The sequence below is a fragment of the Agelaius tricolor genome, unplaced genomic scaffold, assembly GCF_023055355.1.
Source record: "Agelaius tricolor isolate 1412-34295 unplaced genomic scaffold, bAgeTri1.0.p SCAF_23, whole genome shotgun sequence".
Lineage (NCBI taxonomy): Eukaryota > Metazoa > Chordata > Aves > Passeriformes > Icteridae > Agelaius > Agelaius tricolor.
The window spans coordinates 13,628,480-13,862,288 of NW_027269283.1; the positions used below are offsets into that span (position 1 = coordinate 13,628,480).

The 233,809-nt window shown below is 39.5% G+C and overlaps 2 protein-coding genes and 3 long non-coding RNA genes across 18 annotated transcripts; 3 read left to right on the forward strand and 2 right to left on the reverse strand.

Annotated features, from left to right (window-relative positions):
• Positions 1–46,164: 46,164 nt before the first annotated feature.
• On the forward strand, positions 46,165–130,658 carry SULF2 (sulfatase 2). Of its 9 annotated transcripts, XM_071447056.1 has the most exons (22): positions 59,564–59,582; positions 60,690–60,800; positions 84,014–84,260; positions 89,735–89,974; positions 92,703–92,854; positions 96,097–96,266; positions 101,061–101,211; positions 103,125–103,300; positions 105,644–105,772; positions 106,713–106,769; positions 107,470–107,599; positions 112,831–113,038; positions 118,485–118,728; positions 120,524–120,620; positions 122,301–122,395; positions 124,438–124,497; positions 124,925–125,094; positions 125,577–125,719; positions 125,944–126,067; positions 126,557–126,587; positions 126,882–126,938; positions 127,968–130,658. In XM_071447056.1, exons 3-22 carry the CDS (start codon positions 84,086–84,088, stop codon positions 127,996–127,998), a joined length of 2,640 nt encoding a protein of 879 aa, XP_071303157.1. In that variant the 5' UTR covers positions 59,564–59,582; positions 60,690–60,800; positions 84,014–84,085; the 3' UTR covers positions 127,999–130,658. The 9 variants fall into 9 exon arrangements, with proteins under 9 accessions (XP_071303164.1, XP_071303158.1, XP_071303162.1 ...); XM_071447057.1 differs by lacking the exons at positions 59,564–59,582; positions 60,690–60,800 and adding an exon at positions 46,166–46,294; XM_071447061.1 differs by lacking the exons at positions 59,564–59,582; positions 60,690–60,800 and adding an exon at positions 46,327–46,472.
• On the reverse strand, positions 130,324–164,399 carry NCOA3 (nuclear receptor coactivator 3). The gene is made up of 23 exons (XM_071447064.1): positions 163,605–164,399; positions 160,815–161,109; positions 155,301–155,408; positions 153,154–153,326; positions 151,571–151,671; positions 150,425–150,599; positions 149,693–149,881; positions 149,381–149,482; positions 148,446–148,586; positions 147,109–147,256; positions 145,833–146,221; positions 144,717–145,597; positions 142,899–143,034; positions 141,763–141,951; positions 141,011–141,250; positions 139,732–139,858; positions 138,885–139,056; positions 137,840–138,136; positions 136,218–136,322; positions 135,609–135,831; positions 135,207–135,381; positions 134,502–134,643; positions 130,324–133,509 (listed from the first exon to the last, which is right to left on the reverse strand). Exons 3-23 carry the CDS (start codon positions 155,387–155,389, stop codon positions 133,498–133,500), a joined length of 4,206 nt encoding a protein of 1,401 aa, XP_071303165.1. The 5' UTR covers positions 155,390–155,408; positions 160,815–161,109; positions 163,605–164,399; the 3' UTR covers positions 130,324–133,497.
• Positions 164,400–211,609: 47,210 nt separating this feature from the next.
• LOC139599439 (uncharacterized) lies at positions 211,610–217,245 on the forward strand. The gene is made up of 14 exons (XR_011682236.1): positions 211,610–212,046; positions 212,442–213,117; positions 213,192–213,233; positions 213,328–213,495; positions 213,579–213,659; positions 213,737–214,805; positions 214,906–214,933; positions 215,021–215,185; positions 215,269–215,350; positions 215,428–216,517; positions 216,596–216,637; positions 216,720–216,833; positions 216,917–216,997; positions 217,075–217,245. It is a non-coding gene; the product is annotated as an uncharacterized lncRNA (long non-coding RNA).
• Positions 217,246–217,260: 15 nt separating this feature from the next.
• Positions 217,261–223,252, forward strand: LOC139599438 (uncharacterized). 6 transcript variants are annotated; one of them, XR_011682234.1, is made up of 7 exons: positions 217,261–218,184; positions 218,262–219,357; positions 219,434–219,475; positions 219,571–219,631; positions 219,716–219,759; positions 219,841–219,881; positions 219,963–223,252. It is a non-coding gene; the product is annotated as an uncharacterized lncRNA (long non-coding RNA). The 6 variants fall into 6 exon arrangements; XR_011682235.1 differs by having other exon boundaries at positions 219,571–219,614; XR_011682233.1 differs by having other exon boundaries at positions 219,571–219,759.
• On the reverse strand, positions 222,652–224,280 carry LOC139599440 (uncharacterized). The gene is made up of 2 exons (XR_011682237.1): positions 223,115–224,280; positions 222,652–223,081 (listed from the first exon to the last, which is right to left on the reverse strand). It is a non-coding gene; the product is annotated as an uncharacterized lncRNA (long non-coding RNA).
• Positions 224,281–233,809: the final 9,529 nt, after the last annotated feature.

Below are 233,809 nucleotides of genomic sequence, written 5' to 3' on the forward strand. Positions count from 1 at the left end.
ATTAATATAATAATGAGTAATAAGCAAATGAGTAATAAGCAAATACAGCCTAAGCAGTATTGTTTTCAGAAAGCAATTTTTGATCAATACAACTGAATGAACACTATTAAGGGTGATTATTAAAAATTAATTTCACTGTTTATATCTTTTTCTTGTTATGTCCTTCCCATGATTTTTTGCATAATACGACTCCAGAAATATTACTCTGTTGTTCATCTGGACAGGACACAGGTGATGAACTGCTAGAGAGACTTCTCATAACCCCTCAAAAGTGTTAAATCTCATCAGTTTTAGACAGACCATAAAAGTCTTCAAACATATTAAGAGCTTTCATGTGTGTCCCCAAAACTGATACACACAGTAAACTGCAATCTCTTTAAAACAAAACTCCTCAAGACAGATTTTAAAGACAGGACAACTGTCCATTCCCACTCCTTCCCCCTTTTTACACCAGTATGGCCTGAATATATTCAGAGTGCTATCACCTGTAGTGGAAGCTGCTTCTGGCAGTTGCTGAAAGAGGATGTCTTTTCCATACACTTCAATTACATTAAAGTGGCAGGGGTTTGGGATTGTCCAACTATTCAGTTATTGACTAGCCTGTAGACAGGATTTGTTTCTCAATTTAACCTTATATTCCATTACATCCACTACAGTTAGCACTCAGACGGATTGCATTTTGGAAGATTAACTAAAAGTCAGATGGTAAGGCTATGTGCACAATTCTCTCTCTGTGCAATCTCTTACAGTTCATCAGCTCTTGTAATGAAAAAAACTGAGGAAGATAACATTCTCTGAAAGAGCAGATTGAAAAGGATTTTAATAAACTGATTTTTTTTCCTCTTTTCCACAAAACAGTGGAGAGCATGGGACAGCCAAAGGGAAGACTGAGATATTCTTTGTTTCATTTCCTGACTGAAAACACCTAAGAAATGATTGCTTCACAAAACCATGTCAGGATGCATTTTTTCCCCTGGCATTTAAGCCAGCTTCTTCACAGGAGGAATCATCACTTGATATTAAAATTAAAATCACCACTAAAAGATCAACAGCTAACCCTGCAGATGAATCTCATCAACAGGAACTAAGAAACTTTTAGCTAATTTTTTTAATAATACATCTCTATTGAAAGCAGTAGAAGTATAGTCAGTGTAAGGGGAAGGAGATTTTGTTTCCCTTTATTCAGATCACCCTATATACAGCTGGTACAGTCCTGCAGTAAGTGCTACAGCATGATTTAATGGGGGATGCTATAGAACAAAGATGAAAATATGCCAGATCGTAAAAATAATAATTTATTTTCTTTTTTTTTCTATTTATAGTTTCTTCTCAATGTTCTGTCTTAAATGGAAGATATTTTTTAATAAATTACTCTTTGCAGAGCCACAAAACTTGAACAGTTTAGATATAGGACACCTGTGTGATTGATACATCTGGCAACATGGAAAGCCTTCTCTCTTATTTAGTCTTTCCCTCGACAGAACTTCTACAGAAACCAACAGATTCCCCTTTGTTTAATTTAGTTCCCTGAAAATATCTTTCTTTTATTCTAGATGCTGCTTGGCACAGCAGTCATGTATACCTAAATGTAAGGTCAAACTGGGGGGCTTGCCTGAGAGCATGGGTGTAGCCGGACTCGGGTTTGGAGCTGCCACTGAAGGGAAGGGCTCCAGCAGTTCCGGTGTGGCCCGGGCCAGATTTGGCGCTCATCCCACTTCTCTGTGAACTGCTTCAGCTTGCTAACTCAGCAGCAATCTCTTCATTCTTTTGGTGTCATGCTTTCTGCTCAGTTAGCAAGCTGAATCAGCTCACAGCAGGGTCCACAAATCACCACAAGGTGCAGGAGCAAAGCAGGGAGAGCAGAGCAGGAGAAGCACTCTCTCCTCCTCTCAGTACTGTGTTCTTCATGGGTGGAACTTCACTCTGAGATACTTCAGCAAAACCCAGAACTCACCTTTCTGGAACTCTGGACACAGACATACACCTAAGTAAAAGTAGAGAGTTTCCTGATGGCCAGTTGAGGGGTAGAGCCACAAGCACTGTCATGACTATGAAGGAGACTGCAGGCAGCCAGGCTGTTACCGTGGCCAGGGTTTATCACAATCCCTCCCTGGTGCAGCTCGGGACCCTCCAGCTGAACAAACAGCTCATGTCAGTACTCTCATCTGCTTCAGTGCAAATTTGGAGGGCTCCTTTTATCTCTTCCTCCTTGAATGCTGTTTGGTAAACACAGGCAGACTTTGTCACAAGCTGACAGTGAACAGACGGGTAACACACCCTGTCAGCCTGTCTGCACCTCCTCCAAAGGCATACTGAAAACTGCTGGTAACATCCATTATCTTTTGCATAGTGATCACAGCCATCAGTTTTAAACCTCAGGGAGGGAAAGCTGAAAGGAGACAAGGAAATGAGGGGGTTCAGCTAGATGAAGGACCCTGTGAAAAGATTATAATGATTCCTTTATTTCAGCAGAAGGGAACACTTTGGAGCCTACTGCACATGATGGCTCTGTACTGTTAAGACATCTAGAAAAGTGTAGGCTTAACAGTAACCCTGAAGGTTTCTGGTTTTAAACATGAAAACTTAAGATGAAAATCATTCCTAGTGTTCACTGGTTTCTGTCCTTTGGCTAAGAGCAGCAGGCATTGCAGGAGATAATAGGAAAACAGGTGCAATCTCTCACTGACTCACAGCTCAGCAAGATTGGGAAGTGTTTTTTTGAGGTGAGTTTAATGATCAGTTACCACTTTAGAAGTGAAATCTTTTGCAACTTCCATTACTGATAAGGCCAGAGAGAATTCCTTTGTTAGTGGTACTATATCAGATCAGAATACATTTTCAGATGCTATCAGTGAACCAGAAAGCAGCAAGAGGATTTCACAGGGAAAGAATAATCTTATGAGTCTCTGAAATGAGTGCCCTGCTGGCCTGCTGAATGTGGGTAAAATCCATGATTAAATCTGCCACCATTCCTACTTTGCTGTCTGCTGTTGTTGGACTTTATATCAAAGACAGGTCAAAGTCATAATCTGAATTGTCTACTAAAGATAATTAAAAAGCCCCAAAACTTACCAGGGTCAGGTTTGATTTCTTCTGAATTATTTCCTGGTGAGAAGACTTTTACAATTATCTGTTCTGATGCATGGGGGTTTTTGGAACATTTGGCTAATACATAGGATACAGACGTATGCATATTTGGGGCATAACAAAATGCTCAGATAATTTGTTTACTAGAAACAGTTAATGGGATAAGCGGAAGCCTACTGAGTATGAGAAAGAATGCCATAGAATAAGCTCTACTCTTTAAGAAGCAAAAAGATGAAAACGATTATGCACAAAATCCTTTATCCTGAATGTCCCACAGACTACATGGTGGGTAAAAAAAACAACTATTGTCCTTCATTGTATATATGAATTGGAACCAGGAATAAAAAAAAATTAGATTAAAGGTTGCTCCTAATCTTGTTGAGAAGTGTGAGAAGTGGTGTCAGCTTCTGGCCAAATTTTTTCTTCCATGCAGCCGACTGGGAAAGCTGTGGAATTAGAGCACAAAGGATGTGAACAAATACAATGAATCTAAATGTTAAATGGCTGCAAACCCCATGTCTCATTCTTTAAGAACATTTTTGTTCTTGTAATACACAAGCCAAAGTCTCAAAACACTGTACTGGTATTTCCCATCTCTACCCCCTTACCCATCAGTCTTTTCCAGACCCACAAGGCACAATGCATACTGACTTTCGCAGTGCAACCTTTATAAAGCAGCAGCTGGCAGATTGACTCTGAAGTGGCCATACTCAAGCGGGTTTTTTAATCTACTTCTGGCTGTGAACTCAGAGGTCACAATGAAGGCAAGTTATTAGAAGATAAAAATCAGGAAATGCTCAATCCAAACCAGTATTTGGGTTAATAAATATTTAAGCTGACTTAAATATAAGTTGAATTTTCTGATGAAGAAAGATCACAGACAATGCAATCGTACTGAAGCTTATGTTTTTAAGGAGAGACATAAAGGTCTTATGGAAACAATTGTTCCTAATAAATTAAAGGAAATAGTTTTGTCTCTTCACATGCAGTCACGGCTATATTTCTATTTCTTGAATAGCAAGGAAAGCATAAGGCATTTATTGGCACTGTATGACTAGTTAACAGGACTGATGGCATCCAGCTGTGTCTTTAGCCGTTCACTCCAACAGATTTTTATGCTCTTGACCTGTGCTGATATGGCCACTTCGGGAAGCAATACTGAAAGTACAGACTGAATTTGTGTGGATCTGTAACAAAAAGGAGTGTTGTTGATCCATAAGGGTATTTTTAAAGAAGTCTAAGGCACTGTCTAAGGAAATAGCACTTAAATTGTCCCACTTTTATAGCACAAATAATGGATTTATCTCCATTTACCTATTACACCAATGATGGAACAAATGTACAAATTTAAGTAGTCAGGACCTGTTGGACCAGACAGCCAACCTACAATGAATTAAGTGTTCCCTTTTCCTCTGAATGCTCAGATAAATAAATAACTGGTATAATAGTCATGGAATGACCTGCACCAAACCCATAGGGATCCCCACTGAAAATCTCTGCTTCCACAGAGTGGGACAATGGTACAGCTCATGAGTGGGTGGAAGGATTTTATTATTCTCTGTTACTTGACCAGGAGGTGGCAGTGATTCCCTCTGCAGAAATAAGAAAGCTCCAAAAAGACACAGAACTGCATTTAGGAGTAGCAGACAGGGAAAGACATGCAGAAAACAGAAGACATGCTTGACCTCAGTGAAAAAAATCACATTGCAGATAGCAGAGGGAATACAGCTAAGCTGCTTTTCTTGTTTCTGCGACCATCTTTACTATTTCTTTAGTGTCTAAAAGAAAGAAAAATTCTTGGAGACGCACAGCTCCCAGGGCTTTTGGTTTGGTATTAGTTTTAGCACTATATTTCGAGAAGACCAGCAAATTTATAACTGTCAGTCAGCAGGTGTATGTTAATATTACTTGTATTTTAGTGTTATTTGTGCAAATATGCTCAGAAGCTTGTACATTAGAAAGAACCTGAAAAAGCAGAAGAGATCACCTTCCCCCCAGGCTCCTCCACAGAGAAATGCTGGTGCCAGTGCTGTGACTCAGAACCGGCAGCTTCTCAGCACTGCTCCCTGCCACTGCCCCTTGTGCTGTGTCCATCTTCCCCCCTTGCACCTTCCTGGCTCCCACCACTGTCCCCAGAGCACATCCTGGGCATGTTCTGTAAATCCTCCCCGCCTCAGGCTTGGTCCGCACTGACAGCATCGCTCCTGAGCTGCCCAGGGGGGCTGTAGGTGCCCAGAGACCAGAAGTGTCCCAGGCCAGACTGGATGGGTTTTGGAGCAACCTGGGCTAGCAGAAGGTGTCCTTGCTCATGGCAGGGAGAGTGTTGGAACTGGACCCCTTACAACCCATAGCATTCTGTAGAAAAAAAACTTGCTTTCCTAAAGAAGTAGTAGGAATTGTGTGGCTGTGTAAACTCTTACTCTCTGGCCTGCAAAATGTATATACACAAAAACAAATGCTTTTGAAACAGCTTATTTCCTTAATTTTGCTGAAGTTCTAGAAATACTCTACAGAGGGAATATCCAGGCCAGACTGCTGAAAAATATAGTGAATTTGGTGTGGTTCTTAAAAGATATTAATGCTAACCACATTTCAAAAGCATATTTATCCTGGAAGTATGAAAGTTCTAAATTTATTAGATTACTATGACAGATCCAGTTGGGATTTGTGTGATGCTGCCCCATTAATCTCAATTCAAAAGAAATTTCCAGAGTTTAACCAAGAGTCTGGCAGAATAAGTGGAGTAATATAATTTGCCCATTCAAAGAGTTAACACTACAAAAGTCATGATGAACATTCCTAGCAAACAGCTCACAGAAGCTCCCATGAGAGAATTTTTTTACATCAAATATTCATTACATCACTGTAAATATACACCACAAGTTAGTCCACAATGTTATGTCAATGAAAGAAAGGGCATGGGTCTTCCTGTAAATTATGTCATGTGGCTTTTAAAAGACTTCTGCAGGAAAAATTATGTAAGGGATGTTGGAATAGGGCTTTCTCTGCATCTTTGTCATTTGCCTTTCAAAAGGTACGTGTGATGGTTTCTGTGGTCTGTCTGAACCACTTAACTGCTGTCATCTGCATCCCACAGAAAAAATATTTATCACCATCTCGTCAGTCTTAACTCTTTCTACCCAGCATTTAAGCTGGGTAGAAACTCCTCCTCAAGCTGTCTTTTTGCAGGCTGGCATTGACTACTTCCACATCATGCAATCCTCCATCCTCCAGGCAGATATAGTCCAGTCCCTTGGAGGTTAGAAGTGTACTCTAGGCTCACACTGAACCTCTGCAGACAGAACACTCCAAGTTCAATAGCTTTATGTTGGATCACACTGTGGCAAGAAGGCGTTTTGCAAAGAAATGTGGGCATACTCTCTGTGGGATCTAAGCAAGCTGGCTAACTTTATTTCAAGCCAAGAAGCTGAAAAGTCACATTAACACAGCCTGGAGCATTGTGGAGCAAATTCACCTCACCCACGGGCTGGAGGACAGAGATTGCCTTTCAAGGAAAAATTCTTGCGCATCTACAAAAACTAGTCCAGTTTCAGCTAGCTGTGGATGCAGCCAGTCTCCGCCGAGTCCATTGGCTTAAAAGAAATTGCACTTATGTTTTGGTAATTATCGTAGTCTATGCCTAAGGAGAGCAGCAACTTCTCTTTCAGATGTAATAGGTGAATGAAAAGCACCCTTTAGTCTCTTAGTGGCTAGGAAATATATGTCAACACCAGGTACCACAGTGTATGTCACTTGGATGGAAGCACACTGCCATGGCATGAAGGAAAACAACATGGAAGAGGTTAGCATTATTTCTCCATTAAGCTTTTACCATCCTGTCTCATAACAGTCCAAAGAGAGAAATGACAGACTTTGCATTAATATGTATTTGTTTTATAGTGTTCTGTCATATACATATGAAAAATTGTAACTTTTAAACATTACTGCACTATTTGAGCAAGAGAAAAGGTGAAGCTTTTTGTCCCACTAGCCAGTATTTATTCACAAAGTTTGCTTTTTAGTAAGTTTCTTTAAACACTTTTTAAAATCTTTGTAAATTTTCCTCCTATACCTCCACTATAGGAGGAATATTTATATTATATTAATTATACTATATTAGTTATATTATAGTATATTATATTAGTTTAGTTTAGATTTAAATTGTAGCCATCTGATACAGCTTTAAAGGTTCATTTCTTCAGTGTCAACTTGCTGGGTTTACCCTCATACAGTGACAAAAACATCAAAGCAAATGCAAGGCTATTTGGCTGAACACACCAAATCATGAGTTAATTGCTTTTCGTGAGATAATAGCTTAGACAGGTGTCACAGCACAACTCATGTGCATCAGAAACAACATGGCTAGCAGGAAAATGCAAAGGTCCAAAAAGCTATTGTCTCTCACTCTTTTACTGCAAACTAATGTGCATATATATAGGATATATCTGATGATACCTGGAGAAGGTACATTTTTGATGGATATGATTACTATAACTGCAGTAACATGTCTCAGTGACAATAAATCCTGTTTAATATTTGATCATTAGAAGGATCTACTTCTTTTCAACATCTCTTTACATTTTTCTTTAAAAGCACCACATTCTTTCATTTTGTCTAATAAAACCAAACTGAATTAAATTGTGCTCTGGGCCTGTCATTTTCCAGTATTTTGTAATCTATTAGTTAACAGGCATAATCTCCTTTTTCGTTTGTCCTTTATAAAAGCTAGGCCTTTGCAATTTTGGCCAGATACTTGCTGTCTACTTCCTCGATCCTAGTTAGAAATCATATTTGCATCAGCTATATATTCTCAAAAGTTTAAGACAAATATGATCAAACCCCACTAGGGTCAGTGAGTCGGTTTCAAACCTACGTCAGGACATCTAGTCTTGAAAATGAACCTCTTATGTTATCCAGTAAAATGACATTCACTTCAATTCACCCAAAAATTATGGCCCACAGTGTACAATAGAGCATGGATTTCCTCACATCTGGAAATCAGAATCATACTCACACTCAACATCAATTTCCTTCCATCCTAACTTTCAGCTAATGTCATTCTGGCCTGAGTGCTGGTATCAGCAGATGTGCTGCCTTGCTTAGCCATTGCAGCTTTTTCCAAATGGCTTCTAATCTTGTTGGTTGTCAGGCTGCAGGGTAGGAAGAATCTGTCAATACACACAGCTCCAGCTTCCTAAATCCCTCTGTAATTCTCATTCCAGTCAATGTCAGAGTAATTGCAGTTTCGTATGATCAATGTCCTAGTCCAAGTACAGTTCCCTATCTTCATAAATATTTCCTGATCTGTCTTTTCATCCAGCCCTGGGAGATCTGTAATTGTTTTCTGTTATACTTGTTTTACCATTTCAGTCTTTAGCCTCAAGTTCAAGGTGTCTCTTAGCTGCCATTCATGTGAATGCCATTCTGTTTTCAGCATAATTTCCTTCCTCATTCAGACTGTCATATCTCCTCCTCTGTTCTCAGTGAAGGTTGCCTGTCCTTACACTCTGTATCTGGATAATGTTATATTACAGCCTATTTCCTGAACAGGACACATTTCAGTTACACCAATTAAACCAAATTTGTCTTCAAGCAGTGGATGTCCTTGGTCTCCCAGTCTTGTTTGACATTTCCCTCCCTGCCTCATGCCCTCCAGCATGCAAAGTATTCAACTGCTGAACAGTAAGCAGAAGCTAGTTTGCCTCACTCAACATTTTTCATACCTGTCTAGTTGGAAGAGGGAGTTATGCAGTTATTACCTCTGTAAAATAAAAATCTAGGATCTTATATTGGATCAGGGTTAGCCCTTGTTTCAATAATAAAAGGTCCTCAGTATAAGCTCTAAGAGAGACAAGGCAAAACAGCATTACAGAGGAAAAGCTTTCCCATATTTTTAGCCCTTGTAAGCTCCCAGAGAGTCAGACAGCTGCAACAGCTCCTATATGACTTGTAAAAGAGCCCTGTCTCTGTTTCTGGACAGCAGTTGCTAAAAGCTAGAACAAACATCAAGGTGTCTGTGAAAAATAGGTTCAAAACTCATAGATGCCTCTGGAGATTTTGATTTCACTCAAGTATTTCTACATCTCAAAGTCAGGCTTTTGCCATTCACTTTGCAATGTAGGTTTTGCAATTTATTTCTAGAGATATCCGCATTAGTGAAAAGACTCTAATATGTCCTACAGCTGGAGCCATTGCAGTTCATCTCACTCTACGTCTTAGTGCCAAGGGGACAGGCATGTAGCCTGAAGACTTCTGATCATTTCAGGAACCCTGGCTGTACTAGTGCTACAACTTTCAACACCAGAGGCCTCTCCTCCTGCTCCAGGGAAACACAACTGAACACCCAAGTCACCTACCTTAGTCACAGAAATCACATAAGGTTTTCCAGCTCACACACTCACTGTGCACGTTATTTCATTTTTATTTTACTTGAATACATGAATTGCATATGCATTAGGCCAACTATGCCAGAAGCATCATCACAGAAACATATTTAATTTGACAGCCCGCTGAAGTGGAACAGCAATGTTACTCATTACTTACTAGGCTGAAAGTCTACCAGAGCAGAGACTTCTAATGGAAGCTTTCCTCTCCTCTGTGACCTACCAAGAACAGAATTGCTATTCTCTGTCTCAGTTCTGAGCAGCAGATCACCATGGTGGATTCAAAGTGGATGTAGTCAGGATACAATAAGGACACTTTTGGATCTCAGAATATCCAAATAGGAGTAAAAATGTAATTGATAGTCTCCAAGTTCAGTAAAAACCAGCTATGCTGGCTGTGTACATTTACTCTCATCCTCATTTACTCTCATTACTTTCTGAGCTACCATGGCCTAATTTCTTATCTACCTCCATTGAAATTCCGGAGTAATTTCAAGATTTGCTTTCCCGCTCCAAATGAGCATCAGGACTGAAATAGTAGCAGTGGATTTGCAGAATCCTGACATGCCAAGCAATGAAGTAAGTCTTTTCCTTGCTCCTCATGGAAATGCAGTGGGATTAAAAGGATAATAATTAACCATGCTCTTATTAGGCTAGCAAGCATGAATCTCTGGAATGGGATCGGATCTTGGTTGTCAAGGTTTTGAGTGAACTGTACAATACTGCAAAGCTACACAGGCATCTCTGGGAAGAATAATGCAATACAAAACTGTTTTTCAAAACAAAAAAACAAACTTTAAAACCAGGATCTGATGTTATTTTGACAGGCTTGATAAAATTTGCCCTGTTAAATTAACAGTGAGTGGATTGCTCATTTTTAAACAGCTATTATAATCTGAAGAACACATGGTCCATTGCTAGTTAATCCTAAAATTATTAATACTGTGCAATTCATGCTAAAATTAAAATCTTGATTTGGCTAATGTATTCGGTTACATCATTATCACCCATTTCTGGAAGAATGGAAATTGTTTTTTAAAAAGCAATCTAGTTTCACATAAATCTAAACTGAACTTATTATTGCACAGGATTTCAGTCATATCCACTCATTCTCATTTCTAGCTAGATACAGCTAAACAGCTTCCATGCCCTCAACAGTGCTTTGGAATCCACAAAAACATTGAAGCAGCTTGTGAGCATAGTGATATAACATATTCATTATATGCCAGCTGAAGTATTGCAAAGTTTGGATCTGTTGTCATGAAGATAGATTGATACTACATAGGATTCATTACAATTTTACACCATTCTAGCCTGCATTGTCCCTGCTTTCAAGCTAAGTAAAGAGCTATTTCCCCAGCAACTACAGAATGATTCATTTCCATCCTTTCACAGTACACAACATCATTACCTCAGTGCCAAAACAACCTTCTGATGGAAAGCCCTTCTAAATGATAAATTATACATTCAAGAAGTATAGTTTAGAAAACTACTACATCCCAAAACTGTTCTCTCTTGTATTCCTAACTTGTATATGTCAGTGAGCTGAGGAGCTCCAATTTTAGTAACTATTTTACCACGGGATGTACATATCTGTTATGCAAATACTTTCAATAACAGCTCACAGAGAACTTGTACATTCAGCTACAATCAACTAATCAGGTGTTTGCATTCCCTATTTACATCCACCCACAGTCATGGGGAATGTACATACAACTTAAAATCATACTTTTATGCATGTATTTGCCATTTTTAAAAAATCATACTTTTATGCATGTATTTGCCAATTTTTTAAAACTGTGCAATCTATCATAATCAAAAAACTTGGCCAAACATATGTATAGCTATACTTAAAAGCAGCACAAGCATTTCTGAACACCAGTTACTGCAATCAAACATTTATGCAGCTGCACACACAACTGAGGCTGTGCAAGTGCTGAGCACCATCCTTCTGATTAACTGTGCTCTCTGAGATTTCCTGAATACACATGCACCCCAGGACAAATTATCAAAATCTAATTAAAAAATTATATATCTCCCACTATTTAAGGCTGTCTATAAAGTCTACAAATTGTGATAAAATAGAGGTTCATTGACATTTTCATTAGGGATTATATTATTCAAATGTCTAAAATTAAGTAAACCCATAAAAAGTACTTTAGTTATTTGTTTGAATCTTTACTAGTCTCTAACATAAGAACACCATTCCACACATTTGGTTCCCTTGACACCCTGGCAGTCTTTTGAAAAAAGTAATAAAAGATAGTAATACCTAGTTCTTACACAGTGTTTTCACTACTAGACCTTAAAGTTCTTCACAAAAGAACTAAGTCTTTTTATAGTCTTTAGTTTTACCAAGTGAAAATCCAATCTACGAATGTTTATCCATATTTTGCATGTAAAAGAGGTGCATTAGCAATGCTAATTATTATTATTGTAGAGAGAACTCAGTTGAAAAATACACCATCTCTGGTTTATTACACTTCTTAGAATTTGTTTCCTGAAGACTGGAAGAAATGGGGAATGTTTGAGTCTTTAAGGACTGCAAAAATGTACCACATGATGCATTCACATTCCCAAGGCTCATGAAAGTCAGTAAAAGTCATACATCTATTGCCAGATTATCATTTCATAGTGACAGGTAAGAAAACAACATCAGTCTCTCTTGTCTACAGTACAGAAATAATAATTAATCCTCTTTATTGGATTCATTGTTGCAAAATTTCAACACCTTTATAGTTCATAACTCTAACTTCTATACTCAGAGACCCTGAAAGTGAGATTTATTCATTAAACAAGAAATACAATCAGGACAGAACAAGATTTTTTGAAATGTGACCAGATTAACTTCATGGAATAAAAACCAAATGCTTCAAAGAGGACAAGATGTTCAGTAGTTGTCAAGCAGTATTTCAGCTTTTAAGAGAAAAAACAAATGCACTTTGGGTCCTAGTCTATTTTTACTTATCTGTATGCTTGCCTTGTCTCATTCAAACATATACACAGCTTGAAATACATCTCCATCTGCTGAGAAGTACAGCATGTTGAAATGGTGCTGTGCTTTCATAATGATTGAATGAACTAATCCAGACCTCAGCTAAATACTGTCATCATTACACAGGAATGCCTAACTCCAAGATTCTCCAACCACATGTTAGACTGATGCAACTCCTCTGATTTAAGAGAAGATAGTCAATTGTGACATTTTCCTTGTCTCCAGATTAGGCTGAGGGTCACAGTGTATCAGCCATGTCAGTTACTCTGATATACAGCTGTACTTTCCTCCACAACAACAATTTTGACAATAGAAAAGCCCTTCCTGCATGTAACAAATTATTAATTAGTAGAGAGCAAACATGTCTTACAAATAGTGAAAAATGCAAGACACACTTGGCTTTCCTCTAGTGCTTACCAGTACCAATGCAGGGGGATGACCAATTCCCACAGAACCATCCTGAGCCTATCTTCCATGACGTGAACTGTGCAAGTGATGCCCACGACACTACCTGATGTTTGACATCTGTTTTTCTTCTTAAGAACACAAACTATTTTACATCCTTAAAATCCCTTCCTTCTTGGTTAAAGGCCTTGAAAAACATGCACACATATGGCTGCCTTATAAGGAAGGCATTTGTTACATCTGAAGCCTTTTTCTTCATGAATCCAGTGCAAGGTGTTGAACAGTGATATTCTGTTCATGAATTTCTCATGCAGGTCGTGGCTCCCTACTCATACCATGGTTGCAGTCAAGCGACTTATGTTCCCTACTTTGAGATAACTCTGTACTTCTGCCATCTCTAACCATGTTCCCTTCCCTTACAGTATCTCCTACTGCTCTTGTCCTCAGAAACTCCCAACCAATCCTATAATGTCCTACCATCACTCACACTGCTGCCCCCTCAGTTTTAGAATAGCAAAGACCAAACTTTTTTGTCTTTCCCCTCTTTTGTTGTACTTCCTTGTCAATTTATTTTTGCTTGCTCCCTCTTTTCAATTACCCTTTCCTCATCAGTGTCCCAAAATGCAGCAAAGGTCCTATCACACATGAGATGACTTGGGCAGGTAAAAGGCAGCACAGGCTGTTTGGCCCATTGGGGTTGATCCCTTCCACTGAGCAGCTGTTCTGTGAGAGATGATGGACACCTCAGCTGCTTGGTGTCCAAGGTGGTAAGTCAGCAAGAGCCCGTGTCCTGCATGGCCAGAAATTGGGTTGTACTCTTTCCTGTCAGGCCTCAGAGGCAGCAAATCATGCAGGCTGCCACTCAATTGTTATGCCAAAGAAATTGTCCTGCAAAGCACATGATGCACAAGTCTTTCCCAGAGCTTCTCACACAGTAACTAGGTGACATATCAATATTTCTAGGTTTTCACACAGCCTCTTCTGTGGCGTTCATAATGTTTTTGCATTTCAGCTCCCCTTCTGCCACAATCATATGTGACATGTTATGTTTTATTTTAAAATATGCACGTCTTAACTTTACTTGAGAATTTTAAATAGGATCTTTGCACAGCTACAGAACATATGTTTGCTTCTACTAATTGATATAAACTGTTTTACTTTTTATAGAGCTCTGTTCAAAATAATTGGATCTAAAGCAGAAAATAAACTGTTTCAAAGTGGAATGGATGACAACAATGTGCCGATTGATCGGCCCATCACTGAGGTGGGATCCCAAGGGAAGGTAATGGTATCAGTTCTGCTCTGTGAAAATGTGACTCTAAAAGCATGATGCTTAGTTCCCCTGCCTGCACAAATGGCAATATGTACCTACCTGTTCCAAAGGCTTGTCCTCAGATTGTAGCATTTTTGTGTAGGTGATGAAAATTATGAGTCCACATTCAAAGGGTTAAAAAGCTTAAAAAGAGTAAGATTATGCTATGAAGAAATGTTAACACAGAAAAATATGGATGAAAGTTGAATTGCACAGATAAATATGCTTACAGACAGTTAAATAACACTGCATGGCATGGCTGGAAAGCACAGGCCACCAAATGCAGCAGCAATACTGAATGAATACATAGCTAGAAGAAGGGAACAAAAGCTTGGTAAATTGTGAAAATCTCCTCTTGAAACAGACTACATGTTCTTTTATGCAATAAGTCCTTGTAAACCAAGTACTTATTAAATTATTCCTCCGTTCCCATGCCTGCAGCCTCATCCCATTTTCTAAAGCAGGAGCAGCAGTGGCATGGACAGTGGAATCAGACATGCAGGGCTGTGACACATACCCTGTGCCTCAGTTCCCAGGCAAGCTCCTGAATGACCAAAAGGGCCATATGGACTTGCCATAACAAAACAAAACTTCAGGAGAATGGAAGGATATACACGTCATTGGCAATTTCCAACCAAGCCCCCAGAATGAAATGAAGAGTACTTCTCCATAACAGATATGTTCTTGAAAATGGGATCATCTTTCCTGGGGTAAAACATACAAGGGTCCCTGTAGTACTTCTGTGGTGCCACCCAAATCCTGACAAGGGGCCACTGTGCTGTATAGCAGTTGCAGTCATTAAGGCTGACAGAGACCCTGTCTCACAGCAGGATTTATAAGAAACTTTAGAGATGTATGATATATTAACAAATGGTTTTTCAGCTTGGGTTCCAGAAGAAATGGTTACAGCACAAGCAGTAACATGGTAATGAAATGGACTCACAGAAACAAACATTTTACACATCTGTTGGTTTGATACAACTAAAATACCATTATAATCAGAGAGTAGATTTTAAAAATGAAAAAGCCTGAAAAAATATTCCTGAAAGGTGACACAGATTCCTGGAGTATAAAGTACTTTGGTATGTTGTGTAGTCACAAGTCAGTTTCAGCTTCCTTGTAAATCAGTAGGATTTACCTTGACTAGAAGAAGAACAGGATCATAACCCTAAGATAAAAAATACATACTAGTAACTAGTACCCACCCACTCCCCAGATTTCAGAGAGCTCAAAATTCAAAAGACAATTTAATTAAAGCCCAAAACAAAACAGAAAAGAGATGGCAAAACCAAATCAGTGCACCTGATTTGTTTTCTCCAATGCTCTCATTTTGCTCCCTCCTTACTCAGATGGTAAAAATACCAGGATTTGAGAATTTGTTTTACACTCAATATGTACAGCCACTCCAAACCCAAGGATTAAGCCAGGAGTAGGAATTATCTGTGCAGAATCTTTCATTACCATGAGAATCAGTCAGTCCCGTTTTTTCAGTACAGGAAAACACCGTAGTCTGAGCAACAGTAGAGTACAGAAGATCAAGGACATGTAATGAGCTGAGAAAATTCTGAAAGCAAAGTAAAAGCCAAAGGTATTCCCAAGAATGCTTCAGGAAATTTAATGGACCCAAACATCAAGAAGTTCTGCCACAAGTTTCTGTACAACAGACAGGTGCCTTCTGTTGGCTTCCTGTTTTCATTTGATCCTTGTAGGAGCCATTCAGGGCCTGTAATTGAATGTAAAAAGCAATTCTAAGCACGAAACTTTGACTAAATGAGCAGATGGTGACCTTATCCCTGATTGTTAGTTCACCAGGCCTTATGCGTCTGCCTTTCCCATTAAAATTTCATCAAGATGACCATACAGATGTAGAACAAAGTGGTTTCAAGCTACCACAAAGCAAACAAGGAATGTGTCTAAACTGGGCAGCTTTGAATGGCTGAAAACAAAATAGCTTGTGACTTGTTCTTAATAGGCTTGTTCAAATGTCAGAACTAAAAAAAATTCTCTTTAGCAGTTTGTTATATATAACAGTAGCAGTATCACATTCTCTGTTTATAGAAACATACATTTCTTCTTATTCACTCTGGCATTCTTCAAATAATAGTATTAAGATTTGTATTGATACACCCCACAAATCCTGAAGACAATAAAATTGTCAATCTTTAGCTTTTAAGAATTAATCTTTTGACAAAACAATCAAATCAAATTTAAAAGAGAAAAATGGCTACCTGGCCATAAGGTCCGCTAGCTCAAGCAGATACAAGGTGAGCTGGCAAGGGCCCTACACACCTCACGAGATCAGATCAGTCTGAGTACAGAGAAGTGCAGTCAGTCTACAACAGAGTTCACTAAAATGCACAATTCTTGGCTGGTCCAGTGCTACATTACACACGGCACCTCTGCAAAATCTTCATCTTCCATGAGAAACAAATTCATATCCTCCATCCTATTTATCAGAACACACACACATGCATACACATTTCCAGTGTGGGAGTTCCAAGAGAGGAGCAGGTGGAACCCAGATCTGCTTCCTTGCCAAACACCAGAAACAGACAAGTAGGTCTTTCCAGCAAAAGCATTGCATGGTGTATGATTATCCATCAGCAAGTACCTTCATATTCTGATCACAGACAGGATGGCAATGCAAAAAAATCTTGCAAAAGTGGAGAAATAATTAAGAACAGCAGTGGAAATTAAATGGATGATAGCTATGTATGACATGTAGGTCAAATTAACGGTACAAAAGAGCCCCATAAATCAGCTAACGTATTTTAAAAATGTCACACTTTTGCAAAAATGTGCAACCATACTTCTGGTTTTTCTAAAGGCTAATACTACCTGCAGGACAGGCAAAAGAATTATTCTGGGCTCTTTAACACTGCTAAAACCTCAGCTGGAATGCAATATCAACTCTATCCAAAAAAAAATCAAGAAACACAAGAAGAACATGGAGAGAATGGAGAGGAGAACAAGAACGACCAGAAAAAGGACCTACTACAAAAGAGACTGAAATTAATTTTCTTCAGTCTTAGGAGGTCAAAGGGAAACATGGTAACAGCTTTTGAATCTGTGTGGGGAATGGATGGGCCTATTCTAAGAGCAATCAAAGTGAAACAAGGGGATAGGTTACTAAGTGGACATTGTGATGGTCGTTAGGTACAGGCCAAGCAAACATATTGCAAAGGACAGTAAATCCTGGTTTGGAACTCAGGGAATGTTCTGATAGTCTCTCAGTGTACCTTTTGGCCCTATTTGTCTAGGAAACCACAAACTAGAGAGTCACTGGGTCAGTTTATATTCAGTTAATATCTCATGAACCCATTCAAGGTTACTTAAAGTAAAGAGTTTGGGTTTTCTTCCTCCCCTGACTCTAGGGTATTTTTTATCCTTGCTTAACCTAGTTTTTGAACCAGCGTTAGGTACTTGACTTAAAGAGCTGGGCTTTTAATTTTCCTTTCTTTAATTAGTGTCATTCTTGCACAATCCCTAATATGGACATCAATAAACTACATTTGAATCTTTTTACCAGTATGACAAACCCTCTCTCCACTGGAGAACAGCTATTGAAATGCCAAGTAACACGATACTCATACTGCTGCAACACCATGTGCTGATTTGATGCAATAATCATGTGTGTAAACAACATGGTCTTTGGAAAACATGAGAGTCCCAAGATGGTACATGTGACCTTTGAACAGGAGAAGGCTTTTATGGTTTCATCCAGAGCCACATAACATTATCCTGAGAATTCCAAACTATCCATTCTTAACCAATGAATCAAATTTTTTCACAGCTGCCCCACACACAGTTTGCACATATTCTTTTTTTTCGTCTTTTGAAATACCACTTGTACAGAGACTAAATGTGAGAATTGCATACAGAAAAAAAAAAAAAAGATCCAACAGCCACAAACTACTCTCTAGACTTCTGGATGTAAACGGAATATGTCCACAGACAACACATACAAGTGGTAACCACAGAAGATCTGAAGATCTGATCCACAATACTTGAGCTAGGCACAAATAGGTTTATAATCATGTTTTGTGATTTAAAGTGATCTTAATATGTGAAAATTTTTCATGCCTGCTCTGATAGGCAGCTGAAATTTTTCATAAACAAATATATTTTATTTATTTATTACAAGTGCAACAGGTCAAATACAGAGATTCAATATCCATAGACTGGGGAAATACTCATGAGTCTAGAAATTTTAAGGTAAGATAGTTTTTTTTGAACTGTCCTTCTAATAAATGCTGCCTCAGGGAAGTCTAAGAAGGCACAGTCATTAATCCAAAATTAAATTGACTGTGGTATGATTTGCATCCTATAATATAATATGATATAAACGAATTGCTGAAAAGACACAAATATTTAAATGTTAAGAATTTCCAATTAAAAGGTAGCCTGTAAACCTGCAAAATCCAGTAAACAATGAGAAAAAGGATTAAGATTGGCAGTGCTCTCAGTGACCTAATTTACATGTGAAAGAGCTCAAATTCTGCTTAATTACATTGCAGACAAAACCCTGAATATCTAGGGTATGGATATTAATTTCTCAGAGAAATCTCTACCTTCTTTCTCTATTTGCTTAAAAGATACTTAATCTCACTGGTATTCACAGATCTGCAGAAAATATCCAGCTAAAATATATCAATAAAAGTGTAACAAATACTGATACAAAAGTTGTTTTGGTATGACTATTTTATTAATTTCAAGATCATTTAGCTAAATATTCTGCTTATCTCTTCCTCTGCTGGATGGTCCCGTGAATCCCCTAAGCTTTCTACCTTTAATTCATAATTCACATAGAAATAAATAGTAATTCATGAAACCTACGCACATTTTGGAAAAAAAAATCTTCACTCATGCCATGCATTCCTTCCTTTAAACTTCTTTTCATCTCCTTCTTCTGTATCTTTGTTATCACTGAGGTTACAAACAAAAGAATCACGCTCTAACTGAGATCACATTCCCATACTCCGCATCAGAAGAATCCCTCCTATCGCAGCCTCCAGTAGGATTGTGATTTTCAGTGAGGTCTCTGGCATGATTCACTAGACAAGGAGGTTCAAAACTATCTTTTTTCTTCTCCTACAGATCATATGACACTCAACACATGTACACAACCCTTTAATGTGCTTTCTAAAAGCATATTGGAATATTAAATTTTATAGCTCTAGATTTGTAGGAGTTTGTGTGTATTTTGTGTAAGAATCCGTCAAAAGAAGGATAGCTGTTGCTCCTCTTCCTTTGGTTATTAATTTCCCTCATGGCATTTTTTCCTACTTTGTTCCAGACTGGTTTGTTTTCTGGATTTCACTTCCAAGGGGTGTTCAAGTGGACTCTAGGTACAAAATACAACATGAATTAAAGTGAACAAAATTTACTTGTTAGCAACCTAAAGAAACCCTGCTCCTTTATTCATTCAAGGCAAATCCACAACAAACCTCAGCTGAATTTAATAGCTCGGTAAAAAATAATGTAGCTCAAATAATATTCACTACTATATGTTTCCTAAAATTATATATGCACATTCAATTTGTTCTTCTGAACTTCTACTGTGAGACAGAAATTAAGTTCTCCTATATTGATTAAAGTTCCCCTATAAATCCATCTATTGAAAGGGCAACAGTTGTTGGCTTCAGCAACAGCTACTCAGAGATTCACGCCCAATCTTCCAGCCTTTTCAAACACACACACATAAATTGAGATCCCTAAACAGATACCCAGGATTCTCATGGGCATGTGGAGTGTTCCCTGATTTCAGCAGGGTTTTATAAGTACTTTGAACATTTAAGATACAACTTCACATAGAGACTTAGGATCCTCTGTTGGAAATTATCTAACTTTCCCAGTTAATTTTTAATTAGTTGTATGTAGTACCTGCTCTTGGCCAGCATCAGTTAAGTTACTTCACAGACATTGTTATTTGGATCATTAAATCATCCAAACCTAAAGTTTGTTAAAACTAACCCTGACAAGCTTCAATAAACAAAACCAAAGGAATTTGAAGATTGGGCATCTGAGATTTTAAATTTAGGGTCCTTCAAGGACATTGGCATAACCAGAAGATACAAAGGAGATTAAGGCCTGGAAAGCTGGAGTCTCCCCATCTGAGCAAGTGATAAAGACTAAAGAATGTGGACCAGATTAGCATGAAGAGTGAGAAATCAATAACCAATAGGGGACAGAACACTAACTAATGAAGAGAGTTAATGCAACTTAGAACCAATGAACATTAATTTCTTTGTTTGCTAAAAGTGTATAGAGAAGTGAAAAAGTCTTGTATTGGGGTCTGTGTGGAGGCCAGAACTTTGTCAGCTGCATACACCCACTTCTTAGCCAAGAATAAAGTACTGTCTTACTCCCTAACACTAAAAAGGCAAAGAGTCTTATTTCTCCCAAATATTTAAAGGATTTTGGTAACACCTCCATATATCAAAACATCTAAATTTGCCTATTCTCCCAACTTGACAGCTTTCCTTAGGTGAAAATTGACTGCAAATCATTCAAATACATTAATACAAAGCATGGAGTTTGATGTTTTACATATTTCTGTTCTAATACCTGGTGCAGGATGATAGGACACATGAATATATGTTTACCCTCAACCTACATATGCACCCTCAACCCACGTATGAACAGGAAGAACTTCTGGTACTGCAAATTATTTGAAGTGCTTTTTAACCTTTCTTGGTATTGACATAATTTCCTTTGGGAGTGGAACAGACCCTGTCATAAGTTATATTTTCTATTCAGTACAGTAGATCTCATCTAGTCTGGCAAAGGTTCTTCTCTGGCAATTAATTTCATGTTTTATTCATTCCAGAATTCTTTAAAGCTCTAAATCAAAATGCTACTTTGTGCATTGCAAACCACATTATGAACAGCCAGTATCACAAATGAAAGTGCTTTTTGCATAGCAATCAGACTGCCTCTTTTCAGAGAAAATGAATCTAGCTCTGTATTTATCTCACTAATTGCATTCATAGCATTACAAATTATCACCCGCCTCCCATTTACATTATTCAAAACTCAATCTCCCTAAGTTACTAAACCAAAAGTGAGCCATACATCTCCTCCTGAGACCCAGAAAACACATCATTTGAACTGTTGATTTATATGAACTAGATTTATCAGGAAAAGTTTAGATACCATAATCGATAAGAGAATAATCACCTGAGAGCATGTGTGTGCTGTAAATGCACTGCTTAGGAGAAAAGAGGACAGCTGATCCAGCACATTGCTGAATTTAAGCCTCTCTGAAAATTATAAACCTGAAGCGCCAGTGTCTTACCTGAGTTCAGTTAAATTCAAGAGATAATGTAACATCTGAATGGAAAGCACTGAGCACTTTCACAAGTTCCCCTCCAGATGCCCTCAAGGCTCTAATAAGTTTATGGGTAAGGTTAGTCAGTTTTCATTGTTCTGCTGCACAAATGAAAACCAAAAATCTTCCATAAAGAGTTACATAAATGTGTGTCCCAACTAGCAGGGATAATGCATTGCACAAAGAGTTACAATTCAGGGGCCAGAATCTGCTGTTCTTATTTTGGCCCAGCTCCCACTGATGTCAATGGGTTCTTCTGCTTGAAGCTGTACTGAGTAAACACCGAGAGATGGAACCACCAGTTGAAAATGCTGGAGCTTAGAGAGTAGCGGGGATCAAGGTGGCGACTGACTCTATAATAACCAACAGGCAAGCTACAGTGGAAAAGATAAATTTTTTCTAGGGTAGAAGCCACTGTACAAGACTGCTAATTTAAAGGTAAATACTCTCACTGCAGTTTGATTATTCTTGTATGAACTACTGAATTTTTGTGATCATTAATCTACCAAATTCCAGGTTTTCCTTCTCAAAAATTTTTTAGAAAATTCTTGTAAATAATGAATGATAGACTGTACTATGTACATATTATTCAGTCTAGCTTTGAGAAAATGATCTAAACTAATCACCAGCTGACAGATGTTCCTCTTCTTTCCTTAAAAATGATCATGTATATTTCATAGATATAACATATATACCAGGTTAAGACTGTATTCAAAAAGCACAAAATGGCAACAAAAAAGGTTTGTCACTTTACATTTACTTCTATTGCTCTACTTAATTTTATTTGTTGAATTTATTTGACACGTTAATAGTCAAATGCCTTTATTTGTTAATTCTACTCCTCATTTATCCTGAGTAATATAAACTTTTTTTGTGGTATTGTGAGGAGGAGACATGTACTCTATGGGCCAAAAAAGCACCTCCATGTTGTAGCATCTCCACCTCTGGCTTGAAATTTGTTGGCGGCGAGCGTGATCAGAACTACACTGGAAGTCTGCATGCAAGCAGTTTTGGCATTGCACTGTAACTACAAGAAAAACAGCCAGGCTGAAGGCTTGAATTATGATCTTGGCCCTTCCCCTCCTGCTTTCCATGGCCAACTTTTTCTGAATGTCCTTTCCAAAACCTGGCATCATAACAGATGTAAAAGAGTGGAAAGAATGATATTCAGAATCTCTTGAATGCACTACTTTGGTTGATCACATCCACAGTGAGCAAGCAGCCAATAAGTTTATCCTTGAGGTTCTCAAGAAGAGAAATACCCTCATATCTCCTTAATTTTTTTTCTTCTCTTTTCCTTTCTTCCTTTCTTTCTCTCTTCTTTTTAGCAAGTTAAGGTGCATTTTGTCTTTATTTTGGTTTTGTAGGGAGACCGATTATGAGAAATCATAATTAGGGGTGGTTTTTTTGCTGGTTCAACTCAGCCTGAGCCTTTACATTTCAGCACCAGGAAGCATTATGAATCGAAAGCCACATATATACGATTTCTCTGCAATGAAGAAGCCGCCCCCTTTAAAGAGAGGTACTGTGAAAAGAAACTTCGTTAAATAGCTCCACAGAAACACTTCTACAGCTAGCAAAAGACTTCTGTACAATTAGCCCACTCACCTTCAGAGGATTTAGATTTTGCTGGCAAATATATACTTTCTTCACTTTCCTACACATACAAGAGAAGGACGCAGGAGGATTTGATCTTGCAATCAAATATGCAGGGATTTTATCCGTAATGAACAATGTATGGCATGAATAAAACATTTGTAATTTTCTGCAAACAGACCTTCATATTTATGAAGTTGTTGGTTATGCATAACTTTATTTGTAAGTATGTTACAGCCTGACAGGGTTTGTAAAACTATTGTTTTTCAATTGATTTTGTCTACTTTGTGACGCAGATGGTCAGTTATTGTTTCCTCCAAGGTGGAAATAAATAATTAGTCTTTTTCCTAACTGCCTATATATATATGCAGTTTTACCCAGGATTTGAGACAAACAAAGGTCTATTTACATGAAAGTGTAATGAAATACAAAAAGGAAAAACTATCTAAGTGCAGTTGAACTGAATGCATTTGAGTAACTACCCTTGAATGCAGTTTCACAGGGTTTACTTAGCTTCATCCTTTAACTTATGTGGCTTTTCTACCCTAACAAATACCAGGATGCGTTATGTTCCTGCAGTATAATACAAGGGTCACCAGTTTTGCTCTCATGTAGGAATGATCACCTCCTCCTCTCAACTCATACTTCATAACCTTTTCAGACATTGTAACTCACTATAACTCTAAAAGAAGAATGACAATAAGAAGGATAAATGCTTCTGCTAGCAGTAATTTGAAGTGAAGCCTGTACTTGAACACTTGCTTGTGTAGAATCTTCAAGCAAGTCCTCTGAAACAGACTTCCCAGACAGCACTGGCCATTTTTTTCCCACCAATAGGTGTGTACGCACTAACACCATCAGGATGTTCCATCTAAAAATTATGCTTTTGGCTTGAGCTGTCCCTTCAGGATAAAAATATTAGCTGCCTATTTTTTATGTATCTGTTTGACAACTGTACCAATGATGATGGAATTCTGCCAATCAAAATGCTGTGTTTCATGCAAATAGTTGCTTTGAAGTGCTCCAGGTTTACTGAATGAACAAATAATAAGTTTGTGTAAAATATTCAGGGAAAATGTTCAATAATCTATCAGCAGTTTGCCTTTAGATTCACACAGTCTATCAACAAATCTTGTTTTAAATGTACAGACGCTCTTCCATTTTAACTGGCTTTCCTGGCAGAAACAGTATTGATATATCAGTTTCTTTTGCAGTATTTAACATTGACTCTTAATAAAAATTCAATAAAAAAATGAAGTAAATCTCAACCATTTAGAAGCAGGAATTGGAGTAAGATTAGGCTTCTGTTCTCTACAGCTCCTGTAAAAGATAATGGCGGGACTATCTCTCTCTTTTGACTATGTAGGAATCAAAGAGAGACTAGTATCCCAACCTGGGGTTTTAAACCACATGTGCAAGGTTAAGCTGTGTGAGAACAATCATATTACGCATTCGCTTTCCCTCTCACTAAATTAACTGGATAAGACATCACCTTTCTATGTTCTGTCACCTTCATGCACCAATAGCATGAGTCAGATCAGCAGTCATAAATCACCCTTTACTCTATTTCCTTGGGATCTCAGCGCCTCATTATTTAGCCACAGGATGAATATAATGACACTTGCTGCCATTAAGGTGCCATTCTTTCAAAGAGGTTTGAGAAAAGTGCTGGATAATGTTATGACCAAAAGATAACTGTATAGACATGGAAGATTATTATCAGGATTACAGCCTTCCTTACCTAAATTTGTAGCTCAGCTCAAACTGAGGGGAGAAGAGTATCTGATTATCTTTTTAGGTCGTTTCTCTTCCACTAAAATGTCAGGAACCGGGCAAACCTAAAGTCCCTAGTGTACATCAGTTACAAAGTGATCAAAGTTAACGACAGCAAGCCAAGTCAGTTTGTATCTATATATTAATTTTTAAAAGAGCTCCTCTACTTATATCAGCAGGAATAACTTATATGGCTTGTTTTCTCATATTTAACCTCAAGACCCGGTCCCACTGTTTACTTGGAACTGAGATGCCACAGATTGCTAGAACTGATAGAGTATGATCTGTGCTTTCTTCGTCTCTTCGTAGTTATGAGAGGAAGACAAGCTGATAGCAGCTGCAGAAGTAAAGGCCCCTCTAGGGCAGTGTGAAGAATACTTATGTATCATTTGCTTCCTGGGAAGGGTGAACACATCACACAAAAATAAAACAAACTGGCTGGTGAATTTCAAATGCCACTGTTTGGGGACTAAACTGGTTACAAGAACAGTTTTCTTTTTGTGTTTAAATGTCAACTGATTCTGTTCCTTCTCCTCTATTTTTCTGATAATTTGTTCTGTATTAAATAACAAATCTTTGGTAGTTGGGTAAGTGCTGTGCCTCAGCAATGCCCTAGCCCCCTCAAAAGTTCTCTTTGGACAGCAGATAGTGACACAGTCATTAATTTGGTCAGAAGGAAAAACAAAAGAGCAGCTAATACACTAAGAAGTCACTAACAGCAGTAATGTCCATTCCTGTGACTGCAGCAGGAATCAGGATAAATCATATTGGAATAAACCATATTCAGTCGATTTATAATCCTGGTGATCTACTAGACTGCTAAGTACTGCTGGGTGAGTGGAATAAGAAACTGCACAAAGTTTCATTTGACGTCACATACATAATGTACTGACCTATTTTCCTCTGGTAAGGAAAAGGTAAATTTAAAGGTAAGATCTCTTCTTCCTTTATTACTTGAGTTCCAGCTAACTTAAAAAGCAACGTCACTTTGAAAGGATATATTCAGCCCTGTATCACTTGTAAATAAATAGTGGTCTCCAGATAAAAAGCAGAAAAGGGAAAAAATTTCTCCCTTTCCCAGTCACTATGAGCCTCAAACAGTTTTCAGATGTGTCATATGGCCAAACTGCAGTTGCTTGGAGAAACAGTGGTTTGTAAAGGTCCACAAAAATAAACATGTGGAAAGGGATGGAAATATGGTAGGAAAATATTTCATAGTTAATGTCTATGCAAACCTAGTCAATGGTCCTCCAAACAAGAGGAGGAGAAGCAGAAGGAACAGAAGGAACGTCGTAGGGTTTATAACCATCATATGGTTTAATAATGCCTGCCCACTCAATAAATGGAAGTGACTCCAATGTTAGAGACAAGGAATGAAGTAGCTGTAGAGAATTACCAGTTTATCATTACTTAAAACATTAATACAAGTACTTATTCATACAAGTATTCTTACAGTACTTTGAACTCTTACCAAAAGCCTAGTAGAACTACAAGCAGCCATCATGGCATCCCGGAATCTTCGCTGAAGGATCAAAGAATCCTCTGCTGAAAAGGCAAGGAAGAAAAATGGTCTATAGTCAGTTCTGTCTCATTTGCTTCAAATATTCTGTCTGCAATTCCCCTTCTCTGGAAGACAAAGTAGGAGGAATCTTCTCCCTGATCCTAGTGTGAATTTAGCTTGTGCTTTTGTGTCTCCATGGAGACAATGTAAACACATCTGCTTTCTTTTTATGCTTCTGATGAAAGCATTCTACACAGAATTCATCATTGCACTGAACAAAAACATTATCTCAAGGCAGAAATGGAGCTCATTCCTTACACAATGAAAAAGAAAACCACTTTTAGTTCATTTTCATTAATGATCAGTGTCACCGGAAGAACAGAGGAGTTTACAGCCATATCTTTAAGCTCAGGGTTTGCGTATCTTGATACTTGAATAACAAAATAACGTTAATAAAACAGTTGATGTTAAGTTCATGTTACAAGGGGAGAAAAAGAAATATAAATGCAGGATACTCATTGTCATCTGGAGAAATTCAATATTCTACAATTCTGAAATGCCAACATTATAATGCTGCCACATCTAATGGCAAATGGCAGCATTGCTCCCTTTCGTGTAGTCTCTAAAAATTAAAAGTAAATTGAAAAGTAATTCCCAAGGCCTGACAACAAAACTACATAATCTGTGACTTTACATTTCCCCTAACATCTATGCACTGCCAGTTAATGAAAGAGGAAAAGACATTGCATTGCAGTGGTGTCAGTTTTGTTCCTTTTGTTAAAGATGTTCTGAGAACTGGCACAGGAAAACAAAAGTTTAAGCAGAGTTCATTGTTTCAATAGCTGAATGTCTATTCAGTGCCGGAGGCATGTTAAACTGGTTTTTTACCAGTCATAAAGTTAAGGGCAACAGGCAGAGTGAAGTATCATGTTTGCAGCGTGCTATACACTCAGTGCTGTTTTCTAGTAGTTAATATCCTCCTGGCTCTGAGTTCTGGCAGCTTCTTAACTCAGCAACAGCATGGTGTGAATGTAGACAACTCAGCCTCATGCTATGCCTGAGCTGAAATATCTTCACGGGATCTGGAACCTGTGGAAACCCAGCAGCTCATCACAGAGCTTAGCCCCAAAGGCTTAGAAGTGGTTCCATGGCATGGTGTATATTTACATTGCACCCCTACATGTTCTGTGGCAGCCAAACTATCCAAATTTTTCCATACTGGGGGGGGGGAATCCTGTTCTTCAGCAGGTAAGACATTAACTCTGATTAAGTTGAGTTTGGCACTGAAGATCTAAGTGCCAAACTCAATTATATTTTGTTACAGACTGATCCAAAAGCTCCCGAGGCTATTGATCTCTTCTTATGTTGCATGGCTAGTACCCAGTATTTGTTCAATTCCCACTGAATGGACTGGTGGACAGAAGGTGGATAACACAGAATTACCTCCAACATAAATGGGGTGAAATGAACTGCAGCATACTGATCATGGGTTTGATGGCTCAGGCCCCTGCTGCTCCATAACGATGCGGTAAGAGCAAATTACCACATGCACCACAGTGACAAACATGCTCATTAGCAGAGGTTGTTGTTTTGCCTGTGAAGACAGCCCCTTCAAAAGCAGGATTTTTCATGCTGGAAAACAGTCACAGCAGCTTTTTCAGATTTCCAAATCAGTATATATATTTGTCATATTAGGCTTCTGCATCTGTTTAAATGTTGCGAACATTTATGACTATTAATTATTATTTGCTCTAGAAGAGCTGTAAATCAGTTAGGAACCTGTCATCATATTTATATTGTCTAAAGAAAAATCCAAACCACAACAGAATATGAAAATAAGCTAAAATTTAGCTGCAATCACTATCTATAAATACATAAACAGTGCACACATAACTTTTACATAATATGAGGAAAAATTTTTTTCCTACTGGTTACATTTTGACCTAAAAAATAAAAAAAGAGCTGAAAGACATATTGTGATTCCATTCCATTAACAGTTAGGCAAAGCACGGATCAGATGGGCCAGGGTTGGACTCTCAGCTCAAAGGAGCCACCAGCTTTAGGAGTTGCTGAATTCTGCATGCTGAGAATTACAGAGAATGACCCCCTAAAATCAGCAATAAAAATAAATTACCCCTAACTAAATTACATACTGACAAATAATAAAGGCTCATTTGACAAATATTTAACATTGGAGCTTTCTTTCCTATACACCTTCTTCCAATATTATTAAGATAATAAATTCAGTGTTTTATGAATGCAAATAGTCTTTTCTCCATACTCAGTTAATTTTACCTCTAAACAATGATGATGTCTCTTCATTGATTCACATTACATAATTTGGATCATTCATATACTCCAGCCAGCAATACTTACAATTTAAATTCTTCCTTCACAGTTTGAGGAGAATAGAGCAAATATAAATTGGCAGCAGAAGTGTAGCAAGAGGTCCTTTAAAATCTTGTCTGACTTTGCCTCCTCTGTAGATAAGATGTACTAAAAAGACGTGCTGCCAAAGGCTCAGCTGTAGCCAGCTGTTGCCTTCATTACCATTCTAAGATCCTAAAGTTTTGTCCGTGAACACAAGTCCTTCTGAGTTTTACCCTTTGTCACTGAAGAAAGCCCGTTATGTAGTCAATGGATGCAAAAAAAATTAGCAGTGCCTTAAGTAAGTGGCAGTCTTAGAAAGTTAACACTAAGTAATGTTATTTTAGTGCACTGAAGGAAATTACTTGTATTATGGACACACTTGTAATTGTCTAACACCTAAATGCAAATTCCTCAAATATGGAGAGTGGTGAGGGAAACAAAGTCAGCCCCCAAATAGAAATAAATGTCCCTAGACAATGTAGATGGCTTTTTGAATTTAAATTATTTTTGGAGTAAACTTGCTCCAAAACTAATTTAAAACTCCTTTACTATAATTTTTTTAATTAAAACTTGCATGCATTAAATTTTAATATTATCAGAGAAGCCTGAAAACACTTCCAAAGCTTCTATGCAGCTGACACATAACAATCAACTGCCTCGAATTTTACACATTTCTTCATGAGAAGTATCTCCCATAGATTTTACATAATTTTTTCCATTTTCAAGCAAATGGAATAATGTGGGCCATGTAAGTTAAAATAGGGGTTTATTTCCTCTCTCACATATATTATCCTTCAATGATTATTTTGACTTATGTGCAACCAAAACCAATGTATAGAATATGAATGAAGCCCAGTTGAAGTTAATGACTGCCTTCTCTTCCTTGGGGCCAAGGTTCCAGCTCAGTGGTCATCAATCCCCAGGAAATGCCTGGTTCCTGCCGTCATTATTGTGCAATTGGAAGGATAGCAACCAACACAGTAGAAAACATGTAACCTTCTACTGAGAATGTGTAAAATACAGGCTCACACTGAGGAACTCTTTTCTTCCACACCCTAAGATCAGGAGTTGAGAACAACCTGGGAGGGGAAATAAATCTGAGGATAAAAAGAGGTTCAATTGCAAACCAGCAGGTCATAAATAAAGTCCCCCCAAAACACCAACTGGTTTTGTTTTTCTCTCTTTCTTTCCTTTTTTTTCCTCTTTTCCTTTTTTTTTTTTTCTTTCTTTCTTTTTATCATTATTCACCCTGACGTGAATCCTAATTAAAATTTTACACAGTGTGTGTTTTAATTAGCTGTGGCCGGAGTAGTGAAAGCTATCAATATTTAGCAGGATAATTGTACAAAATTACTTTTCAAAAATGAACAGCAGGCATGAATCCACTCAGCAGCAGGGGGTTATTCAGCCACACACTGTGCAAGATGGGGTGCCTCAGATAATGTGTGAGAGATAATAATGCACACAGGGAGGGACACATGCTGCTATATTTTGTGCTTCATTGGTTTTCTGCAAACAGCATTTGGCTCTTGTTGCACTCAGAACATCAGGGTTCACACAACCTTTAAGCTGGTTATTTTTTATCTTTATGTTGTTGATTTATTTTAACTTAAATGTGAGTTTAATAACAATACTCACAAACAAACCACTGAGACACAGCTCCATGTAAGATCTTGTTTGTATACTCTATACTTTGTAGATGCTAACAATGAACAAGGTCAAGAACAGAGGTCTTCTTCCTTCCTTTCTTTTTTTTTAATCAAAAAGAGAAGGAAAAAAACTTTGCCCACCCTAGCAGAACACAAAACAATTCATTTCTGTTTTGCAAATCCATGGCGTAAATGTACTCACCTGTATTTTAAAATAGATTTGTAACAGTTCACTTCTCACATAATCTTTCACTCCTTTCTTTTGCAAAAGGACCAGGAAAGGGAATTTGCAGCATATTGTGCTTGCTATTTACTTTTTGCACATTAAAAAACCCCAAACCAGGAAACACCTGCAAATGTTTCCTATGTGCACCAAGGAAACATTCAGTAATATTACACAAAATGGGGTTCTACCAACAGAATTTACCTCCTAAAATAGCCTCTCAGATGAAAACCTTTAGAATCCCCATTGAATTCACAGCTGAGTCAGGAGTGTGTTCATTCTTATTGTTTCTGTCATAAGGTACCTTACATTTGAAAAGTGCTGTTGAAATGCTTGTAGGGGGCTAGAAATAAGGACATGATTTTTTTGTTTGCTCAGTTTTGTGGGGTTTTTATTATCACCAAAATCGATCAAACAGCAAGTACCACTCATCGGGTTGGGTTTGGAGACTCTTTGCTGTATGGAGCAATAAGCGCCACCCAAGACTAAGTAATTACAAGAGATGGGACATAAGACAATGCTACAAGAAGCTTGTCATTAAAGTGGAGTGTAAAGCAGGTGACAATGGGATAGCTGCAAAAAGAAATTAAATACTATAAATTCTTGGAGGCCATACTTTTATTTTATGAGATTCATTTCTCCTACAGATGCTATCTGAGGATGTCCACCTGAATGCCATGGTAATATTCCATCAGCTGCTGGATTGCTCAGGAAACAGAAATAGTTTGCCCCAATTGTCTTTTCACCAGAAGTTGGTCATAAAAAATGCTGGAGGCAGACAGAGATAACTATCACTATGCACATTTTTAACCTCCATCTTTTCTACAATTTAGATGTCTAAGCTGTTCACATTTTCCTAGTAAGTACTCCTCATAACCATGTCTGCCTGTAAAGTACATTTTAAAAATGTATCACTAATTCTAGGATCAATCTCTTAGACAGGTTTTACATGCTGCGAGATGAAAACTAACATCACCCCTACCCACCCCCTCAGCTTTCCTTTTGAAAATAGTAGCTCCTCTTTAGTCCATCTTCAACAACATGTTGCTCAGTTTTTCAAGGGAAAACAGTACAACCCTGTATTTCTTGACATGAAAGTCTGGACCAAAACAAATTCCATCAGTAAGCATTTTCAAATGCTATACTCATACTGAAACATGATGATACAGAGATATCTACATTCGTCAAATCAGACTTTGCCGTGGTCCACTGCCCAAACCCCATCAGTCTCAGGCATCTAGATCTATGTGACATTGTTTCACAAGATCTACTACCTTACCTAAACCAAAGGCATCAGGAGTCACAGCTGCATCTTCTTCAAATGTTCCTACTCCAAATGTTTAGAGTAATTTTGTAAATTACATCAATATTAAAGGAGTGTTTTTTAACACACACATACATACAAATATTGCATATATTCACGCATCCTGAACTAACACTTTCCAATTAAAGTGTAGCTGCTTTATCTGAAAACTGTAAATCCAAATCAGTTTACAGTAAATCTGAAATAATTAAATATTTCTGCCTTAATTTTGCAGCTGGTATGCTAAAAAAGGAGTCAAAGTAACTAGTGATCTACTCTGAAAAAACCCCATGAAATAGGATCTAAAGTTATTGTCATGAACCATCATCACAAGAAACATCGCCAAACAGTGTAGAATCCTTCTGTGCAAAAAACCCCAACTTTTTGCATAATTGGAATGATAGTTGCAGATCAAAGTAAGAATTAGCCTAAACTTCCAGTCTGAAATATCTAATGGTACCCATCAGTGTCTCCCATCATCTTCCCCATCTCACTCTGTGAGTATTGTTGCCTTTGGACAAATCACTTTTCATTGACTAGCAACAGAAGACCCCTAAGAAACTAGAGCTAACTAGTACTAAGTATGCATGAATCCTTAACACCATTTAAAAATGACCCCGGAAGAATAATAACAGCAACAAAACCAAAAATTTGCAGCATTGAATACTAACATTATTTTAAAATTATATCCCCATCTTTCAAACTTATTCACTTGATTACTCATAACTAACCAGTCCACATCTCTGGTGGTAATTCTAAATATCTGTGACAATCACGTCCCTAAGTAAATCTGGACTTATGAAGACTCATGTCTGAGACCAGACACATTGTGTGACTATGAAGAACTGGATAATTTACTTTTAATGTCCCTGGCCAAACTAATTTCATTATGTGCTCCATTTATACTGAAACAAATTTAAAAATCTCCATAAGATGTGATCTTTGCTTTTCCCGTTAACGTGTCGTATGTTGAATCTTTAGAAAAGTAAAATATGGATGAATAAAGGCAATGTTCAGTTCCCATCTCTGATAGACAGAGATTTTATCTTCTCCTGGCAAACTTGCTTGAATCACATAATGTTATCCTAAATTATAATTTCATATACCTTAATATTTTTGGGCCTCACCCTAACATATTCATTCGGGTAGGATCTTTCCTAATCAGCTGTTCATATCAAGTCTAGCGCAACAGCACCATAGCATTCTGCAGTACCACATACTATTACTCTACTCTGTGTTAAAAGTTATAATTAGCAATAATCAATTAGGAATAATTGAGGGAATGTCAGGAAATTATATAAGGTAGGTTTAGGTTGAATATTAGAAAAAGGCTCTTCCCCTAGAGGGTGCTGGGGCACTGCCCAGGCTCCCCAGGGAAGGAGCACAGCCCTGAGGCTGCCAGAGCTCCAGGAGTGTTTGGACACCACTCTCAGGCACAGGGTGGAACTGTTGGGGTGTCTGTGCAGGGCCAGGGCTTGGACTTTGATGATCCTTTTGTGCCTCTTGCAAGTCAGAATAATCTGTGATTCTGTGTTTTTATGCACTGTGACTACGGTATCCTCCAGTCACTTTGATGCCCCAAATGTACCCTTTTAATTTCCTTTCAATTTTCAAAACCATACATATTGCAAGATAACAAACAATTACATTCTTTATGTCAAAACAGGAAGCAATTGTGAGGGATAAATTACATCGTATTATGTAACTAGTTGTTGCAATCCCGTATGCGCTATCTGTTGTAATGATGACTCCCTTTACATGTATCATAGTAAACTAATGAACTCCAACATGCTTTCTCCTCCTTACATGAGACATTGATGATACAAATGAAAGTTTTGGTATATATATTTCTCAAGCAAAGTTTGCTGCCTTTTGTTTGGTCAGTTTTATGTACTTCTGGATCCTATACTTAAACTAGAGATGTTAATAGTATTATTTTCTCTTTGTGAGCTTAGATGTCATGTTTTGAATTCAAAATAATGGGTTTTGAATTTGTTATGAAATCCCTATTTTAATAAAAAACCTCAAACTAGACCTACTTACTCTTCATTGTGTCTCAATCAACATTTTGTAACAGGCTACAGATGTTATGCATTAAATATTAAGATGGATAGGTCTTGGAACTGGAATCAGCATAAGTTTCCCAAAGGAAGCATACCCAGTTTCTTCGTAGTAATAGTCAAATATCTACATAAAGGGAGAAACAACTCTTTACAAAAATGAAATGACAGAAAGATACATACTCGAAAGAAATTTCACCTATTAAATGGTGCAAAATCACAAGTTTTCTGCTGAAAGAATCCTTTTATATACACAGCATATAAATACCTGCTTAGGACTTACACATAGGAAGATGATAAGCCATGAATATACATACACAATTAAAAAAACATAGTTTTTTTAAAACTGTGCTTTTTTAAAACTGTGCTTCTATCAGAAGTTCAGTTATGAAGGACAATATTCCATATCTCTTATAACCATTTGGAACAGATGGAAGCCAAGGTAGCTGTAAGCCAGCTCTACCTCAGCCAGGGATTCCCACTTGCAGAAGGAATCTCAGCTGCCAACTGTGGAAAACTTTATAGATTCTTTTAGTGGAAAGGAGCCAGCACACAGTCCAGGACATGGACTAATATTTTTTTCCCCACTAAAGTAAATTTTTTGGCAGTAAGGCACTTACTGAAAAAAACTCCAAAACCCCAAAAACCAAAAAACAAACCAAAAAAAGCCCTCAAAATTGAACCAAAACATAAAACAAAACAAACAAAAACAACAGAAAAAACCAAACCAAACAAACAAACAAAAACCCCAAACCAAAACCAACCAACCAACCAACCAAAAAACCCACAAAAAAAACAAACTGGTAAAAGACTGAGTCCTATATTAAGCAATTTACCTTAATTTTCCACCTCAAATACAATGTCAGCAGAAATGTTATCATTTAGCTCTTCATTCAAAGTTTGCAGTGACCTTGCATAAATCTAGTTCAGAGCAGGAAAAGAATAAGCAAATTAAAGATTCTATTTCTTTTAGCAAACTTTCTCTTTTTTTGTCCCCTTATTCATATTTTTCCTTTCTTTTGTCCTCCCATACCATTCTTTTCATACAGGTTTTTGAATTCTATGCTTTTCACTGTCTCTCAAATTATTAGGTGCATATTAATGTTAGAATGAATGAATGAAATGGAACATGCAACGTCTAAATAAATCCATTGCAAATCATGTCACAAATATTTCAGAAGAAAATGTGCCTGAACTCTTTTAAAGTGTCTAGAAGTATTGCCTCCAGCGAACACCTAAAGGAGTCTGATGATTTTTATAGGTAACAAATAAAACACATGTGCATTTCTCTGATTATGAGGCTAGTTTATGTGCTTATTGTTTATACAGCAGCACAAATTTCTAAGCAATAAAAGGATCCTGTTGTATATGGGGGAAAAACAAAAACTTGAGGAAATGGGAGAAAGAAATGAAAATTCTACACAAAATGTTATTCTTTTAACATAGAAGAACATACACAAGTTCTCCAACAGAAGTTCCCAGTTGCATTTAGTACAACTGGGGTGTTTTCTTTAATGATATCTGAGAATGAAAGTAAATAATACATTCTTTATAAGAAATAAACAGTACGTACATTAAACAAATAGAGATTGTCTTGTATTGAGCAAGTTTTACATGCCATGACAATATTGAGGAAAAGCCCCTAGGAGATTTCTGGCACTTAGTTATACTGAGCCTTCTGTTATTCTCAAAAGACTGTATGCAGAAATATGCATAACTCATACAGTTGCAAATAACAGAGTAACTGGAATCCCAGACATAGGAACTCTAGAGTGAAGTGGACTGAAAACCAACAGTCAGTACAGCTATCTGTGCTGCTCTTCCCCAGAAAGCAGGAAACATCATCTGCAAAAGCTTTAAATTATGCTTCACATGCATTACTCTATTACCCAACATTAAAAAGGTATACCACGTGCTACACAAAAAGGAAGGTCTGATTTTAGATTAATTCTTCAAATAATAAAAGAAGGTAAAATAAAAATGCATATGCAACCAGTCATAATCTATATTTTCCAGGTTTAGTATTAAGTTATACGACTACACTTGGAAATTTCCTTATTTTAACAGCTGCTGATAAAAACTGAGAGCTGAGTTTTGAGTTTTACAATCAAACAGAACAAAATATAGAATCTGAGATTTATTTCTATATGCCTACTCATTTATGTCCACACTAATATTAGTGCATCATAATGACAAAGCAAGAAACACAACAGTTGCAAATAAAAAGAATGTAATACAATTTATAAGAAATTCTCCTTCATATTCAGTTCTCTCATGCATTGTGCTAAGATATTAACCTATTTGTTAAATAAACATAAAACCAGTGTAGTCAAGCAATGGGGTGAAAGTTCAAATAACAACTACCTCTCAAAAGAAAGAAAATTAATTTAGGAAATATAATGATTTTCATTGATGATAAAAAATAAAAAGTATAAAGCCTCACAAACAAGTAACAGCCCAGAAAAACCAAACCCAGAAAATAAACCACCCACCACATGGCAGGAAATAATTTGAACTTTTTTTTCTAAATCATTACTGCTTTAGGTAATGTTACTCTGCAATCCCTTTGCATTGCCTTTGCTTGTTATTTTGTATAGTTCAGTAGCCAAAACATCATGATTCATGTATTTTAGGCTCCAACCTGAATGTGTGGGTGTCAAAGCTATTGGGAGGTCTCTATTCTGAAACATTTTCAGGTTGCAAATAACACATGACAATTTTATATATTCAGCAGTTACTCTTTGTTATGTCATCACAGTATAGAAATAAACATTATTGCAAATACTTATAAATATTTAAGTTTACATTCTGCCTGTAAAGAATCTCATGATTCTTATGGTTGCTGTTCCAAGCATATTAAATTAACTTTTGCTATATAGCTTTTGGGGGATAATTTGATTGATGCCATATACTGAAAAAGGACACTATCTGGTAAAATCTGCTTAATAAAAAAAGGACTCCTGCTTTAATGGATTTTTCCAGACAAAATTTCAATCCTTTTGCAAAAAGCAGAACCCATTTTTTCATTCTGGGAAATGTCTACCTACTTCGGCAGGATTTCATCTTAGTGATGAATGGGTTAAAAATTAAACAATCGTCTGGGTATTTATTCCACAATGTAGTTTCTCTCATAAGAAGCATACAATGAAAATCTCTGTGTGGGATCCTCATTAGTTGCTCCTGCTTCCTAGAAGCTGCACAGTTCGGTCCCTTCCCCCTTTCTGTGCACATTCAGATTTCTGTACTCTGTCAATACAAAACTCAAAGGCCAACCCCAAAGATTCATACAATTAGGAGCTGCAGCATGTGATGTCACAGACAGCATATATTTCTTAAATCAGAATTTCTTTCTGTAACAAAGAAAACAGTTGAAATTGTTTATTATTTCTATGCTTAGTACCAACATGCCAAGCAGCAAGAAGAGCACAGCATGGGACTGTACACTTGCTTTCTACATAAAGAAAGGTTATGCGCAAAGAAGGATGTCTTACTGTGATGTCTCATTTGTGACTAATACCTTGTCTCGGTCCCTCTGCGAGCCTCTCAGGAACCCTCGGCCAGTTCCCGAGTCGGCAGACACCGGGGGGGGGGGCAGCCCCGACACGGCCGACAGCGGGGAGACACTGTCTGTGCCCTGAGGGTACTGAGGGCACCTGGGCTGGGGGCACACACTCTCTGTGCCCCGAGGGTACTGAGGGCACCTGGGCTGGGGGCACACACTCTCTGTGCCCCGAGGGTACTGAGGGCACCTGGGCTGGCAGGGAGACACTCTCTGTGTGTGCCCCGAGGGTGCTGAGGGCACCTGGGCTGGGGGCACACACTCTCTGTGCCCCGAGGGTACTGAGGGCACCTGGGCTGGGGGCAGACACTCTCTGTGTGTGCCCCGAGGGTACTGAGGGCACCTGGGCTGGGGGCAGACACTCTCTGTGTGTGCCCCGAGGGTGCTGAGGGCACCTGGGCTGGGGGCAGACACTCTCTGTGCCCCGAGGGTGCTGAGGGCACCTGGGCTGGTGCCTTTGCAGCACCAGAGACACCAGAGACATCGGTAGAAGAGAAAGGGCCGACTCTTAGCAGGGGTTAATCCAAGGTTTTATTAGGAGTCCCAAAGGAGCTCCTGCACCTCAGGGCCCTCCTGCCGAGAGCCCCGGGAGATGTGCCAAGGTTACATTTAAAGGGAGGTGGAAACCAAAAGCAGATAACATCCTACCAACCATTAAGTGACCCTAAGGGATGGATGCTGGGGGATAGACATATAGGACAGCGTATGGGGCAAGGCTTGGGGGGCTGACCCCTGGCCTCTGGCTGATCACTCGACGACTTGGACCGAAACTTCTGGATGGAGGGGATGGGAGGCTGAGTGATTGACAGAGAGCCAGGGTGGGGGTTTGGGGATGATGTCATCCCAGGAGAGGGATAACACAGGTAAAGGGAGGGGGGTACAGTTTGGGATAAACCATTTGGGAAAAATATGGGGATACAAAACAAAACTACTTCAAAGTATTACAAAATATAAAAACACACTACAACAATACCTGTTGTATGCTTCATAATCTAATTTTTATCTAAAGCTCTTTGACTTCAAGCCTACTACTTGTCCATCCTTCAATAAAAGACATGTTTTACACATCTATATTGTTCAGGAAAACTCTTTACAACACAAAGTACGTATAAGAATATATGCAGTGGCTATAATTGAGAAGAATAAAACTCAAAAGAAATTTTGCTTTTGCATATATATTCTCTGTTGTCTAGCATAAGCAAGTACTTTCAATTCAACTGTCTTTGAGACCCTGGAGATACAAAATCTGTCTTCATATCTACTGACATGTACCTCACTGGTGCAGGTCTGATTTGAGTCCAGATACTAAGTCAATAAATAAAATGGCAATTCTGTTAGAGACTTTTAAGTAGTAAAGGCTAACAGCTAAATCCAGTTGTGACTGTGGTTCAAACTGCTTGTCCCAAAGGGAGAGTTTGATTTTTAAGGCTCAATATGTACAAAGCACATGGCATATGCAAGTTAAATACTGCCTAACAATATCTGTGGTATTGAACATTTACTGTAGTAGAGACAGTGGTAATCAGTGAAGCTGGAAAGATTTGCCACATAACCAGAAAAACAAGATGCCAGATCATCTAGGTAATCTGTCACAATGGTTCCTGCTTCCCTTAATATCTACCAATGTATATTTGTGTAGCCTAGCCTATAGTTCTACTTTTTTACTTTATTATATTTTTGATGTAGAACAAGTATGAAAAAAATGTTTAAATAGTGCAAATTAACATGTGTGACTGAAAACAGCAGTAAACCAATGAGTGTTTTTTGTTGGTGAAGAGTGAAACTTGGAGCTGACTTAAAGCCTTAAGGAGCACAGGAGTACTGTTCTTCATCTGCAAATTACAGATCCAAATTACTGGTTAACATACTAGTGTACCTGTAGTACCACTGTATAAGTGAAATACATCCTCCAAATACCAATAGAAACATTTCCCACAGACAACTGTGCTAAATTCCTCAGGCATTTAAGAATGAAGGAATTGCACTTTTGTGAATTGACATTGCTTTAGAAATACAGAAATAATGGGAAACGTCCATGGACTTGTAATCAGAAATATGCCTTATGCACATTCAACACATATGAACTGTGTCAGATTTGTGCACAATCTGTATTTGCAAGAGTGAGTAACTTCAGAGATCCCTCTTCTCTTAGTCTCATTTTTAACTTCCCTTGTTGAAAATTAAATCATCAATCATGAGATCTGTACCACGTTTTCTGGGATCATTTGATCTTTCCCTTTACAAATACAATTAAAGCATGTCACTCATCCCTACACATCACACGTGTATGTACAGGTGTGGTATATCGGTACAATCACAACTTTGTGACTTTGCTGAAATTGCAAAGCTTCATTAGAAATGAGGAGACAGAGAGCCCTGGCAGTTTTCAGATCTTGAGGGGGTCATTTATTATTGTAATAAATTTCTTTTCTTTTTCTGTCTGAAGGGTAGAGTCTAAAAACTGCAATAAAGCAATATTGAAGTACTTATTTTACCTTTTTTTTCTTCAGCTAAAATGCTAGCAAGGGAGTGTTTTTTCAGTTTGGCAGGCAGGCAGCCATTTCACAGTAAATAAAGTGAACCCAGTCGTGCAGTGTAAAGCTGTACATCTTTACAAAAACATTCAGTCCCCTACTAGAGTCCAAGGAATCTTTGCTTACAAAGTGTCCCTGCAGAAGCTTCTACGGCAAGTTACTTGGCAGAGAATTCTAAATTATATGCAGTACTTTCTCTCTCTGTCTCTTTCTCCCCACTGAAGAGACTTCATGTATTCTTTCTCAAGATGCTTTTCCTCAACATACTAGAGATAGGAAAAAAAAAGTTCTGCTAGTCTTACCAAAATGTCTCAGGTGCTGTCTTCTACCCAAATCCTGAAAAAATACATTCTATAACAATCTGCCAGATGCAGTACTGTATCAAAACTGACACGTACTACATGCAATTATTCATACAGCCTCACTGGCAGCACTCCATTTTAACTATGTACACTTGAAGTACATGACTGTACTATGCACTTCAAATAAAGAAATTTTGTTTAGTTACCAACAACTGGTGTTGAAAATGGGCTGTGAAAAGGGTAACTTTTGGATACATATCATTGAGATCACTTAGATTACCAGCTGAAAAAGGCAGGATCAGTGTTCTAAGACAGAAGCTGTAGAAGGTACAAAGCCAAGGAGTCCCGTTCTTACCTAAAGTGAAGGCACTTTGTGCAAGTGAATGCATCCAGACGAGGGGATTCATCTTGATGAACTGGACTGAAAAGGCAGATTCCATGTTATAGAGGGATTGTGTCTAAAATTAAATCTGTTTAAGGTTAAACGTAGAAAAGAATACAGCAAGTGATGCTTATAAAGACACAGAAAGTCAGAAAAGGAAAGTAATTTGTGAGCATGAGTGGGTAGCAGAAGGAATTTGATGACTCTGATCCTTCTGTCAGCACAGCAACTGCCTTTATATGTAACACATCAAAGGAGAAATCTAACTTGTGGAAGGCGATAATGAGGCTTATTTTTACTCTGTGTACCATCTCACACCTCAAGAAAGGCAAAGATTTACAGCTACTGCTAAGCATGTTCTTTGTAGCTATCCAAAGAGCACGCTTTCAGCAGCTATCACTCCAGTACTGTCTCTCTGGACCTGCTCACTCACCCAACTCACAGCAAAGTTCAATCTTTAGGACCCACGACAAAGCCCAACTGTTTAGAGGACAGATTGTGTGCTTCCCCACAACTGAACACAGAACTGATTAACTAATCAGTGGTTGCAAAGCCCTTTGAAACAAAAAAGTGCTCTAAAAGCTACAGATTGTTATTGCTTAACACTTCCCTGTTAGCACTGGAGCTACGATCCATTTCCCTTAATGTGTTCTGAGGAAGGGAATAGGAAACATGAGATTGCAGTTACCAGTTACCACAGTTATCAAAGAACATGCAAAAGCTCACAGTTTTGGTAGCTGTGTTTACACAGCCTTATCTTGGAATCTAATGGACAGCTATCTTACCGGCTGAAGTTTAGACACCTATTTCCTTAAGTACTTCTTGTTGTTATTGTTACTTTTCTGTTTTTCTCCTTCCTCTTACAGTTTGACAGCAGAAGACATGGCCCTGTGGGGTAGGAGCTTAACATTCCACTTACCATCTGCTGGCATCAGCAGTTAGCACTGTCCCTCCATGGTTTTGCTTGCTCACTAGTGTCCACAGCTAAATGACATTTCAACTGGTTTCAGTTCTGCAGTTCTGCAGCTTCCGAGATAAATTTGTTTGTTTAGGTAAATATGCTACACTATCTAAATCTAGGCTAGGTCTTGCCACATTTGAAATAGCACATTCATTTTCTTAACAGTTCCTGAGTCATCACTGGCACATAACCAAAAAAAAAAACCCAAAACCCCTAGCTTTTGACACTTTATAAAAAGTGGGAACATTACCACAGACCTGTTTTGCCTTTATAACAAAGCAACTTCTTTATGACTAAGGCTCCAAGGTATGTTTCTGAGTAGTTTCTTCAGTCCCGGGTTGTTTTTTTTTTCCCACTGGGAACTAAACATACAGAAAAAAAGGAAAAGGAGTGGGTGGGTTAAAATTCAAACTTTGTTTTTGCATTCACATGCTGAGTTCCCCTTGTATGGTTTTAGCTGGTTCACTTCAGAGAACAGCTTGCTTCAAGATCTGGAACTAAATCCATGGTTCAAGTCTGCACTATTTGGATCTTAGGGTTTGCTTTTATCTTCACACAAGTATTTAATTACTAATGCTATTAATGTAAATTGATATATCTTTATTTGGAAAAGGGAAGTTGGCAACAACAATCAGATTTGTTGGATTGATTTAAGGTTAATGGATCTTCCAAGATATTAGGGATTAAAGAAAAAAAGATTGTAACAGCTAGTGCATATCAATATTTTTAACTCTGCTGAAAGCATCACCCTAATAGATTACATCTCACTCAGCTTTGCATGAAGAAAAGATGGGGAAAGAAAATTACAGTGTAATTTTGTCCATGCAACATGGACACAACCATAAAAACAAAATTCTTAGGGCAAAACTGTAATGCGGAAATGGCAAGAGAGGGTGTTTCCTAGGCTTATTGCATTAATGAACACCTACTGAACATGGAAAACGCATCAAAATAGTTTTTGAATAGTTTTCTTGGCAGTACCAGATCCTCATGTCATTGAACTCCCATAATTAGGCACCACAATAATGTTTCATGAAGAAAACCATGTTTTTCAGGGATACAGTGTTTTTCATCATGAATTCTGCGGAAACCTGTTCATTCTCCATCTTTGGTCTCCTGAACTATAATTGCTTGCAGCTTTACCTTTGCATGTAATATTAATGCACTGCTTAACCAATGAAAGAAAGGCTTATTCTCTAAATGACTTTCACAAAGGACCTTTGATGATTTTAAGATGTTTACTATATTTGACAAAAACACTGCCTAGGTTCTAAACCTTATTTTACACTCTATAGACTGCCAAATATCTGCTGCTTAGAATGAAACAGGAGAAAATGCTGTTATCCTAGAATGATAGAATGGTTTGTGTTGTAAGGGACTTTATAGATCATTTAGTTCCAGCCCCTCTGGCATGGGCAAGGACATCTCCCAGGTTGCTTAAAATCCTCATCCAGCCAGGCCTTGAACACTTCCAGGGATGGGATATTCACAGCTTCTCTGGCTATCCTGCACCAGTGCCTCACCTCCCTCAGAGGGAAGAATTTCTTCCTAATATGGATCTAACCCTGCCTTCTGTCAGTGGAAATCCATTGCCCCTTGTCCTGTTACTCCAGCCTGTTGTCCAAAGTCACTCTCCAGCTCTCTTGGAGCCCTTTTTAAGCGGTGGAAGGGTCACTAAAATCTCCCTGGAGCCTTCACTTCTCCAGGCTGAATACTCCCAGGTCTCCCAGTCTGTCTCCAGAGGGGCTTCAGCAGGTCCTCCCTCTCCTTGCATTGGGAACCTCAGAGCTGGATGCAGTACCCCAGGTGGAATCTCATAGGAGCAGTGGAGGAGGAGAATCCCATCCCTTGATCTGCTGGTCACACAGCTTTTGGTGCAGCCCAGGATTCAGCTGGCTTTCTGGGCTGCAGCACATATTGCCACATGTTATGATGCACAGTGACTGGATGCCTATATTCAAACATCTTAATTACTAGTTAATTTTTTATAGATAGATAAATTCACAAAATACTATTACTAATAAAGTGCCCTTCTTCAAGTATGACTATCCCAGATCTCACAGATGAAAGAACGATACAGGAAAGTTCAGCAAACTACCCAAGGTCACATTCCAAGGTAGAGGGAAGTAAAACTACAGAAGAAAAACCCTAAATTGATCTTGCCCTATTAATATCCATGATACATATGCATGGTATATGCATGCAGAACTTGTCATATTGTTAATCCATACCAAAGGTAATAAAAGTGTAATTAGCAAGCAGAAAGAATACATATTTTAAAAAAGTAAGCAACTGCCTTTGCTCTAGTCATTTTGTAAATTAAACCACTTAAAATAGAAATATTACTTTGAGACTTAAGACATAAGGTTTTATGTTTACCAGCATTGTTTATTGTAGCAATGGACTGAGACAGACTTACCTGCCTAGGCTTATAGATTTTGCCAAGATTTTTGGTACACTAGAACAAGTTATTTGTATTTTCACTGTTTCAGAGGTCAGATGTGTTCCTATGTGTAGTTTTATTTCCAATCATCCTTTGTCTTTCATATATGACAGCATGCTCTTTACTCAAGTAAAGAGCAATTTTTCCTGCGTGTATTTGATACCTAGGTCAATTTGTTTAAGCTGTTAGAAGGAATTTCTATATATTAATAAAATCAATAATAACATTCTTGAAGTAGTAAGACTAAACCTCACATTAATGTTAAATACAATATCTCACAAAATTATTATGCTCCGTCTATTAGAATATATATGGGAATAACTTAGGCTTGAGAACAGCTTTGTAAGATTAATGGAAGATTCACTAGCCAATTTATCATCCTGTTAATTATAACTATATAGAAATCGTTCCTTAAAAATATCTTATAATGACAAATCACCCCTTCAGATTTAGAGGCATCACACGTGCATATTGAGGACAAAATTTCATCCATTTGGAGTCTCACAAGAAAGATTGCAATCACTTAATTTTGTGTACTTTTTAGAGTTTTTTTGTAATAATAAGATAAAGCTCAGCTATGTTGACCCCTTTAATGCAAAGATATAACTTAGTGGGCAAGAAATAGATCCCATCTTTGAAAGTGTCTATTTGGAGTAACATATTGAACCACTCACAAGCCACGTCACAACAGCATTAGCATAAAATACAACTGGTTGGCTTCCAGAAATATTTTTTTTAAATAAGCAAAGGGCCCATGAATAATTTAATTGCAAGATTATCCATCTTATTTTGACCCTTTGACATTCAGCCCATCATAAAGTTGACTATATGTCAAATCCTCAAGTCCTGCAAATTGTGTCTGGTCCATATTTCAGTTTTAAATCCATAATTTGACACTGTTCTGGTGAGATATAAGAATTCAACAGTTTAAAAAAATGAAAAAAAAAAGACAAATTAGAACTTGTGTTAACCCATTAAAGAAATGCACTTTTTTTTCCTTTACACAGCATGAATCTCAAGATTATTATCTCAAGTTTAGGTTATTGAAAGTTTAGAGAAATTTGCATCTTTTTCTTGACATGACTTCCTAAAAATATTACTCTAGAACCTGTTTGAATAAAGTTAGTGTCTTAGTCCCTGGATTTTCTCTACAGAATCGACAGGAAACATAGGCACCTGGTTAAAAATCATAATCAGAGAGGTCTGCAACAAGGAAACTATTAATACAAAAAGAGAAGTAAAACAAGAACTATCGCTCTGCTTTGGTGAAATTTTACACCTGTGCTGTAAGTATCTCAACTACTGTTGCCTGGGGTGAAGACCCAAAATAAAGGACTGTGCAGATAGACTGTAAGTTATCATGCTTGTGGGAAAACTCTCTGACTGGGAACGTGAAAGGCTAAAACTCAAACCCGTTAAATAGCGAAAGAGGCTTGACTCTTTTGAGAGAGCTTGATCACAAGAACCAAGTCTAAACACAGACAGATTTTAGCCCTATTTCTCACAACGAAGCAGGATGAGACACACTTCTCCGTGCAACATTCCATGTGGAGAATTCCTGTTATTAGGTGGGAAGTGCAAAAATTTTATCAAGTCGGGATTTTATCGCGTACGCACCTGAGGAGGATCAGTCCCACATGAAGCTCTTGCTCCCTGGCATCCCCGATCCGCTCGCTGCCCCACCTGGCGCTCCTAAGGCGGCTGTCCGGGCGGGCGCCGAGCGCTCTGAGGGGACCCAAACGCTGAGGGAGAAGCGGCGGCCGTGGGACGGGGCGATTACTGGGGGACGACAAGGAGGCGGAGCTCGGCCCCAGCCCCGAGATGCACAGGGCGAAGAGCTCCTTGCAGGGGCCGCGGGCTCCCTGCAGGCTTCCCCGTCCTTGGCTGCGCTTGGGCGGGAGCCCCCGGCAAGGGGCTGGGGGAGGCGCCTCGCAACAGATGGTTCAAGCCGGCTCCTGGCGCGGTCCGCATTGGCCAGCGACGCGGGAGAGGGCGGGCGGGTGCGCCGCAGTGGCGGCTCCGCGGCGGGGGCGCAGCGCCCACAGCCCAGATCGCTCGCCTCCCGCCGGGCTGCCGAGCCCACCTCCGCTGCGGAGCGTTGGTCGCCTCTTACGGCTCCAGCACCTGTGAGTGTCCGCCCGGCGAGGCTGCGAGTGGTGCCGCATCCAGGCGCAGCCGGCCAGGGCCCCCGGGGCCGCTCCTGCGGCGGGGCGGGAGGCCCGGAGGGCGCGAGGCCCGGAGGGCGCGGCTGCCGCCCGCGCTTGGGGCCGGGAGCCGGAGCTGCCGCCTCCTGCAGTCTAACCGGTGCGCTGGGGAAACGGGAAAAGGCTGGGAGGATTCTCCCCCGGGTGGGAGACGGAATCCATGCCGGGGGAATTTTTATCACCGATAGGTGAGGGGAACCGCTGCTCCCTCTTCCCGCTCCCCCTTTCCCTGTATTCCAGCTTCACCCATGCAGAGCCGCTTGTAGTGATAATTACCGGGTTTCGGTCCTCGGCGCTCAGTGGAGAGTGGGGGACTGACTGTCAGGTGGGGAGCCGAGATGCAGGGGAAGTGACTTGCCTAAGGTCAGTCTGTGAGTCAGTGGCAAATAACGTCCTGTACTAAAAACTTCGGATTTCTAGCCTTGTGCTGGGCTCTTTAACAGCCCTGCAAGGCATCAGGCATAAATCTGGTTGTAGGACTTTTTTTTTTTTTCTCAGAGTTTTTTTGTTTGTTCGTGTTTGGGGTTTTTTTGTTTTGGTTTGGTTTCTTTTTGGTGGTTGTTGTTGGTTTGTTTTAAAATCATATATGGCTGTTAAAGCATGCAGAGGTGCAGCATCTGTGTAATCTCCTTTGTTTTCTCCAACCTTCAGACGTGCGAATGGATGCATAAGTGATTATGCTTTTCTGTGACTAATGTTAAATTTAGTAGGAAATTATTGGTAAAAATACCATGTTTTTTTCCAAAACATTTACCATGACAATAAATAGATTTTTTGTTTTGTTTTTTTTTTCCCTATTAATAGTGAATATCTTCTTGTACCATCAGAGAGTTGTGAAAAGCCTTTAAATTGGTTAAGTGGCAGCTGCATTCCAAAATTATTCTGCAGTGCAATAGCGTTTATTCTCAGTGCATGTAAGATATAAGGCATGGCAGGCCGTGCTTTTAGAACTTATGCACTAGAGTATAATGTGGTTGAGTTCTCTGAAGGATGCAACTGGAGAGTTTGTTTTTGCGCTAGCTGTGTACATAGCAATTCTCTTTCCTTCTCTCTCTCCTCTCCAAGAATAATTTCAATGAGTTTGCACGAAGATATTCTGTAGCTTATCCCTACTAATGTTTAGTGTTTCTTTTGAATTTCCCATTATCTGAAAGTAAAACTGACACCTATGAGCATATATTTTAGATTTAAAGTATTATTAGAGTAGTCAGAATCAATCCTTTTTATAGACTTTAACTAATCCTTGCATTTCATAAAATTTTCTACAGCAGTGAAACTGAAAAGTTTAAATGTGCTGTTCAAAAGCTAAACTGTCCTTGCTACCATCTCAGTTTACCTTAGCTGCTCCTCTTGTTTTTATTTGGAGGTGGTGTGGGAGGGTAGGGAAATGGAACATGAGAGAAGTTAAATGTGCAAAATGTTAGTGTAAGTAGGACAGCTTTATTTTTAATCTCTGTTAAGGAGTTAGGTGAACTCTGTACACTCTTCAACACAAATCATGGAACTGAAGGCCAGGTTTCTGGTATCACAGGGTTCCCCTAGTGTGGATATTTTGTCATTGGAATTTGGAGGGGTTTGTTTTAGTCTCATTCAGAAAATAGAGTGTTGGTCTCAAATCCTTTATTGGATTTTTTTTTTTCCCCTGCACTTGGATATTTGAAAAAAAAAGACATTTTAATTGTACTTGTGTTTTGTTTTGGCTATATATTATTTGATGGGCTTTTTTGTTTTCTCTTTTTTTTTTTTTTCTTCAATAGATTCCTTGCAAGAAGTCTTGTTTTGGGTAATTTCTAGCTGAAAGTGTTTGTCTATACTGCATAAACTCATTTGATTAGTTTCCTCTTTCACTGCCAGCTTCTCCATAATTTCTTCTAAATGGATAGGAAAATGTCTGTAGTTTTTTTTTACCTAAGTAGCTGATATTATTTCATTAAGCAAAATGTTAAGTTGTAACAGATGATGTTTTGCTCTGGCTATGTTTTGTTTTTAAATCTATGTATTTCACTATTGTGACTTCCTCTTGAGCATTTCTGTTATAAGGATCTCAGGTTGGAAGAGTTATGGTTGCTTATCTACAAACGGTAATTCAAACAGACTTGGTGATATCACATTTGCAAATATAACTGATTTATAAATGAGTAAGAGCCTTCTGTGTTGTGAGAGAGAAGGTGATAGAATAAAGCAAACACTTTTGCTGTGTAATAGAAATATATATTTTTGCGATGCTAGCTTTAATATCTAATGTCAAAAAAACTCTACAACTTGGTGCAAATTTATATTTTACCTTCCCTTCAAAATTGTTTTTAGAAGTAATTAATTTGAAAGCCAGATATCTCTAACTTACTTGTAGATACTTGCTACATCTTCTCTACTGACTTGTAGAGAGCATAAAGTGCTATAAAATTATTAAAATATTTTTTAAATAGTTGTAGCTCCTCAGCCAAGCACAGTATTTTTTTCACTTTTTTACTCTTAACATACTTTCTTCCACCATGGGAAGATGTTGTCTTACTTTGAAATTTAGAATTGAGTGAAAGTATGATAAAGAACTTGTACAAACGCATCAAAGAATCTTGGTTAAAGTTTTCAGTGAGATCATACTTCTGGGTAGAGTACTCCATGCCTTTGCCAATTTTCAACAAGAGTCGATAAAACCTGCCTTTTTAGTTGTCTCTTGCAGTATTCTTGACAGAATATGTTCTCATTTTTTATCAGTATGCTGGGTCAGTTTTTCAGGCTGGAGTGGACATAATAGAGAATGACATATAGGCTTACATTTTTGAGAATATCTTGGGTTTAATCTAGTACAAACCATGATTTAATTTGAAACCTGACAAGCTTAATGAGTGAGATTTACTTTGTCTTTTTTTGTTTGTTTGGGTATTTTGTGTGTGTGGTTTTCTAGCGTTTGTTTTTTTTGGTGTTGTTTGGGGTGTTTGTTCTTTTGTTTGTTTGTTTGTTTTCCTGTTGCCCCCACTTCCCATTTATATGAATTTCTTATACACTTGGATTTTTGTTTAACTTTTTTGGAAATTGTCTGAATTTCTCCATGTAGTTTGTTGCTGGTTAACTGCTTCTCCACTGCCTGTCCCCATGACCCTTTCACCCTTCACTTAAATGTTGTGTGGGAAGAAATTCTGAAATGATAGTACAAGTTCAATAAAGGAGGATTTCAGCTAATTAGTGGCTCACCTCTGTAGGAAGAAAAAGGATGTGTAATATTTCTGAATTCTATAAAAATGTTATTCTAGTTTTTATTTGTTCTTTTGTATTTCTTTGTGTGTTTTCTAGCATTAGTTCACCTTTCACAGTAAAATCAGAATAGCAGCTCTAAGTTCAGTGAGTTTAAGCAGTTTGTGGAACTGAAATAAAAGTTCTGATGAGTAATCAGTAGTACTGATTAGCCATGTTTAATGGATTGTTGGGAGAGAGTGTCAAAATAATCTATCAGGCTATTAGTTGTTGCTAACTTGTACATAGTATTCTGAAATGAAGGGTGCAACTTTTTGGTGATGGGTAAGCAACTGTAAATATCAATATGTAAGACACGAATGGTCTAATGTATCAAGAAATTACGTACATATTAGATGCAATTTCATTGCTTCTGAAAGACTTATTCCATTTAGAAATGGGCAGCACCTTATTTCAAGTTCCTGAAAGGAAAAAATTTAACTGCCTGTCTTATTTGAAGATTTTAGGCAGCAGTCATTGTGAAACACTGAAATTACTGATCCCTGAGGTAGGAAGCCCTGTAAAGAGTGTAGTTCTACTGTGATCTGACAGTTCTGATAATCTCTGTAATTGAGTCATTGACTATGACTCTCCAACTTAATAGATTAAATTGCTGGATATAAGAACTTGTGATTTTGAGTAGTGTTTGGGAAAGGAAGATTGTGCATCTAAAAGATGATGAGTTGTGTCAGAAGCTGACATTGTTTTCAGTGTGGAAACTGAATAAGGAAAATACCTTATGGGTTTTTGGTATCTGAAAGTCCTGATCAATTGACCTGTTATATAGATTTTCTTAGATCTGCTTATAGATTTATTATTTTTCTTCTGAATTCTGTCTTTGTGGTTGAAGTGTTAACAATGTGAAGTTCTTTATGCATCTTTATTTGCAATTACCTGCATGTTACCCCAGAGTTTCTGCCTTTCAGTGGGCAGAAAGAACACAATCAAAAAGGACAAGAGTGTGTTTTAAGGGTGGGTTTTGCTCTCTTTTTATAATTTTAATGTAAGGATCCTAAACTTGTATGTTTTACTACTGTGACTGAAATATGCAGTCTAGGAAATTGCAGCTTGCTTCTAAGGAAAGTTAAGGTGCCAAAATACTAAGAACTAAAGTTTCAATAGTTCTCCAACAACAAATACTTGGTAGACACATGATAAGAAGACTAGTACCTAATTTTTTATTTTCCCATGTATTAGAGTACAGCACCATTGAAGGACTTCTTCAATAACTGGACTCCTTTGTCATCCATTCTTTATTTGAGGGAGAACTAGTCAATGTGGAAGACTTGAGTGGTTTAGAGAAAAATGATACGTTTTTGCTCTTGGAAAGCTTTTTTTCATAGATAATATGTGCAGAGACAAATTACTTTAAAAATGTAACTTAGTTGCACATACAGAAGTGTGAGACAGTATGGTTGCCATCAAAGACACCACTGCAAAGTGTCTTCTACCTTCTAATTCACTGGGTCAGTCTTCATCTCTTGTTGGATATCTAGCAGTATCACGATGCAATGGTGTCTGTGATCCAGTCGGGGTCTTCCCACTGTTTCTGAGCCTAGCACACCGATGAAAGTGGAGGCATCTGTAAGAGTGGATAAATGAGTTCTAAGTAGTACATCTAAATCTCTATCTAATGATCTGTCTTTAGTCATACTCGTTTGATAGTCTAACTGTAAGATTAAAGCAATCACTAGAAATTCTATTAAATTACCTTGCCTGTGATATTTGCGTGGGCTCTTTTCTTGGTACTGTCTGCTGGAGAGCAGACTTGCAACCAGCAGACTTAGATACAGTACAAGATCCTGTAGGTTCTGTAGCTGTTTACACTATGATATTAATAGTGTTAAATTAGCAACATCAGCAGTATTAATTGATTTTCAAATTCGGACTGTGACATTTGTTAAAATGATCATTAAACATGCAAACATCCTATGTACAGTAAAAGATCTTCAGGCCCTGACAAATGGTAAATGAGAAGATTGCAGACTGTTGAAAATGTAAATATTCTTTTGGAAGTTGTTCTATGTCAAGACAAAAATATTCCCCTCTAAGCAGAAGAGGATTCATTTTCACCTCTATAAAAAAAGCTGGAGACTGATTTGCATACTTAATATATGTGTTGGTGTCTTCCTTTCTTTCAGGCACTGCTGTTGAATTGGAATTTGTCCTGCTTTTATTAGGCAAGTAGTCCAGTCCACTTCACTCTAGAAAAATGTTGTAGTTTCAATTTGCACCTCTTGTAATATTCTGGAAAATTTTGAGACTGTCTTTTAGTTTTTAACAATTTTAGTTCACTTGTTAAATCGTTTTCCATCAGATGGCTAACTGTAATAGTAACTTAGATGTTTAATTGGTGAATGCATTAACTATGGCTTTAGGGAAGGCCTTTAGGGAAAGGCTTAATCTAGTTTCATATAATCTTTGTGCTTTTTACTCTTCCTGTCACTAGTAGAGTAAGGATTTGTGGTTTCATGTTGGAGTACTAACGTTGCTAGCTACAGGTCATAAAAACTTCAACAATGTGATGCATTTAGAGTAGCTTATTATCTAAAACAATTTATAAGTATATTTTATAGCTTCTGTACCAATGTTCTAAAGTGTGAATGAGTACTGTATTTCAGTCAGTGCCATTTATCTCATTGAAGGTACAGCTGAAGTTACTATGCTATCAAACAATACAATTAAACTGTGAGTTCATCCTGCTTTTATCTTGTAATATGACTGTAGTTTGCAAAGAACCAGACAGCCTTGATAGTAAGTAATTTTCAAAATTACAAAAATAATTTTCAGATACCTCAAAATTTTTTGCCAGTTTTTGTAAGAATGAAGATGTTACAATTAAATTAATTAAAAGAACAGTTATAATAAATTTTAAAAATATTAAGAATTACTGGAAGCTTTAACTTTTAACTATCAAAAATATTCAGTATTATTAACTGATATTAACTATCAAAAATATTCACAGTGACTACTGTGGTGGATAAAGCTAAGTTAGTCCCTTGTTTTAATTACATGTGAAAAAATGTAATGGTGACTATGTAGTAAGGAAGTTTTATAGCAGAAGCAGAGAAGCTATTAGCACTAAATTTGAGCTCCTGAGTTACATGTTAGTGCATGCTAAGCAGCTTCATCCTCATCGCCTGGTGTGTAGGTAGATGCTATTCTGCATTACACTTAAGGCAGCCTCTGAGAGCAAGATGGTTGGCACTGAGCACCTAACATCCATGGGAAACCACTGTTGCAAAGTGGTTTTAATTGAAAACAAACCTAAACCAAGGTCAGAATTTTCCAGTATGCTGATTATCCTTGTAGGCCTGTGTGCATAGCAACAAAAATTCAAATGTCTTGTTGGCACTGGTGTGTAGCACATATGTTACTAATACTAATGAATGCAGTGTAGTTATGTGGTGTAGTATTAAACAGATTTTTCAGTTGTGCTTTTGAATTTAAAAAAATCCCCAAATCAAACCTGAAATGAAATTTGAAAGCATCATAGAATAAGGACAATTAAATATCTTTCAAACTTTTGGTCTCTGTTTTTAAGAAACCTGCTCTGGATTTATCTCAGTGACTCAGTTAATCTGACTCTTGATTGCAGTCTTGATTTTTATTTTCTGGTGAGAAAAGTCTCACAATTAGCAGATCAGGATTTTAAAACACTGAACTACAACATGCCAGTTTTTATACTCTTGATTTCTGCTATTTCCTGTCCCTTTCCTATACGCTGTGAGAAAATGAACTGTCTAGTTTTGATTTATTTTGCACAACACAAACTAAGCTTATTAAGTTCAAGTCAATTAAAATGAAATGTTTGAGTGTATGTCAGCTTCCCAGAAAATTGTATTTTGTAATCCTGCACTTCACTATTCTGACAAGAATCCTGCGCTTCACTATTTTGAAGAAATGTTTCCAGTAGAGGAATCAATCAGAAGAAATGAATCATCATCTGTGGGGAGATGAGGGGGGAATAAAAAGGAAAAATAATGTCATCTATAAATTAATTTACCTTTGAGTGAACTCCTGCGACCTCTAGAAAGGTTATAACCTAGAATAGACCCTGATACTGCAAAACAGTATTCAAATTGTTTGTTGTATTCACCTTCTGTACTTTGCTGACACAGAAGGGAAGATCATCAGCTGCAGAAGTAGCTTCCTTTGAACCTTTGATCCCAGATTCTGTTCCTGTTTTACAGCAGCCTTAGGAAGAGTGTCTGATTCCTCTTGGTTAAATGTATTTCGAGTGTTGTACTGTGTTCTGAAGGAAATAGTCCAAGTTGACTTTTTTTATTATATTGTCACTAAAGAAAGAACTGTTATACTTGTTCTGTGTTATCTTCTTTCCTTTGTTAGCATGTATTCTGTAGAAACCAGTAATAGAGAAGTTATTGTACTTCAAGTGGAAATCTCTGCAGAAAATGTCAACTATTCTTTGTGGTAGGAGCCTTAAATGGAGTTCCAAGGTGAAATTATTTACTGCAGATGGGAACTTGTTTTATTTCTAAGGTAGGATTTAATCATGATATTACAGTAATCCTATTCATGGCGTGTAAGTTGCAGAAAATGCAAGGCTGAGCTGGAAATCACTTCAAGTACAATGCAGTTCACTGCAAATTCTTCTGATCTGTCAGACTTCTACTTGAGTACCTTGACTTTTCTTTCCTTCTTTAGAAAACCTTGTGTGACAATTTCAAAGTAGTTAGTCTCTTTAAATTACAGAAAAGGTGAGAGAGAGCATGCCACAATAGCCACTTTCCTAGCTGTGTTCATGTTTACATAGTTGAGGGGCACATTATTATCCATTTCTACCTTACTAAATAGGCCAAGGATGTTGCAAAATAAGGTTTCAAGACCTTATTTTGGGGTGGGTTTGTAAACAGTATTATCATGCATGTACTGAAGGTGGTGAAAACATATTTTGAGCAATGGAGTACCTCAGTTTGTATCAGCAGAAATTGGAAAATAACTTGGCGTGTATTTTATTGGTCTACTTAAAAAAACACCTGTTTAAGAATCTCAGAAGTAAAGGTAGTTCTGGGCCACTGCAGATAAGTAATGCCCTGGCCTAATCCAATATTCTTATTCTCACACCAAGGCAGTTACAGAGACCTATCAAGCTCATTGTTTTATCTCTTGTTGCAGCTGATAATAGGCACTTTAGCATGTAAGAAAAATACAGATGTAAAGAGGTGTGATACTGAGAAGTCCCCATGGCTGAGCAAGTTCTGCAAGTTGTACTGGGTTTACATGTCACAATTAGTAACCCTTGATGGAATTTCTTTGCCTATAAGTGTATGTTTTCACTAAATTGAACCTGTATTACTGTTTCGACAACTTACGTTTGGGTTGCACTTTTCACAAAGATTCTTGAAGCTTTCTTTTGGGTGGTAGTTTGCATTTTTGAGCTCTTTGTTGAGTATGGATCAGTAAGGTGATATGAAGAGAAGGGAACTAACTTGAAGAGTGTGTGTAACTATGATTAGAATAAGATTGTTTGGGGAAAAAAAGCTGAAAAAGAGAGGAAATTCTTAGAAAAATGGCAGGTTGAAAGATAACATTTCCAATGAAAGAAAACAATGATTCTCTGTGACTTAGTTTTATAAAACCAGTAAGACTCCTTAATTTAAAACTATATTCTAAGTCCCATGTAACCTTTGTATTCAGAAGCAGCAGCATTTAGAATTGCTTATCTGATGACCTCTGAATGTGTTTGGCATATTTTGAAGGTTATTGTGTTAAGTTGGAATATGATGAGGATTTCTTTGACTCTTAGTAGGCATAGAGCTGAGGCACTTAATAAACTAATTTCCCAGGAAGCCTTTTATGGGTTGATTTACTACTGTATTGTAAAAAGATGTCTCAGGAGTGTAATAACATTTAGCTGACTATAAATTTTAGATGTTACTGAACATTCCACATCATCTGTTGGAGGATGGGGGGAGAACAAATTCCAAACAATAACAGTAAAGCATATGGTGTGGAAACCATACTGTATTGGGGGATTGTAGCAGCAAGGGGGTTTAGACAGTGGAAGCTGCTACCTATTTCCCAATAAGCATCTCCTGTGGAAAAGCTGCCTAGGTAGGCATTCAGGCAAAGCAGTCTAGTCCACACACCACACTCACCACAGCTAGCTCAGCAAAGAGAGGCAGAAGGGCCTTTTGTACGGCAAGTTCCAGCAAAGGTTTATTCCAGCATGCCGAAAGGGAATCGGGAACAAAAGACCTGGCTGTGTGTTGTGCACAGGGTTCAGTACGGGTCGGGGGCCAGTGTCTGAGGGCGTGGGGGCAGCACGAAGGGCAGGGCAAAGGGCATTGGCCTACAGGGAAGACAGGCCCAGCCACCAGGGATATCACAACCAATGAGGAAAAGGGAAAGAGAAACCACGAGACTTAGGAACATACAGGGAACGTAAACTGGGGTGGATCGCAGTGCTGCAAGGTTCCGTGGGGAAATTTTTTCTTTCAGCCTAGGTGGTGACTCTATGGTATATTCTTCCAGGGCAAGGCCCTGGGGATTTCCCTAAGGGTTCAAAGGATTCCACAGGGGATGATTTGCTTGGTGCTTCTTCTGATGTCTAAATGGTTTTACGTTTTACATCATCTGCTCTAGAAACCCTGTGCTGCAGAAATTGTATGTTCATGTGATTATGAAGCTAGACTGAGTAGTACTACAGAATGGAGTTTTGTTAAACGCTGATTTTTTTTTTTATTTTAAATTCAATTCTGATCTTGATGCAAGTTTTGGCAAGAGAACTCATGAGCCATATTTCTGTAGCTCTGCATGAAGTGAAGAAAAGCTTTAGGTTTATAAGTTACTAATGCAGGTGTTAGATGTCTCTGAATTCTAGGGGAGCTACACACTTGTAATAAAAATTTTACTACAGAGAATTAAAGATCTCGAACTGCTTGCTTAAATCTATTTATTGTTTTATTCTGCCTAATCTTGTTTCAAGGCCTTAAGATCAATCTACTTTAAAAAAGTAAATCGACCCCTTTGGTTTGAAATGCATTCTATAGGATTCTTGATAATTTATGCAGTCTTTCAAAATCCTCTTCTTTAGGGCAGACTGATGCATATCTGTAGAGTACAAACAGGTTCTAAATGTTTATTCAGTATTACCAATTCTTGCAGCATTTGAGCTATTTGGCTTCTCATGTTAGAGCTACTGAGGTATGCTGTTTATAAGAGACTGTATTGAGACAAAATACTTATATAATGTTATTTGGGTGCTGATCAAACTCATTAAAGCCTAATGTTTTGGGTTTTTTCTTAACCCACATGACTTTTTTTTAGGTTTGTGTCTTGACTACTTTCTTGCCAACCTTGTTTTGGAGGAAAACCTTAGATGTTTAATATTCGGTATTTGTGCATGTATTTGAATACTTAGATTCAGAACCATTTAAGTTGTATGCATGTGTGTGTAGATGCCGTATTTCAATTCATCAAAATGATGTGACATCAGCTAAAAGTGATATGAATCATGACAGACATGGTGCCCTGGTATCTAAGATACGTCAGCATGCTGATAAGTTACGTGCTTTCCTGCTGTGAGAACTGGTTGCTGTATTTGATTCTTTAGCTGAATACAAACTAAATTAAATCTGCAGTGACCTATATTGTGCTATAGCTAATGACCCAGTTAACCTCTGGTTAATTTTCTGTCTCTTGGTGTCCTGGGAACAGGGACATGTTTATTTCAGTAACCACAAACCTTTAGAAATGTGCCACTGGCATTTATCATTCCAGAGCTCTGTGTTTTAACAGAAATTAGCTAATGGGCCATGGAGGTCTGCAGAAGTTGTAGAATGCCAATGAGGAGCTTTCTTTCACTTTTCTTCCCCCTGATTTACATGACTAAGCTTTTAGCTTTTCTTGATTTTGTTTTTGTTTCTTGAGTATTGATCTGTCTCCTGTGGAGGAAACAAACTATTTGCTTAAAGTGCAGGAGGACATTACTGCTGGCAGCTTCCCAGGAACTCCCCTCTTTTTCATGCTTTAAATTAAGCTAGAACCAGTACAGATGTTGTTAGGGAAGTTTGCAACTGATGCAATTCTATTATTGAATGGATGTGTTATGCAAATAAATCTGAATATAACCATAAAATAATAGTGAAGATCTTGTCTAAGGGTAGATCTGAATGCCACTTTTCTGATGTAAATGAGATTCTCTGGCACCTGGGTGGGCTCATCCATGAAGTATATGTTCTTTTTAAGGAAGTGAAGTTATACAATAATCAGCTAAAAACCGTGGAATTGTTATTCACACCCATTCATAGTAGCGGTTCATACTGTCTGTGGCACAGATATGTTAAGTAATGCATAATCCAAAACAACCTGAGCATTTTCTGACAATTAGAACATCGAGTGCTTCCAGGGTGAAGCCTTGAGAAACAGCTGTTCTAGAGCCAATCCTTTCTGTGCTGTCTGTTCCTTGAAGTTTTTAGCAGAAATTTCTTTTGGAGATAAAATCCTTACTTATTTTTTGTTTTGCCTGTGGCAGCAACAAGAACAGCTAGAACCAACTTCTTGAATGCTCTGCAAAAAACAGACAAACACTTCTACAGCAATCCTGAGTCCTTTGTTGTCCGTGTAGAGAGATCTGTTTGGCAGGGGAACGTGGAATTTTGGGTTGTTACAGGACATTTGTTCAGACACTTCTTTTGTTTTGGGACTTTTTATGAAATAAGAATCACTTCTTGATGATCATATGTTACAGACATGCAATATCTAGAGGGACAGGAGAAATTGTCATTACCAGGTTCTTGGGAGCTTTCTCTGTTCAGTCAGGTGGCTTCGAGCACCACACCAAATAAGCAGTGTCTTTGCTCGGGGTATGCCATGGGTACGTTCTGCAATTTTGCTCGAGATCATCTATCCACCTGCACCAACTGGGAAGAACTGGCATACCCTTTTATCTGTCCTCATTTCCTTGTTAACTGTAAAACACACTGAACATAATAAAAACGTTCCTGAGGCAGGACTGTACAAGTGGTGTCGCTTGCTGTGAAACCACTGCCGTCTAGATGGGACTTAGCACATATCCTACCAGGTGGTTAAACTGATTTTTTTTCCTCTATTTTAAGGGCATATATGTAAAAGATCCACCACATTGAATCCTACTGGGCACTGCAGCCCTTCTTTTCATAAAGGTGAAAAAAAGAGTGAATCTGTAGAAATAATACTAGGTTGTGGTTTGTTATGTTGTTACAATGTGGCTTTGTGCCTAAACTTAAATGATGAAAATGTGTCCTGTATTTTCTTGGGATATTTGTTTTGTTTTTGTTTTTTTTTTCTTATGGCAGCAGAAGATGTAGAATATCAGCCTCTGTCTTGTTTTGGTTTTCTTGAAAATTAAGTTGAAACAAAAGGAATTTTAAGTTGTGAGATATTAAATCCCTCTCTCTTTACTAGCTGGAGCATCTTGAAAATGAGAACTTTTTCTGTCAGCCATCTGAGAGTGCAGGGAGTTCTATGTATAAAGGCAGTTAAGGTGCTCCACAGCTTAGTCCCTGGTCTTTCTTTTTATGAGCTTATTCTGTCAGGGTCTGTTAGTTTTGGTATTGTTAGCTGTTTAACAGGATTTCAGATTTGGTGGTGGTCTCCATGGGTCCTTTCCCTATTTCAACTCTGAGTATTCCTACTGCTAGAAGAAAAAACCAACTGTGACTGAGAAGATTGGAATTACACACAGTGTAATTCCCTTATTCATAAATTTATAAGGGAATTGCTTCTCTTGGTTAGTGGTTGAAAAAAACCAGATTGCAAACTTTTAAAAGAGCTTGAGAGTATGCTTTTCATATATTTCAAATCCTAAGCTCAGTGATATCCCTTGTGATTAAAAAGAAATCAATGAGAGAAGTTATTCCTGTATAGATATATCTGATGTTTCTATTAATTTGTACAAATGTGCAGTTGCTGCTATTAAGCCAAGAACAACTTTTTCAGATCGAAGGCTGAACCTTAATTCCTTCAAGACCAGGTAAGAAAAATATACTGTGTTCTGGTTAATGTCCTCATGTGGTATGTGTTCAGGTTAAGTTCTGTGAGTAAAAGTAATTTTGCCCTCTTGTTGATGGGGCAGTCTGATGTCGTGCATTCATTTATCACAAGTAATTTCTGAGTACCTCACAATGCAATGAACTGTGATTGACTTTTTAAGGTGGAAGTAGGGAAGCATGAGAATGACAGAAAAAGGAAAATGTTAGAACATTTCTGAAATAGTATTTCAGAAAGAAACTTCAGAAATTCTCTTCACTGAATATGACTCTCATTGCATGTGCATTTGCAAAAAGGGGAAAAAATTAAAATGTTTTGAATTATCATCAAAGATTTCATATACTACTTGATGAATATCATAATAAGTAATATCTCTATCTGTTTATAGAAAAGAAATTACCTCTGTAATGGTCCTAATTTCAATTACTTAACTGAACTTGTCCGAGCCTCCGCTCTGGTTTGATTTCATTCTTCAGTGCACTTTGACACTTGCGGGAAGGTCAATTGCCCTGCCTGCATTGTGGGCACTTGAGGGCACTTTAGATACTGCCACTGTTTGTCTCAAAGGACTGAAAACACTTGGCATAAATATTCTATAATATAGCAATGGTATGAAGAAGCTCATCTCCTCTATTTGTGCTTGAAAGTAGTTCTGTTTGAAGTGTAAACATTAATGGAAAAAATGGTGTTATTTTGAGACTAGATTTGTATTTAAAAGGCAAATATGTAAAAAAAAAAGTTGAGTTTTGATTTTTTAAACTTGACTGTAAGTTGTCTGTTAATGACATTCATGAATTAGTTGTTTAGCCTAATGGATATAATTTCAAAAACCTTCCTCTCAAAAGTTGAAATGTAAATTGCCATACAGCTTTAGGGGTAAGGACTACAGGAAGTTAGTGCTGGCTGGTTATGGGTACTGATTCCATTACTATACCCACGATTTGAGTACATATTTAATGTATTCAAATCCATCCTGTTATGGTTTTCTTTTTAAACAATATACCTAAAAACTCTGAAACAAAGTACCAAGCTTTTAATTATCTGCCTCTTTTTCTCTTTTCTCCTCCTTGTGCTCCCTAATTGTTGTGAGATGGACAACAATTCATCTGCCAAGTAGTTTTCAGAGTGCAGAATTCAAGTGACTTGTGTCAATCCACTTTTCTTCCAGGAAGACTTTAACAAGACATTGTGATCTCCTCAGGTACTGCAGATGCTTAAGACTGAAAAAAGAAACTTCCCTTATACCACAGTGTTTTCCTAAACCAAATGCAATGCTAATGTCTTTTTGAGAATGTTTATAGAAAGAACAAAGCATGGCTGTCTTGAATTTTATTGAATTAGTTTTTGTTGTCTCAGGCCTTGAATATATGTAGAATAATTTAGATTTTTTTTCACCATCCAGCTGTCTTGATGCCTGCAAATGTCACTCTTCTATAACACCCAACTGGCCAAATAAAACTCTGCAGTTGGAAAGTTTTCTATGTGGAAAAATAGTCTTGATTTGGAAGATAAGAAGAGAGGTAGCTGTTAAACCCATGAATTTAATACCAAATTGAATCTACTTATGGTGGGACAAGAATAGAATATGGCATTAATTTGGAGTCAAGTGACTTCAGTACAGTTGCACTGGGATAATTCAGTAGGAAAAGGCATTTACTCTTGCCTCTTTTGACTATTTCTCTTTGAAGATGTCTTGTTTCCGTTAGCAGTTTGCAGAGACTGTGTGAAGAAGAGATCCCAGTTTGTCAGCTTGGGGGAAGGGGAGTTTTTTATGTGGAAAGAAAAAGGCATTTGTTCATTTTGTAGGTCTGACATGTTGGCTATCCTCAGATACAGGTCTGAAAGAAAAGTGGCAATTGGCCGTGCATTTGTTATTAGAGATGGAAAAGTGGAGAGGGAGGTGAGTGTGTGGAGTTAAAAGAAGGTAGCAGAGATAGGATATTTCTTCTGAAAGACATGAGAGAAGGTACATCTCTGCACATTTTATGCCTTAGAGGGAAAACTAGAAGGAGTCATCAGAACTATGAGCAGATATGAATATGAAGCTGAGCTTTTCCCCAGCTTGAGAATAAGATACAATACATGACATTAAAAAGAAATACTGCAGTGCTAAATAAGATATGAGTGTAAGGTATATACCTCTTAAAGTGACTCATCTGCTATGACAGTTCACAACAGTAGGAAGTTTGTCAGATGTATAGCACAAAAAAAAATTCAAAATGAATTTGACAGTAATGCTGAAGTCATTAGATGCAAACTTCATCTGCAGGTGTAAATTGATAATTTCTAAAAATGAAGAAGAATGATGGATGTCACCTGTGTAAGTTGGCATGCTTTGGTTTAACACGTATTACCAGAGTGATAACGGATTTCACCTTTTTCTGTTGACTTGTGCCTTAAATTTATGGAGTATTTTATGGAGATGAGTTCCGAGGATAACATGCAACAGTAGAGTTCACTATAGACTAATTTAAAATGTGTACTGTTTCAGAAATTCTTCAGTGGGTGCTTGGAAATTGAATGGTGATATATGCATTGCTAGACACAGCAAGTTTTGCTTTTCAGTTTATCTTTCATTTAGTCGTCTCATCTGTTAAAAACAGCACTGTGTCTAAAGAGAAAGGATCAGTTAAAGATGACTGGGGCAAATTGCACCGTCTGTGACACTTGTAGAGGTGAATTGATTTGATTGCTTAACCAGGTGCACATTTGTTATGCAAGAATTACAGTTATTACTGTGCTTGAGGGCCGTCATTTGAATGAAATATAATACTTATATCAATAGCAGAAATAGCGAATTATGTCCAGGATCTTTAGTCTCATTCAGTACAACACTGAACCCAGTGTTAAAGTAGTCTTTACCATATACAGATGTACAGTCTTAAAGTAATCTGCAGTAGTGTTCCGGTGAACTCCAGGTAGGAGTAAGTTAAATCCAGTGTACATATTTGTCTACTGAGGTAGCAAGCAAGTTAGCCACTCACACCTTTTTTCATGGATTTCTGACCTTGTTGAAGCTGAACCATTCATCTGACCTTTCATCCTCCATGAAAGGGGAAATGTTTTTATGTCCATTGGACAGAGATGAATGGGGCCAATGTGCTTCAGAAAAATAATTCATGAGACTAGGCTGTGATGCTTTAGGCCAGGAAGATGCTTGGCTTTGAAAGGGAAATGGAAACCACGGCACAAGGAGCTTGATGGTTTTGATGAAGTGGATTGAAAGTATCAGGAGATAACAGTAAAAACAGAGGGACTGAACTTCACAGGGCTATGGATCAATGTAAGCTGTACTAAGCAAAACACTGGAATATGATTTGTGAAGCATCCCTAATACTGGCAAGGGGATGAACTGAATAATAATCTAATATGGGACACAGTTCATGGTTATACCCTTCATTTTGGGCTATCTGTAGAGCTGAATAAATTAGTGATAAACAGTTCTTCTTTTTGCTTTATTTTGTGCCCATGAGTTTGCTAGCATGTTTTAATAAAAAGCCGAAGTTGGTCTTATACACTGTCTCAGGCTTTAAGCCTGAGTGTTTATGCTGCCTTCTAATACTACCTCAGAGGTGGCGTTCATGTATTTCTGAGACTATCTATGTAAAGGTATAGGCCTCATTGAAGAAGTGTGTAACCTCTATATTTGCTAATTATAGGTGGATTTTTCCCTTTCAAGGCATCTGAGTACCTTCATAAAGCATTATGAAGCTACAATTAATTGTCAAAGCCTTACTGGTGAAGTCTACACTGCTCCAGAACATAAAAATGATCTGTTTATTACCTGTAATATCATGATTTGTTTCCTTGAACAGTAATTGATGTCAATTAAAGATGATGTCTGTAAACTTGAAATTGTACTGTTTATCTGCTAAGGACCTTGAGAGTGTGATCTTCTAAATCGCTACGGTAGTATAGATTCCATCTGTAGTGCAAGAATTGTCTAGGGACAGAAATTACAGCAATTAAAATTACCTAGAGGAGAGAGAATGATGCATTATTAATTGGCATTGTCATTAAAGGGCTGAAAAGAACCTAAAAGAGATACAATGTCAATACTCAAGCACTAAAAGTGACAGGCAGTGTTCAAAGACCAGTGATTGTATTCAAAGCCTAAGGCCATTGAGACACAGGCAATTACGTGGAATTTTATGACTGTGGATTAAGATCACTCCAAAATACTAACCATATGTTAAACTGAAATTTTTTTAAGAATGGTGCTGTTCAGATGCCTATTCTGGGGACTGGAATAGTGCAATTAATTTCAACCAAAATAATGTGTTGCACTTTATTTTAAAGAAATTGGAAACAACAAAGAATTCTAAGGAAATCCCATCTGTAATTTGGTGAATTTAGGCAGAAAATTAACATTTTTCAGCATTAAATAGAATAATCTGAGCTCATATAAAGAAGAATAAATCCTGGTACACTGAAGAATGAAGATTTAATTAGGAGTCTCTTTATACCTCAGAAACAAAGTTGTGCCTGTGTCATGCTGAGAAATACAGCAGTGTGAGTAAGAGGCTCATGGTAATGTTGCTGTATGTCAGCTACTTAATTTTTCATAAAACTTATTGTCAATGAGTTTGCGATTTACCTACCTCAGCTAATTTGCTTTATTGGAATAATGCTTGTTTTGTAAAATAGTTCACTTACAGTGCTGTAAATGAAGAAAAAAATGGGGAAAGGATCTGTTTTTCTTGAGAGAACAGTTTTAATAATTGATTTGCAAAGCAAAGTAGGCTTCAAATACTGGAGCTGTTAGGACAGTAGTTTACTTGTTTTGACAACTAATGGGACAGTGTATGTTTACTGAGTGGAGAGTTAAAACTCCAAAGCAAACATCCCACATTTTCTTCATCTAAGGGAACCCTGGGAATTTTTGGCTTTTAAAAACTTGCCAATAGTTTCCTCTTCTACTTGCTAAGAATTCAGATTTCTAATTCATCTCACTGTCTGCTCTAAAGTTTAAACACTGAATGTGATTAGCTTTGCCGAACAGATGTCGAATTGAATGGCCTCTGTTGATTCAGAGAATCTGAGTAGTGTCAGAGTTCAGTTACTATGCTTTCAGGAAGGCCTCCTGTTGCCAAAATGAGCTTTTTTTTTTCCTATTTCCAATTTCTATGCCAGAGTCTGCATCAGCATGCAACTGGACTTAAGAAAAGCACGTATGTATAGCCACTGAAAGAGGAATACAAGTGTACAGCTACATCTTCTCTAAGCCACCCATGCACTACCTGCTCTGCTAGCAAGTTGAAGGGGGCTCCCTGTTTGCTTGTATTAGGTACCTTTTTGCCTGAGTGAATATTTTTGACCAGTTGGTATCCTTCTGGATACCAAGAAGCAGATATGCTGTGACTCTTGTCTGCTCAGCCATTGAACAATGGTTAAAATCTATCATGTAACCTCAGAGACAGCAAGAGCAAGGCCAGCTTTACCTCTGTGTTCAGTGTAGTAAGAGTTCTTGTTGATTAAACTTGTTCCAAGTTTAATGATTCAGCACTATCACTCTGAAATGGCTTTATTATATCCAGCACTTTACTATTTTAGCTTTAGATCCTTTGCTGTTACATCCTCAAAACTGCATTGGTTTGAATTAACTGTTTGGTAGTCAGAGTGGGTATCTTATGATGCAGTGTGCTTTATTATTGGTTTTGTTCTCTTGGGATGTTTCTGTGATTCAGTGCATGATGCCAACCAGAAATTGTGGAATTCAAGATCTCTGGGGTCTAAGTAACTAACAAACTCTCATTATTCCATTCCTGTCTTCCATTAATTTTGCTGCTGCTCTTTTCAGACTGTTAGGCTGTGTGACCAACTCATTGCCTGGAGCTGTAATCATGTCAATCATTAGAATTGAATCAAAATGGTGAATATTCTTTTCAAGTCTCATAGGCAAATAAGTTTGGTTCATATTTTCAAACACTGTTTGACGTCAAAAAATGGAAATATGTGCCAACAAACATATTTTGTTTTGTGTTCTACCCTGCTTCTTTGGCTCAGATTTCCTGCAATGCAATGTAAAATAAAATCAACTGCATGAAACCCAAGCAACCAAATTCTTCATTACTTAAGCACTAACATTTTATACAAAATAGTAGTCCAAATTTAAACTGGTTTTACTGGAATTTACTGCTGCTGGCTGGTGTGAGCACTGAGCATTTTGCTTTAATTTACTCAAATTATGAAATATAACAGAGGCATAATTGCATTGTTTTTACAGTGTAGTTACATTCCACAGCATCTGACTTTGGCACTACTTTGCCACATAGGATCAGAAAAATAGTTGCTGTCTCCTTCTGGGGCTGGTTTTTTTGTTAGTAGGGAACTGAAAATTGTGCATTACATGAATTGGTAGGATTATTTGGATGAAGACACTTGTATTTTAGAAATTAAATATATAAAATGTGCTGTAGTGATTAGTAAGAAACTTTTGGTTTGTAACTCCATTTTCTCTTCCTTCTGCTTTTTGACCAATTAGTTTTTACATACGCTGTCCTTAAGAGTGAACTCAGCAACTCAGCAGAGTTCAGAAGGCCTTTCCACCAATATTTCTTCTGATCTGCCAAGACACTGAACACCCCCAGAAATACAATCCTTGTATTTTGTTATTGCATTCTCTATGCTGAAGCATTTATGAAAATATTTTTAATTGTACAATTAGAGTGAGTGGGCTATACATGAATTACAGTGTATGAACAATACCATTTCCTAAATTTTAATGTTCTCCCTTTCACTTTATATTTTTACTTTCCTTTTTGATACAAGAGCTTGCAAATCATACTGTTTGAGTAAGAGCATTGCGATTTTATTTTCTTGCATTATAAATGAATGTAAATGAAAATGTAGCAGATTGTGAAAAACTGGAATTCAGACAACTTGTAGGTATAACATGACAAGGCTTTGAAAATTTACTAGTAATTTCTGTGTATGGTACAGTCTTGAAATCCTCCATTTCAAATTTCTCCCGAAGGACCCTTTCTTTTTGACAGTTTCTTTTGCTAGACAGATGAAAATCTGGCCAGGGGAGTTACCCCATGCTGTTTGCACATGTGTAGCCTTATGTGTACTATGTTTAAAGATGCATCATTATTGATTTTCCTTTCTTGAACTTCTTCTGTCATTTATCACATTCTAAGGGGTCAGCTTCACTTTCATAAACAGTTTATTAATAATCTTCATTCAGTTAACGTAGCCAGGGAACAGCACCTCCCCTGCAGTAGTGCCACCTTTCATATCAGAACTACTTCACTTGCGTTCTTTGTGCCAGATTAAAGTCATGCTATGGATGACACACCTTGCATATTCCCATTTAACTTGCAAAATAAGTCATAGTGGAATGTTTGCAGTGGCCTTTGACAAAATATATGATTTTACTCAGCAGCAGAGATCCTAGAGAGGTCACTGGCATGTGACCTGAAATACTACTGCATAGTAGCCGTAGAGTAAACAGTTACTGACAATTAAGTGCTGTAGATGCAGGGTGCATGGCAAACTTCTGATGAGAGTTGTACTGGTCATGTAGTTTGATCATGAGAGTGTCTTTTGCCAGGGTGTTACGCATTTTAATAATGCGATACACAGAAAAAATAAGCACATTAATGAAAGATATTGCTTGATAAATTCATTTGATTTCCTCTGGTTCTCATATTCTACACTGACGTTAGTGGAATTGGGGTGGCATAACTTAGGACAAACAGACCAAAACATGTCAAGGGTCAAAAACCAATAAAGCTGAGAATTTCAGGAAAGAGCAATAGGAACTGAAGCTCTTTTATTTGTAAGTCCACAAATTCTGCCCCTTCGAGTTGTTTCTCTCTAACTCAGTTGTACAAGAACCTGACAATTTTAACAATCTCTTATGCACTTTCTTTTCCCCTGTGGGCCTTTCTTCTAAAATACAAAGCCAACATTACTGCTGTTCTTATGGTTTATAATGTACTTATATCTATTGTTTACAGCCTAATTTGCTAGATATTGTAGATGAAATTAAGGGTTTCTATGCACTCTTTAAAAAGATACAAATGGAGTTCTTTGACTTAAAAATACCATTTTTTTTTTAGCAAGCAGAGAAGAAGCCAGCTATCAAAATATTACATTGTGTATTGTTCTTGTTACAGTTGCTAGATGGAGTGCTGAAGTGATGCTTCCTCTGAGAAAAGACTTGATAAACAACTGAGAATTTGCTTGAGCCAAATCACATTAACTGACACTTCTGTAACAGAACATGGCTTTGCATTTTTCTTTTTGTGAGAATTTGTAGTTTAACTTCCTTCTTAATCTTGGTCTCCTCTTTCCTAGCAACGTGTTTAGCAAGGCAAAGGAGTGCTTTGTACTCTGTGGTCTCATGAGGTTATCTGCTATAATTTTTGTTTATTATATTTTGCTTTCTTTGTTGACTCTAAATTTAATTTTCTCATAATTTGGCATGTTGTTTAGTTGCTATTTCGCTGAGGTCTGCAGCTCCCCTGCCCTCATCATGTCACTTTTGATTAAGCAACTGCAAAGCCCTTTACCCAGCTTCTAAAGGGTAAAAGTCAAAAATCAATAATGTGCCAGTCCTCTCAAAATGCAGTAGCAGTGAGAGGTAAATGAATGATTAAACATGATTAATAACAGTGTAATGGAAGATGCAAAGCAGGGAAAAGTACTCACTTTAGCCTAAACTCAGAGATTTAATTGCTGAATACTGCAAGTAATGGAATCATCAATCTTCCAAGGACTAAAAAAAAGGCATCTGCTGCCATTTTAAAATGCAGTGAAAAAAATCTTGCTTCTTCATCATTGTCTCTTGTGGTCCTGTTATTCTGAGTATAAATTATATGCTGCATAAAGAAACAGGTATGTAAACTTTGTAGTTAAAATTGTTTACTTGTTGTACAGTTTAAAGTTGTCAAGACTGTTGGCAAAGAAAAGAAATAGTATTGTTGATTACTGTGAATGTGTGTACAAAGATGCAAGTGTTCATGTGGTTTTGTAAGATGGTAATTACACTTACTAAAGCAGGGGATAAAGGAATATTGCTAAAGGAGTGAAAAGAGAAACATGCCAAGGACATAAAAAATAGAGCTCTTATGGGATAATGGAAAAAAATAATGATATATGCTCAGCAATGCCTAGAATTTGGTTATTGACAAACAGATAGGATTAGCTAGAGACAGGACTTGTTTCCTGACCTTGCTCACCAAAGATGAAAATATACAGAAATGGAGAGGAGGCAGTATTACATAACTGGAAAAGATTTGTTAGCCATTTGTAGCTGAGAGTTAAGTTGTACATGTCAGAGAAGAAAACCTTCCAGTCCAGCTTCTGCAGGAAGCAGTGCTATGGATTTCAGTTGAAATTCTGTATTTTAAGAGTTCTGAATTTGCATCCTGGAAAACAGTAATATCTAAGGTATCACAAAGCTGTTTCTGCACAGTAAAATATGTCTGCATTTCTAAAGGTGTGTGGGTGGGAGCAAGCTCAGAGAAGCATAGAAATTTCTTCCTGGAGCAGATAAAATAGCAGGGATCCCGAAGGACCGTGTGTTACAGCACAGAGCAACATCTCCATAGATGTGGGGCTATGGCTTCCTCTTTCTGTAATGAGACCCTTCACGGCAAACCAAAGACTTGCAAAGGCTCTTCATTCAGTTAGAAAAATAGAGCAGTGGTGAGATCTTTGGCTTTTTTCTTTCTATCTTTGAATAAACTAAAGCTTGGTGTTACAACTGGCTCAGTGTTCAGCACTGAGAAGTCTTGGGTAACTTCAACTATTCTGAGTGCAAGTGCTCATCATTATCTTAGTTTTCAGTACCAACTCCTTGCACAGTTACATTCTAGATGCCTAAATTCATCCTGTGGCTTTTAATGGATGTGTCATCACTGTTACAGATTTTATTCTCACCATCATGTCTCTTGTGTGCTTCCTCACTTCTTCCCTATTAAAAAAAAAAAAAAACTTTGAAATCTTGTTGTGCCTTACATTTCACATAACCTATTACCTCTTCAGAAAAAATCCTACTCTGATCTATTCTTATCTTGTATCCTCCTTACCCCCTGGGATCTACTTAGACATATGCATGTCTTTCCTAGATATATGGAGTCCACTTACCTTACACAAATCCGTTCTGGAGGATTTGTGTCTTCTTTGTGAAACTTTCATCTAGTGATTGTGATACTTAATTCACTTTCACAGTGAGGTCAGGAAGCTGCAGCTATCTTAGACCCCTAGATCCATTGCTCAGTGGCATCTCAGCATTCTTGCAGCAACCTCTTTTCGTTTATTACACGTACTGTTCGTTTGCCATGGAGTCTGGTAATGATCTTTCAATTGCATTAAAATCAGCTATTTTAATTTTAACCCTTTTTCCCTGGAAAAGCAGAAACAATATCCGAAGGTGTTTTCCAATTCTTTCAAGTAATTAATCTACCATTTTTTCTTTAACATTCTTGACTGAACGATAGAAGAAATAAAAAGAAATAAAAAACTTTCTGAAAGAGCAAAAGCAGTTTGAAAAAGAGCTTTCTACCAGTAAAGAGAAGGAAGATGGCACAAACAGAGGCTGTGATTGATTTAGTTGCCAATTATGCGTGTTCCTGGGCAATTCATTTATGTTTGATACGATCAGTCGGGTTGCATCATTAAACTCTGAGGCCCATTTGAATGGGAAATGCCCTGTATTAAATTTTATTGCATGCAGTCCATTGTTTCTTGTTGGCTTTCATTCTGGGCCTGCTTCTCTCTTCTCTCCTGGCTTTTACTGCCTTCCTAAAGTTAAGGAACCTATACACAGGGATTTATTGTTATTTACTGTCTATACAGACAGTTTATATTCATTTGATCCATCTAAATTATTCCTGTATTTCTGCCAGTTTGGGATGTAGCCAGAAAAAATATATTCTGGCAGACAGATTCATGGGTTGACCTTTTCTCAATCAGGGAACTAACAGTAGTGATACTCTCGATGTAAGATTTTGGGACTGTGACCTAGGCTGCAGCTCAAGCCATCAATTTTCTGCCTCCAGCAACGGGATATATTGCCTGCTGAAATCTTCTTGGTCATTTTGTCTTTTAACTTTTTTTCATTTTAGTGACTATAGGCTTCTTGTATAAGCTTTCACTTTTTCTTCTCAGGTGAAAAGGGACTAAAGAACTCTTGTTTGCCATTCTATTTGGTGCATCATCTCTGTGCCTCACTGCAGCAGCACAGAAGATGACAAAGCGTGGAGCTAAGTCAGAAGGCTCTGGGCATTTCATATATGGACTTCTAAACTGGGCATACGAAATTTTTCAAGTGTCCTGAGATTTGCAGCTCTAGTCTGTGAGGCTCAACCTGTCTGTGAAAAATAATCTCTGTGGAAATATACTCAGAGGTCATGTCAGACACTCCTGTTTGGCATGGGAAGTAGTGACTGTACTTTGGGATTCTCAAGAATTACCGCTGGAGTCAGTCATGAGAATGATGAGCATACTAATAACACAAAGTGAACTAAGTACAAATAAAGAGACTGCATTGCCAGACATCAAGAGTGTTCAACTACAGTTTCGGGGCTTAAAAAAAGCTACATAAATTTTCAGAACTGTTTTGTGTGGCTGCTTACTACTTCTGAAAAATCAGTCCTCTCTATTTTAGGCCTGTAAATGAGACTTACTATAAGTAAGATATCTTACCTGTAATTTGTCACTTACTGATAATGGCCAGAGCTTTGCAGTGATGGAAAAATAAACTGTGCTTCTAGTTATTAATAAATTTCTCTCTGAATTCAGAATAAGACATAATTATGGAAATCAGAAATTATATGTATTCCAAGCCAGAAGGGCAACCATGATGTTTAATTCTTCTATCTGAGGGTAGCACCTGAGAGAGTGGCGCAGGTTGCCCAGAGAAGCTGTGTCTGCCCCATCACTGAAAGTATCAAGGCCAGGTTGGACAGGGCTTGGAGCAAACTGGGACAGAGGAAAGTGTCCCTGCCGTGGCAGGAGATTGGAAGGAATGATCCTTAAGTCCCTTCCAACCCAAAGAATTCTGTGATTTGAGACATCACGGGGCCAGTGGCCATTAATGGTATATAGTATTGTAGTTTTGATCTAGGTTTTTTCATATGCAGAAAACTTGCCACTACCTTATGGAAGATTGTAAACTCTAAAGGGAGGGCACTGATGCTAAAGCTCATATATAGGTTCAACTTTATTTTTAACATTTTAGAAATGAAAGTAAACTGTTCTTTAGCCAGGGGCAGCACATGTTTCTGTTTCAATGTCTTTTTTGTCTTGAACAAATAGAAAGAATTTGGATGGCTTTAATGTCCCTCAAACATTATATAAATAATCTCTACCCTTGATACCTGGTGGAAAAAAATGAAACTGATTTGTCATTAAAAACCAACTTTTTCAAAATTATAGTAGTTTCTATTTTAAGAATGCACATTATATCTTTCAAAAGACTGCACATTACCAGTAATGAAGTTATCATAACACTATCAAAACTGCATATGTACTTGCTGATATATCTCTGTGGTCTCCAGAGGAAGTAACCTGCATACGCAAATGCACCAAATGACCCTACACAAAGGGAATCAAAAAATCCTCAAGGTCCTTGCAGATGATCAGAAAGAGAGATGCCAGTGACTGGTAGATGAACATTTCTCATAAAGTAACTACTCCATCTCTGATGAATGAGTCCTGACCCTCAAGGGAAATCCACAAAACACCTTCAAAAGATAAGCCTTAATATTAAAATTCATGACTCTGATAAAAGGTAAAAATGATAGACTTATTAGACATAGGTTTTAAAGATGTATTGTAATTTTCTTAACCTCTCTTCTCATTTCTCCCACCTCAGTAACAAGTCTGTGTTTTTCAGCAGATGAGTTACTACCTTATTTTAACAATCTGTCTCATTTTTCTTTTTTAGCAAGCCTTCCTCTATCAGAGATCTGAACTACTTTTCTTTCACATGGCTTGATTAACACATTTGTTAAATTTAGAGCAGCTTAACTTTGAAGATAGCTGCTTCTGTTTCAGATCTGAAGTACTTCATATGCCTGAGGCTGTGTCTGTTCGTTCCCATCTGTAGCAGTTGATCTAATAAGAGGTATCACAACCCACCATAAGCTTTGCCTCACTTGTGCTATTGAGGCAAGAGAACAAGAAAATTACTTTCTGCGTGTGCAAAATGCATAGAGTTGTGTGATTTTCTCTCCTAATATTTCTTGCTAGTATCCATTTGAAGCCCAGCTTAGAATATATAAATATTTGGTCAGATTCAGAGATATATATGTATTTTATTATATAAAATACTTGAGCTAGAGGGGGAGAGCTGCTGCAGAGTGGTAATTAGAAGACAATGAAAAGCAGAGTAAGTAGCTTTTCTTAGTAGTATTAGCTTTCCTGATAGAGGTAAAGTCCGGGTGCATCCAGTTGGACTTTGTGTCTACAGGACAGGTCTTTGTAAGTGAAAGTACTTCTGCTGTGGGTGCATCAAGTTCACCTAAACCCAAAGACTGCAAACAAAACCTTTCTATGGCAAAAAGTGCATAACACAGAATATATACCCGTGCCAGTGTGTGAAATGTGCAGAGGCAGGACAGGGAGGTGACCATTCAGGGTGCTAGGACGGGGCTGCTGGGGATATATGGAGCCAGTGCAGTCATGTGAGGAGGCCCTTGGCTAGTGGTGAGTGCCCAGGGGTCCTCAGGAAACACTGCCATGCAGTCATTTCTTGAGACATCTGCATGTCAGTGTTTCCAGGTCGTCGTGCTGAGGCCTGCTGTTCTAGCCATCCTCTTTAGCAGTTGATTTTATGTTTTTCTGCTTTAATACATACAAATCAGAGCGTAGTTGTTTTTAGATAGACATGGAGTATTTTATCATCACACACTTTACTATTTTCTTAGGAAATGTTATTTACATAAGGGAGTGACTGTTTTCTTCCCTAGGAGAATTTTTAGCAAAAAATAGTATAGTAGTATTTCACATTTTGCATCACATACCAAATTGTGCTGAAAGTGCAGCTAATCATAAATTAAACAATGTGTTCAGTTGATGATTGGCCCATTGCTTCATATCCATAAAACATCCAGGTGTTGGAAGAGGAGGCAGCCTGAGCACTGTAGTACCACCTGTTGAAAGCCAACAAAGGAAAATAAGATCAGGATGCACAAAAGAAAAATATGAATTCTTTATAAAAAGGAAAATTCTTTATTAAAATAAATTACTAAATTATTACTGACTTACAGGCTGCTATTTTAAGGGTCACTTATAAATGGGGTAAATGCAGGCTACAGTTCTTTTTATGGGCTGTGTGACCAACAGTAGTTCATTGAGTTAACATTCTTCATCCTTCAAATGCATCCTTGAGCATTATTTATAGTATTAATACTCAGGACACAGATAGTAATTTTATATGTGAGCTTCAGGATTCTGCTATTGTTTTCTTATGAATTTCTCTTTAGCATTGCAGGAAGGATTTGTTTTGGGTTTGTTGTTGAGATAGATGAACTACGACTTTTGTCAGTGCACTAGGGTGTTCTTTTTATTGCTGTTACAGCCTCCTCATCATCTTTGTTGCTTCAATATTTTGCTGAAAAGCTTGCATTCACTGTTACAAATTATGATCAAAATTAATTTTATTAATATTAAACTAGAATTATATTAAGTGTTGCAAACTTGTAGTTGTAACTAAATTCAGTGTACTATACTTAATCTTTATTTTCACACAGAAGAGTATGAGGCTTAGCATTTGGATCAGGCAAACTAGGTGATTTTTTTTCCCCCTTCTCCCTTGCTTTTCCTGGCAGGATTCCCCTTTTTCACTTTTTGCAGTACCTCAAAACGTATAAGTCATTTTCCCTTATAATGTTACTGAACATTTATTGGAAGTGCAGCTTGACTTTAAAAGGCGAGTGTCAAGCAATTGCCCTTAAAATCATTGAGCTGATGTCTGTCATATAAAACACATGTCGAGGGATCAAGGAGTAGAGCATGTTATGCTGTTTATGCCTTCCTAATGGCATTTTAATTTGTTGTTGAAGCAATATTTACACATTTTATGCAACTGAAATATAGTTGTTTAAAGTAATAAAAAATAAAATTCTATAAACTCTGCCATAAGAGCTCTGACCAGTGTAATTACTATAACTGTGGACTTATTACTGTAATAATTTATATTGAGGAAAAGCAAGAGAGATCATGCTCATGTTCTGTTGTTGGCTTTATATTTAGGTCTTTAAAGATGGCTCAAAGCATGTGTGTGCACATTAAGAAACATGAAAGCAGAGAGGAGAAATCTAAATGACTAATGGTGTGAGAGGTTTGCATATGATGAATTAATATAAAGCTAAAGAGTAGTAAGTCTGAAGAAGAGTTAGAAGGCATTGGCTAAGCATGTAAAAGTGTGAAACCCAACCCTGTTTTTCTGTTTCATGTGACTTGAGGACAATATACAAGCTCTGAAAGCACAATATATTGGCAACTATGAAAAAGACACGCTTCACACAGCATGTTGCTTATCTTCTACTTTTGAGGGTTTTTTAAATGACTTTTGGACTCCTGACTGTCTTCCTGTTTCTCAGAAGTTGCTTCTCTGTGTCATTGACATGCTGCCCTTTCCTTATGACAGTTGCCCTGAGTGCTTCTTACACCCTGAAGTTTTAGCTGTTGTCTCAGGACTGAGTAAAAGATAATGCTGTGGACCCCCCACTGTCTGCCAGGTGGATCAAAGTGGTTCCCCTTTACATGCGACTCCATAGTTTACTTAATAGTCTAGCATGCACTGTTTTTGTGTTATACTACTTGAGAGGAAGGTGGGCAGAGAACCTCCAGATTAAATTTTTGAAGGAATTTTTGTGGCGAACAACGTAAATGGATGTCTGATATTTCAAGAAATGACTGCATGTCTGTTTTCTCCTAGCTTTAATAGGTAAATCCTAGGATAATTTTAGAAAAATTATTTAGATAATAGGCAACATTTGTTATTTGAGGTACAGTAAAATAAATTCAAGCTGTTCAATGGCATGCTGCGAGAGAAATCTGAAGTTTATCTGGCGTGGCAGTGAAAAGGAATGATCTTGCTTTTTTATTTATCTTTTGAACTCTCATCAGCTATGATGATCCATATATACCAATGGAATCCTTTTCCAGTTAGTGAATAAAATTACTTCCTTTATTTAAAAAGGAGATACTTGAAAGGTTTCTTCATCATTGCTTGAGTCAGTTTTCAGACCTTCTTGTTTTACCAGTAATTTCACATTATTTTATTGCCTTAGGCTTCAAACAAACCATAGTATTTTAAATACATCTGAATCCCGTGAGTTTCTGGCAATAGGAAAACTAGCTGAAATACTAAACCACTTTAAGTCTGGATGCATAACAGTTGTTACTCATCCTGTTTTGTAACCGTGCCAGATCAAGTTCTTTTGAAATGCATGAGATGAAAATGCCATTCTCTTGAAGAGGAAGCACCTTCCACTTTGCAGGGTTGTTTCAGAGCAGGGGCTGTATTATCCTTTTAATGCACTTGCATAACTCCCATTAACATTAATGGAAATTATGTGCACTCCCTGTGAGGTGAATGTACTCTTTTGTTGAAATGAGCAATCTATTGTGACAGATTTTCCAGTGACATGAAATCAAATTTAGATTCCTAGACTAACGTCACTAACACAATTCTTAGTATCTTTTGATGCTTGTAGTTTATATTAATGAAGTTGTAGCTTTATATTAGGTCATGTGTTTATTAAAATGGAAAATCCCACTCGCAGTCCTCTAGAAATAGGGAGATAGTAAATTTTCTTCTTCAATGTGAACCACTGTATAGCAAACTTAGTATTTTCTTTGGCTTTGTAGTTACTGCTTGCAGTCCCTTTAGAGGTAGTTTATAGAGGTTGCATGTGGCAGGTTGCAAACTGTTGGTCTGTGGTTAGGGCAGAGGAATGCTGGGCTCCTTGTTCTGTTCCTGGCCTGAAAGGCTGTTTGACTCTGGGTGACTCAGCTGCCTTTAGACACTAATTTATGTCTAAAATGTGCAGAATCAGGACATCCTGGCTCATATGTGTGTTGTAAAATCCTGTGAATTGTTTCATTGTGAGTTGAAAGTTGCTAGCTAAATGTTGAATGTTATCTCAGAAAGCAGTAAAAGAATTTTATCACAGTGTTAGTGAGATGTAGGTCCTGTTTTATGCACATCATGTGAGTCTATGATTAGTGTAACTCCCTGTTATGCAGTGGTTTATTTATTCCAATACAGTTGTGCTGTTGCAGCCCCTAGTGTGAACGCTGTAGTACTGACATACAGTGTTTCACCTCTATTGCTTATTCTTGTCCATACAGGGGCACATTTGTTAACTTAGAAGTGACATCCTTGTGTTTGGAGGAAGTGTGTGCCATTTCACTGTACAGTATCATATGGCAAGATGTTTAAACACCCCAAATTGTTTATTTAGGACCTGTCTATGCATAGCCTTAGAAGAAGAAGAACAGACCCAACAGTGAAAAATTGTTCAAGACTGTTAGCCTTCTCCAGCCCAGATGAGGTCACTGGGGGCAATGGTTGTTTTAAAGCAAAAGTCCTAATAAATCATAAACTGGACAGAATATTAGATGTAATAAGAAGTGTCAGGAATTTCTGGGGTAACCTGTGCTGAATGTCTGACACTATCAGCATATATTCATTCTTATGGTTTTTGTGGTGGTTTTTGTGTGTGTGTGTGTGTGGGTTTTTTGTTTTTTTTTTTAGCGTGTTAATCTGCTAGTATCTTTGAAAGGTACTTTTAAAGATACTTTCTTAAAGAGGTCTTTAAAGTGTCCAGTGAAGAACTTACCAATTTAGACAGTTAGTCAAACAAATTCCAGGAGTAAAATGTAACTGATTGCAAGTGGTGTAGGCAGCACTTTCTGTGAACACAGTCTCTACCTCGAAGAGCTTTGTTAAGCTTTTCTTAATTACTAATGAATATCGGGCCCTTTAATTTCAACTGCACCAGTGGAACGGCGTCTGTGTTAGCATGACCTTTTAGAAGTCTTTAGGCTCACCCTCACAGGTATCTCGGGGCAGGGTCCGGGGCAGACGCAGGCCTTCAGCCCCTTTGGAGTCTCGTCCCCTCCGTCCTCCGCCCCAGAGCGCTGGGGCTGAGGGGTAGCTGCTGCGTGGGGCTGGCAGCACTCGCAAGCGCTAGCGATAGGGGACGAGAAGAGCACAGACTATGAGGGGCAATTAAATTCCCCTTCTTCCGCCCGCCATGGACTATCCCCTTCGGTTAGAAAGGCTTTGTGCACCAGGCGGGAGCTCAGCGTCGGCCCCTTCTCTTTGGAGCGGGGCTGGCTCTGGGACCTTCCCGGCCTCCCCGTGCGCGCCGGGGTGCGGGGCTGCGCCATCGTCTTCGCCGCGGTGCTGTCGCTGGACTTTGAACAAGCCTGGGGCTGGTGGGACAGGTTTCCTCCCTGCACGCCGCTGGGCATTGCGCAAACTCGGGAGGAGGATCCATGAGGTAAATGAACTTTTTAAACGGGAAGAGGAGAAAAAGGGAGAGGAGGAAGAAGAGGCGGGGGCAGCACCCGCCCGAGCGCTTCCTCTAAACGCTTCTTTGGGAAACGGGATTCGGCTGCTGCCCAGCACGGCGGCCGGAGGATGCGCTTCCCCGCGCCACCGGGCCCCGGGCTCTGCCGGCGGGCGGTGGGTGCACCGGCCCTGTCCTGGCACGGCTGAGCGCCGGTTCCGCGGTAAGTGGGGAGTGCTAGAGGGGAGATCCGGAGCCCCCGCCCCGCCTCGCGGCTAGGGACGGCCGTGCCGCTTGTGAGGCTGCTGGCTACAGAGCCAGGCTGCTATCGCCGGGAAGCTGGGCGGCGAGTCTAAGGTAGTTGTGTTAGGATCGGGTGGGGCTGGAAGTTGAGCGAGGGGGCCCGAGGGGCGGGCGGGGACTGGGGGCGATGTCGTCCCACCGGCCCCCGCCAGCCGTGCTGGAAGCTCTGCGGAGCTCCCCCGCCCTGCTGCGGCCCTGCCGGCCCGGCCCGGCGGGTGGGCGCTCGCTGGCTGCAGCCGTGGGCTGCGGACCGGCCGGGGGCTCGTGCCGTCCCCTCGCCAATGGGAGAGGGCCTGGGCGGCCGCAGGGGCGTCCGAGAGTGCGGGCTGAGGGAGCCGCGCCGAGGCTGTGCGGAAAACGGGTCCCAGAAAACAACTGGGTACCATAGCGCTCGGCTTCACGTTCGGCACATCAGCGGACCGATCTGGGCAGTGTGTGTATCTGCACGCCTCTGTGTGTTTGCAGATGTATAAACACAGGGAGATCGCCCCCCCCACACACAGGCAGTATACGGCTCCAAAAAAAGTGTTTATTTGGTAGGATGTATTTGTGTAATGATATCTGGTTTTGCCTACTTTTTCTATCTTGAAGCACTTGCACTCATTCCCTTACAGTATTTTCAGAAGTATAAGTCTGTGGTTTTTACTGTACTTAACCCAAGTTAATATAATTATCATTAAAGTAAAAGACTGCATCTATTATATAAAAATGTGTGACGATAACAGGTAAAATAGCAAAATAATTCTTTGTTTCTTTCAAGTTGTTGTTGGGTGTTGCATATGGTGCAGAAAAATGTGTTTATTATTCTGTATTTGGGGGATCCAAATAGCAATTTTACCTATCAGAGGACTAATTAATTCTCTGTGTGTCACTGGGAAACTCTCACAGTAATATTCAAGCAGTGGGCAGAAAGAAAGTAGATTGAGGTGCTTAGAACATTTCTTAAAATATCAAGTCCTAGGGAAATTTATAATTAATTTACAATTCTGTTTTATTTAAAATAAAGTTGCAAAATATGAATGAGATTTTGTAATGTGACCAAGCTTCTCTGTGATAAATATTTCATTTTTGTCTAGTGTTCACCAGCATAAGGCAAGCAAGTCAGAAGAATGTCTTAATAGTAAATCAGTGACTGTAAATCAGCACAACTGTAATCTTCAAGAGTCACATTTAGCACTGGGGATTTGATTTTTGTATTTTCTCATAAATTTTTGACTGCCTGAGGGAAAAAAAAATCAGAAAGTAGAAAACTATAAGCAAATGCAGCATGTTGTTAGATTACAGCAGTAATGTTGATAGCAGTCTTCTCCTGGGAACCTTGTTAGATTGCAAACAAGATTCTTCCCAATCCACATATGAAAATGTGTTTATCTCTTACAAACACAATATAATGGTTTGAAGTGATGGCTGACAGCTTTAGTGAGAGAAGACCTAGCATAACCAAAGCTCGATGCATAGGAGTGACTCCAGTTAAAAGCACAGCAGCACAGCTGAATCCATTTAACTGGTAGAGTGGATTTGATTGGGTTTGTTGCTAGGGAATGTCTCCAGCACCATGTATTTCAATTAATTTAAACACTGGATGAATTACACACCTAGGTCTGCTTAAATAATCCACCTGGTATTGGCTCCAGCCATATTGAGAGCAGGTGTGCGTTGCTTCTCTCCAGCCACTTTTCCCTTAATGTGCAGTTCCACTGTGTGGATCACCTTGTTCTGTGGTGGTTGCTGGGCAATTTGAACTTGTCATACCAATTCTGTACTTAGTGTTTTGTAGTATACTTATTTAAAAGTAAAACAAGCCAAAACAAATAAAACCCAAAGCCAGTTAATGCAAACATTACTAGAAGCAGTAATTTCTAGAAGTAGACTTGAAGTAGACATTTATTTGATACAGAGTTACAGGAAGAGTCTGATGTTATTCTTGGTTATGTTGTAATAATCGAATTACCTGACTTCAGTGAAGTTGCACAGAGTTTATGCAGTAGACAGTTGTGCTGGGACTTGCATTAGGGAGCTTGGGAGCACCAGTCTATGCAAGCTACTGTCAGTTACTAATTTTGCACACGTGGGGCCTCTTACATCTGTGCCAAGCAATACTAATCAATAGCATGTTAAAAATACCATATAGGATAGAATTGACATCAGTCATCCCTGTGCATTCTGCTGCTGTAAAACTGACATTGATTACTGAGGGCAGTGTTATAAAGAAGTCTTTCCTTAGTGTAAAAGCTACTTGGAAACAGCCCTTTACTGACTTCTTTTATAAATGGAATGTGGATGTTCGGCTTTATCTCTTCAACATTTATAATGTAAGTTAGTGCAACATTTTGTGTTGCCATGAAGGAGAAAGTAAGAGGACCAGACTTCCCCAAAAGCAGCCTTCTAAGAAGTTTGATAGGCTTAAGAAAACTCAGCTAGATTCCCCATCTGAAGAAGATTTCATAAATTTCTGATAGCACTTTCCTAAATATAAAACATGAGTGACTAGAGTTTTCAAGTTCATATGAGTAATCTGGAAGAAAATAAGAGGCGTACCTAATTCTAATGAGAACCACTACAGATTAAGCATCTTTAATACTGGAGGATGGCCTGCAGAGGCACAGAGAGTAGTGGACTGTCTGTACCACTCAGATCAAAATTGCATTTTGGAGAGGGTGCTATATTAAAAGATTGGAGCTCTGCTATGGAACTGTTCTGGCTTTATCTGTAAGTTGCAGATTAACCTTGTTGACAGGAATGGGAAAAGAACTGTTAATAGAAACTTTGTTGTGTTTCTTCCTGGAAGTTCACCAAAGACTAGGAGTTAAAAAAACCAATCTGTATTTGGCCACTGGCAATCCACGAGAGACACTCTGGTGTTGCTATTCTGATAACTACTTAAAGCTAGCTTTTGGATTGTACTGTGTATATGCTGTTAAGTTGTGGCATGTATGTCTTGTGAAAACATACTTTAAGAAATAGGTTATTTTCTAAAATTGCTTTGATTTTCTTACCTACTTATTGGTATGACTTTTTCACATAATTACACAGTTTGAGTTGATTCCCAGGAGTTCTTACCCTGATAACAATGGAAACACAACATACCACAATGTTGAAAAATATTCATTGCAGAGGAGTGACGTAACAGGTTTGGTGGAAGATGCCTGTGGAATTCTCTCTTCCACTCACAGTATCTTTCAGAGATTGCTAATTCTTTTAACCACAAATATCCAAGTGTAGATAAAATAGCTGCAGGAGAGCAGTTTATGTGCGTCCCCAAATGTCTTAAGTATTTCATAGATAGCTAAGCAGCTCTCTGAGCTGGGGACAGTTTCTATTTTTAGTTATGCGGTGTGTGGGGGGCAATAAAGAGTGAGGAAATGACTAGCTAAGGGGAGAGAGGCAATGAGGTCGGGAGGTTACTTCCATGTATTTGTTTTAAAGATGAGAAAAATGTAAGAAAGGCTGTTAAATGCACAACACTGTAGTGAAGGTAGTTCTTCTGACCAGATATAGCAAGAATGGGCAGCCTTCCAAATGCTGCAAGAAAAGTTAGCAAATGCTTTGATTTTGAGAAGCTGTTGGCTAGTATAGACTGAAGAAAACCCACGTGAACTTCCAGACCTTCAGAAAAATGTTTGTGTGTAATGAAAACATCTATAGCGTTAGTTTATTGTTTTTAACAAAAGTACATATGTGGTAGTTCCTGGAGAGCAGAAGGCATTTCTCTACCTCGTCCCTCAAAAAGCTCGTGTCTGAGAGTATGTGCCTGTTAAGCAAACTTTCTTTCTACACTCCCCTGCTGAAACATACAGGTTTCTTCCTCAAGCTGCTCTTGTCTACTCTGGACAGCAGAAACACATTGACTCTGACATAATTCTTCCCAGTTATACTGCTGCAGATGGAATTCTTAGTACAAGGAATAAAAATTGATTTGACTCCTCAGTGTTTCTTTTGCTATAGCCTGGCATATTTCATAGCAGCAGCAGATACTAAGGCTGCATCTGTTCAATTTGAAAGCTCTTTCCCTGCCCATTGGAACAAGTATGGGGATATGTAAATAAATTTTTAGTTTCTGGGAAAAAAGGTAACTTCCCCTACCTGTGAAACCCAGTGGACAGACTATTAAGGAAGGAGGATTTTTCATTTCCTCCAAACCCTATCAGTTTGCAAATTTGGAAAGTACTCTTAGTAAGTATTCCATATTAGTATAGCAATATATCTGCTGACTTATCTGAAAATTCAATATACATTTCTTACATGAGCATAGAAACTGATTATAATTTTTCCAGACCAGTGGTTTTGCTAATGCATGAAAACTTTGATTAAGAAAGTTTATCTCAAAGAGCAATTGCTGACAGAGAGGAAGAAATAATGTGGCTATGAAATAATCTGCTGGAGTAAAAACTGTTTTCTGTAGGGGTAGAATAGCCAACATGTTTCTTAGGGTAAAACACATTGTGCTATGTTCTTTCTGCTCTGACATTTCTGGGCTTTACAAAAAATCAGAGAATCTCTCTTGCGTAATTTGAAATTGATTTTTCCTTCTTGTACAAAAGATCATTGGCACCAGTCCAGAAAAAGACAGGGAGCAAGTAGGGAATTCATAAAAAATGGACTCATTGATTGCTGGATCTGATGAAATAATTAGTACTTGATATTTTCAGTACGTTTTCATGTCGTTATTTTGACTTCTGAAGGCAAGAGAAGATCCCTTTACATCAAAAGATGACTGAGCAAAGCTGTGATTTCAAAGATTTTTCAGCATGCTAATTCATTCCTTGTAATTTCTTTGTGGGAATTACTAAGAATTTTTCATTGCATCATTAACAGGAGTAGTACCAGTTAGATGTGCTCTGTTTTGCAATCAAGTCAATTTTTGGGGCATAGGCTCTGTTTTGCATTCCAGACATAGGCAGTGCAAGTCACTTTGTTGCATCCATTCCCGAACATTAGCAGTAATGGGCCTTCAAATGTGTTCATTATTAATAATGGTATTTTTAAAAAGTGTATAATCTTGGAAGCCAACAGAAATGCTAAAGGGATCTTGCACTAGCATCAAAGCTGTAGTAGACTTCAAACAATATCATAACATAATTCAAAGATCAGGGCAGCTTCATTCTTTAATGGAATTTGTAAGATAAGTCAGTATATAACAAATCCTCTGTCAGAGTGTTCTCTGACTTTGCAAATATGTTGTTAGCTCAGTAAGTTTTACTACAGTCCTGTTTGAGAATTATGATAGATATGGGGTTTTTTTCTCTTCAACATCTATATTTTTGATGTAAACAAAAATGTCATCTGTAAACGGATCACTAAGGAAGAAGGAGGATGATGGCTATTTATATGTATGAAAGCAAAAGATTTTGAAACCCTGCTAAATCCTTGAGCTTGCTGCTAGATCTGAGCTTGGAGTGAAATTTCGTTGCCTATGTTGATAACAGCTTATGAAATTTTTCAAGTTTCTGCTGCTAGCTGGCACTAGAAAAATAAGTGTTTGCTTTGGGAGTTTGGTTAGTTTTTTCTTAGGAGTTAAGATTATTTCAAGTACATTGCTTTTTACTTCTTTGGAGAGAACCTGGCTGTTCCTTGATGGGTGCAGAGGGGTGAAAATATAGATAAATACTTGTTTCCCTCTCCCTTATAGGAGACCTGCAAAGAAAAAGAAATAGAAGCCGTTAAGCTTCCTTGTTCAGAGAGAACATTAAATCAGCACAACATGGCACAGCATAGTATTGTCCTTGGATTATTCATGATGACTGTTTTATCACTGTTGGATGGAAGTTCAACTTTCCTGTTAAATCAACGTCTGAAGGGAAGATTTCAAAGAGACCGTAGAAACATCCGCCCAAACATCATCCTTGTTCTTACTGATGATCAGGATGTAGAACTTGGTAAGAAACCAGTATAAAGAGAATTTTGGCCAATGAGTATGATATTGCTTTTTCTTGAAGCTAGATCCTTGCATTCAAAATAAAAATTTTGTTTCAGTATGAAAAATGATAGGAAGAAAATGTTTAAACCTGCCTTTATAAAGAGCATCCTTTCCATCTGCCTGCAATTCAGGGACAGCAAAAGTTAGGCCCAAAATGTTAAAGCTTCTGTTCCTGTGGAAATATACAGTTCACGTCTGTCTGTCTTCATCTAAACATCTAAGCTTTGCTTCTGGCAATTGCACGTATAACCTGGGAAGCTGCATGCCAAAACAGTAGGTTTAAATTAATAACCAATAATTGCACCATGTAATTGTCCAAATTCTTTTGTGTAATTGCAGGCGTTCATTACATATACAATTTTCATTTTATTTACTTAAATGTTACCTAACACAGTCATACTATTCTTGTAATTGTCCATTTAGATGTGTAGTTGATTACTGAGCAAAATGACACAGAATGAAAAGATCTACTCTGTTATCAACTCTATGTTAATTGTTGAAGAAAGGAGATGAAGATTAAACGCATGGTATGCCTAATGATTTGGAATAATGAATTAACTGACAGTTTGGCTTTTGTTGTGTTACCTGAACAAGCTTGTATTTACCAAATGCTGTCTTTAGTTATGAGAAGTGATTAACACAAAGCAGTTAACATTAATAATTTTGCATTAGAATTATACTCTCATATGTGTATGAAGCCTTGGTCATCTGAAAAATGAGAACTCTTGTACCTGTAGTCTGGTGGGGCAGTTTTGCTACCAAATTTTTCTGCATCCGATTTCTAGTATGGATAGGAAAATTTGGAAAACGGACCTCATAGAAGAAATAGAACATAAAATTAATCAACTTGTACTTCTCATACACTTACTCATCTCGTTGAGAAGTGAATCACAGCGATGTTGCAGGCTTTGTACGGATGCTTCCTTTGTATCAATATTACTTTATGTCTGCAGAATCATAGACATCACATTCTTCTTCAAGGTGGTAAGAAAGACTGCTATGGAAGTAATCTCGTCAAATTAAATGCCATTCAAATTATCAGGATCAGATGATATTGTTGTCACCTTTTTTAATGGTTATTTGGATCAGAAATTAAGCAATTTCAAGAACATATATTCCAAAAAACCTAAGCACGTTTTCTTGCAGGCTTGGAAGATGGTCCTAAAAAATGTACCATCTTCTATTTTGTGCTAGCCTTTGTGTTTCTGATGCAATTGTGTAAGTCCTTTGGGCAATATATTTCACTTCCCTGATAACTTGATGCTTTCCAATTTCAAGGATAATGGGCATGTGTCCACGCAAATTAGGATCTAACTAAGGAAAATCCATTTGATGAAGCTGAGATTGGATATTTGTCATTTGCCACTAATGGCTTTGGGAGACTCAATATTTGTTTGAATTAATTTTTATTGTTGTCTGGTGAGCTGTCCAAGTTAATCAAAATTGCCATTTGTGGTGATTGTAGTTAGTGCATTTAAGTAAGATGAAAACAAGATGTGAATTACAAATAAAAGCTAAGGAAAAGTTGGAAGCTATGAAAGCGTAGCAGAGAAAACTGTGGGTAAGATTTAATCTGTTTCTAAGAATATTCTGTAACTGATTGGTGGTTTAGCTTTCATTGTTCTCTTATAGCAACTTTGGAGGTAAAAGGGAATGCAACACAATCTCAAGTGCCTTTAACAGCCTTTCCTTTATTTATTTAAAGATAGATTTAGCAATGTGCCAGTAGCAGGTGGAGCTTACCAGAAAGACAATGTTGTCCTTTCCTGAAAGGAGGTAAAGGAGGTGGTGTTTTTTTTGTTTTTGTTTTTGTTTTTGTTTTTTTTTGTGTGGTTTGTTGTTGTTGTTGTTGTTTTGGTTTTGTTTTTTAATTCGCATTACTCTTAATCGTTTTACTGGAAACCAAACCTCAGCCTTGTATTGGAAGAAGGAAAATACTGATGAAGGGCTGGTAGATCAAATGCAGAATCTCTGAAGGACATCAAAGGAAGAATGAGTGTAGATTGTAATGGATACAAATGGGAGAAGACAAATGAGAACATCAAGAACTACGGACACAGACATATTTGATAGACTGTCTAATCAAAATACTTATATTATTGACAAGCATAATATAAAGAAGAGGAATATAGTGACGAGGAATAATGAATTAGGAACAGACTTTTTTTCCCCTACTACATCCAAGTTCGTATAATGCTGATGTCCCGTGTGTGATGGATTCAGTATCTCCAGCTGAGTCAGGTTTGCCTACCATACTGCTATGGCTTTAAGAAACCAGCTCATTTCATAGTCTAATTGGCGAAATATCTGATTATTTAGGAGCTTTTTCAACCACATTAAAGAAATCTGAGTGAGAGGTGATTTGTATGTTTTGAGGCCTACCTCTATAAAGCTACAAAAGTAGCATGGAAGATAATTTTTTCTTAGTTATCATGTGTGGAGATGGGGCTTTAGAGCTTTGTTAAATGTGAGGGTATCTTGGGGTGAAGAAAGGGAAATGAAGATGTGAAAAGGGTGTCTAAGGAGTTTCAAATACAATAAAAAGAGAAGTCTTTAGGAGACTATTAAAATTCTGGGGTTCAGTTTATTGGAAAACACTTCTGAAGTTGTGCTTCAGAGTAGACAAATCACTTGATACTTAATACAAGTTCTTCAACAGTTGGAGCTCCGTAAAATGTAAATTATTCCTTCCTTCAACAAAACGCAACTAATAGGAAGTCAGGATTTTTTCATAAATAATTTGATATTTTCTCCATTAATATTAGTCAAAAGATCAGCTTCGTCCCTGAGGTGAACTGTGAAGATAGGCGAAGCAAAGTTATGGAAAGCACACATTTCAAGTGATATTTCAACAGAAAGTTTGCTTAGCTTTGTTCACTGAGTAACTTCAACGCTTCAAATTGATTGAACTTCCATATTTTCATAGTAGTCCAATGAATATTTTCTTAAAATGGCATAGAAATTTCTTTTAACTGCTAGATATTTGTTTATTATCAGTGGTTTTAGATGGGTAGCAACATCTTCTGAATTAAATATTGATACTTTTAAAGCGTGACTATCTGTCATATATCCACTAGTGAAATCCCAGAAGGTTTTCTAGCTCAAAAGGTGGTGTGGTGAGGTCCTAGTTGCTGATTAACACATAAGTAATCTGCCAGAGAATGGTTGTCTGTGTATTGGAGGCAAACGGAAGAAAATAAGCTTTAGTTGGCTGGTTTAATGCCGTTTCAAATATTTAAAGCTGGCCTATTTAAGATTATACAGAAGAGTATGCTGGATTTTTACCTTGCGCTGCCCTGTCACTCTGTATTAGTTCTCAAGCTGGAGAAGCAGATTAGATCATATGTTTTTGTGTTTAAGACTGTCGATATATAAGGTGTTGTCATTACAGCAGTACAGCTTCTTTTATTAAAGAAGCTTACTGTCCCCAAGGGGAGTCTTAACATGTACTGTTATTTATGCATAAATGCCTCTGTCATTTAAAGGCGTTGTTAAATTGTATTTCAATATTGCAATGGCAAAACAGTTTTTCAGACTGCCTGTTTATACTTGGGCTAGCTCATAAGACAACAGAGGAAACATCCACTGTTTTCAAGCTCACATAATGTATAATTAGCTGTTAATATTCGTTAACTGTATTGTAGGTACCTTTAAGCACTAACACTTAACCCACAGCTATTATAGAAACAAAAAAGTAAAATATTGCTTTCTTCAAAAACTCCTTTTTGATATGTGAAGTTTAGCAAATTCTAAGGGGGCAGTGCAATACCCTGCCTTGGTTCTTGTCACAGAGTGATATGACATGTGGTCTGACTTGAGAAATGCACAAAGAGATTTTCAATTTCTATTTAGTACTCATTCCAACAAAATAGTCTCAAACTAATGCCATGGCAGTTCTTAGGTAAAATGACCTTGCCATAGCAATTAACCTTCCTCCATGGTGCCAGAGAGTCAGATTTTGTACGTGGCTTATGACCATTTTCCCTCTAGGTTTTGACTCCTGGTTTTTTCAATGTGCTCTGTATTAACCAACCTACTGTTGCAATTTCATGATGAAATTCTGAGCTTAGAAGAGCTTAGAAGAAACCTAAATCCATTATTGACAGAAACAACATAGTTTGTGCCAGATGGTTGTAGGATGCAACCATCAGCTCTGATTAAAGCTGAGCTATTAATCCAACTCAGCCTTGGGCAAGTTAACCCCAACCCTATTCTAGCATGAGCCCATACCTTCCTCTCCATGTTGTCAATTGGCTTTTTCTGCTCATAACAAGAAGGAAGGGTTGGTGATGAACAGGTTTTATCTCCTTTGCCAAGGTCATGCTGTTGACATGTACCATGACAAATTCTTTAGAAAATTGAAATTCTTCCTAGATCAAGAAAATTTTCTCTAACTTGCTCAGTTTTTACTATTAGGCACTGAAAGAGGAGGGAAACTAAATTTCTTATTTCTCTGATACTTGGTGTTTCTGGGTTTAGGAAGAATGCTGATATGGATCCAGATTTAGTTAGGCGGATGTCCAGTCTTTGACCAAAACCTTGTCTTGAATAAACAGAAAAACCATTTGGCAGCAATGCGGCATTCAGTAATTGTGGTCAAAAAGACTTTTATTCATGTTACCCCAATTTATCCAAATCCCTTGCTTATTTGTTTGGTTATATAAAACATAGTTTTACCTGCCCCAAGTAGTCATCTAAAAATCTGATTCTGCAGAATCAAGCCTAAGAAAATGTAGATAGTAAGACTTTTACCAGAATGGATGAAGCAGATAGCTAGAACTCAGTGAATTTGTTAGTGAGCTTTTTGGTGTCTTTGGTTCAGTGACAATTAGAGAAATCAATACCTCCTAATATCTCACATTAGGGAATAGAACTATTTAACTACACAACAAGTCCAGAAGACCTTTTTTGAGCAGTAGCTTGGACTAAATAGTCTTCCAAATGAAATGATTCTGTGCTTACAACCCTCAGCCTTTTGCATAAGGCTGGCACAAAAGGTAGTGTATCAGGTTTCTTATGAAACCAAAAATTAAATTACACTTATGGAGTATATATGCTTTGATCAGGGTCGCTGTATAAAGTGCTTTTCACCCTCAGCTGTTGGAACAGTACTAGCAGCTCCAGAGAGGATGTAGAGATGCTGCAGATAGTTACGGTTGTAAATCTTGAATGTAGAGAGAGAGAAATGAAAGAAGCATTATGATCTTTGTCAACATGCTTGAGTCAAATCTTTACTTAGGACTTCAGTATTTAGTCCTTTCTGAAACAATGGGAGAACTTCCCTGAGGCAGGATCAGTAATCTCTCTGGATTTGGGCTCACTCAGAGATAACGGTGCCCTTACTACTTGTGCTTCCTTTAGGTCTCTAATGTAGCATCTGAGCTCTTCTGACTGAAACAAGAAAATATTTCTGAAATGTTTTCCCTCTTTCAGGTTCTATGCAAGTGATGAATAAAACAAGACGTATCATGGAACATGGAGGTGCTCATTTCATCAATGCCTTTGTGACAACGCCCATGTGCTGCCCATCTCGCTCCTCTATCCTGACAGGGAAGTACGTGCACAACCACAACACTTACACCAACAATGAGAACTGTTCCTCTCCATCCTGGCAGGCTCAGCATGAAATACGCACCTTTGCAGTGTACCTCAACAATACAGGGTACAGGACAGGTAAGATCAAGGCTGGGTCCATCTGAATGCTTCCTTAGACTTACCTCAGACTTAGTACAAAGGCTAATGTATGTTTTTTAATTCTAATTTCTTCTTGACTTCTGGCGTTCTTAAGTGCGTAATGCCAGAGCTTAAGTCTTGGTGTTACTTTAGCTTTCTTGTGGTTTTACTTAAGGAATTTTTTGTTTACAAACAAACAGCCAACAAAAATCCCTTCTCATTTTCAGAAGGTGGAAATAAAATACCATGTATGCTTGAACTGAAGACCTAGCAAACCTAGAATAAGGCCTACAATTACCTGAAGTGTGCAGAGCAACCAAGAAAGGAGTATGAAAAGGAATTAGTGTTTTGACTTCTTTCATAAAACTGATACATGAAGCAAATTGGGAATGAGAGAGAGGAGACTGCTCCTTTTGTGCTTTGGGGCAGTCAGCTGGTATGATTTCTCTAGACAATCAATTCCCAGAAAGGTTTAGGAATAATTGGCAATAATAATTTGTTGGTTTTTATTCTTTAGTTTTGAGGTCCTTTGGTAGTACTGGTTTGCCCTGCAGATGTACACTTTAGCTTCTTAATTCCTTGTTTGTGGTGTGGCTTGTTTGTTTGTTTGTTGGCTTGGACGGGTTTTTTGTTTGTTTATTTTTGGAGTTTTTCAAGGAGTAGAAAAAGAGGCAATGAGGAGTAAGGCTTTTTGAGGCTTGCTTATATATTTCAGATCACAACCTTGGAGTGAGAAAGCTTTTTAACCAATTCATAACCCAGGCCATCTCCCTGGGGTTTTTCTTTCTCTCCTCTTTTCTCTTTTGTGCAATCTTGAAGGCAGAAACTGTACTCTTCTATTCTGCTTCATAGCTTCCATCTGTTTTTCTTTTCTGCTGCTGGTTTCGCATCTCCTTTGCCACTTCTCTATCTATTGTGATTTTCCTGTGTTTTGTTCTGTTGCAAAAGATTATTCTTCTGGGGATCAGTCTTTCTGCTCTGAAGTGTGTTCTCTGAGGTAGTGGCATTTGTGGCTGGGATCTACAGAGACTTGTGCTGCTGCTGACACCTTTGGGAATGTGCTAGTTGCATGCAGGCAGGAGGGAGCAGTGTGGTGCAGGTTTTTCTTGCAGAAGTTTTGAGTGAAAAATAGGCAACAGAAAAGGTGTGTCTTTCCCCTAATTGTTTCTTTGGTTTCAGCCTCAATTGTCAGTTTTATACTTTTTAACTTCGGCACTTTAAAAAGCTTAACTAACTTTGTTAGGCACTGTACTTGGAAGAATAGAGAGACCGAGCTCAAGGGAAGTTCAGTCTTTGTCTGTGATAATGGGGGATGGAGCATGTGATAGCACACTGTGCTGTCAGTGTGCCATAAGGTAGAGAAAAATTGGCCATCAGTGTGCAGTAGACTAAAATGGGTGTGTGTGTACACATCTGTATTTCTCCTCTTAGTCTACCTGGTGAAGTACCTCAATGAAGGAACAAAAGGGATCTGATAACAAAATGCTGTCTTAAGCTGTTCCTTGAAAATACTCTTAAGATGCAGAAGACTCACTGTATGTTTTATGCAACCCATTAGATTTCCTGCAGTTACTAAGGTAATTATACTAACGCCACATCTTCTAATCCTTACAGTAGTGCCATACTTCTGGTTGTCACAAAAGGTGCTGACTTGGGACCATTTTGTTGACCATTTTGAAAGTGGCTTCAGTACTTAGGAATTACTGATTTGGAAAATCTGGTCAGTTACTTTAATACCTATAAAGAACTGGTATCTCATGAAAAAATCTTACCCATGGAGCAAAATTTAATACTTAATGACAGGATTCTTATCTCAGAACCCCCATATTTCTGCAGTTAATTCATTAATTTCACTAGGTTTATTCAACTGTACATTGTCAGTCTAAGAGTATATTTGGCCATGATGTGAATGCAGCGTGTAGTTGACCTTTGGGATAAGTGGTTGTTCCATGCAGGGCTGAGAGTACTTTCTCATCTGCTTCCCTCTGATTGTCTCTCAGGGAACAACGGTATTAAAAGTAATTCTTGCTAGATACACATCTGAAAAAAGAACAGAAGTGTTCTTCTCTCTCTCCCCCCACTCCATCACTATACTAAGGATTGGGCAAATGTTCAACTTTGGGCTCGGGAAAACTGGTATCAGATACAGAACTAAGAGATTTTAGAGAGGTAAACAAATCTTTATGTGTAATTTAGATGCATGCTCAGAACCCAAGTTAAGATCTGGAAAATTGTCTGTTGAAATAGGTCAGAAGAGCAGTGCACTAAATGCATTTTCAAAATACCTAATGCACAGCATTCATATTGAAATATAGAGTGTTAATATCTTAAAACGTGAGTTCTTATTTCACACTCTTGGTGGTGAGTGCAGTTTCATGGGGCACTAATAGGTGGATAGATGCAGCTCAGCATCATGAAGGATATGAAGCGTCTGGGAGGAGGAATGTATGGTCCGACTCCAAATATATCAGGTACTGAAAAAGAAAGTATAATGGTAATTGTGGTCCATTTCTCCTGTACATAGGTTGTAAATCAAAATAGCTGCATTATGGAGATAAAAAGAACCAAAAAGAACAGAGGCAAGATTAAGACTCAGAACTTTTATCTTAGATCTGTTGTAATGGAGAGAACAAAGCTATTTTAAGAAAAAACAGAAAGGAATGAATCAATTTAACAATGGTGTTTCTGTTATGCCTTCTTACTATGCTTCTGCTTTCTCTACCCTTAGCTTTCTTTGGAAAGTACCTTAATGAATACAATGGCTCCTACGTGCCTCCCGGTTGGAAAGAATGGGTTGGATTACTTAAAAATTCTCGGTTTTACAACTACACACTCTGTAGAAATGGAGTGAAGGAGAAGCATGGATATGACTACTCCAGGGTAGGTCCTTTTGATTTATTTCTATTAACATTTGGACATGACCACAAGAAAGCTGCACTTCATAGTTTCAGTCTCTTTTTGTACTTGAAAGCTGCTATGTGTAACATTATCTACAATGAGTAACAGTAGTGTTGGGACATTGTTACCTTCCATTCTGGGAGGGTTATGTTACTGAAAACCTTGTTACTAACAGTGTAAACAAGTAAAATGTTCTGAGACTGTGTTAAATATCACAACCTGAGGATGTGGCAGTAGAGTTAAATGCTTCTGGCTAACTATTTCTGTGCTTTGTATGATAATTATTGTGGCAGTGGAGTTACACAAGCATTAATGAGATCAGAGTCCGTTTCCCTCCAGCTAGACCCACCCTTTTGGTTTAAGGAACTTCTTTCTCAGCCACAATACTATGGGGTATTCACAGAATCCTGGTACAATTTATGATAATTCTGAATCACTGGAGAATCTAACTATTATGTTTGTATTTCTGTGCATACAGATGTATATGTTTTTTAATATCCTTTCAAGGATATTCTGTCCTGACTGAACTTAAAAAAATGCTTCATAGTCATTGTCAAACGCAGTTTTATTTTTTCTTCATCTAACATGATACAGTTCAATACCTGCTTGCAGTCAAGAATATGTTTATTTCAGCTAAAAGTGTTCCTTTTCAAAGGAACCAGCTTTACTGAAGGCCTAAAGTAGGCAGAAATGATTCTGTAGTATGATGGTGACTAAATCACTCCGGAGTGATTTGTAATGTATATTTGTTTAACATGTGTTTTGTTCGCTTTCTCTTATTGATCGCAAATCCTGCCTTCCCATTTGTGTTTCATTAACATAGTGTTCACAGCCAGTTTCTCCTTTGAAAGGTTGATGTCTGGCATTTCTACTTTCCTTTGCCCTATTTTCCTTTTGTAATTGAATGTACTTTGTGCTGAGAGATAAAACTTCACAGTCTTCTAGGGTAACCTTCTCTATCACCAGCTGCTAAGGGGAAGGGGCAAAGTAGCATACAGAACTATTTGTCTTCTATTTTCCTTCAGATCTGTGAAGAATGACAGCTGTGTGTACAGAAATGTTATGATGGAAATATATCTTGTGTGGAAAGGTGTCAGCCAAGTGATCTCACAGGCACTGTTTTCCATCTCCATTGTACCAAGGACCCAACAGGGAGCTTTATGTTCCAATACCTTCAATTCTGTTTTGTGTGTGCAAGGGTTGAAAATGTTTACATTTCACTTGTTTTAGTTTTTTCTTACAGAGTTTGGTAATAAATAAAAAATAAGATGATAGAAATACAAACTTTTTGTAATCTTCATGTTCTTACATAATAAGCAGCTACAGTAAAAAACAGTTTGCAGAACAACAATGCTGTTTGACATTAATGCTGGAGTTCAAATGAGCAAACAGAAGCTGAAATGGAAGACTCTCTCTTTCCTGCCATTTTTGTTGCTGGAAACATGGTTTTCCAGCAATTACCAGCATAATCAGATGCATTTTTTTCAGTCTTATCTGTTTAACATAGTTAGTGTTAAATATGTGCCAGTGGAAAACTAGGGAAAAAAATCACTGATTATTCCGTCCTCTAAAGTAACTGCTAAACTCTTATGAAAATTAAATTCTTTCAGATTTTCTTACAGGATATATTCTACTTTGATTTTTCTTTTTCAGTTTCTGTCAGCATTTTTAGATTAGCTTTAACTTTCTACAACTACAACCTCTACAGTATGGGCCTTTACAAAAAACCCTTTAGCAATCAGGTCAGTGAAATGTTTCTGTTTGGTCTTTTGGCCTGGTAAATGCTGGGTTTGCAGTGATTTTCACTTTGACCATGTGGAAACCTATATCTTTAAAATGAAATTGGAAAACTATACTCTTGTAATGGCTAAATCAAAGATGAGTTGCACACTTCAAGTGATTGACTAGCTTAAAGAAGCAGCTTGATGAAGATTAATGGCAGTGCATTTTTGAAAGCACTTAAGTATTCTCTCTCAACTATGAATATTGTCTCAGGCATTGAAAGCATGTTCAGAAGTCAGTTTTGCTTTAGTACATTTTCCCTTCTCGTGTGTACTTTGATCTGTGGAAGTCCTTCATTTAATGCCTACTTAGAGGGAAAATGCCATCCCAGGAGCAGTCATAATTGTGGCAGTTTCATAACAGTTATGCCTTGTGTTGTACCGGTGTGTAAAATTATAAATGGAGACTTTGCCAGCCTTCTTCTGGAATAGACAAGAAATAACTTTGGGGAAGTAAATATAGTCCATGAAAAAGGCTTCCTTTGAATGACAAGCTGACTTCTCAGACCAAGGATGTTGACAGAGGTGAAGAGGAACAAGTGTCTTAACTGTGGACAGAAAGCTGTACTCAAAAGGAGATGCAATCCAGTCTGTTTGCTGGACCAGAGGCAGATGTTATGTCTGATTTTCCATCCTGCTGTGACATGACAGTTATTTGGGTTTTTTTTAAGGTGTAGTTTCATATCCTACTCGTGTTTGAGGGGTATTTATATTTGTAGTGTTTCCAGGGAATCACCTAAGGGAGAGCGTGGCTTGTCATTAAAAATCCTGTCTTCAATCCCTATAGCTCTTGCAGATATCTTAACAATGATAATGATACTTCTTAGAACATACAGAGATAGTCCAAGTCTTCTGCAGGAAGTTTTTTTAAATTCTCAACAATATGCGTGACAGAGCTATATATTTATCAGATTGTCACTGTAATATTGAATGAAGTCTTTGGTTCAGTTAGCCCACCATCTTCTTGTGTTAGAGATTTCTGGGTCACAAGAGGGTTACAAAAGAAAAGAACATCAAGCCATTCACATTTTCACAGTATTTTTATGATGTAAGGTTGGGCTATACATCTTGAAGATACTGACACTGATAATTTTTTTTAATTCATACCTGGTCATTGTATTTAGTATTGTGTTTTTCATCATGTAGTTACCCACTTTAGGAAGAAAGGGTACTGTTTGATCTCTTCTAGTGCCATTCAGTTCTGAGAAAAAAGCTAGAAGCTGTTGGGTTTTGTATTTCTAGATAGTGAAAAAAGAATTATTTGAGTCTAATTTTTTGTGTTTTTAGTATCTCTAACTTACTTCCTCCTCATACCATTCTAAGTGAAGTAGCTTCTTTTTTCCTATTTCTTATGATACCTCAGACCTCTCCTTCCTATTGCCTCCCCTCCCAGTTTGAAATTCCTTTTCAAGTGTCTCATTATACTTTTGCTTCTACTTGCAGGATTATCTGACTGATCTGATTACCAATGACAGTATTACCTTCTTTAGAATATCAAAGAAGATGTATCCTCACAGGCCTGTACTGATGGTTATAAGCCATGCTGCTCCTCATGGTCCTGAAGATTCGGCCCCTCAGTATTCACAACTCTTTCCTAATGCCTCAGAACACATGTAAGGAAAAAACAAAATCTTTGATTGATTTTTAGGTTCTGGAATATGGAAGTTCTGGGTACCTCAGGGGAACAATGTTTTCTTTATAGTGTTCTTGGCATAACTTTGTCACAAATATATTAGAAGAGTTTCCAGATAAAGGTAAAGAGGCAGTACAAGTGCGTTGAGAATGGCTGCTGCATCTAGAACTCAGAACTATAGCTCATTGAGATAAATGGGAAGATTCATGTTGAATTCATTGGACATTGTTACAGCTTATTTGGGAAGTAAAGCACTTTTTATTCTGAGCATGGTGATCAAAATTTGGTTCTTGGGCTATGATCTCTTCAAGGGAAGAAACTCTATTTCCCTGTCCTTACTTATAAACTATAGTATGCAATGCATATTACTCCTGTTTCTTTTATGGAAAGAACAGAAATACAGGCCTGCCACACCAAATTACACAGGCTATTTCTGAATGAGCTGGTATGTCCGTACATGACCCAAGACAATGTCTTGGATGGATCCCAAAAGCAGTATCACCTGGTTCCTGAAGGAACATGTTCATAAGCTCCATGCTGAGATGTTTCTTTTTTATAGAACAGAGACATTTTGCATGTACAGCTCTTAATGCTGCACTACAGGTATCTCCTCGCAGGGAAGTAAAACGAATGCTTCTCCCAAATCACCTCTTGGTGCAACTGAAAGCATTCCTGCAGTTTTCTAATTACTGGCTTCATGCCTTCCTTGATGTTCAACATCTGTAACTTTCTTCCTATGTGTTGCCCCTTCCCCCTCCCTTTTTAAGGGGAATTCTGTTTTGCTTTGGGTTTGTGGAGGACTTGGGAACTGGTGGAAACACTTTTCAATTGATGGCCAAAGCTCCTCAGGCTAGCCCAAAGTCCAGTGAAAGCCATTTGAGCTTTTCTGTTTTATTTAAAATAGAGTCTGAGAGAAGTTTCTTTTGTTGTATTGTCTGGTTACTGCATAACTTGCAATTACATATTTCGTTATTTTCTGCTGTGTCCAAGAGAATCTGTGGCATGGATCATCAGCAATTGTTTCTTGTTTGTTTGCCATTTCACGCTTTCCTTTTCTTTAATGAAAATTTCGGAAATGCCTGATGAGCAACTTCACATGGCTTATATCCAGTATTGAGCTTAGTTTTATTAGGTTCCTTTGGAAGGCGTTTGGATCTCTGAGATGATTATCAGGCAACACTCTGTAGCAATTTACTTCCTAGCTGAATGAAGAAGAGTACAAGGATGGAAGCAATGAAAAATACTGACTAGATACATCTATTGTTTTTTTCCTAGTACTTTAATTATTCACACAGACTAGGTTTATCTTCCTAATTGTAAAGTAATTACACTTTTGTTTTTGTTTTTTTTTTTTTTTTAATTTTAGGTGACTTTTCTTACAGTAATAACAATTACACAGGAAGTATCACTTTTTGAAAAGAAGTTTTGTTTGTAAAAAAATAAATTTATCCTGATAGATTAAGCAACTGTGTTTTTCTTTTGGATATGAACATAAAATAGGATTTTTTTTACATCTCACACAAAAAAATTGATAGTTGTCTTCTAAACAAATTTTCTAGCACTGCATAATGATAATAATAATAATAGTAATCTGTCAGAGTTTTCATTGACCTGAGTTTAAGAGTAAATGTAAAAATGCAGAACATATGCATACAGTTGATGGAATGATGCAAATTAGTTCTCTAGTTTCCAATTTTTCCCTTGTTCCCAAATTCCAGAGAATCTCAGTAACAGATAAATCTGTCAATGATAAAGGGTTGCAGGCAGTTCTTACTGTTTCACTGTCATGTGGATATTGTAAGGAAGGATCAGAATGCAGTGGAACAGTTACAAATTGCCCTAAAGCAATAAGCAACACCCTGAACAAAGTCTTTTCCTGGTCCCCAAAGCAGAAGAGGCAGTACACCAGGTGGTATGATCCTCCCCCTTTCCCTGTGGCGGTGCTGGTAAAGTCTAAGTGGATTCTGTGGAAAAGAAAAGCCAAGGGAAAGTGGGAGGGCAGTGCTTGGTATTGACTGATATATATGCTGCATCATGTGGCATTGCTGGTAATAACTAAAAGCTAGTGGTATGGATTTTAGTCAGTGTGCTGCTTTGCTTCTGAGCTCTGACATGTACTTCTGTAGCTAATTTATGCTGCTGTTCTCTTGATTCTCTACCATGTTCTGACTGGTACGACCATTCTGCCCTATACTGCAGACTCTCTCCATCTCATTCTGTAGAGCTCCTCTCTGTGTGTACCAGCAGTCTTGTCTTGTTTGAAAATTCTTCACAGAGCAAATCCCTCAGCTACATGGTTTTCCTTTATTGCTGCCTATATTGTGAGCTGTAGAGAATGTGGCAGCTGGGCAATTTAACAGTGGTTAGAAATGTTACTTCAATAGAGGGTACATGTTACCACCCATCCTTTTCAAGGTCAAATCTGTCTGGGGCTTCCCTTCTAGGTACTTCAGAAGAAGTTGTCTCAGCTAGCTTCTAGGAATGTTAATTTTTGTATTTTTCCCATAAGACAGACAAATCTGTTAAGGATTAAAGGGTTACATTTGTAGTAATCAAAGAAAATTGTGGGCTTTGGTTGGATTAAATAGTGGGAGATTTCAAATCAGCCAGGAAGTCACGAAGTAAGCGGAAAAGGAGTTTGCGAAGCATTTTTGATTCATTCTGGACATCACAGAGCAACAGTTTCTATAATTGTCAGCATTTTCAAAGAGGCAATGTCATTATTTCAACCACAATAGCATTCTGAAATTCAAGAGAATATTAACAGTACAGAGAGAATAGGCACCAGCTCTTTTCTCCCTGTATGAAGAAGCCTCCCCTTGCCAAATATGCACATTTTTCAGAGAACATGTAACAGAGGCTCTCTGCATAAAAAATGTCACTGTCAGATTATTAGTTTAATATTTATATTAAATCTAATAAGACTGTCACATTCAAAGATACATTATATATGCAGTATTTTGATGAGAAGTTTCAACATACATGATTTTTTAGCCTAATAACTTTTAATAACCTTGCTGCTCTGTTGCCTATACAAAACCAAAAGTAGAAATTTCTCAAATAGGGATTTATTAGGAAATTCTGTGCTCCTAATTATAATAAAGCCTCGATCTTGGCCTTACTATCGAGCGGTGCAGGATGGTTCCTCAGAGAGACAGAGTGCCTGAATGCCCAGTTAGCTCGCGGCCATCGCCGCAGGCTGCCCCTTAGCCAGCTTGGTGATTGCCAGCTCTTTAGTGATTCTCAGCTCTCTTAGGATATCAGCTCTTTGCTGCCTTGCTAGGGTGCCCTTGGCTGAGGCTGCAGCAGATGCGAGAAGGAGGTCCTGGCGGTTCCACAGCGATGGGTCATTGGGGAGTCTGTGAAGGGTTCCAGCGACAGCTCTTCTTCTCATGAATGGGCTAAACCAGCCCCTTTTTATAAGGTTTAGGGGCATCCAAACTTGTCCAATAGTAAGGGTTAGGTATAGTGGCCTATGAGGTTACAAAGATAAGGCTGAGGGGCGGGAGGTCAGAGACAGGAATTTATTTTGCTGTCTCATCCTGACTCAGCAGTTCCTATTGTTAAGTCTCCATCCTCCATGGAGCTTTCCCAAGCTTTATGGAGTCTGCTACAGCTAATAGGAAAGTAAATGAGTATTTACATTTGCATAGACTGAGTTTATTGCTTTGAATGAAAAAAGGAAGCCTAACCAAATTACGTAGGAAAAGTAATTTTTAATGTTTTAGACTCTGCGCATGATGTGTTTGAGCCATGATGTAAAGAAATTGTAAAACGTGGTCTTCAACCGGAAGTAATAAGGAATAAATAAAGTACATAAGAATAGTATTTCTTGCAAATGTAAGCTATAATAATAGCTTTTAGTGAGTTAGTTATCCAGAGAGTTGACATAATGGTGGTAAAATAAATCTTTTATTTAGGTTCCGCTAAACTAATGTTATATAATTATGCATAGAAAAGTGAACCCTGGGACTTCAAACCATGTGAAACCATGGGCAATATTTTTTCTCATCACTTTAATGATGTCCCCAGAACCATGAGAACTTGGAGGGACAATGAGATTCCAGGGGGACATTGAACCAAGTTCTTAGGATTTTGCCAGGACTTCAAGCAAAGGAGTTGGTGGCTGGAATGAGTCCTTAAAATTCAGCCATATTTCCTAATCCCACTTTTTTTCACAGGTCTTTAAAAGTCCGGCAATTTGTCCACTTCAGCTGCTCACATGCAATTGGATACCAGTGGGCGGAGTGCCTGTGTTCCTCTGGTGCATAAGTGTGACAATATTCAAGCAACCAGTCGTGCTGAACTCTAAAAAGCTGTTAAAGAGCAGAGTAGAACCTTTACAGCAAGTTCTATAGTTGTTTTTAAACAGCTTGCACAAGACATAGTATTTGGTGCTAATGTGGGCAGAGTGAAAACAAAGCAATTGCATGAATAGAAGCTCTGTAATACATGCTTCATCCTGATCACACTCGTGGAGTTTAGTCTTCTGAAGCTTAGTCTCTTGCCCTTGAAATATGTACTTGTTAGCTCGGAATCACTGGAAAGATAAGATGTGTTTAATGTTTTCATAGATTTTATTTCCCCCCAAGTGGTTTTCATTTTCCCATGCTTCATAACATGAAAGTAGAAGACATTTCAAAAGTAATCTTCATATTTTCTCGTGTACCTCAGATAATACTTCCTATAGTGTTGATCAAATGGAAATTAATATTCATTACTATGATTTTTTTCTACTTGGCTAAAACATTGTGGTTTTCTCTCTTTTCCTTAGTACTCCCAGTTATAATTATGCTCCAAACCCAGACAAGCACTGGATAATGAGGTACACCGGTCCCATGAAACCTATACACATGGAGTTCACTAACATGCTACAGAGAAAGCGCCTTCAAACCCTTATGTCTGTAGATGACTCTATGGAGATGGTAAGATTAATAGTCACTTTTGTTTTGTTTTTTGGCTAAGCAACAAAGTTTTTGTTTCGTGAGTTAAGCTCCACATTGTCCTTCATATGAAGATAAAGGAGAAAGAAGGAGAAGGAAGACGGTTTAAAAAAAATCAGTTTTTTAATAATGTGTAATCCTCTCACCTCTGATCATTTTGTCTCTTTATTCAATGTGTAAGGTTCCTCATCTCCTAAAGACAGGTACCCTGAGTTGGGTGGTGTGAACAAGCTGATTTTTTGCCACAGAACCACTACTGATGAAGGAGAAGGGAAAGGGATTGCCTGAAAATCTACACATGATAAATCTGAAAAATGTATCCTCTGATAAAGTGGTCCTACAACATGTTGGAAATAACTACCTAAATGTGTGGCTATTTTGATCTTGTAACACTGAGCTTCTGAGAGAAGAAATGAGCAGCAGCAAAAAGTGATGATACAGGAGTCCTAAGTGGAATGACCCTAGAGGAGGTTAAATACTGGAAGTAAATAAATACATAGATTAGTACTTTTAAAATTGTCTGCATCATGTAACAATGAGATTTCTTAATGCAAACTATGTGTTCTTCAACAAAATGTCTGGATTCACTGAAAGCTATGCTGAAGAAGAATGGTTTTGCAGATTTAAAGGTGTTGCAATTTTTCTGCTTATCTCTTGGCATTCTTATTCAAAAAAGGTAGAACATAAAATTAGAGGAGTCCTCTAACGCAAAAATGAGATTATGTAGATGGCATTGCATAAGCTTGTTACTAGTGTCTTATAATTATTGATTCAGGCAAATATGATCTCTGCTTCATGTTAATGAAGCTCTTCAGATGGATCAGACACCAGCATTAGGGGAAATTGGTGATTTTACCACGCAATTTGAATTTTCTGTTTAGTAAAAGGGTTTCGCTCTGGGTGATTCATGGCAAGCAAAATCAGTTAGGTTGGTTTTTAGTTTTAATTACCAAGTTAGCCCAATTTTCAATTTTTTTCCTACTGAATTATGTGTGTTACTAGTTTTTCAAAATTAAAAAGAAAAAACAAAACAATCTCACACTCAAAGCAAAACAAAAAAGAACAACCCCAAAAAAAAACAAACAAAAAGTCTCCAAAACAAAAACCCAAAAAAGCCTAACTAGCAAACAAAACAACCTGAAAAAGAACCAAAAATGAACTCCCAAACCAACACAACAGTTTTTCTCCTGTGCTGATGTTTTGCACCTGTGTGAGGCTCCACTTTGGTGGTATCCCACCACCTTCTCACCTTTCTTAAATGAAAATGTCACATAAAAATTGATCTTTGATGCTAAACTTGGTACAGTTCACATAATATGTTATGTAAATCTGTAGAAGTATTCACATGAAAATCTCCTCCTAATTCTCCATAGTGAGAGAGTATGACTGAGTGGTTTTTATCTGGAAGATATTTTGCAAATATTCTGCATAATGGGGCGTCATTTGTCTGAAGGCAAGGTTGTTGAGTGCTGCCTGAATACGTGTGAGATTCAAAGGGCTGTCATTTTATTAAAACTGCTTGCTGCAAGAAGAAGATATAAGAGAAAATTTTGAAATGACACCTTGAAACTTTTATCTCTGTTACTGTATGTATGTATTTAGTACTATCTTGACAGCTCTCACGCAAAATACTGAACCCAAACATTTTTGAAATGGCGTGCTAATGTGTTTTACCTTAAAACAGAATAATAATAGCCTTGTAATAGCCACAATATTCAGTTAGTAAAATTAAGATGTGATTATGTATTATTCAGAGTGGTTCATTATGATAACTCAGTGCTATCTTTAGTTGTTGTTACTTGTATGTTACACATAGGCAGAAAGTGATATGCAGCATTCCACATGTAGAGCTAGTCAGTGGAATAAATTTCATATTTTGTTTTGCTTTTTTTCAGATTTACAATATGTTGGCTGAAACAGGAGAACTGGAAAATACATATCTAATATACACAGCAGACCATGGTTATCATATTGGACAGTTTGGGCTGGTGAAGGGGAAGTCCATGCCATATGAGTTTGATATCAGAGTCCCTTTCTATGTCCGAGGACCAAATGTGGAGGCTGGGTCCTTGTAAGTTCTTTGCTTTTGTGTGTGTTGTGATGTGAAAACTTCATGTTCACATCTCTAGTTGTATTGATCTGGCAGCCAAATGGAGGCACAAAATTCTGCCCATCCTGCTTATTTTTGGCAGAAAATTATGTCTCCTCAGAAAGCAGAACTGATAGCACAGTATGGTGTAACAAACTCAAGGCCATTGCCTTTTTGCTTGCATGGGTGTGCAGCACAAGCCGCTGCACTTTTGTGGATATAGTTGAAAAATCACTTTTAATTTTGTCCAATCTAGGAAACGCATTCTTTTGACTAGTGCAAATTATACATATAACTGTCATTTTAAAGTTAAAAAATATACTGTATAATGTAGATAATTATTGCTGAACATTGGAGTCACTTGTTTCAGTTTATAAAGACCAGTTCATATATTAGCATCCAGAAACTATTCTGTTTGGCTCATTCTCTGAGATTACATGGTTAGGGCTGTTATTTGGATGCACACAAGCGTGCAGAGGATAACCGTTAATTAAAATGGTAGCTTTGATCAGTTAAAAAATTAAGTAAATACACTTTCCTAGCAATTATTTCAGATAGCAAATATTTGCACTTAGGTAATGATTTTGGACAGAGTGCCATAAATTGCTGCCTAATGTTTATATGAGTGTGCGTGACTTAGCATAATTAACACACACAATCTTCCACACACAATTTTTTCTTCACTGCAGAGGAATGGATCTAGTGTATAATATGATAGCAAATATCATATGCTGGTTAAATTCATTGATTCACATTATCTGAAGGCAGAAAAATGTTAAATTCTGTAGATTTTGCACTGTGTTTCTGATTTATTTTCAGCAGTTTTGCATGTGAAAAAAACAATATTCTCTAAAGAGCAGGGAGGGATTCCTCACTTGGGACTAAACATATTACCTCAGCACTGAATGAGTTTTGTCTGCAGCAGCCCAGAAATTCAAATGAACTGGAATAGCTTTCTAAAAACCTGCTCTCTTTCACTTGGACTGCAGTTTTTGGCCTTCCTGGAGAGTCAATGCTAACATGGCCCAAGTGACTGAGCTAGTGCCTCTGCAATGTATAAGGCTAGAGACCAGCCACACTGTGTCTACTGTAGTTCTAGGATCTTTACACCCAGATATCCATAAAAGCTCTGAAACCTTCCCACTGAATTTTATTTTTCAAAGACTTCTGAAGATGAAAACATGTTTCTGTTAGAATTGAAAGAATCAGCCTGACAAGATCTTAACAGAACAGAGCCTTTCACAGTAGAGCAAATAGGAAGAACAGGATATAACACCTTGAAGAGGGAATACATCAGAAAATAAATTGGTCTTCCCTCTCAATCTGATTTTCTTTAAACGGTAGAACTTCTGTCATCCATGTTTTGTGTGAACCTTATGTTTTTCCTGCAGAATAATTGTTATGACTCCCTTTTGGTACCAGGGAAATTTTAACAGCAATACCATGCAAGTCATTACTAACCTCTCATTTCAGTTACCAAATATGCTACATCATAATTGTTATAATTAAAATCAAATCAGGTACATCAATTTAATTCATCACCTACGTTCTTGTCAGTCCCGGTTTGCTTACTCTCTCAAAGATGTAGTAATTTTAAAATAGATCTCATTAAATAGTGTGACTTTAACAGCTTTCTTCTGTCCTGAATTTCAGCTGGAATTCTGCACTAATATTTATTGCAGCCCATCTGGCCCCATCCTTTCTTTGTGCTTGCACATCATAACAAAGTAATTCTACATGCTTTTTCTTCATAACTCTTCAACCCTATGCTGCTTTTTTATTCATCTCTTTCCTTTTTCTGTCTCACACTGTAAATTAACAGTCACTTTTAGTTGTTACTAGTGCCTAGCAATATATTTCTCATGTTTTCTTCAGAACATGCCTACTGTGATAGGAACTGAAGTACTTATTTCTATACCAGATTTTGAAACAGGTAAGCTGTGTGCTACCTGCCAAATCTACTTTTTAAGAAAGTCATCGGCATATTTGGCAGGCATTTTCATTCTGTAAGACACTCAAACAGTTTTTCCAACAGTTTTTAAACTGTCTTGTGCAAAAATTAACTAACTTTACCTTATGAACTACTTTGCTTTGTCAAAAATGGTCTGTACTAAAGTTTTAAATATTTGTATTAGTCCCCTTGAGGTTATGCAACTAATCTTTATATTATACGTTAATTCCCTTCATGGAAAAGAATCAGAATGTGTCCTTTTATTTGCAGATGTCACAAAATAAGCCTTTTCAGGTCTTTGGACTCTGTGGAAGCTGGAGTTGCTTGCTATTATTGCATAGGCTTTAAACTGTTTTGTCTTGTGTTTTTTTCAGGAATCCTCACATTGTGTTGAATATTGATCTTGCACCTACAATTCTAGATATTGCTGGATTGGATATTCCATCTGATATGGATGGTAAATCCATTCTAAAGCTGCTGGATTCTGAGAGACCGGTAAATAGGTAAGAAATGAAAATGTTGCATGGAACCATGCATCTGTTTGTACGAGAGACTGAACAAGTGTTCAGCAGCATGCAGAAAATTTAAAGGAAAATATAATAAAATCACCATCTATCTGAGTACATCATTCACTGGAAAGTCTGAAGACTATTTGACATATACTGCTCACTTCAGTTATTTTCATTTTGGCATGTTCATATTCTAGATGTATGGCATGCATGGCATCTGTACATACTAAATGTAGTCTATGTAGAAGTGAGAGGGCTACACATGAAGGTCTTTGGCTACGTAAGTTATATATTTAAATGTCTTCACGGCATCATTTGTAGCAAAGCATTTCATATTGAATATTTATCAGTAAAATAATTGAAGGCAATGGTTACGTATCAGACTATAATATAAAGGCAGGCTAGCACTAAAAACTGTGGTTTTTATTTAAGACTTTCCATCAGTACTTTCATTGGAAAAAGACCAAGGAAGAGAATTAGACTTGATGGAGAATGCTTGGAAGAGAAAATCAGCAGAAAAAGGGAAGGAGAACTATTTGCTTTACAAGTACCTGGGTGGAGGGAAAGGGGGAATGGAGCAGATGCTTTAGAATAAGATACTTTTTGGGTAGATGCAGGGTAAGAGCCCAAATATGAGTCAGGAAGTCCCGATTTAATTTGTGATCCTTTGTGAACAAAGAAAATTCAGTTAATCTCTTGTCTTCAACACGCTTATGTTGAAAAAATTGTCTTGTGAATTTAGTTCCTGTGGGAGAAATATATCCTGTGCTTTTCAGTGGAGAGGCATATGTTCCTGCTTCATAGAGCTGGATGTCCTCTTGTGCAGTTATGTGGCATGTTTCTTGTTGGAATTAGGGGTGGGACAGAAAACTGGGGCATAACTTGGTTACTGGTTTTGTGGGAATTGCATCTTCCTCTCCTCGTTTCCTCCTAGGTTTCATTTAAAGAAAAAGATGAAGGTATGGAGAGACTCATTCCTTGTGGAAAGAGGGTAAGGAAAGTGTTAATCACAAAGCCCAGTCTTTTTAAATAGAAGGATATTGAATAGCTAAAGCTAAAGCAGCACTCTGCTGCAGTCTAAAGCCATTTAGCTGTGCCAGCAGGGACACAGCTGCAGTATGCCTAATGCCAGTGATTGTGTGATTGTAGGGAATGGATGGCCTCTGCCTACAGCCTGCATAAATGTGCTCTTGTGGTGGGGGAAGGGGAGTTTACTTGGATTGAGAGATGGGAAGGCATCCCAATTTGCTCTCAGCTGCTGTCCTCCAATCCTCCTGCTTGTATCATGGGATTACGAACAACCCTTCCTCTCTGCATCTTCATCTGCTGGCCATTCCCTCTGCACCTCTGCCTTAGTACATAAAAGGGGGCAAGAGGGGTTTCCAAGGTGCAGCCCTGTAGAATGTGATGTGGTCTCTCTGTATTGACAGTTGTCACTGCCTATCACTCAGGCAAGTAACAGAGTGTCTTGACTTTGTATGTTTTTGTATGCTCCCTGAGAGCAGGACATGAATAACTTCTGTGTTATTGGACAGGCTAAATGCTAGTTTCCACTGGACTGTTACGTTTTGGCTACCAGAGATGCTATGGACATGGAAAATAACTACTCCTCTGGGTCTTTTCAGCTAACTGTATTTGTGTGTTGGAGTTAATATTAACGTAAGAATAAGTTTTTTTTTTTTCTTTTCCAGTAAACTGCTGCATAAAAGGGAGAATGAGAAGGTAGATGCCCAAGAAGAAAACTTTCTACCCAAACACCAGCGTGTAAAAGACCTCTGTCAGCAAGCTGAGTATCAAACAGCTTGTGAACAGCTTGGCCAGGTAGGGCATTGTTACCCCTGACTGCAATTAAGCAGTAGTAATTGGGCTAAGCTCAACACCTTCACTGTGTCAATGTTCTTCACCTCATCATCGATGCCAGTGTATAAATCAAATGGCTCGTTCTGTGACCTTTACTCAAATCTTTATTACAGCATTTATGAGATTGACTCTCAGTCAGGAAATTGCTGATTCAAGTGTTCTGAATTGATTCCTGACTACCACTAAGAAAACCGCCTAGGCTGTTTTAAAGTTTTATCTCCCAAAGAGAATGTGGTTTGGGATTCATTAGTGCTGAGAAGCTACAATGTACATAACAGATTGGCCTTTTTAAATACATACAGCTTGCTTTGCTTCAAATTCTCTCTTTAATTCTTTAATTCATTTTGTTTTTGTTACTTGGAATTACATATAGTAATGGGAAGCTAAAATTCTGTTAACTCAGTATATCTCTCCTCTTAACAAAAATACACTGGGAAAACGCACATGCAGTTATGTGTGTATATGGGCATAAAGCTCATTGACTGGGTGTCATTTCCCTTGTTGCATAATTGTTTTGGGCAGATATGACCATACGTTCACTTTAGAGACAAGTTACATAGAAGAAATTAATGGAAAAGAAATCAGGGTAGTATCAATACATGGTCTTGACATACACAGGAGAGGATTTTGTGAATTTTTCTGGGCAGTGCAAAAGCAAAGCATGGCTATCTCCAGAGAATTCACCACTCTTGGCAAAATTGACTCTGTGTCATTGCTCTCTTATGCAAGTGTGGGCCAGAGAACCCCTTTCCAAGGACTGTAATACATTCTGTGGACAAAGGGGTGAAGGTAAATGGGTCCACATGCTAATGTCTGTCACCACACTGGCATTACCTCATATTCCAGCAGCCCAGAGGGCTGTCAGGATGAGTTAGTCTGTGGAATAGAACTGTTCTTGCAGACATGATATGAATGACTTACCAAGCAATAGTCAGTAATGGGCTACTTAGGCTGCAGTGGTTAATTTTTTTACTGTCAAAGACCAGACTCCATACTTCTGGCTGTACTGATCATGTAGTTCAGTGCATCTGTGAAATGAGTCCATTGTTCCTTAGGTGTTTGGATCCAATTTATATACATAAGAATTTTTCAGATGTTCTTTTCCTCCTGTGGCTAATATGTCAGATTTAGTACACAGAGCAATTATAATGTTCTGTATTGTAAAAATACTAAACTTAAAGGAATACTATATGCAGTAATTTATTGTCATCAGAAGTCTTGAGCTGAAATTTTAACTGAATGGGAACAAGCCATTGTTTTATGAATTTGCAATGTTATTTGAGGAACTTGAAGAAAAGTTATTTTTTCTACTACAACATTATCCAATAAGTAGGATGGGGAAATATAGCTTTTCCTCCCCCATCACTATTTTCTCTTCAAGAGAAGTATAAAATGTCAACTCCATAGTCAAAATTACCAATAAATTCTGCAGTACAGATGTGCTAATAAGAGATGCTTGTGCTGCATCCTCATTGTCAGGAGACAGAGAGGAGAAGAATTGTTTTGAGCAGTTCGGTCAGGCATAATAGGAAGTGATAGGATGAAATTGAACAAAAAAAAGAAATTTATGTTGGACATCAGAAAAAATTGCCAAACAATCAAGTCAATTAAAATCTGTGAAGGGCTTTCAGGGTATTCTCAATCCTTCTAACCTCTACTCTAGAGAATATGTCCTAGTAGTCTATCTTAGTAGTCTATCTAGACAACAGGAATGCTGGGAGATGAATGTGCTTATTTGAGGATAAATTGTGTCTAAATATGGGTGCACCCAAAATGTCTTTAGAGTGAAGGAAGTCTAACTTCTCAAATTACAAATGGGTGTTGTCTGTTTGCTGGTGCTGTTCATAGCTCTGTACAATAAGTAGAATGAGCCCAAGCTAATAACATGCCACTGCCTTGGGGAGTTGATGTTATGCAGATGCAGTGGTTATTTAGCAGATGTCTTCTGATCCTGCAGGACACTATATAACAGTACTTGGAGTACTTGGAGTGTTCAGTATGAAAAGTGAATTTTCATATTCTAATGCAAAGATAAATACCCATCTGGGTCAGAATTAGTTGAAAGCTTGCTGAAGTCATTGGAACTCTTTCTTTTGACTTAAACAAGTTTTGGCGACCTGTTATTTCATGTACAGAGAAATCTAAACAGTCCCAGGGAATCTGAAGTGTGAGCAGGAGACAAGAAGCACAAATGGAGATCAAAGACTCAGAAGGGGAGTGAAGGATAAGAGACAAGGGCAGAGCTTAAGGAGAGGTAGAGAAAGGAGAGGTAAATAAAGCTTTGAATATGAAATAGAGAATTTGAAAATCTGCTTTGTGAGCATGCAAGTTTGTGAGGTCTATTGCCACAAAGTGATTTTTGCAAATCTCTGTCACCCTCCTTAACCCATATTTGTTTTGATAAGATCATGGAGAAGAGGCTATTCATAATGTCTAAAACCTTGTTCCACAGTCCACTATGTGGATTTTTTTTTTGGCATCACTAATATATGTAAATTCTTCTGAGAGCAATGGGAATCTGTGTGTTGCCATGTTTTCCTTTCCAGTTATTAGGGTTTGATGTGTGATAGTTATTTGCATCCAACAAAGGGTGACTGTAGAATCAGATGAAAGAGCAGCTCAGCGTTTATATTCTCACATAACATGGCATACCAGTGATGAAAACTATACTGAGCAGTGTGTGTCTTCCTTGGCAGTTCAGAAAAGGCACCTCTACATCATATTCCTGATTCCACCACAATCATTATTAGTGCCAAGAGAGGAGCAATAGAAAAAGAAATTGCTTATATTTTCTCCTTCTTCTGAGGCCACTGTAGCTTGAGGTTGTATCGACCAGACCTAGGAAACAGTGTCAGTTTTTGGAAGGAATCTTTTTAAAAATTGGATCCAAAACTTTCTTCCTGTCTCTTTTGGTTTACTGGTACTTTTGTCGTTAGCAGGGATATACCGAGGTTATGAAAGAATTTCTAATGTAATTTAGGTAGATCTGCACTGCAGTCATTCAGCAGTGGGGCCTGTTAATGCATACAATGTGCCCTTCAGCAAAGTCTTTGAGATGTTTTCACTGTAGCATACAGCTGCACCAAAAACTAAAGGATTTTTTCCAGTTCACCTGGAGGGGAAAAATGAGCATCAATCTCTTGACAAGAGATGAAAGAAATAGATGAAAAATATTTTCTGGCCACACATCAGAGTACTTGCAGTAATTCTCATCATGGCATTGAACTTGCCCTCTGTTGAAACTTCATTTTTCATGTATTGCAATGTACTTAGAGCATAGAACTCTACTGAGCAGAAAATGCAGTTTGTTTATATATTTTCAAAAATTATATTCAGATGAAATGGGAAGCAGCAACAAACATTTTTACATCTCTTTTAGTTGTATAAGAAAGTATTGCTTATTCTAGTAAAATAACTTTTAGTTCAAACCTCAGTCTGTACATACATCAATTAGGCATTTATAAAAGTAAGAGAGGAATTTATTCTTTAGATATCAATTTGTTACTGAATCTAGGTAAATATGTACTGCTTTACAGATGAAGATAGTCCTGCAGAAATCTTATTGTCAGTATCTCTCCTTGATTAACCAATTCATTGTGCTGTAAGTTAAGCTGGATTTATCTGCATCAGAGCGAGGCTTGGGCTGTACAGGAGGCTGAACACAGATACGGCTCAGGAGACTTGGCATCCAGGTGGCTGAGGAAATCAGTAGGCACACCATAAAATGGCTTATTGTAAATGAGAGGTTCTGCCACAGTGATAGGTAAATGTGCTGTTAATGGCCACTTCACTTTTGACTCCTGTTAAAGTCTGATAATAAAAGCACAGCGATTTTCTTTTCTTACATGCATAATACATGCTAATACATGCATACCTGCAAACAATGGAATGAATGTCAATAGTAAATATAGGCTTTGTGGTCCCAGCCTTTGCACACCTTGCTATCCAAACTGAAGTGGCTGAGTCTCCCTCATAGAGCTGCAGGCTGCTGTAAAATAGCATCTTCCCTGGAAGATGCTGCTGTTTTTATTTCTGTTCTTTTATTTGGAAAATTCTCAATATTCCAGTGAGTCCCGGAGGAACTGGCTTACACGATTTTGTAATAGGGAAGAAGAGGAACGTTTCTCAAGACTCAACAAGAAGCTGAGTGTTTCTGAGAAACTTTTTTTAAAGCAGGAGCAACTGCTACTGTAAGAGGTTTTTTATGTGTCTCTAAGCCTCTGTAGGTAGCAAAGTGTTGATAAATTATGGAGTAGGTGAAATCATTTTGTGATGTACCTGGGAAGTGAGTGGAACTTCTGTGCCAGGTTGAAGGCAGCTAAACTCCCTTGCCCTTGGTACAGCTCTGACAGCAGCATGAAGGAGCTGTGAGCAAGTTACTTCAAGGTTTTGAGTATCAGAGTGAATTGGAGATCGGGGACATCTAGTATTTTCTCTAGTTTGAGTGTGAGAGATCCAGTGCAGCTCACCCTTACAAGTCAGGCGTAAGGGTGTTGAAGGGGGAAGGGGGGGGGCGGGGGGAAGCTATTAAGAAAACCACCCAAGATGGAGATAAACTCGTGCAGCTGAGGACTTCCACAGCCCATCTGACCCTTTGAAAAGTCATGGAAGAGAAACAGGCGCTTTAGTAGAGCAATCCTGGAAAACACTTCATCCCTGGAGGAGTTCAAGGACAGGTTGGATGGAGCTCTGAACAACCTGATCTGGTGAAAGGTGTCCCCCTCCATATGGCAGGGGAGTGGAACGAGATGTTCTTTAAGGTCCCTTCCAACCCAAGCCAGTATATGATTCTACCCGGAGAACTTCCATAAAGCTGGAAGGTTTTGGTCCCACTGTGCTGAGAGTTATATAAGACTCTCAGGATTAGGATACGGCTTGAATGTCCTTGGTTTATGCTGCAGTTATGCTTCTGAAAGTTGTCACTTGCCACCTTCATGTTTTTAGCTGTAGTATTGATTTTTAAAAGAAATTTCAATTGTTCTGCCTCCAAGAGGCAAAATCAGAAACAAATGCAATGTTGTTCTGAAGTCTTGCTGTTTTGTCTGAAAATAAAATCTTACAAAAATCTGGTTTGATAATAGGTGATAGATGAGCCCCATTTTACTACAATGAATATCTGATTAATTGCTGGAGCTGGCCATGAGACAGACCACAGTTGGGACAGATTTTTAATAACCAAATTTTTCTTCCAGAAATGGCAGTGTGTGGAAGATGCCAGTGGAAAACTCAAGCTGCACAAGTGCAAGGGAATGGCAGACTTGGCAGCTACAAGCAAAGGCAAAGGCACCTCCAGTATTTTGCCCAAGTATTACAACAGCAACAATGAAAAGTGCAATTGTGAAGAGAATGAATACAAGCTGAGCCACAACAGACAGAGAAAGAAACTCTTCTCCAAGAAAAGTAAGCAAACCCATTGCATCTTCTGTCTCTGCCTTAGAAAGCTGTTGTTTGCTCACTCACATAATTGTCTTGACAATCATAGGCATTGAACTGTATTAGCATATTTCCTATGTATCTCAACTACGAAACAGCATGTCTCATATTGGACAATCAGAGTTGAGAATATCTGGCTGTAGGAAGAATGTTTTGTTCTGGGAAATGCAATGCCCATGCTGAAAAGGCAAATTGCAGACAGTGACATAGGCTGTGGAACATGAACAGTGTTATACAGCAAATACTTTAATTTTCAGTAGCTCCTGCAATGCTTGGAACTGTTACTTCAGTAATTTATTTTCAATACGGATGTGTATACTTTGTTATTGAAGCTGCTCGCTTCTAACGTCCTTTTCTTCTGCTCAGTCAGCAGAGACAAGGCTGACTTTTAATCAGACATAACAGCCAAAGGGGATGACTGGTTTCCTTGGCACAGGTTAGTGCTTTTTCAGAAAGCCCATTTTACTGACTCTGTTAAATCTTAGTCAGACTAACATCTATATTTGAAGTATATACTTTAATTATAGATTAGAGGTAAACGGCAACACGGAATTTTTAGTTACTTGTAATGTTTCTTTCATCTCACTCCACAAATACAGAGCCTTAATAATTTAGCAGATTAGTCTTTTTATATCATGGCACAAACTTGAAACACAGAGTTTAAATTTATTTTCTCCCATTATATTTGTCTTGCAAGCTGATTAGTAGTTACTAAGCAAATTCTGAATTGAAAAAAAATTAGTGGTTCCATCAACTATACTCGATGTTTAAATATGTACTACAGCCAACAATCTGTAAAGAACACTAGAATTTGTACTTATTTAACTAATTTTTTTTAAGTCACAGAAGGAATTAAGTCATGGGGAATCAACAGCAGTAGATGGAAGGCACTTAATGAGGACAGGAAAACAATTAAAGTGAGGGCAATGTAATGCTATCTAGTACTTCTCATTGTTGCTTTCTAAACATTACCTAATTTTCACAACATCCAAAGGAGGTGGTTAAGTGTATAATTATCTTTAGTTTATGTATGTAGAAAGTTAAGGTAAAAAAAAAGTGAAACTTTCTCCCTCTCACAGAGGGATCAGAATGGTGCTTTTCCCCTGTGTTCTGCTCAGATGAGACAGAGTTTATACTACACCCTTCAGCTCATTAGCCTCATTGAACCTTAAGGCATAAACTTCAGCAACACAAAACAGGATCTTGACAATCACATAGCCATTGCTTGTGTCTAAAGTAAAGTATTTGCCTCCACAGATTATTCCCTCTTCCCACATCTGGGGTGTGCTGTACAGGGAAGAGGTTAGCTTGGACCTATTGACAGAGACCTTTTCATTGTGTTGGCTATTCTTCTACATGCACTTATCTAATAAATCACACACCAAATGTAAGTGAGCCCAAAGCTGTACAAGTCAAGGTGACATACCAAGTTTTTTCTAAATAGCTTATGTGGAAAACTGTCTCACTGGACTACGGTTAGTTAAGAGAGTCACCTGGATACTCATGATGTGTATTTGCGTTTTTATGACCTGTTCTGTGAGACTTGGGATAGAGTGTGGTCTGTGCTGGTTTGCATAATTGTTAGGGCACCTTTGGCGTCTGCTACTCAGAATTTGATGAGTGCATGAGATTGCATTGCAGCCCTGCTTGAATGCCAGTAAATGCTATTCATTAGTTTGAACCACTGCCAAACAGAAAATACAAGTTTCTAACTGGACTGAGGGTCATGTCCACATTAATGCAGTAGTTCCAAGCAGTAGCAAAGTTTTGAAAGAAATGCCCTGATCACTCATTTCTGTTGTGCATAACAGAGATAGATTTGCAAAAGGTCATTTTATTGCATTCCAATCTACAGTCATGTGCAGAGAAGCAGAATGGATGCCCTGCATCTAGGGTGCATCAAGCATGTTGTAAACCCTAATAGGGTATAAAGATTGGTCTTTCAGAAAGATTGAAATCAGTTACGTATAGTGAGAACAGATGGTCTAAAAGACCAGACTAAATTGCTGGTACAGAGGCTGGAGCACCAGACATTTTGATAAAATAATTAACATTCTAGTGTGGGCGTGGTTTAGAATGCATTTTCAGGTGCACCAGTGCATTTAGCAGGCAACTGCATTTTCTAAATTGAGTAAAGTCAGGTTCACAACAGGGCCGTGTCATGTATGTGCGATTTGGACAATGTAAAAATACATAACTTGGCTGTAAGGCACTTAAGCGCCAGAAACCTATAAACATGAATATTTGGTATGTCTGGGTTTAGATATCTGGAGTGTTTTGCTTTTTGTCCTATTTATTTCTTTAGTATGCTCTTGTTTTTATAAGAAAGATCAAACAGAGCTTTGCAGTAGGTGGAAAGTTTAAATAATGAGCTCTCAAAATCATTGGCTGTGTTGTGGCCTATTATGTTTTTCTTGCTGTGGATTTGATCTCTTCTTCCTGTGATGAGTGAGTGTATGTGATTAAAGGAATTCTTAAGCTGCATGTAGGAAAATGATGATAGGCCACACTGAATAGTAAAGAAACAGAAATGTGTACAAAGAGGCTAGTGCATTTTTATTCAAATTTCCCTGACAGTCATTTTACTTTTGAGGTGGTATCAATGCTGGATCAAAATGACATTTTTAATAACATTATTTGTTACTAAAAATAAAAAGTCCATTACTTTACAGATAATGCATTTGAAGTGGCAATTGTGAGAATGGGATATAAGAAAGTACCTCTAAACTTAATCCATATTTCTAGACACTAGAGATATTTTTTTAAAAATGTCTTTACAGGGCCCAGTTTTACTTTCTGTTATCAAAAAGAAAACCAAAAAACCTCTTTTGTCTACCAAATGCAAAATACATAGACATTAGTGGAAAACTTTGTTCCTTTCAGGTTCCAGTGAAGACAAACATTCAGATCAAGTGGTGCAACACCAGCTGGATAATTTGGGCTCTGAAAGCAGTTGACTTTCTTGGCTTAAATTCCTCTGGACTCCATTTTGCAACTCTATTTTGAGGTTGCAACTTCTTAGCAATACCATCTCTAAGACAGCTGGTTGCTGTAGTAGTTGAGGAAGAGAGGCATCAGATTCAGAGAGCTTACCAAAGCCAGACTTTAGTAACCTGAAGAAAGGAGCATAGATGTTTTTGGCCAAATATTTAACTGCCCTGGATTGGCTGTTTGTAGGCTGTGTACAGAGGTAAATAGATTGGAGAGTAAAACCTGGGGGAAGATTGACTAATAAGTAATTAAACATTAGTATTTATGCCTGCAGTTCACTTAGCAGATTGGAGCACACAGTACAAATGTGTATTGATCTTATTAAATATTTTAGCCACTTCAGAATTTGATACTAATCACAGCACTGAGTCAGCACAGTGGGTAACATGTTAGGGTTAGGGTTAGTCCTTTATGAGGTGCCTCACTCCACACCAATTAATTAGTGCTAAGGCTGTTAGTTTGGCTATAAAGGGAGGAGTGACCTGGCTCCTAGCTGTTCAGGGACATGTAGTTGATGGTTTCCTGCGGCCATCTACTGAGGTCCAGCAGGCTGGATTGGTGTATTAGACTTGAAAGAAAGATTAATTGTTAATTGGCTGTGCTGAACAAGATAAAATGAAGATATGATTAAAGAAATGGGAGTTTATACTTTAAATCTCATTGGTATGGGTGTAGCTTTTTAGAACTTCTTCCTACCTTGGAAAAGATGATAGTTTCTGTCTCATTTTTTCAAACATTTCCTGAATGGGTGCCTGAAATAGGGCTAGTCTTTTGTTGCTTTTTTTATCCCTTCAGCTGTGATTCACCTGGCTTAATATCAGCAGTAAACTTTGAACTATGCATGGAAAATGTGCAAAACCAGACAATCCAGCTGGTATTCTGCTTTCTCTGTGTGGTGCTGACAAAAATATCATGCTTGGCCAAGTTTCAGATGGGAGGAGATGTTTATTCTGCTTCCCACAGACTACAAAATGACTTTTGAGACTGTGCAATCTATCTGAAATGAATTTAAGGCTTATTGAAAAAAGTCATTCTGCATTAATGCCAGAGCGTGACAGTTGAGGTACTTTTTTGTCAATTTTGGTTGTTCAACCTCCAGTTCCATATTTTCTTTTCCCCCTGCTTATTTTGCTGGAGAGATTATCCCACTGAAGAAGCTGGCCTTTCTGTGGAGCATGGGATGGCAAGAAGGATCGATCTCATTTGGCACATTGGTTGAATTTTGCCTTTATCAGATTGCAGAGGGAAGTCCCATCTCATGAGGTGTGCTGTGTGTTTGTCTCTTTAAATGAGAAGTGACCAAAGGATCTGAGGGACTCAGTTGTTTTCAGTAACGTCTGTGGTAACTCCAAGCCTCATATACAGAGTAAAGCCTCAGGCTCCCCTAGGGCAGAGAGCACAAGAGAGTCTGTGATACCTAGGTTGTACTTTTTTCTCAAGGAATGAGATGATTGTGTCTAATGAGTGACTCTGAGCAGTCACTGGTAGTGAGCAGGAAATACAGTCAGGGATGGACCCCATCATACAGCAGGGAAGTTTAAATGTAGGTTTAGATTTCATAACTATGTTCTCTTTTTGCCATTCCAGACCAAACAGAAGAGGAGTTCTGGGGATTTGGGCTGGAACAGAGAATTCTGGAAAATTGTAATAGGGAAAAGATCAATGAGAATCTCGTACTGCACAGTGGCAATTCATAACAAATGTTTCATTTTGCTTTTGAGCTGCAAATGCAGAAGCAAAGTTTGAGGGAGTACATAGCACTGGAGGGTGGTGCTTCATGGAGAAAACTGACTGTCTGGGCTGCACATCAGGGAAAGAATTGCAAAGAAAAGAATTGCATGTGGATAAAAATAAAAATTCAAATATTAATCCCTTCCAAAAAATCAAGGATCTAGCCCTAGCCTTGAAGAATAGAACTGGGAAAAGGCTCAGGCTGAGCACTGCGAATACTGAGACAACTCCAAGAATGTGTTGCAGGAATCCTAGCTGGGAAGAACTGTATGATGGACAGCAGAAAAGCACAGAGAACTGTTCCCTGAGGGTGACTGGCTGTCATGACTGTCACAGTTAGTGCTTAAGGTGTGACTGCCATCTGGTGATTGTGGGGGAAGAGCAAGCATCCATTTGAACGAGCTATTTGTTCTCACTGGTGCTGGACTGCAGCATTTTTTTCCCCTTTGCCATTCTTTTGTGTTTGCCTTGTACCTGCCCTCTCATGCTCTGAGGTATCCATCCACCCACTGGTGCTTCCATCCATGCCAAAGTTAAGGAAGCAGCAGTTCACAGGAGAACTGCAACAAACACTGGCATCCAATTAATTCCAAACAGCGCAGTGTGGGCTGGGGTTTTTCCTCCCAAGAGCCACAGAGAGGAGCAAATTGTAACATGCAGTTTCTGTTGCTCTTCCACTTTCTCCATGCAGAATTCAAACCAAGCTTTGTCCGGAATCGCTCTATCCGTTCTGTATCTGTTCAGCTGGATGGAGCTGCCTATCACCTGGGTTTAGAGGATGGGTACCAGCCCATCTTACCAAGAAACATCACCAAGCGGCACAAGGTGCAGAGGGCTGCTTTCCACAAGGAGGAAGATGGAGACATGGGGGAATATAGTGGGACTGGTAGCATTGCAGAGTACACAGTCCCTAATCTGATCAAAGTGACCCACAGGTAAGTGCTCATGCTAGGTTTTTAAAACCTTTTGCTCCTTAAGTGACTGCTCTTTTCATAAATGTGTGGGTTGAAGTGTGTGCTAAGCATGTTGCATCCCTTTTGGATACCCAGTCTAGCCTCACTAAAATTCTTGTTCCGTTTGTACAATAGTCTTAAGTTTTGTTTTAGTTTTGTCAGTGCAGAGGGGCATGAAGCTCCTGAAGAGCTGCAGCAGTGCTTTTGTCTTCTGCATTGGGTGGAGACGGTAGCCACTCATCAGTGCATATGCTTCCAGTGAGAACAAGCAAAAGTGTTGGCAACAGAGGTGTTAAACCTGCATGAAACCAGGAGAGGCCATACTCCTGCAAATGAGTGTGCAGTGGGGTAACCTCACCTGGCTGGAGACTGAAGGCCCTGACTGGAGCATGAACTGGTTTTGTGTCACTGATTGCTTTGTACAGAGTTTTCTGTAATCAGTGCTAGGAGAGGAAAATCTGTATTATGAATGAAGTTGGATGGATCAGAAGCATTGGGAAATGGAACATACTGAGAGAGAGGGGAGGCAATTGTCTGACCACTCTAACAGCTAAAAATAACTTCCTCAGTGGTGAATCTAGGGACTGATAATGTCTCTTCAGCTGTACTTTAATTCATTTATCACCATTTCCATTTGTGAGCTATCAGAAAATCCACCAATCATTATTGATTACATGTTTTATATTGTTTAATGACTAGCTCATATAAACATGCAGGAGCCAGGTAGCTGCTCTTGATATCTGTATTTTCCATTTGCCTTCTGTTCACAGAAGTGAATTAGAAACTCACCAATATGTGGAAATGTAGGCATCAGAGAATTGTGCCCTCTTATCCCAGCTCTCGTGAATGTTCAGGACTCATAAATCACTGTTTTTTTCTTCTGGAACAAATTAAATTTACTTTTGCTGCCTTAGTGGGTGAATCCCAGATTTTTACAAGAACTGTCAGGAAGGTTGTACATTATTCATGAGACTTCCCTAACAGAAAAGAAGGCTGTGGGACAACATGCATGGGGTAGTTTAAAGAAAATAAAGGAACACTGCAAATATTTATCTTTAATTTAAACAAGCATTCAGAAATGGCTGCATGGTATTCAACCCCTAATAAACTTTCCAGGTAAATCTGTCAAGTAGTGGTTTTTTGTTTTCTTCTTTATTAAATAATTTTAAAAACTGGATTTCACTAGAAGTTAGTGAAACATAAAGATTTTATATTGTCAGAGGGTGTTTTGCTTTCAAAGTGAAGGAGATACCCTTGAAAGATTTTATCACTTTTGTAGAAAATAGTAAAACTTCTTTGTTTCTGTTTTGTTTTTTTGAGTTTCTTCTCTTTTCTTTATGGTGTAGTAATGCATCTTACCTTGCTACTACCCCTGCATCACTTAATTATGCATCGAGAAATTGCTTCTGAGTAATGCTTTCAATGCTTGCTAGTTAGTAATGATTATTTATGCAGAAAGTCTAATGAATAAGCACAAATTCTGTGTAGCATGATTTACATACAGAAATGAAACAGTCAACAGGTTCTGCTTGATAGAAATATTCTCATTGAATTTTTCTACTTAAAAATTTCCATGGCAACTCCAACCCAGACTTCCTTCCTGCTTCAGAGCACACTAGTATTTTCTTGAATGAACATTGTTTTTTGAATTCTGCATGTCATTTCCAGTCCATGGTCTTTTTGTCCTGGAGCTGTGTTATTAAGAGCAGCTGTTTGCATTGCTCTGTGTGTGTGTATCCACTGTAATAATGAACACTGTTTGCTTTTCCATGCCAAGGTGCTCTATCCTGGAGAATGATACCGTTCAGTGTGACACAGATCTGTACAGGTCACTGCAAGCTTGGAAGGACCACAAACTTCATATTGACCATGAGGTCAGTGATGTTTTCCGTGTGTGATTTTAGCATTGTTTTCTGTGGGGTGATAGGATCATGCTGACTATCTGTGTCTGCCTCTGGGTGTCTTTTTCCCTCCATGGAACCTTTTGAATTTGCTGGCTAATTTCAGAATAGACATTTCAGAAATAATTAAATTATTACAAGTTTGTGAAGACAAGATGCTGAGGAGGACAGAACTGCAACTGAAAGCACAGCTGAGAAATGTCATGTGCCTTATGAGGCAAGTAAGACTTAAAGCTGTCCCTATCCTGGGAAAAAAATTAATCTGGATCTTTTTATCATCTTAGTAGTCCTGTTCCCCAGTGGGGAACCTCTCAAAACAGTTCTTCAGTATCAAATATAAAGGCCCAAGGAAAAGTGAGCTTCATTAGTTTTGGTGCTTCTAGAATTAATTTCTTTCACTTGCTACTGCTTTTCTTAACCTTGCACTTTTGAGTTGAATTTTTTCATAGGATTGTGTATATGGAGAACTTAGAGGTAATTTGCTGTATGAAATTTGCCAGTAAGACTTTATCTGACATTTTTGTCACTAAGATTAGCTCAAACCCTTCATGTGTATTGTATATGAAAGAGGGTCTAAGGACAAGGTAAGGATGGAACAAATGCCAGAGAGAAGCATAAGGGCTGGACATCCTGTAATCTCTTACCAAATTACATAAATTCACAGTAAAGTTCTATGTAAGAACTTCTTGGTCCCCTTTTCTTGTAAAGATTGACACACAGGGCAAATACTTAAAAACTTACTAGTCTGCTAAGATTAAAAAAGGGCAATTTTAATATTACCACAATCCTGTAATTGTTTTTTCTTCAGAAAATGTAGCCAATATGGAGTGTCAAAGGAAATGAGAACGCACTTCTGTCCAATTGTGTTCCTGATTTAGGGTCACAGGGCTGGGTTCTTTGTCCATTTTCCTTGAACACTCTGTCCTGTCTCTGCTTCTACTACACCTATGGTTACTGATGGCCAACAACAGTTCTGCAGAGACTGTTGTTCACATTAGATTACTTTGATTTTTCTGCTGTGCAGAGGCCTGCAATACCCAAGTGGAAATGGGCCATGTTGTATGTAAGCCAGACTGAGCAAAAGCAGGAGTTTCATTTAGTGAAAAAAGGCAGGTAAAAATAAACCTCAGGGGTGGCACAATTAACTGCTGATTGCTGTCCCATGTGTCCAGACACTGCTAAAGCCTGCTATGCAAAGTGACAGAACCTTGCTGCTTTCCTTCTTCAAAACCTCTGAAGAGGGGATTTCAGATCACTCCTGCCCTATCCTCTTCCCAGTGTCAGAACACACTGAAATGTAATGACTTTGTTTTCCTTTGAGCAGCCTTTCTCCCCTTGTGAATGTGCTGTAGAGAGGCAAAACCAGAGTGGATGCAGGAGTGTCTACCTGCAACTGTGTCCCCTCATTCCCACAGCAACGCATTCTGCTTTCAGAGTCAAGAATCAGAGCAGGCAAACTGAGCCAGCTTCCTCCTGCTGTAGTTTCCTTCTGGAAAGCAAGATAATTTGAAAATGCTTGTTAGTGGTGAGAGCCACGGAAGGTACTGAAGAGGAAGCTCTTGGTGACAGTAAAATGAGTTTGAGAAGGTTAGAATAGCACTAAATCATGCTGGTTTTTTTCAAACTCTGTCTTTGTGCCTTTTTTTTTTTTAGATTGAAACTTTGCAAAATAAAATAAAAAACCTGAGGGAGGTGAGAGGTCATCTAAAGAAGAAGCGACCTGAAGAGTGTGATTGTAACAAGCTAAGGTATTTTTTGGTGTACTTCTGAATAATTATTTGTAGTGTGCAACTGTAACTGATGTATCAGATCTCACCGATCTGATTTATCAGATCTCACAGGAGAGATCAGGATCTTGTTTGTTCAGTGGTTGTGCTGACTGTACTCTGTGTACACATTCAGGGGAAGTGTCCACAGGCTGCTGCACAAGTACAAGGCCCACTGTCTGCCAGGCAGGAGTTTAATTGGACAATTGAGCTCTTGCTCTGCAAATAAGCACAACAGAAAATCTTCCAAAATCAAAAGGTAACCCAAACAGAATTTGCCCCTGAGAAAAGCTGTTCGGAAGGAGACCCAGGAGCACGTTCTCCTGCTCATGGTGATGACAGAGCCAGCTCTGAGGCTGCTGAGAGCCAGGTATCACTGAGAGTACTGCAGCCACAGTGGCAGAATGGTATGAGTATCAACAAAAAAAAGCAAGCTGTATCTGAATGGAGTCATAACTGCATGGCAGCTGTGCTTTAGCTGTGCCTAAAGCACCTGCTACCAAGTAGACTCTGTGAGAGGGTGGGGATAAAACTTCTCTATCCTGTTGGTGTCACAGAATGCCTTTTTGAACATGCTGAAAACCTCGGAGGTGCAACGCACTCTACAGATAGGATGTTAATAATTGTTGTGGACTGTGGATGTGGCCTGTGTGCATCCTGCAACAGAGTTTCAGCAGCAGATCCACTAAAATATTGAGATCATCAATTTCTTGGGTTATGGGAGCCCATGTCAAAAACTGCTTAAGATGTATTATTCTAGATGGTAACCAGACAGAAAGTTTATATTGGTTTATAATCCACTGCTTTCAAAACTGATTAACTGAGTTTACATAAACTGAGTTTACTTAATATGTACTGTAAAGATGAAGTTATTTTTGGTGAATGTTTTGTAAAAAATGTTTCTTTTCAGACTGATACACTTATATTTGTGCGTAGCATTATTGAGATGATTAAACCCACTGAAATCCAAGAAATTGATCATCTGAGTTACATATGGTCAAGTGTTTGTATTGCAATTGCTTTGATTTAGCATTTAGAATTAGTTGATGAAATGCCCAGCATCCGTGCAAGATTAAAAAATTGACTGAAGAAGATAGTTCTTAAATAATCTTATTTTGTTAATTTGTTATACTAATTAAACTTACAAAAGCTCCCAAAAGTTTTAAGAATTTAAAAGATTTATTTTGAAGGAGATTTTAATCTGGCATCTAATTGAATTCAGATGTACTGTTTAGAAAACAACAGTTATTAAACTAAGTTTGTGTTTACTGATTTGTGTATGTAGTAACTTTATCAATAAGAAAATATCGCCAGTGACAGCGGCTGCTCTTTTTTTTAAACTTTGGTAATTCCACAGAAAGGAAATTTCTGCAAAATACTGTAAGAGTTTCTTGAGAGGCAAAGCAGTGGTAACCCAGCGGGAATGTGTATGTCTGCTTACACTCTGCATATCTCTGAATATATTAGCCAGTGCTCTTGCTGGGACAGTTCAAGCCATCTTGTTCAAGTTTTCCTGAAACTTTCAGCTAGTAATAATGCAGGACACACCCACACCCCTTCCCAGCCCTACCAAGTACAGCTGGTATTGAAATTTTTGCATTCGTAAGGAAAATGACAGGAGGGTAGTATAAACTTGTCATTATCAGAACAAATTAGGGAATACTCTGCTGCAGAAATGTAATTTAATTACAAATCTATTTATTCTATGTGCCGCATGTGGGGAAACAACCCGTTACAACTAAAATAATAGTAAATTGTAGCTGGATGTGGATGTACATTGCAATGCAGTGTTAGCACAGCAAGTGTCACTGTGGACAAAGGATCTGAGGAAACAGAGACACAGTGAGGCTGGGAAGTGCCTGATCCAGTCGAGCGAGGCTGCCTTTATTCATCACATACACTAATAAATTGAAGGGAGAGGTGACACTTGATTAAACCTGCTTCAAGTCCAATATGATAATGTTATAAGAACAGGGGCAGTTGTCTTGCTGTTGTTCACCAGCAATGCTGTTTTTATTTTCCAGTTACCATTCAAAACACAAGAGCAAACTGAGACACAAAGGATCCGGTCTTCATCCTTTCAAGTAAGTGAAGGCCTGTTCCTTTGAGAGAGGATGTGCAAAATGTACTATTAATATTAGGTCTGTACAAACCAGTTACACACTAGGCAATAGTAGTAGTAGTATTCAATTTATCCTGTATTAAAAAGCATAAACAGAGACACATGGGTAAGGAACTAAGCCCATTTCAAAATGCTTGTAAATTCTAAGATAAGGTCTCTCCTTTTGAAAAAAGCACATTACAAACCTTAGGCCTGCAAGCCCCTTTGGCTGCTTTTTTTTCCCAGTGCTATTGAATTGCAGAGTCATCTCCATTTGTATGAAACACCATTTAAGTAAGAAATGTGGATTCTGTCCTTCTGAGTGGCTTATTTTATTAGCTGCTTTGGGGTGTTTTAGCTATGTTCAAGTCTAACAGAGTTTCCATGATCCTAACATTTCATGTGTGCAGGAAGGCCCTACAGGAGAAAGACAGGCTATGGCTGCTGCGAGAGCAGAGACGGAAGAAGAAACTGCGCAAATTGCTTAAGAGAATCAAAAATAATGACACATGCAGCATGCCTGGTCTGACCTGCTTCACCCACGACAACCAGCACTGGCAAACTGCTCCTCTGTGGACATGTAAGAGTACTGTAAACTAAGGAATAGGTCAGCAAATTTTGGTTAGGCTGGCTGGGATGTTGGGTTGCTAGTAGTTACTGGTTTTATTAGCTCTGTGAGCAAAGCTATACAGTCCTCTCTATAGTAAATAATTTCTGTTTTCACTGTTGTCATTATTCTTGCATAAAAGGCAAGGAAGTAAAACCAACTGCAAATAAGCTACATGTTATTGAATACTGTACACTGATCTGCAAGGTATCTCACCATCTGGAATGTTTCTCTACCAGAGAAAGGAACTAGACAAGATGTTACTGTAATTAGTATGTGGATTAGGTATGCACAGAACAAGAAGCTGATGCTGGAATGCATTCTCTGCTTTAGAGCTCAGGAATGAGAATGAGAGTAACTGTCTATGAATAACGTAATACTATAAACAGAAAGTAATTAGCAGTGCTAAAGACAGAAGCATGTAGTTTATGTCTTTATAACTCTTCAATTTGCAGTGGGCCCTTTCTGTGCCTGTACCAGTGCCAACAACAACACGTACTGGTGTTTGAGGACAATCAACGAGACCCACAACTTCCTGTTCTGTGAATTTGCTACTGGATTTTTGGAGTATTTTGATCTCAATACCGATCCATATCAGGTATCTGATCATAGACCTCGGGATCACAGCTCAAGAATTACATCATTGTTACTTGTCACCAATAAATTGAAATCACGCCGTATTGCTGTAGGATGAAGTTAAGGCCTGTATCATTTAAAGTAGTATAAAGTGGCTCTTTCCTGTTACAAAGAAACCAGCTGTATTTGAAAAGTTACCAAATTACAGAGCAATAGTAACCAAGAAGAACCTCCTGTTTATTGCAGCTAATTAATGCAGTGAATACGCTTGACAGAGATGTTCTTAATCAACTGCATGTCCAGCTCATGGAACTCAGAAGTTGCAGAGGGTATAAGCAATGCAATCCAAGAACCAGGAACATAGATCTTGGTAAGTGCCTCTTCTATTGCACTCACAAACACCCCAAAGAACCCCAAAATACTCTTAACATTATAAAACTTGAATCAGTCAAAAGGATTTTAGGATTTACTTAGAATAGTAATGTCCTGCTGAGGGTGATAGCTGCATTCTCAGATTTTTGTACATGTTCAGTTCGTGTTATGCCATGTTTTTAAGATGAAGACTCTTAGCATAGTAATAAATATTGCTGAGATGCAGGAGAAGACAAGGAAGAAACGATACTCGTGAAAAGGGAGAGAATACCCTAACAGCCACTCTGAAGCTCACAGACCTGAACAGAGGTCAGTTCAAGCTGGAAGGGACTTCCAGAGTTCTGTTCCAAACTTCAGCTCAGTGCAGGATCAGATGTGAGGGCATACTAGGTTACTCAAGACATCAGGAACTTTGTTAAATTTCTTGAGTCTTTATTTTTTCTCATACAGACAATTGTTAGTAACATTGTTAATTTTTCTCACCTAGGACTTAAAGATGGAAGCTACGAGCAGTACAGGTAAATTAGCAAAAAAAAGTTACATTATTATTCTGAAGTACTACCTTAATATTGAAAGAGCAAGTGTGGGATTGGGAACCACATGGAAAGGCCTGGCTTGAAAGGGCATTTGCAAGACCTTTCCCCCCCACTTGCTTTGAAACTTTGGAGCTATTTGTTTCAATGTTACACTATGTTCTGATCTTAGTAGTCAAAATTCTGGCTGAATTCTTCTTCCTCATCTTTCAGATTGTGGTACTGGTTGTTTTCTTGGTGATGGTTAACTTTTTTCTCCTTTTGCTGCTTGAAAATTAGGCAGTTTCAGCGTCGAAAATGGCCAGATGTGAAGAGACCATCATCTGCCAAGTCACTGTGAGTTGGGAGCAATTCACCAAAAGCATTAGCTTTTACTTAACTTTTCCCTTCTCTTTCTGCATGCACCACCTTTTTAACATCATCATCTATTCTCACAGAATGCTTAGGAGGAAAGTCCTCTAAATTACGCAAGAAATATGATACTGCCATCATTACTGACAACTACTGCTGCACAAAATCTCTTCGTACATGTTTTTGGAGAATCTTGGAGCATTAGTCAAGGCAATTTCAAACAGTAAAGGTAGATGCTCAGTTAAGAAACCAGTTATGGTCAGTTGCCAATAAAAATTAAAGACCAGTACACTGGTTTTGTCTAAACTTAAACTAGTAGCAGCTACCTAGTGGTTTTTCACACAATCCAGAAAGAACAAAACTGACTGTAATTTCTCACAAGTAGTGAGGCAGCATCATGGATTTTCTTGCCCTTTATCCAACCACAGCCTTTGTGCTGTAAGCAGAAAAAGGAATTTAAAGCAGAAAGTAGACTATAAGACAGATTTGTATCTACAACTGCTTTTTTCTTACTGAGCTGCCTTTTAAAATGTGGTGATGATCTGGCAGTTCTCAAACTGCTAGAGCTCAAAAGATGAGGTACAAATTTAAGTCTATTAAAAAGTTACTATTGCCTGTTACTGTCTCTGAATCTTTCCTTAAAAAGAAAGCAGAGACTTCATTAAAAATCACGAAGTGCTCTCAAACTGTGCAGTGGAAAACACAGGTGCAAATCCCTTCCTAGGCACAGTCTGGTCTTTTTGCCTGAGAGTTGCTTATATAATGCAGTGGTTTTATTTCTAATTGAAGAGATCTAAGACTGGCTTTAGAACCAAAATGAAGGTTGAATTAACAAGCTTTGTACAGGTTGAAATTTCAAGCACCGTTGAATTGTTTGTCATACACCTGCTATGCTTTTATTGGTGGTTCACAGTGTTTCCACTGGTTTTTACTGCATGGAACCATTAAAAATACCTTTCTTACTACTTTCTACTACAATGTTAAACACTAAACTCCATTTGTTTTCTTTTAAAGAGGACAACTGTGGGAAGGCTGGGAGGGCTAATCTCCCCCAGCTGCTGCACCTCCATGAGGACACAAACGGGGCAGGACTTGAATCCATGTACAGACTAAATGAATTATAACATTCACCTGAAGGACTGGATAAACTTTGAGGCTGAAATAGATAGAATGTTTGCACTGGTGAGTGAGTTGAATAGAAGCAGTGGAATTATGGGAAATGCCGTCAGAAATCCAGGTCTCTGAAATCCACTGTTGTACCTGCTTTCTTGCTTTGGATTATACCTCACCTAATTCCCAAGGCATTTTACTTCAAGAAGACACAACCTAATGCTGATTCAGGAACTGACAGAGGAGGAAACTCAGCCACATCCCAAAGAGGACTGCCCCTGCAGCGGCAGGCAGTGTTTACACAGACAGTTGACAGGACCTTAAAACGACTTCCAGTTCACCTTTATCTTTAGTTGTCGTGAGAAAAACTTCAAAGCCAAGTACAACCCTAAAGCAAGCTTCAGAAAACAAAGGTGCATTTGCTTAACACTGGGGTAAAGGTAATGTTCAAGAGAACTCTGAAAAGATTCAGGAACTGAAGTCAGCAGCACCAAGTGTACTCAACACCAGGGAATTTCTTCAGTTTCCTCTGAGGATACATTTTAGTTCCACGTCTACTTGTTCATTGTATTGTCACCTCTATGAATATTAGAGAAAATCGATGCCAGATTTTTGGAGGGATTGTGTAAATATTGATCAGTGTTCTGTTTGAAAATAAATTCCTTCACGTTGTGAAGAAATTTATTAATAAAAAAAGAGTGTAATGCCCACACGCCATTTCTCAAAATGCTAAGTCAGAATTTATTCATTTTTAAAGGTCCTGAAAAATTTCAGTAAATGTACATCTTAAATTTTAACAAAATCAGATTTGTATGAAGGTTTTTTTAATGTGGTAATATTATACTGTACATTCAAAACCAGAACAGTTCCTTTGAGAAAGTAGTGTTTGCTTAGTAGCGTAACTTTTACATTTTTTTTTTAAAAAAGGCAGCTCTGGGAGTTCAGTACTTGTAGTCAATAATCTAGTTACACTTTAATCTGCAGAAAAGTAAATGTTGTGAATGACAGTTACTGTTCAAAGGTTTTTACGGGGAAAAACCCTATAATTTTACTAAGAAAGCACAGTGTACAGAATTATTTCAGTAGTTTCATAAGAACATTATTACATAAGTTGTAGTACAGGTAATGGTGAGATTTGTATTTATCATTTGTTTCATGTTATTTTGCTACCTGTGTTTAAGGGCAAATGCCTGAGGGTGCTCATGGGACAGACTCAACCAACTGTGGCCTTCACTCCTAACAAAGAGGTATTTTTTCAAAATGCAAACTTAATTTGCCCTTGTAGAAATGCAGTGTAAAAATACAGCATGGAAGTTATTTTGAAACCCTTCCTGGTTTTGCAGTTCAGAAAATCAAGTGGAATTATGTCCAGACATATAGATCCCTGGTATTACAACCCCATACTCAAAAAATGTACTTGAATTTAGGAATGAGGGAAAAAAACACGCTCAAAAAGCAGAAGTAGAGTCTTTATAGATGCTAAGTAAGATTGGGCTTGAGTATTTGTATGGCATGTGGTAAGTCAAATCCACGACCCAAAGCTTTCTTGCAAGCTTTTTTTTAATTATGCAAGTAAAATCTGAATGTCTGTCTTAATCTTTCCATGTATTTTCAATTAACTTGTTAAAAATTTCATGGATTATCAGAAAAATCTATGAGATTATGAGATCCTGGATCCACACACGTAAGTAAAATAACCTTTAAGTTCCCCCAAACTCCCCACATTTTTTTCTGCTTTCCAGAGAAGTTTTAGCTAACTGCCTTTCCCAGTGTGCATGCAGAAAGAATATGAAAAATTTGCCCTTTTGTATTTAGCTCATAGTCTCTGGCAAGGTGAGGTTGTGACTGTTAAAATCCTGCAGGGCCAGTGTTACTGCACCTGTTACTTACTTGTCAGGCAGAAGGTTGAAGTTGTCCCTTTATAGAAAATAGTGAGCTGTGAGACGTGTATGTGACACAAGAAGCAGCTGGTATTTCATGAAAGGTTGTTGCCAAGTTTGGGGAAAGATACCACCTCTTCTCCATTCAGCTCTTGTAGAGTTTGCTATTTAGGTTGAAGTAGACATAAATTCTAGTTGGTGTTTGTGCTAAATGTGTGTCTAATAAATGAAAGGTCTCAGCTGTTACTCCCTCAGCTTTTACTGCCAACTAGAATAAAATGTAAATCGTTCTTTATACACAGTTTTCATCAGTGATAGCAGGGAAATTTCTCTGACCTGTACTGGATAATCACCCTTAAAGCTCATACAGTGTCACCAAGTTCTGATTATAAATAGAAACCTTTATTTACATTATTATTAACATCCAAACACAAAAACCAGAAGGGCAGTAACACCTTACAACCAACCCTTTTATAAATCAGTCCCTATGATTTCTCTGTTTTGCAAAATAAAGATACAGATATTTCAAGCAATACTTGTAATGTAAACTAAGCTTAGATTCAATTCTCAATACCGTATGCCTTCTCCTGAGATTTTTTAATTATTTAAATATTGCTCTCAGATTTACATAGTTTTGCACTTGCTGTATCATTCTGCTGTATCTGGTGGTCTGCACATAAATTCTATAATAAAAGGTGTGCTAACTGGTGCAACATTCAAGGAAGTTTTGTCTTGTGACAAAAATGTGGCCTGAATTTCTCACTTCAGAAGCAGTATTTTAGGCCAAGGAAAAAAGTGCACTACATGGAAGTTTAATAAACTTGTGATCAAAAAGGCAACAGAGACATAGCAAAGCAACGCTCATTTATGCAGCAGCGATCAGAGGTTGCTGTACTAGCTAATTCATCTCTTACTGCTGAATAATGTTATGTGGGTATTATTTTAAAAAACATCCACAAAAATTTACTACTCTAGGACCAAAGCAAAATTGATGGTGGTAGCTAAATGTCAGCGGATTTCAAACCAGATGTACTATTTGGTGCTGCCACAAAATACACTGTCAATGCATTTTAAAAATGCCCCCTGCCCCTTCATCAGGTTTAAACTAAACATCTTTTAATTCAGGAAAAAAAAAAAAAAAGTAGGTACTGGAAAGCTCCAATATGCTAAACCTATGAGAAAAGGATGAGCTTTTATAATGCCAGTCAGGTAGGTACCAGTTATACATAGATGTATAAATAGAATTACTAATTAAAAAAAAAATTGTACTGCAAGATGTATATAGCAGTATATAGTCTAAGAGCTCACCTAATGAAAGCAAGTGGTGTTTTTAGTTTCCATCAGTATAATGACCAACTACAAAATATAAATATTGTTCTATTCTGGTTTGATATAAAATGCAAGGGACTGTTGCCTTTCACCCTCAGTAAGCAGCACTTACTCAACAAATAGATATAATCCAAGAAATGAAAAGATAAGAGTTTCTTAGGCTTTTAAAAGTTTTGCCTTATAAACACACATTAATCAGACTGAAAATTCCAAGTAAGTGCTGTGATAATCTATATAGTCGGTACGAGTGGAAGAGACAGGGTTACATGAAGTAGTACGATTGCCTCTACCTTCTCTTTGAAACACAGCTGGCTGGGTGCTAAGGATGAATTTATGAGTGAAACTTACTTCTATTAAAAATGGAAAATCACTGAATAGTCTGAACAATTAAACCCCATCTTGCTAACAGTACCAAGAATAAGCAAAAAATAACACAGGTCAGGGGATTTTTGGTTTCTTTTACTCAGTTGGGAGAAATCAGTTTTCCATTACACAATGAACAACGTAACAGAAGCACCACACATCTTAAACATCTCTGGGTCATCCCTTAGGAAGGTTTAGCGGTTTAATTCCTTGTAACTGCAAAAAGTGCAAAGGGATCTTCATTTCAAGCACCCAAAATGGAGGGGGAAAAATCCCCCAGTGCTATCAGCAAAGAATATGTAACAACACTTAAATACTGCTATGACAGAAATCCGCTTAGAAAATACATTCGTTACTATTAGAATAATCCAATGAGGTGTAGACATTTGGTTAAAATGTGGCTTAATATCCTTAAAGATTTCTGGATGTAGCATAATAACAAGTATTTTGCAACAGACAAACATTTTCAAAGAACATTTAGAGTTCATTAAAATTGACCAAAAAGACACAATCCAGATTCATCAGCTGAAAAGGCAACCTATTATAGCCAGACAGGTCTGTCCTGACAAATTGTAAGATCTTACAAAGCAGAGCCTCCGTGTCAAACTGCCTTAGGTAAAAAGAAATGTAACAAAAGTGCTCACAGGTGGAGAAAGTATTCAACAACCAGTCTATTTTTTTATAAAAAGCTCTATGTTAAACATGTAAAAATAAATGAAGTGTTGAAGACCAAAGAAGAGAAATATGTGGGCCAAAGTCACCCAGCTTCAAAGTCCTTAAATGTAATTAAAAAAAAAAATTTTTTTGGACCTCAACTACAGCTTCCAGAATAAATTTTGTTAAACATTTAGCTTCACAAACTCTGCAAAAATGAGAGTTAGTGCTGCTGTTAGTGACCTACAAAAGTCATGTGTATAATACATTATTGTAAAGATCATATTTACAAAATTTCATCACAAAAAAAGACTGCAAACTTCTGATTCTGGCTGCAGTGTCTTGCCTTGAGTTTTCTGAAGCTTTTTTTTCAAAAAAAGATGAAAGATTATTGCTCTAATTTCCAAACACAGAAAACATTACATTATGCAGTCTTTTCAAATAATTTTTAAGAGATTGTGTTTGTGAAGGAATATGAGTACACCCTACCTTCATATTAAGTCCTTATCAAAGACATTGCATTCATCCATTATATAGTCCTCTATAAAGTGCACTCAGCTGCACAGCAATATCTGAATATTAGTCACAATTGTGTTTAAATAAGTTAAATTGTTTATCCTCTCTTTTCAACCCTTGGCTTCAACAGACAGGATTTTGGACTAGCATGTGCCAAATAATTTTGCACTGCTACTTTGCTTGGGAAATCCCTGACTCTTGGGATAAGAGACTAAAAGCAGCATTTCTATTCAGGGATTCTTATAAAAGAGTGAAAACTAAGAACTACATTCTCTGTCAGATATTGTTATAAGAGAAATCAGGAAATTCTTACCACTGTGACTTCTCCAGGCACTTTTGTCTGCCTGGGCTAAAGGGCTTTGGATAGCTACAGTAAACAGATAAGATATTCCAGGAGTCTACTCATCAAATCTATTAAAATGGCATTACCAAATTCACATTCCTAGAGGAAGAGTGCCAAAAATATTAATGACATTTTTTTGTACCCCACATCATACAGTAATTCATAGGCTGCTTCTACTAAAATGTATTTTTGTTGGGTAGGGGTTTTTGTTGGTTTGTTTTCCTCTGGATGAGGAAATTTATCACTGGTTTCTGTTAAGCCCAGTATGACTCGCCATGAAGAATGTGTCACTTTCCTTTATAACACTAGTGCATTCAACCATTCTTGTTTGAAGATGTGGTTCTAGATGTCAGCAGTATTTCTGTTAAAGAAAAGATACTTTTATCAGAGAAGACATCTTTGCTGAAAGAAAGAAATGGTTTATGTTCTGCATTTGGAAGAAGGAACTACTGCCAATCAATGCCTAGAAGCAGAAGAGCTTTTTAGTGCTCCACTTTGAAAATAAATTTCTAGAAGATAAATGCTGTCCTAGAATTTCCTAAACACACTATTTGGGTATCTTTATGTCATATAGGTTTGGAAAATCTGACATTTCACCTTTATATTCTCCTACTTATAAAAGGCATGCGTTGTATCTAAGTCCTCCAAAACTTTACTAACCCCCAAAAGTCCTCATTATTCTGACTCCTTCCTCAGGTATGCTGCACAAAATTTCATGAGGTATTTTTTACTTGAAAAGATTTAGCTTATGTCAGTATTATGTTGCTCATCAGGCATTTTGTGTAAAGACTGTAGCAAAAGTGTATTTTGTATTTCAGCTTTCTTTTCAGTGCCTGTTATTAGCACATTTTCACCTTAAATGAGGCGTCTAAATTTTCCATTGTTTCTGGCTATGCATACACAAGTTATTCTACGGTATTGTAAGGGCAAGTATCATTATCAGTGTCTGCGAGAAGGAAACTGCACTAGCAGGATTCTTAGCCTGACTTGTAAGAGCTATTACATGTAATTTTCAAGATCTGCTGAAGATGCATTTCACAATGTCCATGGATTTTTTCTGGGGTTTCTCCAGGTTCAGAAGTATTTCATCATCCTTTGTGCAGTTTAAGGCTTGGTCCTATCCATGATCCTTCAAAGTCAACAGCTAATCCCAGCATACAGCTTGGCCTCATCGTGAATTTGCTTATGTATCATCAAAAAGAAAGTATCTCTTAGGACATAAAATTAATAGGCCCACAGATACAAACAGGATAACTGAGAACAGGATTGTGCAGGAGGAATGGATGTAAGCAGACTGTACTCAATAGAAAAAGAGTCAGCAAATCTTTTCATTAGTCTTGATGTACAGCTTACCTGGTCTGGACCCATAGGCAGTCCTGACATAGGCATGGTATTAATACTCATCTGTCCAATATGGCCACTGCTGCCATTCATGTGCATCATACTGTATGCTGCTGGGCTACCTTGATGGCTGAACTGCTGCTGGGGAAAAGAACTGAAGTACAAAAGGACAAATAAAATTACCTTCCAAGAAGTCTACACACTGATGCATTGCCTTCCCTGCACCAGCTGTCAACACGTGAAATATAAAACTGTTTTCACATTTACTTGTTTTTACCTAGTATCTGTTTAACATGGAAACTCCCCTCCCAAAAGGAATTTGAGTTTTTAGAAATGCAGTTGTATGTGTATGCCTAATGCAATCTTTTTGGAGGCTACTATTACAGCTGTATCATCTATCATAATACTATTTGATATTCTGTATTTCTCCACCCCCTCCCCCAAGTTATTTTTTCTTTAAATATTAAGTTAATATTTAAAGACTGAATGTTGCTTCTGGTTACAAAGATTGTAGAGGTCCAATATGAATCAATGGAGCTAAGCATAAAATAATCATTTTATTTCCTAAACCAGAGCAGGATGCAGGACAATACAGACAGTAGAAAGTTACTTTTGTCTCTTGTAAATGCTTTTCCTGCTACATGCTATTTAACATAGTTTCTACTTTCAGCAAAATGAAAGAGTTTTTGAGAAACGGGTTGTAATCCTGAAGTTCACCTGTTTCTGGGGATGCTTCCTGAGGGCCAGCCCTTCATCTCTGAGGACTGGTACATTGTTGCTGACTGAGGATGCTGCAGCATAGGATTCTGGGAGGGTCCAATTCTTGATGATACCATTGGATTGGGAGGGCTTGATACTCTACTAAATGCAGGATCGGGTTGTTGGCTTATTCCTTAAAATAAAACAAAGGAGATAGATACAATATACTTCAGTTATCATTACCTAGTACTTCTAGTTCATCTTCTTGCAGTAACTGGAAGGAGAAAAGTCATCCTTTTTTGTAGCAGTATAGTCCATTTTTCAGAATGATTGGTATTTAGGTAGTTTGGATTAATAAAAAAAGGGAAAAGAAAACCAGACAAATGGAAAAAAAAAAGCCAAACATGTTAGTACTAGTACCATAATTAGGTGGATAGGGGAATTGCTGTGAAGGAACTTGAGCCATTGGAGGGCCTGTCAAAGCACTATCCATGCTTCCTGAGGTTGTCACATTTGGTGGTGGACTGAAGGCCTGAGGTTGCTGTTGCTGCTGCATCATCATTGCCATCCTCTGTTGTCTAAAATGGTGACTTATTAGTTCCCTGTTACGCTGAGCCACCATTTGAGCATTAAGAAAACCTTGCTGCTATCCCCCAAAGAGAAGAAAAACCATATTAGAAGATGTTTTTACAAATAAAATCATGTCAGAGTCAATCAAACTCATTCCTAAGACCCGGCAAGTCAAGGGAAACCCACAGAAAAAAAAAAAATCATCAAAATATTAAGACAAAAGTTTTCATTAAGTTGTCATTAGTGCTAAACCAATGATGATATTTACACAAAAAACATGGCATACTGAATTGACAGCATGACCTAATGAACAAATCCCCCAGCAATCTCAGCAATAAGGGAGGCAAAAAGCCCCCTTTTTAAAAAATTATGCAGAGGAACAAAACCAAAGAGGAATACTGCAAAGCCACGAAAGAAGGTTGAAATTCTAAACAGATGGCTACTGTAGTAAGTACTTACCTGGGATCCCACCTGCGGCTGCATAACTGGTCTCATCACTGAGTTAGTACCACTGACTGGATTTTCCATTTTTATTTCAAGACTTTGACGGGTCTGATTCATAAACTTGGAAAAAGACATTTTAGCACTATTAGCTTGAAAATAACAGTATCTGAAAAATGTAATGGCAACTCCTGCAAAAACACTTTCTTTACAGACCTCTTGAATCCATAAAGTGCAATGGTTAATTTTTGCCTTGTCTTTAAACAAACTATTTGTTTAAACAGCTCAAACACACAAAAAGAAAAAGCTTTCAATCAGTGCAGCATTAACTGGCTTTGGTTTTGTATTTTCCTTAAATTATCTCTCTTTAGGAATAAAGAGCAGATTATCTAGTTATTTTAAACAATGTCACAGAAAACCAAGAGAGAACACAGTTTTTCCTAGCATTGCCATTCCATGTGTGGAGAGGAAAGGGTTGAAAAGTGGAAGACTGGTAAGGAGAGAGAAAAAGGAGTTGCTTTTAGAATTGTTTTCTCTCAAGGACCAACTAGGCACCAGGGAGATGTTAGCAAATTCTCTGGCTGAGAAAATTTACATATTTATGTTTGCTCTGGTATGTTGTCTGTCTACAGAGAAGAAACAGAATTTTCTCACAAAATATAGCAGGATGTTGTGAAAGACTTTTAAAAGCCTTTCCCACAGACTTGGGCCTCCATAAAGGTGGGGGAAGGGAGATGAGAGGATTTGGAGATGTGAAAGTACAGCCTGGTGAAGGACTGTGCACGCTCCAGGCCCTTTTGCTATGGAATGCAGGGCTCAGGCCTGGGTACTTTTTGCCCCTTCTAAAATGAGCTCAGCGGTGTACGTGTCTCTGTTTTTTCGAATCCAGGATGATGGAATAAACCTACCCTTTGTACTTCAGCTGTGTGTTGTCGTTGCCTTGGTGTTACCTGCATGTATTCTGTTCACACACCATGTCACACAGCAGTGGTTCAGTTCTCCTAATTTTATTTGTACACTGTATTTAATATCAAGCCTGCATTTTCATATGGGGAGTTCACTGCTGAAATCATGCACCAATTTTTTAAGCAGTGTTTTCAACCTAGTGTTAAGATCTATCTGGTTGTATCTATTCTCTCACCTTTCATTCGAAGAAAATACCTAAAATGACATCAAATCACTAAATGGAAAGCAAACCCCCTACATCGCTAAGCCAAATGATTAGTTAGAAAACAGTGAGAAAGAAGTAACACCTGATTTACAGTAGAAATACAGCTCCGATTTAATGCTATCTGTGAGGTTCCAAAAAAATACTAAACACAGATAAAGAGATCATGCAGAGTTACGTTGTACAAAAGCACTGTTTTAGCTAGCAATCGTTTTGTGTGCTGCAGGAACCAATCCAATCTGTAGCTAGGGAGGCTGACAGGAAGAAGGAGAAACAGAAGGAGAAACACTTGTCCTAATAAATGTTCTTCTACTCCTGCAGCCACCAGGCAATTCAATGAGAAGCACTGTCAAAATAAAAGATCCACCCTCTCAGTCATCTGTTGTTACATATGTAAAGCAACACAATTCCGTGTGCAAGTGACTCCATTCTGAAACATGAAGGAAGTGTAAAGGTAGGAGCAAAAAATTACCTGCTGTCCCTGGAGCCTCTGCTGGAGCTGCATGCGTAGCTGCTTTGGTGTGTTGGTCCTAGGTCTCATCACATTTACTCGGGGATGGATACTTTGCGGAGGAAAATTGCTCGGTTGGCTCATCTGATTCATCAATGAATTAAAAGATGGCTGTTGTCCCTGGATGTTACTAAAACTTCCTGGCATTGCTGCCCCTTGCCCTTGATAGGCTTGACCATATAACAAAGGCTTCTGGTCAATCATAACTGAAGATTCTTGACCTTGAAATGAATCTTGTTTGGGTTCCAAAGCTTGTCCCTTCAACAGAGACAGAAGTGCTTTCACTGGCAGTATATATAGAATTTCTAAAGTAGCAATAAAGCTAACTAAGCATAATACACCACTCAGCCATTTCTTAGGTAGAACATAGCATGGACAGCTACTGTTAGTTTTGTCTCCAAACTAATGAAATAGCAAAAGTGATTTATAATAATAATTCTTTTTAAAATCAGTTTTGCTGCACACTGCATACACAGGCAGACCAGTGTCACCATTCAAGCCATATTTGTACAAATGATGGTGTCATGTGGGTCTTAGCAACTTCCAAAGTACTCACAGAATTTCTTTTTTCTATTTGCTAGCCATGCAAATTCAACCTGGAACTGAAGGAGAGGGAAGCATCCACATCACTGAAAGTCAAATAATTCACAACCTAAGCTCAGCTGACAGCAGGCTACTAAGGAAACCCAACAGAATTCTCAGCTTATAGAATTAGAACGAGCTACACCCCAAACTCCACCTATATATATGAAGGCATTGTACAATAAACTTCTGTAAGAATATATTGCTTTGTATTTCTTGTCACGCACAAGGAATTTAATCCATAATGAGCTACTCCTTTGAAAATCACTAGTCAATCTAAATGTTTCCTAAGGGAAATGTATGACTATGAAGATGAGGATGTGATGAGACAAAGTAAATGAGGAGGCCCTCTTGACATTCTTTTCAAGTAATAAAATACTATTGGTCTTTGGAAAATAAATGGCCAAAATATCTGTTTACTTACTTGGTTTACAAGATCAGGAATTCCTAATGCTCTGTCAATTTCTTCCAGACTTGTGACATCTGTATTACTCAATAGTGTGTGCAGCTGATCTAGAAGTGCCCTTTCATCATTCTGGCCTTCCATATTTGGTGCCGAACATAAGAGATCATCCAAAGAGCTTCTAACTAATTGTCTATAAATAAAAAAAAACCCACTAAAATCATAGAATCAATAAGGTGGAAAAGACCTCCAAGATCATGGAGACCAACCTTTGAGGGAATACCACCTTGTCAAGCACACTTAGAGCACTAAGTGCAACATCCAGCTGTTTCTTGAACACATTAGGATTGGTGTCTCCACCACCTCCCTGGGCAACCCATTCCAATGCCTGACCACTCTTTCAGTGAAGAAATTCATTACAACCATTACAAGGAAAACTATAGTTTTTATATAATATATTGACCTGGGTATGATTAAATATTATAGTCACCCAACTTAAATCCAAAATTTATGTCCTAAAATGTCCAGTCACCTTCCATGCATCCTTAAACACATATAAATTCTGTTTTCTCCTGGTTTTGCCATGTGCCACAGAGATATGATTTCAGAGTCTCCCATGTCTTTTTTCTGTGCCTCCCAGTTCAAGGATTGATAGATTTTGTTAACAATGACTTTTGTGGAGCTGGGTTAAAGAATATCCCGTGGCAGAAATGGAAATATTTCTGAAACATTCCAGAAATGGAATTCTGCGTCCAATCTGTTATCCCCACTGCATATGCTACACAATTTTATTTCCAGGTCTTAAATTCTTCTGACAGACAGTGAACAGTTGTATTTAAAATTGCCTTAAAACCTTCCCCAATTCTACCTGTTTTGTGAACCCCGTGACGCTTGCTCCATGGACATCATATTGTCAGGCCACAATCCAGGTTGGTTAGAAGGTCCAGGCTGTCCATAGGGATTACCTCCCATGTCAATGTTTAACTCATTTGGCCCTGCAAGGTAAAACATTTGTGTATTTTTTAAAAACTGAAGGTTTCATCTTGCTCTCCTAGTGTTCAGTTAGGATGATCACACAAATTGTCAAGCAGCTTCATGAGCTTTCCATTATTATGTTTTACAGTGCATACACACATGAACTCACAGTCAAGATCATTTCACATATATAACAGACCACAGATTTAAATACAGCAGACAGTGATCTGGACCTGCTACCTACTTTTTTCCCTCTACCTATCCAGGGACATACAGCACTACATAGGAGAGTTTGTCATCTCATTATTCCCCAGCATCTGTATGAATCACTTAGCATCAATGACTTCTAGGAAGCTAAGTTGGAAAATTCTGACTTAGTCAGGACTGCACAAAGTTCTTCTGTATTTAATCTTATATCCATTTGTTGCATTGAAATAGTAAGTCTGTTTGAGGGAACTGGTGACAGCTCTGGTAGCTTTCCATTTTAAGAAAGGAATGCTGTCTATTTAAACTGGTTTGGGGCATACTCGTATTGGCATAGTAGACTGAAGAACTTCAGCTCTAGACTAAACCTTTGTTAGACATATAAAATAGAAAAAACCCACAGGCTTTAAGACTGTTCATATTTTAGACATACAGCTTATTTTCTTTCATGCACATAAGAATACTTCGAAGAAAAATGGTATTTGCAAGGTGGCTTTATATAAAATCTGGCTCCATGTAAAAAAAAAATTGAAATACTTGAGAGAAAAACTTTAAAAGACATTGATTACCAAGAAGCTACCAGAAAAAAAAATCCATATCAAATAGGATGAATTAAATTAACCACAATGCTAGTATCTTTACATATGGAATCATAGATGCCATTTAGTTCCTGGAATTTAGCAGAGAAGTACTGCACTAAAGAAACACACAGAAATTATCCCCCCACCCAATCTGGGGACCCAGAACAAATTATCTGTGTATGAGACACACAGCACCAGAAGAAAACAAGAACATCACCAAAAAGTCATCAAATGTCACAGTCAGGGAACAATAACAGTCTCTACCCCAAAAAGCCTTTAAATAAAATTCTAGCATTTTACCAATAGTGCAAAGATTCTTATGATGAATGCTTACTAGGAAACCAGGGAAATAGTGCTATGTGGGACAATAAGAAGTTAAGAACTTACTCATGTGAATCATTTGCTGTTGCAGCATTGGCCTATTACCAGGTATGCCGTTAGAGCGAACAGGCAGCCCAGACACAGAGCCAGCCTCTGGGGGCCTCGGAAGGCTTGTACTAAATTCAGCTCCTGCTCTCAACATTGCAGCAGAACTTGCAGATTCCAATCCGTTCACTTTGGAGTTTGGCAAACCCCAGTCTCCTGGCTGATGCTGATTCATCGCCACATTTCTGTGGGGAGCACTTGCTATAATGAAGAGCAGAAGACAAATATTTATTATCTGCAGTACATTATGTATTTTGGTTTTTGAATTATTTTGCTATTTCATAAAAGTGCACCTGCTAATGTCAGAGCAATTGACTTGACATCCTACAAAAGCATCTACAGCTCACCATGCCAAGTTCTAAATAATTCAAAAACCATATACGTCTAAATATACGTAAAATTCACAATGGCTGGCTGCCACTGAACTGTTCTTGCTTCTATATATCAAAAGCACATGTTAAACTAAAAACTCAAAATAGTAAAAAATAATATAACTACTTATAGTAAAGCACTAGTAATGACACAGGTAGTAAACTGTTAGGTTCTTATAATTTTAGCTAAGATAATAATTCAGAAGTATTAATGATGGTAAAATTAAAATTCTTTAATGTTAAAGTTTCTTCTAACTGAAATTTGTATTTTAGTCTAGCAACTTTTTTTACATTAAAGCTATTTCCTTTACAATGACAGCTGTTTGTATACAACCAACAAACCCAGATTTGCTCCAAAATTTTCTTGGTTTTCAATCATTCTTGGACTTCCACCCATCAAGTTTTGCTTTTGTAACATGGAGAATGCATTGACATTCCTCACTGAAGCACCTGAGCCCATAGGGCTGTCTAAAGACATGGCTCTGTTAAAAGGTGGGCGAGTAGTCTGCACAGACTGGGGACTCTTCACACCTGTTAAAGAATTAAAAGATGCATGCAACTGTACATTTTAAATAAAATATGCTATTAAAGACTAAAATTAGTCTCATCTCTTTATAAACTCATACACTTGATCTTAAGCAAGCCAGGAACAGTTATGTTGGCTATGTTTTCACAACAAAAATTCCCATTTTGAATTAGGACCTTTTGCAAAAAAAGGCAAAGGCAGTTCCCTGTGGCCCTACACAAAAAAAAAAAGAACTCCCTTTTAATTTAAGTTCTGTAATGACATTGTTCTGTAATTGTCCTCTCTGGACAATTAACCTACTGTGCTGCACAGCCAATAGTGCCAGTGGCCTTACGTGTTCTTGTACCTGGTTTTATATTTTTCATTACCCATGCTTCACCTCCTTTGCTTTTCTCAGCGATCCATTGCCCTATATAACCAAGAGATGACCAGTGTCATGAAAGAAAGCAACGACTGCCATGATGCTGGTTTATCAGCTAGGTTATCCTCCCCTCCTACTGAGGAAGGGCATTCCTTTTGATGTCAAGGAGGAGTAGTGATTAGAATTTACTGGCCACAAGATATTTTCACACAGAATAAGAAAGAAATTAAAAGCTTGTCACCAATCCCATATTATATCCCTAGTCATCAGCGAGGGATAAAAATGCTCAATTTTAATTTACAGCTCACAAAACATCTTTCTTGATGACTTGTCTCTGAGAAATCTACATTAGACAAAGCCAGAATAAATCATAAAACAAGGAACTGAATGTTATGGCGAGTGCTGTCAAGACAGCTAATAGTGTACATAATAGCTTATGAAAGCATAATTAGCTATTTTGCATTACATTTGTCCTTGAAGATGTAGGAGATGAAGAAGGTATTCTCTAAGGGTATGAGGATGCATTATGTTTACATCAGGTAAGAAGAAAATCCTACTTTTAAAACCCAGGGGGTAGATTTAATTCCTTACCCAACAGGGCATTTCCTTGAAATAATGCTTGCTTTGTTCCAGGGTTATTTCCATTTGCAGAGATAGCATTACTGTAAAACTCAGAACTAGTAAGATCACCTAGAATTGCATCCAAATTATCCAAGTCTCCATTCATCTGAAAATGATGCAGTAAAATACCAAGGTTATTTACTCTCATGTGGCTATACTTCAATTTTTACTTACATCCTCACTAATCTTAAAGAATATGACTGGGAGACAAATGTTTTAATTCACTGACGCTATCTGGAGCTACCTTTTCACTTCCAAAGAAATTCAGATACCATTTAGATAACTTTTTTTTAGAGTATTTTCTTTAGGTAATTTTGAGAATTAGCAGAAAACACACATCATGAAAATGAAAAACACTTCTGAATATAAATATTTCAAACATCACAAGTTACAAAGATAAAAACACTAATGATAGTGAACAGTGAGAATGTGTACCATTCATTGATAAATAATGTATCTATCATACACAAAGAGCTAATCGTGAACACTACAAGACATGAAAATTATGCACAGGTTTTTCCAATCAGTTGGAGCCCTAACTTTCTTTACAAATTTGTATTTAAATCAGATAGAGCTTCAATAGAAAATAATTCATATATAGTGGATCGACATCTTCATGAAAGAAGCTTCTCTGAGTACCTTAATTACATCTCAGAAGCAAGTACTAAAACTACATGTTGTGTACTACTACAGAGATGATAGTGACTTTTCCATAAGTAGTACTCAATGTTATAAGGTGTTTTATTATAGCCAGCCAGTAGCTAATACAAAAAAAAAAAAAAAAGTGGTGGGGTTTTTTTGTTTGGTTGGTTTTGGGGTTTTTTTTGTTTGTTTTGGTTTGGTTTTTTGGTTTTTTGTTGGGTTTGGTTGGATTTTTTTTTTTTCCTATTTACCCAGTTATTACTGATTTGGGAAATTCAAGGTCTAAGAAGTCTATATCTTCAGTAAATTCTGCCATACTGACCAGTACTACGAAGTACTGACCAGTTTACTAGGAAGTTCCAAATCTTAGGACTTAAATACAAAACCATTATATACAGATTATAATTTTAAGAACATCTGTTCCTAACAAGTGTACTGCTGATTTCAGAATAGTTGCTCCGTGATGCTGGTTTTCTGCACCTTGACATTTCTTGGAATTCCATCTCTAGAATTTATTTATTTGTATTTATTTATACAAATTATATATACATTTATACATTTTATTATGTATTTATTTGAATGCTGGAGATATATATATATATTTGGAAGAACATATTCCCTCATTTAAAGAAAGAAAAAGAGTGCTAAAACCAATGAATGAACTAAACCAAATCATGGCTATTTCAAGTATTACACATTTTTGTGTATTGTTTATATTTTCAAAACAAAATCATGTTTTACCTTTTGCTCTTGCATTGCCAACTAAGTACAGAGGCAGTTACGGGCCCATTTCCTACTAAGCCATAAAATCAAACATGTGCTAAGATCTAATTTTAAGGAATAACGTGCAAATATTACCGTAATCATATCATACCATAACTTAAAAACATTAGCCCAGGACCTCAGGACATCAGATTTGTTTTATATATATATATATATATATATATATATATATATATCCTGTAGTTCTTTTTGTTAGTGCTTTTTCATTCACAATTAAATCCAAGTTTATTGTTTCACATCATTTGCACAGAACATTTTTAGAAATGTTTACACATGCACACTGTAGAGTGTTCTATATTTAGTCATTCACTTAATAATAAAATATTGGTTAGCTCACTGACATCATTTTGCATTATACCGTACCTCCTCTGCTGGCTCCATTTTTATTTTCATCTCTTTTTCTTGGCTTGAAGTGGGAATTGCAGAACTTGTGCATTGTCCCATCTTATTATCCACACCTTCTACTTTAGGCTTCAGCTCTTTGGAAAGCGGTTCCTTAATATCATCTTTATCTAGTAGATATCTTAGTAAAGCATTGTTTTCTTTCTTCTTTGGACTTAGTTGTTCCTGCTTGACAGTGTCTTCTCCACAGGAGGTTGTGTTACTAGCATCGTGATATGTGTCTTTACCAGTAGCTTCAGCTGTGATCTTGGCCACCTCTGCTGGAGAATTACCATTCTGCAACAATTTATGTAAAATCCTGTGCTTCTCTTGCAGGAGCGACCCATGCATGTTTGAGGAGGAAGATACCCCTGCAGATGTTGATGAGGAAACTCCTGAAGGACTGGTAACGCTGGTAGAAGATTCTTTACAATTTGAGTCTAAAGGTGAGTTTGATGCTGTAGAATGTCCTCTTTCATCTGAGGAGCACGTAAGTAGCTGAAGGAGTTTTTTATGCCCTTTGCTCTCAGATGGTCCTCTCTGACTTTCAGATGCCTCCAGATTTCCCTCTTTACTATCTTTTTCACTAAAGAGATCTCTGCTGTTTGACTGGCAGATGGAACTTTCCACTTGGTTTTGTTCACAATACAAACCAGAAGGGCTTTTGGAGTCCTGGGTACCTGTTTTAATTTGCTGAGTTACGCTAATGTTTGGGGAATTATCCAATTTTGGACCCGGTGAAGAAAGTGTTGATAAAAGGGAATTTCCAACACCCTCACTAATGGCTTGCAGAGCACTAAGAGAACTGCTAGAAAAAGTGCTGTTGCTAGTGTTGCTGGCAGATCCCATAGGCGAGTGCATACCTGTATCATGTGACAGAGATCAAATTTATTAGATTACAGTACTGCCTGTATACACTCTTCCTTTGGATTATGTATGATTGCCACATTGAGTTAATACATGAAGTCAGGTATACTACATTCAAGTAACACATATAGGGTCACATAGAACAGTTAAAATGGATGAAAGATGGAATTCAGATAAAAGTGAGAAAAAATAGCTTAAAAAAAAAAAGAGCTTTTAGCAAAAATAAAATACCTGTAACTGGAGAATACTGGTGTGAACTCATTTTTGGACTCCCTCGATTCCTAGGAGATACCATTAGATTCTGTTGGCTGGAAGTTAAGCCAGGACTGCCATGTGGTGGGCTACTTATATTTAACCCAAAACTGTTACTCTGATAAGCAGAGGACTGCATGCCAGTTCCAGAGTTCCCTGGCCCCATATTCCCAGGGCTTCCAAATCGAGCGCTGGTGAGCTGACCCACTGCACTGGGATCTCCCATCCCATAGTTTCTGTTCTGCATTGGCATGGCTTGACCAGGTGACATGTTCATAAGACCATTAACAGAATTTGTGTTTCCAGTCACAGTTGTCCTGATGTTTTGCCCAACAGAATTAGGATTTGGCCGATATCCATTTTGTTCTCTGTAAATTCAACATCAGCCCCAGAAACCCAAAGAAAACAAATTAAAACCTTATTTGGAATCATGTGGTACAAATACATTATTAATTAATTGCCCAAATATTTTTCCAAAAAAGAGCAGCAAGAATTCAAGCTTCCACAAAAGCAGAACTAAGCCATGACATTCATTTATTCACTACAGAAATGTTTGATCCTTTGAAGGCTTTGAGTTATAATCACATACAGTATCACTGCCTCAAAAAGCTTTTATCAACGATCAGATTATTAATCAGATTTATCCATTTAAAGATCCTCCTTCTTTCATTCCCTTCCTGAGTCAATGCCTGACACCATTCTGCTGGGCACATTAACAGTGTGTGACCCTGAACAAGCTCAGTTACTAATTTTTCAGCACCTGGAGGCACTCTAATGCCAGAAGGAGGCAGATTCCCTCCAAAGTGACATTTCAATTATTTTTGCAAAGAACAATAACAGATCATAAGAAATACTACCTAAGGTACATTTCAGCTATGGATTATGTATCTGAGAGGGTTTTGTTGTCTTTTTAATTGGTCTGCAAAAGCACATGACTGAGCATCTCTATTTCCAGTGTTTCATCAATGCTACCACAAAAGACTAATATAAACATAACAAAGGTTTTGAGCGGGTATTGAGTAAAAAATTCTCTTTTGACTGTGACTGTCTTTCTGCACATAGTTAAAATGGGACTCTGCGAGGTTTATACATTTATTTGTATGCTATGCAGCTCGGTTTCCCAAATTATTCCCCATCTGAGTTTTAATCAGGTAAAATATTTTAGAATGCTATTTTTCTCAGGTTGTCTTCAAGGTCAGATGTATTTTTTTTAAACTGTGACACTTATATTATAAACAGATACTACTAAGTTCACCTTTGAAGAAAGTGGGTAGAGACAAATCCATGGCGGTCATTAGTTACAGGATTTCGAAACATTTTACTCTTCGTTTGTGCTGTCACTATTGTACCATCTGCTAAAGAAAATCTATACAATGGGGTTTCAGCATGACCTTGTGTGTAAGCTGTAAAGGGAATACACAAATATAGTTAATATTTAAAATCCCAATAATTATTAGTATTAATTATATTTTTGACATAATACCCTTCATTTACTGAAGATTACCCCCCCAAAACACAAAAAACTTTAAAAATAAATAAATGAATATAGAAATTAATAAATAAATAAATAAATAAATAAGACCCACTCAAAACATACACAGAGAAAAAGGAAGTATTCCACTATTTCTCCTCTATCAATAGAGGGAAGATAAAAGCAAACAAGATTATTTTGGTGCTGTAATATTTTGTGCTCACCAGACACAACAGGCAAAGTTCTGCATTTATTAACAGATTTCCAAGGCTAGATTATAAAGCCCCTGGCTCCTGCTTGGGGAAGAATTTTTCAGTTTGCTTCAATCAAAAAATTGTGGAAACTATTGGTTTTCAATTGAGCTTCAAGTCTCGTGTTAATTTAGGATTCATTGATCAGTTATGTTGAAGAACTTTCAATGGAATAGAAAATCCGTTTGCTGACAGTATGAGTTTCTCTTTATGTAACATCTCCTGTGCTTGAATTACTTTGTAAATCCTTCAAAAAGACTAGAGTTTGGAATAATTAGGAAACATTATCTTTCTTACTGAAGACTGTGGCTGTACTTCACTTATCTATCAAGGTTATCAAATTAGCATTACAAAATATGTGGCACTGGAACGCTGGAAATATTTTGAGCCCTGTGTCTTGAGAATAAGAAAAAAGCATCAACACAACTGTTATCACTTTCAGAGTGTGGTTCTTTATCAAAGGAAAGAGTGAAATAAAATATCATCAAACTAACATACTAAAATAAATACCATTTGTTATTTAACCAGAAAATAACAAAGTAATGATAATTAAAAATGACATATCATTATAGAAATATCATTGTCTCTGTCATTGCTGCGGAAAAACAGCTTCCTTGAGGACCCCAGATCATGTATCTGGTATTTTCCACATTAATTTCCAAAACAATCACATTGAAAAAATCCAAACAACTTCCAGCAGAATTCCTCATTCTCAGGAGGTCATCCTCCTTCAGCTTGTAAATGAATCACAGTAATTAACAAAAACCATGGAAAAAAAGGAACACAGGCAGAATTTAGCTTTTATTTTCAGCAAAAATTACAGTCCCTAGGAGAAGCAATGTGACCCAAACATTGTAAACTGATTTTTACCTTCATGATAGTGGCGTTTATTTGACCATGACTGCCCGTCATTGTGGCATAAGAACCTCTGAATACAGCGACGAATTATATCTTCAAAGCCAGGTCTCATGGAAGATCGCAATGAGTTTGTATCAATGTTGACAAGTTTGCCTTAACAGGAAAGAAAATATACAAGTTGAACTCTTTATGACTGTGACAATTCTTTTTGTATAAATATGGTACATTTCCTAAGGCTCCAATATAACCCTTTTAATCACCAAATTCTGAACATGCAGAAGTTACATTTATGAACTATCTGCCATATAAGAATATGATGCTGCTTGTTAAAGCATCACTATTCAAAGGAATTTATGTAACTAAGAGGAAGTTAATCCCCCACAGGTCAATGTCAGAGCTTTAGAAAACAGTAACTTTCATCTCTGGTTACAGGCACCTAAGGGATGCACACAGAGTAAAATTTTAAAAAATAGCAACCAACTACATCAAACAAACATCATAAACACAAAGTCCCATTTAGATTATACAACTCTTTCAATTTAAACAGCATAAGCCACTTTAAACATTAGCTCATGTATTGTGTAAAAATATAAGCATTTTTAAAGGACTTCCAGTCTTTTAGGAAGTCCTAAATGACTTCCAGTTATGACCTAAAATACATCTTCCGCGTAAAGGAAAGCAGAACGACAACCACTTGAAATGCTAGCTAAAGCACAAGTAATGCTTTTTACCAACCTACCAAAAAGCAACATAGAGAAGAAAATGCCTCCCACAGGTTTTATTACACCTCACTACCAACAATGGTATATTGTAAAAAGCAGTTGGGAATTCTCAGTATGAATTCTGTTAGTCACTCCATATACACCATACACACTCCATTTATTTAAAACAAGAGCACATGGACAAAGAAGACTCCTTCATACCTTCCTCCTGGGTATACTTCCTACCTGAAAGATCATGTCTTGTAATAAAGCTCTCTGGATTTGCTGGAAATACCCTTTCTGAAGTTGTGATACGACGCGCCACACAAATCATGCAGGATTGCAAATCTGTATTTAAAAAAGAATGTTTCTTCTTTCATCATCTCATGTTTTACTGTGTTGAAGAATCTAATAAAATAGCTGAAGTATCTTTTGTTGTTACAATGGAAGTACAGAGAGTAAGGATTAAAGCTGCTGCATTCTTGAAAATGGTTTGCTAAACATCAAAGAGCTTTTCACAGAAATTTCTATGCATGACAATTCTGCAAAAATTCCTACCTTCCCCCTCTTCCATCATAGCTCTTGGCTGCGATAAAGCGAAGCACTGCATAGTATCATATCTTTGACGAATATCCTGGTAGCTACCTACATCTTCAAAGAGGTCATGAGAGCTTTTCACCATCATCCGGCAATTGAATGTATGGCTCTTCTGTCTAGGTGCTTCATTACTCCAAGAAACTCCATTAACTTAAAAGAACACAGTAAGAATTCATACAGATTTTCAGATACAATCAACTCATAACTGATTGTTCTTAATTTAGATACCCTGTTCCTAGATTACAGACAATAAAGGCTATTTTAAGATGCCTTCTCAATATACCATCAATATAGCTTGGTATAAAAATAGGAATATTGAGAACCAAGTAAAAAGCACTCTTTCTTTTGCATGACACTTTAAGTCACTTGATGGAGTGCTGGAAAGGCATTCACATATTTTAAAAACAAGCAGTTCCTTCAGTCAGCCTTGTGGTATTAGGGAAGGTATTCCTTTAGTGTCGCTCTTTTAAAGTTATAGGTAAACAAAATTCAAAGGCTAAAGTAAAGTGTGAATTTCTAGCACATTTATTTCTGATAGCATGCTACTGTAAAAACACAGTAGTATTTATCAAGATTAAGATATTCTTGTAGTAAAATATTCTTTATATAACTAATATGTTTTGAAAGGTTATTTTTGTCTTCTTTGATTGTTTTCAAATAGTCTAGTAAGTGTAGTAGATAAACTTTTACTACCTGAAGATTTAGGTAAGTTTTTAAGAAAGTCCTTCCGGTCCTCTTCATGCAAGATACCATACACACTTGTATTAACCAAATCTTCTTGTTTATACTGCAGATACTGTGTGACATTTTCTGATACAAATACTATGTTGCCATCTCGATTTACAACAAAGAGGAAGCCGTCCAATGCCTAAATATTAACATGACATCGTGTAAGACGGATCAATTAATGCTCAACATAATTTAATTTTAAAAGTGCATGTGATAAATGTGAATTTATAATATATTCACTTATTTTCAAGCATAGAGATGGAGTTTTAAATTCTTCTTTGAGGAAAAATGCGTATGGTAGGGAGTTATTTACATAATAATAATAATTAATGTGTCCATGTGATATTCCATTCAGCTTTCACATTCATAACCAGCCTTCTTGTTTCATTCTTGATTCATATGAACACTAGATCATGAATTTGTACCGTTAATTCAATAGTTAGCAAATTGAAACAAGAATTCAGTAGGAACAAGCAGCAAGTCATGAACATGAAGACATTTCCACTGTCAAGTGATGAGATAGGAGGAGCTAACCAAATACTGTATGTTCTTAACTGAAAGAGAAATCCAATATCTATGTTAAAAAACAAAGCTTCAAAAATGCTTTCATGAACTTGTAAATATCAGATTGGTTTTCTAAGCATAAAGAAAGGCTATCTGCTATGTACCTTTGTTTACTGTTAATCTTGGGTTATTTTACTTGATGGCAACATTTATTTAAAATGCTTCATAATTTAGTAACACAAATGCAGACATACACATAACAAACCCCTCCTTGCAAAAACTCCATTTAATGTCTATCCCCTAGAAGAAATAAAGTATTCCTTGTACAAATAAGCACTGCTTCAGTAGTAATTTGCTAATGACTGCTAGAGTAAATAAAGCATAGGAATATGAGAAAAAGTCAAAGGCTATTCCATGTCCTTCTACAGAGAATTTCAGCAAAATTAAGAAAACATGATCGATTTTATTCCTGAACCTTTCAAACATACTTCGGCATGGTGCTTGCATACTATTTTATTACCAGGATTGCATACTTTATTGTAATATGTTCCCCTGCCGTAAGTATTTGCTTCCATAGGGGTTTACTAGGGCCTAATTTGTACTTGCCTGTAATAAAAGAGGTCCCAATGAATCCTTGTCAATAACTCCTTGACCCGTGGATGATACATCAGCTTTCTGAACATCATCATCATTAGAAACTGCTTTTCCTGAAAGCCAAAAGATACATTTCCATAAAGCAACTTTTCATGTGATAGCCACATTTTAATATTACGAGCCAGATCCTAGGGAGAGTGTGAAATAAAGGCAAAAAGAAGCACAAATGAGAGAGGAGGGCTCATATACTGTTGGCCGCTAAGACCAGAAAATATGTCATGGCCACATAATGCCAAAGTCTTTGCTCACATAAATTGACTTGGCAGTTGAAGCTGACATGATGAACTTGCTTTGTGAACATTTCTTGTTGTTTTTCAGACACTGTCTGATGAATACCTGCTTAGTCTTTCAGTAGCCATTAAAAACACTCATATATCTCTTATGTTTTTACTTTGATCAGCTCATTATCATTGGTCACAGTCTTCAGATGCCATCACCACTGTTCTTCAAAAAGGCTTTGATTCGTGTTAACAGCTGTGTGCCTGTATGTGTATATACGCGTGTGTATGTGTGTGCATGCATACAATAAAGTCATATTTAAATAATCAAAATATCCTCAGTTAATTTATTTCAGGGGAAGGTGGAATGGGAATTCATGCCATGCAGCAGAATTACAGAAAAAACACTGTGTGCTTTATTTTGTGGTACTTGCTGGCTGGTTAAGCAGACCACAGGAGGAGTACAACATCTCAACTCTCTAATGAAATATTAGAATTCACACAATGACAGTACAAAAAAACCTTAAAAACAAAAGACAATTTTTGAAAATTGTTTTAGCATAAGATGGGGCAATTTACCGCAACAGGTGGGATACACACAGCAAATTCTGTTTTTCTAGTACTTTACTGCCCAAATGACACATAGAAGCTTAGGAGGTTAGTCATCGGGAGGTGGAGATGGGGGTGGAGTGGTGTTTAAAAAAATAAATTATATATACTCCTCACTCCATATTCCAAAACATGGGGTTTGCATACACCTGTCGGTTAAAAAAAAGTATTATATCACTTAGGTTTACCCTAGCTGACAAAATTTACCAAGATATGATGCATTGCTTCTTTCTCCTTAGCTGAGCTGGCTATATTCTGAGTCCATTCAATCACACTAAAAAAGCAATTTAAAAAAATCCATAAAAATCACTATCTCTGATTGGAGGCTTGCCCATAAGAAAAGGATAGGTTTCCTTGAAGCGAAAGGCAATGGCACGTATTCTTCATACCAGTGAGTATTTGGTACAGAGTACAAGCAGATGTTAGAGTACCATCTCCTCTTTTTTTAACTTGTCTGTGGTACAAAACTGGTAAGAAAGGCCGTACGCAGTTTTAAAATCCTGATTCCCAATAAAAAGTGATGATAAATACTTGTTTACTTTAAAATAGAAAATTACTTAAGGCGCATTTAAGGTTTGAATCAAGTCAAAGACCTGCTCAGTTACATGCTATTGTGAAAAACTACTCAATTTCCCAAGGAAGTACTGCTACAAAAAAAGAATCACAATGAAATTAAACTATTAATCTTGACTTAGCAGGGAACTGTACCTTGCTCTTTTATTTGTCGAATCTGTCTCACAGTTTCTTTTAAGATAGCACATTTGTCTGGTTTGACATTGAAATTGTCAATGTCACTCAGATTAGCAGATATCAGCTCAGCCAGTTCTTCAATGTATTTGCTTTCCTGCTCACGTCGACGCTTCTCACCACTGCAGACCAGACTAGGAATCAAGAACATTATTTTGTATAGTTATATACCATCCTATACAAAACCTGTGCTCACTCTGTGGACAATAATGCACTTCACTTAACACCCACCCATTAAACCTAGGCAGTAGTTATTCTTCCAGCAAACCTGAATCTGAAGGGCAAATGTGTATGTTTTGTTACACTGCTGTTTGCTTTGGGGTTTGTGTTTGTGTTTGGTTTGCATATTTTTTAAGAATTTTAAGTACAAATTGATATCAAGAGAACAGAAGAAAGCTATTAATAAAAAAATACTTCTGCTTTTACTCTTTTACTCTACTGTCAGATTTAATGAAAAGAGCAGCTGCTTTTGTTATAAAATTGTAGCACTCATACAGAAAGTATATTTTAATATTAGAAATTGCTTTACAGTTGCTTAAAATTTACTAGACAAATGAAACTGAATTTTAGCTTCCGATTAACTCCCTTCAGTTTGATTGTAGAGAGATGATTATAGAAGGCGATACCTTATAAATTTCTAGGTATCAGGACCTAAATGCCATCTCAACATGCAAGAAGAGCAGAATCCCAGACAACCTAATGTTGCTGGATAAAATGTCTCTCTCAAATTCTTTTTCCTACCCAGGTTAATGTGCTGAGTAAAGAGACTGTCTACAGCCTAAACCAACAGGGAGAAATCTCATGCACAATATGGCAAGAAAAGGAAAAGAAGGACTTGGGGCAGGGATAAGAATGGACAAGGGTTTCAAGGTAATTGAAAGAGAATAATCATTCTTTGAGAAGAAACCAAATGAAGGAGTTAGGAAAGTATGCATGGACCAACACTGGAGAAAACAAACACATGACAAAGCAGGAGCTTGAAAGATCAAGAAAGCTAATGAAGGGTGACAATCTGAAAAAGAACTCCTGCATGAGAGACACTGTAGAAAGGGAAAGAGAAAATGGAATGGAGGACACTCATAAAACGACACTGGGATACAGTGGAAGCATTTAAGGTTCTCATACATGATCTCTTATAATGATGAAGGCAATTGGCATGAGGCACTGGGGATGTATATATAAAAGGGACAAATATTAGTATGCACAATGCCTGACAACAAATTTAATACAAGGTAATACTCTATGGAGGAAAGAAAAGAAAAAAAGAAAAGAAAAGAAAAGAAAAGAAAAGAAAAGAAAAGAAAAGAAAAGAAAAGAAAAGAAAAGAAAAGAAAAGAAAAGAAAAGAAAGAAAGAAAGAAAGAAAGAAAGAGAAAGAAAGAAAGAAAGAAAGAAAGAAAGAAAGAAAGAAAGAAAGAAAGAAAGAAAGAAAGAAAGAAAGAAAGAAAGAAAGAAAGAAAGAAAGAGAAGAAAGGGTAAAAGAATCTTCACATGGTGGAGAGCAATGAAACTCATGGGGAACAGAAAACTGAGGCCCTCAGACAACAGTATCTGAGAGAGTTGGGTGAGGGGCAGGAAGATAGCATAGATTGCCAAAATTTAAGATGAACTTAAAAGAAACGGAAGTACAAACAAACCAGCAAAAAGCTCAGCCTCCTGCAGTATTCTTTGATAAATGTAACCACCTGAAATGAGGCCTGTCAAATCAATTACCAGATATAAGATGATGCCTTTAAAATTCCTGTGAAGCAAGAGGTTTTTCTTCTTTTGCCTTGCAATCGCAACTCCAAAAGCAATTCGTTATCTAATGGAAGGTATCCCTGCCCATGACAGAAGAACTGGAACTAGGTGATCTTTAAGGTCCATTCCAACTCAATGCATTCTATGATACATCCACGGTAATAAAATTTCCAAGGGAGTCTAATTATAAAGCACCATTCATCAACTACACCTAATAGTAAAATTACCTATCTTCACAACAGAAGCTGACCTAGAGACTTTTTCAACTAAACAAATTCCTTAGTTAGAACTTACTCTAAATTGCAATGCAAACTTGAAAAGTATGTTTAAAAACTCATTAAAAACCAGTTAAGTTCAATATAAACGTACCTTGAACCTTGTGTATCACAGGGCAATGGCTTGCGCTTCCTTGACTCATTAGTCAAACTATCTAAGGAGTTTTCTCCTAATCCACTCATCTTGACCTTGCATCAGCAGCTAAAAGCAATGACATAATAATTGTGAATAAAATGCTCAAAATACCAATTCAAAATGAAGAGAACTTATCCAGATAAGTAATTTATTTTTATCAGATTTACAAGTGAGTTTTCTTAATGCAAATCCATAAACATTGTGCTACTGAAAAATAATGTTTGTTTACATTTCTTTAAAATCTACCCTTTATTTAGCCAAAACCCAGGTTATTAAAGCTTTCTATCACTCTAAGCAAAAGTAAAGGTTAAAAATGCATTTAATTTTTTTCAGAGATATTTAATATTTGCACCATTAAACTGGGACCACTGTATAGCTCCAATTCGTCTAAAAAAAAGAAATTATCAGTATTTAAACATGTATTCAGATAACCTGAAAAGAAAGCAATAAATTAATGTCATACCAAAACACAGTTGCAGAAACAAGTAATTTTCATCCTTAGGCGTGTATCAGGGGGCTTACAGGAGTTTCATACTCATCTCTGCATAAAGCCAATAGATTACAATTACCATCTTGATAGGTTACTATAGTTTTCACATCTCTTCCTAAATCTTCTAAAATCCATACAGTGTTCTAAAACTTTGAGGCCAAGGCAAGCAAAGACTTCCACTATCTTTCATTTCTATTGCTTCTGGAGCAAAGACTGGGCCATAACCCAATAAAATACCAGGCGATTTTGTCAAAATCTAGTTACATTAAACAAACCTGCCAGATTAGATATATATGACACTCATCTCCCCTCACTCCCAAGAGAAAAAAGGAGCACAGACACAGATGAGAGAAGAAAGCCATGTGAGGTCCTGTTATGCTAGGATCAACAACACACTGAGGGAGGAAAAAAATTTAATGGATCGATGCTATGTATCTAGTTGGAGTATTTTAGAACACAACTAGAACTATAAAAAGATGTTCAAAATTGGTTTTGGTCTTCTAACCACAATGAAACAAAACAGATCTAGGCAGTTAGAAATTAAGTACTATTTTATCCTTTTTACAGAAATTTCCAAATTAAGTGTAAATTTCATTTACTGCATTCTAGTTCAGACTGCAGTTCTTTACCCTGTACAGCAGTGGCAATAAATGGTGCTAAATATTTAGTTAATAGAGTTAGACTTGTCAATTAGAGAGAACCTTTTTGCATAACATAACCCAAGCATTAAGAAATCTTTCACAGAAAAAGTTCTTTGTCTCCACAAGCAAAAACTACCGTTATGACAATTGTTAAAAGAAACTGGACTAGGATGACCAAATTCCTAGGAATCAGTGATAACATATCACAAGGACAAGGAACTGATAGAACTAAATGAAGTTTATGTTAAGGTATCAGAGGCTGGTGGCCAACTGGCTCAAGAAGCTCTGCAGAATAGAATATGAGCACCCTGTTGAACAAGAAGTTAGTTAAACACAAGTCAGCAGTGTATACTAGCAGCAAAGACAACCAACCCCTCAAAGGGTACCAAATCAACTAACTGCTTCCAGGACAAGATATCTAAGGAAAAAAAAAAAAAATAAGAAGCATGTGTATTACTTTTGAGAAGTGTGTGAGTGCACGGTAATACTTTTTGTATTACTTGACTGACTGAATTTTTGCTTATTGGCTTCTTGTCAGTGGTGGGGGATATCTGCTGTAGTTTTTCCTAAAGTCTAAACTGAAAGGACAAAGACACACAAGAACAGATTTGCATGAAGCAGCATGGAGGTTTTTAATTCTACACATCGAGAATTTAAAAGAACATTCTTCCTACAGCAGTACAAAATTTTGAAAGCTACACAGGACAAAGGACTGGATTGCTCTAGCGCATGTAAAAAGGCCCAGAAATAAAATGGCATCTTTTTAAAGTAAAAATTCTCTTTGCAGCTAATAAAATGTTACAATGCTTAACATAAAATTCTATCATAACCAATCTTCATGCCAATTGATATATATTACAAAAGGAAGGATAACATGTTTTTAAAATGACAACAGAATTAAACCCAATAATCAAACATAATCTTCCATTTGAAATAAACAATTACAAAAGATGCCTAACTCTGTACTATGGGCATGAACTGTACAGATAAGAACTTGGTCTTACACATAAATATTTGCTAGAGAAACAGGATGAATAAGACAAACCCAACAGAGAGATGGAAGAGCAAGTCTGAAGACCTTTCTCCATTCATATATTCCTCCAGGGCAAAAAAATCCCAAATACATCCGTGGTGGCCTACTTTACATAAAGTTCAAGAAAAATACACTGTTAGGCCACTAGATGCCAGTACAGAACTGGACTGCAGGGATCGTCTTTCCTTCAATTAGCGTCATTCAGCTGAATGAAAAACTACTCATTTGAACAAGTAAGCAGCTGAAAAAAAGAGATTATAAAAACAGTTTATGATCATGCAAAAAGCAGTTGATTATCTGAAGCTGATACTCAGCACTACATATGACTCAAGGTCTTATGTTCACAGACCTCACAGCTGAAGCTGCATCTTCAGGCATGCTGTAGGTGACACCTGCACACACTTCCAGGATTGCTGCTTCCCTCCCTCCCTAACTACATTTACAGGCTGAGTACAGTAAGAGCTGACGGTTTAAGAGCTAATGTGGAAAAAGAAAGGAAGAGCTTAAAACGTAAGTCTTAAGGGCTAACTCAGGAAGGATGTGGACAAAGCTAGTATGTCTGAATCCAAGAGTAAATTCTGTTTAAGAGAAGGAAGCATTTGAAACACATTAAGCAGCTGAAAATTTGAACTAGGATAGACATTTCACTGTAACATAATGTTGAAGGTTACATGGTTGTTTTAAATGATTTAAAATAGAAATGTCATTTCTGGTTTAGTATCTACTTGTAGTGAGAGATAACTCACAACATAATTAAATAGAAAACCAAAAATTACTACAATTTGTCTAAGAAACATGATAAATATAGGAACTTGGACAAGGAAGAAAAAAATCAGTAATTTGCATAGACTGTTTTCCTACTCTTACACCCAAGTAACTGGTGGTAGTTTGCTCAGGCCTGAAGCTGCAGAGTTGCTGCACATGCATTTTCCTTTCGCTAAGAATATCATTACAAGCTGAGCAGGCAGGTCATGCCTAGAACAACTCTGCAACTGTTTAGCTAAGGAAATTACAGAAGCTGCTTCCCAATACAGATGGATTTACAGTACAAATTCTTAACAGTAAAAGTAATTTCCCAGCTACAGGAAGTATTTGCAAAAGAAGCAATTTCTTTCATTATTAACTCCTCAGTGAGTTAATGAAAGAAATCACCAGTTTTGAAAGTACCAAAGTACCAGGTGTTCTATTTCTTCATTGAAGCTGAACCTGTAATTTCTAATGGGCTAAAGTTTTTCCAAAAGGAAGGCTATTTTGGGGGTTTTGGGAGTTTTCCTGAAGTTAATTATTTCAAAACACAGCTCTGAAACACAGGTTTCAAAAGTTGAAACCTTTATGCATTTTTACTACTAAAAGCAAAAAAAACCACCAACCAACCAACCAACCAACCAACCAAAAACACAGGCATCTTTGTAAACTTACTTTCTGAGATAAGAGGCGACAACACTATTTCTGGCTTATGAACCACTAATGCTGGCTAAAAAGACTTCTCTGCTAGTGATACCACACAATATTATCTACCTAAATGAAGTATTTTTTAAAGAAAAGAATTAGAGTGAAATTCTGTTACTTGCATGATTAATAAAATTAAAATAAATCTAAAAGCTAGCTTAATTTGACTGAATAGCTCAGTTACTACATAAAACTGGGCAAATGCAAGAAATTCTATTAAATTTTAGATCAGTATAAATTACCCAAAACAAAGTCTTCAAAGCAAGGCACTGTTTAATTCCATCAATTGTAGCAATAACGAACTACTCCATCATGATGCTCCTAATCCCACCAGTGGAGTGGAACCGAAGGCAGCAATATTTGGAGCAAAAGTTCCAAACTTTCATGATTATTTGCAACATCTTTGCGTGTATAATCTTAAATTTTCCTACATTCTTCTCAATTCAAGAAAACAGAAAATAACAAAGATATTCTTGCTCATCAGTAACTCTGGTGAAAAAAAAACACCAGTCCTTATTATTAAGGTGTTCATGCCTACACCCTATGCTATGTACCATACACTTTTCATATGTCTATTAACTTCTCAGTGAAAAGCATAAATGAGTTGTTAAAAAGGTACTGGGTTTTGCACATGGCAGATAAAATAGTTCCAGTAATTACTAATCCATCTATTGCAAAAGCGTATGGTACAGCCTTCCAAACAAAACCATAGATTTTAAAGAAAACATGAGTGTTTATGAGTAGCAGTGTCCAACCTGCCACGGCTTCAGTATTTTGACAGGGTAAAATCCATTGTCTTCTAAAATTCCACCCTGGAATAACAAGAAAACGATGCACATGCCAACAATACAGTATGTTTGCAATGGGGAAAGTTCCTTCGGCCATTTCCTACAGCGCATTCAAGCCAAAATGACACTGAAATTACTAAGCACAGTAAGCAGAAAGTTTTCAGTTTGATGCAACTATTTCTTCCCTCATCGTACTCAACTCACCCCCACAGAATTTAGAAAGCTACTAACTTAATATCCCTTAGATTGCTTTCTGCTACCTTGTCTTTCAATGCACTCATTTCCTTGTCCAGCTCAAGCATGATTCCCTTGTGCCACCACTCTCAGTAGCTGGTAGATGAAAGATCTATCCAGCAAACAGGACATGGCAAGTGAGAAGGTTTTGTCCTAGCAGGGGCCCAAAAATACCAACAATTACATGCTTCAGATTTAGTTTTTCTATCTGTTTCACTGAAACAGTTGACTACCCTCCAAAATGCACAACTATACAATACTAATTTAAAACATATCCTAAATATTTTCTTAAATAATGTTTTTTTTGCATGAAAACATTTTAAATATTTCATTGATCCTACGAAACCACCAAGTTTTTCCTATATTAAGTATGTATACTTCTGGTATTTTGCATCCTTGGAAGCTCTTCTGTCTGAGCTGATTTCTTGTTTGAGAAATTGACTAAGCAGAATTTAGCATTACTCAAAATAAGCCAGTTACAAAGAATTAAACCAAACAAGTTCATTTCGATGAATCATGAGCATGCCCTGGAATTTTATACAATGGTAAAATATTAAATAGAATCCTCCCTCCTAAAAAACAAGATATAAGTCACACATTTTTGCAAGATGCAGATTGCAATATTGAAATTTTGATAATAAATAAAACTAGAGGATATTCCATTCTGCAACTGTGTATACTTAGTTCAAATTTGTTATTTCAACATTTTATCTCCCTCAAATACACATTAAAAAGTATCAAAAGTATTGAAACTTCTGATTCAAAATATTCTTGATATTATGCAGAGATTCTTTTGCTCTAAGACTGACCACAGAAACAACTGATGTTTCCACTTACATAGACAGGAATCCACAAGAATATAAGCAGCAATTTCACTTTCTGGCAGTGGTGCAGTAAGGTTTTTGGTTTGGGTTGGGTTATTTTCTTCTTTCTTCCCTCCTTTTCTTTTTTTTAAGTACATGCTTCTTTTTTTTAAGTACATGCTTCTCATATACTAAACTGTAGTTTTAAAAATGTTCAGGTATATATAGTCCAAATATGAGATCAGTCACTTACTAGTCCTTAGCAAACATTCAAGCACTGCATATTTTTCAGAGGACGTTCAGAATCAGAATTCATTTTAAGTCACATCCTGGAAAACAAAAATAACATATGATATGTAACTTCATGTAACTGTCATCTCTGCTATACATTGAACAGTAGACCATTCAACTCTTGTCCCTACGCTAAACCCACATGCTCCTCTTCTAAATACAGAGGCATTAGCCAACAGCTTAACATCTTAAATTTTAAAAATATTTTATTTTAACACTGTGGTCTGTTCCACTTCACTGGAATTAGTTTATGTTATTAGGGTGCTTATATCAAAGCACAGCCATGCACTAAGCGCTTGGCATTTGGGGCTGCGCACTCAGCTTCCCCATCGGATCTCACATCAGTACAACTTTCAACATGTGAGCATACAACTTCCTGTCTAAAGCCTGCTCAACCAAAACCCAAGCGTGCTCAAACAAAAATATCATTCAGCATGTTTTGATCTCAGTGGGCTCAACATACTGACCTTTGACTAATTTACCCACTCTCAGGATGAGCTACAAAGATAACCAACTCACACCATGTAGAACCTTAGCATCCAACACATCCTGGCTACCAAATCAAAGTTTACATACGGTAGGTTTTTTGATCAAATTTGTAAAAGACATAAAGAAAGATCATTACATTACAGTCCAGATGAGATGGCTAAGTGACAAGTCTTATTGTTACCTGTGGCACAGACAACAACAATATGACAGACACCTAAAGACAGAACACACTACAATGTGTGCAGGTTAAAAATATACCTATATATAATGTGCCAGATATGGTGAACACAATAGTTACTTTTTAAAATAAGACATAAAAAGGGTAGCACTTGCTTAATCTTCCTTAAATGTTTCAGAGATAATTACTGTGCCTTTTTAAAAAAAGAACCCAAATACAATACACTTTAAATTAGAGTGCATAAGACCAACATACTTTTAAACCTCTGAGGAAGGAGCAAATGCAGCAGATAAAAATGCCACTGAACCTTTACTACAGCTTTGTGAATCTGAAAGTGCAATGAAACAAACACTCATTTACACTGAGTAAATAAAAAGGTTTTCATGTAACTAGTTTATACTAAAAAGTCTTTCATTACCTTTTAAGATGAAAAGCACCTATACCTATATTATGAAGCAAACAGGAAATTATATTTGTTGTACTGATACATCACTTATCCAGTGGAGTGCTTATCCAGCACTTCCCCCACCAGTACAGTAACTAATAAAATACTATTCCAAAACACATTTGATCACTCTCCACTCTTTTTCCCTCTCACATTCCAAAATGGGATTTACTAGGTAGTAAATGATTCAGAGACTTCACTGAATCAGGACTTTCAGTTAAAAAAAAGTGCCATCTCTAATGCTAGTGAAACGCACCTTGTTGCAACATGTTAAATATTCTTAATTTCATGCACATTCATTTTATATTATGCATTCTATCTTAGGGAGACTGATTTTTCAGACCTTGCCAGGTTTCATTTACCAATTCCCCTGCAGTGCTTATGTTTAGTAAACACCATGCACTCTTGGGCTACTTCTCAGACATGACAATTAACTTGAACCTTTTTCACTTTGCATGTATTAATACGGCAGGACACTTCTAGTTAAGAGACGGTCAGAGGTGGAAGATGCTTGGAGTTCATTTCCTGTTCCTCTGATAAATAATGCATGTGGATCTATTTTTGGAATGTCATTACTTGTTAATTTGTTTCCTACGCATCCCGGTTTGCGAGTTAGAGCAACAGAAAAAGGACCACGTTAACAGCAAACAAAACACATGACAGAAAAGCAGGTCCCTTGTAATATTGAAATTAAAATACATAAAATTAAAAGTATTTATTTAAAATTAGTTATTCCTAATACTCCTAGTTGTTTTAACAGTGCAGGTGAACACACCTGCCTTTAATCTCCAGGACAGCATAAATTCATCTTTAAAACTCAACTGCACATTTACATTTCTCACTAAAACCGCACACTCCTTTGGTGATATTTTTATGTCAACCATCTTCTGCCATATTTTGCCATAGATTTCCAGTATATACAAATACCAGCAGCTAAATCTTCCATTCATTCAAGTAGAATAATTTAAAAATAATTTGTGACCTAAATTTCATTTTGTATAGCCTATGCCAATTTGCCTGAGAAAGGAATCAAAGGAGGAATGGTCATTAGAGTTTCATGCGAGAAAAGAACCCAGAAAAGTGTACACATCTGTGACATCTCAATATGAACAGAGACAATAGAGGCCTTTTACAGCTATACTGGAGAGTGTGGGGGATGAAGGCTTGCAAGTCTTTTTTGTTTGTAACACGAAGATGTGAATAATTTTGTAAAATGCAGTCAGGAAACCTCATGTGGTATAACTAAATTAGTCTCTTTCTTGTTGGATCTCTCCGCTGATTTCAATTTTTAGATGAATCAGGCAGGAGTCATGAAACAAACTCAGACACAGAAACAGGAAAAGAAAACATGAATAGACTTTCCCTCATTACACAGACATACACTGCACGAGACATATATTCTAACACTTCTAGCACATTACAATGTGGTATTCATTTCTTCATTTCTTCACATCACATCATTTGTAGCTCCAGTTCAAGCTATTAAAGCCAGGTATCTCATCAAACAGTTTTAACAGGAAAAGAAAAAGGAAGGCAGCAAATGAATCAGTTACTGCTTGTGCACACAAATCAAAGGAATTGTGAAAGATGGTAAAATTGTCATTTGAGGTTAGTTGTGTTTAACAAAACAACATGCAGCTTAGAAGTAGTATGGAATATTAATCTACACATCTCTAGATATATGTGAGGACATCACCACACATCCCCTCAAGACAGAAAAGTGATTACACAGGTCCTCTTATGACTGTATCGCAATAACAACAGAGAGAGAGAGAGAGAGAGAGAGAGAGAGAGGGAGAGGGAGAGGGAGAGAGAGACAGGGAGAAATTATGCTGCCTCTCAAGTGAATCCTGGATAATAGCTGTTACACCTACATAGCCTTTGGAACAGAGAACAAAAACATCAAAAAATACCTACATGGCTCTACGGCTCTATGAGAAAGTTAAAGGGGATGCCACGGGGAAAAGGTTAGCATTTATGAAGTGGAAAGCTTGTTTACATGGGAAGAACTGAAAATGAATTGAAACAGGAAGTACAGGACTAAAAAAAGAGAAGACTGCACCTTGCACTTAACTACAGGTGATTATAAAAAGATGCTTAAGTAGCACATCATTAACAGGAAGCCAGCAAGGGAGACAGTGGACAAAGGCATAAACTGGATACTCAGTGAGAATAAAGCTGTAGCTGTGAAAATTTCTTCATGTTGGCCTTCGCCTCTGTTAATCCAAAACAACACAAAAAATGCACTAATCCATTCTGCCTCTTAGGAGCGTTCGAGATTAACTAAGGTTTAAAACCCTGCTGGTTCCTAGCAGGAGCAAAGAAATCCCATCTTTAACCTTGAATTTTTAACAAAGTGGTCCAGCAAACTCTGAATTCCAGACTGGCTTCAGACACTAATTTATCTTTTGACTTTGGCAATTTGGATATTAGTTAAAGAAGAAAGAAAATTATTTCCTAATATAAATAAAGAAGAATGAAAATGATTTCTTATGTCATTTGAAGTGTCTTCCAGGTTGAAAGGTTTAGTATGAATACTAGTAAATATAAGTATGACATTTTTATTAAACATATTAGTAAGGAGAAAAAAATGTATCTTTCACCATTGATCAGTAGTTAAAATTATGATGATCATAATCATATTCATCCATTCCAGTTTTAAGGTCCCTTCAGCCTTGAGTTACTTGGCAGCCAACATTTGTGATCTGTTCACCTCAACACTGAGTTACTGAAGTAACAGGAAACTGTAAGTCTAAAAGACCAGCAAGCTATGTGGACTGACAGAAAATCTGAAAAACATGAAAATAATAATTTCTTCCAGACATTTTTCTCTTCAAGAGAACTATTAGACAAGAATAATTACATTCAGTGCTTTTAACATTCCAAAACAATCTCATGATTCTTTATGACATCTAAAGCAAGGAGGACAAGTTTTTTTATTATTCAGCCAATGAACATGAACTGTTTAACCACAATGCCAAAATGGCTCCCAGAAAAATTGGTCATCCCTGGAAGGAAAATGTATCTTCTCTCTGACATGCATTTTCATTTACCTAAAGAAAAGCTTTAGCATTTATTCTACTAAGGAACTGCATTTTAACTATATTTAATTTTATGATTTCTAGGAAATGTATGCTTCCAAGAGTATATTGCATATTTAATATAATCCCATATTATATTAGTATTCCCATGTACTGAAAGTCTGAAGCCCACTAAAACATTTAGGAGTTAAAAAGTATTTTTGATCTTTAAACATTACTCATACATTTTTACATTATAGTGCTAGTTTACAAAATGCTTATATATTGTGACTAAATTTGAGAAATGAAAATCATTATGGGTGTATTCTCCTCATAGGAAGAGTATTGACACACCACTGTGCTAACCCTAACCCTAACTCTAACATCTCTAGAACAAAATGGTAAAAGCAACAAGACAGGCTGAACATGTGTACACATGTTAAGCTCTGAAAGCTGCTCAAAAATGCAAGATTGAGTAAAGTTCATGTGAACCTTTGTATACATGCAGAGTTTTAAAAGCTGCTTGAAAATGTAAGAATGAGTAAAGTTCATGTTAGCCTTGATAAATATCAGCTGTCAGGCACTGCCAACCAATATGCAGTATGTTTTCCACAAGCTAGAGCCCAGTAAAATGCAATTTTTACTTTACTGGCTGAATATAATGCATTATACAAGGCAACATTTACCCAAGGTCAAAAGTTTACTGTTTTCAAATTTTAACTTCCAAAGTAGGATATTTTTACACAAATATCATGACACTGAAATTAATGGAAGCATTCCTAAAAATCTTTCATCAAGTTACATATAATCCTCTAATATACACTTTCTACCAGAATGGACATAGTCAACTTCAAAGCAAGTCAAATGCAACCTGAAAGAAAAAAAATGTTGTTGTTATATCCACTTTCAATTCTGTTTTTTTTCAGGACAGAGAAAACTTAGCACTGGAAAAAAAATTAGATAAACATCACTTATTTTCCAATTCTCTATCACGTCACAGCTCTGAGGTTTATTAAAGAATGTCTTCAGTTGTCTGGCATAGTGCTAGAAATGAAAATATATTTTAGTAGTATTATCCATAATGAAAAATACTTGCCCTGTTTTTTCACAGCATCATCAACAAAAGACTGCTATAGCATATGAAGCCAACAAGATAGAAGACATACTGCTTTTGCTAGCATATAATTTTTGCTCTGAATTTATTTATATTTGTCAGAACTGTAATTTCTCTGGACATTCCCTATTTGTACCTTGAGAACAAAAACTGCCTACTTTAAGGGGGAGAGCATTAGTACTGCAAGTACCATTGGCCCGTGCTTTTCATTTACTTATCTTGAAGAAAACCATGCCTTTCCAGGTGTCATCTGATTGGAGAGAGCGAAAAATGGGCATTGTGCTATGACATAGCATGAGGAATTTTTGATACCACAAACTGTAAAGCTGAGTCCTTCTCTTGTCTAAGCCTTCAGCAGACTATTGTAAGCACAACTACATACCACAAACGAACGGATGCAACAGTTATGGACCACTTCATCCAATTCTTTTTTCTTTTCTTGTATCAGTTCAGTAATACTATCTCTCTGCTATTTGTAGTTCATTTACTGCTTTGATAAATTACCTGATACATTATATTGATTATCACAAGCACTATATATATATATATATATGTGTGTGTATATATATGTGTATATATATATATATATGTACACACACACACACACACACACTCAAGAAACATCAAAAGGAAAGTTTAGAGGAATCACTTTAAAACTGTGCTGGAAACAAAGCACACTCTTCTAAAAAGACAGCAGAGTAAATATCCTGGTCTGGTACTTCAGCAGAAATCAGTAGGCAAAGCTACTGTTTACTGTCCCTATGGCCTGAGAGATCAAAAAAACTGAGCCTGTAACAGAAGCTAGGAACAACCTGATTATCAGGGCACATCAACCCACCCTAGCCCACACACATTTACATAGATAATGCAACCTACAGAGTTATAAATGCATAAAGTCTTTTCAGCTATAGCAGCCAACCCTCATTTTTATCACATTTTTCAACGAAGTGAAGGTGGAACACAACTTGCAGCAGGAGGTCTGCTTCACCAAGATCACACCACTTTTCTATCAGAACTTTTTCTTCTACAAACTGGTTTGTACATTAAAGGAGAAAAAAAATTTCTCAGATTGTGATTCCTGAAAAACAAGACTGTGTATATGGGAATTCATATGTCTACAGCTTAAAATTTTCTGTGTCTATTCATGTTGCATCCTGATGATATCACAGGAGAACTCAGAAAAATTATTATATTGGCAGAGGAGGTACAAAAATGAATAGATCTTTTTTTTTTTTTTAATGTCTTTCAGCAAGTTGTTGCTATAAACATGCTCTTTAAAAAAGCATTTAAAATCCAGAAACCCAAGCCATTACTGCTGCAGAAGACCAAGTGTGCACTCATCACTGAAAAGCTGCAACAAGGATGTGGACAGGACAGTTTTGAGACAAACCTATTGAAGAAGAAGCCAAGAAAAAGCCACTTATTGCATCCCACAATTAACCATCACACTGCAGGTAGTAAGTAAGTTTCACTACCAACTGAAATGGATATAAAAGCAGAAAAGACAGACACAATGGTAATGTTTTAAAACCAAACAAAAATCTGAGGTTCAACTACTACATGTCTACTCTTTTCCAGCATCATTTATGCCAGCATGACAGTGAGGATCTGATCTAGGGGAAACTGCCAAGCTTTAATAAACCAACAGATGTTTGAAGCGCACGATAGTAGTTCTGATGAGTTTCGGAACATATAATAGTTTTCCAAACTGAGAAGCTGTGCTCTAGTATCTCCTCTAAATCACCTTTCCATTCTTTTGTTTAGAAGAAAGCAGAAAGAAAACTGCTTTCTAGATAGAAAGCTGCTTACTCTAGACAGGGAAAAAATAGATGAAAACACCATGGCAGGAACTTCTCTTTACATTTCTCATTCATAGTGTGGAAACCTTGGTGGGGGAGAAAATTCTAATAGAGCAGCTCCAAAGCAGCTGGCAAGACCCTATTTTGGAATATGAGGAGATAAAACCAACATGAAGATCTTCTCTGAATAAACACATAGAATAAAGCAGTAGAGAACACCAACACATATTTTTAGTTTGTGACTGCTCATTTAATGCTTTTTGGTTACAAAATGTCTTCACAGCATCCGTGACGCCCTTCTTTTCAGCCATATTCATTACATGAAATGGTTACACTAGTGATTTTTCATTATCAGCAGTTAGCTCTCAATAATGACCTTCAAAAACACTCTCCCCAGCGGGGTCCTTTGAAGTTATAGGATTTATAGGGCTAACGAAATTTGTGCTTCTGTAGCTTCAGTATCAGCATTACTTTTTTTGCCAGTTTCCCACCCTTCTGCTGGCATCTGCAGCAACAATTTTAGAGTTCGCCGATTTTTACCACTAAAAGGCATGTACACATAATGTTATCACAATGCAACCATGCAAGTGTTCAAGAGAAGTCAGAACACATTAAATTATGCTTCAGAAATAGAATTCAGAATTGATTCCTAATTTGTGACAGTTGTTATTCACTCTCCTTTAGAAGAGCATTTATTCCATTTTACTGTGATAGGCAACACGATGTGCAGCTCCACTGCAGCTCCACTGTGAAGGCAGGAGAACTGCCATGAAACAGACAATGAGAATCAGACAGGACGTGCACAGGCACAGGAAGGAGAGAACATCGAATTACAGGGAGTGGGGAAAAAGAAACTGTGTAATAGCTGCTGCTTAGGTGCACTAGCTGGAATAAACAGGGAGGCCACAAACGACAATGTCAGGGCATGTTTCTTTTGCAATTGCAAGGAGAATTGCACACATGAGGGTGCAGACGATCTGCTATTAATCATTTAATATTCATCGTTCCCTCGAGGTTGCTGGCAATGCTTCTGGAGACTCCCTCAATTCCCAGAAAAAGCTGCATTAAGAACAAAGCAGCACTACAAGAACAGCCCACACGGAACCACCACAATTCTGTCCTACTCTACTAACACTGCTGTAAAGTAAACACTTCTTAACCACTAAACTGCTTACAGAACTCAATTTTTAAAGAGTCCAAATCACAGCAGTTGTGGGTACCTCCCCAGCCTAATCTCTAATAAGGAAAATGAACACGCTATATAAATCCGATGAAACTATTTGCAAGAACAAGACAAGAGAGATGTGGAAACAACAGACTGAAGCAGTCAGGCATCAGGTTTCTTTGTTGAGAAAGAGTTTTGAATGTTATCTCTAGGTAAGGTGCCGAGTGACTCCTTGATTAAGTGGCACTTAACATTCACTATATTTAATGTTCCAGCAAGAACAGGCGGCCATACCTGCGCCTATGAGCTAGTGAGGGAGGAAATGGAAACTGATGCAGTAATCAAATCAGCGATTCTTTTGTCAGTGACAAGACACACATTTAAGGGGAAAGAAATGTGAAATCACTAAATGTCGTGTTCATACTTCATCGAAAATGTAATGCTGCTATAACTTGTCTGATTTGGCAAAGCTACAAAGGGGAAGGTGAATTTTCTCAGCCACAGATATTTCAGGTTTGTGATAAAATCTGCAGAGTATGAAAATGACACACACGTTAATTAGGTCCAGAATTTGCTGGAGTCACACCCTAAATAAAAATTCCTAGCATTGGCTACTCTAGGCCTCCGACACTTCGCAATTTGGCAGTGAAGTTCAGCTGACACTTCTTGTCTCTCAGACTGAGGTGTTGGAGGCTTTCTTGTTTAAGGGAGATGCAGAATAGAAAAGGAGCTAAATAAATATGTATTCAATTCACAGACATATGAACTAAGTTGTAATATTGAGATATTCCAACGTAGGATTTCAGTAAGGAGACACCACTTCAATCTTTTAAAAAATTCAATAGTGTTTATTAAGCTCGCTGAAACCATCGTACCGGGTGACTCATCCTCCCTTTCCCACTTTCTAATTAGCCCCGATGGCCAGCATCAGTTTGTAGGTTGCTTGTAGTTGGGTTGTTTTTTCTTCAACCGTACAGAAACATGTTGGAAAATGAAAAAGACCCCAAACTGATTCCTACAAAGCCCCAAACTGATTCCTACTTGCGTAGCGATGGGACTTTCAGAAGATAGCTGGTAGTAGCCTTTAAGGCAAATTCCAGCTTTGCCGTTAGCGGCACACAAGCAAACTACTCGCTTATTCTTGTCCTCCCCCTCCCCTCAGGGAGACTGCATGCAGCACAGCATGATCACAGAGAAAAAAAAAACACAGGAAAAAGGGGGAAGCGGGGCGGGGGGGAAGAAGCCCTCAGCTCTTGGCAAGGGGAAGGCGTTCCACAAGAACTGCTACAGGGTCAAAAGTTTACTGTGGTTTCAATTTCACCTTTTTGCAACCAATGAGCGTGCGGCGGCTCCAGACAGAACCGCGGGCGGCAGCGGCCCTTAACTCCTTGCGGCCCGGCCCGCCCCCGTCAGGGAGCGGACAGTTAGGGAGAAGGGCCTCTCCTCCCTTTCCCCTCCCTTCGAACGAGCAGCAGAAGGCCGAGCGGCAGAACGCCCAGCAGCCTCCTCCGGACTGAGAATTGCTTTCAGCATGGAAATAAAAGGAAAGGGGAGTCGTCCGAAGCAGTATAGTAGCGAGGCAGAAGTTGAGACTTGCGGAAGTAGGGTCCCTTTCTCCCGCTTTAGCTGAAAATCATGAGAGTAAGCAAAGGGCTAGACACTAGGCATTATCAAAGCATCACAGCCCCGGAGGTGTTACAGCTACGAGCCGCCTGTTTGTGCCAGCAAACAGGAACGACCTTGAGAAAGGGGAGGGAGAGCACCAACACAAAACTGTCAGAAAAGATTCTGAATGCGCAGTCCAGAGCTGCAGTAATTTACTTTGCTTCACAACAAACGAGAAATCCACAGTAGTGTGGGCATAAGGCTGGGCAGCCCAAGAAGTACTGCTGCCCAATCCTCACAGTACATGTCATAGTAGCCTGCTTCTAGATGTTGACTACAAAACAGGACATCATCTACTTCACAAAGGATGGACATAGAAGTCATGGCTCTTGGCTACAAAACCCCTCAGGTCTTCCAAATCTTGCAAAGGAGAACAAACAAAAGCAAAAGAAAACAAAAAACTTTACAAAAAAGTAAAAAATGCTCTGGGCATGAGATTTGTAATAGATTGTCTGGGTTTAGCACTGAAAAAGAAAGATGCATATTCACTCATGTTATTACAGAACTAGAGCACAAACACAAAACAGGCTTCTTGTTCCACTGTATCATCCCTAACAAAGCAGTTTTCACCCCAGAAACTACAGACCCAGATGAATCAGTCCATGGAGGGGTACCACAAAACCTGTGCTGCCACCAGGTTTTTCTCTGGGAGATTGGTGAAAATGTTGATGACGGCAAATCTGAATGACAAGATCTATAATTGTGTTTTTGCATTTGAACTTGAAAAAAAATCAAATGTCCAGCTACACTTGAGCAACAGATTTAGCACCCCTTTATTGGTCTCGCAAAGAACGAGGACTAAAGCTCCTGTGAAGATGTTCAGTTCAGTGCAGCAACAGACACCATAATACAAGACAGCATGAAGGGAGTTTGTAAAGCACGTAGTTCAGGCAAATTCTTTAGCATCGTAACCTAAGAGTATGATTCAATACAGCAGAAATGCATAGGCTTCCTTAGAGATTTTAGCAGCTCTGATTTGATACCAAGTAGAATGGCAAGTCCTCGCACACATTTGCAGAGTAAAACACATTTGGAACTAACCATTCCAAAACAGGAGGCAGTCAAATTGGGAAACATTTGGAGGCATGTATTTTGGCATAGTCTGATCTCCAACACGGTGCAGAAAGGTTGACAAGAATCTGAATATACTGTGAAGAGGTAAAATGAGTAAATATGCCATCGACATACAGAAAAGGTTTATGGTAATGATGCTGGTGAAAATACAACTCAGTTTTCCAAACCCTGAAGCCAAGGTAGATTGTTTAAGATAATGCACATGACAACCTAAGGTGGAAAAAAACATTAGTCAGTTGGCAGCTATTACTAATTTTCCATCAACATGCAGTTTCAAAATCAGTAAATTATCTTACCCAGAACGTTAAAGGCTTTCAGTGCACTTTGTAATGGTGAAAGATACTCTGGTCTCAGACCTCTATACAGGTCCAGAAAAGGGATGAAGACTCTTACAAAACAGCTATGCCAGCTGAAAACATTGCCAGACAAACTTATGTAAATCATACTTTTCAAATCATACTTCTGCGACTCAATTGACAAAACAGTTCTAGGCAATAAGATAATCACGTGAAGCCTCTTAAAACCTGCTTCAGGTATAGTCAGCCACTCCAGAGCAGCCAAAGAAAACCAATTTCCAGCTGGTGGACAAGGTCAAACAGTGATTTCTTGAACTGACACAGGTAGATTACTTTCTTAATCTATGCAAATAGGCACAGCAGCAGCTGAATGCAGCTACTATGAGGTTAAGTGCAATGCCTTGCGAGATGCTAATAAAAGATGCAAGAAGAGATTAAAACACAAAGTCAGAAAGTTAAAGCCATCATAAGATCTTAGGTGACTGAGTTCATGCCCTAATACCAAGCTTTCCTACCGTAGTTCAAAAATGGAAAGACACCACAGAAAATGCTATCAAATAATGCTGTATTTTCACATCATAGCTAGATTAGGACACAGTTTTGCCAATACTAATTTAAGACTTAGTTACTTTTATTAAAAGCTCTCAATACATTGTTCTCCGTAAAAAGTGCAGTTTGGTTTTGTTGTTTTGCCTTCTCCGAATACCACAGAATTTTAGAGAAATTCTTTTACAGTAAGGTATCATAAATGAATGCCCTTTTTGTACGATGGCCTCATTTTAGAAGAAAATGGATACTATAAAATTTTATATCAAGTCAGCATGTTACCAAGAAGTTTTTCTGTGTTTTCTGAATTTGATTAATACAAGTCAAGGTCACTTCCTGAAAGAAGGATGCCTACTACTGCTGCTGCAAGCAAAGTAGACTCAAAAGCTGGGGGATGGGAAGACAATATTGGCAACTGCTAGCGCTGTCTCCAAAAATATACCAATTACTAAAGTCAAGTAAAATTTGCAATTTTTTACTACATCACTACATAAGTAACCCAATAACTGAAGTCTGAGTCTGTATAATTACTGTTCCAAGCAAACAAGATTCACAATGATGCACCACCGAACCTGCACAAAATTACTAATTCTGAGAACCCTTTACTAAACTCTATACAATTTCCTTAAAAATATATCTTTTAGTTTTATTTTTCCTTTTCTTTCTTTGTTTTATCATGCAGTTCATGAAGCTAGTAAGAGACTGTCCTTGAATTAACGGCATGTCTCAGTCTTACTGAGACTGCACCGCTCCACCCAATCTACATTGTCCTATTCTGAAGTCTTTTAGGAAAAACACATTTTGGAAAAGCATGCAAGCTCTTTACAGAAGTCTACATTTTTCCAGTTTCTGAAGACTGTACCTAGCTTACAGAAACAATTAGAAGTAAACCGTGTTCACCTGTAAAGTGTAAAAATGTTTTAAGCCCTGTAAAGATATTTTAAAATGGGTTGTTTTTAAAGCGTGCCACATTTGCATTATGCATGAGGCCAATCAGATGTAGTTTGCCCTTCCCTGTTAAAACTAACAGGTCGTGAAAATAAGACCCTATCAAACAGAAAAAGTATTATTTTTGCTTTTTCTACAATCTGTAGCACCACATTGGCAGCACGGTGGAAGGAATCTATTGCTGAAAAACGTTTAAAACCATACATCAACAGACATTTCCACAAGGACATCTGGGGACACACGGACACATACACACACTCAGCCTCAACTTAATATACTTCATCTTTAATAAAACAGCCTCGATACACCCAGCATTGCAACAGATGTTTCATCTGTTGATTGAGACCGAAATTAGGATGATCTACTGAATGAAACTTAGATTTGACATATTGGTGCAGTAAAAAGAAAGGAACCTTGCTAATTTTGGGTGGGCATCTTTGCCTAAAATAGAAAAATAAACTACAGCATATCAGTGCCTGTGCAGGCACAACTACATCTGTGGTTAAGGATGCCTAACATTTTCCATCACGGCAGCCGGTCCTAATTCTTTAATGCCTGTCTCTGACATACGCCTCAGAACTACTTTTTGGTTCGGACATTTGAAAAATGAGCAGACTTCTGTTGAACAAAGTGTAACCTTTTATTCAGTCCAAGAAATTAAAGCTTTGGAAGAGAAACAGGTCGAATGTCTAAACAAACGGAACTTAATCTTGCTGCTCCAATGAAGATATTTGTATAGCTGGCAAGTGCCTTATTTAAAGTACTCTAACATGCTTAGTTTTGTTTTAAGCCAGTGGCCAAGATCCTCATGTATTTTATCTAACCAAGTTAGTTTTGTTGCTGCACAGCTTCTCCATGCTGACCCAACAGAACACGCTTTATCACTATATTACCAAGACTAAGAGCAACTTCTCTGCAAACGTGCCACCTATAAAGCAGTTAAAGTGCCTGGCAGCACAGTAGCTAGTGAACAGGGACATTTTTCTAGGTTATACTGCCTCACCCATAGACAGCATCCACAAAGCATGAGGCAGCAGCAGGATCAAGGGCTTAGCAAAGGCCACCTTTACCTCCCTCCTAATTCAAGATTTAATTTGAAACAGTAGCTGGAGGTCTCATCCAACAGTGCTGGAAACCCACTTGGCTGCCCCTCCAGCAAGTAACCCGTGTAGAAGGCACACTCAGTTTAGCAACCAAGGCAGCGCCCTGCTTGATGACTACCTTGCTGGCAAACAGAGTAGAAATTTCAATATGGCACATTATACTATTTTTTCCATAGGCTTTTTAAAGACATACAGAAACTTACACTGAAAATACTAAGGATGTGAGGTCATTCAAAAAACTTCAAATAGTATTGTCAGCTCCACCTCTCAAGATTTTTTTAATCCTTGTTGCACATTCTTAATTTAAGCAGATTCCTGAAACAGTGCATTGCACAGATGATGCAACAGACAAATAAGGCTATTAGTAGTCTTTCCTGTGACCTGACGGGGGCCAGTCCCACACAAAGTCTCATGAGCAGTAACACAGCAATCACTTCCAATTTACCACAAAGTAATAGATAATCATCTCATAAATCCAGATCGGAAGTCTGTCGAGGACCTGTACGTTAACTTGGCCTTTGCCCAGGATGGGTACTTAGAGAGCTCCAGTGACATTCAAATCAGAACACACAGGCTTTTCCCAACGGAGAGTAAACAACAGTGATACATACTGTCTTGATTATGACAGATCACAAGGAATATATTTACACCCATCAATAAGGGAGTTACAGAAATAATGTCAGCAAATATATTATTTTACACCAGAAATATGACATTTAAAAAAATGTAGATTCATATTCTGAAAAAGTGTTTGAGTGCTGTGGGCAGAAGGTAGGGGGGAAGGCATCTATCCATTACAGGGTCTCATACTGTGTGAGTCTACTCAGACCCACACAAACTGGCTTTAAGGGCAGTTAAATGCCTGGTGTCTTAAGAATGCTTTTGAGGCTCCTACTTAGTATTTTTTTTCTGTCATGCTACTAAAATAGATTCTTTAAAAAATTTATTGAAAAACACACATCCTCTTTGTTTTTAAGATTAGATCTTGGTATTTGCTGATCTAATAATAATGAAAGGCCTGTTAATGAAGTTAACGAGTCTTCGGCAAAACTAGACTCAGATTTGAGAGTACAAGATCAGAAACTACTAAAACCAAAATAAGCTACTGAAGAAAGGAAATCAAAATTTCACATTTTCCATGCATAGTATCAGTGCTTATATATGATTAATTTAATTGAAAGGAATAAGTACAGCTAATTAATACAAAGGCGCCAGTTCTAAACCCCAGTTTGTCCTTGAAATATGGAAATGTTTCAAGCTCAATGCTGTAATTACAATCTGATTAAGTCTGAGTATATGCAGGTACACTTCATTTGGCCGCAAGAGGTATTTAGTTCAACAAAAATGCCTACCATTCAATATTTGAAGCAAAATCAGTTGTCTATCCATGTTATACCAATAGATCTGAGCATTCCATTAATTAGGATCCCCTTTCCTCTATTTCTTTATCATATTCCGTACCATATTTCCTTCACAGTGAACAGAGCTCAGTAGATACAATACCTTCGGTGAAATTGCAAAATAACGACAGAAGAGAATCCCCCCCAAATCAGGTTAATTAATCTTTCCACAATACACTCAGGTTATCACAGAGCATCTGCTACAATTTACTGCTCAAAACAAAGCTGTAGTGATATTGTGCATGCCTCTGGTCAAATAGAATCTTAGATTTACGGGCTCAATTATTTAAAAATTAAGCAAGGTGGAGTAATAAAAAGGAAAAAGCCCAAAGGTTGGTATCTTTGCTTAATACTACATAAAGCAGAGTAGTACCACCCAGAGAGGTATTAGAAATTGGAGAGCCACAGAGTCTCCTCCAAGGCGTACAAGAAAAGGGCAATAGGCAAGCTTTACTACCTGCAACAAGTTAAGTTTCCGTTTACAAACAGTGATTGAACACCGGAACCACTTTCAGATAGCCTACGGAATCCCTATCCTGAGAGATTTTTTTATGCTTGACTGAACAAAACCTTGACAGACCAACGCTGACTTTGCTCATGGTATTTGGATTGATGCTAGCATAATTGTGCGACGAGTTTCAGTAAAACACTGTCATCAGGGAATTACATACTACGGCCCAGAGATAAACTGGGATGTAGTACATAAGACACTGAGATAAACCATAATAACAATGGGCAGCTAGGATAGAAAAGTAACATTACAATTGGTCCTACTTTATTTAATTTTAAGATATATTACCACATTCTTTTTGGTTCTGATTTAAAAGGTATGTTTTATTAATATCATGCATGCTTTAGATTTTGCATACACACATCAATAGTCCCATCTTTACTGGACACAGGGTATGTAAATCCTGACCACAACATTCATTCCTACCATTTTTCCCGCCCATTTATGAGAAAAAAATGTCATGCTTTTAAGTAAGCCTCTCAGTGCCCTCTGGATTTTTCTTTTTTGGTCCAAACTTTTCTATTCTTTACAAGGAATTTCCATTGCATAAAAACCTTATGCTTCTAGTTTTTCTAATATTCTATTAAAGAAGCAGTATCTTTACTTCCACTAAAAAGCCATTTTTCAACACATCTCACATAAAGCTCCCAAGGACTCCTCAGGCAGGCAGAAAATCAGTCTTACTCATGAAAGTTTTTATACGAATGGCACTTCTCAAACAGAAATGTTTATCCACAGAACTCTCCAAAATGACGCTATCGACATTAGCATAGAAATTCGAAGCAATTTTATGAAGATTAGCAACCATTCTGGAAGTTAGTACAAGATGTCTACGACTACCAAAACCAGATGGGATGATATCCTTCCTCTTCAAGTGCCAAAAGCATTTATAATGTTTTCAGATCCAGTTCCTTCCTTGTTTACAGATAAATGGCTAAGCAATTGTACAGTTTCACATCATCAGGAAGCAAACTTTATGTACTCTTCTATAGTGCACTAGTGGAAATGCCAGGACAGAGCTGTAAATTTCTTTTATTATTACTTTTTCCTTACATTTCCTTGCATTTTTTTTTTAGTTCCCATACAAGGCGACCGACTGAATAGTATCTAACATTCAACAAAACTGAGCTGGAGAGTCACTGTTTGATCTTTAAAGTTAATATTCAGCCATGTCTGCACTGAAAAGTTGTCATATTAGCATCTGATAAGCAAATAAAACATAGTAACTAACTGAGGAGCACATGGTCATGCATTTATGTCATGCAGTTGCAGAAGATCGGCTATGAAGCGTGATGGATGCAACGTGTTTTCTGATCGGTAAATGCCACACTACATTCGTCCAGCGAATGACCCTCCTCTACAGTACATCCCACACAGCGTGGGAAGTTATGTTTAGGTTCACTGCAGTCAGAAGTTTATATTCTTGGGCAGCGTCAAAATTATTAGGATAAAGGTTACTAGTAATTATCTCTGGGCATAGAATAGCTTCTCTTTTCAAAGTCCAGTAAGTATTTTTTAATGGACCTAACAGTCCACTGAAAGTTCAAAAAGCTACAAAGCCTTACTCGTATAGACGAGGCCCATAAGTAACAGTGTACAAACACTAACAGGATAATCACAGCACACCATGGAGGGAACACAAGAGAAGAGCATACAAAACTTAAGCCTGATATCATTAATCCTCTTTAAGAATAAAACTTACGTGATCTTTTTTTCATCAAAAGTAGATTTATGACAGACAATATGGTCAGACAAGTGCCTGCATCCAGTCAGGACCAAAAGTTATTTATCTACCTTACTTGACTCTTACTTGTCTTCACCTTATACTATTTACCCCAGTGTATCATCTGTCTGCAAAACATGGCTTAGGAGCTATAATGTTTTGATGAGCACAGCTATCTGAAAAAACCCACAAATTCTTCTGTCCTTTGAAGAGATCACTCTCCAAAGGTTTGCCTTCAACTGTCGCCTTTCATTTTCTTTCATTTTGCTTTAACCCCACCTTACTCTAACTAAGCCAGCTCACCTATTTCAGGGCACCTGCTAAACTGCAGAACATAGAGGTTGAACTTACAACGAGAGATTATTCCAAAGGAGGCGCTTCCTTTCTTGAGACCAAAATCCCACCGAATAGAATGTCCAGACAAGCTTTCAGTTTTGCTACTCTCCATCAACGGGTATAGAAGCTGACACATCAATCTAATAGAATATTGAAGGCTAAATTGCTTGCCCCAGAAGCTATGACCAAACCTCAAACAAACAATATCCATCAGTGATTTGCATTATATCTGCACTGAGCCCAGAACAGATTTAGCTAAGAAATCCTGTTTCATCATCAGTCTTTCAAAGTAACATGAATACTTTGCTCAGAACAAAGTTATCGGTTACTTCAGGAAGAAGAAAACTCTGGTACTAGCGATAGAGAGAATTAAAAAAAAAAAGACAGATATATACGCACAAGGATACAGTGTATCCCACATCTTAGGAGGAGCATCCTTTAATGGTCCAAGTATTCCCCAAAAGCCTAACAGTGTTAGATACCATGAAACATACCAAGGCCAGGTCATATCATGCATTTCCTCAAGTGAGGTGGAAGATAGCAAACTATATACCATCTTAACATGGAACATTAAAAAAAACACCTTTATTTTCCTAAGGGAATAGAAATTATTTTCTCCTTTTCTTAACTCCCTAAATATCAATAGTTTATGAGAATTGATGCAGAGAAAACAAAGGAGTTGTGACAGAAAACTTACCGAGCACAGTATTCGCTACAGCAGAAGCCACTAGGAATGCCTAGAAAGAAAAAGCATATGAACATGTTTTAGCATGCTCTCAAACTCAACAATCTACTGTTCAGGAATTTCCTGGTTTAGAACGACTGAGTCTTCTAGCTGCTGGATATTCTGTGGCAGTCAGTTCTGTAGTTAAACTCTACACTATCTGAAAGTAGCCTTTTTTATTTTTAACCCTGCCATCTAATAATAAGGAGAATAACTGAAATGAGCGAAGAAGAAAACACTTTCCTCCTGTTGATTTCCCATGACACTTGTGGTTTTGTATACACCTGCCTCGTACTGTAAGGCCAACACAAAAAAAAAAAAAATGGAGAGAAATGCTGGAAATGCTGTGTCTTATTAAAAATACAGAGAAACATAGTCCATTTTACTCATTGATACTGCATATACCAGAAATACTTACATTTGAGAGGAAGGCATAGCATGATTGTATAACAATGTAGTATTTTCAATCTTCTAACCTTTTTCTTCACTGGCAACACTTTTTTGGTACACTACTTAGCACTGGTCTGTCATTTTGACAGAAGAATTAATTCAGATTTACTTTTTTTATTTTACTGAGTAGACGAAAATTGAACAAAGATCTATTGGCTACAGCACACCCTCTTCTTCTCTAGGTAAAGCACTAGGAATAAAGACCAAAGTATCACTGGAGCAAGGACAAGTCTCCTAAACCAAATGATAGGGATATATTCAGTCAGTCACCCTGAAAAGAAAGTTCTCTTAAGTCACCGTGGCTACTTCTTCGGTGACCACTCTGTAGTAACTACTAATGTAGATTAGTTACTAAATCTACATTTGAGAAAACGTCTCACTAAGACTTAGAAAAGCTTGGATGGATTAGAAATCCATCTCAAGCTTTAACTTTGTATCAAATTTGTAAACTAAACTTATATAAGCTATCCAAAATATATACAAAGCAATGGCAGTAATTTCTGTACTTTTAATCAGCTAGCAACCAATTAAAAAATACACAATTCACAATACAATCCTTACATAAGCTGGAAAAGATATTAAGGTTCATGTCAAGTTCAACATGCTCCACTTTTAACTACAGTCATTAGCATTCTCATTAGCAGTAAATACGTGAGAAAGGATTACGAGCAGTCAGGAAGTCAGATGTTGAAATTTTTATATAATTATTTAAAAATAAAAGTAGCCCAACAAAGAGAGGTAACAAAAAAGGAAGCACAATGGCCCTGACTTGGCTCGAGAGCTGTGGAAGTGTACTATGCTGTCTTAAAAAGACAAAATTAACGTGCATTTAAAGGGTTCTGGTTTTGTATTTTCAATTAATCCTAGTAAGACAAGAGCTTGTTGTGATGTTGATTACTCCCACCTCAGTATTTAAGGAAACAAAAACCTCAACCCAATATATGAAGGATTCTTTAGGCCCTACTCCAAAACAGCATAAGCCAACAATAAATATCTGTAGTGACAGAAAGACAAGACACATTCCAAGTACAGAGTCCTCTACATCTTGGGAGAAAGGTCAGGTAGGTTTTAATAAATAAGAGCAACTTACACGGAAAAGAGCTTTAAGGTAGACAAATGAGGTTGAACCTGTAGATCCCTTCAGTTTGATTTTCACCATTGTACCTCGAAATACAGTAATTTTAAAAATAACCATTAAATAGTCTTTAAGTTTAACTCTTTTATGAGAGATGTGTTTCCTAATGTCTTTCTTCCTTTGCATATTAAAGACAGGATAATTAAGATTTTTAGCTTAGCAGCATACAGTCCTTACTGGAAAGGTTGGTCCAGAATTACCATTGGAAACAAGAAAAGATGTATTGTCACCTAGCAGTGATCATGTAGAAATAGGAACAGTTAACACACAGTAAAACAAGAAACTAAATTAATATAAGCAGTAGTTGATATTTAGCACAAGAGTGGTTTATGCACAGTCTCGCATATGAGAATTTATTTATTGACAACTGATTTTTAGCAAGCACTTGCTCACCAAATAGTTCCAGTCAGAAAAAGATTCCTAACTGGAATTCCAGCAATAAAGGCATGCCTGCATGTTATTAAAGGAAACAGTGGAAAATTTCTCAGGCTGACATCCAGAATGTCCGTGATTCCTTTTCATATTTCTCTTCTTGCAACTTGCAAAGCAGATGCTAAACCAGACCCTAAAAGCTTTTTGGTTTTGGTGGTTTTTTGTTTGTTTTTTTTTTTTTGTTTGGTTGGTTTTTTTGATTGTTTGTTTGTTTTGGGTTTTTTTTTTCCTTTTCTTTTGTGAAGTCTGGAAATTTCCACTGCTTTTAAAGAGCTTTTTAAAAAGCTGTCCCAAATATACTGCTCAAACAACCTTCCACTTCTACCTAGACAGACTCTTTAGTTTAAAGCAAAAGTTTCATTGCTATAAAGCAGACCTAATCATGATGAGGGGGAATAAAAACAATTTGCTCATCTACCAAAAGCGTTGCTTGGCCAATCTAAAATATTATTATACTGTGTATTAATCTTGATAGAGGTCACTTGAGGTTCAGCTACAGAGAGATAGATGGGTAAGAGAAAACAAAGCAGGTGATAAAGCTACCTTGTAGCTGTACATTTGAACAGAAATTACAGTGGATGACAATGCAAGCTATTCTGTTCCTATTAAATGATCAACTAATGGCTGTCCTTCAACTTAGTTGAATTTGCACTCAACAATTTTCCATTGTTCCTGAATCCCACTCATCATCCATGCTACCTGCTTATTGTCTCTCACGAAGCCAATACACGTCTGCCAAGTTTGCTAGCATTAGTTCTATACCTCACCTCTACCAGACTTATTCATCAGCCTCGAACATACATCACCAAACATTAGGGGGTTCAATGGAAAACCTACAGTTGTAATACAAAAATCTTAGAAAGCTACTTCAGCCAGGGAAGATGGTTTTTTTTTCAGTTTTCTGTGCACTGATTAGACAAACCACCTTCCTAATTTTAAGGGGGGGGGGGGGGTCAAATGTACATCCTAGGTAAACAGGAGATGTTTGCTTTGTTCTATTTTAATCAAGTGAATAGTTTGCAGACAAAGTAGGCTTGCTTTTGTTGCCATTAGTGCCACCTTTGAATCTATGACTAGATAAATACTTGAAATACTGATTATGAGGGGATTCTTTCAATTACTACTTAAGAATGTTAAGCAATGTGCTGACATGTATTCTGGCCCATTGAGCCAGAAATCTCTACTCTGAACATCAAAAAGGCTACCATAGAAGATGAGACCAGGAGGGTACTATAACAAAAGATGCTGCTATGTCTGCTTTAGTTTGCAGCAGCAAAGATGGACTGAGCACAAAAAGAACTGCAAACCAAGTCATAATTCTCTATTTACACCTACCCTCTCTAGTCTTTCTTTATGGGGAAAGAGAAAGTATTATAGGGAAAGATGTCTGAAAAGCCTATCCAGATCACTGGCAAAGACATTGCAAATTTTTGCTTGAAATAATTTCCTTAAGATGTAAGCTGCCAAGAATAGAAAACCATTTTAAAGTTGTCATTGTTAATACAAGAAATTAATTGTTGAACCTTTACTGGTTCTTCCATAAGATTCAAAAAAACCAATGTATCATTGCCATATACTGATTGTTTATGTGCGTGCGCACACAAACACGTGAATGCTCCTTCTAGACATCTGTCTAAAAGGTTTTAGAAAAGGCTTATTTACATAGAATGCTACCCCCTCAGACACATGTAGCAGCAAAAAGCAAGTAGCACAGTTTACCTTTTCCTGTGCCTTACTAGCCTCCAGAGAACGTGATGAAAAAACCCAGCAATGTTAAGATGCTCATATACTCTATAGGGCAATTGGCAAAGTGTTAGAACTACAAATTGAGTGCACAAAGCAAAACCGGATGAATGCTACCTTTGCTTTAGATTTATTTAGTTCTTTGGACCCACACAAAATGAACAGAGAACCCCTGACTGACTGTTCTAAACAATTGTTTCCCCAAAATACTGGAGAGAACACGTATTTCACTGGGGTTTTTTGCAAGTAAATTGTTCAGTTCTCTCTTTTACTTAACCCTTCAATTAAAACAAAAGTCACCCAACCCAATCCCAGTTACATTACCTGTTCAATGACTTTGGGATGTTTCAGTGAGGCAGGGCATTCTGTTATTAGACATACAGCACACAAAAGACTATATATCCTTCAAGAGATTGAAGGCAAGGTAATTTTGTTTCACTTTTCAAAAATCAGTTTTTTCATAACTGTAAATTTAAAAAGTCACCAATTAAGTATTATTAAAGTAACAGGATCCATCTGAAATATACCTCCCATTTATATGACGCACAAAATACTTTGATGTACCTTCACTCAAAACTAAATGCAGTGTACAAAAATCACAGTGAGTGGAAACACATTCCATAGCAGATTTAAATCAGTAGCAGTCAAATTCTTTTACAATTGCCTCTTTCCTAATACACTACATCTAGAAACATCAACAGATTTAGTCAGGGGCGAAAGGCGGAAAAACAAATGAAAAAACTACATAGGCAGGCTGCTCCAGCATTCAGCTCAGATATCCTTGGCATAAAGGATTCTATTCCTCCCCTCCCACTCCCCTCCATGTTTTTAATTATTAAAACAAGTCGGAAGAATACTTAAGATATTTCTAAATACTGAAAAGGTATTTGAACATGAAATGCAGAAGATTCTGTACAGTACAGTCCTTTAAGATCACGTTTTCAAGAGAGACTCATTTAAATGCAGGAGTTGAAGCAGCCTGTAGTGTCAGGCTCTAGTGTCCAATACCTTTTCACATGCTACAAACGGTTTAATTTTGCAGGCAAATATAATCAAGACACTTTTTCTTTCTCAGAGTTCTTGAAAAATAAAAACACCCCCCCCCCCCCCTTTTCTAGGAAACTGTACCACAGGTATTAATAATGAAGGTTTTGTGATTGTGATTTCTTGTCCATTATTAATTTAAAAAAATCCCACCATGATCAAAAGATAGGGTTTCATTGTAAAATAGATTTGCTTCTTCTTCCTAATCTGCATTTTGTCTCAGCTGTATGTTAGGGTATACATCAGTGATACCATGAAAAAAAAAAAGGTAACTAGGCAATGCAAAACTTCCAACTTAATAAATCCAAAGCCAGGATGAACAAGGGCCTCAAAGGAACAGTTAAAAGAAACACAAAGCCACAGATGAGCCCAAAATGCATGCAAGTAATATTCCAAATAAAATCAGACTGGCAATAACACACTGTAATCAGGAGAGGTACTTAAAGTGAGGCTGAATGCTGGGTTTATTTTGTCTATCACTTCCCATATCCCACAGCCTCTATCTTCACATGTCAGCAGTGAATCCATCAAATCCACTGGTATCGGTTAAAAAAACCAAACCGGTAGTAGTAACAGAGTTGAAGGAACAACAGTCAGTTGAACAGCAGTTGTAACAGCAGTTAACAGTAAATGCAATTATTGCATGTTTTAATGCATAATCTTGTTTTAAAAACAAAAGTAACAAAACTGAAACAAAACAAAAAGCCCAACCCTCCCCCAAAAGCACCCAATTTTGTCTGTTTCTTCTAAACCCAAGCTTTAATTCTCTGGTTTTCACTCATATACTATTTGTTTCTATGAAGCTACATTTTATATTCAGAACATACAACTTTCTTTCTTGTGAAGCAGAACATTTTAAGGTGGAAATATTCCATGAGAAAATATTTATTTTTACAATAGTGATGAAGCTTAAAAAAAATGTTAAGCTTATTTTAAGAATCCATTTTAAATGTATTACAGACACCATATACTAGAAATTGCCATCCCTCACACATTCAGATTTCCTTTTGTTTTGACTTGTTATTTTAGTTAGACTCCAACACACTATTTTCTGTTAACTTCTGTCTAAAAGGGGAAGAAGATACTGAGGATTCAAATGAGTCTGAATATGAGCTGACAAATTGAGAAGCTTCGCTTTTAAAGGAAAACTTGACCGTGCTTAGGAGTAGGAGCAGAAACCACAAACAGAACCAACTTTAGAACCAAAGAAAGAGAATCGCGGGAATTATCTCAACCTCACGCTACATTCTAACTCATAATCACCCCATTTATATCCCAGAAACAGTAACACCTACAGTGGCATGCGACCCGAGCCGGGGCGGGGGGGGAGGTTGTTGGGGGTAGGAATCTCATCTCCAACCCTCAATAACAGTTTCATTACAGCTACGAGTCAGAAATGGATGAGACGCATGGAAATTAGCCTTTCAGTTCCAGTGTTTTTCATTCCTTTTCTTACTACCAGAGATAAGAAGGAGACAAGAGAAGTCAGCTCTAAAACTTACCGAGGCTACAGGATGATCAAGAGAAGGCGGATATCAAGGTCTTTGGAACCGCCTCGGTACCAGATAAACCCAGATGAATGGTAGAGAGGGCCATTCTAAGCGAGGTATTTCACCCACACCCCGCCTCTGCTCAGACTGAGAAACCGTGGGTCAGACGATTCTAAAGCCAGGTCCGCAGCGACCTCAGGTCTCTTTGTATTCCACGAGGAACCTCCACCCAAAATCACCACACTTAGATATGCATCACACAGCGACACGGGAAGCCTTCAGTCCACGCATCAGTCCCCCGCCACTGCCCCAGGAATGCCCCTTCAAAACTCACTCACCAGTAAAGTTAGAATAGCTACAAAGAGGTCAAGGCAGCCACACATTGCCCGGGGAATCCCCTCATCTCTGGGAATAGCCCTGGGAATACTCCTCACACACAACCCATCTACGCTCGCCTTCGTCCTCCCATCAGGGAGCCACGTTCATATTGAGGAGGGGGGCGAAATACAGAAAAGAGCCACCCCTCAAGGCCACCCCCAAGCCTCTCCCTTCCCCGGCAAGGGGCAGAGCTCCCTCCGCCATCCCAGTGCTACTCCAGCACTAGAAGCCAGGAAACGCGAATTAGAACTCCCCTCTCTCCACTCGTTACTCACTCCCTCCCTCCGAACCCCACTCACCTGGGAAATGAGCCAAAGCTCAGCTACATCTCCATCTCCCCCACACTCAGCCCCGCACCGCCATTTTCCTCACTGCCTGGATTTAAATCGGGACCGACGCGGAGACACCAGGCGGCGTGAGGTATTGTGGGATCTGTAGTACCCAGACGGGAGCTCGTGGTACTTGTAGTCCGCGCCGGGATTGCTGCCGGAGCCGCAAGGCTCAGCCTGGTGCCAGCGCTCCGGTGTCGCCTCTGCATCGCCGCTGTCTCTGCAGTAGGGCGGGCTCAAACGGGGAGGAGGAAGCAGTCCCAGGGGAAGCTGCCTGTGCCGTGCAGAAGCTGCCTTCCCGCGGCACTTGCTCCGTGCTCGTAGAGGTCACAAAATGCCGTATCTGTATCATTAGGCTCCTTGGGAGTAAAAAAAAAAAAAAAAAACAAAACCTTAAAATAACGATTGAAAGAGAAATATTTACTCCCTTGGAGCCTGAAATTTTCTACTGCTGCACCAGACATATAGTTTTTCTTCTTTTTTTATTCATGGTCTATAGGGGGGCTAATTAGTGCTCCAGCTGGCACTATCTAATACTGAAATCGATTAACCACTGCAACGGTTACGCACATCCACAGTACCAGTTAAATTAGACAACCAAGAGTTAATTGGATCATGATTTAATTAGGTAAACAGGCAGTCTTCCAACAAAGCTATCAATCGCCATCAAGCCCACCCCTCACGCTAATCCCATCGCCGCCACTGCGTCCCACCCTATGCCCCTCTCCTCGCGCCGCCGCCCTGCCCGCGAACCGCGAGCGGCGGGACGCCCCCCGCCGTCGCACGCCGCGCCGCCCGCGTATCCCGTAACGCCCCCTGCCGGCAAACGCCGCGCGGTGCCCGCACACGGCCCTCCGCCCCGCCCCTGCGGGAAGAACAGAGCTGGCGGTGAAATAAAGCTTGTGGCTCAAGAGCTGAAAGAGCTGCGGCTGGGAAGGGGACATCTAGGGCTGGAGCTGTCATCACTGTAGCATGGCTCCATCGGGGGATCATGGTAAGGACAGCAGGGCTCACCTAACTTTGCATCTGAGGTCAGCTTCAGGCTCATGTTATATTAGCTTCACAGTAAACCCCAGTGTTTACTAACACACTCACTACCAGTGTTAACACTAACAATTCTTAGCCAAATAGTGATACTAATAACACTTACTATGCATATTATTAATGCTAGTAGAGGCCAGTAGCATTCTTAATGCTGAGGCTTGCATGAAGAACACGAAATTAATTAATATTGCTGATTATGCTATTGTGGTGTTGAAATACTTGGCCTCTACTGCGGTCGCCCCACACTTCTCTCGATGGTCTCCCCCAGCAGGTCCCGCAGCACCTGTGTCGGGTTCGGCTGTCTGTCTCTGCCCCGACACGGGTAGAGTGGTTCTTGGGTGGCACGCGATTCAAAGGACGAGTCTGGACTCTTCAGCTTTTCAGTCTTCAGATTGTTTATTATTTCTTATCTACAAAATTTTCTGTCTGCCCAACGGAGGTCTGATCTGCAAGCAGTCACAGGCACTCTCTGACCACCCACGGGGCGGTCATGTCTTTTTATACTAAAATCTACGTACACAATATTTACCTTTATTTCCCAATGCTTTTCACCCATGTTAGCAAGTGCACCTTCACCATAAACCAATCCCCAAGTGCCAACATCATCACAGGAGATGGAGGACAAGAAGAAGAAAGAAGAAGGACGAGACACGCCCTGATCCCTCCATCTTGTCTCCATAACCCCCCTGTACCAAAAACCTTAAAGTTTATATTTCACCCTCTAAATGTGTCTCTTTTACACCTCTTACTCTAAAGTGATTCTCTTGTCCTCAAACTCTTGTTACTTCTGTGGATGGATCAAAATCAAGCCACCAAGCACTCTTGGCAACATTCCAGGATTTTCGAGACCCCAAGGGTTCTCCTGGCATCTCTGGACATCGGGAACGATGTGCTGAGATCCCACACACCTGGATGCAGATCAGCTTAAGCTTCACTGATGCAATAAACAGAGTTCACTCTTTAAAATCTTTAGAAGTTTAATAAAGGATAAAAGAACAAAATAATCCAGCACTGGGGTGATTTTGGCGCACAGCCAAAGAACACATAGGTAGCTTAAAATCATGTTCACTACATATGGTTACATTGCTGGGGTTACATGCATATTCATTAGCTTATACATTATTCAAACATTCCTTTGAGGTTTTGATGTTCCAGGAACTCTCTTGTTTGGTTTTGAACTCTGACTTGTCTACAGAACATTCTGTAAACTAGGTCTACATATTTTATTTCTTCCTGTAGTTTTATCCTGTTACTTCCCACTCCCTGATAGCACTGATAGAGTTGATAAATCTTTCCTGAATGCCTTGCCAAGAACTTTGGTGTTTGAGCTGCCAAACCCAAACTGGTCCTGATGATGGAGGACTTAAGAAATTACTCAATCCAACTAAATGCTTTAAAAAGGGAGATGGTTTGGTTATAAAAATATTTCTGCCTGAGACTGGGAAGAGACTGGGAAGAGTTAAACCCCCCAATTCTGCATAACAGCACAAGGATTCTTTAATTCTTTGCCCTTTTTTTTCCTTCCTTTGAATGGGTTTGTTTGTTTCCCCTTGGAGACTGCACACACAATAGGCAGATTTTTCAATTAAGCCGTTTTTTCCCACTTTTAGTCTTCAGTGGAGCCCAGGTGCCAATTGTTCGCTGCTTGGTTTCTGCATTCCCTTTCCTGCCTACAGCTAAACCCCTTTCTCTCCTTCCTGCTTTTTGGCCATCACTGGTCATGCAGATGATGCTGATGCAGATGGCTGATAAATAATTATCAAACAGCTTGGGAACGGTCTGTATCAGGTATCAGTGACATTAAAAGATGCAGTATATGGACCATCAACCAATGAATTTAGCAACAGTTGGATAGTAACCAATCATCTTTCCTTTGAAGCCCTCTTCATAGCATATTTACTTGTAAAGGGAAAGCGTTTGGTTTTTATTTTAAAAAATACTACAAATGACCAACAGCCAGCTTAAGTGAGCATGGAAGATGACAAAGACACTGTAATGTTTTTTCTTTTAAATCCCTCACAACCCCATCACGTACTGGGGAGGCAGCTCAGCGAATTTCAGCCCACAGCTGCCATCCTGTGCTCATGGAGAGCAACCTCTCCAGCTGTCCCTCGAAAGCACCTCAGGAAAGCACAGAAGAGGGCTTTACACAGATCAGGGATTAAGCTAGACCCAGGTTGGGCTCAGCTCAGTCACCATGGCACTGTTAGAAGCCTTAAACCCTTTTTCTATCAGATTGATTGTGGTTGCGGTACAGCCACTGTTGCTGTCCATGTGCTCCCCTGCAGCCCAGCCTGGCATGGTGAGCAGGGGCTTGGGGTTCTGCCTCATGTGTTAAACATCAAACCAGAAGATAAAACAACAGATAAAACCCCTGCCCTCCCATGTGCATCATTCTGCACCACTGCTATGAGAGGAGGGTGAAAGACCCAGTCAGTTTTAGCTCTGTAAAGAAGCTGCAGAGCAGTGATGAGTGCCTGAATCACATCCCCTGCAGCCATCAGGGGAGTGAGGGCAGGGAAGAGGGCAGAGAAAGGGAAATAAAAAAACAACAGAGCCACCAAGATTGGAGGATGTGAGGATGAATCCAAAACTATGCTCTCCAAGAGCTGAAAGAACACATTTCTTAAAGCAAGACATCCAAACTGGAATGAGGGACTTGCACTCTTTCCAGATCTTCCCAGCACCATAACCCATTAAAAAAAAAAAAAGTCATCTGTGGAAATGGGATGCTCCTCTAAGCCTTGCAGAGACTTTCTCCAGCACCACAAAGCACCCTTCCTGTTGCTCTTCCTTTACCACTCAGGGCTGAGCCATGGAGACCTGCTTTTTGTGTGTGTGTGTGTGTGTGTGTGTGTGTGTGTGTGTGTGTGTGTTTTTCAGGGTTTTTTTTAAACCAAGAAAAAAATAAATATCATATTTTTATTGAACTCCCAGAGCTTTGGGGAAAGTGGGCATAAATGTCAAACAAAACACAAAGAAAGTCTGAGCTACTAAGGGATCATAATTAGAGCAGCAGTGGTGGGGTGGGAGGGAAGAAATATAGCAGACAAATTTAACACCATTTAGGAGGGTTTATACACGATGTTTTCATTGCAAGCAGTATTTAGAAGTGACAATTTAGTGATTTATCAGATCCCAGCACACTCCTTCCCTGTCAAAGTGATAGGCAGAACCAGCAGAGCAGCTCCGAACACACTGTTCACTACAAGGCACCGCCAACAAACCCAGAACAGCTCCACCCTTGGCCAACCCTGTCCCCTTGGGCCTTCTGAGAAGCTGGGATTTAGGAGAAGGCCTTGCAGGGGAACAGTGTTTCAAATGTCAAAGGATTTAAAAATATACAAGGCTATGAAAGCTGATGGGACCTGAAAGAATTGAAGGAGAAGGTGTCTTAGCAGAGCATCTTTGGCCAGTGCAGCCAGATAACCCTCGGATATCATTACTGGAGGATCTGGGAGTGAAGCCCAGCAGGAGATGCTGCAACGTGAACTCCTGCCCCACACGAGAGGTTCTCAGAGACCAAAAACTCCGTGCAGATCACATGGAACTGACCACGACACCTGCCTTGGGCCAAACCTGCTCTTCATTTTTCATGAGCCACACAGAAATGTGATGTATTTAGGATCGCTTCTGTCTCCAGACCTGGTTGCAATCAGTACTGGATCCCAAAACTGAAGGAGAAGCCTTGCGTAGACAATTCCTCCTTCAAAGCTCAGCTCCAGTACCAGGCTCAAGACCTGGCATGCCCATTCATTTGGCAGGGAGTAGCAAATCAAGTGAAAGAACATTTCAGGTTTTTTTTTCAGCTGATTGTTTAGGAATTTACTTGGAATAAGCTTCCTCCCCAAGAGGGATTTCAAGTCTACACATGCACAGAGAGGAGAAAACATTAATGCAGCATTGAGACAGCTCCATGCTGAGAGCAGTGGTTTTACGGTTAAGGCCCTTGTATATCTGGGAGGGTGAAACCTCTGTGTTCAACCCTCTGGGATCATCACCTTGGGCTTCCTCTGCTTCTCAAGCTCTCAAAGTAAAATTGACCCACCAAACTCATCTTTGTCTCAATCCTAATCCCTGCATCATCCTTCAGGTGTATTTCCTCACAATGACATTGGAGTAGAAAATGCTTTAGGAAATGCTTTGCAGCCCCTTCTTCCCCAAAGGCCCAATCTGCTTTAATTAGGAATGCTCTTCAAGCACAAGGTTTGGATGCAGCCAGTGAGACTCACATTTCAGAAGGACCATCAATGGTCTGATAAAGACATAGCACTTTAAAGCAGGCTGTTGGGACTGAGGAGGATATTTGAAACCTGTTGACATGCAGTTCTAGCAGAAGTGCAAAATGAAATGTAATGTAGTAGAACTGGAAAATGAAATGCTGTTAGACGAGGCTGCTCCCCAGATTGGCTCTGCCTGGATCCACCTGCCCTGCAGCACAGCCTTCTCCCTTTCTCCTCACTGCCCTCTGCTCAGCACCAACCCAAACCTGGGCTATTTCAATTCCTGTCAGACACAGAGCAGCTGATGGGCAGCAAATGCAGCCTTCCCAAAGTGGCTGCCCATGACCCGGCCTGCAGGGCAGAGCTCAGGGAGGAGGTGGCAGCTTCCTCAGTGGCTTTTCATGTCCTCTCTCTGCCGTGCAGACACTGGCATGCATGGCACGGCTCTGTTTTGGCAGCCGGTCCCTTGGCAGGGCTGTGTGAGCACAGGGTGAGCACAGGGCGAACTCTCTCCTCCTTGCTGTGACACCAGGGATGACACAGTGACCTCGGCCAGCCGATGCTGCCTGTGCCATCACCTGGCACTGACGTGTTTGATGAAAATCCTTTTGCAGGGATTTTTCTCCTGAGAAGCCTCAGAACAGAAATGGAACCAATAACGATCTGCTGGCTGTGGAGTGTGGGCTGGAGATGGTTTAGCAATGGGGGCATCTTGGATTGGTCTCCTGTGCATTGTTTCTACTTGATGACCAATCATGGTCCAGCTGTGTTGGGGCTGTGAGCAGTCCCAGGTTTTTATTTTTCATTCCTTTCCAGCTTTCTGATATCTCCGTGCTCTTTTAGTATAGTTCTAATATCTCATTTTCTTTTAATATAATAGAGATCATAAAATAATATTTCAGCCTTCTGAAAGGTGTAGTCAAGATTCCTGTCTCTTCCCTTGTCCTGGGGACCCTCAAACACCACCACAATCAGCGGCCGAGCGGGTTTGTGCGAGCCTCTCAGTAACCCTCGGCCGGTCCCGAGTCGGCAGACACCGAGGGGGCAGCCCCAACACGGCCCACAGTGGGGAGACACTGTCTGTGTGTGCCCCGAGGGTGCTGAGGGCACCGGGGCTGGGGGCAGACACTCTCTGTGTGTGCCCCAAGGGTGCTGAGGGCACCGGGGCTGGGGGCAGACACTCTCTGTGTGTGCCCCGAGGGTACTGAGGGCACCTGGGCTGGGGGCAGACACTCTCTGTGCCCCGAGGGTACTGAGGGCACCTGGGCTGGGGGCAGACACTCTCTGTGTGTTCCCCGAGGGTACTGAGGGCACCTGGGCTGGCAGGGAGACACTCTCTGTGCCCCGAGGGTGCTGAGGGCACCTGGGCTGGGGGCAGACACTCTCTGTGCCCCGAGGGTGCTGAGGGCACCTGGGCTGGTGCCTTTGCAGCACAAGAGACACCAGAGACAGCGGTAGAAGATAAAGGACTGACTCTTAGCAGGGGTTAATCCAAGGTTTTATTAGGAGTCCCAAAGGAGCTCCTGCACCTCAGGGCCCTCCTGCCGAGAGCCCCGGGAGATGTGCCAAGGTCACATTTAAAGGGAGGTGGAAACCAAAAGTAGATAACATTAAGTGACCCTAAGGGATGGATGCTGGGGGATAGACATACAGGACAGCGTATGGGGCAAGGCTTGGGGGGCTGACCCCTGGCCTCTGGCTGATCACTGGACAACTTGGACCGAAACTTCTGGATGGAGGGGATGGGAGGCTGAGTGATTGACAGAGAGCCAGGGTGGGGGTTTGGGGATGATGTCATCCCAGGAGAGGGATAACACAGGTAAAGGGAGGGGGGTACAGTTTGGGATAAACCACTTGGGAAAAATATGGGGATACAAAACAAAATTACTTCAAAGTATTACAAAGTATAAAAATGCACCTACAGCAGGTTTGGGCAGCACCAAATAAAATGCAATAAAATGCATTAGAAATAGAAAAATTAAAAATAAAACTTAAATAAAATTAAAATAACAAAATTATTTTAAAATAAATGAAAAACAAAATAAAAACTGTAAAGTGCTGTAAAGTGCCGTAAAAGTTGCATAAAAGGTACTGCTGTAAAGCAAGACCCTCAAACACCACCACAATGACCAGCTTGAGTTGGTCTGGGCAGCACCAAATAAAAAAAATAAAAAGCTTTAAAAATAGAAAAACAAAAAATAAAAAATAAAAAATAAAATTAAAAAAAATCTTTAAAAATAGAAAAATTAAAAATAAAAATTAAATAAAAAATAAAATAAGAAAAATTAAAAAAACCCTTTTAAATTAGAAAAATTAAAAATAAAAATTAAAAACAAAATGAATTAAAAAAATAAAAAATGCTTTAAAATTATAAAAATTAAAAATAAAAGAAGAAATAAAAAATAAAACTAAGAAAAAGCTCTAAAAATAGAAAAATTAAAAATAAAAAAGAAATAAAAAATAAAATTAAATAAATAAAATAAATGCTTTAAATATAGAAAAATTAAAAATAAAAATTAAATAAAAAATAAAATTAGAAAAATAAAATAAAAAGTTTAAAAATAGAAAAATTAAAAATAAAAATTAAAAAAAAATTGAAAAAATAAAAAGCTTTAAAAATTGAAAAATTAAAAAAAATATTTAAAAAAATGCTTTTAAAAATAGAAAAACTAAAACTAAAAATGAAATAAAAAATAAAATAAAATAAATAAAATAAATGCTTTAAATATAGAAAAATTAAAAATAAAAATTTAATAAAAATAAAATTAGAAAAATAAAATAAAAAGTATAAAAATAGAAAAATGTAAAAATAAAATAAAAAACTTTAAAAATAGCAAAATTAATTATTAAAAAAATAATAAAAATAAAAAAATTTAAAAGAAAAATTTTTAAAAATTAAATAAAAAGTAAAATTAGAAATATAAAATAAAAAGCTTTAAAAATAGAAAAAAAAGAAATAAAAAATAAAATTAAAAAATATGACAAAAAGCTTTAAAAATAGAAATATTAAAAATAAAAATTAAATAAAAAATAAAATTAAAAAAAAAAGCTTTAAAAAAATAGAAAAATTAAATAAAAAACTTAAATGAAAAATGAAATAAAAAAAATTAAATAAAAAAAAATGAAAAACAAAAACCATAAAGTGCTGTAAAGAACCACAAAATTTCCATAAAAGGTAGTGCTGCAAAGCGCGACTGTCGTAAAAGGTGCCGTAAAGCGCGACTGTCGTAAAAGGTGCCGTAAAGCGCGACTGTCGTAAAAGGTGCCGTAAAGCGCGACTGTCGTAAAACTGCCGTAAAGCGCGACTGTCGTAAAAGGTGCCGTAAAGCGCGACTGTCGTAAAAGGTGCCGTAAAGCGCGACTGTCGTAAAACTGCCGTAAAGCGCGACTGTCGTAAAAGGTGCCGTAAAGCGCGACTGTCGTAAAAGGTGCCGTAAAGCGCGACTGTCGTAAAACTGCCGTAAAGCGCGACTGTCGTAAAAGGTGCCGTAAAGCGCGACTGTCGTAAAAAGTGCCGTAAAGCGCGACTGTCGTAAAGCTGCCGTAAAGCGCGACTGTCGTAAAAGGTGCCGTAAAGCGCGACTGTCGTAAAACTGCCGTAAAGCGCGACTGTCGTAAAAGGTGCCGTAAAGCGCGACTGTCGTAAAAGGTGCCGTAAAGCGCGACTGTCGTAAAAGGTGCCGTAAAGCGCGACTGTCGTAAAAGGTGCCGTAAAGCGCGACTGTCGTAAAAGGTGCCGTAAAGCGCGACTGTCGTAAAACTGCCGTAAAGCGCGACTGTCGTAAAAGGTGCCGTAAAGCGCGACTGTCGTAAAAGGTGCCGTAAAGCGCGACTGTCGTAAAAGGTGCCGTAAAGCGCGACTGTCGTAAAACTGCCGTAAAGCGCGACTGTCGTAAAAGGTGCCGTAAAGCGCGACTGTCGTAAAAGGTGCCGTAAAGCGCGACTGTCGTAAAAGGTGCCGTAAAGCGCGACTGTCGCAAAAGGTGCCGTAAGGCGCGACTGTCGTAAAAGGTGCCGTAAAGCGCGACTGTCGCAAAAGGTGCAGTTTTACGACAGTCGCGCTTTACGACACGACCTTTTATGGAACTTTTATGGAACTTTACAGCACTTTATGGATTTTAATTTGTTTTTTATTAATTTTTAATTAATTTTTTAATTTTAATTTAATTTTAATTTAGTTTTTATTTTTAATTTTTATATTTTTAAAGCTTTTTATTTTATTTTTATCTTTTATTTTTAGTTTTAATTTTTCTATTTTTAAACCATTTATTTTATTTTTTTAATTTTATTTTTCATTTAATTTTTAGTTTTACTTTTTCTATTTTTAAAGCATTTATTTTGGTTTTTATTTTTATTTTTATCTTAATATTTAGTTTTGATTTTTTTATTTTTACAGCATTTATTTTATTTTTTACTTTTTATTTAATTTTTATTTTTGATTTTTCTATTTTAAAGCTTTTTATTTTATTTTTAATTTTATTTTTTATTTAATTTTTATTTTAATTTTTTTTTATTTTTAAAGCTTTTTTTTAAATTTTATTTATTTCATTTTTAGTTTTCATTTTTTATTTATAAACTATTTATTTTGTTTTTTTTAATTTATTTTTTATTTCATTTTTGTTTTTGCTTTATCTATTTTTAAAGCATTTATTTTATTTTTTATTTTTTATTTAATTTTTAGTTTTGATTTTTTTATTTTTAAAGCATTTATTTTATTTTTTTAATTTTATTTTTTATTTCATTTTTATTTTTCATTTTTGATTTTAAACTATTAATTTTATTTTTTATTTTATTTCTTATTTCATTTTTATTTTTGATTTATCTATTTTTAAAGAATTTTTTTTATTTATTTAATTTTTAGTTTTGATTTTTTTATTTTTAAAGCATTTATTTTATTTTTTACTTTTTATTTAATTTTTATTTTTGATTGTTCTATTTTTTATTTTTAATTTTATTTTTTAATTTTATTTTTTAATTTTTAAATTTTATTTATTTATTTATTTATTAATTTTTTTATTTTTAAAGCATTTATTTTTTTATTTTATTTTTTATTTCATTTTTATTTTTGCTTTATCTATTTTTAAAGTATTTATTTTATTTTTTAATTTTTTATTTAATTTTTAGTTTTGATATTTTTTTAAAGCTTTTATTTTGTTTATTACTTTTTATTTAATTTTTATTTTTGATTGTTCTATTTTTTTATTTTTAATTTTTTTTTAATTTTATTTTTGATTTAATTATTTTAAATTTTTTTTAATTTTTAAAGCATTTATTTTATTTTTTTAATTTTTTTATTTCATTTTTAGTTTTATTTTTTTATTTTTAAGCTATTTATTATATTTTATTTTTTATTTCATTTTTATTTTTTCTTTTTCTATTTTTAAAGCATTTATTTTATTTTTTTAATTTTATTTTTTATTTAATTTTTAGTTTTGATTTTTTTATTTTAAAGCATTTGCTTTATTTTTTATTTTTTATTTAATTTTTAGTTTTGATCTTTCTACTTTTAAAGCTTTTTTTAAATTTTTTTATTTAATTTTTGGTTTTAATTTTTTTATTTTTAAAGCATTTATTTTATTTTTTAATTTTATTTTTTATTTATTTTTATTTTTGATTTTTCTATTTTTAAAACATTTCTTTTATCTTTAAAATTTTATCTTTTATTTAATTTTTAGTTTTGATTTTTCTATTTTTAAAGCATTTCTTTTCTTTTTTTAATTTCATTTTTACTTAATTTTTAGTTTTAATTTTTCTATTTTTAAAGCATTTATTTTATTTTTTAATTTTTTTTTAATTTTTAGTTTTAATTTTTCTATTTTTAAAGCTTTTTATTTTTTAAATTTTCTATTTTATTTAATTTTTTTTATTTTCCCATTTTTAAAGCATTTTTTTAAAATTAATTTTTATTTTTAATTTTTCTATTTATAAAGCTTTTTATTTTATTTTATTTGGTGCTGTCCAGACCAACTCAAGCTGGTGATTGTGGTGGTGTTTGAGGGTCTTGCAGTTACCCCAATTAATAGGTAGAGATGATGTTTGGAGGCCACAGTGTTACAGGTGGGGGTTAAACAGTTTTTTAGGGTCTTTCAGGTGATTTTTTAGGGATTTTTAGGGATATTTTAGGGGGTTTTTTGCAGGAGTTTTTTAGGAATTCTCTGGAAATGTTTAGGATACCTTTAGGGCTTTTTCAGGGCTTTTAAAATAATTTTTATGGTGTTTTAATGACTGTCTTACCAGGGCACCCCAGCCACCCAAGCCACCCTGTGCCGGCGCCGCAGCGCTCCAGCCCAGCCTCCCGTCAGCGCCGCCCGTGGTCGCTTCCCCTCTCCTGCCGCCGCCGCTGCATGACGGGCCGAGCTGCGCCTTCCCCACCGCACCCTCCCGCTTCAGAGCTGCTGGATGGCGTGGCTCCGCCGCCTCCTGCAACCACGGGCGTCCCAGTGTTTCCTTCCATGGCCGCAGCCGCAGCCGCGTTCCCGTTCCCGCAGCTCCGCCGCCTCCCGCACCCCCCAGCCCGCCCGCCGCCATGATGACTGCCTGCGCTGCGGTAGTGACGGACCCCATGCATGCGCAGTTGCTACAACCCCTGCACCAGCGATATCACTCCACGCCGACTCATCGAACCACAGCGCTGCTTCAGGGATCACCGCACGCATGCGCAGTTCTATCTCCACGGCCCCGCCGCCACCCCCCACTGCTTTCGCCGCAGCTTTGGCACAGCCCGGTCCTGGTTCCGAGCCGCTGCGTGCCGCTGTCCGGCCACAGCCGGCATCCCTGTGCCCTGTCACGCCACTTCTGCCGCCACTGTGTCTATACATGGCACCACAGCAGGCGAAAACTGCAGCGCCTTGCATGTATCCTTCCGCGTCTTTCCTTCTGCCGGGCACCGAGAGATCCCTCCGCAGCGGGTAACCCTGAGCAACCGATACCTGGTGTGCCTCCGCATTTTCGCCTTCACACTCCTAGCACCCAGTGGGACTACTTTGTGTCACTATTTGTCTGCACAGCCACATCCGTGCACACAAACCGTGCGACGAGGAGGAGGAGGAGGTTGGAATATGACAGCTGCTTTAATAAATACAGGACAGACAGAGAATTATTTTGCCCCTGCAAATGCCAACCCTTTGATCCCAACACAAAAGAATTTCAAAAAAGAACTGTTCCCAAATAGCTCCAGAGTCCCCTCAGTGTTTGGGACAGATTTCTCAACCCAAAATTAGACAGTAAACCCTGAAAATTCGCCAGCATTAATCCCAAAATTAGAAAACTCACAAAAATCTTTTGATAATTTTCACCTAACAGACTGGTGTGAAAAATGCCAATCACTTGCTTTTAAAATTTTTGAAAGTTTAATAGTCATAAAATGGTTATAAAAATAGTAATACAATTAGAGTAATAATAATTTGGACAATTTGAATTAGGACAATATGAGATAACAAAAACAAAGAGTTATGGACATCGGGGTACCTTTTTCTGGGCAGCACGGGCCCGAAAAAGGACCCCCGTTAACAAAGGATTAACCCTTAAAAGCAATAGCCTGTTGCATATTCATACACTTCATACATGATGCATAAATTCCATTCAAACACAGGATTCTGTCTGCTCATCATCAGCTTCTTCCTTCTAATCCTAATGCCTTGGAGGTGGGAAGAAGTTTGTTTCTTCTGATAAGAGGGCAATAAATTCTTTTTCTCTGAAAGATCCAGGTGTCCTGTGGCTGCTATCTTGCTGCAAGTCCTTTCTTTAAAAAAAGTATCTTACATAGCATCGTTTCTATTTTAACAGTTTTTGTAACCTAAAACTATATTTAACACACTACTTAAGAGAGTTAATACAGCATTACTTTCTAACACAACACATGTAATATTAATTTTAATATTTCCAAAAAGCCAATCATAAAATACACGCATTTTTCACAATCCCCACTCTTATTCTTTGTAAATCCTTTGGCTTGAGCAATATTTCTTATCTACTTGCATCTTCTGGACTATGTGGGCAAAATAAAACAGGGGATGCAACACATAAAATGAAAGACCTTAATTTCTTCTAATACATTACCCTACCAGCTAGGTTTTAACATTGTTTTCTAATTTTTGGACCGGTACCTGGATTATTATATGCATATATATTTTTTTCTTCTTTGATTTCTTTTGCTTTTTCTAGAATGACTTTTCTGTGCTCATCAATTTTCAACAATTTGATATATTAAACTTTCTACAAACACCCCCTTCTTTGGCCAATAAATAGTCTAAAGCCAACCTATTCTGATACCCTACAGTTTTTGTTTGGCTTAGCTGACTTTATATTAACTCCAATGCCTGGGCAGCTCCCTTTGCTATCATTTCTATAACTGCTTGGAGTCTTGTAATACGACGCAATAGATAATTTGGGGTCAATACAGAGTTAAGTTGCTGTGCTGGTTTTACCTTTTTGTTTATTATTTGTTTTTTTACCAAATCTCGAACCGTATCTTCAAGATTAAATGTAAAACAAATCCATCTCTCTCCTTTTAGACATTCAATTCCAAATCTATTACCACTTTTTCCTAGGTTTCTTGTAATCCAATAATTTACTCCATTTTGCCTACAGGTTCTTAATTTGGATGGGTTATAACAGTGGCTGTTGACATAGGTGTGTGTAATAAAAGAGGAACTTTGGTTTCTTTCCACGTGATGCTTTCTGCAGCATTTGTGACACAATCTTGCTGGTATCCCGAAAGGGAAAAGAGAACAAATGAGTGCCAGAAACAGGAATAGCAGAGGTCCAGTATGCCTTATACTCCCACCTCCCAGGCCTGTGAGGTTGCAACCCACAGCAGGTGTATTTGATCTTCTCGGTGGCAAAATACAGAGGCCAATCTGGTCTTGCCCTCTATTTCCTTGTCACTTTCTCTTAACTAATTTCCAGGCAAATTGGTTTTGACACCCTTTAACTGTGGTCTCTTACCATTCTTCAGGTATCTCTCATTCAACAGGCAGTAATAATTCCCATCCACAAAGCTAAGTTATTACTTTAACACTTTTTGCAATAAGAGCATAAATGTTGTGAATTACAATACTAATTATTCTCACAATTCAAGCATTTACTTATAACCCAGCTAGCATGTCCAGTATTGGAATGAATCAAATAAAGTTTACTGATGGAAATGGTAATTCCCCTTCTCCCCTGTACAATTCTCAGGCTAAGGTTGGAACACAAAAACAGTCTTGATCCTTCTATCTGGAGTATTCCTCCCCTAAGGAGATGTTTTATTCAGGCAGTGCTTGAAACCAGTGGTATAAGCATTGTCTTACTTCTGAATTCAGTGTTATTCTTTGTACATTTCTTGGATCATTTGGCTTTTTCCAAACTATTACCACTCAGTCCCCATTGGAAAGTCAGTTTGGTATCACCCGGTTTAAATGTGATAGTCCATTGATTCTGCTGGCATGAATTCACCCTTTTTCCGTGATTCTGATTGTTGCTTCGGTAGTACCTGGATAGGACTTCTTAATAGCATAGTAATAAAAGTAAGATAATACTGCATTAACTTTTACCATTCACTTTTCTTCCAAACTTTCTGGGTTTCGCTAAAAGCTTTTTCCACAGCAGCCTCTTCTTCTTCTTCTATCCAGCTGTGCTAATAGCTGCAGAGGCAAATTCTTCTTTTTGTGAGTTACAGTTAGTTAAATAAGAAAAGCTAGACCAATTTTAACACTAGATGTATCACATCTATTGCTTTTTACTTTTTAGGCAGCATTTAATTGTTTTAGCCTTACAAACCCATTCTTCAGGAAAACAAAAAACAAAAAACAAAAAACTTCTTTTTAACAGCAAACAAAACACACAAAAGAAAAGACCAAAAATCTTCTTACTTAAGAAAAACAAACCACTTTGTGAGGTTTGGAGAGTCAGCAATCTCTGCTTTGATTTTATCTTTCAGTGCTAGCCCCCTCCCGCTCTTTTCACGGCCTTGCTGTCAATGCCGTGCTGCCACTTCGCTGCAGGGCCGGAGCAGGGGAGAGCAGCCAGGGGCATGGGGACCCTGGGGGCAGCCTTGGGTCCCTTTTGCCCTCTCTCTCTCTTCTCTCTCTTTCTCTTTCCTCTTCTGTCTCGGCCCACTTACCGGGGCCGACGCAGCCATCCTCGACTCGGGACCCCGGCAGTCTGGGAGCCACCCCGGCAGTTCCGCCACGGAGCCAGCCCGCTCCTGCCCGGCAAACCCATGTGTCCCCTGCTGCCAGCACCGCCGCCGGGTCACCTCCATGGATCGGTGCCTGCCGCAGCCCCCGAGACCCCGCCGCTCGTAGGGAGCGGGCAGACACCTCCCAACCTTGACAACCCCAAACCTGGTGTCCCCAGCTGCTCCTGACATTCTTTTCCTTTCTCTAGTCAACTTATCCTCTTTTCCCTTCAAGGAGGGCCCGTTCTGCTAAACCCTTTCTGGACCTCAGTTCAGCATTGAATAACCTCCTAACAACCGTGTGTTGAGACACTTCCCTGCCTTTCATGCAAAAACCCCGCATTCACACTTCTGCTCTCTTCTAGCACCAAGATGTCATCACTTCACATTCTAACATCTCAGAGTTTGCTAACCACCTCCCTACTTCAACTTCTCTCTTTCTTCTCTTCTTACCTGTTTTTTTTTTTTTTTTTTTTTTAATTCAACAGACCTCAGATGGTACGAGGTGAACCTAACTAAATTACTTCCAAAAGTAGGCTTACAACTTTCTTTTACTAGGATTGCAGTAGCTGTTAAATACCTACTGGCTAGCTGTGGCTTACTGAGTCTAACATCTTTGATATATAAGCTACTAGATACTTTTTTATTCTTCCTTACTCTTGAATTAAAATTTTATGAGCTACTCCATTTTCTGTATTTATGTATAAATGATAAAAGATTTTTCTAACAAAGGTAAGCTTAAAGCTGGTACTTAGGCTAGTTTTAATGTAACTTTTAATTTAACAATATCTTCTTTGGTCTGTTTCACATCATCTCCTTCTGTCAATTTTTTTCATACACGAATTTTGCTACTTGTGCGTACCCCTCAATCTATAATCTATAATATTTCAATAATCTAGGTAATTTTCTGATCTCTCTCTTTGAAGAGGGAGGGAGAATGAATAAAATTCTTGCAATTTTCTCATGGTTGGTTTTCTAGCTACTTTTATTTATTAAGTGTCTAAGATATTTTACCGTTGGGTAGTGAGTCTGAGTTCTTTTATTAACCTCCCTTTAATCTTATACTAGTCTATAACTCCCATCAGACTTTACTGGGGGAAAAGGGATATTATGAGGAAACATACAAGGTTCTAATGCCCCATCCTTTATTAGTCCTTCTATGACTGGCTTCAAACCTTCCCGTCCTTCTAAAGATACAGGATACTGACGTACACCTATGGGACAATCTCCTCTCTCAATTGTAACCCTTATGGGGTCAATATTTAATCCTCCCCTATTTCCTTCTCCAGCTCAAACTTCTTTGTCGATTTTTTTTCCTTCATCCTCTTGGCCTAATTTTAAAACTCTAGCTGTCATTTTCCCATTTTCTGATATAACTCCTATTCTTAATTGCACTTGTAAGACTCTTCCCAATAAATTGCTACCTGCCCCTGGGACCAATAAGACATCTCCCATCCAAATTCTAGTTTCTTCCCTCAATTACTACATCTTTAACGAGCAGAAATGTAAAACTTTCTCTTTTTGCCCCTGTTACTTTCACTATATGTTTGCTCACACTATAACTTTTTGGAATATTTAACAGGCAGGTTCTCTCTGCCCCTGTGTCTATTACAAATTCCAATTCTTCTTCTTGGGGACCCACTTTTAAAGTTATCACAGGCTCCAGATGGTATTTGTCCCCCCCAAAAAATTAGAGATTATGACCTCCCTATTCCTCCTCTGTGCCCATCTCTTTAAAGATTTTCAGATCTTCTGCTTACTTAGGACCATTTTCCTATTTCTCTTAAGTTTGTTTATCTATTTAGCTGAAGTTTCTTCTTTCCCCTCTAAAAGCTGTCCCTTAAAAACTTTTTTTTTTCCTGCATTTCGCCTTTGATATGCTGTCTCATTTATTCCTTTGATTATGTAATTACGATAATTATTCACGTGTTTACTCCCCTCCTTATTATTTTTACCCCACTCAGGAGGTACAGTTGGCATTTTGTCTTCTCTGGGGGTCCCCACAGATTATCTTTTTTCCTAAGCTTTTATTTCAGCTGCTCTGATTGCCTTTCTTCCTGAGAAAAATATTATTTTCATTACAGACCTCATCTCTTCTCAAATATAAATGTTTGGACCTAAAAATTGGTCTAATTGTTCAGCTATGCCTATGGGATCCTCCAAATATCCCTTTTATTTATTTCTTAAAATTTCAGACCTCAGACGAAGTCAAAGGAGCATTTACAAACCCTGGTCCGCCCCCTCCTATGGGAGCCTCTTTTAATGGAAATAGACCAATCCCTTTATCCCATTCTTTTTGGATTTTAATCTTCTATAGCTTTTCTCCCGTATTTTTAGGATGAATCAGGAGAGGGCTTTCTTTTACCAGAACTTTTAGTGTTTCGATAAGGTGATTCCTTTAGAGAGTTCCGCTGAGCAGCCGGAGCTGTGGTTACCAAGGGAACGGAGCTCAGGGCAGGACGGGGGAACTCGGCACAGCTCAGCGTCTGGATGCTCCAAAGGCGGGGTCTGCAGGGGGAATCGCCCGAGGGGATCGGCACAGCTCAGGGTCTGGATGCTCCAAAGGCGGGGTCTGCAGCCGGGATCGCCCGAGGGCATCGGCACAGCTCAGGGTCTGGGTCCTCCAAAGGCGGGGTCTGCAGCCGGGATCGCCCGAGGCGCTCGGCACAGCTCAGAGTCTCGGTCCTCCAAAGGCGGGGTCTGCAGCCGGGATCGTCCCAGGGGCTGTTCCGGTGCAGACCGAGCTGGAGCGTGGATCGGCCCCACGTGGCTCACGGCGGCTGATCCGGCAGAGACCAAGCCGGCGACTGACCCCGGCTGCAGCGGCGGGAGCCGAGCAGAGTCAGGGCAGCCGGGGATGGGACAGACGGGACCCCCCCTCGGTGCGGTCAGCGCGGTACCCACGGTGCACACGGTAGGACGGACCCCCCGCCCCTTCCGCCGGCACGGCCAGCGGAGCGGCCGCGGGCCAGGCGGCCGGGACCGGGGCAGACGGGCCGGGACGGACGGACCGGGACGGACGGACTGTGCCGGAGCCGGCACAGGGGCTGGGGCAGCCGCGAACGAGTGGGGGAACAAACGGGAATGGATGAGGTAATATTTCTATAAGCAAGATTGAAATGAAAGCGAGCTTTGAGATCCCTCAGTTACTGAACAACAGGAAAACAATGGTGTGGCCAGCTGAAGGTAATCCCCTTTGATGAAACAACACCTTCTGCCTGCAGACAGCTCCAAGGGGCCGAGCAGACCCTACGAGCTTGGCAGAAGGGGTCCAAAGAGAAGCTTTTAGGGTTTAAAATGTAACACAGTATGTAGTGATTCTTATAGGCCGTATTGAAATGCTATAGGATTTGTGTATTGTACTAGATTGGTTAGTGAGAAGTAGAATATTCAACACAGAAGATGATTTATTGTATTGTAATGGGAACTTCACTCTCTTGACCTTTTACTCGCTTACCCCTTTTTACTCTTATGCTTTTGCTCTCTTACCTTTTTATGCTCTTACCCTCTCATCCTGTCAACCTCTCTCTTCTCTCAGGCATGCTCTGAGCTGTGGCTGGCACCTCCCAGCAGGCCCCTGCCCCCAGGCCCTTTGCAATAAACCCCAAGTTCCACGACCCGGCTTCAGAGATCTCTCGTCCCGACCGTGCTAACCCCCCCGATGCTCCTACAGGTAGAAACTCACTCACTAGCAGGAAAAATCCTTCCAAAGCATTTTTTTCTATTTTTATCCTCTGAGTGTCCAACTTCTTTTGCTAAATTTCTACAGATTGGAGTTCAAATTACCATTTCTGACCAGTGCAGAGACAAATGATGAAACATTCCTGAGTTATTCTTACTCTTCAACTTATGGAAGTAGCCAGCACTCAATTTGCATGATCTAACCAAAGTAGACATTTCACAGAAAAGCACTTTCTATAGCAATATTGAAAAACTATAGATTGAGGTAAAACCATCAAGTTTCTGCCGTCACTGGTGCAAAGTCACATGTTTGAAGAGCATCCCACTGAATTTTCTAACGATGTGTGAATGTGTCATCTGGACCACAGGAGATAAAGCAGGGTTAAAACACTGAGCAAAACTGAAGTTAACAAACACAAGGTTCATCAACCTTGCAATAGAAGCTTGCAGAAACCTTTCAAGGCTTATCCAATAAAGCCCCGTGGCACTTTGTTCTTCCCCCTCCTCCCAAATCTCCATCCGTCTGAGCCAGCATCAGCAGGAAATTTTGCACGGAAGCTTGCCAGATAAAATAGCTATATCATCTGCCATTAGTTTGAGAGAGTTATTCAAAAATAGATTAAAAATTATATATTATTTTTTAGCTGTGTCCTAAGTTAGGGATGGGCCAAGTCTTGTGTCTTTGTCTCACAGAAAGGTGGTTCATGTGTCCTTTAATATCATATGTGCAAATATTTCCAATCTGCATTCAGCCTTATCAGAAGGCTAATTAATTACTTTATTATACTATATTACATTACATCTAAACTGAATCTGCCAAGTACTCAACCCTGCACACACCACACACTACTCGTTACTGTCACCCAACAGACCCGACACGCACACACACTTGGCCCCGACAGGCCAAGGAAACAAAACATCCTCACTTTGGGCGAACAATCCCCACATTGCATTCTACTTCGGCACAAACACAGGCACAGCAAATGAGATAAGAATTGTTTTTCCTTCCTCTGAGGTACAGAGGATGTGAATCCCAGAAATATTCTTGGGAAGAATTGTGCCTTGCTTTTCTCTGTGAAGAGAAATGCGGTGACAGGTGCACCCTGGCCTTCAGGGCAAAGAATCACGGAATGGTTTGGGTGGGAAGGGACCTTGAGGTTTATCTTTGATTTATCCAACACTTCAACAGGCGAGAGGGGGCTCATTTGCTTCAGAGCTGCTTGCTTTTCTCACACCTTTCACAAGCAAAGCCTGAAGCAAACCCTCCCAAGTTGCCCTATCGACCAGGGGACCCCTCAGCACTCGGTGACACTGCCAGCAAAACCTCAAACTTTTACTGACACAGGGACAAGGCCGTGCACTCGGTCGTAACCCAGATTCACTTTTTCCAACAGTAGCCTCGAACTTCCTTTGTTCTCTCTGCAGGCCTTTTTGCAAGCACACCAAATAACAGACTACACAAGTTTCACCAGCAGACTTCAGCTAAATCCAAAATTGGTTTCTACCCCGAGTAAAATTTCCAACCCCCTGTCTCACCTGCGATGTTTGGAATTTTAGGAGGTGGCAGCCCACTCGAGATCAAAGGTCCCGGGCAGGGTGCAGGCCCACGGACAGAGATGCCATCCCTTTTCCAAGGGAAACAAAACTCATCACCCCAGTTTCCTTACATCAGTTTGCCAAAGACATTCACCGCTCCCAGGTCACTCAGAGTTCTCGTTGGCTGCAGACTCGGTCTTGGAGTTACGGAGTTACGCTTCCTCCTAACACTTACCTCCTCACCTCAGCCCCCTGCTGCTGCGTCCCCTTCTCCACCCCTAACCCTACTCTATTTTCCAGCCCGCCCTTGCTCCATCCCTCACTCCGCTCTTAACCCGTCCCACCACACTTCCCGCTCCATCCGTTACTTCACCCACCGCCCACCCGTGAGTCCCCTGCAGCAGCACCCAGGAGCCCGAGCCCTCGGAGGACGGCGCAGCTCTCGCAGCAGGACAACACCCAGGCGAGACAGGCAGGGACAACGTCTGTGGGCTGCAGGGTGTCACAAGGGGCTGCGGGCTGAGGGGAGGGGGCTGGAGAGTGACACAGAGGATGGGGGGAGCTGAGAGGCAGAAGGGGGCTTTAGGAGCAACTGGGGGGCTCCAGGGTGGCACAGAGATGCTGAGAGGCTGGGAGTGGGGAACTTGAGGGTGACAAGAAGAGAGTGAGGGGAAGCAGATGCCTTGAGGGGCAAAGTGGGGGCTGCTTGAGGGTGACAGGTGAACCACCCCTCACACCACCCCTAACCTTACCCTAAAAACCACCCCTAACCAGGTGGAGAGCGCACGGTGGAGGCCAGGGGGCCAAGGGACAATGTCAGAGGTCGGGGTGGCACGCAGACATTGCGGGCTGAGGGGCAAGGAGGGGGAGGCTTGACAGATGGAGAGCTCACACCGAGGGTTAGGGGTACAAAAGACACAGGGTAGCAGGTAGGGTTAGGGTACAGGTGCAGCAGCCCGAAACCCATCCCCAAGGTCACCCTAAAGAGCACCCCTAGGACCCCAGTTTTCCCCAACAGCAGCACAAGGCAGTAACCCCAATGCTGGGACAGCCCCAGAACTCTCCCAGCAGCTGCAGGCAGCAACCCTAATAAACAGGTAGCAATGATGTTTGTGGTCTAGAGAGTGACAGGTAGAAGTTGGGTGCTGAGCAGTTTTTTAGGGGTTTTTTTAGGGTTTTTCTCATGGCTTTAAAAGGATATTTTAGGGCTTTTTTTGAGGAGTTTCCCAGGAATTTTCTGGTAACGCTTAGGATACTTTTAGGGCTTTTTCAGGGCTTTTAAAAGATGTTGTTAGGGTATTTTAAGGGCTTTCTTAGTACTTTTAAGACTTGTTTTGGGGGGGGATTTGGGTGTTCTTGGGGTTTTTTTAGGACTATTGAGGGTATGTGGAGGACTTTTTAGGGCTAGGGTATTTTTAGGGTTTTTGAGGAAATTTTTAGGTTTTTTAGGATCTTATCAGGGCATTTTAAGGATTTTGGGGTATGGTATATTTTAGAGCTCTTTTTGGACTATTTAGGGTATATTTAGGGATTTCTAAAGGTTCTTTGGGGATTTTTAGGGGTTTTTTAAAAGTAGGATATTTCCAGTGTATTCTAACAGCATTCTGAGGCTGTTTTTAGGTTTTCATGGGGTTTTTCGGACATTTTGAAGATTAGGAGGTTTTCAGGGAATTTTTAGGTTTTTTTAGGGTCTTTTCATGGCACAACACATGGAGGCTGAGGGGCGGCTTGAGGGGCACTGTGGGGGCTTGAGGGTGACAGAGGCTGGGAGCTGAGGGAGGAACAGGGAGAGGGGACAGCGGGTGACACACAGAGATGCTGAGGGTGGCAGGGGCAGCTGTAGGGTGACACAGAGAAGCTGGGGGCTGAGGGGCAAAGGAGAGGGGTCAAGGGTGACACACAGGAGCTGAGGGCTGGGGGGCAGAGGGACCGGTTGAGGGGTAAAGGGCGAGGGCTTGAGGGCTGGACAGTCCAGGGGAGATCAGGGGTGCACGGTACAGCTGTACCACCCCTCAACCCAGCCCTAACCTCAGCCTAAGCAGCCCCCCTAAAAACAGCCTTTTCCCCCAACAGCAGCACAACACAGCAACCCTAACAGCGAGACCAGACAGCAACCCTCACACAGCAGCACAATGACAGAACCCTCAGAGGACAACAGACCCACTGCAGAAAGGTAGGGATGACATCTGTGGGCTAGACAGCAAGAGGTAGAGTTTGGAGACTGAGCATGTCTTTTTGAGGTTTTTTTTCCAGGACTTTTAAAGGTATTTAGGGGATTTTGGAAGGGACTTTTCTGGGACTACTTAGGGTATTGTTGGGGCTTTTTCAAAGCCATTTTATGAGTCTTTAGCATATTTGGAAGATTATGGTCAGGGTCAGAGAAAACACCCTCCGAAAAGGCAGAGTTTTAGGACCGCAGTGGAATGCTTTAGAAAGGGGCCAACAGTGGCACAGCGGGTTGGGTCCCACGCTGCCAGTCCGAAGGTTGTAAGTTTTAGACCCAGCTAAGTTGTTGTGGTTAGGGTTAGATGCTCTCAGCTTTGGTCTGGGAGAACTTCTGCACAGAAAAACTCACCCCCCGCGTCTCCCAACACCAGTTTGCAGGAGGTGCTCGGCGCTGCCAGGGCAGCCCGAGATCTCGGCGGGGGCAGCTTTGCTCCTGGAGAAATCCGGCGCCGGCCCCCTTCCCCGTAAAGCCAAACTCAGCCCCGCTGCGCGTCGACGTCCGTTCGCAGGAGGCACGTGGCCCTCCAAGGGCGGCAAGAGTTCTCGGCGTCGGCAGCCGCGGTCCGTGAGAAATCGTTCTCTGCGGTTTTGGAGGCCAAATCGCAGTTTTGGCCACGGGCACACAGAGAGGAAAGACGGTTAATTTCCTTAGAAAGGAAAGTCTGGCACCCCATGGTTTAAGGGGCAGACGAAGGGCTGTGCAGGGGAAGGAACTCCTCACAGGACCTTTCTTCACCTCAAGCCCCACTCCAAGGTCTAGCAGCCCCCCGTGTGTCCAGCTGCTTTCAGAGGGTTACCCAGGCACACCCGCACAGGGAGCCGCTAGTCCAGAGGGGCTAACAGGGGCATCCCAAGGGTCCCTCCAGGAACTACGGTCGGAGCATCCAGCACGGACTAGGGAGCAGCCAGACTCACCTGAGCACAGAGCATCACTTTGAGAAAATGCCAAGGGAAGAGCCCTTTTGCCAAGGGGCAGCATCCGAGCAGGCCAGGCAGCATGTGGGGTTCCAGGAGAGAGCTTTCAACTTTCCCCTTTTACTGTGTCAGTCCCTCCCCAGGGCCCCCAGACCCTCCACAGCACTCCCAGAAAGGAGAGGGGTTATTAGGAGAAAAAGGGTTTAGAAAAAAGGCAAAAAGCTTCCTTTTCCTTTATTTTTTGTGTTCAAACTGGGAGTGACTCTGCTTCCCCTGCAATTTTAATGGTCTCAGTTGAAAGAATCCCTGCCTTTTCTATGCTGTCAGGGGTGTTAATTGACAGGGAGTCCTCATTTTCTATTATTTTCCAGTTTAAGTAGAAGGGGAAAATATTGAAAATGTTTCTTATGGGTTTGAATTTAGGGTAGCCGGCCCCTTTTTGTTGTCCTGAGGCCTAAATTGAGGGAGAAGCCCAGCTATCCCTCCATAAGAGTTTGAACTGAGGGAAAAATCCCTCTTTTTTCATCACTAGAGAGATTTAAAGTGATGAAAACCCCTCTTTTCCCAGTACTTAAGGAGAATAAATCAAAGGGCAGAAGCTATTTATTTGCTATTGTATTAGTTTCAGTAGAGGTAACTGCCCCATTTCCTCTGTTTAAGGGGTGCACTGGAAGGAAGCTCTGCCTTTTTCAGCATTTTAAGGGTTTAAAACTACATTTCAGGGCCCTTCTTTCTGTGCCGTAGGACCAAGTACCTCAGAGCAGGGTGAGCCTGGCATGCACTTAACTCTTACATTGCCTGGGAAGCTTTTATTTTTCTTATTTTTACTTATAATGTAGATAGGCCTAATTAGAGGTCCCAAGGAGACTTAGACTATTCATATCATAAGCATTCTTCTCCACCCAGCTCAGTCACACGTGAAGTACTACTTAGTAGCCACTAAGGAATAATTATAAGTAAGTTAACAGCAAATTACCCAATTTATCTAGTCATGCTGCCTAAACAGAAAGTTATATTTCTTACCAATTTTCTACCCTTTTACTCCAAGTAGTTGTTGCAAAAAAGAAAGTGCTGTTATTTTTCTGAAGAGTTTTCTTCTATAACAAGCCCTTTGCTCCCCTTGAATTTCAGTCAGAGGGGCCAAACAGCTGTAGCTTCTCTGAGGGCTTTTATGCCCAGTGGGATCAGCCCCCTCCCTTTTCCCGGGTGCCATGGGAACGAGAGGCAGGCACCATCAGGGGTATATTAACCCCAGCTTTTGCTGAGGGGGTTCATTCCCTCTCTGGGCTGTGCTAGGATAAGAGCTTTCCTCTCATCTTCAGAGAAGAGGCTCTTTCAGCTTATCTCAGCTTGTTTTTAGTAGGTGCTTCTGGGCATCTAAAGCAACAGAGGCTTTGAAGATCCTGTGAAGAAAACAGCATAGAATACAGGGAGTATTTAAGTTCACAATTTTGGGTTTTGTGTTTAGGGGTGGTAAAGTGCATTTGTAATTTCTGGTTTTGTTTGTATTTTGGTTTGTAGTTTTTTTTAGGAAGAGCGCAGCTTCCAGAGGCCCCAGGTTGTGTCAGCTACAACACTTTTCAGCAGATTCATCACGTCACAAGAGGGATCTGCCCAGTGTCAAAGATAATGTTTGAGATTGAGGCTTCAGGTGAGTTGAGGCGTGTGACTAGGAGAGGGAGGCTGAGCAGGTATCCAGTTAGGAGGTATTGTTGGGGGGGGGGGGTGGTTTTGAAGGCAGCAGGGTGAGAAAGGGTGATTATTTGAGGCCCCCCCCCCACCCCAAGGCTTTTTAGAAGCCTAGCAGAGGCATTCACATGTCTTACAGCACACAAGGTCATCCACTGCACTCACAGGAATGCTGTTTTACTTTGCCTTTCTCTAACCCATGTGCCACTCATAATAATGGCCACAGCCTTGGAATCAGGATAAAGCTGGAGCCTGAAGGAGCCAGGCACACTCAGGAGAGGGCAAGTAGCTGACTTGCTGGGATTTGGCCCACATAACTCTGTACTCATACTTTGGTTTTGTTTTTCTTTATTGTAGCTGACCGAGAGGCTAACAGGCAATCACGGGGCCCTCCGAGGCAGACTCATTTCAGGCGCAACGTGGATCCACATCACCGATCATCCAAAAGATAAGTCAGGGCCACGGCCTGGAGATGGGATGATGGGAGAGTAGTGGGTTGGGAGTTCCTGGGACAGATTTAAAAATTAGCAGAGGGAAAAGTAATCTTCTCCAAGGGGCCTCTTAGGACAGCTAAAGGGAGAGGTTCTACTTTTGACGGCAGCTTTCAGGCAGGCAGTGCAGAACAGTTCCGGTCCACGTCGTGTTGTCCGGTGTACCATGTTACCTAGCATGTCTTTGGGGTCCCTTTTGCCTTTTCCCCTCGAGACCCTCACCACAAGCATAATGTGTTGTGTTTGTTGTCCCCCTGTTTGTCACGTTCCGTGTCACGGGTGTCTGCACATATTTGTGCCGGAGCTGCTCTGCCCTGCCCTGCCGCATAGCCTGCTGCAACAGGACAAGTCCCATGGACTTGCAGTTTGTGGGGTGTTGCCAGACTCTAGATGATATTCCTAGATAGACAGAAGATATTTGGAGCTGTGAAGTTATCCTGCAGCCCTTTGACTTTTGTCCTCACTTTCTTTCAGACGCAGAAGGATAAAACCCAGGGCAAAATCCATCCACCCATCCTGAGTGAGGAGGTTCCCCCGAGCAGGTCAGTCACTGTTTGTCTCTGTAGGGGGAGTGTAAAGTGTGACTTTGTTACAGCACTGTTCTTTTTCTTTTCAGGAGGTAAAGCTGGATATCAGCAGTCAAGATGAGGTGGGCAAGGTGAGCATTGAGTAGCGTCCAGAAGCAGTTGTTATTGCTCCAGTCTCATTTTCCGGTGCAACTCTAAGCATCTGTTCCTGTTTCTGCGCTTTAGGCAATCCACTCGGAGTACGCCGAGCCCCAGTCACCAACCGGCCGACACACCGGGTGCGCCGCTCTCCCCAGCCCTGCGGAAGAATCACGGGACTCGTCGATGAAGCCTCTGCCTTTTCTATTTAAAGGTGTCACCAGGGTAGCCTTGGGCACGGGCCGAGGAGCCACGGTGAGTCGGGGAAGTAGGGAGGAGGAGCTAGGGTCCACTCAGGTTTCAGCAATGCCACATGACCTCGTCTCCTCTTACACCAGGCTTACCCCGTGACAATGGCATCAGCCTCGGAGCGCGGCCGAAGGGTGCGGCCCCAGGAGCCGGGCTTTCTTAGGAGAACGGTGAGTAGCAGAATTGTTGGGTTTTGGCCAGTGTGCTGCAAACATCATGCATTGATATTTGGATTTCTTTCATGTAGTTGACTAAGAAACAACAGGGAGTTGTTGAAGAACAGTGCCAGCAGGAACTTCCCAGATGTTGAGGCTGCCTTCTTTTGCACCTGACACGGGTAGGCATCCCCAGATGTCCGAGAGATAAGTAGAGGGCTACAACCCACAGAGGGGATGAAAGCGGGGCGCAGGGTAGGGACCCACCGGGAGGGGTTTTTGAGTCTTCTTTGGAGATGGGGGTGTCCATGAAGCAGACACCTTAGGCCCCATAAAAGGAAAGCCTGACTTTTCATCACAGTGCTGAGGTATGCAGGGCAGAGCAGTCCCGGTGTGTATCGTGTCACTTGTCTTTTGTGTATTATGTGTTGTTTGCATATGTCATGTCTTTTACCTTAGGCCTTGGTGGGGCCTGTCAGAAACCCTGGCATCATTGTTAGCATCTGTGATCTCTGCATTCCTTGGCCTGGCACCCATGCCATAGAACTTTTGACTCGGGAGCTCAGACAGGCATCAGACTCTCTTGTCTCTTTAGAAGCATCCGGTCAGCTGTCTTTTCAGGTCTTGTTCTGAGCTGTATGGACAGCTATACCCCGCCAGGATCCATTATGGCGGACTAGGACTCGAAAGAACATGAGGGCAGGTAGAGGCTTCTGGCCGTAGGATTCTCGGGCATCCATCTTTGCAGTTCTTGGAATAAATCATTCAGTTAGCATCTTCTTCCTCCAGGTTTCTCTGAGCCTCATCAGCTCACCATCGGTCTCACCTCGGTCATCTCCTTTTGCATCTTCTCAGTCCTCACAGCCATTTTCCTTGCCAGGAGATTTCTGTCCGTGTCGTGTTCCCGTTGTTTGTCACGTCCTGTCCCGTGTCACGGGTGTCTGCACACATTTGTGCTGGAGCTGCTCTGCCCTGCCACATAGCCTGGTGCAATAGGAGAAGTCCCGGGGACTTGAAGTTTGTAATGTGGGGTGTAGTTGGACTCTAGATGGACACAAGATATCTGGAGCTCTTAAGTTATCTTGCAACAGTTTGACTCTTGTCCTAACTTTTTTTTCAGATTCAGATGGATTAAATCTGTGCCAGAGGGCCCCATCCCGGGTGAGTAGTTTCCCCCGAGCAGGTGAGGCACCATTTGTCTCTGCAACAGAAGTGTATGTGGTGACTCTGTTACAGCTCTGTTCTTTGTCTTTCTTTTTAGGAACTAAGTCTGGATACCAGCAGTCAAGGTGAGCAGTGGAGAGAAGTAGCTGTTATTGCTCCAGTCTCAGTTTCTGGTGCTGCTCTAAGCTTCCATTCTCTTTTTTGTGCTTTAGGCAATCCACTCGGAGCCTGCCAAGCCCCCGTCACCAGCCGGCCGATGCACCGGGTTCCCTGCACGTGTGAGCCCTGCGGATGCATTACAGGACCTGGTGATGAAACCCTGAACTCTATTTAAAGGTGCCATCCAGGTGGCCTTCAGCAGCTGCCGAGGAGTTGCAGTGAGTAGGGGAAGTAGGGAGGAGGAGCCAGGTTCCACTCAGGTTTCAGCCATGCCAAATCACCTCCTCTCCTCTTAACCCAGGCACCCCCTGTGACGACAGCCTCGGTCTCCGAGCGTGCCCGAAGCGTGCGGCCCGAGCAGCTGAGCATTCTTAGGAGCACGGGTGAGTAGCAGACTTGTGGGGTTTTGGCCGATGGGCTGCCAAGATCGGGCACTGATGTTTGGTTTTCTTTAATACAGCTGTCTAAGAGACACCAGCCCGGTGCCAGCAGGACCTTCCCAGCTGACGAAGTGGCCTTTCTTCGCACTGGAGACCGGCATCCCCAGATGTCCGAGAGATAAGTAGAGGGCCACGACCCACAGAGGGAATGAAAGCAGGGTGCTGGTTTGGGAATTACTGGGAGGGGTTTTTGAGTCTGCTTTGGAGGTGGGGGGTGTCCATGAAGCGGCCCCTTAGGCCCCATAAAAGGAAAGCCTGACTTTTCATCACAGTGCTGAGGTATGCAGGGCAGAGCAGTCCCGGTGTGTATCGTGTCACTTGTCTTTTGTGTATTATGTGTTGTTTGCATATGTCATGTCTTTTACCTTAGGCCTTGGTGGGGCCTGTCAGAAACCCTGGCATCATTGTTAGCATCTGTGATCTCTGCATTCCTTGGCCTGGCACCCATGCCATAGAACTTTTGACTCGGGAGCTCAGACAGGCATCAGACTCTCTTGTCTCTTTAGAAGCATCCGGTCAGCTGTCTTTTCAGGTCTTGTTCTGAGCTGTATGGACAGCTATGTCCCGCCAGGATCCATTAAGGCAGACTTGGACTTGAAAGAATGTGAGGGCAGGTAGAGGCTTCTGCCCGTAGGATTCTCGGGCATCCATTTTTTCAGTTCTTGGAATAAATCATTCAGTTAGCATCTTCTTCCTTCAGTGTTTTCTGAGCCTCGTCAGCTTGCCATCGGTCTCACCTCGGTCATCTCATTTGGCATCTTCTCAGTCCTTGCAGTCATCCTTCTTGCCCAGAGATTTCTGTCTGTGTTGTGTGCCCATTGTTTGTCACGTCCTGTCTGTCCCCTGTCACGGGTGTCTGCACACATTTGTGCCGGAGCTGCTCTGCCCTGCCACATAGCCTGGTGTAATAGGTGAAGCCCCGGGGAGTTGAAGGTTGTAATGTGGGGTGTAGTTGGACTCTAGATGCTATTCCTATATTGACCTAAGGTGTTTGTAGCTTTTGAGTTATCCTGCAGGTGTTTGACATATGTTCTAACTTTCTTTCAGGTGCAGATGCATTGCATCCATGGCAGAGCCCCCCATCCTGGGTGAGGGGGTTCCCACAAGCAGGTCAGTCACCATTTGTCTGTGCAGGGGGAGTGTCAAGTGTGACCCTATTACAGCGCTGTTTTTTGTCTTTATTTTTAGGAAGTATAGCTGGATCCCAGCAGTCAAGTTCAAGAGAGCAAGGTGAGCAGTAGCCTTTCTTGTTGCTGAGGTCTGAATTCTAAGGGGGCAAGTCTAAGTCTCCATTCTCGTTTTTGTGCCTTAGGCAATCCACTCGGAGCACGCCAAGCTCCCATCCCCACCCGGCCGACGGACCGAATTTTCCACCCTGATGAGCCCTGTCTTCCGGGTAGCAGTCAGGAACCACCGAGGAGTTGCGGTGAGTCAGGGAAGTAGGGAGGAGGACCGAGGGTCCAGTCAGTTTTCAGCAATGCCACATCACCTCCTGTCTTCTTAACCCAGGCGTACCCCACGACGACGGCGTTGGCCTCCGAGCGTTCCCGAAGCGTGTGACCCGAGGAGCCGGGCCTTCTTAGGAGAAGGGTGAGTAGCAGACTTGTGGGGTTTTGGCCGATGGGCTGCCAAGATCAGGCACTGATGTTTGGTTTTCTTTAATATAGCTGTCTAAGAGACACCAGCCCGGTGCCAGCAGGAACTTCCCAGCCGGCGAGGCGGCCTTTCTTCGCACCCGACACGGACCGGCATCCCCAGATGTCCGAGAGATAAGTAGAGGGCTCTGACCCACAGAGGGGATGAAAGCATGGTGCTGGGTTGGGACTCCTGGGATCGGGGAGGGGAGTCTTGAGTTGGCTCTGGAGATGAAAGTAGCCAAGAATTGGCCCCTTAGGCCCCCTAAAAGCAAAGTCTCACTTTGGATCACAGTGCTGAGGTGCACAGGGCAGAGCAGTCCCGGTGTGTATCGTGTCACTTGTCTACCGTGCATTATGTCTTGTTTGGGTGTCTCATGTCTTTTATCTTAGCCCTTTGAGGGGCCTATCAGAAACCTTGGCAGTATTCTTAGCAGCCACGATCTCCACGTTTCTTTGGCCCGGCACCCAGGCCATAAAACTTTTGACTCGGGAGCTCAGATAGGCATCAGAATTGCAACTCTTTGTACGCATCCAGTCAGATGTCTTTTCAGGTCTTGTTCTGAGCTGTATGGACAGCTGCACCCTGCAAGGTTCTATTATGGTGGATTAGGACTTGTAAGGATGTGAGGCCAGGTAGAGGCTTCTGACCGTAGGGCTCCTGTGCATTCATCTTTGCAGTTCTTGGACTAAAACATTCAGTTTAGCATCTTCCTTCTCCAGGGCACTCTGAGCCTTATCAGCTCGCCATCGGTCTGTCTTACCTCGGTCATCTCATTTGGCATCTTCTCAGTCCTCGCAGTCATCCTTCTTGCCTAGAGATTTCTGTCCGTGTCTTGCGCCCATTGTTTGTCACGTCCTGTCTGTCCCGTGTCACGGGTGTCTGCACACACATTTGTGCCGGAGCTGCTCTGCCCTGCCGCATAGCCTGGTGTAATAGGAGAAGCCCCGGGGAGTTGAAAGTTGTAATGTGGGCTGTAATTGGACTCTAGATGCTATTCCTAGGTTGACCTAAGGTGTTTGCAGCTTTTGAGTTATCGTGCATGTGTTTGACATATGTTCTAACTTTCTTTCAGGTGTAAATGCATTACATCCGTGGCAGAGGGTTACGGTTAGGAGGTGCCAGGCCTTCTTAGGAGAAGGGTGAGTAGCAGACTTGTGTGGTTTTGGCCAATGTGGTGCCAAGGTCAGGCGTTGATGTTTGGTTTTCTTTAATATAGCTGTCTAAGAGACAACAGCCCGGTGACAGCACAACTTCCCAGCCGGCGAGGCGGCCTTTCTTCGCACCCGACACGGACCGGCATCCCCAGATGTCTGAGAGATAAGTAGAGGGCCACGACCCACAGAGGGGATGAAAGCGAGGTGCTGGGTCGGCACTCCTGGGGTGGGGGAGGTTTTGAGTTGGCTCTGGAGGTGAGGGTAGCCAAGAAGTGGCCCCTTAGGGCCCCTAAAAGCAAAGTCTCACTTTGGATCACAGTGCTGAGGTGAGCAGGGCAGAGCAGTCCCGGTGTGTATTGTGTTACTTGTCTGTCGTGCGTTATGTCTTGTTTAGCTGTCTCATGTCTTTTATCTTAGCCCTTTGAGGGGCCTACCAGAAACCTTGGCACCAGTCTTAGCATCTGTGCTCTCAGCGTTCCTTGGCCTGGCACCCATCCCCTAGAACTTTTGACTCGGGAGCTCAGACAGGCATCAGACTCTCTTCTCTCTTTAGAAGCATCCAGTCAGCTGTCTTTTCAGGTCTTGTTCTGAGCTGTATATCGGACAGCCGTGTCCCGCCAGGATCCATTATGGTGGACTAGGACTTGAAAGAATGTGAGGCCAGGTAGAGGATTCTGACCGTAGGATTCTTGGGCATCCATTTTTTCAGTTCTTGGAATAAATCATTCGGTTAGCATCTTTTTCCTCCAGGGTTCTCTGAGCCTCATCAGCCCACCATCAGTTTCACCTCGGTCATCTCCTTTTGCATTCTCTCAGTCCTCGCAGCCATTTTCCTTGCCAGGAGATTTCTGTCCGTGTCGCGTCCCCGTCGTCTGTCACGTCCCGTCCCGTGTCACGGGTGTCAGCACACACATTTGTGCCGGAGCTGCTCTGCCCTGCCACGTAGCCCGGTGCAATAGGAGAAGTTGCGGGGACTTGAAGTTTGTAATGTGGGGTGTAGTTGGACTCTAGATGGGATTTGTAGATGGACACGAGATATCTGGAGCTCTTAAGTTATCCTGCAACAGTTTGACTCTTGTCCTAACCTTTTTTCAGATTCAGATGGATTAAATCCATGCCAGAGGGCCCCATCCTGGGTGAGGGGATTCCCCCAAGCAGGTGAGGCACTATTTGTTTCTGTAGAGGAAGCATAAATGGTGGCTGTTACAGCATTGTTCTCTGTCTCTCTTTTTAGGAAGTCAAAGCCGAGAGCAGCATTCAAGGCCAAGTGGGCGAGGTGAGCCTTGACTAGCGTACAGAAGCAATTGTTATTGCTGAGGTCTCAGTTTCTGGTGCAGCTTTAAGCATCTCTTTTTTTTTTTTTTATTTTAGGTGGTCCGCTTGCAATCTATCCTAGCCGAGCATATCCGTGCCAGGTGGGTGAGAGCTTAAGGTATCGGTGTTGCATACTTGTCAGATTTGGGAGGTTGTGTTTTCACAGTATCTCAGCATGCTTTTCTGCTTTGTTTCTTTGCAGGTGCTGTCGCTGCCCTAGGCACACCAAGGAACAGAGGAGGGCAGGTGAGTCGGCGTTTAGGCAGGCTGACTCATAGGTGGATGTTATGCAGCAGCATGCTAAGCATGTACCTTTTCTCTTTGCAGGTATCTTCTGGGCAGCCTCTGGAGTCAAATCAAGATTTGAGGTGAGCCAGGACAGTGGTGCGGAGGAGTCCCGGGGATTACTGTTGTTGAGGGCAATAGTCACCTTTTCTGTTTTGTCTTAGGTACCCTGAGGAGGCTCTTACCCAAAGCTTAGAAACGGCGACACCGAAGCACACGCGGAGAACATCTCAACGTCCACATGCGACCGAGGATGGATTTTGTCCGCTCCTCTTCCAAAAGCTAAGTGTCGGGGCCAGCGGTCGGGAGAAGGGGAAAAACCTTTACTATCACAGGGGGCAATTTCACGTCAGCTTAGCGGAGAGGTCTGTAGCGGGACAGGCTCTCTGGAAGTAAAGGGAGAGTGTTTCTCCTCAGCCTCACCAGAGCCTTTGCCGGGCAGGGCAGTTCCAACCCATCTCCACGTTCTCGGGAACTTTGCGTCGTCCGCCTTCCTCGACTCGACGTCGTCAGGGATCTTTCCCCAGAGGAGCTCGCCTTCAGGTCCGGAGCTATCACCACGGTCATCCGGCAGTCCGCTTCCTTCTCTAGGCTCCCTGAGCCTCTCGAGCATCCTCTTAAGTGCTTTGGCACTAACTTCTTTTAACGAGTTCCATTTCATCATCACATGCCATCATCATAGGGCTTTCTTTCCTTTGGCATCATCAGCCTCTGGCTCATCTTGCGCTAGGAATCTCAGGTCCATAAGTTGAAAGTGCTAGGCAGTTTACTCTTGTCTCTGTGTTATGCCATCCGTGTCTATGTTGTGTCGTCCGTGTTATGTAGTCTGTGTCTATTGTCTTCCGTGTCATAGGCCTTTGTTACATCTCGACGCTTTACAGGCACTATTTTGTGCCATATGGGCAGTATTTTACTCATATTCCTTCCCAGATATAGCTTATTCTGGCATCTTTACATTTTTACTCTTCGAGACAGGAAGGATTACACAAGATTTTCTCATCCATCTTCCTTCTCACTACCAGCTTTGGTAGTGCTTTTTTTTCCATGCTATTATCTTGGACTTCTAGAGGGAGCATCTTACACCCTCCTCAGGTGACTGCAGTTGTTCTGTAGGTTCCATCTTCTCAAAGAGTATGGGGCCCAACAATTAATCTTCCACAGAGTTATCTCAACTCTTGGCTTATATTGTGTGTACCTATGTTGGCTTATGTTGTGTGTACCTATATTGCATGTACCTTTTGTTGGCTTATATTGCGTGTACCTTTGTTGGCTTATATTGTATGCGCTTATATTGTGTGTACTTATGTCGGCTTATATTGTATGTGCTTATATTGTATATGCTTATATTGCGTGTACCTGTGTTAGCTTATATTGTATATGCTTATGTTGTATATACTTATATTGTGTGTACCTATGTTGGCTTATATTGTGTGTACTTACACTGTATGTACACTTGCACTGTATGCGTTGGCTTATATTGTATGTACTTATACCACTTATGATTGGAGCTGCCCTGCCCTGGCATGTAGTCATAGTTAGGTAGAACAGTTGTAAAAACTTTACTGTTCATCTGTCTTTTATGGGATTTTGGGTAGAAAATTTATTGGTCCAGAGCAGGGGACAATTGCTAGCTGTCAGCCACTCGTTGACCACTTCCTGTTGTCTCACAGGTCCTCGAGGCTACCCATTTCCCCAGATTCTACCATTCGACGTCAGGGAGCAGCAGCCAGAAGATGCGTCGAAGCACGTTCTTCAGCGTCTCGAGTAAGGGCCATAGCGAGCCTGTAAGCAGGAAGAGCGTGTGAGTGTGTGTGAGAGCACATGACTGTGTCTGTCTGTGTCCACTCGTCTCTGTGTGTGTGAGCACATGCTGACTAGTTTTAACCTTGTGTATGTGATTTTGCTTTTAATTTTTTAATTCATTTTTAAATTTAGAATAAAAAATCCCCAGCCGGGGGGTTGTTTTTTTTTTTCCCCCAGCCAGGGACCGGGGTTTTCGTCAGGCAGGAGGATTTTTTTGGAGGCTCCCGGGAACCGCGTTCCCGAGGAGCGGCGCGAATGCGTGCTGGGGGTTAGCAGAGAGGTTGAGGTGTGAGTCAGCGTGGGTTTGTGTGTAAGCTGAAGGGAGTGTGTGTGTGTTGAAGGGTTCTAGGGTTGTAACCTTGTATGACTTTTGCTTTTCAGGTTTTTCAAATCATTTTTAAATTTAGAATAAAAAATCCCCAGCCGGGGGGTTTTTTTTTTTTCCCCCCCGGCTGGGTTTTTTTTTTCCCGGGTCCCGGTCGGTCAGCGAGGCGACGTTCATCGCCAAAGTTTGGGCGCGGACCGTCCAGGGACCGGGGTTTTCGTCAGGCAGGAGGATTTTTTTTGGAGGCTCCCGGGAACCGCGTTCCCGAGGAGCGGCGCGAATGCGTGCCGGGGGTTAGCAGAGCAGTTGAGGTGTGAGTCAGCGTGGGTTTGTGTGTAAGCTGAAGGGAGTGTGTGTGTGTTGAAGGGTTCTAGGGTTGTAACCTTGTATGACTTTTGCTTTTCAGGTTTTTCAAATCATTTTTAAATTTAGAATAAAAAATCCCCAGCCGGGGGGTTTTTTTTTTTCCCCCCCGGCTGGGTTTTTTTTTCCCGGGTCCCGGTCGGTCAGCGAGGCGACGTTCATCGCCAAAGTTTGGGCGCGGACCGTCCAGGGACCGGGGTTTTCGTCAGGCAGGAGGATTTTTTTGGAGGCTCCCGGGAACCACATTCCCGAGGAGCGGCGCGAATGCGTGCTGGGGGTTAGCAGAGAGGTTGAGGTGTGAGCGAGGGTGGGTTTGTGTGTAAGCTGAAGGAGGTCTGTGTGTGTGTGTGTGTGTGTGTTGAAGGGTTGTAACCTTATTTGACTTTTGCTTTTCAGGTTTTTAAATTAATTTTTAAATTTAGAATAAAAAATCCCCAGCCGGGGGGTTTTTTTTTTTTCCCCCCCGGCTGGGTTTTTTTTTCCCGGGTCCCGGTCGGTCAGCGAGGTGACGTTCATCGCCAAAGTTTGGGCGCGGACCGTCCAGGGACCGGGGTTTTCGTCAGGCAGGAGGATTTTTTGGAGGCTCCCGGGAGCCATGTCCCTGAGGACCAACGATTGCTGGGGAGTAATTTAGCAGTTATGATGAGAGAGATGGTGGGTTTGTGTGTAAGCTGAAGGGGGTGTTAATGGTAGATGAGTGTTGTTTTGGGTTTCCTGTAACAATAAATCAACATGTAATGAAAATAGAAAAAGGTTATCACTTTCTGTTAATATCTGTATTGCTCTGTATTGCTCTGTATTGCTCTGTATTGCATTTGCATTAACTGCTGCATTTTGCTGTATTGCTCTATATGTAAATTAGACTTTTACCAGTGCGTCTATGCGTTGTATCTGCACTTGCATTTGTATACACTGTTTCCATGTATTTTGCTGATGTATAAATAAAAGCATTCTTTTAATAAAGTTGAGTCACCCTTAATAAAGATACCCCCTGCCCTTCCTTCCCCCACCATGGCTCCTGTCGTCTTTTGGTGTGGTTTTGTCATTTCTTTCCACTGTGTTTCTTCCTTTTGCTCCTCACTTTACTGTTCTATTTCTAACTTAACTTCCATCTATCTCTAACCCTTTGTTTCTGTTTTCTTTATCACTGTCAATCTCAGTCTTCTTGTTTCTTTTTCTCTCCATGTTCTCCTTTTTCTTGGTTTGTGTTTTTTTGCTCTTAGTCTTTTCCTTTTTCACCCCACTCCTAAGTTTTCACTTTCATTCTAATCCTAACCACTTTCCTTTTCCTCTAACTCCTGTCCTTCTTCAGTTCTCTCACCCTCCTTTTCCTGTCTCACTCTGTCTTCCTGTTTTATTTTCTTCTGTCTTTTCCTCTCTGTCTCCTCTGTCTTCTCCCTCTGTCTCTGTTCTCTCCTCCTCTCTTCTTTCTTTGTCTTTGTCCCTGTTCTCTCCTCTTCTCTCTCTGTCTTTTCTCCTCTCCCTCTATTCTTTCCAACTCTCTCCTTCTCTCTCTCTTCTCTTTGCTTCTCTCTCTCTTCTCTTTGCTTCTCTCTCTCTTCTCTTTGCTTCTCCCTCTCTCCTTCTTCCCCCCTCTTTTTTCTCTCTCTCTCTCTCTCTCCCCTCTCTCTCTCTCTCTTTCTCTCTTTTCTCTCTCTCTCCTTCTCTAACTTTGTTTTCCTTTCTAGCTTTAGTTTAAAAAAGCAGCACTAGAAACTTTCAGGCTCCCTGGGAGTAAAAAAAAAAAAAAATTTAAAAAAACAAACCATTTACTCCCCGGGAGCCTGAAATTTCCTACTGCTGCACCAGACATATAGTTTTTCTTCTTTTTACTATATACAGTATATCGGGACCCCACCTGTCAGCAATCAATACTAATCAGTAGTCCCCACCCACATCCACACCCCTCCCATGGTGCCCCCACCCCTACATCCAACACACCCCACCCCCGTGACCGCCCCGCCTCCCCAGACCCACCCCCCACAAGCCAGCACCCCACCCCATGCCATTTACATACAAATCATGCAGTCACAGCACCACCTGCCGTCTACTCACGAGTACTACACTCACAGCGCCACCTGCCGTCTGCAACCGGATACTACATGCACAGCGCCACCTGCTGCTTGCCGGCCGGTACTGCATGCACAGCGCCCCCTGCCGTCTGCCGGCCGGTACTACATGCACAGCGCCCCCTGGTGCTTGCCGACCGGTACTGCACTCACAGCGCCACCTGCCGTCCGCATACCAGTACTACACTCACAGCGCCCCCTGCCGCTTACTCCCCGGTACTGCACTCACAGCGCCCCCTGCCGTCTGCCGCGGCGTACTGCACCCACGGCGCGCCCCCGATGACGTCACCGGCGCGACACGCCCCAGAAAGGACCCCAGTGCACAGGCGTCCCCCGCAATCGCCCGACCGAAACGGCGCCCCCCACCCTGCGCCCCCCAGACCCCCGCGCGCCCCGCCGCCGGCCCCACACAAACCAGAACGCCATTCCGACCCCGGCCGACCCGCGAAAACCGCGCAAAACCCGCCCGAAACCCCGAAAAAAAATCCCGGTCCCGGCGGCCGCCATTTTGCCGCAAATGACGTCACCCGGCCCGCCGCCATCTTGCCCCCCCCCCCACACCACGTGACCCCCCACGGCCGCCATTTTGCTGCCGTAAATGACGTCACCCCGTACGGCCGCCATCTTGACCGCCTACGGCCGCCATCTTGCCGTAAATGACATCACCGGCCGCCATCTTGCCTGCCCTACCACGTGACCCACCCCGCGGCCGCCATTTTGTTGCCGTAAATGACGTCACCCCGCACAGCCGCCATATTGCCGTAAATGACGTCACCCCGCACGGCCGCCATCTTGCCTCTCGGGTCACGTGATCCCCGGCGGCCGCCATCTTGGTCGCCAATCACGTGACCGACTGACAGCCGCCATCTTGGCTCCCATACCACGTGACCCACTGGGCGCCGCCATGTTGTACGACACCACGTGACCCCCATGGGGGCCGCCATCTTGGATGACATCACAGGGTCCGCCATCTTGGTTCCCGATCACGTGACCGCCGCCATCTTGATCCCAGGTCACATGACCCCATGGGCGCCGCCATCTTGATGACATCACAGAGCCCGCCATCTTGGTCCCCATCACGTGACCGCATGGGGGCGGCCATCTTGGTTCCCTGATCACATGACCCCCTGAGCGCGGCCATATTGGACGCCACCACGTGACCGTATGGGCGCCGCCATCTTGGACGCGTCATCACGACGTCACGGCAGCCGCCATCTTGGTCCCCGGTCACATGACCCCATGGGCGCCGCCATCTTGCTGCCATAAATGACGTAACCCCCACGGCCGCCATATTGCCGTAAATGACGTCACCGGCCGCCATCTTGCCTCCCGTACCACGTGACCCCCTCGCAGCCGCCATCCTGCTGCCGTAAATGACGTCACCCCCTACAGCCACAACCCTGCCGTAAATGACGTCACCGGCCGCCATCTTGTTGTAAATGACGTCACAGAGCACGCGCCGTCATCCCAGCTGCCGAGTCACGTGACCCCCGCCCGCCGCCATCTTGGTCACCAGTCACGTGACTGCCGCCATCTTGGTCCCTAGTCACATGACCCCATGGGGGCCGCCATCTTGATGACATCACAGAGTCCGCCATCTTGGTCCCCGATCACGTGACCGCCTGGCCGCCGCCATATTGTTGCCGTAAATGACGTAACCCCCCGCGGCCGCCATATTGCCGTAAATGACGTCACCGACTGCCATCATGCCGTAAATGACGTCACAGAGCACTCACCGTCATCTCAGCTGTCGAGTCACGTGACCCCCGGTCGCCGCCATCTTGGTCCCCAGTCACGTGACCCCATGGGGGTCGCCATCTTGGTTCCCTACCACGTGACCACATGGGGGCCGCCATCTTGACGACTCATCATGACGTCACCGCGGGTTAGGGTTAGGGTTAGGGTTAGGGTTAGGGTTAGGGTTAGGGTTAGGGTTAGGGTTAGGGTTAGGGTTAGGGTTAGGGTTAGGGTTAGGGTTAGGGTTAGGGTTAGGGTTAGGGTTAGGGTTAGGGTTAGGGTTAGGGTTAGGGTTAGGGTTAGGGTTAGGGTTAGGGTTAGGGTTAGGGTTAGGGTTAGGGTTAGGGTTAGGGTTAGGGTTAGGGTTAGGGTTAGGGTTAGGGTTAGGGTTAGGGTTAGGGTTAGGGTTAGGGTTAGGGTTAGGGTTAGGGTTAGGGTTAGGGTTAGGGTTAGGGTTAGGGTTAGGGTTAGGGTTAGGGTTAGGGTTAGGGTTAGGGTTAGGGTTAGGGTTAGGGTTAGGGTTAGGGTTAGGGTTAGGGTTAGGGTTAGGGTTAGGGTTAGGGTTAGGGTTAGGGTTAGGGTTAGGGTTAGGGTTAGGGTTAGGGTTAGGGTTAGGGTTAGGGTTAGGGTTAGGGTTAGGGTTAGGGTTAGGGTTAGGGTTAGGGTTAGGGTTAGGGTTAGGGTTAGGGTTAGGGTTAGGGTTAGGGTTAGGGTTAGGGTTAGGGTTAGGGTTAGGGTTAGGGTTAGGGTTAGGGTTAGGGTTAGGGTTAGGGTTAGGGTTAGGGTTAGGGTTAGGGTTAGGGTTAGGGTTAGGGTTAGGGTTAGGGTTAGGGTTAGGGTTAGGGTTAGGGTTAGGGTTAGGGTTAGGGTTAGGGTTAGGGTTAGGGTTAGGGTTAGGGTTAGGGTTAGGGTTAGGGTTAGGGTTAGGGTTAGGGTTAGGGTTAGGGTTAGGGTTAGGGTTAGGGTTAGGGTTAGGGTTAGGGTTAGGGTTAGGGTTAGGGTTAGGGTTAGGGTTAGGGTTAGGGTTAGGGTTAGGGTTAGGGTTAGGGTTAGGGTTAGGGTTAGGGTTAGGGTTAGGGTTAGGGTTAGGGTTAGGGTTAGGGTTAGGGTTAGGGTTAGGGTTAGGGTTAGGGTTAGGGTTAGGGTTAGGGTTAGGGTTAGGGTTAGGGTTAGGGTTAGGGTTAGGGTTAGGGTTAGGGTTAGGGTTAGGGTTAGGGTTAGGGTTAGGGTTAGGGTTAGGGTTAGGGTTAGGGTTAGGGTTAGGGTTAGGGTTAGGGTTAGGGTTAGGGTTAGGGTTAGGGTTAGGGTTAGGGTTAGGGTTAGGGTTAGGGTTAGGGTTAGGGTTAGGGTTAGGGTTAGGGTTAGGGTTAGGGTTAGGGTTAGGGTTAGGGTTAGGGTTAGGGTTAGGGTTAGGGTTAGGGTTAGGGTTAGGGTTAGGGTTAGGGTTAGGGTTAGGGTTAGGGTTAGGGTTAGGGTTAGGGTTAGGGTTAGGGTTAGGGTTAGGGTTAGGGTTAGGGTTAGGGTTAGGGTTAGGGTTAGGGTTAGGGTTAGGGTTAGGGTTAGGGTTAGGGTTAGGGTTAGGGTTAGGGTTAGGGTTAGGGTTAGGGTTAGGGTTAGGGTTAGGGTTAGGGTTAGGGTTAGGGTTAGGGTTAGGGTTAGGGTTAGGGTTAGGGTTAGGGTTAGGGTTAGGGTTAGGGTTAGGGTTAGGGTTAGGGTTAGGGTTAGGGTTAGGGTTAGGGTTAGGGTTAGGGTTAGGGTTAGGGTTAGGGTTAGGGTTAGGGTTAGGGTTAGGGTTAGGGTTAGGGTTAGGGTTAGGGTTAGGGTTAGGGTTAGGGTTAGGGTTAGGGTTAGGGTTAGGGTTAGGGTTAGGGTTAGGGTTAGGGTTAGGGTTAGGGTTAGGGTTAGGGTTAGGGTTAGGGTTAGGGTTAGGGTTAGGGTTAGGGTTAGGGTTAGGGTTAGGGTTAGGGTTAGGGTTAGGGTTAGGGTTAGGGTTAGGGTTAGGGTTAGGGTTAGGGTTAGGGTTAGGGTTAGGGTTAGGGTTAGGGTTAGGGTTAGGGTTAGGGTTAGGGTTAGGGTTAGGGTTAGGGTTAGGGTTAGGGTTAGGGTTAGGGTTAGGGTTAGGGTTAGGGTTAGGGTTAGGGTTAGGGTTAGGGTTAGGGTTAGGGTTAGGGTTAGGGTTAGGGTTAGGGTTAGGGTTAGGGTTAGGGTTAGGGTTAGGGTTAGGGTTAGGGTTAGGGTTAGGGTTAGGGTTAGGGTTAGGGTTAGGGTTAGGGTTAGGGTTAGGGTTAGGGTTAGGGTTAGGGTTAGGGTTAGGGTTAGGGTTAGGGTTAGGGTTAGGGTTAGGGTTAGGGTTAGGGTTAGGGTTAGGGTTAGGGTTAGGGTTAGGGTTAGGGTTAGGGTTAGGGTTAGGGTTAGGGTTAGGGTTAGGGTTAGGGTTAGGGTTAGGGTTAGGGTTAGGGTTAGGGTTAGGGTTAGGGTTAGGGTTAGGGTTAGGGTTAGGGTTAGGGTTAGGGTTAGGGTTAGGGTTAGGGTTAGGGTTAGGGTTAGGGTTAGGGTTAGGGTTAGGGTTAGGGTTAGGGTTAGGGTTAGGGTTAGGGTTAGGGTTAGGGTTAGGGTTAGGGTTAGGGTTAGGGTTAGGGTTAGGGTTAGGGTTAGGGTTAGGGTTAGGGTTAGGGTTAGGGTTAGGGTTAGGGTTAGGGTTAGGGTTAGGGTTAGGGTTAGGGTTAGGGTTAGGGTTAGGGTTAGGGTTAGGGTTAGGGTTAGGGTTAGGGTTAGGGTTAGGGTTAGGGTTAGGGTTAGGGTTAGGGTTAGGGTTAGGGTTAGGGTTAGGGTTAGGGTTAGGGTTAGGGTTAGGGTTAGGGTTAGGGTTAGGGTTAGGGTTAGGGTTAGGGTTAGGGTTAGGGTTAGGGTTAGGGTTAGGGTTAGGGTTAGGGTTAGGGTTAGGGTTAGGGTTAGGGTTAGGGTTAGGGTTAGGGTTAGGGTTAGGGTTAGGGTTAGGGTTAGGGTTAGGGTTAGGGTTAGGGTTAGGGTTAGGGTTAGGGTTAGGGTTAGGGTTAGGGTTAGGGTTAGGGTTAGGGTTAGGGTTAGGGTTAGGGTTAGGGTTAGGGTTAGGGTTAGGGTTAGGGTTAGGGTTAGGGTTAGGGTTAGGGTTAGGGTTAGGGTTAGGGTTAGGGTTAGGGTTAGGGTTAGGGTTAGGGTTAGGGTTAGGGTTAGGGTTAGGGTTAGGGTTAGGGTTAGGGTTAGGGTTAGGGTTAGGGTTAGGGTTAGGGTTAGGGTTAGGGTTAGGGTTAGGGTTAGGGTTAGGGTTAGGGTTAGGGTTAGGGTTAGGGTTAGGGTTAGGGTTAGGGTTAGGGTTAGGGTTAGGGTTAGGGTTAGGGTTAGGGTTAGGGTTAGGGTTAGGGTTAGGGTTAGGGTTAGGGTTAGGGTTAGGGTTAGGGTTAGGGTTAGGGTTAGGGTTAGGGTTAGGGTTAGGGTTAGGGTTAGGGTTAGGGTTAGGGTTAGGGTTAGGGTTAGGGTTAGGGTTAGGGTTAGGGTTAGGGTTAGGGTTAGGGTTAGGGTTAGGGTTAGGGTTAGGGTTAGGGTTAGGGTTAGGGTTAGGGTTAGGGTTAGGGTTAGGGTTAGGGTTAGGGTTAGGGTTAGGGTTAGGGTTAGGGTTAGGGTTAGGGTTAGGGTTAGGGTTAGGGTTAGGGTTAGGGTTAGGGTTAGGGTTAGGGTTAGGGTTAGGGTTAGGGTTAGGGTTAGGGTTAGGGTTAGGGTTAGGGTTAGGGTTAGGGTTAGGGTTAGGGTTAGGGTTAGGGTTAGGGTTAGGGTTAGGGTTAGGGTTAGGGTTAGGGTTAGGGTTAGGGTTAGGGTTAGGGTTAGGGTTAGGGTTAGGGTTAGGGTTAGGGTTAGGGTTAGGGTTAGGGTTAGGGTTAGGGTTAGGGTTAGGGTTAGGGTTAGGGTTAGGGTTAGGGTTAGGGTTAGGGTTAGGGTTAGGGTTAGGGTTAGGGTTAGGGTTAGGGTTAGGGTTAGGGTTAGGGTTAGGGTTAGGGTTAGGGTTAGGGTTAGGGTTAGGGTTAGGGTTAGGGTTAGGGTTAGGGTTAGGGTTAGGGTTAGGGTTAGGGTTAGGGTTAGGGTTAGGGTTAGGGTTAGGGTTAGGGTTAGGGTTAGGGTTAGGGTTAGGGTTAGGGTTAGGGTTAGGGTTAGGGTTAGGGTTAGGGTTAGGGTTAGGGTTAGGGTTAGGGTTAGGGTTAGGGTTAGGGTTAGGGTTAGGGTTAGGGTTAGGGTTAGGGTTAGGGTTAGGGTTAGGGTTAGGGTTAGGGTTAGGGTTAGGGTTAGGGTTAGGGTTAGGGTTAGGGTTAGGGTTAGGGTTAGGGTTAGGGTTAGGGTTAGGGTTAGGGTTAGGGTTAGGGTTAGGGTTAGGGTTAGGGTTAGGGTTAGGGTTAGGGTTAGGGTTAGGGTTAGGGTTAGGGTTAGGGTTAGGGTTAGGGTTAGGGTTAGGGTTAGGGTTAGGGTTAGGGTTAGGGTTAGGGTTAGGGTTAGGGTTAGGGTTAGGGTTAGGGTTAGGGTTAGGGTTAGGGTTAGGGTTAGGGTTAGGGTTAGGGTTAGGGTTAGGGTTAGGGTTAGGGTTAGGGTTAGGGTTAGGGTTAGGGTTAGGGTTAGGGTTAGGGTTAGGGTTAGGGTTAGGGTTAGGGTTAGGGTTAGGGTTAGGGTTAGGGTTAGGGTTAGGGTTAGGGTTAGGGTTAGGGTTAGGGTTAGGGTTAGGGTTAGGGTTAGGGTTAGGGTTAGGGTTAGGGTTAGGGTTAGGGTTAGGGTTAGGGTTAGGGTTAGGGTTAGGGTTAGGGTTAGGGTTAGGGTTAGGGTTAGGGTTAGGGTTAGGGTTAGGGTTAGGGTTAGGGTTAGGGTTAGGGTTAGGGTTAGGGTTAGGGTTAGGGTTAGGGTTAGGGTTAGGGTTAGGGTTAGGGTTAGGGTTAGGGTTAGGGTTAGGGTTAGGGTTAGGGTTAGGGTTAGGGTTAGGGTTAGGGTTAGGGTTAGGGTTAGGGTTAGGGTTAGGGTTAGGGTTAGGGTTAGGGTTAGGGTTAGGGTTAGGGTTAGGGTTAGGGTTAGGGTTAGGGTTAGGGTTAGGGTTAGGGTTAGGGTTAGGGTTAGGGTTAGGGTTAGGGTTAGGGTTAGGGTTAGGGTTAGGGTTAGGGTTAGGGTTAGGGTTAGGGTTAGGGTTAGGGTTAGGGTTAGGGTTAGGGTTAGGGTTAGGGTTAGGGTTAGGGTTAGGGTTAGGGTTAGGGTTAGGGTTAGGGTTAGGGTTAGGGTTAGGGTTAGGGTTAGGGTTAGGGTTAGGGTTAGGGTTAGGGTTAGGGTTAGGGTTAGGGTTAGGGTTAGGGTTAGGGTTAGGGTTAGGGTTAGGGTTAGGGTTAGGGTTAGGGTTAGGGTTAGGGTTAGGGTTAGGGTTAGGGTTAGGGTTAGGGTTAGGGTTAGGGTTAGGGTTAGGGTTAGGGTTAGGGTTAGGGTTAGGGTTAGGGTTAGGGTTAGGGTTAGGGTTAGGGTTAGGGTTAGGGTTAGGGTTAGGGTTAGGGTTAGGGTTAGGGTTAGGGTTAGGGTTAGGGTTAGGGTTAGGGTTAGGGTTAGGGTTAGGGTTAGGGTTAGGGTTAGGGTTAGGGTTAGGGTTAGGGTTAGGGTTAGGGTTAGGGTTAGGGTTAGGGTTAGGGTTAGGGTTAGGGTTAGGGTTAGGGTTAGGGTTAGGGTTAGGGTTAGGGTTAGGGTTAGGGTTAGGGTTAGGGTTAGGGTTAGGGTTAGGGTTAGGGTTAGGGTTAGGGTTAGGGTTAGGGTTAGGGTTAGGGTTAGGGTTAGGGTTAGGGTTAGGGTTAGGGTTAGGGTTAGGGTTAGGGTTAGGGTTAGGGTTAGGGTTAGGGTTAGGGTTAGGGTTAGGGTTAGGGTTAGGGTTAGGGTTAGGGTTAGGGTTAGGGTTAGGGTTAGGGTTAGGGTTAGGGTTAGGGTTAGGGTTAGGGTTAGGGTTAGGGTTAGGGTTAGGGTTAGGGTTAGGGTTAGGGTTAGGGTTAGGGTTAGGGTTAGGGTTAGGGTTAGGGTTAGGGTTAGGGTTAGGGTTAGGGTTAGGGTTAGGGTTAGGGTTAGGGTTAGGGTTAGGGTTAGGGTTAGGGTTAGGGTTAGGGTTAGGGTTAGGGTTAGGGTTAGGGTTAGGGTTAGGGTTAGGGTTAGGGTTAGGGTTAGGGTTAGGGTTAGGGTTAGGGTTAGGGTTAGGGTTAGGGTTAGGGTTAGGGTTAGGGTTAGGGTTAGGGTTAGGGTTAGGGTTAGGGTTAGGGTTAGGGTTAGGGTTAGGGTTAGGGTTAGGGTTAGGGTTAGGGTTAGGGTTAGGGTTAGGGTTAGGGTTAGGGTTAGGGTTAGGGTTAGGGTTAGGGTTAGGGTTAGGGTTAGGGTTAGGGTTAGGGTTAGGGTTAGGGTTAGGGTTAGGGTTAGGGTTAGGGTTAGGGTTAGGGTTAGGGTTAGGGTTAGGGTTAGGGTTAGGGTTAGGGTTAGGGTTAGGGTTAGGGTTAGGGTTAGGGTTAGGGTTAGGGTTAGGGTTAGGGTTAGGGTTAGGGTTAGGGTTAGGGTTAGGGTTAGGGTTAGGGTTAGGGTTAGGGTTAGGGTTAGGGTTAGGGTTAGGGTTAGGGTTAGGGTTAGGGTTAGGGTTAGGGTTAGGGTTAGGGTTAGGGTTAGGGTTAGGGTTAGGGTTAGGGTTAGGGTTAGGGTTAGGGTTAGGGTTAGGGTTAGGGTTAGGGTTAGGGTTAGGGTTAGGGTTAGGGTTAGGGTTAGGGTTAGGGTTAGGGTTAGGGTTAGGGTTAGGGTTAGGGTTAGGGTTAGGGTTAGGGTTAGGGTTAGGGTTAGGGTTAGGGTTAGGGTTAGGGTTAGGGTTAGGGTTAGGGTTAGGGTTAGGGTTAGGGTTAGGGTTAGGGTTAGGGTTAGGGTTAGGGTTAGGGTTAGGGTTAGGGTTAGGGTTAGGGTTAGGGTTAGGGTTAGGGTTAGGGTTAGGGTTAGGGTTAGGGTTAGGGTTAGGGTTAGGGTTAGGGTTAGGGTTAGGGTTAGGGTTAGGGTTAGGGTTAGGGTTAGGGTTAGGGTTAGGGTTAGGGTTAGGGTTAGGGTTAGGGTTAGGGTTAGGGTTAGGGTTAGGGTTAGGGTTAGGGTTAGGGTTAGGGTTAGGGTTAGGGTTAGGGTTAGGGTTAGGGTTAGGGTTAGGGTTAGGGTTAGGGTTAGGGTTAGGGTTAGGGTTAGGGTTAGGGTTAGGGTTAGGGTTAGGGTTAGGGTTAGGGTTAGGGTTAGGGTTAGGGTTAGGGTTAGGGTTAGGGTTAGGGTTAGGGTTAGGGTTAGGGTTAGGGTTAGGGTTAGGGTTAGGGTTAGGGTTAGGGTTAGGGTTAGGGTTAGGGTTAGGGTTAGGGTTAGGGTTAGGGTTAGGGTTAGGGTTAGGGTTAGGGTTAGGGTTAGGGTTAGGGTTAGGGTTAGGGTTAGGGTTAGGGTTAGGGTTAGGGTTAGGGTTAGGGTTAGGGTTAGGGTTAGGGTTAGGGTTAGGGTTAGGGTTAGGGTTAGGGTTAGGGTTAGGGTTAGGGTTAGGGTTAGGGTTAGGGTTAGGGTTAGGGTTAGGGTTAGGGTTAGGGTTAGGGTTAGGGTTAGGGTTAGGGTTAGGGTTAGGGTTAGGGTTAGGGTTAGGGTTAGGGTTAGGGTTAGGGTTAGGGTTAGGGTTAGGGTTAGG

Coding starts and splice junctions, on each gene's coding strand:
- SULF2 (XM_071447057.1), top strand. CDS start 84,086: ATGGCACAGCATAGTATTGTCCTTGGATTATTCATGATGACTGTTTTA. Junction 126,068..126,556: donor AACCAGGAACATAGATCTTG/GTAAGTGCCTCT, acceptor TTTCTCACCTAG/GACTTAAAGATGGAAGCTAC. Junction 126,588..126,881: donor GGAAGCTACGAGCAGTACAG/GTAAATTAGCAA, acceptor CTTGAAAATTAG/GCAGTTTCAGCGTCGAAAAT.
- NCOA3 (XM_071447064.1), bottom strand. CDS start 155,389: ATGAGTGGATTAGGAGAAAACTCCTTAGATAGTTTGACTAATGAGTCA. Junction 149,483..149,692: donor TATGATGGAAGAGGGGGAAG/GTAGGAATTTTT, acceptor TTTTAAATACAG/ATTTGCAATCCTGCATGATT. Junction 139,859..141,010: donor ACAGCAAATGATTCACATGA/GTAAGTTCTTAA, acceptor TTTACCTTGCAG/GGCCAAATGAGTTAAACATT.